Below are 288358 nucleotides of genomic sequence, written 5' to 3' on the forward strand. Positions count from 1 at the left end.
GTCTCTTTTTCTGGCCATTTTGAGAGTATAATCAAACCCACAAATGCTGATGCTCCAGATACTCAACTAGCTCAAAGGAAGTCCAATTTTATAGCTTTTCTAATCAGCACAACAGTTTTCAGCTGTGCTAACATAATTGCACAAGGGTTTTGTAATCATCAATTAGCCTTTTAACATGATTAGCTAACACAATGTACCATTAGAACACAGGAGTGATGGTTGCTGGAAATGCTCCTCTGTACACTTATGTAGATATTCCATTAAAAATCAGCCGTTTCCAACTAGAATAGTAATTTACCACATTAACAATGTCTAGACTGTATTTCTGATTAATTAAATGTTCTCTTCATTGAAAAAAAACAGTGCTTTTCTTTAAAAAATGACATTTCTATGTGACCCCGGTCTTTTGAATGGTAGTATAAATAGATGCACCGAAATTTTGAAAATTGTGTTATTGGCATTTTAATCAACGAAAAGTTTGCGGATAATGGCGCTGAAAAAGACACATGATTTTTTCGCGATTTTACTGTGCTTATGGTGTGTTTTGCATTGGTCATATGACTTAAAAACACCATCACAAATGCTTCACAGGTGCGTTATTGATGCGGTCTTGCTTCGTTTTCAATTCATTTCAACAGGGAGGGGCGTTTTTTTTTTTAACTCGCCAAAAATGCAGCAAACAAGATTTTTAACACCACAAAGGAAGTGCAACGGACCAGGGTAAAGACATACATAGATTTTAAAGGAATACAGTTTTTTAAATTCATATTCATGATATATATATATATATATTTTTTTTTTAACAAGGTTGCTCTTTATTGAGAAAAAGAAGGGAACATACAGAATACAACAAAAAGGTGTAGCCAGTGTACATCATAACATACAGGAGATACTCAGGTGTACATATTCATGATATTAATTAAAAAGTCAGATATAATACAATTATATCATAAAATATTTAAATATTTTAAAAACTGTCATTTTCAGTTTCAGCCAAGTACATCCTGCATTTTTAGTTTCGGTAGCAAAATTTCTATTTTGGTGCACCTCTAAATGTAATCATTCCTTGTTTTACAAATAAGGGTGACAAGTCCTCTTTATGAAGAGATCTGGGGTAAAAAAGACCTAAAATCTCTTCTTTACCATTACATGATTTCACTCCGGTCCTCCAAGACCATAGAGGCGTTCAAAGATGATCCAGTCTAGATAATTCTTTTATCGCCTCTGTGACCAGCCAGTGGCACCATCCGATCGTTTCTCAGGTGAGCCGGTGGTAATGGTAAGCCCGAAAGACACCGGCGAGTGGCTGGAGGGGGAATGTCCCCTCCTGCCACATCTAAAAGCATTTCTGCTCGCGAGCCGTTTCCAAGAGAAAGTCAAAATACCGGGAATATGGCTGATATCTTCAGCCATAATCCCAGTAAACCACTTGCAAACCGCAACGTACATATACAGATTGTGGTCGGCAAGTGGTTAATTTGCAGGGATTTCCTAAATCTCCTCAATGGGATACAGATGGCAACAATAAACTGACAGGGGTTTGTGATCCTCCCCTTACTCTTATCTAAAATGGAAAAAAAAAAATAAGGGAAAACTTTTTTTTTTGAAAGGTTTATTTTTGGTCATCTGTGTCCCATTGCAGGGATTTCCCTTCACTTCCTGACCCATAGCCAAACAGGAAGTGAAGTGAAATCCCAAAAAATCAAAGTGGTTCTAAAGGCAGGTTTTTTATTTATTTTATACTAATGCATTCTATGTATTAGGATAAAAAACCTTCTGTGTGCAGTAACCCACCTACGCTTATACTTTTAGCTTTGCCAAAAAAAAAAAAACCTGGATGCTGATTGGATTCTATGCAAAACTGCGGCAGATTTTGCACTGTCCACTTTTAGTTAATCAACCTCATTGGATATCCTTTTACTCAACCTCAGCTTTTATAGTTTACCCCCAAATTGGGTAATACATTACCTTTATGTGCCATTAACCCCTTGCCAACAACTCCACATAAACCTACTGTGGGGCGGCAGCTCCTGTGTACAGAATCACGTACAGGCACGTCATTCTGCACTTCCGCGTCTTGTACACAGCAGGAGCCAAACAGTGGGTCCATGGAACCAGATCCCACATGGAAGAAAAATATATTTAAAATATATTTTAAAAAAAACATTTTTTATTTTTCCCAAATATATTGGAAATATATTTGAAATGCTACAATTTTGGCCATATTCAATATATTTCTACATTTTTTTACCCTAAATATATTGGAAATATATTTTTCTTCCATATGGGGTTGTCCGCCGGCACCCAGCAATCGTTCCATAGGCAGATCGCTGTTCTGTGGCAAGGGAAGACAGAGATGCTCTTTGTCTTCCCACAGTACAGGCCCATCCCACACAGTTAGAAAGCACTCCTTAGGGACAAATGTAACCCTTTGATCGCCCCTGTTAACCTCTTCCCTGCCAGTGTCATTAGTACAGTGACAGTACATATTTTTTAGCACTGATCACTGTATTGGCGTCACTGGTCCCCAAAAAAACTGTCACTTATTGTCCCCGATATAAGTCGCTGATTGCTGCCATGACTAGTAAAAAATAAATAAAAATCCCATAAAAATATCCCATAGTTTGTAGATGGGATAACTTTTGTGCACACCAATCAATATACGCTTATGCACACCAATCAATATACGCTTATTGGGATATTTTTTTTTACCAAAAACATGTAGCAGAATACATATTGGCCTCAACTGATGAAAAAATGTGATTTTTTAATTTTTTTTTATTGGATGTTTTTTTTTTAGCAGAAAGTAAAGAATATTGTTTTCTTTTTCAAAATAGCCATGCGTTCTTTGTTTATAGCACAAAAAATAAAAACCGCAGAGGTGGTCAAATACAATCAAAAGAAAGCTACTTGTGGGGGGGGGGGGGGGGGGGGAGGACATAAATTTTGTGTACAGTGTTGCACGACCGTGCAATTGTCAGTAAGGCCCTGTTCACACTTGAGCGTTTTTCAGCCCATAAAACGCTCATATGTGAAAATCCAAAAACGCCCAACAATCAAAATCCCATTCATTTCAATGGCCCTTGTTCACATCTGAGCGTAAAATGCCTGTAGCTCAAAAAAGTACGAGATTCTTTTTGGGCTGATCAATAGCTATTCTGGTCCCATAGGAATGCATTAAAACGCCGTTATCAGCGTTTCACAGGCGTTTTTCAAACACACAAGGTGATCCCCACCCCTTTTAACACACCCATGTTTTTACATAAATCAAAACGCCTGCAAAAAACGCCAGAGAAACGCTCAAAAAACGCCTGAAAACGATATGCTCAGGTGTGAATGCAGCCTTAGGCCCCTTTCACACAAGCGGACCATTCAGATCCACCTGTCCGTTTTTCAGGCGGATCTGAACGGATGCCCATGCATCTCTATGGCGCATCGGATGTCAGTGGAGACATGTCCGATCTGTCAAATCTGGACGGATGGAAACCCCATTTTCCATCCGTCCAACGGATGAGCTCGGACAGGCGGGGACCTGACAGCTCCTTCTCTGCACACAGCGAGGAGACAAAGCTGCCATCCACCTGCTCAGCGGGGGAATTGGCAGACCTATCCCTTGCTAAGAAAAACGGAGTCCGCCAACGGACTCCCGCGTGAAAGGGGCCTTAACGTAACGCAGTGCCGTATAGCAAAAATAGCCTGGTCATAAAGGGGTGGGGGGGCCAGAGTAAACCTTCCAGAGCTCAGGGGAGGGCTGGTAAGGGAGGCAATAGCTCAGATGCCAGGTAAAAGTGCCGCAATCAGGGCTGAAATAATGTAGAGGGCCAGACACTGTATACAGCTGCAGGTCACCGCTACACAATATTATATTTGCAGAGCTGCAGCGGAGCGGTATGAGTATGCCGTGTGCGCTCCTACACCCAATACTAACACAGTCACCTCCCTGTCAGGCAGTGATCTCTGCCCCACAGGAGCTTCCTAGAAGTCATGCATTTTTTGTTAAACCTCCTTTGTTGCTATTAAACTTAAAGAGGTTGTAAACTCATGAAACTTTTTTTTTTTTGCTGAAACCTGTAAGAGAAACACATAATGAGCTAGTATGCATAGCATACTAGCTCATTATGAAATACTTACCTAAGAACGAACCCCCGCCATGCTGCCCGCTTACCTGTATGACGGGCGACATGTCCAGTCGCCCGTCTTCCGGGATCGCGGCATCCGGCCATCTGATTGGCCGGAGTCGCGGTGACATCACTCCTGCGCGCCGACAGTCACGGCAGAGGGCTCTGAAGAAACGGCACCAGCAGCCGTTCCTTCAGAGCGCATGTGCCAGTGACGTCACTGGCTGCATGTAAGGTAAATATCTCCTAAACGGTGCATGTTTAGGAGATATTTACAGTACCTATAGGTAAGCCTTATCATCAAGTTGCAGAGGAGGGTTTACTTCCTCTTTAAATTATGTTAGCACATTGCATCAAGTTTGTCTTGCTTCAGAACATCAATATCCATTATAAAACCAGGTGGGCAGTGCCATCTCAAGAGCATTAAAGGGCTCTGGGCAATGCAGTGCACTGGGTCTCTGCCTACACAATCCCCCACGAGAATAAAAATACAAATTATCGATAAGGCAATGTTTATTGGTACAGCAGTGCAAGGCTAATGACAGCTTTCAAGTTCGGTGGCTGGGTCCGGTGAACACACACAGGTGGGAGTTAAGCCACATACCGATTGTCAGCCGTAAATATTCGGCCGACGACCGATCGGCCAATTGTAGGCTTGTTAGTATGATGCTTCCGACAGCGCATTTTCGGCCGAACAGAATCTGTCATGCAGGCATTAAGCATTAAAATTTTTGTTGGCCAACACCAGAACGGCCGATTGTTCGCCAGTCAGTACAGATTTCGGCCGACAGACAGCAGATTAGCAAGACTGGGCATGCTCAGAAAAGAAAAAAAGACAAGGAAAGTTAACCATCACTTCTGCAGTCGGCTGTTGTTGGCCGACAAAATTCGTGTGCAGTCTTTTGCAGTTTTCAACAGACACGACATCCCTGGACAAAAGACGGCCGATCGTTCGGCCGACGATCAGTACGTGTATACGGGGCTTTAGATTCGACTGTCCTATGCCTGCCTGTTCCCGTGGAGGCGGACAGGCATTCCTGCAGTTCTGGGCACCTCCACAGCCCAAGTGGCCTTACAGCAGTGCAGGGCCGACAGACGCTTGCAACCTGCTAAGTTTGGTAGCAAGGTGCACAAGTGAATTGGGACTAATGCTTGGCTGGGGCACTGGGCAGGTGGGGCCCCCAGGCAAGGCCGCCATCAGGGGGGTACAGCCCATACAGATGTAGGGGGCCTGGGCGTCCCAAGGGGCCCAGTCCGAAGAGATGCCCTTGGCTTCAAGTTGGCACCTCCTCTTTTGTTCCTTTTCTTCCCTACACTGACAACTAGTCCCAGCTCCCGCTGGACTGGCTCCTGACTCCCATCCTGCTGCTGGCCACCGCTGTCAAAATTATCGGTTGCTAGGACCGCCTGACGTCCTAGCAGCCAATCATATGCATTCACAGGTTTCGCAGAGGAGGAGGATGTAACCTGGTGGTCAGGCCAGGCCTAAAGCTGTGTAAGGGGCCCCAAAATTTCTGATGGCTGCCCTGCCCCCAGGCAACTACCCAGTGAGCTCATTCAGTCAGACAGCCCTGCAAGTGGGCATGGATGGTGAGCGGATTCGATGGTTCAATGGGCCACTTGACTGGACTTGCCCCTCGTGCCTAGGGCTGCCAGCCCTCCCCTGCCACTGCTGCCGTGGTTAAATTAAGACAGTAATATTGATCAAAGACGGTAATATTGATCACTGAAAATGTTTGCTTGATAAACTGTTCGAGCAAATAGAAAGATATAAAAATAGGAACAACGACCATTGTATTCACCAAGGTCACAGCTTTCAGAAAACAGAACCTTCACACTTAGGATTGTTGATAGTTAGCAAAAAAATAAAAAAAAACTACCGGTGACAGTGCAAGGAAGGGTTCGTTTGTCTATACATTAGGAAATGATGCGCGGCGTGTGAACGTGTACTGCGCGGGGCTCCTCTGTGAGTGAAACGGAAAAGGATTGGACAATCAGGATGAGCTCCGGCTGCAGACTATAAGAAAGGAGTCCGGCATAATCCGTTCCTAACACAGAGCCCGGCCTATCCAGGCTTCCCCGAGCAGCACGCCGGTCTCCGCGCCGATATAAAGCTCCCGGCTCACACAAAGCTGCTGCTGCTCCTTCGCACAGCCAAGCCTCCTGCTGCCGTGGGCGTGGCCTAATGTCTGGTCGCGGCGCCCTCCCCTATGGGTGTACTCGTCGACCTCTCGCGCGAAAGGGGGCGGAGATCCCGGTCGGCTCAGTGGGCGTGTCTCCGGCCGCGCCGGAAGCGCTGTCCTCCTCTCGGTCCGTGTATTGCTGCGGCCTTGTGTGTACGGTGAAGCCCGGAGCTGGAGTAGTCGTGCGCGCGCGGAGTCCGGTGTTTGGGGGGAGGGCGAAGGGATGGGGGGGAGCCTGGGCCCCGTGTGACCCCCACCTCCGGGGAGCTGTTGTGGGATAGGACAAGATGGAGGACACTTAAGGCCAGAGTGCGGGTGAGTGAGAGGCACACGGAATGTTTACGTGTGGGGGGTTGGGATGTGTTTTACGGATGGAGGCTGTGCTGTGTCCCCGGAGCCGGGGATTCCCTCACACACAGCAGCCTTCATTGTTACTGGACGTCCTCCTGTACACACAGTGTGTGAGGAGATCACGGGTCATGTGTGGGTGAGGGGGCTCATAGTCCCTTGTTGTCTTCTGGGAAGGAGCCTGCAATTCTAGCAGCTTTGTTATCACTCAGGGCCCATTCACACTGTATTATTATTATTATTATACAGGATTTATAGAGCGACAACAGTTTGCACAGCGCTTTACCACATAAGGGCAGACCGAACAATACAATAGCGGAGAATCTGAGGGCCCCGCTCGTTAGGCGGTGTTTTAAAAACACATATTGTGTTTTTAATGCTTTGCGTCACGATTTACCGCAATGCACGATGTTGCGCTTTCATCCCTGGTCACCGGGAGAAAAAAATTGATGTTGACTCAAAAAAAACAAAAAAGCACCTAGGCCGATTCACATTGGTGCCGCTGTGTTTTGGTCGCAGCGTGGGTGCATGTGCATTTTTTTTTTTTTTTGCATGCGCTTTGTCGCAATTTCATCTACTTGGGTCATGTATATTCTGATCGCGCACAAAAAAAAGGCATGCAAAACATTTGACGTGCTTTCCAAATCCGCACAGCAGAATAGAATCATGGCTAAAATTGCGTGTAAAAAGCACATAAACCAGCGCTGCGGCTAAAATGCAGTCCACCGGTGCGAATCCAGCTGCAATACTGCATTCACACCTTTGCGTTTTGAATAGATTTGCCACGATTCTGCCAGAGATTTCAATGCGCCAATGTGTGAATGACAAATCACGGGGCGTACGTTTTGAGATGGCACCTAAAATCGTGGTGCAGTTATGTCGTGATTATCGCGCAGCAATCCACATCACCCAAAAAAAGTTCAGGAGCAAATTTTGGGCGACATGCTTCACACAGTGTGGGTTGCCGCGATTGCAGTACGATTTATCGCTGCAGCAAATTTGCCCACGAATCAAAACACGGAGGTGAGAATGCCGTCTAAGTGCCGGTTCACATTAGTGTGATGACAGAGATCGCATGTAATTCGGAGCGCATTGCTCCTAAAATTATATGCGATCTCTGTGCGGTGCAAATTTCAGCCATACAGTTTGTATGGTTGAATTCGCACCGCAATCTCACTAAAAGATGCACAGGACCCTTTTTTTGGTCCGCACCAGAATCGGATTGCATGGTGGTTCACGTAGTGCGATCCGATTCTGTGCGAACTTGCAGATCGCACTGCGATATGCGATCTTATCTGGGGGGTGTCGTTAACTTTTAATTGACACCCCCTGCGTATCGCATATGGCAGTGTGAATTGGCAGGGGTGAGGATGCGATGTGGGAACACGCTGTATATTCGTATCCTTCCCGCATCACACAAATGTGAACCGACACTAAATGTCCAGTGTGTTTCAATTGACTATAATAGAAGGTGCATTTTTTGAGCAGGGCACTAAGGCCTTGTTCACACCTGTGCACTTTGCGTTTGATCAGTTTCTGCAGTGAGTTTTGCATTTTTGATGCTGCTTTTTTTTTTTTCTCAGCGCCCATTCACATTAGCGCGACTTGTCAGGCTGACAAGTCGCGGTCCATTGAGTAGTACAGGACCCGTTCTAATAGGAGCGACACAAGTCGATCCGACTTAGAAAAAGGGTCCTGTACTACTTTGGGGCGACCTCGGAGCGACTTGCATAGACTTCCATTATGTGAAGTCGCGGTGCACGCGACTTCACAGGTCGCCCCCCAAAGTCGTGTCGCCTCAATGTGAATGGGCTCTTAAAGGGGAGATGTTTTTGTTAGGCCGATTAAAAAATGCAAAACGCACTACATGCGTATCAATAAAGTCTATTAACCCAAAAACCTACTATGTTGCGTTTAAAGAGGTTGTAAACTCAAATTTTTTGTTTTTTTTTCTTTTTCATCCTGAAAGAGAAAAGCATAATTGGCTAGTATGCATCGCATACTAGCTCATTATGCAATACTTACCTTAGAACGAGCCTCCGCCGTGCCGACCCCTCACCTCTATGACGGGTGACATGTTCAGTCGCCCGTCTTCCGGGATCGCGGCATCCGGCCATCTGATTGGCCGGAGCCGCGATGACGTCACTCCCGCGCAATCCCGCGGGAGCCGACGTTCACGGCACGGGACTCTGAAGGAACAGCACCAGCGGCCGTTCCTTCAGAGCGCATGCGCCAGTGACGTCACTGGCTGCATGTAAGGTAAATATCTCCTAAACAGTACATGTTTAGGAGATATTTACAGTACCTATAGGTAAGCCTTATCATAGGCTTACCTATAGGTAAAAGTGTCTGAGGAGGGTTTACTTCCTCTTTAATAAAGTCCCTGACCCTTTCCAAAAAATGCAGCGGCTGAAAAAAATGCATACATATGAACATGTCCCATTGGAAACCATGTTAAATGGATTGTAGTGCGTTAATGCAAAACAAAATGCATAGGCGAGAACCAGGCCTAAAGATGCAGCAAGGAGGACTTTTAAAAAATTCAGTGCACAAATGTAAACAGCTTCATACTAGTGCTGCTGCGATTTCATCTAATTTTTAAGGTCATTTTGTACTTGTAGTGCGTTTTTTTTTTTTTTTTTTTTTTTTATGCTTCATGTTTCCTTTGTTGTAGGAGACTGGATTTTATACACAAAACTCTGACAAAAACACACGTAAAATGTGTTTTCATCCCTGTCACCTGGGAAGAAATTGACATGTGACTCCAAACACATTTAAATGACGCCTGATTCGTTTTTGGCATGTTAACATTGACTGTAATGGAAAGTGTGTTTTTGTTGTCGTTTTCCAAACCGCGCACTAAAGATGCAGCCGGCAGGATTTTTCAAAAACGCAGCGCACATGTGTAACAGTTAGACTTAGGCTAAATTTTTCAGTGTTTCTGATGTACTTTTCCCACGTTTTTGTTGGTGAACAAGACTTGATTTTATACACAACTCTACCAAAAGTGCATGTACATCCATTTTGTATGTGTTTATGGCCCGGTTGACTCCTGTGTGTTGTACGATTGTATCCAGGTTTTACACGCGGCTGTAGGTGTTCTCCTATTGACTTTTATTTGACTGTCAGGACTTTGATGCACTTTCATGAAAATGCTGAAGTCAATAGGAGCGTATCTAAAAATGTGGTACAAATTGCCCTTTACCCAAACTGTAACACACCGGTGTAAACCCTGCCTTACATGTTTGGTGTGTTTCCATTAAAGTCTTTGGGCCAAATTTGCTTTGCAGCTGCAGCATGTGCTTTTTCTAAAAGCTTGCTGCATTGATGTGAACGGGCGCCATGGAAAATAATGTGATTTCCTTTGTCATGTGATTCTAGGCATCTGAAAGGGCACTAGTGCCTACCAGACACTAGGCGGATCTGATCGGATGCCCCATTCAGCCCTATGGAGCAGCGGATGTCAGCGGTGACATGTCCACAGGCAGTCCGCTCTCATCCGATTCCCCATAGAGAGCAGCGGAGGCTGTGACACCTCCCTCTCCACACTGCAAGCGGAGACGGAGCTGTCATCCGCTGGCTCAGCGGGGATCGCGGATCGATCCCCGCTGAGCAGCACGGATCCGCCTACGGAGGCATACCGTGTGAAAGACCCCTTATAGGGGACTCATTTTCAGGCACTTTTCCATGCTGGTAAGGTACATTTTTAGTGTGGCAAGGTGGCTTGCTATGTGATATGCCTCGCTGGATCCTATAGTTATGTGTACTCTGTTTATAGATCACATGAATGTTTACAAGCTCAAGGATAATCCTCCTTATTAAGCCTAAGTTCACACCAGTACTGCCGCGTGACGCATCTTTTAGTGTATTTTTGTGTCACGCTTTTGTTTGGGCCAATCACTAGTTCTATCTGCTTTGCTGTCATTGTTGCCAAGAGGAAATTACTGGCTGTTTAGCACAAAACTGCTCCAAAAACACATGTACATGCTTTTCCGTGCGCTCCCATTGGAATGAATGGGGCCAAAAGAAGTATAAAAAAACATACAGCAGATGTGAATGGGCATCATAGGGAATAAAATGATTTCTATTGTTCCGCATGACCAATCGCACTACTGTGAGTGGGTCATAAAGCTATGGGAGTGTAAAACTGGGTAAACACTAGTACACTTTCGTTTGACATTTTTCATTGTAAGAATGTTGGCTTGTTTTTCAAATCCTTACTGGAGTCAAATCAACATTATTTTCATCTGCAGTGATGAGAAAATTTGAAGGAGAACGATGGAAAACTTTTCTCGAATGTACAAATTTCAGATTGTGTATATGGTTTTTGTTTTGTTAAATTCTTTCATTCCAAAGTTGAATGTTAAAAGTGAACTACTTTCGAACGCTGTTTCTCAAATCTGATCGGACTCCTCTGGAAAGTATTGTTACCCTGGTGTGTGAGCTTGGTGAATTGAGCCAACTATACTTTACATTGAACTTTGTTTGGTCTTCAGTTGCTCTGAATTGTTGTGCCAAGCTGTTAGATGCATTTTTTTTTACATGTTGATAAAGGGAATAGTCTGTTCAGAAATCTTTTATTTCCTTGTACGGTTGTTTGCAGCTGCTGAAGAGTTAGGCCGGCCATACGCGGTTCAAATTAATGGGCAAGCTGAATGTACCCAAGTTAATCGATCAGTCAGCTTGGTACAGCCAGCCTGCCTGATTTCTCTTTTAGTTATCCCTAGCGGCTGCTATAGTCACTATCTTCTCCCTGCGGCAAAGGATTTCCCTGCCCCCGCCCAGAGCAGACAGTTGCTTGGAAGGAGGGATTCCCCCGTCAGCACTGTCTGTATTAATGGGGGAATTGTGTGGTTTTTCTCTCCTGAAACCCGTGGTTGCTGGAAAGAAATTGACAGCGTATGTCCTGCCTTAAGGTCACATTCGCTTATGACCATTTTGCACTAATTTACGAAAGGTGCAAAAAGCACTTTTTTTGATGCTTTTCATTGTAAATGGGATCCCTAAGACAGTAAGCAGGCGCACGGTTTTTCCATGCAGAAAAATGCTTGGCAAATGCATCACAACACACTGTGCTGCTTTGGCCATGCATTGCGTAGTTTATTGCAATGAAAAGGCTGCACTATGTGTTCAGCATAAAACCACACAATTTTCCATGCATGTGAATGGAGTGTAAAGCATGCTTAAATCCTTAGACCTTACCATACAACAGTGGTAGGTTTTTCATTTTTGGAACATTTTTTTTTTTTTTTTTTTTTTTACTAATTGTTTTTGGGGTAAAACCAATGTTAGTTTTAAACTGTAGTGACAGGAGAATTCAAAGGAGCAGGATGGAAAACTGAACAAAAATTCTAACTCTGAATGTTATCTTCATTGGTAAGAGTGGTGATGCGCATGTTCTAGGCACAAAAGGAACCTGTCTGGGAATGCACTAAAGTAGCAGGTCTGGATTACATTTTAAGGGCTTTCAAACTTAATTAGTTCACTTAATATTGGCAAGAAAAAAAATATTCTGATTAATGATTTAAGGCCCTGTTCACACCTGAGGTTTTCAGCTCATCTCTGAAGTTCCAAAACGCCCAACAAGCTAAATCCCATTCTTTTCAATTGCCCGTGTTCACACATGAGCGTTTTGTCAGCTGAAGCTCAATAAAATACATGAGCTTCTGTTTTGGTAGATTACAGGTGTTTTTGGTCAGATGTAAATGCCTGCCTGAAGAAACGTCCGAAAAAATGCCTGAAAACTTTATGCTCAGGTGTGAATACAGCCTTAGGGTATTTCCATATAAACGTTTGAATGAAATTCTACTCGTGCATGGCCAGCTTTAATCTCAGTATACATGTGGCAGTATATAAGATCCACATCTGGTCAGTTAACTAGGGATCAAATCTATTTCACAGCGCTATTTTCATCCTTATGTGTATGCAAATTTATAAATATCAGAAAAACATAATCATGGGAATTGTGATTGAGATCAATTGTTTGCTATTTATTACACAGAAGCACTACAGGCGGTCCCCAGGTTACAAACATGATAGGGACTGTAGGTTTGTTCTTAAGTCGAATTTGTTTGTAAGTCGGAACAGGTACATTTTTTAAGTGTAGCCCAAGCCAAAATAATAATTTTTAAGTTTTTTGGATAGCATAGGAAAGGGTAACACCCCTGTAACCTTTGTTTTGCTGTCTGTACCCCTGTTCAGAAGATTTCACCTCACTTTGTCCCTATGACAACTGGATTTGGAAATTTTTTGGTTATTGTGGAAATGATTGGTGATTCAGTGGAGACACCTTTTTTCCCATGATGACTTAGAGGAGTGAACTTCACTTCCTAGGGGTGAATTTCCTCTCACTTCCCGTTGTCTCCCTCCGTTTGTAAGTAGGAGTCGTTTGTAACCCGGGGACCGCCTGTATATGTATAACTTTCAAGTAATTTCACAAGTTTTCAGTCCTTTTAAATGTGGGTATTCATTAAAGCAATACCTGTTTAATTCTGCCATGAAGGTCCTTTTTGGGGCACTTTCTGTTATAGGGTGACAATGCTCTGACTTCAGTTTTTGCTGTTTTTGTTGTCACGCAAGTGGACGTTTACCACACATTATGTAGGCATGGTTTCCATCAGGATTGCATTGCAGCCATCACTATAGTTAGGGATGCACCGAAATGAAAATTTTGGGCCGAAACCGAAACCGAAAATGCAGGATGCCCTTGGCCGAAAACCGAAACCGAAAATGACTTTTTCCCCCAAAAAAATTTGAAATGGATAGAACAGGGACATAAACCAAAAACAGGCAGCGACGTACACCTACACCTGTCGCTGCCACCCTGTCACAGTATATGTACTGTGATGGGTTGGCAAGAGGTTAATTTAATTACCAATGGTATTTGTATTATGAGGCATGAGGGGTTAATGTATTGTCACTGCTGGTCACTCATCTATTAGTGACTGACCAGTGGCAGGTAATTAACCCCTTTGTGCTGCATTAGTGCAACCAGTGTTAATTAACACTGACACTGGTTGCACTAATGCAGCACAAAAGGGGTTAATTAACTGCCCCTGGTCAGTCACTAATAGATGAGTGACCAGCAGTGACAATACATTAACCCCTCATGCCTCATAATACTAATAGCATTGGTAAGCTGCCTCAGCTCCCCTCCCCCCTCCCCCACTGCCTCAGCGTCCTCCTCCTCGGGTGTCCTCTCCTGCATTCAAAAGTCCCGCCTCTGGCCGGCGGCACCGCCTCTCAATGATGTCCCTACTACTCTGTGCATTATGAATGGACATACTAGGCGGGGGGCGGGGCGAGCGGCCGCTATAGAGAGAACTATTGTGATCCTTCACTGTCAGCTCCTCACGTCTATGTATGAATGAGAACTGAACTGAGCTGACACCGGGCGGGGGGGCGGGCGGAGCGGCCGCTATTAGCTGTGACTATGTGAGAGCTTCTCTTCCTTGTCAGCGGAGATACGTGCCTGTCAGGGAAGTGAAACTCTCACATAGTCACAGCTAATAGCGGCCGCTCCGCCCGCCCCCCCGCCCGGTGTCAGCTCAGTTCAGTTCTCATTCATACATAGACGTGAGGAGCTGACAGTGAAGGATCACAATAGTTCTCTCTATAGCGGCCGCTCGCCCCGCCCCCCGCCTAGTATGTCCATTCATAATGCACAGAGTAGTAGGGACATTATTAAGAGGCGGACGGCCGGCCAGAGGCGGGACTTTTGAAACCTGCCCTGCGCTGCGCTGCGCCCTCCTCCTTCCCCACGGCGGCCATTTTTATTTTCGGCACTGTTAACCCATTATCGGCCGAAATGAGAGAGGCTCATTTTCGGCCGATAATTTCGGTGGCCGAAATTTCGGTGCATCCCTAACTATAGTGTATGCATATAGGCAGAAGGTGAATGCAAAGAGGCTGCGAGAGATCAAAGGGCACTGAGGTACAAAAAAATGTAAGTGTGCATTTTTTTTTTATTATTTAACCACTTAAGCCCCGGAAGATTTTACCCCTTTCCTGACCAGGGGGTATTTTGCGATTCGGCACTGCGTGACTTTAACGGAGAATTGCGCGGTCGTGCGACGCTGTACCTAAACGAATTTGGCGTCCTTTTTTTCTCACAAACAGAGCTTTCTTTTGGCGGTATTTGATCACCTGTGCGATTTTTTGATCACGCGCTATAAACAAAAAAAGAGCGTCCATTTTGCAAAAATAGCAATATTTTTCCCTTTTTTTTATATGAAATTCCCCCCCAAAAAAATGTAAAAATCAAAATTTTTTAAAATTTTCGGCCAATTTGTTTTATGCTACCTATGTTTGGTAAAAAAAATCGCAAAAAGCGTATTTTGATTGGTTTGCGCAAAAGTTATTGCGTTTACTAACTAATGGAAAGATTTTTGTCATTTTTGTTGTTTTTTTTTTTAACGCGTAATGGCGGCGATCTGCGATTTTTTTTTTTTGCGGTACTGCGACATTGCGGCGGACAGATCGGACCCTTGACTGACATTTTTGACACTTTTGGGGTTACCAGTGACATTTCTACAGTAATCAGTGCTATATCTATGCACTGTTACTGTAAAAATACACTGGTAGTGAAGGGGTTAACTTTATTTGAGAGGGAGGGGCTGTGTGTGTCCCTAGGGGCGTGATTCTAACTGTGATTGGCTGGGGCTTCAGCTGTATGCAGAGTGATCAACGGATCTACATAGTAGATCCAGATGATCAGCTCTCATACAGCGAGGAGAATGACAGGCAGCTTGTTTACACAAGCTGCCTGACTTTCCCCCTCTCCCCCGCCGATCGCAGAGTGGCCGGCGGACATCGGGTCCGCCGGTCACACGCGCGGGGGGGTCCGTGACCACTCGGGAGCGGGAGCGCGCCTCCGGGGGCGCGCGCTCGCTCCCTAGACCCTCACAAGCCAGTGACGTAGCCCTACGTCACTTTGCCTGTGAGGGGCTGACCGCCGACGTAGATAGTCGTGCGGCGGTCGGCAAGTGGTTAAAAAACATTTGCACTTATTTAGGAAACTAGGTGTCATTCATTTGGCGTTTATGTTTACTTTAACCAATTCTGGACTGGAAGGTTTTTCCCCTTAATGACCAGGCCTTTTTTGCGATTCGGCACTGTTATTTTAACTGACAATTGCACGGTCTTGCGACGCTGTACCCAAATAAAATTGATGTCCTCCCCCCCCCCCCCCCCACAAATAGATCTTTTTTGGTGGTATTTGATCACATCTGCAATTTTTTTTTTTGCGCTATAAACAGAGCCACAGTTCTGGAAAAAAAATTTGTCACTTTCTGCTATATAACATTCCCAATAATTTTTTTTTTTTTTTTTTATCATTTTAGGCGAATATGTATTCTGCTACATATTGTTGGTTAAAAAAATCCCAATAAGTGTATATTGATTGAAATATTTTTCATTTCTAAATTTTTTTTTTTTTTTTTTTACTAGTAATGGCGACAATTTTTAGCGGGACTGCGGCGTTGCAGCGGACAGATCGGACACCTAACTGACATCTTTGACGCTTTTGGGGGGACAGGGACCAGTGACACTACAGTAATCGATGCTAAAATATGCACGGTTACTCTACTAATGATACTGGCAGGGAAGGGGGTTAACACCAGGGGTGATCAAAGGGTTAAATGTGTCCCTAGGGGGTGCTTTCTAACTTGGTGGGGATTTACTTATGGAACGAACACAGGGAACTGTGTTCCTAAATGGGAGGAACAAAGAGGCCCCGTGTTCATTGTTGACAGAACAGCGGTCTGCTGTGTTTACAACTGCAGACCGGCATTCTGTCTCCACGGGGGAGCGATCGTGGCCACCGGACCCGCAGATCAGCTTCCCCCGTGGTGAATGGGCGTGCGTGTGCCCCCACTCGCGGTCCTGCGAAGCAACGTAGTGTTTCGTGTTACACAGCCAATCTGTCGCAGTATATCTACTGCTGGCGGTCGGCAAGTGGTTAAGATTACAGGTGCTGATCCTGAGACGTTTTATTGTTCTAAGTAGTCCAGAAGTGGTGTAATAGTTGTTAGTGTGGATAAGTTAATCCCAGCCTAAGGTTGTTTGGCTGATACAACAGATATGTTCGTGTGTGTAACAATAGCAGTTGAGATTTTTCTGAATGTTAAAATGCATTGCATCCTGGGATGACCCTTACCATCATACAGGATGATTGGCTGTTTTTGTTGGGAGGTTTTGAATGATTTTTCTTGGCAGTAGCATATTGCTGAAGCAATCTTTTAGCTGCAGTTAGCACTAATATTGTAGATAACTCAGAGGCTGTCTGGAAAACTAAATGAGCGAGCCCACTAGGTCAGCAAGTTAAGACCATGGTGTGTAAATCATGTTTTACAGTCAGCTGAATGGCAGGGAAGAAAATCGCTGCATTCCCCCATCATAGTTACATAATTGTTGAGGTTGAATAAAGACAATAGTCCATCCAGTTCAACCTGTGTAGGTGTGTGTGGCCGTAATCATCTCTCATACCCCTGAATGTTCTGATCCTTGAGATGTAAGTCTAAGAGTCTTTTGAAAGTAGCCATACTTCCGCAGAAACCACCTTTTGTGGTAGAGAATTCCACAATCGTGTAGCCCTAACAGTAAAGAACCCCCTGCGTTGCCTGAGGTTAAAACGCTTCTCCTCTAATCACATTGTATGCCCTCGAGTCCTCATGCAATCCCTTCGACTGAACAGCTTTTTTTCTGTTCTGAGATCCCCATTGAGATATTTATAAATTGCCATCATGTCCCCTCTCAGACGTCTCTTCTCCAGGGAGAATAAATCAAGCGTTAGCAGACGCTCTTCATAATTAAGGTCCTCCAATCCCCTAATCAGTTTAGTTGCCCTTCTCTGGGCTCTCTCCAGCTCCAACACATCCCTCCTGAGGACTGGTGACCAGAACTGGACAGAATACTCCAGATGTGGTTGGACCGGAGTTTTATAAAGTGGTAGGATTATAGTTTTATCTCTGGAATACATTCCTTTCTTTATGCATGCCAATATTCTGCTGGCTTTGGCAGCTGCCGTTTGACATTGCATTCTATTGCCTAGTCTATCATCAACCAAGACTCCCAGATCCTTCTCCATTTTTGATTCCCCCAAAGGTTCCCCCCCTAAAGTGTATTGTGCTTTTTATGTTTTTAGTCCCCAAGTGCAAAACCTTACACTTACCACATTAAACCTCATTTGCCATGTCGTTGCCCACTCTGTAATTTTGTTCAGCTCATTTTGGAGGATATCTGCTTCATGCTGTGCAGTTATTGCCCTGCCCAATTTTGTGTCATCTGTAAAAACTGATATAGAACTACTGATCCCGTCCTCAATGCCGTTTATGAATAAATTGAACAAGGTTGGTCCCAGGACTGAGCCTTGGGGGACCCTACTTACCACCCCAGATCAGTCTGAGTATGCGCTGTTTATTACCACCATTTGGACACGCCCCTTTAGCCAGTTCCGTATCCAAGAGCAAACCTTGCGGTCGATGCCTGCAGACCTTATTTTATAAATTAAGCGCTTGTGGGGAACTGTATAAAATGCCTTAGCGAAATCCAGGTACACCACATCCACTGGTCTCCCCCCATCTAGCTCACAGCTCACCTCCTCGTAGAATGTTAAGAGATTGGTTTGACAACAACGCCCATTTGTAAACCCGTGCTGATTACTGCTGATGATTTTGTCTTTAGCAAACTCTACGATATAGTCCCTTATCATTCCCTCCAGAAGTTTACCTACTATTGATGTCAGACTGACAGGCCTATAATTTCCCAGGATATGCCTCTGGCCTTTTTTGAAAATCGATATCACGTTAGCTTTCCTCCAATCCCCCGGTACATTTCCTGTCAAAGCGGTAAGTGTTGATGGTGGAATTCTTCTTGTGGCCTGTGGAGCCCCAGTGTTCTCCAAGCAGGGGGAGCCATTCCTGCCAGGGGAACACAGAGATTACTGCTTGTGTTTATAATAGCCACCAGCAATAATCGCATGTGAAATACAACAGGCTGGTTGTACCCAAGTTGATTGATTGATCGCTCAACTTGGGTACATTAGCCTTTCCCATACGTGGTTCAAGTCTCTGCTGGTCCCTGTTGAACTGGCTGAGATCCAAACCATTTATGGTCGGCTTAAGGCACTGTATGGTAGTATCCTAATTACATTTGAACCGTGACCTAAACATGATAAACAGAAGATTTGGTTGGTTGCAAAGAGAAAACAGCTGCTAGATATCTTCTAATAGGTTTTGTATGTCTATGCCTGGGTAACTAGTCTGTTATGGAGTAACAGTAAGGTACAGCAGGAGTGTTTGCCAGAAAGAGATAAATCATCTGATCTGTAAGCCCTGTGATAAGGGTAGTGTTACATGTCACCAGTAGAAGCCCTGCCTTTGATATGCGGGTGACTGAGTTGGTTTTTGTAATAGTTGGCTGCCTCTTAAGATGAACTCTGTAACATGTCACATAGTGTGGCTAACTGCTGCCTGGTGGATGTGAGATGAATCTTGGGTGTTACAACGCTCTTATCTTTCATAACTGCAGGGTAAGCAGGACAGTGCTATTGGCAGAAGATATTTATGCCTCTCTTAGTTTTGTCATCAGCATTAGCTTATATAAGGTTACTTTAATTTTTTTTTTTGTGCCTTTTATTTACCTCTTATTTGTGGTCTTAAATATTCTATTAATTTTTATGGATTTGCAGATCATTCAGGCCATTTACCGTTGCCTTCCACAAAGGCTTATTCATTTCTTGCAAGCACACAACGGCCAGTTTATATAGAAATTGGGTAACCCGCCACTCGTTTTCCAGATGTGAGAGAAAAGCAGACTGCATGGATAAAACACTTAGCCCTCGTTCACATTGAATGCTGCTTTGAAAATGTTTGACTTGATCTGAAATTACACTCTTTAAAAGCCACATGTCAGTGTGACTTGCTGGACATCTTCACGCACAGAGGTCTATGCAAGTTGCACCCGAAATCAGCAAAACTAAGGCAGGAACTACTTTTTCAAATCGATGCGGCACCCCATAAGTGATATCAGACCTATTTGGACAGTGCCATTGCCAGGAATAGGGTGCAAAAATAGCTGTGTGTTTTTAGCCCTTGTTCACACCAAAGCGACTTGTCATGCGATTTGACAGGTCAAATCGCATGACAAGTCTCTTTGGTGTGAACAAGGGCGAAAGCACACAGCTATCGTACATTGTAAGAATTGTAGTCATAACCCCATGTGGCAAGAGAACTGTGCTAACCATGTAAAAGCAGATCTTTCAGTAAGAATAAAAGGTCCACTTAATACATTGGGGTCCCCCTCAACATAAATAGCAGGTTTCAATAAACAACAATAAACCAGTAGAAAAAAAAGTTATTAAATTATACACTGCTCAAAAAAATTGAAGGCACACTTCAATTCACAGTATAGCATCAAGTCAAGTAAACTCCTGGGATATTGATCTGGTAGCCGAGGGGGGTTAGTAATCAGTTTCAGCTCCTTTGGTGTTGAAATTAACAGGTGCACTAAATGGGCAACAATGAGACAACCTCCAAAACAGGAATGGTTTTACAGGTGGAGGCCCCTGACGTTTTTTTTTTCCTACTCCACTTTTCAGACTAGTTTTGCATTTGGCTAGGGTCAGTTTTACTACTGGTAGCATGAGGCGATACCTGGACCCTATAGAGTTTGCACAGGCAGTCCAACATCTCCAGGATGGCACATCAATACGTGCCATTGCCAGAAAGTTTGCTGTGTTTTTCCGAGCACAGTCTCAAGAGCATGGAGGAGATTCTAGGAGAGCTGGACAGGGCGGTAGAAGGTCCTTTACCCATCAGCAGGACCAATATCTGCTCCTTTGTGCAAGGAGGAACAGGATGAGCAATGCCAGCCAGAGCCCAACAAAATGACCTCCAGCAGGCAACTGGTGTAAATGTCTCTGACCAAACAGAAACAGGCTTCATGAGGGTGGCCCGAGGGCACAGTGCCCTCTCGTGGGCCCTGTGCTCACTGCCTGACACCGTGGACCTTGATTAGCATTTGCCATTGAACACCAGAATTGGCAGGTCCGCCACTGGCACCCTGTGCTTTTCAGACGAGAGCATGTTCACCCAGAGCACATGTGACCGACATAAAAGGGTGTGGAGAAGCCGTGGAGAATGTTATGCTACCTGTAACATCGTTCAGCATGACTGTTTGGGTGGTGGCTCAGTGATGGTCTGGTGAGGCATATCCATGGAGGGATGCACAGACCTCTACAGGCTGGACAATGGCACCCTGACTTGCTATTAGGTATCGGGATGAAATCCTTGGACCCATTTTTGGACCCAATGCTGATGCAGTGGGTCATGGGTTTCTCCTGGTGCAATGACCAGCTTTATGTGGTGAGAGTATGCAGCCAGTTCTTGGAGGATGAAGGAATTTAAACCATTGATTGCTCCCCCCCCCCCCCCCCTGCCGCTCGCCCTACCTAAATCTAAAGAACACCTCTGGGCCTTTTTTTTATTTTTTTCTGTCCATCTGACACCACCAGTTTGCACCTTAAGGCCCGTACACACGATAAGAAAATCTGAAGGGAAAATTCGCCCGACGACCGATCTGCCGATTTTCGGATTGTTAGTATGGTGCTTTCGACAGCCGACTCCGACTTTTCAGCTGACAAAATCCTGATGTGCAGGCTATAAAATTTTTGTTGTCCGTAATACAACGTCCGATTTTCGTCTCATTAGTACAGATTTCGACGAAAAAAAATCTTAAGAGCAAGACTAGGCATGCTCAGAGACTAAAGAACAAATACAAAGCAATCCAACACATGACATCACTTCTGAAGTAGAATTCTGTCGTACGGGAAAATTCGTATGAAAATAACCTCTTCACTTTCCACATCAGACTAGCATGCCACAAAAAACGGACGACAGATCGTTCGATAATCTTACCGTGTATACGGGGCTTTAGTCTGTTCAGGAGCTCAATAATGCCCTGGTCCCGATCTAGGAGGAAATACCCCAGGACATCATCCGTCATCTCATTAGGAGCATGCCCCGACGTTGTTAGGAATTCATACAAGCACGTGGAGGCCATACAAACACCTGAGCACCATTTTTGAGTTGCTGCAATGAAATTTCAGCCAAACGGACTAGCCTGCTGCAGTATTTTTTCACTTTTTGATTTTAACCACTGAAGCCCCGGAAGATTTTACCCCCTTCCTGACCAGGGCCTATTTTGCGATTCTGCACTGCGTGACTTTAATGGACAGTTGCGCGGTCGTGCGACGCTGTACCCAAATAAAATTGACGTCCTTTTTTCCCCACAAACAGAGCTTTCTTTTGGTGGTATTTGATCACCTGTGCGTTTTTTTTTTTTTTTTTTTTATCATGCGCTATAAACAAAAAAAGAGCGACAATTTTGCAAAAATAATATTTTTCACATTTTGTTATATGAAACTCCCCCCCCCCCCCCCAAAAAAAATGTAAAAATCTAAATTTTTTAACATTTTAGGGCAATTTGTTTTAACGAGTAATGGCTGCTATCTGCGACTTTTTTTTTTTGCGGTACTGCGACATTGGGGCGGAACAGATCGGACCCTTGACTGACATTTTTGACATTATGGGGGTACCAGTGACATTACTACAGTAATCAGTTCTATACATATGCACTGTTACTGTAAAAATGACACTGGGAGGGAAGGGGTTAACTTTATTGGAGAGGGAGGGGTTAAGTGTGTCCCTAGGGGTGTGTTTCTTACTGTGATTGGATGTGGCTTTGTGTGTAACAGCACAGATCAACGGTCCTACATAGCAGGACCGAGTGATCAGTGCTTTTACACAGGGGAGAGTGACAGGCGGCTTTGTTTACATTAGCCCCCTGCCTTTCACCCTCTCCACCCGGCGATCGCGAGTGACCGGCGGACATCGGGTCCGCCGGTCACACACGCCGGCTTCTTCGGGTACGAGCGGGGGCGGGAGCGCGCCTCCCGGCGGTGCACGCTCGCCCCCTATTCCCTCCCAGGCTAGTGACGTACCGGTACGTCACTTTGCCTGGGAGGGGCTGACCGCCGCCGTATATAGTTGGCGAGTGGTTAAGGGTGTCATTGAATTCAGCCCTCTGTAGGCTGATAATCTTCATTTTCATCAAATGATGTGGCATTCTTTACTTCCTAACGCATTACCCAGTCCGTATCCGTATAGATATCCAGCATGATATTCTTACCCATTTAGATCTGAGACTCAGTGTTCCTTTAATTCTTTTGAGCAGTGTACATATCGTCAACTCTCCCTCTTGGTGCCCAGGTGAAAGTAGAATCCTCATTCTTCTGTCAAGATTCTGGAGAATGCGAAGTATCCCACTTTTTTTTTTTTTCTGCTCCTGGAAGCTAAATCGTGTTATCCTAGAGAGCTAAAACTGTGGCTGGCGGTCCAAGAATTACGCTGGATACACACTATCCAACTTTTGTGGTTAGATTTCCTTCAGATTTACCTTTTCTATGTAGTGCAAGGGTCTGCCAGATTGCATACAAATTGAAAGTGTTTAGACTTACCAAAACCATATAATAGGAGGTCAAACCTAAAGGAAAAAGTCTTCAGAAAATCATATAGTGTGTATGGCCCATTAGGCTGGCGTTATATTGCTCAAATTTTGGCCGAATCCTGTTTAATCAACCAAACTTCAAGCAGTGGGTGGCCCTGTCTACACTACCCGGCTCAACAGACTTTTCTTTTGATCCCTTAAAGCAGTGCTTTTTGTGGTGCATTTTGCATTTTTGCACACGTGTTTTTATGTTTGTTTGTTTTTTGTTTTGTTTTGGGCAATTGGTTATTGGGCAGAAACAAAAAGAAATGCAAATCGTTGCAAAAAAATGCTCTACGTGCTTTTCTGTAGCTTTTCCTATTGAACCAAAAATGCACCATTTTTCATATAAAAAGTCCCTGACCCTTCCCAAAAACGCAGCAGCTGAAAAAAAGCATAGATGTGAGCATGTCCCAAAGGATACCATGTTAAATGGACTGAAGTGTGTTTCTGCAAAAAGCACAGGTTAGCCTTAGGGCTCTTTCACACGGGCAGTCCGATCAGATCCGCCTGTCAGTTTTTTAGGTGGATCTGATTGGATGCCCCTTTCAGCCCTATGGGGCAGCGGATGTCAGCGGTGACATGTCCGCTGCCATCCGCATCCAATCCTGTCCGTGAAATCCGGACGGATGGAAACCCTATTTTCCATCCGTCCTGGGGATCGGATAGGATCAGATGAGAGCGGACAGGCAGTCCGCTCTCATCCGATTCCCCATAGAGAGCAGCGGGGGCTGTGACACCTCCCTCTCCGCACTGCAAGCGGAGACGGAGCTGTCATCCGCCGGCTCAGCGGGGATCGCGGATCAATCCCCGCTGAGCAGCACGGATCCGCCTACGGAGGCGGACTGTGTGAAAGAGCCCTTAAGCCCCGTTCATATGGGGTGTATCAATGTGTACGCCCGGGTAAAGCCATTTACACACAAACACAAATGTCCCGTTGATGTCAGTTGGGGCGCAGTGGCTGCACAGACAGATTCTGCTCTCCATTTGACATCTATGTGTGATGATGCGTATCTCCAAACTCCGCCAGTGTGGGTGTGCACAGTCCTGTCATCATTGTGCGGGTAAATACTAGCCCTCCGCGGACGTACAGTTTTATGGCACTTTTCCACTGCAAGTACCGACTAGTACCGGCTCGGCTCTACTCGGCCCTGCTTGGCCCGGTTTGCTTTTCCACTGCGGTACCGCATGGTATAGTGTCGGAACGGTTCGGTACGGTACGGTATAGGTTTGCTTTTCCACTAAAGTAGTACTAAAGTTAAGTGGATGGGATAACAACGGGGTGGGTGTGATTCTCTGACCAATCAGTGGCTAGTAGTGACTGCATGCAAAGGATTGTGGGATATGGTACCAGTTTGGTACCTGTTGGAACCACAATCGAGTAGGTACTGTTTTTTCAGAGCCGTACCGTACCGTTCGGTTCCATGCAGTGGAAAAGCAAACCTATACCGTACCGTACCGAACCGTTCCGACCCTATACCATGCGGTACCGCAGTGGAAAAGCACAAAAGCGTGCCGAACTGGTACGGTTCTATGCAGTGGAAAAGCGCCATTAGTACACCTTGTGTAAACAAGGCCTTAGACACCCCTACTTTTTAGCTAATGCAATACAATTTTTTCATCTTTATTTTTTAGTCTCATGTAATAGCTGTTGTAATATGATGAAGTTTCATCGTGTGACAACGAACAACTGCAAGTTAAGTTTGTTTTTCTTTAATCGAGATACTGGTGTTTTTAATTTGCCTAGCTGATAACCAAAGTGAAAAAAAAAAAGGCCTAAAATGCAAATTACATGATTGTTTGTTTATTTTATTAACCCCATTCTGTTTGACTTGGACGTATGTGCTTTTCCCAGTTTTCATTACTCAATGTCTTAACATTTACAGCATTTTAAAATATGTAGCTATCACACATTGATCACATTCCTATTTTGCTGAGGTCTCCAAGGGTTCATGTAAATATAGACGCTACACTGAAAAATGATCTATGTACACATTCTTACTACATGTAAGATGCTTCTCTGAGCCCTCTTCATATGCGTGTGTAACATGCAGTCCAGTGTGTGTGTGTGTGTGTGTGTGTGTGTGTCTCCCCTCCCAGTTTCAGGGTCACCAGGTGTGTTACATTTGAAGTTCATATGTATAATCAAATGTTCAGTGTGACTATAAAATCTGTCAGTGTAAACTTTTCCTCTAGCATGCATTCACATGAATGCTCAGCCCTGTTCAGCATGAAGAGCAGTTTATTTTGAATTTTTCTGTACTGGCATTAACCACTTTACCACCGGAGGATTTTGCTGTCTTGCGTCTGGGCCACTTTTTGCGATTCGGCGCTGTGCAAATTTAACTGACAATTGCGCGGTCGTGCGACGCCGTACCCAAACAAAATGTACGTCCTTTTTTTCCCACAAACAGAGCTTTCTTTTGGTGGTATTTGATCACCTGTGCGATTTTTACTTTTTGCGCTATAAACAAAAAAAGAGCGTTTATTTTGAAAAAATAACAATATTTTTAACATTTTTTTTATATGAAATCCCCCCCCACCAAAATGTAAAAATCTAAATTTTTTAAAATTTTTGGCCAATTTGTTTTCTGCTACCTATGTTTGGTAAAAAAAAAAAATCACAATAAGCGTATTTTGATTGGTTTGCGCAAAAGTTATTGCGTTTACTAACTAAGGGAAAGATTTCTGTCATTTTTGGTGTTTTTTTTTTTTCTTTTTTTTTTTTTTTTTTTTTTTGCGGGACTGCGACATTGCGGCGGACAGATCGGACCCTTGACTGACATTTTTGACACTTTTGGGGGTACTAGTGACTGCAGTAATCAGTGCTATATATATATATGCACTGTTACTGTAAAAATGCCACTGGCAGGGAAGGGGTTAATTTTATTGGAGAGGGAGGGGTTAATGTATGCCTGGTGCTTACTAACGTGTGTGGGGGGGAGGTGACTGAGTGAGTCAGGGACAGATCGCATGTTCAGCTATGCTGAACCCTGCAGTCTGTCACTCCCTGTCACAGGCGGGCGGATCTCCAAACTAGATTCCCCGACGATCGGGGAAGAGCAGCGGCGATCGCCGCCGCTCCTCCCTTGGCCCGACTCCCGCTGTGACTGAAAACAGTGGGAGGAGTCCAGCGACGTAGTACTACGTCGCTGGACGATAACGAACCACTTTGCCACAGTACGGTCAACGTGACCGGTCGGCAAGTGGTTAAGCTATGTGCAGGCAGCTCATATAAATGATGGCACACACGTCAGCTGTACGGACAGCCAGTGGCTGCGAGCTCTGAATACTGTGTTCTGGCGGGGGGATCAGTCCCCCTGTCAGAACACAGTAACTCAGGGGAGAGGTCTATCCACTAACACATATTTAGTACAGAGACCTCCTTATGAGCTCCTTAGTTTTTTTTATTATTTTTTTTTTTATGGTGTTTCCAGGCATTAGTAAATGCCACACTACCAGAATATTTATAGTGATGGTCACATACCTAAGCTCTGGATACTGTATGGTGAACATGTCCAATATGGCAATAATTATTGTTAAGCCGGCCATAGATGGTTCAAATCTCATCCGGTTAAGAAGGGGCGGCTTGAGATTCGATCCATGTATGGGCAAGGCTGGTTGTACCCACGTTTGGGCCATCCATTGATCAACTTTACTAGAAGCAGCATGTCACGTTTCTAGCATGACATTGCCAGCCACTGTAGACTCTAGCAATAATCACTGTGTTCTGGCAGGGTTGGCTCCCCCTGCTAGGAAAGCACAATAGCTCACTGGGAGAGATTCCCCCATTCATTCATACTTGACTCAGAAACTGAGTGATTTTTTCTTTCTTTGATTTGCACCATCTATGGCCTTCCTTATCCCTTCTCATCCTCCTAAGGTTTACAATGTGTTTTTGTTGAACATGGATGTAAGAATGACCATGGACAAGACACTTTTGGGAATATCTATTACTTTTTGAATATTAAAAACATTTTCAGTGAATGTAAACATTGCAGACTTCCAGGTTCATTACTGATAAATTTGGAAGTTGGAGTCCATGCTTTTCCAAAACGATTGAAGCTGGAAATCCATTCTCTGCACCCAATCTTTTCCAAGTCATTTTAGAAGTGCAAATAATTGTTTAACACACAGTGCTGCAAACCAACAAAAAGATTGAGCAATTACCCTAAAACCATGAGAGTCACACGTTCTGGTCACAATATGTTCTTCATATTCTTTTACCTAAATAAAAAATAATTCCTTGAAAGTTCGTTAAATATTCATTGAAAGTGCATCTTTAGAGAAAGAAAGGAGTCTGTCTACAGCTAATATGTGTGTTGAATGTAAACGGCCATCTCATTCCATGTTTTTTTTTTTTTTTTATTCACTTACATAGATTTTATTTCTCTAGACTAAAACTGTATATTCCTTTCCTTGCATGTGGCAAATGTCCCTTATGTTGCACTGATCAAGGACCATAACATCCCTCGTTATAGCCACTCACTAGCTTTAGGATTAGTCGTGGGAACCCCCTCCATCCCCCACTCCGATTGTCTAGGCTCTCCTCTCTTTCATCCTTAGCATCTGCAGTAGTAGATTGGGTTACAACAATAATACTGCTATCAAAGAGGCTGCAGCTGCCCCAGCCCCCTCACTCCACCCGGTTTCCCTTCTTGTATTGCTTCCTTTCTTCATGCTCCCCTATTCTCCCTCTTCCCTTTTCTTCCATTCACATCCCTCTCCCTGTTTTCCTAGTAACTAATTCTCAGTATCTCACCTCCCCCTTCATTTTCCCCCATGCTCCTCTCTGCTCCAGTACACTGCTCTCCATACCTCAGCACACTGTAACCTATATTTATATAAGAAAGATGGTAATGTTCTTGGAGTGGGTGATTCAAGGACATCGGCGAGGTGCAGCACATCTTGACACATGCCAGGAGTCTTTGTGTGCATCATGCTTGGGCATAAGGAAAAGGAATTGTCTTTTGTTCTATATCTGGTGTTTTATTGTGCCCACTGTTAATTTCAGATTTCCGTATTTTACCTCTTGGATGTGCAAATACTATATATTTTTGCTGCCGATCTGTAAAGTAATCTAAAAATTGTTTACTTTTGAAAGTAAATCTTGGTTCACTCATTGCTTGTGCTGTTACTATTTTTTAGCAATAAAGCCATTGCTCTGAGTGTAAACATGGCAGAACATGGTTTTCTTGCGCTGTGTTCCTTTTTAGGATTTATTTCCCCAGCACTGCATGATATGGTTTTAAATTATACAACTAAGGCCCCATTTACACTAGTGCGACTTGTCCTGCGATTTTGGACCGCAAAATCGCATGACAAGTCGTTTTCCATTATTTTCAATGAGCCCTATTCATATCAGTGTGTTTTGAAGTCGCACCGACTTCAAAGTAGTTCCTGCACTACTTTGCCACGATTTTAATGCGTTTTTGAGGCATATAGCCTTGCCATTGCTTTCAAAATCGCTGCAAAATCGCGGTAAAATTGCATAAGTGTGAAAGGGGCCTTAGAAGTGAGTGAAGTGGGCATCCATTGACAGCATCAAAATGATAAATTAGGCTGCCAATAAACAGGTTGCTCTGAAAATAATATGGATACATGATTTGAATTAGAGTGGTTGTTACCCAAGAAAAAAAAAAAAAAGATCCTGTATACTTATAGCAGGTTCAACAGTGCTTGTGCTGTCTAACCTTCCCCTCTGGAAACTGCACAAAACCTGGCTGATTCTGCCATTTTCTGTCCTCCCCTTCCCTCTGTAAACTGACTACGGTTTATCATGGCTGCTGAGCCCTGACACCATGGTCAGTTTATGTGCCTCCTTCATCTGCTGTCTTCTCCTCTCTGCTCTCCCCCTTCCCCCCCCCCCCCTTCCTGCCTGGGAATCTGTGTCTCTGTCTCCAAGAAGAGACTAAGCCTCTAAATACCCTTTTTTTTTTTTTTCTCCTGCATCTTTAAACCGGTCACATGACTCCCAGCCGTCCTGCTACGATCCAGGGATACAGTGTGAGGGGCTGAGCGGCTAGCTGGGCGGTCACGTGGCTCCCGGCTGACGTTGGAGAGAGAGCTCAGCTCCTTCTGCTGTAGCCCTGGATGAAGTATTAGAGCAGCTGGGAGTCACGTGACCGACCTGAAAATACTTTACAAAAAAAGGTATTTAGAGGCATCGAACAAACTACAGTGCAGGAAGGCTGCTTAAAATAGGGGGGCTGGAAGCAAAGCATAATTTATGGTTATAAACCCTTTAATTGCAGGCCCAGTGGCTTTCCTTATCAATTTGGGTGATCTACGGCTATAACATACGTGTGATAAAAGAATTTTGAAAAAAAAAAAAAGAATTTTGAAAAACATACGTGTGATTATGTTTTTGTTGCTTATTCTATGGGCTTAAGTAAGCTAAAGTCGAACTTCACCCAAAAGGGGCCCATTTGGGGCCCATCCAATCACTCTGTGACAACACGGTCACAGTGGGGGCACATGTTTAAGCAGTGCTGCATTTATGCAGGGGAACAAAATAAGATACGCCTTCCATATACAGTGCATTCATAAAGTATTCAGACTTCACTTTTTCAATTGTGTATTGCAGCCTGATACTACACTTGTTTAAAGAGGAAGTAAACTCTCCTCTGCAACTTTTACCTATAGGTAAGTCTATGATAAGGCTTACCTATAGGTACTGTAAATGTCTCCTAAACATGTACAGTTTAGGAGATATTTACCTTAAATGCAGCCAGTGACGACATCACTGGCGCATGCGCTCTGAAAGAACGGCCGCTGGTGCTGTTCCTTCAGAGCCCCGTGCCGTGACCGTCGGCTCCCGTGGCTCCGGCCAATCAGATGGCCGGATGCCACCATCCTGGAAGACGGGCGACTGAACATGTCACCTGTCATACAGGTAAGTGGGCGGCATGGCAGGGGCTCATTCTAAGGTAAGTATTTTATAATGAGCTAGTATGCGATGCATACTAGCTCATTATGTGTTTCTCTTTCAGGTTGAAAAAAAAAAACATTTTTTTTTAATGGGTTTACAACCTCTTTAAAGTGGAGTTCCACCCAAAAGGGATCTAAAATCTGTAGATGCTGACTTTTTTTTTTTTTCCTGAAGGAGCCTGAAGATCCACTTTAAATTTATTTATTTTTGTTATTAACCACTTGCCGACCGCTGCAAGTACATATACTGCGGCGGTCAGCCCCTCACAGGCAAAGTGACGTATGGGTACGTCGCTAGCCTGTGAGGCACTGGGCAGCGAGCGCGCGCCATCGGAGGCGCGCCCCCGCTCGGTCACGGATCCCCCCCGCTTGTGTGCCCGGCGATCGTCCGTTAGAGCTGGAGAAAGGCAGGCGGCTGATGTAAACAAGCCGCCTGTCATTCTCCCCTGTGTAAAAACAGTGATCAATACGGTTCTACTACGGTATGTAGGACCGTTGATCACTGTTCCTACACCTCAAGCCACAGCCAATCACAGTTAGAATCACGCCCCTAGGGACACACACAGCCCCTCCCTCTCAAAGTTAACCCCTTCACTGCCAGTGTAGTTTTACAGTAACCGTGCATATGTATAGCACTGATTACTGTAGTAATGTCACTGGTAACCCCAAAAGTGTAAAAAATGTCAGTCAAGGGTCCGATCTGTCCGCCGCAATGTCGCAGTCCAGCAAAAAAAATCGCAGATCGCCGCCATTACGCTTTAAAAAAAAAAAAAAAAAACAAATGACAAATCTTTCCCTTAGTTAGTAAACGCAATAACTTTTGTGCAAACCAATCAAAATACACTTTTTGCAACTTTTTTTTTTTTTTTTTTTACCAAAAATATGTAGCAGAAAACAAATTGGCCTAAAATGTTAAAAAAATTAGATTTTTACATTTTTTTTTTTTTGGGAATTTCATATAAAAAAAATTTGAAAAATATTGTTATTTCTGCAAAATTGACGCTCTTTTTTTGTTTATAGCACATGATCAAAAAATCGCACAGGTGATCAAATACCACCAAAAGAAAGCTCTGTTTGTGGGAAAAAAAGGACGTCAAATTCGCTTAGGTACAGCGTCGCACGACCGCGCAATTGTCCGTTAAAGTCACGCAGTGCCGAATCGCAAAATAGGCCCTGGTCAGGAAGGGGGTAAAATCTTCCGGGGCTTAAGTAGTTAATCTACACTCAGTACCTCATAATGACATAGTGAAAACTGAACTGAATTTTACCAATGTCTGTGAATTTATTTAAAAGAAAAAAAAACAAAACTGAAATCCCATGTACTTGAGTATTAATTCCCTTTACTCAGTACTTTTGGTGAAGCACCTTTTGGCATCAATTACCACCTCAAGTCTTTTGGGTATGATGCCACAAGTTTTACATACCTGTATTGGGGGATTTTTTGCAAATCCTCTAAAGCTGTCAGGTTGGATGTTAACTGCCATTTTCAGGTATTTTCAAAGATGTGTAATGGTGTTCAAGCCACTCTAGTACATTGAGTTTTCCCTAAGCCCCACCTGTGTTGTCCTGGCTGTGTGCTTGTCATGTTGGAAGGTGAATCTTCCGCCCAGTCTGAGGTCCTGAGTGCTGTGGAACAGGTTTTTATTTAGGATATCTCTGTACTTTGCTCCATTCAGCTTTCCCCCTACCCTGACCAGTGTCCCAGTTCTTGCTGCTGAAAAACACACCCACAACATGATGCTACCACCATGCCTCACTGTTGGGATGGTATTGGGCAGGTGAGGAGCAGTGTCTGGTTTCCTTTAGACATAATGTTTAGAATTGAGGCCTAACCATTCAATTTTTGTTTCATCACACCAGAGCATTTTGTTCCCCACAGTCTGAGAGTCCTTTAGGTGCTTATTGCAAACTCCAAGCATGCTTTTGCGCTTTGCACTGAAGAGAAGCTTCCATCTAGCCACTCTGCTATAAATCACAGATTGGTAGAGGGCTGCAGTTGTAATGTCCTTCTGGAACTTAGTCCCGTCTCCACATAGATCTCTGGAGTTCAGTCACCCGATGATCTGATTCTTGGTCACCTCTTACTAAGTAGGCCTTTCTCCCTCCGATTGCTCAGCTTGGCCAGGTGACCAGCGCTTGGGGGAATCCTGGTTGTGCTAAACTTCTTCCATTGGAGAATTATGGAGGCCACTGCTCTTTGGAACCTTCAGTGTAGCAGAATTTTTTTGACATCATGGCTTTTGCTCTGTTACACAGTATGCACTGTCAAATACATGGACAACGCCACAGAAAACAATCGTGTCAAGTGAAAATAATGGTCTTGTATTGATATTAGAAGCACAAAGTGTATAGCTGCCACTTTCAAATTACAGAAAAAGTGAATACCTGTCATGGTTACCTGATCCGAGGTGCTGAGAGGGCTCCCCTTGCGGTTCAGTACGGCACACCCCTGGAGATGGTACAGGGGGTGTGGTGTCCCAAGTGGCACGGGTTACCAGCTGCAGGCAGGTAGGTAGAACCAGGAGCAATCGGAGAGTGAACTGGAACAGGCTGGAACCACAGCAGGGTAGGAGTCTGGAGCAGGCCGGCTACCTTGTGCCAAGGAATAGTCTCTGGTAGCGGAGACAGGAACTGGTCGAGGTCTGGGACTGGAGCAGGCAGCGGGAACCGTGGTACAAGGTCGAGGTCATGCACAGGACACAACCAGAATAGCCGAGGTCTTGAAGCAAGCCGGGGTCATACACGGTAGGTAACAGAAGCACGGTCAGTGGAAGAAGCCAAAGGTCAAAGCAGGAGATCAAACGGAATCAGGAACAAGCCAAGGTCACAACAGGAAGTCCAAACAGGAAACGGGAAGCACAGGAAGCTGAGAGATAATCCAGCAATGAGTCTGATCCTATGGTCACCTTTTTATAGGCCAGTAGAGGGCAGTGTCAATTGAGGCAGGAGCGACCATTGCTATTACTGGCAATGTTGCCAGTTCTACGGCCATTTCCCTGATGGGCCAGCAGAGGGCTGTGTCGATTGAGCCAAGAGCGTCCATTACTATTACTGGCAATGTTGCCATTTCTCCTACGGCCATTTCCCTGACATACCCACCTAAACCAAATATAGGTGAACAGCGGTGCTAAAATATGCAAAATATGTACTTGTGAATGGACCTATATAAAACCATAAATCGCTGAGAAAGTAACAATGTTAACTAAAGTGCTTCAGCTATATAAATAAAGTAAAACACATGCACTAGTGTTCAGCATTGAAATCACACAAGTGAAGAAAAAATATCGAAATCAAATAAAGTCTATGGGTAGAAAGAGAGACCGAAAGGAATGAGACCGAAAAGAGTGTGCTGTGATGCACAAAAAGAGTCCTTCGCGAATGCAGAGATCTTCACACCACACTGTTAGTGCTCCATTCACCTCTCCCCATAAGTTGTAAACTCACCAAAACTTTCCCTCAGTCTCTTGCAAATGAGCAGTGTAACCACACACAGGGTTAATAAATTCCAGCAATGTGGTCCCAGCCTCTGTAGTAGTAGATGGCTCAAATATGGGGGAAAAAAAAGGAAACGCCAATACACTGAAGTATGTCTCCAAAACCCATACAAAATTTATTAAAAGCCTCAATCATTTCGCTTGCATTTAAACACATTGAAATCAAGCCTGGGATATAAACTTCCAAGAAACGACTAGTGATTGCTCATCCATCAGCACGTAACGTCTTACAATGTGGACTTCGCCGGAATGCCACTTCTCGTATTCTGGGCACGTCAATGCCTGTTGCCATACAGCCATATGTATTGACTCATTTCGTCATCACGACTTCGTCAAGGGAACTGCCTTGAGATTATTCACAAGTTCCTCCTGTAAAGTTCTGGGCTGATCCATTACTTTTCTAATGATCATCCTTACCCCAAGAGGTGAAATCTTGCATGGAGCTCCAGACTAGGGGCGATTGATGGTTATTTTGTATTTCTTCTATTTGCGCATATTCACGCCAGCAGTTTTCTTCTCGCTAAGCTTCTTGCTGATGGTCTTGTAGCCCATTCGAGCCATCTGCAGGTCTACAGTCTTGTTCCTGATGTCTTGACAGCTCTTTGGTCTTGCCCATGATGGTGAGGTGTGATCTGAAGATAGAGATTCTGTGGTCAGGTGTCTTTTATACACATAACAAGTTGTCGTTAGGAGCACCGTATTACATTGACCCGACTAATCTGTGTACCACAAGAGCACCAACTGTAGCCAGTCTGTGGCAACTGGAATTGTTTGGTTGGTAGGGGATCAAATACTTATTTTACTCCCTGAACTGAAACTCAATTTATAATGTTTGCATCATGTGTTTTTAATGGATTTTTGGTTGATATAAACTTACAAAATCTGTAGGGGATTAAATGATTATTTTCGGCACTGTAAATTATTTTTTTGTACAATCTTACACCTTTGCCCATTATTGCTGTACACTCAAGTTCTTTATATTTGTATCTACGTACACTTTTCTATAATACTTTCGTACCAGAAAATCAAGTAGCCCAAAAGAAATGTAACCGATTCCTCCATCCACTCTACCAGCACAGATGGAACAATCTCCCACAGTGGGCAATTGTATTCGAGTAGCTGGATCGACTAGCTATCAAGATACCTGAACAGTGCCTGCATCTGATTTTATGCAGGGGCTGTTCACCCAAGCTTCTATAACAACAAAAGTAGAAAAATGTTAGGACTCTTTCACACGAGCGTTCAGCTTTTTTTGCCCGATCAGGGCCTTTTTTTTTTTTTTTGCAACGGACACGGATGACACTTGTGTCATCCGGTCCGTATGTCCGTTTTTCATCCCATCCGTTTGCTGATGAAAAACGGACATAAGGTAATGGGGTGCAGTGTGATGTAAGGAAGGATGAGGGACTCTTGACTATTGGTGGGGGGATTCTTAACATCTAAAGTGGGGGGGGGGGGTTATCTGGCCATCTAGTCTTTAAAGATACAACTGACCCTTTACAGGGCAACCATAATGCTGATGCAGCCCAAAACGAAATTGGGTTTGATGCCTGTGGTCTAGGGGATAGAAAAGTACTTTTTATTTACCTGATCCTCCGCTCTCTTGGCAGACAACGTTCCATTTAGTGCACGGCTATGGGCACTGCATCGCTCCTGATAGGAATGCACCTTCATTTTTAACACTGAGTATGAGTCCCAATCCTTTTTTCCTATTTTTTTGTATTTTATGGAGTTGGGTCAGGGTGGGGGGAGTAGAGGGCTAAGTGAGGGCAGGGTAGTTGAGGGTGGGAGAGTTGGAATATACAAGGCTCTGATTGCTGGTGTTGGGGGCAGAGGGTATGAGAACGGGAGGGGATCATTGGGAGACGTGGGGGCAGAGGTGACAGCTGGGGGAGGGAAAGAGGAGGCAACATGCAGAAGTGACTGCAGGCATGGTACAGGACACAGTCAGACTGCAGCCATGGTACAAGTGGTGTGGGGAAGTTGCAGTCAGTGTACAAAGCTCTAGCCTGTCCTTCTCCCTCCCTCTAGAATATACCTGTCTTATCCCTGCCCCCTCCCCCGTCAATGTGCAGCCATTTCTGGAGCTCTGCTCACTTACGTTAGCAGTGTCCTGTTCGGATTGCACTCAGGTACCCTCAAACTCTTGGCCATCCAGCTCAGCAGCAGTGTCCAGATAAAAAGTCTCTTCAGACTCCAGGTCCTTTCCGTTGTCAATGGGAAGTAGGTGGAGGTGGAGCAGCTCACGAGGAGGAAGTTACATCTTCCTCCTCTAAATGCTGGGGCCTCCATGCACATGATTGGTTGCTGGGATGTTAGGCAGGCCCAGCAACCAATCATTTTTGGAGACAGGACTTGGATGAGCTGGGAGTTCTGCCACTGGTGCATTGTTTTCCCGGGGCGACACCCGGGTGCAGTACACACCCCCCTAGTGATGCCTCTGGGATGAGGAGGCAAGGATGGCACCTGCCAGAGGAGACACCTTGCCGGAGAAGGCATTCTGCTTCTAAGACCAGGACATTCACAGCATTGTGGTTTACAAATAAATTCATCTGCGTAAATCTCTTCATATAATTTGCCTGGGCTGTGAATCTTAAATCAGCAGGATTCGCCTCTAACCAAAGGCAGCAGCAAGCATGAATTTTATCCCTAGTGTCAGTGTGACCATTCAGTAAACATTTGGGAGATAGCTGAACTTATGCCCCGTACACACGTGCAGATTATCTGCAGACTTTTGTCTACAGATTTACCTTTTCTATGTAGTGCATGGGCCTGCCGGATTGAATACAAATTGAAAGTGTTTAGGTCTGACCTCATATTATATGGTTTTGGTAAGTCTGCAGACAAAAGTCTTCAGATAATCTGCACGTGTGTATGGGGCATTAGGCAAATAACAATACAATATACAGATTTCTTTCCTTCAGAAAATTGTTCAGTTTCCCCTATCATCGCAGTCCGTATAGATGGATGGGGGGGGGGTTTCAAGCTGTCAGTATACAATGATCACTACTGGCAGCTATTGGCCAAAAAAATCCTGAGAGGTTGGTTGTGCTGAAGTCATCTAACTGGGATGAGATCCGAGAGATGCCTCTATCTAAATGATAAATATCTCCACACATTTAACAAACCCACAATCCAAGAATATACCGCATATTCTCCTATTTGTCAGATTTTTTCATCTTTTTTTTTTTTTTTTTTTACCCCTTGGAAGAGATTTTACCTTACTTCCTTGTCAGGGCTGCTGATAGAAATCACTGGGCCCCGTACAGCCCCCCTCTTTCAAGAATATCCAATGATATTTTTACCAAAGTGCAATAATGCGGTGGTGCTATGCTTTGCAGCCATGGCAGAAATTATACCCCCATTGAACAAGACCCATTCAAGTGAATAGCCGCACAAAGGCAACATCTGCACCCCACAGTGAGTGATCAGTACCGATCGCTCACTGTGTTCATTCAGGGTGGTGTGTTCGTTCAGTATGGTGAACCCCCCCCCTTCCCCCACCATCTGGAAGTAACCCACCTGTGTGCCCTCAGCAGCAGTCGGCGGGAGAGGGGGGGCAACATCAGCACTGCAGGGGAAGAGGGCACACGTGGGTCTAAGACAGCAGGGGAAAGGAGGCACAGATACTGGAATCAATCCCCCTGCAGTGCAGCCAGAGGAAGAAAAGACAAGTAGAAGCTGGCAGCACTGCACTAAAGTCACAAGTGTCAGCAATAAGGCAGTACTGTTGGTCCTCCTGCTCGACAGGTGCCCGGGCCCCCCTTTTGAACTGATGAGGCTTGGGCCCAGTACAAGAGGGCTGGCTGCACTGCCCTGCGTCCTGTACCTGTGTCACCTATGCAAGAAATAGGAAAACCTCCACCCTCCAAACTAAAAATGTTTGTCCCCTTTTATATGAGGGATTTACAATAACTGTGTTCTTATAGTAGTGAGGATATATCTCCCCATTAAGTATCCATATTGGAAAAGAAAAATGAATGGAGGCTTTAACTCTTCAATACCCTTCAATACTCTTTCCAAAATAAATTGCTTCTGGCTGGAGTTGTGCTTTAGCACACATTGACAATATTTCTCAGTTCATTGTTTTCGGAAACAATACGTTTGTGGGTGTACATTCTGTCATCCACCATGGCCAGTGTTGTCCTTGTTGGCTTGCGTTACGCTGCTATCCACTTCAGGCCTTGTGTCCCTCTCCCCATTAGTGGGTCCTGGCACTTGTACCATTCGCCTTGGTTTGATGTAGTTCCCTTTCCATCGCTGTGCTATATTTTATTGTAGTCCCCATAGGGGAAATAAAATGTTAGAATGGTGGTGATTTTTTTTTTTTTTCTTGGTTTGTTGGATGTGTTTAATGAGAGCAGCAATGTTGTTAATTTCAGACAGTGGGGGGTTGATTTAATGAAGGTGCATAAGACTAAGCACTTTGCAAGTGTAGTTACACTCCTTTGAATTAGCAAACGTAATGTGGTAAAGTTCTACTTTGTAAAGCATACAAAATCAAATCAAATCTACTTTATTGTCAATTCTTCCACATGTACAATACATACATACAGGGAATTGAAATTACATTACTCTTAGACCCCCGGTGCATACAGATAACACGAACAATATAACCTAAAAATCTAAAAACACCAAAAAATAAAAAAAAAAAAAGATTAACCACTTTACCACCGGAGGATTTTGCTGTCTTCCGTCCAGGCCACTTTTTGCGATTCGGCGCTGTGCGACTTTAACTGACAATTGCGCGGTTGTGCGACGCCGTACCCAAACGAAATTTACATCCTTTTTTTCCCACAAACAGAGCTTTCTTTTGGTGGTATTTGATCACCTGTGCGATTTTTACTTTTTGCGCTATAAACAAAAAAAGAGCGTTTATTTTGAAAAAATAACAATCTTTTTCACATTTTTTTATATGAAATTCCCCCCCAAAAAAATGTAAAAATCAAATTTTTTTTAAAATTTTTGGCCAATTTGTTTTCTGCTACCTATGTTTAGTAAAAAAAAATCGCAATAAGCATATTTTGATTGGTTTGCGCAAAAGTTATTGCGTTTACTAACTAAGGGAAAGATTTCTGTCATTTTTGGTGTTTTTTTTTTTTTAACGCGTAATGGCGGTGATCTGCGATTTTTTTTTTTTTTTTGCGGGACTGCGACATTGCGGCGGACAGATCGGACCCTTGACTGACATTTTTGACACTTTTGGGGGCACCAGTGACATTTCTACAGTAATCAGTGCTATATATATATATATGCACTGTTACTGTAAAAATGACACTGGCAGGGAAGGGGTTAATTTTATTGGAGAGGGAGGGGTTAATGTATGCCTGGTGCTTACTGACGTGTGGAGGGGGAGGTGACTGTGTGACACAAGGACAGATTGGATGTCCAGCTATGCTGAACACTCCGATCTGTCAGTCCCTGTCACTATGGAGATCCGCCCGCTGTGTTTACACACAGCGGGCGGATCTCCAGACTCGATCCCCGACGATCGGGGCAGAGCAGCGGCAATCGCCGCTGCTCCTCCGCTGGCCCGACTCCCGCTGTGAATGAACACAGCGGGAGCGAGCCTCCGGCAGCGCGCGAGCGCCGCCCATAAGGGGCGGAGTCCAGCGACGTAGGTCTACGTCGCTGGACGGGATCGCGGCACTTTGCCGCAGTAGCCTCCATGTGAGCGGAGGTAAAGTGGTTAAATAAAAACAGCGCAGGGCACATGGCAGATAAAGTGCAGACCCAATCGGGTGCAGTGAAAAATTGTCTGATGAAAATCAGCAAAGCTTTTCAACAGAAAAAAGCGCAACTCCATGAAAAGTGCATAGTCTATTTGGCTTTGGTAAATCAACCCCTGTATGTTGATGCAATGAGCATGCTGGTTTCAGAACAGTTTTAGTTTGAATAAGGCTGTAAAATCGGTCCAGGCCTTCTGCCTTCATCTTGGGTCTTCTCTCTCGTGTTCGCCAGCATAGCAGTGACACAACTTCTTGTCATCTGCAAAGATAGGGGAAGGCAGATGTATGTTTGGGTTATGGCTGTGGACCTCTCAGTGGAAGAAGTGGCTGATTCTCTCTCCTTACATTGGCTGCAGGGACAAAGTTGGAATGTATTGAACAATATTTTTCAAGTAGCTTGAGAGCAATCAACTGAGTCCCATGGGTTGCTGTTGTGTACATCCTTCTGGGCTGGTTTGGAGGCGTATTCAAATTGTCTAATACAATGTTCATCAGCTCTGGGTTGTTCATATGGTTGTCCAGTTAAAGTGGTAGTAAAGCTAAACCTGAAAAAAACATAAATAAAGAGTCCCCTCTGCAGGTTTAGGCCATAATGAGCTAGTATCCACTGCATACTAGCACAATGTTAGCCTTACCCTAAGGCTCCATTCACACTTGTACGACTCCAAAGTTTACACCAACTTTGGATGAATGCAACTTTGTATATACGATTTTTGCTTTAACCAGTGATAATGGACAACTGTTGAACACAAGCTGCATTGTATAACATTCAGGTACCACTTTCGTGCAATTTCTGAGGGTTAACATTTCTAATCTATGACCATCAAGTTGCATGAAAGTCAGACCAAAGTAGTGCATGAACTACTTTTGAAATTAATGCAACTTTAAGTCACGCATATATATGAATAAATATCATTGGAAAACATGGGGAACGACTTGTCATGCAACTGTGATGTCCAAATTGCATGTGAAGTTGCACAAGTGTTAATGGAGCCTTAGAACAGATCCCTGTCACCGCTGAGAGGGGGTTCCATCTTCACACAGTCGTCTTCTGGGTTTGCGATCTCCAGCCGCCTGATTGGCTGGAGCTGCAATGGCATCAGTCGCATGCAGCGCACAGAGCTCTGAAGGAACAGCACGGGTATGCCGTTCCTTCAGAGTGCATGCACCATTGACGTCACCGGCTTTTGGTGCACATTTAGGAGATATTAATTTTACCTACAGGTAAGCTTTATTATAAGCCTACCTGTAGCTAAAAATGGCACTAAGGGTTTACTACCACTTTAATGTAAAATAAACAATATACTCTCAATGTTATTACAGGTACATATATAGTGCCATCAATTTATGCAGCGCTTTACACACATGTTGCTCTCAAGGAACTTCAAATTTTAGGTCCCCAACTCACATTAATACACCTACTAAGGCCAATTTAGACAGGAGCTAGTTAACCTACCAGCATGTTTTTGGAGTGTGGGAGGACACCAGGCTACCCGGAGGAAACCAACACAGGCACAGAGAACATGTGCAAACTCCATGCAGGTAGCTAAGCACTTAGCCACCGCGTTTCCCACAATATAACTAAAAACCTGCTATGTATGTTTGTTCCAAGTCGGTGACTCACCAAGGAGTGAAATAATGAATGCCATGTAGCATTGCCTTTCAAAAAACCGTTGGCAATAGTAGCTCTCATATTTCTGTCCCAACAGGTTCTATATAAAGAATACCTTTTGATGCCAAAAGTTTTTTTTTAAGTACTTTTCACTTCTTGGTTCCTAAAATTACTCACACGTGAGATTTGGCTAATAACATATGCATTGGAGCCACTAAATAACATGATCGTCTACTGGAGGAAGTTAGTTTTATTTTTTTTAGACAGTGATCAAATTAATCCTCTGCCGTGTTCTTTAGTACACCCTTTGACGTGAGCTGACACATCCAAAAATCGACAACTTTTTTTTTTTTTGTCAATTTGTGGCCCTCATTTGTAAACTAGCATCATTTAACCACTTACCCACCAGGCCTATTTCGGACACTTTTTGTTTACAAGTAAAATCAGTTTTTTTTCCTAGAAAACTACTTAGAACCCCCAAACATTATATATATATATATATATATATATATTTTTTAGCAAAGACTCTGGAGAATAAAATGACGGTCATTGCAATATTTTTTGTCACGCAGTATTTGCGCAGCAGTCTTTAAAACGCCATTTTTTTGGAAAAATTTTAAAAAATCACATTTCACTGCATTTAAAAAATACTAAACAGTAAAGTTAGCCCATTTTTTTGTATATTGTGAAAGATGATGTCACGCCGAGTAAATGGATACCCAACATGTTACGGTTTAAAATTGGCGACAAACTACGGTCAATAGAGATCTCAATAGGCGACGCTTTAAATTTATTTAACGGTTACCAGTTTAGAGTTGGAGTGTAGCTCTTTTTTTTAAATTATTGCTCACGCTCTGGCGAACGCGGCGATACCTCACGTGTGGTTTGAACAGCGATTTAATTTGCGGCTCGACTTCCGTATACGTTTTTTTTTTCGTTTTTTTTGTGCGCGAGCTTACGGTGCCGGGGGCGGCTAATTTTTTTTTTTTCCCATTTTTTTTTAATTTTTTTTTTTTTAACTTTTACAGTTTTTTAAAAAAAAAAATCTGATCACTTTTATTGCTGTCACAAGCAATGTAAACATCCCTTGTGACAGCAATATGCAGTGACAGGTACACTTTATGGAGGGATCGAGGGTCTAAAAGACCCTAGACCCCTCCACTACACTTCCCTGTATGCAAAACGCTGAAAACGGCGTTTTTGCATACAGCCGTTTTTCAAATTTGCCACCTTTTGCAGCACACTAACTCTGAAGTGACGTCATGGACGCCGCCTCCGGGTTACGTCATCGGAGACCCGATCGAAGCCGTTTCCGGCATTGATCGGGACTCCATCCAGTCGGCGGACGCGCCGGCTGGGTGCTCGGGGCTCCCGGTGGGACGGGAGCCCCGGTAAAAGCCACGGAAGGCGGCGGGAGGGGGGGACGTCCCTTCCCGTCCCCCCCGGGTAACGATCGAGCGGCTCCCGAGCCGCATCGGTCGGTACCGACGGAAAGCCAACCGTCGGCTCTAAACCACGGTACCGGGATGATGCCTCTAGCTAGAGGCATCATCCCCGTATACCCACGCAAAATTTACGGACGTCATATGACGTCCACCCAGGGAGAAGTGGTTAAAGCAGTGGCTAACCCATGTATATTAACATGAGTTAAAAAGCAAAGGTGTGAATAGGCACCCAAAAAATAGATGGCTGGTGGTTTTTGGAAAGCACTTTCTTTGCTGGGTAAAAGGGTGTACATCGTCTTGACCTAACAATTTTTGTTTTGTGTGACAATAATGCGAAAGAGCAAGGTGCTCGTATTTCAGCAATATTACCTTTTACATTCCTTTTTTTTGGGGGGGGCAGTAATGACGCGGTTTCTTTAGGCTCCGTTCACATGTAGGCATTTTGGGGCGTTTTTGGGGAGTTTTTCTGCTCTAGGATCAGCTCTCAAAACGCCCAAAAAGACAAATCCTATTCATTTCAATGGCCCCTGTTCACATCTGAGTGTTTTGACGCTGTGAGCAAAACGCGCAACGCTCAAAGTGCATGAGCTTCTTTTTGGGCAGATTACAGGCGTTTTCCATTGGTCTCTATTCAATCTAAAAACGCCTGCACAAAAAACGCCTGAAAAAACGCCTGTAATAGCAACGCCAAGATGTGAACGTGGCCTAAAAGAAACTGTCGCCCACCTAAAAATTTGCAAGCAAAAGCACACACAAATCAAGTATTTAAAATCTTAAATGCTTGTGTAGTGTTCTCCTTTTACGTAAATATTTTTTTTGTGCACTAAGGCTACATTCACACCTGAGCGTAGCGTTTTTCGCGCGTTTTTTACCGCGATTTTTGCGGCGTATTTTACCGCGATTTTTGTGCAGGCGTTTTTAGATTGAATAGAGATCAATGGAAAACGCCTGTAATCTGCCCAAAAAGAAGCTCATGTACTTTTTTGAGCGTTGGGCGTTTTGTATACAGCGTCAAAACGCTCAGATGTGAACAGGGGCCATTGAAATGAATAGGATTTGTCTTGTTGGGCGTTTTGAGAGCTGATCCTAGAGCAGAAAAACGCCCCAAAAACGCCCCAAAACGCCTAGATGTGAACGGAGCCTTACAAAGGAACCTATTTTTTGTTTAATAATATTTATTGTGAGACAGAATAAACTATGCAAGCCTCTTTTAAACAACAGTCATTGGTGTCACAATATACACCTATACTGTACATTGACATGATGCAAGTTAAAAGGCTGATATTGGGGATAATCTGCAAAGAAATGAATATAAAAAGCCAGTTAAACATAGTTCTATGAATAGAGACAATAGGTATGTAATAGTGTGTAAAATAGAAAAGGAATAAGAAAAAGAGGAGTACTTAAGAACTCCTGTAAGATTAGTTGTGTGTTTAGTAAGCGAAGCTTATGTATCTCATAGGTCCATCAGACACCCGTCAAAGTCTGTGGGCAGGAAATAAGAGACCCATAGGTCCCACATTTTCTAAAACCTGGTCATTGTGTGTGTCAGTACTTTTTGTTATCAGTTTCTTATTAGTGAAAGTCTAGTATCTTGTTTTTCACAGCTTTTATAGAGAAGGAATCCAACAACCACGCTTCTGCTATAGTCTGCTTAGTTGCCATGAGAATATGTGTCATTAACCTCAATTGGTTTTTCATAAGACCATCCGGCTTTAAGTAAAGCTTCACCAGGTGGTGCTGAAATAGTAATGTCAAAGGCTCCATGTACACGGGACGTTGTTAAAAGTCCCTTTGAATGCTGGAATTTTTAGGACGTTTGAAACGTCCGTTCGGTCGCGTTTGTACCCGCGTTTAGCGGGCGTTTAGCAGTGTTTACGGGCGTTTGCGTTTAGAAGCGTTCCTAGAGGTCAAAAAAATTATACCCCTTTAAAATGGAAAAAACGCGAACGCTAAATGCGGGTCATCGCGTTCAGACGCGCTCGGACGCGTTCGGATGCGTTTGTGCGTTTGAAACGCCGGGAAACACACATTCGAACGCAAATAATTGCGTTCTAAAAACAGTCCCTGAACGCAACTGCCTGCAAATGACTGTAAACGACCTGGTGTACATGGACAGATAAGATAAAATGTAGATGGGTTCAGAGGCTTCTGAAAAAAACGCCCAACTGCTCCTAAACGGCCATTTCCAGCGTCCCGTGTACATGGAGCCAAACAGTGTGGAAAGCATATCCTAGACTTGACTCCATAAAGTTTGGACACGTGGGCAGGTCCACCATATGCAATTATAGGACCCTGGCTCTGGACAACCTTGAAAACAAGATCCTGTGTGACCTGGAATGCAGTTAAAGTTGGAATCGGGTACCAACAGACAATCCTAGGGCTATTCTATTAATGCAGAATCGTGAAAGTAAATACTCCTGGTTCAACAAAAAATTTTGATCAATAATAATAAAGTTTCTCCCTCTAATTCATGCATAAAAAAAATGTCTGACTGTTTCCATGAACACTCTGTGCCCCCCTCTTTGCTCCCATATACGCTAGAGGAATGTCTTGCACAAGAGTCAACCAAGCATCCTGTCACGTGCTTGATTGAGGCCGAGCTGACGGGAGGGCTTTCCCCCTACACCTCCTGTCTTGTTTCTCCTGAAGGTGGTGATAGGATATGCCAGGGAAAGGAGTGGCATGGGTGTCTGGTTGGGTTGGAGCAGGCTCGTGGACTGGCAGATGCTGATACAGGCCAACTGGTGCAGGACGGCAGGCAGACTCTTAGACTGGCAGGTACAGGTACACAGCAACAGGTGCAGGACAGCAAGCAACAACCAAGCTGGTGAGCAGGCGGATGCCGGGTCTCGTGTGGTCAGGCAGGCAGAAGTCAGTATTTGCCAAGCAGTAGAGATACAGAATCGGATCCATAGTAGAGTCAGGGCTAAGTCAGGGTCAGTATTAAGGCGAGCAGAGAAGGCACCGGAATGGTAGACAAAAGGTAGAGTCAGGTCACAAGCCTGATAAGCCATAGGGTATCAAGAACAAGCAGAGTTAAACAGGCCGGATACAGGAACAAGCACAGGACGACCGATCGGCAATCTTCCAGTCTATAGATCCAGTTTGAATAGGCAAGGGGGCGCCAAGTATTCACACATGCTCACGCTAAGGCACATCTAGTTGTCACTCAAGAAATCTAATGCGCATGCGTGTGAGTAAGGGAACTTCTTGTTGTCACTCAAAGAATTCTTATTAGCAAGTGTACATCTTCGTGCATGTCTTTGTGCACTACTGTGCATACGATTTCCCTGTCACATAACTTTATCTCCACTCGTAGATCTCTCCCAGCCTGAGCAGCTCTTCTGGGTTTTTTATGCAGTTGTAATTCATGCCTATGTAAATGCATTGTTTTTAAACTTAAGTACAGTACTACATGATGGTAGCTTTCCCTTTTTCTGTTCTTTATGCCTGCCTAAGCACTGTGGTACTGATCGACAGCTGGTATATGGAATATAGCAGAGAGATGCGGGAGTAGAGATAAAGGAATCCTTAGTTGACTCTTATGCCAACACTGAGAGCCACATACCTCTGGTGAGTGTGGGCGCACCGAGTGGTAATGGTGTTCACAGGAACAGTCAGATGTATTCACTGTGGCCCTATATTGGTAGGCTCTTTAGGCACTGAGCTCTTTTTTGCATGAACTGGAGACAGATACTTTATTAATATTGACCACAATTTATTGTTGAACCATAAGAATTTTTCACTATTATGTATAAATAGGATAATGCTGTGATTGTTTGTTGTTATGCAGGTTCAAATATGGCAACTTGTGAGTAGCAGCTATCTAGGGGAGTAATATTTTCATTTTTCATATAGCGTGGGTAATTTTGGTTTGTAACCAGTGATATAGTACCTTTTTATAATTTTAGGTCTCTAGGACTAAAACATTTTGGGTGCACAATTTTTTGTAGTTTTCCAAATTTGGGTGCACTGTTCTGGTTTTAATAGTTGATACAAAGATCTATTTCCAACTTGTGCATATAGGTGTGTTGGGGCGATGAGGAGCCTGCAAGAAGTGAAATGTACAGAAAAGAGTTCAGACATGGGGAGTGATGGTCATTACAACAAAGGTTCTCAACGGATGTTGGGGGGGTTATTCAGTTTGGAGTGTGGATCGTAGACCTAACAAAGTGCTTTACTTGTGGGTAAAGGAATATTTCTGCTTTGGGCAATTTATAGTCTGCCTGAAAGGCTTGAAATGTTTGAATTTCAGTTGTCGTCATCAAGTTGTACATGGTCTGTTTTTCTTTAGTGTTTGAAAGTTATTTGGCTCTTCCAGACCTGGTGGTAAGGCGGGGTTCCTAGGAAAAGACACTAATGGGAGATTAAAGTCGTCTGGAGTATTTGAGGGTGTCTCATATTTTCAGCTACTGTAGTGAGATTAGATTCCATATGAAATCTCTTTTTTGTGGTAGGAGCCATAAAAAGTTTTTTTTATTTTTTTTATTATGAGTAAGAGATCACCATTTCCACACAAGCCCATATAAAAATTTCAGTGATGGCATGGTACTTGTTAACAAAAGGTATTTGGGCAGCTGGATAATATTTCTGCTAATGGGGAACTTCCAGTCTACCTTGAGGTTGACATGAAAGTGTGTTTCTTGGACATCTAGGTCTCTCATGAATCCAGATAAAACTTGTTTGTCGTTGCAGGCCCCATAGAAAACATGACAAAATTGCTATTGGTAGAACCTGGAGCAGGTAAACCAATTTTGGGAAGTATGTCGTTTTAAAGTGGTTGTAAAAGCAGGTTTGTTTTTTTTCCTTAGCATTCTTTGCATTAACCACTTTCTGCCCAAGGACGTCCATGGACATCCTTGAGTTGAAGTGGTTATACCGGGATGATTGCTGCAGCTACAGGGTATCATCCCGGTATCAACATTTTCTGCCAGCGATTCCCTCTTAAGCAGAAGTGATTTGAGTGGCTACGGGCTGGGGGGCACCACTATCATCATGGGGAATGCAATTAGTGGCGGCAGCGGGGAGGATCATGACCCGAGGAAGGAGCAGGTAGAGACACTGCGGGAAAAGTGAGCGTCCAGCAAAGTGCAGTCCAGGCTGGGTGGCCCCCTCATCCGCTCTGCTGCTGCGGCCCTCCCCTGGGGTATTGCTTGAGCAGGCTCAGCTAAACCTAGGGGATTCCTGGTGACCCGTTATCCGTGCTGCTACTGTTGCCACCCTCCCCCAGGGTATTGCTAGATCAGGTGAGGGAGGCCGCGGCCCGACTCAGGGACATGGGGGACACGTAGTCGTTGCTTTCCTGGCACAGAGTGCCCTGCTTCAGTAGCCTGGCAGAGGTCAGCCACAGAAGGTGTCTGATGGAAAGGAGAGCAGGCGCTTGGAGCGGAGGCGCTGTCCATGGCATCTGGAGCCAGGGGGAGAGCTCATTGCCACTACCATCATCCCTCCTCTGCTGCAGAGAGGAGAGAAGTACAAGTACCTGAGCTCTGATATCTAGGGAGGATTGGGAGATCAATGTGGCTGCTAATGTGAAGCAAGGGGGGGAAGGGGTTATATCCCAAGAATGATCTGATGAGGGGGGAGGTTAGGAGTGCCACTTTTTGATTCATACCATCTGGGGTGTAAGGAGATGACTACAGGTGCTGGCACCTTTTCTGTCTGATGTTCTGTGCCAAGGGGGGCAGCTCCACCTGTGCCTTCCCCTGGCCATGCCTGTGCACCCGAGATCTCCTCTCCACTCCTTCTGAGCTTTACACACAGCACATGAAACCTGGGGCACCAATTATATACACAATGTATACCCAAAAATAAAAGGCTGTGGGGCTGCAGGCGGCCAATCAGAGGCTCAAGCTTGCAAGGAGCTTGAGGTACTAACTATCTGTTAGTGCAGCGATCTCCCCGCTGAGTTATTGTGTTCTGACAGGGGGACTGCCTGAAAATAAAGCTTTATTTGTTCAAGAACTGGCTCCTAACCTTTTCAGCTGGCTCCTAGATTTAAAGCAAATTTGTCAAACCCTGATGTAAATGGCCAGGAAAGCAGCTGATCAAAGCCTGGTCTGTGTCTGATCCGCTGCATTGGAGGCCAGAGGAGAGTTTTGGGATTGAATAGAACCAAGATCCCTTGTGATAGCAATAAAGTTAATGCGAAAACAAATAAAATAAAGAAATGGTGTACATTTTTTTTTTTTTTAAAGTGCCCCTTTCCCCCCCTTGTGCTTACGCACAAATGTGAATGCATACGCAAGTCCTGCATGCATATTTAAACTGTGATTGTACCACACTTGAGGTATTGTTGCAAACATCAGAGTGGGAGAAATAATTCTAACACCAGACCTCCTGTGTAACATTAAGGCCCCTTTCACACTAGTGCGACTTGTCCCGCGATTTTGCACCGCAAAATCGCACGACAAGTCGTTTTCCATTATTTTCAATGACCCCCATTCATATCAGTGCGTTTTGAAGTCGCACCGACTTCAAGGTAGTTCCTGCACTACTTTGCCACGATTTCAATGCATTTTGAGGCATATAGCCTTGCCCATGCTTTCAAAATCGCGGCAAAAATCGTGCCGCGAAATCGCGGCAAAATTGCGTTGCAATAGTGTGAAAGGGGCCTAAACTGGTAACCTGTAAAGGTGTTTAAAGTGTTGCCTAAGGAGAATTTCAGATACCATAGTTTGGTGCCATTCCACGGGTGTACGCAAATTTATAGCGTGACATGTCGGGCATCTATTTACCCGGTGTAACAACATCTTTTAAACTTTACTAAAAAAAAAATGAGGGTGTGTGTGTGTGTGTGTGCGTGCAATAAAATTCATTAGTGTGTTTTTTTTCCAAAAAGCGTTTGTAAAATTGCTGTGCAAATACAGTGGGGGGAGATTTACTAAAACTTGAGACTGCAAAATCTGGTGCAGCTCTGCATAAAAACCAGTCAGCTTTAAGGTTGTAGCACACGTTCACATTGGTCTGATTTGACATGTGATTAGAAATGCAATGGCACTATCCGAATTGGTGCGACGCCGACTTTGCACTGCACTGATTCCCAAAAGTAGTTTCTGTACTACTTTTGGTGATTTGGGGGTGGGGATTTCCATAGACATATGTGCAGGAATCTGCACAGATTTCTGTGAAATCTCCCCTGAAGTCGGACTGAAATGCCAACTTGAAATTGTGCAAGTTCAGCTGATTTCGCACAATTTGAATGGGCGTGTGAACCTGGGTATATTGTCAAAGCCTAATTGAGCAAGCAGAAGTTAGAAGCCGACTGGCTAACATGCACAGCTGCACCAGATTCCGAGTGCTCTAGTTTTTTGTATGTTCTAAGTAATTTTCTAGCAAAAAAATGTTGAGATTTACACCCCTCCCCTGACGGCTGTTCCGAATGGCTGTAAAGTTACTGCTCACAATTACTGCCAGCCCCTCTGCTATGACAAAATGTACTACAGTGTCTGTTATTTTTTTTTTTTTTTTTTTTTTTTTTTTTAAATTCTTCTGCTAAATACCCTAATCCACCTTGCCAATGTGTAGTCACATGGCAGGTGTTGGAGGGGGATCTCAGCCCCTTCCTCTGTAGTCCATAGATCCGAGAAAGAGAGCGGTGGGCGGTCATGTGACCGCAGATCGGTTAGGTGGAATAAGGTATTTAGCAGGAGATTTTCTATACTGTGTAGTATCTTTTGTCATAGCAGAGGGGCTGGCACTAATTGTGAGCATTGCCTTTACACCCACTTGAATTGAGCAACATGGAGCCTGTGTCCCCACCTGACACCCTCAGGGATGCAGCAGGGCCCTCCGGCTCCCAACTGTCCGTAGATGCAATTTCGGTGGTCCTGGAATCGTTTGTGTCCTGGATGGAGGTGGCCTTTACGGGGCGGGGTGCTAAAAAATGCCCTCTGGCGTTGTATCTGTGCGTGAGACCCTAAAAATGGAGGACGCAGCTGCGACTGAGGCGCAAGTTACAGTTGGTACTTCCAAGCCATTCAGAGCGGCAAAGGTTTTTCCCTTCCCTGCGTATTTTGACAACATGCTCAAAAAGAATGGGACCGCCCTAAGGCCCCGTTCACACTGGGGCGATCCGACTTCCAGGGGCGACCTCCGAGGTCGCGGTGCGAGCAGCACGCCGCGACTTCGGAGCGGCCGGCACGGACTTCATAACATTGAAGTCTATGACGGTCGCTCCGGGTCGCCCCAAAGAAGCTCCGGACCCTTTTTCTAAGTCGGAGCGACTTGTGTCGCTCCTTTTAGAACGGGTCCGCAGCTTCCTTATGGAAGGCGACCTACGGCGACCTGTGAGGCGACCAGGTCGCCTCACAGGTCGCCCCAGTGTGAACGGGGACAAAGCGTTCCTATGGGGTGCCTAAGTGGGTTGCTAGACGCTACCCCTTTGAGAAGTCCATTATAAACAAGTGGACTGTGCCACCTAGAGTAGACCCTCCAGTCCCAAGACTGAATAAAGCTACCATGATCCCAGTGGAGTATTCCTCATCCTTTAAGGATCCGGCGGATAGAAAGGCGGAGTCTTTGACCCGCAATATGTACTCCCTGGCGGGGTCTGCTCTCATACCGGTGTTTACGGTTGCCCTGGTCTCGCAAACATTGGCTGAAAGGGCTAAGTTACTACGCCGTGACCTGGAGGGGAAACATCTTCCTCCTGCCTTTGAGGAGCTGTTGGGCCAGCTGGTGCAGGGGCTGCAATTTGTTTGCGATGCCGCGCTGGATACTGTTCCCATATTAGGCCAACTGTCGGTTTCGGCGGTGGTCCTCCGGTGTATACTTTGGCTAAAGTGCTGGTCTGCGGATCAGTCCTTAAAGAAGGTCTTGACTGATCTACCTTTTCAAGGAGATCGCCTGTTTGGGGCTACCCTGGATGACATTATCAAACATCTCACAGGAGGTAAGAGTACCTCTCTCCCACAGGCTAACAAGGGTAAGGATCCACGCCGCAGACGGGGTCCATCCTTTTCAGCTCACAGTTTTTTTTTTTTTGTTTTTTTTCCGTCCCTCAGGGTCAGTCGATAAGGCAAAGGCCTTCAAGATTACTTGGGTGGATCTAAGCGTCCCTGGTCTGGCAAACACAAATCTAGTTTCTCCAGACCTGAGGACAAGGCCCCCTTTGGCCTGAAGGTGTGCCCTCACCCGTATCTGGGGTGGGGGGACGTCTTTGCCGGTTTCCTGACATGTGGCTCTCCCGGATACAAGAAGAATGGGTTCAAGTGGTCATACGGTCCGCTTACAAGATCAAGTTTCGATCCGTCCCGCCGGTGAGGTTTTTCCCATCCAAAGTGCGACTGTCCCTGGATCCCTTGCAGGCTCTCTTTGGGGCAGTTCAGGACCTGTTAAAACAGGGAGTAATTGTTCCGGTTCCGTGTGCGGTACATTTTCAGGGCTTTTATTCAAACCTTTTTACGGTCCCCAGGAAGGAGGGCAAGGTGCGTCCAATTCCGGACCTAAAGACACTGAATTGCTTCGTGCACGTTCAAAAGTTCAAGATGGAATTAGTTTGTGCACGGTGGTGGCTTCCCTCCTGTTTTGCTGTGGGAGAGGATCACTATCAGTTTGTGATGTTACACTTTGGTCTCCCTTCTGCTCCACGGGCCTTCACAAAGGTGTTGGCTCCAGTCCTGGCACTGTTGCGACAGCGGGGGATATGGGTTCTTGGTTACCTGGACGATCTGCTTCTATGTGCGGAGTCTCCCTTGGTGCTGGTGACAAATTTGGAGATCACCATGTGGACCCTGGAGGAGTTTATGTGGATTCTGAACCTTCAGAAGTCGTCCCTGGTCCCTTCAATGAGCCGGGACTATCTGGGCCTGATGTTGGACTCGTCCTCCGCTAGGGTTTTACTTCCTCCGGAAAAACTCCAGACTGCGGTTCAGCTGTTGCTGTCCAACAAATGGTCATCCGTTTGGACCTGTATGAGAGTTCTGGGACCGATAGTGTTGTCCTTCGAGGCGGTCCCCTTCGCTCAATTCCACACGAGGATCCTCCAGAAGGAAATCCTTCTCAAATGGAACAAAAATCAAAATTCCCTGGACAATCAGATTCAGCTGAGCCAGGTGACCAGGGGGTCCCTGATTTGGTGGCTTTGGTCCCGGATGCTCAAGCAAGGGAAATCCTTCCTCCCTGTATATTGGGACAATTGTCAGCACAGGTGCCAGTCTGTCCGGAATGGGGAGGGGTTCTCAGCAGGTTTTCTTTTCAAGGAGTCTGGTCTCTGGAAGAATCCAGGTTACCGATCAATGTTCTGGAGCTGAGAGCGATCAGGCTTTGCCTAGTCCACTTGGCCGAGCACCTGCAGGGTTGTCCAGTGTGCATTCAATCAGATAATGCTACAGCCTTGGCTTATGTCAATCACCAAGGGGGCACCAAAAGTGCCCTTGCGGCCTTGGAGGTGGCAGGCTTCCTTCGACGGGCGGAGTGCTTTGTTCCAGCTCTCTCTGCTGTTCACATTCCAGGAGTGGAAAATTGGCAGGCGGATTACCTCAGTCGACAAGCTTTGGATGCGGGGGAATGGTCCCTCCATCTGGAGGTGTTCCGGCAGTTGTGCCTTCGTTGGGGCACTCCAGATGAAGATCTGTTGGCGTCTCATATCAACAGGAAAGTGCAGAGGTTTGTGGCCCGCTCCTGGGACCCTCTGACGCGTTGGTGGTCCCGTGGGGTCAGTATCAGCTGATGTATACCTTTCCCCCTCTCAAGTTGCTGTCAAGACTTATTCGCAGGATCGAGGCGGAAGGGATTTTGGTCATTGTTGTGGCTCCGGACTGGCCTCGCCGAGCTTGGTGCGCCAACCTGGTCAGGCTAGTCACGGACACTCCTTGGAGACTTCCTCTCAGGGAGGATCTACTGTCCGGGGGGCCAATCTTCCATACTGCTTTACAGTCACTGGCTTTGACTGCTTGGCTGTTGAAAGGCAGGTGCTGAAGGACAGGGAGTTATCTGCTTCAGTGATTCCCCACTTTGCTTAAAGCGAGGAAAGCGACTTCTAGCAAGATCTATCATCGTACGCGGAAAGCGTATATTGCATGGTGTGAGTCTCTTGGGGCTCCCCCTCACTCTTACTCGGTGGCTCGGATCTTGGCCTTCCTTCAATGGGGAGTTGATCAAAGCTTTGCTTTGAGTACTATCAAGGGTCAGGTCTTGGCCTTGGCAATTTTCTTCCAAAGGCCATTAGCTACCCATTCCCTGGTGCGTAACTTGGTACCTCTGGTGCAACCTTCGTTGCCACCTTGGGGCCATTATATGGTTCTGTCAGTTCTCCAGAAACCTCCTTTTGAAAATATTCGAGAGATTTCCCTGCTTACCTTATCCCAGAAGGTGGCCTTCCTGGTGGCTATTAATTCTGTGCGCAGGGTGTCCTAACTGGTGGCATTGTCTTGTCGTTCTCCCTATCTGGTGGTTCACAGGGATAAAGTGGTACTTCGTCCGGATCCGTCCTTCCTTTCGAAGGTGGTTTCCAGTTTTCACTTAAATGATGACATCGTGTTATCCTCCTTGTGTCCTTAGCCTTAACATCCTAAGGAAATTTCACTACATGAAATGTGAATGTGGTTTGGGCACTCAGGGTGTACTTGGCGAGTACGATGTCTTTTTGGAAGTCCGATTCGCTCTTTGTACTCACGGATGGACCAAAGAAAGGGCTGCCTGCGTCTGCTGCGACTATTTCCAGAAGGATCAGATAGGTTCCTCCTTTCCCTCTTAAGGTGCATTCTGCTCGGGCGCGCTTAGTGCTTCCTGGGCTTTTCGCTATCAGGCATCTGTGCTTCAGGTTTGGAAGGTGGCTATCTGATCGTCTGTTCACACCTTCACAAAATTTTATGAGGTGAATGCGCTGGCATCTGCAAATGCTTCTTTTTGCCGCAAAGTTTTACAGGCTGCTGTTTAAGGGGGTTCTTAGTCTCCCTTGAGGGGGGGTTTTAATTTTTTTTTTTTTTCAGGGGGGTCTCATCTTGTTGTTCTGATGAGTCATATGTTGGCTGGTTGGCTGTGGTTTAGTCTTGTGGACCTATTTTTCTGCTATTCCCACCCCTCATTTTATGGCACTGCTTTGGGACGTCCCTACTGATATGAAGATCAGAGACTGTGTCCGTCAATGAATGATAGAGAAAATTGGATTTTTGTCTTACCGTAAAATCTTTTTCTCTGAAGTTCATTGACGGACGCAGTACCCACCCCTATATTTTGAGTTGGGTTGGTATTATTTTCTCTGACACTGCTTTGATACAAAACTGACATCCTATAGCAGGAAGAGGGAGGGTATACCCCCTGGGACTGCCCATAGGAGTAGCCAGAACTTTTTTTTCTGCCTAGTGTCCTACTCCTGTAGGGGGCAGCATAACCCTACTGATATGAAGATCAGAGACTGCGTCTGTCAATGAACTTCAGAGAAAAGGATTTTTCGGTAAGACAAAAATCCAATTTTTTTATTTACCGTAAAATCCATATCTGTGATGTTCATTGAGGAACACAGCACCCACCCTTCTGTGTAGTTGGCTTTCTTCTGACACAGCTATAGGCACTCAGTTTTGCTACAAGCAGTGTCAGAAGAAAGCCAACTCCAGAGGGGCGGGTGCTGTGTCCATCAATGACCATCAGATAAATGGTTTTTACGGTAAGTCCAAAAATCACATTTTTTTTTTTTTTAACTTGCTAGCAAAATAGACCACTCTGTGAAAAGTCCATTCCATAGCATAGTTCTCCCCCTTGCATCTCATACCCTTTTCTCTTCTGGGTGTGTCTGATTACTTTTTTTTTGCTGGCCCAGCATCCCTGCCCCTCCAATCCGTACATAAAATTAATGTAGTTACAGAGAGAGAAGCTAAATTTTATATACTGCAGAGTGGAACTTAAAGAGAAGCTCCAGGCTCCTGTGTAAACATTTAAAGTCAGCAGCTGCAGAACACTGTAACTGCTGACCTTGTAATAAACAGCCACTCACCTGTCCCACGATCAATCGATGGGCTCACCCCAGCCGTTCTGAAATCTTCTGTGTTTAGCACCGCCGTTTTAGTGTTACTAAACCCAGGATCCTGCATTCACTATATCTGGTCTCCCACAGTACACAGAACATGGAAATGAAATCATTTTAGGAACTATAAACTGCTAAATACCTTTCGCTTTCGTTCAGTGAATGACACGTGGTATTCTTTAACATTGGGTTATACTGCCCCCTACAGGAGTAGGACACTAGGCAAAAATAAAATTCTGACTTCACCCATGGGCAATCCCAGGGGGTATACTCCCTATAGCCAATTAGGTTTTTTTTATTTATTTTTTGCCTAGTCAGGAGTAAGGACCTAGTTCCTTGCTGGGATCTTAGGTCCTGGCAATTTTTACCTTTTTTTTTTTTTTTATTTATTTTTTTTAAATGTAAATTTTTTTCCTATCTTTGTTTTTTGGTCCTGTGAGAATCTGCAGTCAATTACCGGACTGGGCGACGGACTGGATATATTTTGCAAAATCCAGAAGCCCCCCCCCCAATCTGACCAGCGAGCACGCGAGTTAATTGTCTTGCAAAGGTGCATACGACCTGGCCTCTGCCTGCGTCGCAGCGTTCCTCCTGGCCGACAGCCCCCCATTCTGATGGAGAGGTGGTCGGTCCAGAGCGATGCCCACCCTGTTTCCATGGTATATTAAGTAGCTGTCCCCCCCCTTCACCTGGAGGTTTTGGGGTGGATGTGGGCACCTCCCTGGGACAGTGAGACCCCCCCCCCCCCGTTCCCCTCTCTCCCTCCAGCCCCTCTAAATTTCGTTGGTCACTGTGGGTCTGCTGGTTCCAGCCCTCTCCGCCGTTCACTTTCCCGGGGTGGAACATTGGCAGGCATATTTCCTTAGCTGGCAGGTGTTAGACCAGGGGGAATGGTCTCTTCATCCGGAAGCGTTTCTTCAGTTGTGGATCTGTTGGCATCTCGGCTCAACAGAAAGGTAAATAGGTTTACGGCTCGGTCACGGGATCCTTTGGCAGACAACACAGATGCACTGGTGGCCCCGTGGGGTCGGGTATAATCTGATTTACGCCTTTCCTCCTCTCAAGCTTCTGTGAAGACTTCTACAGGATTGAGGCAGAAGGGATTCCGGTCATTTTAGTGGCCCTGGACTGGCCTCGCCGGGCCTGTTAAGCACACCTAGTGCGGCTGGTTGCCAATGTTTCCTTGGAGGATTCCCCTCAGGGAAGATCTGCTGTCCCAAGGGCCAATCTTCCAGCCTGCTTTACAGTTGCTGGTCAGTGCTGATCACATGCATTCTACCAAGAAAAAAAACAATTCTCTAGCAATACACACCAAATTGAGCATGTACAGCCTGACTCCAAAGGCTCTGTCTTATCCGGACCTGTTCTGGAGTCGGTGGAAGAAGGGGAGGATCTGTGCATACAAGATCATTAGGGCTGAAACAACTAATCGACTAAATCGATAATAATAGTTGCTCCGTCGATTAGTTGTGCTGCATTCTTGACATTCCCCGACTGTCAGCAAGCTCTGTCTGCTCTGTGAAGCTGCAGTGTGCACTCACTGTCTCTCTCACAGCACGGCTTCCGTGACCTCCCCCCTCCCCCCTCCTCCCTCCTCCCTCCTTTCCTCTCTGCCTTCTTGCTGAGTCAGTGAGGGAGTGAGTCATATCGAGCTGAGGGAGAAGCAGCAAAACGTGAGTGTGCCGAGGTTAGTACTAGTTACAGTGTCCATTCCATGCAATGCAGCCCGCCAAAAACAGAATAAAAGCTTATCCAGATAAACGAGTTAATATTTCTTATGAAGTGCAATATTTTAATAGAAAAATAAGTGATTAAAAACGTCCATATAACACATATAGGTGGTCTTTCTTTGCTCCCTATTTCATATCTATGGCTGACATGGACGTTTTTATTCACTTATTTTTCTATTCTAATATTGCACCTTATAAGGAATATTAACTCTTATCTAGATAAGCATTTATTATATTATTTACAGTATATAGCAGCTTAATTTAAAAAAAAAAAAGTTTTGGTATAAGTGCCGGTTCACACTTGTGCGGTTTGCGAGATTGCATGTAATTCGGAGCGATCTCATGTGCGGATGCACGTTCAGCCACACATGAGGCTTTTTTTGAGCCGCCTCAGAATCAGATCGCACAGCGGTAAGTGGTTCACACTTGTGCGATCCGATTCTGTGCAAACTTGCAGATCGCACTGCAATATGCGATCGCAACTGGGGGTGTCGTTAACTTTTTTAATTTGCACCCCCTGCGTATCGCATATGGCAGTGTGAACTGCCAGATGTGCGGATGCGATGGCCTTAATGCCGCTTCACATTTGTGCGATGCGGGAACGCTGCGAATATGCAGCTTGTTCCCGCATCGCATCCGCACATCTGGCAGTTCACACTGCCATATGCGATACACGGGGTGCAAATTAAAAGTTAACGACACCCCCAGTTGCAATTGCATATTGCAGTGCGATCTGCAAGTTTGCACAGAATCAGATCGCACAAGTGTGAACCACTGTGCGATCCGATTCTGAGGCGGCTCAAAAAAAGCCTCATGTGCGAGTTTGCTGTGGTTGCGCTGCGAATTCAGCCATACAAAGTATATGGCTGAACTCGCATCTGCACATGAGATCGCATGTAATTTAGGAGCAGTGCGCTCCGAATTACATGCAATTTCGCAAACCGCACAAGTGTGAACCGGCACTAACACTCTGTCTGTTCATTATTATTTTAAATAAATGAAAAAAAAAAGGCATATTGAGTTTTTTTATGATTTTATCCGATTAATCGAAAAAATAATCGGCAACTAATCGATTATTAAAATAATCGTTAGTTGCAGCCCTAAAGATCATACAGCCTTTTTACACAGTGCAAAGGATTAAAACTTTAGGTACCACAGTGAGTAGAACAATAATGCTTTACGGCAAATACCGACTCATTTTACTGTTGTGGGTTTAGTAACACTTTAAGTGTGGGTGCCCGGCTGTGACAGCTTGCGGCTTCACAGCTGCGTGCTTACTGCGCATATGTGAGTTGTGCTGGGCATTGTGAATGGTCCCGTAGTCTTCTGGGACCTGTTGTGTCCCAGAAGACTGCAGGGAGGGGGTGGGGGGTAGAAGAACTTCTGATTGCCTAGGTCAGGGGTACTCAAATGTAAATTTGAAAGGTCCACTTGCCAATTTTCCATTCAGTCCGAGGTCCGGGAAAAGTGACCTTCAAATTCCAAATACAGAACGCCAACAACAAAAAAAGACATTCCCCAAAACTTTTGAACTATACACAAAAAAAATGACCTAACAAATACACAACAATATGTGAAATATGACACTGATCCATAGATGGGAGAGACTGCAAACAGAGTTTTGTGTCTTTTAGCTATTCTTCCCGTCAGCCTGATTTATAATTTCAGCCACTGTGCCTGCAATGATGGAAAACAAATAATATATATGTGCACGTAAAATAAATCTATAATTCTAACTATACAGAACTACAGAAATGTTTTTAAAAAGGTTAATGTATTTCACCTGCATATCCACTGAAAATACACAGCAAAAAATAGTTTGTACTACTGTAAACCATAAAAATAAAGTCTCACTGCATTTTGATAGAATTCTTTAAAAATGCAGTGAGACTTCATTTTTATGGTTTACAGTAGTACAAACTATTTTTTGCTGTGTATTTTCAGTGGATATGCAGGTGAAATACATTAATCTTTTTAAAAACATTTCTGTAGTTCTGTATAGTTAGAATTATAGATTTATTTTATGTGCAAGAATTCAGCATTCCTGCACTTACTTGAGGGGGTGTGAGAGGGAGAGAGAGAGATAGAGGGAGGGGGAAGAGAGACAGGGTGAGGTGAGAGAGAGGAGACAGAAAGAGGGGGCAAGACTGAGAGAGAGGGGGTATGTCTGCTACTCACAATTATGGCCCCAGACTGCTCTCCCCTGGGCTCAGGCAGCCGGGATCTAGAGCTGCTGTGTGTTCTATATTTCAGCCGGGATCAGAGCTGCAGAGGAGGGGCGGGGCTTGCTATGCACGGCTCTCCTGCAGGGGCGTTCCCTGTTCTCTGGGCAAACACTGAGCTCTCCGCTCTGAATGCTGTTCACTGTCCATCCCTCTCATCAGGAAAAGAAGTCTGTGTGCGTGGGGTGGATGGGGGGACCGATCGTATGTCATTGATACTGGGATAGACAGGAAACTGGACTGCTGAGGGGATTAGCATGTACAGAGACCGCTCTGCAACAAGTTAAAGTGCAGACAGAACCTACCACGGGGCCTGAATGGTCAATCCTCCCCTGATCCTCCGCTGTGAATGCTGGGCAGTGGGCATGTGACGTCACTGGTTTCTAGATGCCAAGCGGCCGGTGATCTAGCAACCAGTGATCTTGAAAACAAACAGGCAGCTGCTTCAGCACAGACCACTTTGGCGGTCCAGATTTAAGCACGTCCGGGTCCGGACACAGCCCGGAGTCCGCCTATTGAGGACCCCGGGCCTAGGTAATAGGAGCAGAAATGGGAGTGGGTACCTCTCAAAATCGGGTGCCAGTGCAATTTCTGAAAGAGGAGGATGAGAAGCACCACTTTAAAGAGGTGCTTTGGTCATATTTTGTGGCTTCCCTGCCACTGCCCAGTCAGATGCAGATGTTCGAGTAGTCTGACCACTTTATTCCTGTGACAATGCACTCCTGCAGTGGGCTTGGATGCATTGTCTTTGGATTTGCTATCCTCAGAGGCAGCAATAAGGCACAATAATGTCACCCTTGCCTCAAAGTCAGGACCAAGTTGAATTTTTTTTTTTTTTTTTGTGTACAGCTAATTTTGTTTAGGTGGCGGGGGCTGGCATTTTTAATCAGTTTTCAAAAGCTTGATGCATTTATATTGTGTATAGACAAAAATCTCTGTAAATAAGGCATCTCTGCGTAGAAAGCATTAATTCCCCTCCAACTGCCTGACACTCCACTTAATCTTCCAGGAAGTTCCAGGACTGTCTCGCATTTGGTCCCCTTCTGCACTGCAGTGTTTTTTTCTCCAGCCCCTATGTCACTTCAGGACACAGTAGTGAAGTAGAGGCAGAATGAAGAAACCACACACTTGAGTGGGGGCTAAACATCTGACACACCAGGTATTGTGTCTAATGCTTAACATGTATAAGCCACTGTATCTCAGGAAGATGGCAGAGATCAGCACAGCTTAAGGGGTATGTAAAAACCCTTTTCTTTGAAGGAATGTATTTGCCAGTTTTAAAATGAGATAGTTGGGTTCATAGCTTAAGAAAATAACATTGTTCTTTTACTGGTTTAGTCCTTGTATTTTCCCCCCCTGAAAGTGTACTAAATTAAACCTGTATCTTCTTTCTGTCCACAGTGACGATGCTGCATCTTCGACCACATGCTGTACATGTATAGTCTGGACATCCTCTCATTTTGTTCCTGAAATTAGTAAAAGTGTTGCACCAGGTCCAGGCTGGAGAGGAGGGAGGCCTGCATCACCACCTGGAACGCTAAGGCCTCAGGAGGGTGTGTACACTTAAGATGTCCTTGAGCAGTGGCGCACCAGGAGGGAAAGGTCTGGACACAAATCCCGTGGAGACCTATGATAGTGGTGATGAATGGGACATCGGTGTGGGCAATCTAATTATTGACTTGGATGCTGATTTAGAAAAAGACCAGCAGAAGCTTGAAATGTCAGGATCTAAAGAGGTGGGCATGCCAGCCCCCAATGCAGTGGCCACTCTACCTGATAACATTAAGTTTGTGACACCTGTGCCCAGTGGTCAAAGCAAGGAATCAAAGTCGAAGTCAAAGAGGAGTAAAAGTAGCAAAGATGGAGGAAGGAGCAGTCAGACTTCTTCTGGACTTTTCCCAGCAGGGGATGCAAGTAAAAAAGAAGTGTCAGGACGTTCAGCAGAAGTTGGGGGCAGCTCAGGAATTCCCTCTTCCGCAGCAACCCCTTCAAAAGTGGGAGAAAAATCTGGCAAGGCTGCCCGGAGCTCATCTAGCTCTAAAAAGGAAAGTGGCAAGGCCAAAAAGGACAAGAACGAGGTACCAGGGGCAAGTGGTGAGAAAGAGCCCCTTGGAGTTTTGCAGACAGCCCCTGGAGTGGGGGGTCGGGGTACTACTGTTCAAGAAGCTATGGGGACTGCAGTAGAGCAGCTGGGTGGGGGCATTGCCTCAGACAGTGGAAGTGCATTGAGTGTTATAAAAACAGAGAACGAGGATTCTGAAATAGAAAATCGTGGATTGAAAAAAGTAAAGTCAGAAATGGTAAGCATGCATGATTTATATATTGTTTTTTCTTAAATCAATCATGCTATATAAACTACTGCTCTTTAGTCAATTTACATCAGAGTTCAGAAATGAACAAGTGTTGGAGAAATACCGATAGACATGTTATGTGGAAAAATGGTGCCAATATTGGCCACTAAAAAAAAAACGATTTTGCTGTGTTTACGGTGTGTTTTTCAGAGGGCATGTGACTCAAAAACTGCATCAAAAACGCAGCATGAGTGTGTTTTTGCTGCATTTTCAACGGGAAGGTGCGTTTTTGTTACTGACCAAATATGCACCAAAAATGCGGCAAACTGGATTTTTAACTCTGCAACGGAAGCGCAACAGGCCAGTGTGAAGACATACATAGTATTTTAAAAGGATGCATTTTTATTGAGCTTTTTCTTGTGGTTTTTTTTGTTAACCACAAAAGCACTTCCAAACCTATTAATTATAAAGTCGTATACAATACAATTTATATATATATATATATATATATATATATATATATATATATATATATATATATATATATATATATATATATATATATATATATATATATATATAATTAATTTTTTTTTTTTAACTGTCCATTTGAGTTTTCCGCCAAGTGTATCTTGACGTTTCGGTCCAGAATTTTTATTTCCGTGTACTACTACTAATTCCCTGACCATCTCTAGTCACGATCCTGGATAAAGCATAGCACTGATCTGTGTAGGGGCAGGGGGTCAGTGATTCAGAGGTTTGAAGCAGTTGGCTCATCATAACAGTCAGCCATCTTGCACTTTCAGGAGGAGAGGTTACCCATAACAGTCCACTTGTGTGTCTCAGCACAGGTTGCTTTAAGAGACAAGTGTGGGATATAAAAAACGCACTCCCCTATGTAGCTGTCCCGCACCAACTCTAAGACCAAGACATCACATGATCGCTAATTGCTCAGTTCTCAGTCTTCACTGAGCAGAGAGTGGTGGCTGTCAGTCACCGGCTCTCTGCCCTGCCCCTCCAGCGTTCACTGGAATGCCAGGCTGGGGAATGGGCAGAAGTAGCTGGCTCATGCTCTCAGTAGCACGGTAAGTGTCTGAGCCAGCTGTTGGTCAGGCATCTAGGTGGTTAATGTCAGGATCCCCACAGAACATAGACCAGCACTGTTATGTCAGACAAATCATGGTCCAAGAAGTCCAGAAATAAGTGCACTCCTGTGACCCACATGAGACATATGGCCAAAAAAAGCTTTGGACATACTGCTGCTTATATTAAATAAGCTTAAATTGTATCTCTTGTTTTTGCCAGAAAGATTGATCCCCTATGCCTTATGAACATTAGTGTGGCCTTTAACCCTGCTGTTTTATTTTAAACTTGCTAAAAAGACATTATAGAGACTCCAATTGCAGCCACTCTTGCCAAGCAATCAAATATAATCCTTTACTAAGCTGCAGGTAGAAAGCTTAAATGTTCTTGTACAACACTTTGCAGTGCTTAAAATAGTTGTTACCTCCGACGTGAAATATGAAAAATACATATCCCTCTATAGCACTGTCATTTCAGTCTGCTGCTGCTATCTTATGCTATAAGCATGGATCACTTCAAACAAGTTTTCCTGACACCAAGATAAAGGTGACAAGGGATGGACCTCCCAGCAGATTGATAACCTTGGCCCTCTTACTATGAGCTGTGTTAAGGAGGGGTGTATCCCTTCTCTCCAATCTGCTCTCAGAGCTCCCCTTACTAAGTGTAACTTCATTTCTCCGCCCCCTTTCTTCCGACAGCCCAGAAATATGTATAAATTGAGCATTTTAAATGGCTGTAGAGAAGAGAAGACTGGAGATAAACAGGTACAACTTATGTTAGAGGATTTGTTTAATCTCTGTGTATAACCTGAGGTCAGTCAATTAATTGGGTATATTTAAGGGTTTACAACCACTTTAACCACTTGCCACAAAATCACATACCTGCACATCATTTTGGTTTAAATGGTTGTTCCGGTAAGATGCTTGCAGCTGCAGGCATCACCCTGATACCGTTTTTTAGAGCCAAAGACTGTTAAAAGCAGCCGGAGGAGACATCTTCCTGCCGTTCGTCCCACCTCTCGGTGGTTATTACAAGTTGCGGGAGGGGACATCTTCCCGCCTTCTGCTGTTCGTCCAGGCTCTCCCGTCCCACCGGGAGACTCGAGCAACCAGCCGGCTGTATGGAGACTCAAACAAAACCGGATTTGGCTTTGATCTGGTCTCGGATGTGGTAACTTGGAAGCAACCTAACATCATCACTTCTGGTTTACTGGAGTCCAAAAGGTGCCAGTTTTAAAAAAATGTAAGTATTCAAAAATGCTGATCTTGGCGTTTTGAATGCCTTCAAGTGCAGAGGAGGTGTTTGGGGTCTTATAGACCCCAGATCTCTCCATAAAGAGTACCTGTCACTGCTTAATACTGTCAAAAGGGATGTTTACATTCCTTGTGACCGAAATAAAAGTGATCAAAAAAAAAATTAAAGGGACAGTGTAGTGTAAAAATAATAAAAACTTAAAGCTCCCCATCCCTCTGTGCTTGTGTGCCGAAACAGACGCATACGTAAGTCACATCCGCAAATGAAAACTATGTCCAAACCACATGTGAGGTATTGCTGCAATCTTTAGTGAGACCTCCTCTGTAACTCTATACATGTAACCTGTAAAAAAAATGTAAATCGCTGCCTATGGAAATTTGTAGGTACCTTATGGGGCTTTTCCACTGCATGGAACCGTACCGGTTCGGCACCCTTTTGTGCTTTTCCACTGCTGGTACCGCATGATATAGGGTCGGAATGGTTCGGTACGGTACGGTATAGGTTTGCTTTTCCACTGCATGGAACCGAACGGTACGGTACGGTACGGCTCTGAAAAAACAGTACCTACTCGATTGTGGTTCCAACAGGTACCAAACTGGTACCATATCCCACAATCCTTTGCATGCAGTCACTACTAGCCACTGATTGGTCAGAGAATCCCACCCACCCCGTTGTTATCCCACCCACTTAACTTTAGTACTGCTTTAGTGGAAAAGCAAACCTATACCGTACCGTACCGAACCGTTCCGACCCTATACCATGCGGTAACAGCAGTGGAAAAGCAAACCAGGCCAAGCAGGGCCGAGTAGAGCCGAGCCGGTACTTGCAGTGGAAAAGTGCCAATAGTTTGTTGCCATTTCACGAGCGTGGGCAAATTTAAAGCATGACATGTTGGGTATCTAGTTACTCGGCGTAACATCATCTTTCACATTGTACCCAAAAATTGGTTAACTTTTGCTATTTTGTGTTTTTGTTTTTAAATTAAAGTGTATTTTTTTCAAAAACAAATTGCGTGTGCGAGACCACTGTTCAAATAGTGTGACATAAAATATTGAAATGACTGCCATTTTATTCTTTAGGGTCTCTGCTAAAAAAACAAATAATGTTTGGGGGTTCTAAATTTATTAGCAAAAAATTCTGATTTTATCATGTAAGCAAAAAATTTGAGAAAAAGGCCTGGTCCCCATGGGCTGAACGAGAGAATTTGATCAATTATCAGTAAAACCGCAAGAATGGAGGAGTCTCACCTGCTGGCTATTTTATTGGGATAGCGGTGTCTGATTACCTGATCATTGACTGCATCGGATTGGATGCAGTCACTGTTTGGTCAAATATTTTACACTCGTCTCATTCTATTTTTTATTGGAAATTTGTGAAGCCTGGTGGTGCCTGCAGAATCTGCCAGAATTCAAGCCATGTGTGGTCAGCTTTGACTGAAGGTGCCACAATACCAGAGTGTACCACCAGATGGTGCTGTAGGTGAATTTTAGAATGTTAACTATAAGGGAACAATGCCTACTAAAACTACTATGTTTTACATGGCCCAAGAGGCACAGTTATCCTAGTTCATCCTGCTTGTGAGACCCACTGTATTTTGAAGGGGAAAAAATAAGTATATTTAAAAAAACTGGACTGTCCTTTAAGATACAAAGATTATTATTTTTTCTTTTATCAACATATTTACAGAAATGTATCCTTTCTCTTACGTCCTCCGACAGTCGCCGCCCACTCATAGTCTTCACCAATGAGGTATTGACTTCCTCTCCTTAAGAGTAGCTAGGCAAAAGACTTGTTAAAACAAAAGCATTTCCATAGACACACCCATGGGGGCTGTCCCACTGGTCCAATACCCCTCCTGCAATAGCCATCTCAACTCAGTTGGTCTTCTGCCTAGTTCAGGAGTAGTCAGGCTTCCCTGTGCTGGGGCTACAGTCTCAGCCTTCTTCTATTTTATGATTTTATTTTCTAAAAATTTCATTTTTTCTTTGCTTTGCTAGCTGTTTATTTTGTCAGCTTTTAGTTAGTCGGATCTTCAGATGAAGATGGAGTTTGCGGAGCTGGGAATCGGACTGGTCGTCCTGCTTATCCAGGCCAGAGGATCAGATGGAATCCCAGCCCGCCATCGAGCGTTTCGCAGGCTATGTGTTCGCCCTTGCCTCACAAACGACCCATCCCTGTCCCCAGGGATGCAGCCTTGTGAGGTGGCTACCTCACCGGACACATGCACGGTTCGTCCGTGCACTCCTGGTGTCCTGCGTTTTTGGCTGGCGGCACTCCCCTGCCATCTGAGGGTGGGCGGTTTTCCTTTTATTATGAGGCACCCCACGCCATCGAGTACAGGTAAGTACACTCTGTGTGGGGCCTCTGTCTGGGGTCGGAAGTCCTGTGTGTCTGTGGTGTCCCCTGTGTCTGTGCGTTTTTGGGCTCCCTGATCCTGGTCCCTGCGGGGGGTTTTTCTCTCATAGCCTGCGCTGTGTGGGGTTTGGGGGATCCCTCTCCTGTGTCACTAAGGTGCTTGGAGGTACAGACTAGTGTGGCGACCGCTGCGGGGTTAAAAAATGCTGATCCACCATTTTAGGTGTGGGTAGCATGTCTGGCTTCACTGTGGGCGCTTGTATAGCATTGTGTGTAGTGTCTTTTGGCGCCTTACGACGCCATCTTGTGTATGGCAACGATCGTTCCGAGCACATGTCGGCGGCCATTTTGCCGAAGCCTCCCATTGCTTTGCATAGGCATCCATGTTTCCTTAGCCTGCAGCCTCTGTTCAGTCTCTGCAGTGACATCACTTCTTTCTCTTACTCTGGAGGCTCTGTCCATTTTAGAATTTTCTTTTCTTTTCCTCCATTGTGCAATTTTCCTGGCTCAGTTTGTCCCTGCGTGGGGGGGGGTCTGTGTTCCACAGCCATTGTAGTGGTGTGCTGTGGGGGTCCGCGGCGCTCTTAAAGGGCCAGTACCAAAAAAAATTTCCTCCAGCTTTGGTGGGGGATTCCAGTTCTTCTGAATCCTCTACTCTGACTAATTTGGCTGTTGTTGTGGAGACTTTGGTGTCCAAAATGGATGTGCTGATGTCTGAACGTGCTGCTAGAAAAAGGCCTAGGATGTTCTTTTTCTTCTGATTCTGAATGTGACATGGTTGCTGTAGGTAGCGTGCCCCTTTCTCGCTCTTCTCAGGACCCGCAAGAGTCTGAGGGGGAGGCGGAGGTTACAGGGGTGGAGGTTTCCCCCTCTGGGACGCCGCTGATTTCTGCCATTAAAGAAACACTACATTTAGAGGATGAGCCCAATCCTCCGGGCATTGTCATCTTTTGGTACACACAGGACCCACAACACGGCACAGGTTTTTCCTTGCCCCACTGAGTTTCATCACACTGTGAATGAACAATGGCGCAATTTAAAACACACCTTCACGGTGCCTAAGAGGTTTCAACTTCTCTATCCTTTTGCGTCCACCACGGTTGCACGCTGGTGTGTGGCTCCTCAAGTGGATCACACTGTAGCCAGGTTGAACAAGGCTACACTGGTTCCTACCAAAGATTCTCCGGTATTTGGGGATCCTACGGATAGGCGGCTGGAGTCGCTTGCCCGCCACACCTATGTGGTGGCGGGTTCCATGCTCAGGCCTATTTTCGCCTCTGTCATGGCGGCTCAGGCTGTGGCGGATTGGACCAAGGTGCTCAGACGCACACTCGTGGCTTATTCTACCCCTCCCGCTACCGTGGAGATGGTGGACCAGATTTATCAAGGGGTCGTTTATTTGTGCGATGCGGCCTTAAATGAGGCCCCTTTTAGCTGCGCGCCTGTCCAGTAACTGTCGGCTGATATGGTTGCAGAGCTGGTCGGCTGACCAGAAATCTAGGAAGGCGGTGGTTGACATTCCCTATGCGGGGTCTCGCCTTTTTGGGGAATCCCTGGATGAATTGGTTTGGGGAGTCGCTGGGGGCAAGAGTACACTGCTGCCCCAGATTCCTAAGGGCAAGCTTTTCCGTGGTAAGCGGGGTCCCCCCTTTAAACCTAATCAGGGTTCCTTTCATGCCTTCAAGTCACAGTATAAGGGGAAACCCTTCAGGAGCCAGAGTGACCAGAGACTGCCCTGGGCCGGCAAACAAAAATCCAGCCAAGCTGGTGCGGCAGCTCAGTCCGCCTCTGCCTGACGGGGCGTCCTCACCCATTTCAGGGGTGGGGGCGGTGTTTCCTCCAACCTTGGCTGCTCCGAGTTCGGGACAGGTGGGTTCAGGAAATCGTTCGATCAGGATACAAGATCGAATTTCTTTCACGGCCGGCCGACAGATTCTTTCCCTCAAATCTTCATTTGACCCCAGGGCAGTTACAAGACCTTCATCAAGCGGTGCAGGATCTCCTCGCTCAGGGGGTGATTGTTCCGATGCCTCATCGGGACGGGTTTGGGGGAGTTTTACTCAAATCTGTTCACTGTGCCCAGAAAGGAGGGCAAAGTGCGACCGATTCTGGACATGAAAGCTCTGAACCGCTTCGTGCGCGTTCGAAAATTCCACATGGAATCGCTCCGCTCGGTGGTGGCCTCTCTGAGCCCGGGAGAATTGCTGGCCTTTATCGACCTGAAGGATGCGTATCTACACATTCCCATATTCGAGGGTCATCAGAGGTACCTCCGATTTGCTATCGCGGAGGAACACTATCAGTTCGTGGCGTTACCTTTCGGTCTCGCTTCGGCCCCAAGGGTCTTTACCAAAGTGATGGCGTCTGTTCTGGGACTGCTGCGGGCGCAGGGCATTGCGGTCTTGGGTTATCTGGACGATCTCTTGTTAAGATCGAGTGCCAGTCAGAGCCTGCTGCGCGATCTGTCCACTGAGGTCCAGACGCTCCAGGAGTTTGGTTGGACAATCAACGTTCAGAAGTCAACCTTGTCTCTTTCGGTTCGTCTCCCGTATTTGGGAATGGTTCTGGACTCTGTTCAAGCAACGGTGTTCTTGCCGGAGGACAAGCTCCGGACCCTACAGTCCGAGGTCGGGTCCCTCAGGGACAACGAATCCTCGTCACTCAGGACCTGTATGCGGTACCTGGGGTTGATGGTATCGGCCTTTGAGGCGATACCATTTGCACAGTTTCACACGCTGTCTCTCCAAGCGGAGATCCTGGCCAGATGGGACGGACTACCTCAGTCCTTGGACGTGAGAGTGTCTCTGAGCCGCCAAACTAGAATGGATCTCTTGTGGTGGCTTCAGTCCCTGGCTGTGTCGGAAGGGAAATCCTTCCGGCCGTTACTATGGACGGTGATTACCACAGATGCCAGCCTGTCGGGCTGGGGTGGCGTCCTGGGCAACCTATCTGCCCAGGGCACTTGGTCAGAGGAGGAATCATCCCTGCCGATAAACATCTTGGAATTGCGAGCGATCAGGCTGTGCCTGCTCCATTGGTCGGATCGTCTTCAGGGCCGTCCTGTACGGGTGCAGACAGACAATGCCACTGCAGTGGCGTACATCAACCACCAAGGGGGCACCAGAAGTGCCTGGGCGGCCCAGGAAGTGACCAGTATTCTGTCTTGGGCTGAGACTCAAGTCCCGGCGATATCGGCAGTTCACATTCCGGGTGTGGAGAATTGGCAGGCCGATTATCTGGGCCACCAGACCCTGGACCAGGGGGAATGGTCCCTACACCTGGAGGTGTTTCAAATGCTGTGTGCGAAGTGGGGATCCCCAGATGTGGATCTGTTTGCGTCTCGGCTAAACAACAAGGTGGAAAGGTTCGTGGCAAGAACGCGCGATCCTCTGGCAGATGCCTCGGATGCGCTGGTGGTGCCCTGGCATCAGTATCATCTGATCTATGCCTTTCCTCCGATTCAGTTGTTGTTCGAGGTTCCTTCGCAGGTTAGCCTCGGAACCAACAATGGTGATTCTGATGGGGCCAGACTGGCCACGCCGGTCCTGGTACGCGGACATCATTCACCTGGCCGTCGAGCCTCCATGGCGGCTGCCAATGCGGGCAGATCTGCTGTCTCAGGGTCCGATCTTCCATCCTGCTTTACAGTCACTGGCTTTAACTGCATGGCTGTTGAAAGCCAGGTCCTGAGAGACAGGGGCCTCTCCTCAGAGGTCATTCCCACTTTAATCAAGGCTAGAAAAGCCTCGTCTGGTAAAATTTATTACCGAACTTGGAAAACTTATTTTGCCTGGTGTGAGTCCAGGGGTTTCTCTCCTCGTTCATACTCGGTGGCGAGAGTGTTGGCTTTCCTCCAATCTGGTGTGGACCAGCGCCTTGCATTGGCTGCGATTAAGGGCCAGGTTTCTGCACTGGCTGTTCTTTTTCAGCGCCCTGTGGCGTCTAATTCCTTGATTCGCACCTTCATTCAAGGTGTGCGTCACTTGGCCCTCCTAGAAGGGAGCCTTTACCTCCATGGGACTTGGGAACTTGGTTCTGTCCGTGTTACAATGTTCCCCGTTTGAAAACATCAGGGAAATCTCGTTACCTCTGCTATCTAAAAAGGTTGCCTTTCTGGTGGCGATCACTTCTGCTCACAGAGTGTCGGAGTTGGCGGCGTTGTCTTGCCGCTCTCCTTATCTAGTGGTTTATAGGGATAAGGTGGTCTTGCGACCAAACCCGTCCTTTCTTCCAAAGGTGGTTTCGGATTTTCACCTCAATGAGGGCATTGTCTTACTTTCGCTCTGTGCGAATCCTAAGCATCCTAAGGAGATTGCCTTGCACTCTTTGGATGTTGTCAGAGCAATTAGGGTTTACCTGTCGTCGACTGAATCCTTTCGGAAATCGGATTCTCTCTCTGTCCTTCCTGAGGGACCTCGGAAGGGTATGGCTGCGTCTGCGGCGACCATTGCAAAATGGATCAGACAGACAATTGTACAGGCCTATTCGTTGAGGGACAGGGTACCACCCTTCCCTGTCAAGGCGCACTCTACCAGGTTGGTGAGTGCGTCCTGGGCTTTCCGGCATCAGGCCCAGGTGTGCAAGGCTGCAACTTGGTCGTCAGTGCACACCTTTTCCAAATTCTACAAAATTGATGTTCTGACATCAGCTGATGCCTCCTTTGGCCGCAAAGTTCTCTGTGTGGCAGTTCAGTAGGGGACCCAGGTTTTATTGCGGGTCCCTGGCTGTTGGGGTTGTTAACCCCTTGGTTTTTTGCTTTCCTGGGTTGTTGCTCCTGTTGAGCATTTTTTGTTACCCAGAGGGTTACCTTTCTGTTCATGTAAGGTTCCTTTCTCTGATATGGGTACTGCGTTGCCTTTTCTGATGGTTGCGTTTCCCACCCCTCATGTCTACACTGCTTTGGAACATCCCCATTGGTGAAGACTGTATGAGTGGGCGGCGACTGTCGGAGGATGTAAGAGAACACGGAATTTTTGTGAAATCGTACCGTAAAATTCCTTTCTCTGAGTCCTCCGACAGTCGACGCCCCTCTTTTGGGGTTTTTTCTTGTACACCTACTGCTAGTCTACCAAACTGAGTTGGGAGGGATTACTACAGGGGGGTATTGACCAGTGGGACAGCCCCCATGGGTGTGTTTATGGAAATGCTTTTGTTTTAACAAGTCTTTTGCCTAGCTACTCCTAAGGAGAGGAAGTCAATACCCCATTGGTGAAGACTGTATGAGTGGGCGGCGACTGTCGGAGGACTCAGAGAAAGGAATTTTACGGTAAGATTTTTACAAAAATTCAGTTTTTCTTGCATCTTAAAGCGGAGTTCCACCCAAAAGTGGAACTTTCGCTCATTTTCTTCCTCCCCCTCATTTGTGCCACATTTGCCACATTTCAGGGGGGAGGGTGGAATGGTACCTGTTTTTGACAGGTACACTTCCCCACTTCTGGTAAACAGCGCTGCGGTGCCGTCCCTTGGAAATTCGGCCCCCTTCCTGCTTTTCCCGCCGCCGAGCAAATTAGGATGCTTTGCGCATGTGCGGTAGGGAACCAGCTGTTCCCTAGAACAAATGCCAGTTTTCCTTATAACAAATGGTGGCAGCACTCGGCAGCCGATCCGAAAATCGGCTGGGGTGCTGGCATTGCGGGCTCCCTGGACAGGTAAGTGTCTATATATTAAAAGTCCGCAGCTACAGTATTTGTACCTTCTGACTTTTTACATTTTTTTTTCCCCCAGCTGGAACGCCACTTAAAGCATTCTAAGAGAACTGACTTAAAACACACAGACAGAGTGTATCAGGGTTTTGTTTAAATGTGCACTAGTTTACAGATTTTCTTTGAATTTTTGTTTGGACGCTGGCAAATAAAGGTGACCAGATTGTTTATATCACCTCCCACACGAAGCATGCCTAGGATTTTTGCTATTGTCCCAGGAAGATGAATGTCGTGTTTTTTTTTTTTTTTTTTCCTTCTGCTAAAAGGTTTACCGGTTATTACCAGGCACATTTTCTTTTTGTGGTTTTTTTTTTTCTTCTTCTTCATTCAAGACTTTATACACGCTGCTTGAACTGTTCCTTCTAGCTGTCTGGAGCATAGGCTTTGGATGCTGTACTTGGACCTCGCTGTACTGTTTTTAAGGCTGTTTGACACTTGAGGGGGGTAAAACCCTGCGGTTGAGCTGCATTTTTACTGTCCCTCAACTGCTCCCCCATTTGCTGCAGAGGCAGTGGTAGAGGGATAGTATCCCCTGTTGCTCTTGGCTGGTGGTACCACCATTGAAGTGAATAGGGCCGTGTTGCACAGTGCTGTTGCGGAGGAGTTGTCCAGTAAAACAGGCATTGAGGAGACAGTAGAACACCTCCTTCTCGCTTGTCTATTGCTCTCTGAAAAGAAATCTGAACATGGATCGCTTTTAAACATCAAAGCAGGTGTAAACAAGCCCTTAGTTCACCCCAGAGCGCTTTTTACGTCCAGAGTTGTGACAACGCTTCTGATGTGTGATCTTGTCTCTGAAGACTCGTTAATGTGTAGGATGAGCGCTAGAAGCTGCTTCTTTTATTGAAACCATTGGACTCCATTATATTTTCTTGTTCGCTTTCCATGGAAAGGGTTCATACACTGATGAGTTCTGCTTCACTAACTATTGTGTATTGCACACACCCTCTGCACTTTCTCCTGCCATTCAGTGTAACACCTTGACCTCATTGCTCCTTATCACAAGAAACACGCAGTTTCACCTTGATTCCTTCTTGCGGCTGCCTACAGTGACCTTGTCCTCTCCAGCCGTTTGAACCTCTTCTGCTTCCAGCAGTTGGTTTGTGAGTGTACCTTGTGTTAGAGGTAAGTTATTCTTGTTTGATTTCCAGCCTGTCAGATCCCACAAAAAGAGGTTCAGGTTTGCTGTTGCCTCTGGCTCTTGATCCACTAATAGTTGCAGGATGGCCTGCATTGATCCCGCTCAAGGGTAGTCTGACCCAATCAGGCTCTTCAGACTGAATAAATCCTCTGTACCAAGGACTGTTTAACATCCTGCTTCACGGTTGCTGGCTTTAATGGCATGGTGTTGAAACCCAGGTCTTGAGGGACAGGGGCCTTTCCTACTTGGTTCCCCACAATGGTGAAAGCCAGTAAGCCAGTTTCTAAGGTCTACCATTGCACATGGAAGACCTACTTCACTTGGCACGAGGAAAGACATTTTTAGGACCCATAGTCCTGAGTACTACAAAGGGTCAGATTTCAGAACTTGCAATCTTGTTCCGATAACTCCTGGCCTCCCAATCCCGAATACCTTTGTACAAAGTTTCTCTTTAGTGTCCCCCTGTGCACCCATCTTTTTCTCCATGCTATTTACATTTTGTTTATCTGAGCACTTTAAAGACTACGCTTTGAACCTATCAGAGATAATACAATTTCCATTTTCATTTGCATTTTTTTTTCTTTGTTGCCATTATGTCTGTGATGCATGTCTGAACTTGTGGCTTTTTCTGGTGTTAAGAAAATACCTTTTCTAACTGTGTGGGTTTTCTCCCACACTCCAAAGACCTGCTGGTAGGTTAGTTAGCTCCTGTCTAAATTGGCCTTACTATGTATAAATGTGAGTTGGGGACCTTAGATGATAAGCTCCCTGAGGGCAGGGGCTGATGTGAGTGTATTGCTGCGTAAATTGGCGGCTCTATAGAAATACCTGTAATAAAATAAACCCAGGTGGCATTGAGGTCCAGAGTTTCTTTTTCTAAGGTGATTTTGATTTTTTACTTCAATCTGGGCATTTTGCTTCTATCCCTCCATCTGGTCCCACTAAATCAGAAGGGGATTTCCCCTCATTGTCTGGTTGTAATTTTTAGCTGTGCTTGTCTACCTCGCAGCCATTGCTTCCATTATAAAGATTGACCGTCTTTGTCATCCGTTATAGTCTTTGTAAAGGGGAACCAGCTTCTCCTACCATCTTTTTTCGGTGACTCGGAAAATCCTTATTCAAGCTTGTAGTCTAAACAAGCACTTGTTTGCATTTTTTTTTTCTCCTTGGACTATTTTTTTTGGATGTCTCTTGTCTCTGAATCCTGTGTCCCTCAGTGAATAAGAAGAAAATTACATTTCTGTACTCGCCATAAAATCTTTATTTGAAGTTCGTTGAGGAACACAGTGCCCATCCCTTGGAGGCATACCATGATTAAGAGGGGTTGGCTCAGGCAAATCCCCCCCCCCACACCCCCCAAAGTCACCAGTAGGTGGCAGTATAACCCAAATGTCTGATTCCTGTGTCCCTCATTGAACTACCAGCCCACCCCCCCTCCCTCTTTGAGTTTGTCACATATTAACGATTTGTTAAAAACTAATAATTTTAAAATTCGCTAAAGGTAATAGAGATCATAGACTGTTATTACATAGGTCAACTGTATAATGAGAACCTTGTGAACCACTTTAAACGTATGATTTAAATACAAGGTTCTTTTACCTTCATGCATTCTGTGCATGAACGTAAAAAATCATCTATGTGCAGCAGCCCCCTAATACCTGAGCCCCATCGCGATTCAGCGATGTGGACGAGAGCCTCGGCTCTCCGGGGACTTTCCCTCCTCATTTGCTGCAAAACCAGTAGCCATTGGCTCCTGCTACTGTTAATCACAGCCAGTGAGGAGAGAGAGGGGGCGGGGCCAAGGCAAGGCTCTCTCTGTGTGTGAATGGATACGCAAAGCAGCAGCTCAGGGGTAAGCCTGCTTGGATGACCCCATAGCAAGCTGCTTGCTATGGGGGCACATGACCGGAGGAAGGGGCCAGGACCTGCAAAGGACTTGAGTAAAAGAGGATCTAGGCTGCTCTGTGCAAAACATTTGCACAGAGCAGGTAATTATAACCTGTTTCTTATTAAAAAATATGAAAATCTTTCCGTGCTATCCCTGTGTATAAACCACCTACTTAACTCCTATAGGAAGCAGCTTGCACCGCTATGCTTCCAACCACCTGTACAAAATGCATTAAATATAGTCACAAAAAAGTAAAAAAAGTGCAGCACTCTCTTTTAATAAAGTGCATTCAAATTATAGTGCATGAATAAATAGCTGAAAACTGTGTAAAAATAATCTATATAGAATACATTTATTCCATCTTTTATTTTAAATACAGTGGATATAAAAAGTCTACACACCCCTGTTAAAATGTCATGTTTCTGTGATGTAAAAAAATGAGACAAAGATCAATCATATCATAACTTTTTCCAACTGTTTTAATGTGTTATATAAACTGTACAACTCACTGAAATATTTTACGTGGAGTGAAGTAAAAATAAAAAAAAAAACAAAGTTTATGGTTGCATAATTGTGCACATCCATAAACTAATACTTTGTTAAAGCAACTTTTGGTTTTATTACAGCACTCAATATTTTTGGGTAGGAGTCTATCAGCATGGCACGTCTTGACTTGGCAATATTTGTCCACTCTTCTTTGCAAAAACACTCCAAATCTGTCAGATTGCAAGGGCATCTCCTGTGCACAGCCCTCTTCAGATAACCCCACAGATTTTCTATCTGATTCAGGTCTGGGCTCTGGCTGAGCCATACCTTTGTTGATTTGGATGTATGCTTTGGGTAGTTGTCATGCTGAAAGATGAAGTGCCTCTTCATGTTTGTTTTTCTAGCCGAAGCCTGAAGGTTTTGTGCTAATATTGACTGGTATTTAGAACTGTTCATAATTCCCTCTACTTTGACTAAGGCCCCTGTTCCAGCTGGAGAATAACCACTCCAAAGCATGATGCTGCCACCACCATGCTTCACTGTGGGTATGGTGTTTTTTTGGTGATGCACAGCATTGTTTTTGCGCCAAACATATCCGTTGACATTATGGCCAAAAAGTTCAACCTTGGTTTCATCAGACCAGAACACATTTTCCCACATGCATTGGGGTGACTTCTGATGTGTTTTTGCAATATTTGGCTGGGCTTGGATGTTTATCTTGGTGAGAAAATCTTCCGTCTTGCCACTCTAGCCCATAGCCCAGACATATGAAGAATACGGGAGATTGTTGTCACATGTACCACACAGCCAGTACTTGCCAGATATTCCTGCAGCTCCTTTAAAATTGCCGTAGGCCTCTTGGCAACCTCCCTGACCAGTTTTATTTTTGTGTTTTCATCAATTTTGGAGGGACGTCCACTTCTTGGTAATGTCACTGTTGTGCCATATTTTCTCCACTTGATGAGGACTATCTTCACTGTGTTCCATAGTATATCTAATGCCTTGGAAATTCTTTTGTACCCTTCTCCTGACTGATGATACCTTTTTACAGTGAGATCCCTGTGATGCTTTGGAAGCTCTCTGTGGACCAGGGCTTTTGCTGTAGGATGCAACTAAGAAAATGTCAGGAAAGACCTATTAGAACAGCTGAACTCTATTTGAATATCTGTTATATCTGAACATAACTGCACTTATGTATGCAGTTTCAGTCCTATACACCAGGAACTCTTCAGTAATTGCCTCTGATCACCACAGTGCCCTTCACCCCACCTATGGGTGTCTTCTCACTTGCTTGAATGGACCTCACTAATTTAAAGGAGGTCTATATTTGTTTTGCAGTGTTAGATCCCACTGGCTGTACACTCAAACCCATGGCTCTCAACGCAACGTGATGTCAATAATATAGGAGGAAAGAACCATAGTGTAAATCGCTAATGAAACATATTTGTTTCCATATAAAAATCCACTCCCATTTCAGATGTAAAAAAACGAGCATTTCACAATGCAATCTTGTGTATACACGGCGCCCAATGGGCTTTCTCAAAGGTTCAGGCCTGATTAGCATTCTTATATATTGACTCAGCTGACCACAATGTAGTTCAACATTTGGAATAACCGAGTACCTGGCATGTGTTGGGAAACCTTAGAACACCCACATTTGGCATTCAAATATGTCATTGGTTTGAAATTGAGAAATGCACACGATATTTACTCTATTTTCAAACCTTTAGCTGTGGCAGATATTACTTTCCTACAATTCTTTTTTCTTTTTTTAAGGTTCTTTCATAAACCATTGTCTGTTTTTAGACTCCAGCTCATCTCCACCATAGGATCTGAGTGAAACTCTTTAATTTCTTTTATAGCACAGCTTAGTACAGTGACCTAGATAGAAAGAAACATTAGCTCTCCTAGAAGGAGGAGGGAAAGAAATATGTCAGATGGATCATTTAATTGAGTTTCTGAATCTATACATCCTTTTGGTTTTTTTATGGAACTATAATCGGGTATAGTAAAGTTTGACATTAAAGACTTTTTGCTATGGAAAAATTGGGGTAATCCATCATATGTTCACTTTAAAACTCTACACCAGGCCAGCTTGTAAATGTTAAGTTAAAATCCCCCCCTCCCAGCTTACCCTTTCAGTACAGACTCTCTCCTCCTTCAAAGCACAAACCCTTCAGTACAGACACCCCCATATCCTCCACCCCCAAGTACAGAATTCTCAGTATAACCCCCACCCCAGTACAGACTCCTTCCTTTCTCAGCACAAACCCTTCAAGTGTTATTAAAACGTAAACATTGTTTACCTTAAATGAATTCCTTGCATTAAGGTAAAAAATGTTTAGGTGTCAGCATACTCCTTTTTAACTTACCTGATCCCTCATTTGATCCAACGCTGTACACACCTGCAGCTCTTCTCTTCCCTCACTTCCATCTGGGGTGCTTTTCCGGAGGTACCGGGAGCCATCGCTGTCAATCAAAGCCAGTGCTGGGGTGAGGGGGTCCCGCTGTCTGTGTCAGTGGACACAGCAGAGGGGCTCAGGTGTGAGCATGCATGAGTGCCACCATGGAAAGCGGCTTCCTATTGGGGCACTGGACAGAGGGGAAGGCGGGGGACCCGTAAAGAGGAGGTTCGCAACCGCTCTGTACAATTCAGTTGCACAGAGCAGGTAAATATAGTCATTCATTTTTTTATTTATCTTTACAATCCTTTTCAGTACAGACTCCCCTCTAACACATACCTTTCTGTACGGCAGACCTGCCCCTCAGTACAGACACCACCCACCCCTAAGTACAGTATTCTCAGTAAAGCCCCCACCCCAGTACAGATTTTCTCCTCTCAGCACAAAACCGTCAGTACAGACTCATACCAGTCGGTACAGCAGACTTCCCTCAGTGCAGATACCCCCTTTATCCCCCACCTCCCAAGTACAAGAATTTTCAGTATGACTCCCCTCCAACACATACCCCTCAGTACAGACATCCCCCATATCACCCCACCCCCAAGTACAGACTCCTCAGAATCCCCAGTACCCCCCGGCCTGCAGCGACAAGCAACAAACATGAAATAGAAATGTTAGGTGGTTGTAGCATCCCAAGCGCATCCACACTGAATGCGAATGCGGAATGCACCCGTACACCCCCCCCCCCCTTAGTACGCCTCTGATAGTATACTTTCTCGCTAGGTAGTGCAATGATCGTAATCCTAAACCCCTCCAAAGGGTTAAAGAGACAGATCTGTTGGGGAAATGTCCTTTTCCCACAATGGCTAAGCTGTATCTGAAGAAGGTGGCATCAAAGAATACTACAGAACTTCACACGAGCGCCTGCCATTCCCACTTTGTAGCTGCTGACAGAACTCTGGCCACTTGCCACTTCCATCTTCCTTCTCTCCCGCCTCTTTCTAGCACCCCAGGGAGGTGAAGCATGGCGTAAAAGCGGAGAGAGTAAAAGGGTAATTTCCAGAGGCCCAGGAATACAGAACTTGTCAGCAGCTAAAGAGAGTGGGAGGGAGGGGGACAGATGCCAGCAAGACAGACAGATGAGAGTTGGCAGCTACAGCCAGATGTCAGCCACGGTCACGTAGCCGGACTAATAAAAGTGTGAGACAGTTTGCATCGCTGCTAAATATCCCTCAGGGAGCAGAGAAGTGTTTCCAGATAGAGCTGCCACGGTCAGGCGATCACTGTAGCTCAGAGCTGCTGCCTTTTTACACATTTAGAAGCTGGGTTTGTGTGACTGCTGTTTTATCTCAAAGGCTTGTTGTGAACCTCTAATTTTTGTGTTGATTGAACCCCCCCCCCCCCTTTCCTAAAGCAAGCAGCTTGAGAATGGTGGTGTGTGTGCGTGCATGCTTCTTATTGAACAGTCCAATGTTACTAATTTAAAGCTTGCCAGATTAATGAACAAAAATGGAACGTTTGCACATTCTGTTTTTGAAGATGGTGAGTGACTGAGTGAGCGCTCTTCTTTTTTTTTTTTGTTTGTGTGTCTGGTAAAGCTACTTGTGTGAGAAATATCAGCATTATTCATTCACAGCTGGAACATTTCTTTTAGATACTTTTTAGCCTTGTGTGTGTGTTTTATTTTTTTACCCTATTGTGTAGGCTCTGTTCACAACTGAATAATGTGAAGCTTCACCAGAAATGCTTCAACGTGTGAAACTAGGATTTCCATTTTGGTTATTTGTGTTCATTAACACCTGAGCCTAGAGTCACTTTAAGCTTGTCACTTGAAAAAGTGCTCGAGCTTCTTTTGGGGCTTGTTATGGCCCGAATAGATTTCAACAGGTGTGCCTGCTTTTCATTGGCAAATTAAGTGTAAATCGTGCCAATATTGCAATGTAATTGCAGGTCACTGCAATGTGTGCAGGTCTGGGGCGGTGGGGGGAGGGGGGGGGGGTGGCTATAACTGGGTTATTACAGGGTTTCTTTTATAGGTAACGGAGACTGTTGAACTTTCAGATTTTGTAGCTGTTCTACTTTGTGTACATTATTGCAGATTTCTTTGTCAGTAATTTACTGGAATGTGAGTAGTAGTATGTCTGTGTATTGCAACATTTGTGACTGTGAAGGCTGCTTAATGCCTTCTACTGGGCATCACTAAAACGCGAACTATGGGCCAAATGCGGACCACGTCACAATCCCATTTGGACCGCCGCAGTAATGCCATTTAGCAGCATTTTCTTCTCCTGCCATCGCTCTGTAATCCTCACAGACCCAGCAGGGGCACAGTTCTGGATGAAGGGTGGAGCTGCCCGAGGTTAACAAGCAGGTGATTGGCTGCTAGGACGAAGAGGGGTCCTAACAACCAATCAGCGTTTTGCAACACCTGCCCTCCATCCAGACATGCTGTACCTCCCTCTGAACTTCGGTCTGTGTAAGGCAAGAAAGTGAGGGAGGGGGTGAAGTTACAGGGAGTGAGAACACTAGTATGAAAAGGGAGAATGTGTCTGCTGACTACAGTGATTGGGGGGGGGGGGGGCTGAGGACATTGATGTGGAGTTGCTGAGGACTTTAATGTGATGGGCTGAGGACCTCAAAGTGAGGGAGCTAAGGACGGTAATATGTGGGGGGAGCTGTGGACATTAAAGTGGGGGCTGAGGACTGTAATGTGTGGGGGGACTGATGATTCTAATGTGGCGCGAGCTGAGGACATTAAATTGGGGGACTGAGGACTGTAATAGGGGGGGGGGGGGTTGGTATGAGGACATTGAATTGGGGGAGGTTGAGGACTGCGATGATATGGGGGGGGGCGGCTGAGAAATGTAATGTAGGGGATAATGAGGGCAGTAATATGAAGGGGGCTGAGGACTGTAATGTGGGGGGCGGACTGATAATTGTAATTCAGAGGGAGCAAAGGACAGTAAGGTGACCTGAGGACTGCAGTGTGTTTTTGTGTGTGTGTGTATGGGGGGGCTGAGATAGGTAATGCGGGGGGGCAGTGAGGACTGTAATGCGGGGGATGATGTAAATAAGGGCAGAGGACAGTATTGTTGGGGGGGGGGGGGTTGATGTCAAGGAAGTGTGAGATGTGTCATTACTGTGAATGTAGTGAAGGGTGGGGGTGGATGTAACGGGGGACCTGAGGACACTAATCAAAAGGGAGGGGACTGTGGGGAATAAAGATGCTGATGTAAGAATGGGTTCAGAATTTGTGTGCATTAGGTGCACACGTCGTGAGTAGGTCAGCCCATTTTATTGGGCTGCATTACCCGCAAGAAACGCAGAGAAAGAAGTCCTTGACCTTAACCCCCCCCGTCCCCAAAATCGTACCGCACCCAGTCGCAGGGTGCTGCAGCGTTTTGGTTTGGCACATGTGAAAAGGCGCCACAGGTACCAACCATTCGGACCTCTGCGGGAAGGGGAAGAAAATTTTACTGACCAGACCTCGGTGAATTGTAATTCAATATACGAGCCTTCTACCATGGGTGCTCAACCTTTTGGCCCTCCAACTGTCACAGAGCAAGAAGTCCTATGTAGCCTTGCTAGGCTGACAGTTAGAAGCATGACTTACAAAGGCAGAGGCATGATGGGACTTGTAGTTCTGCAGCAGCTGGAGGGCCATGGGTTAAGCACCCATGCCTTATATTGCATGCATGTGAATATTCTAGTCTAAAATTAAGACTAGCTCCTTTTTCTGTTTGGGTTTTGGAGCTGGTGATGAAAATAACTTAGTGTTGTATATATCTGGAGACTAACTGCCATATCCCATATTAGTAAAAGCTTAACAAGAGAAAGGGCCCCACCAGGACTTTTACGGCAGTTGTCGCCCAGGTAATGAGTATAAGGAGGTAAAATCAAAAAGTTTTATTCACACATAGAGAAATACTGATTTTTTATCACCACATACAAAATTTAACAACAACAAAGTAACCATACAGATATAGACAGGCGTATAATTGGCGCATAATCTGGAACTTACGGTTGGTCTCACATGGTGGGAGGCCAAACCAAAGAGTTTACAGAAGATTCCCGAATTTTTTTTGGAATGTAACAAAATTCCTTCTTCAGGGAAAGATCAGAGCAAAATCTCATTTTCTAGAAGTACAATGATAGTTTCTCAAAAAAGTGAGTAGCGCCGATCTAAGTGTAGATTGTGAAGGTAAATTGTACACTTTATCAAGATGCACTTACAAGGAGATGGAGAATCAGGAGCATGTAAAAGGGAACATCCTGCAGGTCCATATGGAAAATACAGCATGGCGTCCTCCGAAAGGCACATTGCCGTCAGCGCCCATGGATTCCAGTGCTTCGGGTCTGTGAGGGGTGAGAGGAGCCAGGCGTTGCCAGGAAGACAGAAAGTCAGTGCAGGGCAGGTAGACGTCAGAGCGCCCGTTCGGAGCAGGACTGTGTTGATGGGGAAATCGAGCGATTTTCTTTCCTGCAACCTGTGTTTGCAGGAAAGAAAATTGCTCCGTTTGTGGCCGGCTTAACTCGATTTAAAAAGAGCAGCAAAATAATGAAGTATTTAAAAAAACTTAATTGCATGGTTTTTCCTTTAAAATCAAATGATTTTTCATTAATTTGCCTTTTTACAGGCTCAAAAATGTGATAGCGAATTCCCTAGCCCAGCCCCTTACCTCCTTGCACGTCATAGCCCTCTTCTGGGTGTGTCTAATTAGTGTCTAAAATACAAAAACAAATGATTATGGCGCTCTATAGTGGACCATGAAAAGCAATGATTGAGTATCCACCCGCAGCTGAGAACAACACCTGGGTGCCTTGGCGGTCCTAATTCTCAGAAAAAAACACAAAAGAACCTCTCTGTGGAGCGCTGGGGATGTGAGTTTGTCCAGCCCAATCATATTCCAGCCCAATGTCCAGCCCAATCATATTCCAGCCCAATGTCCAGCCCAATCATAGTGCATGTGCTCACACTTGCTGGCTGTTAAGTGTAATTCCACAAAATGGAAACAGTCACCATGGATGATAAAAAAAATAAAAGATTCTATTTGACTTACAATAAATCTTTTTATTTTTATCTTCCATGGTGACTGTTTCCATTTTGTGGAACTAGGATTAACAGCCTACTTATAACAGCCAGCAAGCGTAAGCACGTGTACTATGATTGGGCTGAACATACTCGCACCCCCCAGCGCTCCACAGAGAGATTCTTTTGTTCCAATTAGTGTCTACTACCCCAGCATCTCCGCCCCTCTCCTTTTCTGTAGCTGCTGGGGGAGTGGCAAAAGTAAATTTGAGTGCCACTTGAGCAACAGTTTCAAGTCTTTTGGATGTCTACACAAGGGAGACTCTTACAGGTCAATAACATGCATAGAATTTAAAAGTAGTATGGTCAAAGCTTTTTTGACCATACTGTACTTGCGGATAATAGGAGTACTCATACTTCTGCTCTCCTTTGAGGCAGAAACAGCCTGCCGTGGGCTGATGTCGCAGAGCCACTTCAGGCTCTGGAAGGATCACAACTATATTGTCAGGATCTACCCAGATGCCTGATTGGCAGCTGGCTCAGCCTCTCAGCGTGCCACTTTCCGCTCCAGTGAGTCCTGGAGGAGCAGTGACTGACAGTCGCTGCTCTCTGGTCAGAGCTGACCAAGTTCCGAGCAATCAGCGTACATGTGATCGCTCAGTCCATGTTCTTGGAGCTGGCAGAGGACGGCTGCATGTATGGCTGAAGCATCAGCCTGACCAAGTATGTATGTTTTTTTCAGGTCCCATACTTCTTCTTCTAAATCTTATTGGAAAATTTTGTTGGAATGAATGGCTTAGAAGCATGTCCTCTTTAAAGTGCATGTATATGCTTACCATGCATATTTTTTATTTGCTCTTTTTCGGTCTTTTTATTATACAATTGTATGTGTTTTTTTGGTATATCTGCTCCACCAGGGGCGAAAAAAATAAATAAAATGGCGGTTTTGTTCAGTGAACTGATAACTGCTAGTGAGCTGGTAACTTCTGTGATAACTGCCGAGGAAAGAGATCAGTTAAGCCCCGTACACACGTGCAGATTGTCGGCCGAACGATTGGCCGTCTTTTGTCCCCGGGCTGTCGTGTCCGCTGAAAAGTGCAAAAGACTGCACACGAATTTTGTCCGCCAACAACAGCCGACTGCAGAAGTGATGTCATGTGATGGTTAACTTTCCCTGTGTTTTTTCTTTTCTGAGCATGCCCAGTCTTGCTAATCTGCTGTCTGTCGGCCGAAATCTGTACTGACTGGCGAACAATCGGCCGTTCTGGTGTCGGCATACAAAATTTTAATGCTTGCACGACAGATTCTGTTCGGCCGAAAGTGCGCTGTCGGAAGCATCATACTAACAAGCCGAAAATCGGCCGATCGGTCGTCGGCCGAATCTTTTCGGCCGACAATCTGCACGTGTGTACGGGCCTTTAGTGTTGTTCCCTCCTATTTCTGTTGACTATAAAACAGTTACACAAAATGTTGGTTTATAGTCCTAACACACTCCTGTACTAGGGTGACAACACTGCTTCTCCTAGATACAGTATAGTGGTCACCCTAGGCCAGGAAGTATGTTTCTGGCAGGAACAGCAGGTGAAAAGATAAACGGGTGAAAAAGAAAGCAATTTCAGCCAGTACATCTTAAAGATAAGCTGAAATACATTCAGTTTTTCTTATTTGCTTTTATATATACTGTATGAAGCATTTTTTTGGTTGCACTTCTAACGTGTGATGACCCCTCCCTCCCCCCTTCCTTTAAAAGTATCTTCAGAAGAAGTATGTAAATGGCCATTGCTGCTGAACACTGTCTCTTTACTGAAGAAGCCTACTCTAACCTCTTCTGGGAGCCAACATTTGGGAACTGTTGTTCTACTGTGTCACCCTCTGTGCTCACTGGTTCCTCCTGCCAACCTCTATGTTGCTACAAGATACATTAATCACATGGAGATCGACAGGAGGAACCAGTGAGCCTTGCAGGGGACTCAGAAGATCAGCGTTCTTAGAAGTGTTGATTTCTCAGCAGATTTTGAGGGATGATAACTGAGTATATTCTCTGTTCTTTTGCGGGTATACATTTTTGAGTGAATTTATTTTTATGACCGGGTTGCTTTTCATAAGGCTGTTGGTGCATGTTTATCTAAATTGTCTTGTCCTGTTGAAAAATGGTGCAAAGGACAGTGAAAATGGTTGTTGGCTTCAAAATGGGTCGTATATCAGGCTTTATAACCTTCTTTCCTGGAAAGCGTAACTAGGCTTAAAGGGGAAAATTCTAAAAAATAACAACGAAGGTAGTTTGGAGGCTTCATGCACCCCTGGCTTTTTATAAACTCTTTTTCTGGCAGGAGGAAGGCAGCTTTAAAAACACACCTGAGCCATGTTTTTGCAAGCGCGTTTAGACATGTCAAGTGCTCGGGTGTTTTTTTTATTGGCCCTAACAATAAATTATTCCGGCCATTAAAAAAAAAAACGCTCAAGCGCTAAAAGCCCTAAGGCGCATCTGGCATTTTTTCTGCCAAAACACTCCTCACTTGTGTGTGTGCTGCTACGTGCCCTTTGCACTAAACTCCTCGAGGCCTGTAGTGTGCAGAGACATAGGCTAACATGGAGAGGCAGGACAAAAAAATCAAACGTTGAATAATGACTCTCAGTATTGCTTTGCACGGGTCTGTGCTGCTGGTCTTATTTATATATAACTAAATAATGTTTGTTTTTACCATTTAAATTTAGGCTCCAGGCAGACCCAAGACCAAAAATTACCTACCGGTAAATCTCTTTTGATATTAAAGTGAAACATTATACCCTTAGTAATTTGATAAAAAATTATTATTTTTTTTTTTAGCAAGAAACAAACATTCTACATTGTGTAAAATTAAAGGTGTGCGGATAAACTTCCGTAAAGTTGCTACCAAGGTGTTGTGCTTAAATGATTGTGAAAAATAATTGGTGCGCTAAACTTAATAAAATTATACTATTCACAATAGTGCACATGTAATACTGTAAAAACATATGTGAAGAAAAAGATTAAGAGTCCATCCATGTGTAGTAACGTGCAAAAAATGAACTAATAAACTTTTGTGACTTGAATGATGATGTGAATCTTGTTAACTCAATTCAATAATTGTGATATCCACGTGAGACGATCCCCACCACCGACAGGTTAATCTTCTTACCAGATAAAACTTATATATAGCGTGAGTATTAAACCTATAAAAAAAATGTAAACTCGATTCCCATGCACTAAAAATCGCTGATCGTCGCCATTACTAGTAAAAATTTACTAGTAAAAAAAAAAAAGACCTAAATCTTCCCCCTGGTTTGTAGATGCAATAACTTTTGTGCAAACCAATCAATGTACACTTATTGGGTTTTTTATTTCTACCTATTTTTCCAGAATTGTCGCTTTTTTTGTTTATAGCACAAAAAATACAAATCGCAGATCAACCTCTCCTGGACTGCTCACCGTGTATTTACGTTGCTAATTTGATGTTAAATACCGGAGTTATGACAGCAGATAGCTGGCATAACTCGTATTTTCTTACACGGCCGGCAGTCCTCTTTCACCTAACAGTGGTTCCAGCGGCGAATTCGCCCCTGGATCACTTTTATGGGTGGTGGGAAACCTTCCCGGTCATTTTCTCCATGTAGCGGAGCCATCGGTAACAGGGAAAATGATCCGATACGCTTGCCTGATGGGCAGGAAGTCGAGTTGGGGCAAGATGGCCCCCACTTTTTGTTTAAAAAAAAAAAAAATTACTTTTTATTTTTTTGCTCTAAAGTGTAGGTGTGAGATCGGAGATTTCTTTGACTTCAGATCTCACACTAAAGAGGAACTGTCCTGCTTATTTCTAATAAGGGATGTTTGCATTCCTTGTAATAGAAATAAAAGTGTTCAAAAAATTTTTTTTAAAGAGACAGTGTAAAAAATACATTAATAAAAAAAAAAAAAAACCTTAAAGTGCCCCGTCTCTCCGAGCACGCGCGCAGAAGCGAACGCATACGCAAGTTGCGCCCACATATGAAAACTGTGCTCAAACCACACGTGAGGTATCACTGCGATCATTAGAGCGAGAGCAATAATTCTAGTACTAGACCACCTCCTGTAACACTAAACTGGTAACCTGTGGAGATTTTTAAGCACCAAAGTTTGTCGCCATTCCACGAACGTGCGTAATTTTGAAGCATGACATGTTGAGTATCTATTTATTCAACGTAACAACATTCTCTTTCACATTATAGAAAGAAAGAAATTGACCTAACTTTACTTTTTACTAATTTTTTTTTTAATTCAAAAAAGTATATATATATATTTTTTTTAATTGCTTTGTAAGACTGCTGCGCAAATAGTGTGACATAAAGTATTGCGTCGATCTCCATTTTATTCTCTAGGGTCTCTGCTAAAAGAAATATATAATGTTTTAGAGGTTCTAAGTAATTTTCTAGCAAAAAAATACTGATTTTAACTTGTAAACAACAAGTGTCAGAAATAGTCGTTAACAACACTCTGTAAATGTCTGGGGACTGAGGAGACTGGTTGCTGGAGTTTTGGGAGAGTAATGTCCCATTGTTGACTAATATAGGATTCCAACTGCCCAACAGTCCTGGGTCGTCTTTTCAAGATGCGCCAAATATTTTCAGTTGATGAAAGTCTGGACTGCAGGCAGGCTTTGAAGCACCAAACTCTTCCACTACAAAGCCATGCTGTTGTCATAGATGCCGTATGCAGTTTAGCATTGTCCTCCTGAAAAATATGTAGGGCCTTCCCTGAAAAAGACGTTGGCTTTAAAACCTGCATATCTTTCAGTGTGGTTGTGCCTTTCCAGATGTGCAAGCTTCCCATTCAATAAACACTAATGCAGCCCCATACCATCAGAGATGAAGGGTTTTGAACTGAGCACTGATAAGCCGGAAGGTCCCTCTTCTCTTTAGTCTAGAAGTCTAGAGCACAGGGCACCCATGGTTGCTTGCAGAGAGGCCAATGGACCGCCCAGCCTGGTGCCATTACAGAGCACAGTCTGAGTTGAAGTAATCCCATTAATTCCAACTTCTTCTGTAGGTTGTTCATTGAAGGCAATGATCCTGGAGAGCATGTTAGGGCTCAGGCCCATGTATGGCAAAGTCATGAACCTGAAAGACCAGTCGGCACAATTGAAGGTGAGGAATAAGGGTATTTTATTTAGTTGGGTATATTGTGTAGTATGGATAGAATGTAGAGATTTTATCTCTGGCTTCTCTCCTTTAACAAAGCCAACTTGGTCCAGGAGGATTACATAGAAAATGTTTTTGTTTTCAATGTTGATCAGCGAGATTGGCATGAGAAGGGAGTCTTTTTGGCCTTTGGAATAACTGATACATGCTAGGGGGGCAAAAGATACCCCGGGTGGTTGGATTGTTGAAGGGTAAACGGGTATGAAGAATGCAACCCACTCCTAACTAATCCTAATGTGTTAAATATAATTAACCATACAAAGCCTTAAAGTGCCAAGAACCATGGCTGAATTAGGAACAGTCCAGGGTAAAGTATCTGGGAAGGGGGAACAAGTCAGGAGTACCAGCGGGGGTCCCCAGAAGAGCAGGATCAGGGCTACTCTGTGTAAAACCATTGCACAGAGCAGATAAGTATATGTACAGTATCCCACAAAAGTGAGTACACCCCTCACATTTTTGTAAATATTTTATTATATCTTTTCATGTGACAACACTGAAGAAATGAAACTTTACTACACTGTAAAGTAGTGAGTGTACAGCTTGTATAACAGTGTATATTTGCTGTCCCCTCAAAATAACTCAACACACAGCCATTAATGTCTAAATCGCTGGCAAAAAAAGTGAGTACACCCCTAAGTGGAAATGTCCAAATTGGGCCCAAAGTGTCAATATTTTGTGTTGCCACCATTATTTTCCAGCACTGCCTTAATCCTCTTGGGCATGGAGTTCACTAGAGCTTCACAGGTTGCCACTGGAGTCCTCTTCCACTCCTCCATGACGACATCACCGAGCTGGTGGATGTTGGAGACCTTGCGCTCCTCCGCCTTTCGTTTGAGGATGCCCCATAGATGCTCAATAGGGTTTAGGTGTGGAGACATGCTTGGCCAATCCATCACCTTTACCCTCAGCTTCTTTAGCAAGGCAGTGGTTGTCTTGGAGGTGTGTTTGGGGTCGTTATGTTGGAATACTGCCCCGCGTCCCAGTCTCTGAAGGGAGGGGATCATGCTCTGCTTCAGTATGTCACAGTACATGTTGGCATTCATGGTTCCCTCAATAAACTGTAGTTCCCCAGTCCCAGTGCCAGCAGCACTCATGCAGCCCCAGACCATGACACTCCCACCACCATGTTTGACTGTAGGCAAGACACACTTGTCTTTGTACTCCTCACCTGGTTGCTACCACACACGCTTGACACCATCTGAACCAAATAAGTTTATCTTGGTCTCATCAGACCACAGGACATGGTTCCAGTAATCCATGGCCTTAGTCTACTTGTCTTCAGATAACTTTTTACAGGCTTTCTTGTGCATCATCATTAGAAGAGGCTTCCTTCTGGGCATGTGGTCTGAGCACTGAAAGCCTGGCACCCCCCCCCCCCCTTTCAACCTCTGCAGCAATGCTGGCAGCACTGATACGTCTATTTCCCAAAGAAAACCTCTGGATATGATGCTGAGCACATGCACTTAACTTCTTTGGTCGACCACGGTGAGGCCTATTCTCAGTGGAACCTGTCCTGGTAAACCGCTGTATGGTCTTGGCCACCGTGCTGCAGCTCAGTTTCGGTGTCTTGCCAATCTTCTTATAGCCTAGGCCATCTTTATGTAGAGCAACAATTTTTTTTTTTTTCCAGATCCTCAGAGAGTTCTTTGCCATGAGGTGCCATGTTGAAATTCCAGTGACCAGTATGGGAGAGTGAGAACGATAACACCAAATTAATACACCTGCTCCCCATGTTCCCTGCTCCCCATTCACACCTGAGACCTTGTAACACTAACGAGTCACATTACACCGGGAAGGGAAAATGGCTAATTGGGCCCAATTTGTACATTTTTTATTAGGGGTGTACTCACTTTTGTTGCCAGTGGTTTAGACATTAATGGCTGTGTGTTGAGTTATTCTGAGGGGACAGCAAATTTACACTGTTATAGAAGCTACTCACTACTTTACATTGTAGCAAAGTGTCATTTCTATAGTGTTGTCACATGAAAAGGTATTCTTTAAATATTTTCAAAAATATGAGGGGTATACTCACTTTTGTGAGATACTGTATGTTTACAAAAAAGTTCAAATCCCTTTAATTAGGCTGAGCATGCCCCGATCATTCCAGTCCCAAGAATCTGCTGAGTCTTGCCATTGAAATCCAGCTGCCACATGTAACTGGCCATCTGAAAGAGTCCTTAGCAGGTTGTTACATCAAAGACATGTTTTCCTGGTCCTCCATTTTGAGCATGAACGAGTTGCGGAAGAAACTGTGCTTGTTGATTTTCTGCTGTATTGTTTTAGTATGTGATGCCCGAGTGTTCAACATTTTCGGTTCCATGTATTAGTCCTACTAAACCCAGGACCCTGCATTCGCTATATCTGGTCTCCCACAGTTCACAGAACATGGAAATGCATTTATTTCGTAAATATAAACTGCTAAATACCGTTTCTCAGCAGTATATAGCAGTTGTGTGACTTTTCTAGCAGTGTCTGGTTAAAGCTTGAAGGAGAAGTTTTCATTCTACTCAGAGTCCTATGAGGCTGCAGGACCTCTTACCTCTGTCTGGACAGTGCTGACTGGCCCTGTGCCGATCACATGCAGCCTCCCAAGAAAAAAAAAAAACTCTCTAGCATCACACACCAAACTGAGCATGTGCAGAGGGACTCCACAGGTTCTGTGTTATCAGGATTGGGGACAGTGGAATAAGGGGGGCGGGGGGGAATCAGAGAAAGCTGACTCAAATAGCCTCTTTACACATTGTGTGCATATACAGACTGATTTAACGCTTGTGGGCTTAGTAACCACTTAAGTGTTTTTAGGTTAATTCTCAATAAGGACATTTTAATATTTTATTGTAAGACATTTTTCACGCCCCCTCATTCAATCCAGCGCTGTACACATCTGCAGCTCTTCTCTCCCCACACTTTCGGGTCTCGCTGACTTTGCTTGGGCATCCGGAGCCATTGACTCCCAGTGCTGTCAATCAAAGCCAGTGACAAAAGGCGGGGCAGAGTCACACACAAAGTAAGCGGAGACAGAGCTGCTATCCGCCTGCTCAGCGGGGATCGGCGGATTGATCCCTGCTGAGCAAAATGGAGTGCGCCGGCGGGAAGCCCGTGTGAACGGACCCGAAGCCTTTTTCTGACACTTGCTTACAAGGTAAAATCAGTATTATAGTTATCTTGTAGCCTTAGGCCCCTTTCACACAGGGGAGTCCATCGGCAGACTCTGTTTTTCTCAGCGGATCGATCCTGCTGAGCAGGCGGATGGCAGCTCTGTCTCCGCGCTGTGTGCGGAGAAAGAGCAGTCAGGTCCCCGCTGTTCTCGGCTGTACATAGAGTCATTGTGTATTTCAGTCTGTCATTGATTCGCAAAGGCTGCTGGAAGTGGGCTATACGTACCACACAAGACTCCTAAATGTGCCTGATTTTTACACTGTGCATGAGTTCTTTGTAAGGTTTTAGGGGTCTGGTTTGGATCTACCTTTACTTGAAACAACTCAGCAGAGAATAAGAATTCTTTCTACACCAGTTACGTTACGTACATTACCCGGTTTTCATGCTGTCTGGGTAAATGCATCCATGTGCATGAGACCCTAATCATAATGTGTTAATGTTATTTCAAAAGTTATTTTAATTTTTTTCATATGTGCAGCTTACCTGGTGATTTTGTTATGAATGTCCTTGTTCAGACACTTCTACTGTATATTGATGTCCTGTGCCTGTCTCCCAGTTGCTCTCCTGCATTGTGTAACACTATAAGGGCTCTTTCACACGGCCGCTCCGTGTGTCCGCAAATCATCCTATTTTTTGTGGATGATTTGCGGACATAATGTAAGTCAATGGCACTGCGGATGTCAGCGGAATACCATCCGCTGACATCCGATTTTCCTCCTTTCAGTTCTGTTCCGTTTTTTCGAATGGAACAGAACCCTATTTTTTCATCCGTTCAAAAAACGGAAAGGAAGGAAAATCGGATGTCAGCGGTGTCATCCGCTGACATCCGCAATGCCGTAGACTTACATTATGTCCGCATATCATCCGCAAACGGATGGGATGATATGCGGGCATACGGAGCGGATGACACAAATGTCATCCGCTCCGTGAAAAAAAAAAAAAAAGTCCCGCAGTGGAGAAGAAATCCAGAGCGGCCGTGTGAAAGAAGCCTTACACTGGAAAGGGTGAAAACATTTGTAAAAGGAAAAAAACTACAATGTTTGAAACGATAGGCTTTAGCAAACTTATGTTATCTAGTAAGACCCAACCTCTATTTTAGAGACACACACGCATGCTCAAGCAGTGCCATAATTGTCATAGTACTCACAAACACATTGAGGATCATTGAACAATTTATTGAGTGACAAATCACTGGCAAGTATAATGTAATTTCAGAAAGTGAAAAGTGCATCGACAGTTTATGGCTGTTGTAAAAACTCTCACAGGCATTTCAAACACTGGTGATTTTATACACAAGTTTAATGACATTGCTTTTTATTACGGTGGGGGATGATCAGTTGGACAGGTTACAATTCTAGGAGCCATCTGTTCCCTGTCATTTTTAGATGTAAATGCAGAAAAGCCCTGAATATCATAATTACTGTATATGCCCGTTAAGCTACAGACTGCATCAAATGCACCTAAAAGTTTGCCTTTCAAGGTTTGTTTTTTTCTGATAATCCCATCGCATCCTACAAGGTAAATGAAGGTTATAAACGACTGTTCTCAGTACTAGGATCTTGTGTAGGCAGAAAGGTGGATGTGTGCCAGGGAGTTATTTGGGGTTGCAACTGTCTTTGAAAACCGGATTAAGCAACTTTCAAGATCTGTTATATGGTGAGGAGGATTGTTAGCGGGGAAGACTCTTCAGAATAACAGATGTTAATGCACAAAATCAATTCATGATCACAGCAGGTAAGGTGTAGCGGTTGGGAATTTAGTTGATATTAATCTAGAAGAAGACTCTGAGCCTTATTCAGATATGCCACAACTTAATAGAACTTTTGGGGCATATGGTTTATGGTCATTGCATATATAATGCTCACGAGTAGAGGCTGTGTATACATCACCAGCTATATAAACAAATTCTATCATGCTGGGGACATTTAATAACACCTATCTGTATAATACAGAGCAAACAATGTTTTCGGGGCCAGTCTACCTGGAATCAGAGCCTTATACTGTTGACATTACAGTAATGACTATACAGCTTAATGTACAAGGAGTCCATTTTGTTAGCAAAAAAAATCACATCTGTTTATATTACCAAACATTGTACCTTGACCTAACAAGGTATTCGCAGTACAAGTAGGCTTATGTAACTATGTACCAGTGGAATGTCATAACCTGTAGCAGACATTTTGAAGTATTCCTTAATTATTCTGTTTGCTGTAGTCTAGTGAAAATACATTTTTGCTTTGATATCATTTGTTAAAGTGTTACTAAACCCTCAACAGTAAAAGCAGTTTGTATATGATGCAGTAAAGCATGCTTGTTATACTCACTGTGGAACCTAAGGGGTTAATCCTCTGCATTGGGTAAAGGGGCTGGTTGATCCTGTCTTCTCTGATTCCCCCCCCCCCCTCTTCTACAGTCCCCAATCTATGCCAATTGAACAGAGCTTTTGAGGCACTCTGCACATGCTCAATTTGGTGTCTCTTGCTAGATAGTTTTTTAATTTTTTCTTGCTAGAGTGTGATAGCACAGGGCCAATCAGCACTTTACAGACAGGGGGTCAGGGGACCTGCAGCCTCATAGGACAGTCAGTGGAGAAAGGAAACTCCTCCTACAAGCTTTAATCAGACACTGATAGAGGTCATAAGACTGCTATATACTGCTGATAAAAGGTATTTGGCAGTTTATATTTACTAAAATAATTGCGTTTCTGTATACTGTGGGAGACCAGATATAGCGAATGCAGGGTCCTGGGTTTAGTAACACTTTAATGCATACCATACCTGTACAAGTGCTAAAGCCATAATGGCAACAGTACCCAAAAAAAAAAAAAATATATATATATATATAGTGACTTTTTCAAGAAATAGTGATCTGACTTATTTGCTTGTGATTGTTAAAATGTTACTTAACCAGGGGGACTGCATTCACTATATCTCTGGTCTCCCACAGTACACAGAACATGGGAATGCAATTAGTTTAGCAAATGTAAACTGCTAAATAACTTTATCTTTCATTCATTGACGGACGCAGCATCATATCTTCATTTGACGGATGGGTTATGCTACGCTTCCTAAGAGTAGGACACAAGGTAGAAAAGGGTTAACAGAGCTTTAACTACGCCAAGGGCTTTTTTATTCTCAGAAAATAGGTGCAGGAACTTGATGACCCCCCAAAACCAACCTCCCCACACACACCTACACCTTCCAAACTGCATCAAATAGTGGGAGTGATCAAATTTCACTTACAGTGGAAGGGTCCTAAAGGGGCATTTAATACTAGGAGTGCATTACATACAGAGTACAGAGTTGGGAGGGGGGGGGGAGGAGGTGTTTACACGTTGAGTGCAGAGTTCAAGGGTGCGCTACATGCAAAGTTCGGGGTTGCCGCTATGAACATGGTGCAGAGTTTAGGGGTGTGCTGCATAGAGGGTGCAGAATTCTGCCTTCTTCCACAGCTGCTTACCTCTGCATTCCCCATCCATATCTCACTTTCACCCCTTTTAGCCTCTGCACTCAACCCCATTCTATTACCCCGTCTTCTCCCTCCCTCCATTTAAAGCTCCACCAACTTATGTGTGTTGCTGTATTAAACTGAAGGACCCAGCAGGCTCTAGTACCTCCCTGCACACTGTAGGTGGCTCTGCCTCTCTCACTTGCAGGAAGATCATCCAGTGGGGGTGTTGGTATCTGCATTGCACCCCGGGCACCTGCATCTACCTTGCCCCCATCCTGCACTCAGTGGGAGCCGCTCAGGAGATCAGATCTGTGGGAGCCATTGGGAGACAAACTGTTACTTGTAAACAAAGAAGCCGGACTTCTTATTTTACAAGTGATAGTGGTGAGCAGGTAGCAGAGGGCCTGAGTCAGGTGAGTTCCACCAAGTTCCAGCTGGAAAAAAAAATAATGCGGCCATTCTGGTGCCTATTTGAGGGGGTGGATTGTCCTGGGTGGGTCCATAGCTAGGGAGCTTTAGATGCCTGTTGTTCTGGGACCCTTTTGGGGGGGTCCTGGAGACCTCATGGCACGCCGTGGGGGGGGGGGGGGGTGCACCATTTTGCTGTGGTTCATGATCTCTGTGTTCCCATTAGTTTCCATGGGCAGAAATTTTCTATACTTCCCCCATTGAGAATGTATGAGTGGACATTTTCTTGAGGTCTGTGGGATGGAAAGGCATGGGGCATGGCTTATGATAGTTTAGTTTTTACATTGATCAGGCTGGATGCTTCTCTGTGGTCTGGTAATGTTCCTGGGTTTCCCTGTGGGTTTTTCCCTCTTCTGCTCTGCTATCATTAGATAATAATCAGGGGTTGTGAATCCGCAGTAATAGCGGTGGGACCATGTTTTTTGCGGTCTTAAAGGGACATTACACACAAAATCTATTTTTATATTTAGGCACATGGTAGGGCTAAAATGCTGGTTGGCTGGCCTCAACCTTGTGACAAAATGCGTCTGGTATGACCACTCGCAACGTCACCATGCCCCCGAGCTGGCTCTAGTACACGAACGCTGCAGCTTATGTTTTTTTTCTGATTTCTGGAGATATTTCATGCCCGATTATCTTCGCTTTGATGTGAGTTATTTTAATAAATGCAATATATTTTAAACGGTATTATGCTATGTGCTGTTGTTACTCCTTTTTATCCATGTGGCTCCCATGTGCCCTCTGTGTGAGCATACCTGAATAGCCGTGTTTGACGATCTATACCTGGTGGTCTACAACCTCTCATAAGCGCATTTTTGCTTCTCCATTTATTTGGGTGGCTGTCGTGAGAGGATTGTTACTTTTATATGCATGCTGGGACTTGTGGTTATCCAAACACAAGTTTTTTTTTTTTGGACTTTTTCATGGACTTTTAGGCACTTTCTCACATATTTTTAATCTAGCATTATGTTTTCATTGATTTAGAATTCATTTTATACACAGTATTTTTTAAGCGCTACACGTTTACTCTACATATTCTAAGAAGGCTGTAACTGATCTTCCTTTTACAGGGGAGAGGCTGTTTGGATCTTCTGGACGAGTTCTGGGTGGGCTCCCAGAGAGTTGCACGGTGTGCTTCTCACGCCCACAGGCGCCACAATTTTCTAACGTTCAGGCACTCGGCGGCCATTTTTCACTGAGACTGGTGGTGGATCGGGCTACTGCACACGCACTGCGACCATTTTCTTGTAGCCTCATTGTGTAATAGGCGGCTGGTTGCCTCCTGTGGCAGCACAGACATTCTTCTGCTCAGAGCGGCGTGCTGCAAGAGATTGGTACCTCTTCTCCTCGCTCCTTGTGCTGCGGAGACACGGTGTGTTGGTGTGGAGTCCTAGGGCGGTATCTTCCTACCTGGTCTGACTGTTTTCAGTGTTCTGGGACCTGTAGTCCCACAGACATCAGCATTGCTGGGTTTTTATTTTTACAGCTACTATTAAAACTTTCCTGTGTTCCCATTGTGGCACCAGGGTGTCATGGAGCCAGCCAAACATGTCTCGCCAGCAGACCCACTCTCGGAGAGGGGATTCTCAGGGTCCCACTCTGCTATGGCGGCCATGACATGACGGTGGTCCTACAATCTTTAGTGTAAGAAGTGGACATGACAGTGACAAAAGAGACCTGCCAAAAAGCACCCGCCGTCCTCTCCTGTTTCCTCTGCCTCCTCAGAATCTAGTGCTGATATGGCACCCATGGACGTAAATCGCCCCATGGGGACCGCGTCAACGCACTTCTAGTGCTCTGACAGTGAGGATGATTCCGCTTTCTCCACCTTGGCAGATGAAAAAGCGCTGGTAGAGGCACTGATTGTGTCAATGTGGGAAACTTTAGGAATGGAGGGCGGTGCGGATGCTGCGTCGGCCACGCCGGTGCAGTTTGGCACCTGCAGGCAATCTAGAGTGACTATAGTGTTTCCTTTCCCTGCCTATTTCAACGAGATTGACGCTAGTCAGTGGGGTTCCCTGAAACGCATGGCTGAGATACCTAAGCGTTTCGCTAGGAGATATCCCTTTGAAGATGCCCTGTAAAAGAAACTGACGGTACCACTGGTGGACTCCCAGGCTTCTAGATTGAATAAAGTCACATTACTCCCTTTGAGCGACGCTCCGTTCTTTAAGGACCCTGCAGATAGGAACTCCATTTTGTGCCACTAAATTGGGGGTGCACCATCTTTTTACAGTGGCCGGCTCAATTCTGAGACCAGTGTTTGCCATTACCTTGGTCTCCCAGACCTTGACGGAGTGGGCAAAGCTGTTATGCCAAAATTTGAAGGAGGGTCAGCATCCCTCAGGAAATGGCGGAGCTGGTGGATCAAATAATTCAGGGATTTCAATATATTCGGCCTTGACTCCGTCCAACAAGTTGGACTTTCTGGGGCTGACTCTTAAATCGGCATCAGCCCGCGTGTTTCTCCCGGAAACAAAATATGGAAATAGGGGATCGACCGATTATCGGCAAAGCCGATATCTTGAGGGCCGATCTGCACTCTCCCCCCCGATCTATCGGAATCGGCCCCTAAGGTTACCAATATTGCCGATATTTTTGGAAAGTTCTGTATCGGAGTGATGCCTGCAGCTAGAGGCATCACCTCGGTACTGCCGTCCATAGCCGATGGTCGGCTGTCTGTGTAAACAAAGCGGGCGGATCTCCTAAGTGACAGGCAGGGTCAGATTGCAGGATTCAGCATAGCTGAATCTGCGATCTGTCCCTGTGTCACACAGTCCCCTCCCTCCACACACGTCAGTAAGCACCAGGCATACATTAACCCCTTGATCACCAATAAAAATTAACCCCTTCCCTGCCAGTGTCATTTTTACAGTAACAGTGCATATTTATAGCACTGATTACTGTAGTAATGTCACTGGTACCGCCAAAAGTGTCAAAAATGTCAGTCAAGGGTCCGATCTGTCCGCCGCAATGTCGCAGTCCCGCAAAAAAAAAAATCGCAGATCGTCGCCATATCGCCGCCATTACTAGTTAAAAAAAAAACAATAAAAATGACATAAATGTCCCATAGTTAGATACCAATCAAAATACGCTTATTGCGTTTTTTTTTTTTTTTACCAAAAATATGTAGCAGAAAACAAATTGGCAAAAAAAAGTTAAAAAAATTTTGATTTACATTTTTTGGGGGGAATTTCATATAAAAAAATATGAAAAATATTGTTATTTTTCAAAATTGTTGCGCTTTTTTTGTTTATAGCGCAAAAAATAAAAATCGCACAGGTGATCAAATACCACCAAAAGAAAGCTCTATTTGTGGGGAAAAAAGGACATAAATTTATTTTGGGTACAGCATCGCACGACCGCGCAATTGTCCGTTAAAGTAACACAGTGACGAATCACAAAATATGGCCTGGTCAGGAAGGGGGTAAAATCTTCCGGTCTTAAAGCGGTTAAAAATACGCTCATTGAGAATTTTTTTGTTAAAGACATGTAGCTAAATACATGTTGGCCTAAATATATGACAAAAATTGAATATATTGGATATTTTTTAACTGTCAAAATAGAAAAATATTGTTGTTTTTTCAGAATTGTTGCATTTTTTTATTAATATCGAAAAAAATGAAAAGCGCAGAGGTGATCAAATGCCACCAAAAGAAAGCTCTGTTTGTGGGAAAAAAAGAACGTAAATTTTGTTTGGGTACGGCATTGCATGACCGCGCAATTGTCAGTTAAAGTCGCACAGTGCCGAATCGCAAAAAGTGGCCTGGACGTAAGACAGCAAAATCCTCCGGTGGTAAAGTGGTTAAAGCCCCAGATCCCTCTACAATAGAACCTGTGTAAAAAAATAAATAAATTTAAAAAAATTAAATACATTTTTTAAATGTCTGAAAATATCGGCGGATACCGATATGCGTTGACCAAAATATCGGTATCGGCAATAATAAAAAAAAAAAACTATATCGGTCAATCACTAGTTGAAATTGCAGCGGGCAATTTGCCTCCTGTTATTTTATCGTCAGTCGTCTAGGACCTGCGGGCAGGTGCTGGATCTAATGGTTTCCACCTTGGAAGCCGCCCCCTTCGCTCTGTTCCCCAGCACTTCCGTGAAGGAAAATCCTTCCTCCCCCCTGTTCTGGACAGTGGTGAATACAGACACCAGTCAGTCCGGATGGGGGGGCCTGGGCATGGATTCAGCCACAGGGGTTTTGGTTCTCAGAGTCGTCCAGTCTGCCGATCAACATCCTGGAAATTCGTGCCATCAGACTTTGCCTGTTCCGCTGGACAGATCGTCTGCGGGGGTGTCTGGTGAGGATTCAATCGGACAACGCCATGGCTGTGGCATAAATCAATCACCAAGGGAGCACTAGAAGTGCCCTAGCAGCAAAGAATTGGCCAGTGTTCTTCAGGGGGCGGAACGTCCTTGTTTCGGCACTATTGGCAGTGCACATTCCAGGGCTGGAAAATTCACCCAGAAGTTTTCCATTAACTGTGTCTTCGGTGGGTGACACTAGATGGCGACCTGTTGGCCTCTCGTCTCAACTGGAAGGTTCCAGGATTCGTTGCAAGGTCTTGGGATCTTCTGGCGGATGCAGCAGTCGCTCTGGTGGCGACTTGGGGTTAGTATTGTCTGATTTCTGCATTTCCTCCAATACAACTTCTGCTGAGACTTCTGCACAGAATCGAGGCAGAAGGGGGGATTCCAGTGATTCTAGTGGCACCAGACAGAGCAAATGTTTTTTTTCCTTGTTCCTTTCCTTTTTTTTTTTTTTCCCCCATATCTGAGGGGAAAGAGGTAAGGCCTGTAACCATGTCACACTTACATTACATTTTCGGTGGTGTCTTCACTCTTGCTTTAATCTGTCATGTGAAACATATTTGTAGAATAGGGATTGCATATATTGAACGTCAATCCAATTGTAATGCTGTTTGCCAGAAACAATGCCACTTTTTGATGTTGTATTGTACCTATGTTACTTCACATGTATGGGACATTAATTGTGATTGTGATCGTGACAATGAAAGATGATAGAGCTTGGATCCATTAAGACCAGATGACCATCCTCCATTATAGGAAATGCTCCTATAGATTTGCCCACAATTGCTGTAGCAGGTGGGTGCCAGGGTTGACCCTTTAACTGGCTTCTAATGTTTAGGCCACTAGTCTATATCTATTTGCTAAATGCTCTGTATTGTAATTGTCTAGGATGTATTCATTCTTTTTTTATTATACGTGCTTCTTTCTGTACACAGGGAGATTTAGCAATAGTAAAATGCCTGTGTATGTGAAAACTGTTGGCTGCTCCCTCTATTTATGATTCCTTACTTCCAGGCCTCTCTTGGCCTTCCTAGCCCCCGTACTTCACTAGGCTGCGGGAACACATCCAGGATTGGAGCTGATCCTCTCTGGAATGCGACTCTAATGCTTTTTTAATCCGTAGATTTATTGTTGTTGGCTGGTAGAGCCCTGAGCTGGCAGAATGCCACCGTAACCCCTTCCTGAGACAGTAACAAGGAGGAGACGTGTTCAGCACAAACAAAAAAAACTCAGATTTGCAGAATTAGAAACACTGCAAAAAATAAATGCACTGTTCAGCCAAATATAACCACAAATCCCTAACTTAAAAGATGCGTGCAGTTTGCTGTCAAGACATTAACCCTACCCTGTAGGTTCAGGTTACTGTGATGTAATGTACGTCATGGCGTGGCTTTCCTTCCTGTTAGGTCTTACTGGAATCAATTATCCTTCTCTCGTCTGTCGTATTTGTTCCTTATTTGAGACTCCTTCCTCAGTACTGCATTTAGAAGTCCTACATTGGTAGGTTGCACTTTATCATTCCAATGATAGTTCAGTCAGCTTGTTTGCTGTCACCAGTTTTTGTTGACAAGCGCCATTTTCTTTTCTCCAGTTAGTTTGTAAATGTGCCCGAAACTTTTTAGACGACATTGCATAAGCTGTTTATTTAAAGGGAATATATGATTGTATTGGATTTCCTTTCTTTGTCATGATTCGGTCTTTTTTTTTTTTTTTTTTTTTTAAGGAATGCAGTATGCAATCTTGTATATGAATGTTTGTATTTTGGTATGCTGCCAGCAGATGGAGCTATAGACTTCTTTTCAGTTGCCAATTTCTTCTTACCTCCCTATGGAGATGAGTCTATTTACAGAGCATAAAATGCAGTTTACATCCACACTTTTTTTTTTTTTTTTTTAACAGAAAAGTTTTAGAAAATCAGTGCAACAATACAGAAGTGCAGCCAACAAGGTACATTATCCAAACAAAAAGGAGATACTTGTAGCATAAAATAATAATCCGTGCACAAATACAGACATGGTAGACAATACAGTCAACCCATAGCAGTAACCCGAAGTGATAGACACACACAATACAGGAGACACAACATTGTGTAAATCCCAAATCCAGATATAGTCAGGGGCCCCGTGGGAGAAGGAGGCGCGGGGTCAGGGGACTAAGGGAGGGGACACCACCACCGTGCCCCACCTCCCCAGCCCCCCAGGGGAATTAGAACCAAAGCAACACCCAGGGGCATGAAGGGACAGATCAACACCCCCGCCACCAAGCCCCATCCCACCAGAACTAAAGGTGGACAGACCGCGTCCCCAGCCACTTGTCCCAGATCTTTCCAAATTTCTGTGGGCACTGACGGCCCATGTAGGTCAGTTTATAAAGTGGAAGGGCCGAGTTCACCAACGCCCACCAATGGGCGACCGTCGGAGGAGCCGATCCCCTCCGATGTTGCAGTAGGGTTTTCCTGGCATAGAACAACAACTAAAACAACAACAGTTTCATATATTTAGCCTGAGTTACCAAACCACCCAGCCCCAGAAGAAGTATCCTAGGGTCAAGGGGGACCTGGACCTCCACCACCGCACTCATCACTTCCACCACCTCCCTCCAGTACTCCCGAATCTTGGGACAGTCCCACACCACATGAAAGAAAGTTCCTGAGGAGTGTAATACGCCCTGTGCAGAAATTTAAGCTGGATAAACCTATCCCTAGCCGAGATCATCGTGGGCAAGTACTGCCTAATCCCCGTTTCCCAGTCCTCCTCAATAAGTGTAGGAACATCCTGACGCCAGCAATCAAACAGGGAGGAATCTCCATCTGATTGGCCGCACGTAAGGCGAAGATAGACCGATGACAAGATCTTGTCTGCATTACGCGTGGTCAAGAAGCGCTCCACCTGATTCGGAGCAACATTGACCGCCCCCGGGAATTGCGCCTGCACCGCGTGTCAACTGCAGGTACCGGAACATTACATCCACACTTAAATGGTTCAGAACCATGACTCCGCTCCTTCTCCCTCTCCCCTCAGGTGGGTTTGTATATAGGGTTCGGGAGGGACAGTGTCTTGGAAGTCTGTCATGTGCGCCTTGGTATGAAAAGTTTAGCATAAACTATTAAATGTTCTCTTAAGGCTACATTCACACTGGCTTAAAAAGTGCTGCTTCTACTGGAGTTTTGCCTGTAAAAGCAGCTCAATGTTAGCCTATGTGTCTGTGCACATTAGGATGAGTACAGGCGTATTTTGAGCTCAATGTTTAGAGACAGGAAAAAAACCCTTCTGGTTTGCATTTCTGATTTGGAGCTTTCAGGCAGAAAAAAAAATTAAAAACTCTCCTAAACTTTGTACAAAAAAACGCTCTATATGTGCTTTTTTTCTGCCAAGGGAACTGGAGTTTATTTAAGCGCAGTGCGTATGGAGCCTTCGTGAATATTTTTTTCTCATTTTGGATAGGAGAGAAATAAACCACTGTGTATGTATGTATGTATGTATGTATGTATGTATGTGTGTGTGTGTGTGTGTGTGTGTGTGTATATATGTGCGTGTGTGTGTATGTGTATATGTGTGTGTGTGTATATATATATATATATATATATATATATATATATATATATATATATATATATATATATATATGTGTGTGTATGTATGTATGTGTATATATATATATATATATATATATATATATATATATATATATATATGTATGTATGTGTATGCATGTATGTATATCTCAATAGGAAGTGAGAGGATATATTCAAATGAAAAGGAAATACCCTCTAAAGCAGGGGTTTTCAAACTATTGCCCTCCAGTTGTCCAGGAACTACAATTCCCATCATGCCTGGTCATGTCTGTGAATGTCAGAGTTTTACAATGCCTCAATGCTCATGGGATGTGTAGTTCTGCAACAGCTGGAGGGCCGTAGTTTGAGGATCCCTGCTTTAAAGTTATCACGTAACTTATTCTGTTGAGGTGGCAACCCTCACCTTCTATTACCGCAGACACTGGTGATCAGGTCAGTTAGAGAGTGTCGGGGCCAGTTCACGCCATATAGGTGCAGCAGTGTGTTTATGTTTGTGTATTAACGCGTAGACTATTAATTTTAATGGGCTGCCAACTCGCGGGAACATGCAAAAATTATAGCAGGGATGATTTTTTAGAATCACACAGCAAAAAACATATTTTACTGTGGTACCATGCATTTTTGGCAGCTTTTGTCATATGTTCAGGGGTGTCAATAAGAATTAACGGCATCTGCGTGTGTTTGCAAAGGGCAGCAAAATTCCATGCAGTGCGGAAATGCGGGTTTCACAAAAGTGGTGTGGACCAGCCCATTAATCTCTGGGGCACAGACAGCAAAAAAAAACCTGAGGTGGGGGACAGCTGTTCTAACCCATCATCACTTATCCAACCTAAAAAAAAAGAAAAATGACCTTTAGTTATAATTGAAAGTGGATCTTCAGCCGCCAAAACTTTATCCCTCCAGTCCTTCACCCTATTGGCAATTTTTTTTTTAGGATGTTCATTCCCCCCCACCCTTTTGCATGTCATTTGGGCAAATGCCATGCACTGTGTTCCCTTTGCCTCCTGGGATATGCATGTAACGTACCCTAGAAGACATAGCTTTTCATTGAGAAAAGGAGTAGGGGGTGGGACTACCGGCGCGCCATCTGTAGGCGTGCTACTTGAACCCCGTAGCAGCCGCTAGCTTATCGATGACGTCTCAGGAAAACATGGCTGCTCGGGACCATGCCCTGCCAGAAGAGAAGAGGATCTCCACCAGACAACGTTCAATCAGCTGAGTGGGTTAGTATCTGAAATGTGCTGAATTCACCACAAAGTAAGCAGTGATTTTTAGAAAATATGAGGAAGGGGTTGTTAAAAATCCGCTTTAACTAGAGCTCACACATAACCCGTGAAAGTGATGAAAATATTACTCTTTGCCTTTTGTGAGATTGCACTTTCTGACAGCTCAGTTCTGTGCCTGCATGTTGGTAACTACCAGCGTCTTAGTTATTTTGCGGGTACTCTACCTTAAGTATTTATTATTGTACAGGAGATATATATATATATATATATATATATATATATATATATATATATATATATCCAACAGTTTGCACAGCACTTTAAACAGTACAGACAGTACAGTTATAACACAATTCAATACAGGAAGAATCTGCAGGCCCTGCTCATTTCACTCTAAAAGGAGAGGGTCAAGTGATACAAATGATAATGACTGTGGGGATAAGTTGATGGAGAAAATAAGTATAGCTTTTAGAACAAAACTGATTAACGTTCATCATTGGCTGGCTCTTTTGCTACTTGTGAGGAATAACATGTTTCTCCCATCTTGTTAAAACAAGTTTGATACCTGTCCTCCACTGTGTTTGCTTTTCATTGCACAAACACTGGAATGCTCATATTGTGAGTCTGTTCCTGCACGTGACTTCCTTGACTGTTACTTTGCAAAGTTTGCACTTTATTTTGGATCTACTCTAGCAGATACATTGCAACATTTGCAGATGTGTATATCTGTGGATAATGATGGTGATGATGAAATCTGATAGTAATTTTATGTGTGCCAGACCTAAGGCCCTGTTCACACTGGAGCGGTTTTCAGCTCGTAAAACGCTAATTTCTGAAGTCTCAAAACGCCCAACATGCAAAATCGTATTGATATCAATGGCCCCTGTTGAGCGTTTTGTCGCCTGGAGTTCAAAAAAGTACAGGAGTTTCTTAGATGTCAATGCCTGCCTCCAAACACCTGCAAAAAACACCCAAAAAAATGCCTTAAAACGATACACGAAGGTATGAATGGAGCCTTAGCCCCCGTTCACATTAGTAGGTCGCTCCGACTTCGGGGGCGACCTGTGAAGTCGCGTGCACCACGACTTCGGCGCGACTTGCACGGACTTCATCTAATGAATGTCTATGCAAGTCGCTTCCTGGTCGCCCCAAAGTAGTACAGGACCCTTTTTCTAAGTCAGAGCGACTTGTGTCGCTCCTATTAGAACCGGTCCTGTACTACTCAATGGACCCGACGGTGCGCGACTTGCCAGGCTGACCAAGTCGCCTGGCAAGTCGTAATAATGTAAACCGGCTGGAAGGCTCCATTCACACCTGAGCGTAGCGTTTTTGAGCATTTTTTTTTGCAGGATTTTGATGCATTTTTATGCACAACTTGCACGTTTTTGAGTTTAGGCATTTTTTTATTAGCCAATAGAGAAAACTATCATCTGTTGCATCATTAGTTTCTAGGCATTTTAGCTTTTTTAGCTTTTCCATCAGCTTTTATTTCTTTTTTTTTTTTTATTTTATTTTTTTTTTTCGTTAGGATAAGGGGTTAGAATTAAGGTTATGATTTATATATTATTTTTTAATTTTTTTTTTTTTTTTTAGGGTGTTACTACTACTACTACTACTACTACTAGAATACATTAAATGTAAAAACAATACACAAATAAATAAATATCTTATTAAATACATTCAATAAATGAGTATGAAGCAATAATAATTAACCCCCAACTTAAACCTCTAACCCTAACATAAAAAAAATACAATATTGTTTGTGTTATTAGTTTTATTATTAATAATAATGTATTCATTTTTTAAGGTTAGGGGTTAATAATTTATGTATTACATATTATTCATTTATTTTCTTTAGGATTTTTGTGATTTCTGTTTTTTTTTTTTTTTATATACATTTATTTATTCATATATTACTATTTTAATTTCACATTTTTTCATTTGAGCAGAAAATCATGCACAAAAAACGCGCGACTGATGCGTTTCCATTTATTTCTATGGGGATAAAAACTCGATAAAATGCTCAAATCTGCCTGATTCGAGCTACAAAAAAAAACTCCAGAACTTTTTTGAGCTTCAGGCGTTTGGCTGCAGACGACTTAGAGTAGAGATGTGAACCATCTCCATAGAGAATAACATATTTTTTTCTCCTTGAGCTTCAAGCTACAAAACGCTGAGGTGTGAACAGGGCCTAAAGGATTCAAGGAAATCCAGAAGATTATTTTTGATAAATCTAAACTCCAGACTGCATGTCATTTTGCATTACCATACCTGGCAGACCACTGGGGAAGCTGTAAGTCCCTGTAGTAGTCAGCGCTTCTACTGTAATAGCAATGATCTTCTGGGAACTGCTCTGGTTCTCTGCAAGTGGATGTCTCACTGCACATTGATTACAGGGAGTTCGCTCGCTCTGCACTGCCACCTTTAAAGTAATTTGAAAATCTGTTGTTTTTATACAAAATTAAAAAAAAAAAAAAAGGTATACTTACCTGACCTGTGCAGTGATTTGGCACAGAGCAGCCCCAATCCTCTTCTTCTCGGGCCCTCCACTAGTGCTCCTGACCCCTTCCTCCTGTCCAGAGCCAGAACGGCGATCTGCCTATGTACACAATGCAAATTGCTGTTCTGTCAGTAATGGCGCTTTTCCACTGCATGGAACCTAATGGTTCGGCTCGCTTTTGTGCTTTTCCACCGCATGGTACCGCATGGTATGGTGTAGGAACGGTTCGGTATGGTACGGTACGGCGGCGCTTTTCCACTGCATGGAACCGAACGGTACGGCTCTCAAAAACAGTACCACCTAGGTTGTGGTTCCAAGAGGTACCATACCCTGGTACCATATCCCACAATCCTTTGCATGCAGTCACTACTAGCCACTGATTGGTCAGAGAATCCCACCCACCCAGTTGTTATCCCACCCACTTAACTTTAGTACTACTTTAGTGGAAAAGCAAACCTATACCATACCGTACCGAACCGTTCCAACACCGTACCATGCGGTACCAGCAGTGGAAAAGCAAACCGGGCCAAGCAGGGCCGAGTAGAGCTGAGCCGGTACTTGCAGTGGAAAAGTGCCATAAGTAAGGCTTTGATCCTGCAAAGCAGGAACATGGATCAATGCCTTCTCATAGTTCAAGCATTTCCCTCACAGTGAAAAAGCACAGGCTAGGCACACAGTTAACCCTTTGATCGCCCCTGATGGTAACCCCTTCCCAGCCAGTGTCATTAGTACAGTGACAGTGCATATTTTTAGCACTGATCATTGTATTGATGTCACTGGTCCCCAAAAAGTGTTAGTGTCCGATTTTGTCCACACCATTATCTTAGTCCCGTTATAAGTCGCTGATCGCTGCCCATTACTAGTAATAAAAAATAAAAATTGAAATTCCATAAATATATCCCATAGTTTGTAGACGCTATGACTTTTGCGCAAACAGATTTTCCCTTATTTGGATTTTTTTACCAAAAATGTTTATTTTATTGGCGAAATTTTATAGTTGAAAGTAAAAAATATTATATATACAGCGTCGCACGACCACACAATTGTCAGTTAAAGTAGCGCAGTGCCTTATCGTGAAAAATGGCCTGCTCGTGAAGGGGATAAATCTTCCAGAGGTCAAGTACTTAATAGAACGCCTTAAGACCCCGTTCAAACAGGGGCGACGCGACTTGCTGGGGCGACCTGTGAAGTTGCGGTGCACAGCGTCAATGCAAGTCACCTCCAGGTCGCCCCAAAGTAGTACAGGACCCCTTTTCTAAGTCGGAGCGACTTGTGTCGCTCCTATTAGAACGGGTCCTGTACTATTCAATGGCGAGCGACCCACCGCGACTTATCAGGCGACCAAGTCGCACTAGTGTGAATGGGGTCTTAACGCCTTGTGGTTTTTTTTTCATTGAATGCCTTGTAAATTCATTGTAAAAAAAAAAAAAAAAAATACAAGTCATTCTTTAAAAGGTGACATTGCCAAGCATGCAACCTCACCCCATCCCCGGGGCAGCTGCTTGCATAGAATCTGAGCAGGACTAAGATAATTTCCAAGAAAAATTTGCTGTAGTACATCTGACTATTATAGTGAGGTTTTATTTTTTAAATGTCAGAAAATTTGGTTTTGTTTAAAATATTATAGGAGTTCATCATAGAAAGAATGTTCGACCAGCTAGACCTCTTTGTGCATCTTGTTTGAGGTAATTGTAGCCGTATTAGTGCACTTGCGACAGAGACAATTGAGTACTGTCCGTGATACTTTTTTTATTTGCACTGACATACAATATTTCAGGACAAGCTTTCGGGGTATGTCCCCTTCATCAAGATCCAAGCAGTACTGCAGGCCTGCTTGGATCTTGATGAAGGGGGACATACCCCGAAAGCTTGTCCTGAAATATTGTATGTCAGTGCAAATAAAAAAAGTATCACGGACAGTACTCAATTGTCTCTGTGCATCTTGTGAAAGTAAGCCAGTGACATGATGAGGTAGCCAGACAGTGGTTCATGTCTGAAAATCAGCCTCGTGTGACCTTGCCAAATGGTAATCTGAGCAAAGGGTCATAGCGTCTTAGGCTTGATCACAGCCTAGAGCTGTGGTTGTCTCTTCCCTCATGTGAAGTAAATGGTCTCTGGGGAGCAGTAATCACTGCCCAATTTGCTGCGTAAACCTGTCATTTACTGCTTAAAGCCTCATGTATGTTAGAGCTTTACTGTTTACTATTTGCTCTATTGGCCAATATAAAATCCCATTCTTACGCTAGATTAGCACTAGCCAGTACTGATTTTATAAAACATGCCAGCATTTTGTAAATGCCATCTTATTTATTTTGTGGTTTTTTTTTCTGACCAGCTTCATTTTGAAATGTGTTAATCACCCTAAGTATAATGTATGTAAGAAATGTTGATGCTACCTTTTGAACTTTTGCATGCATCTGTAGTGTTGTGATGAGACATGCCTGTAATCACCATACGCACTACAGTGCACTTGAAATTTAATCTTGCGCACGCTCACAAGCGGTATTGCTAGTTTCAGGTTATCCCAGGAAATAATGTCTCATTGCTTGTGAAACTCTGAAACTTAATAAATATATATATATATATATATATATATATTAGGGCTGCACGATATTGGAAAAAAAGTACATTGCGATATTTTTTTCCCCAACGATATATATTGCGATATTGAGAGGGCCATCAATCCAGGTTAAATACAGGGTTAATGTTACTGTAGGGATTCAGTGCAGCAGCCTTCTTCTGATTGTACCATAAAGGGCCAGCCAGGGTTAATTTTACTGTAGTAGGATTTGGGAAGTAGTGCAGCAGCAGCCTTCTTCTAAATGTAATTGCAGTTTCACCTTACAGGGCAGGCCAGGGTTAATGGTAATGTAGGGAACTGGGTAGACACTCCAGAGAATTGCAGGTTAATAAGATGACAGTGTGACAGTGCTGTGGAACTTAGGCAGAGAAATCGGGACTTACAGTGGTGGTAGAAGGTAGAAGAATACAGCTGACATCCGTCCCACATGTTATGTGTGCCCCTGCAGCTCTCCTGACCGAGCGGTGAGCGCGGCACAGCGAACCAATCACGTCGTGAGTAGCGGCACAGCGAACCAATCAGGTGTGCAGGCACGCGTGATTGGTTCCCTAAACCGCTGCTCACCGCTCATTCAGGAGAGCTGCAGGACGGACATAACATGCGGGACGGTCGGGCTGTATTCTTCTACCTTCCTGCTAAATTCCTTCACTGTGAATCCTGCCCAATATCGGCTGATCCGGCGATGTGAACATCGCCCAAGCTCGCAGCACGATATTCGATGTTACATCGAATATCGTTCAGCCCTAATATATATATATGCTCTTGGAGGAGATGTTAAATGTCAATCGAGCTGGTCGTAATTCTATGTACTGGCTTCTACTGTATATATTTATACTGTGTGTGTGTATATATGTATGTATATATATATATATATATATATATATATATATACAGAGATGTATAGTAACTAAGTAGAACTACTTCACTACTGTACTTAAGTACCGAAAGGCGGTATCTGTACTTTCCTAGAGTAGAATTTTTTTTCTCCTACTTCCACTTTTACTTCACTACATTTTTTCAATTATTTCAATACTTCTACTCCGATATTTTTTTTGTGCTGCATAGTTACTCGTTACTATTATAAAAATTACCACTGCCAGAACAGTAGATGGCAGGTTTCATGAAGCTCAAAACTTGTGTATTATCAGCGCATACGAAAATAAATGCTACTGTATGTATAAATAAAAGCTGCATTTGAAATAATAAAAAACAATATGATGTTCAAACTTTTGACTTCTTTCTTTAATAACTACATAACACAGTACTTGTACTTTTACTTTCAGTACTTGAGTAGCAATTTTTTTCAAAACTACTGGTACTTTTACTTTCAGTACTTGAGTATCAAAATTTTAAAAAAAAACTACTTGCAATACTTAAGTAAAAAAAATGTTGAATACTTTAGTACTTCTACTCAAGTCACTTTTTGATCGAGCACTTCCGCTTCTACTCAAGTCACTTTTTGATCGAGCACTTGTACTTTTACTCAAGTATGGGTTTCGAGTACTTTATACAACTCTGTATATATATATATATATATATATATATATATATATATATATATATATGCATTGTGAAAAAATTGCAGTTACCTAAAGCAGTGAATTGATTTGTTCTTTTGAGGAGTTCAGTAGATGGTAACTGGTTGCTGCATTTCTGTGTTTTTGAAGAAAAAATACCTCTGCCCTTGTCTGGTGTAGTATCCTTTTTTTTTTTTTTTTTCATTCTGATTATTTCATTCATGGGATAAAATGGTAGCTTACCTGTTGCATGCCATAAGTTAAAGATTGTAGAAGATTTTTTTTTTTTTTTTGTGGGAAGGGTTAGGCCATTTTTTTAGCTTTTTATTACTGGCTCTTTCCATGCTGGGGAGATTCACGCTCTATTTGTTCTAGTGTCCATTGTCACCAAAAATCTAAAGGTTTTGAGTTGCCACCAAACTAGAAATAGAGTGGAAATATTATAATGGGGGATACTTCAGTTTAAAAACTGTTCAAGAAGGTAATTTACTTTATGCCTGGGAAGTCTACCTTACCTTATTCTGGTGAGATTGCATGCTATGTATCGCATACCCACATCTAAGGCTTGCCATACATTATACACATTTCTTACTATTTTCTGTACAATTTTGTTTAGATTTACCTTAAACTATGTAGTACAAAGGCCTACCTCATAGGATACAATTGAAATTGTTTAGTTTTGACCTCATATTATATGGATTTTGGGTAAATCTAACAGAAAATTGTACAAGAAAATTGAACATGTATGACCAGCCTAACTGTACGAGATGTAATCACACAAAAGCCGATTTTGCACATGTAATTTGGGTATGCCCTTTCATAGCTTGTTACTGGAAACAGGTGGCAGGTCTTCTGTGTTCAGACTTTGGCCCCTTTCACACGCTCCGTCCGTCGGACAGAGTCCGTTTTTCTCAGCGGGGGAATCGATCCGCCGATCCCCCGCTGAGCAGGAGGATGACAGCTGTTCTCCGCGCTGTGTGCGGAGACGCAGCTGTCGGTTCCCCATGCATCTCTATGGGGGAATCGGATGGGAACGAACAGTCGGTCCGTTCCCATCCGATCCGCTAGACAGATGGAAAATAGGGTTTCCATCTGTCCAGATTTGACGGGTTGGATCGGGTGTCAGTGGACATGTCTCCGCTGACATCCGATTCCCCATAGGGATGCATGGGGGGATCGTTCAGATCCGCCTGTCAGTCTTTTTTTGGCAGATCTGAACGGTCCGTCTGTGTGAAAGGGGCCTTATTACCTGTTCCATGTAGTCCTAGAATATGCCTCTTGGGTATTCTGAATGAGGAACAGTGGCAGAGGTTTTATAGTCTTACTGAAATAAACGCTTTTTCTGGCTAGGAAAACCATTGCACTCAAATGGATTAAACCCAATCCTCCATATTTATTTTATTTATTTATTTCAGGTACTTATATAGCCCTGTCAATTTACGCAGCGCTTTACATATACATTGCACATTCACATCATTCCCTGCCCTCAAGGAGCTTACAATCTAAGGTCCCTAACTCACATACATACACAGTAGGGCCGATTTTTTTTTTTTTTGTTATACAGGATCCAATTAACCTACCAGCATGTCTTTGGAGTGTGGGAGGAAACCGGAGTGCCTGGAGGAAACCCATGCAGGCACAGGGAGAACATGAAAACTCCAGGCAGGTAGTGTCGTGGTTGGGATTCGAACCAGCGACCCTCTTGCTGCTAGGTGAAAGTGCTAACCACTACACCACTGTGCCGCTCCATATGTTTGTACATGGATAAATATGGTCAATCAAACATTGCCATATGAAAAACTTGTATATAACCACAGAGGGTGCCCTACAAAATATAAGATTTGGGATGTGTGGTATGCATCTACCCTTACCATTTCCACTAATTAAGAAGCCCATCCATTTGGATGTACAGTATAATAACTGTTAGAATTCAGACTTCTCTAGGTTGATATTGAATACCTGGGGAAATAATGGTGACTCATTGTATGCTTTATATCTTTTAGTTTGTGATCCAAGCAAGTTGTATATACATTTTCAAATAACTTGATAAATGTCAGTTTAACTGTATTTTATTGCTATGGTATTCATGTTGAGCATTTTGATGAAATTGTTACTGTAACGCACATTAGTTAATAAAAAGTGTTAAAAAAAGAAGGTAATTTCCTTATATTGGAGAGATTTCCTCTCACCTCTAAGTCTAAGGGCTCTTTCACACGGCCGCTCCGATTTCTTCTTCCGCTGCGGCACTTTTTTATTTTTTTTTTTACGGACACGGATGACACTTGTGTCATCCGCTCCGTATGTCCGCATATCATCCCATCCGTTTGCAGATGATATACGGACATAATGTATGTCTATGGGGATTGCGGATGACACCAATGACATCCGATTTTGCATCCGTTCCGTTTTTTTTAACGGAAGAAAAATAGGGTTCTGTTCCAAAAAATGGAACAGAACTGAAAGGACACAAATCGGATGTCAGCGAATGGTCATCCGCTGACATCCGCTATCCCATTGACATGCATTATGTCCGTATATCACCCGCAAATGGATGGGGTGATATACGGAACGCCCGTGTGAAAGAGCCCTAAGTGAGTAAAAGATCTTTCCAGTGGGACGCAACTGTGGTTTAAAGGAGTTGTAAAGTCAGGAAGGTTTTTTTATTTTAATGCATTCTATGCATTAAGACATGGCTTGACAATATTTCTTTGAATCTAGGAGCCAAAGTTTTTTTTTTTTTTTTTTTTTTTTTTTTTTTTTTTTTTTTTTTTTTACTAACTGGGCTTTTGTTTTGACGATGGAGATGGGAGATCTTGAATTTGCACATGGAGAGGGGACTGGACCTGAGCATACTGCTGGGTGGGGCTGTTTTTACACTGGGTTGTTTAAGGGGATGCATGTCCCTTTGGGGCTCTCGTGGTGTGGGAATTTGACACTTGAAGTTGTTGGGGCTGAGGTTTTTGATGTGTGTGTTGTGGTGTGTGGCCTGGGCTCTGCTAACCTCCCTGCTTGTCTATAGCGCGTGCACGGCGGGATGAAGGAGGGGTGGGCCACGGTGTGCACGGATTGGCTAGTGGAGAGGGGAGTGTGGGGGAGCCTTTCTGCACGGTGGTGGCGGGTCTGCTGGTTGAGGGGGCGGAGGGTGCACGAGGGTCCCAGTGTGTGGAGGGAAACTTTGGCTCTGCTGCAGTGCTGTGACCAGCACATTTGTGAAAATGCCAAACTAGCCCCCCCCCCCCCCCCAATCTTAAGCATTTTTTTTACTTCATAAACTCTACCTAAAATCCAGACCATTTGGCTTTATGTTTGAGAGTCATTATAGGTTTAGCTGCACCCTCAAAAAGTCCTACATGCTGCAGTTTTAGCATCTTGCTTAGTCTGCCCAGGACTTCCCTGGGTACAAAACAGAGCTCTAGGTTGTTGTATATGACAAAGTCTTTTGCGGTAAAAGTGTCAACCTATAAACGCTATGTTTACTGTTTCATGTAAAAATACTCAGCTAGTAACTTATTTCATTTAACTTACATCCAATACAATCAACTCCCACGACGTGCTGCTTTCTCTCTCTGGCCCGGAATATAAACTTATAGAGGGGCGGGCCGGAACGGACTTTCACTTGTCAGGCGGAGATAGCTCTGCCTGACAAGTAGTACAGCTTTCAGGCTGCTTGCACCCAGTGCAGGATTGCACAGAGGGTGCAGTCAGCACCCGGGTCCTGCGCCACTATAGCTCCCTGGCCCAGGAATGGCATTATCTTAGAGGGGCGGTCCAGTACTGGAGTTAAACTCTCCAGGGGAGATATCTCGGCCTGACAAGCAGTACGCCTTTCAGGCTTCTTGTACTGGCTGCAGGATCTGCTTGCTCGGGCATAAAGTGTTAGGCATCAGGGCAGATGGCAGACTTTAGCAGCATACATGACAGCAAAAAGAGTAGCGGTAGTGAGAAGCCAGACGCTAGGACCCGGTTTCTGATCACCATGGCGACCTGGCGCCTGCGGTTTGTCGAGCCCTGCATTAAGATAAAAAGCCTTCTTTGTGTGGGGCTCCTCCAGCACCCCTAATACCTGTGCCCCCTCCCTGTCCAGCGATGTCCTCGAGTCCCTTGGCTTTCCTTGGACTCTCCCTCCTGATTTGCTGAGATAGTCGTGGCACCATTTACTCCCGTGGTTGTCAATCAAAGTCAGTGAGCCAATCAGGAGAGAGGGGCGGGGCCAACCGGCAGCTCTGTGTCTGAATGGACACACGGAGCTGTAGCTAGGCTCGGGTGCCCCCATAGCAAGCTGCTTGATAGGAGGGAGGGGCCAGGAGCAGCAACAAGGAACCCGAGAAGAGGAGGATCTGTGCAAAACCGGGCTGCCCTGTGCAAAACCAACTTCACAGAGAAAGTATAACATGTTTGTTATTATTACTTTTTTTTTTTTTTTAAAAGGTGACTTTACACTCACTTTAAGCAGAAAAGACAGATTTTGTGGGTTAAGTTCACCTTTTGGAACATGGTAGATGTTCCACCCATATTTAGGGTGAAATATGTAACATGTTTCAGCTCCTATCGCCTGTTCCCCTGATAACCCCACCCACACCAGTCTGTGGAGTTACTCTTTAACTTCCTCCCATCCGCGCTACAGCCTATATACGGCTGCAGCGCGGACTCGAATTTTCGGGAGGCCGTTTTTAAACGGCCTCCCAGATGCAGGCTCCCCGCGCGCTCCCGCGAGCGCGCATCGGGGAGAATCTGTGTCGGCCGTGTCCCTTGGACACAGCCGATCAAAGATCGTGGTAAATGGCCAATCACAGCGGCCATTCACCACGTGATCGGACCATCCAATAAGAGATGATCTCATATGTAAACATATGAGATCATCTCTCATCGCCGGCGCTCCTTCCTCACACGGAGCCTGCAGTGTGAGGAAGGAGGGGGAGCAGTCAGCCGCTGGGGACACAGACACATGTAATCAGGGCACTGATCACCAGTGCCCTGATTACTGCAAGGTAAAAAAACATACACAAATTGCCCCCAACAGTGCCCACAGTGCCCGCCATCAGTGCCCCCCATCAATGCCCACAATCAGTGCCCATAGTGCTGCCAGTCAGTGCCCATCAGTGCCTGCTCATCTAGGCACTGATGAGCACTGACTGGCAGCACTATGGGCACTGAGTGTGGGCACTAATGGTGCTGCCCATCAGTGCTCATCAGTGCCACCCGTCAGTGTCCATCAGTGCCATCCGCCAGTGCCCATCAGTGCTGCCTCTCAGTGCCCATCAGTGCCGCCCGTCAGTGCCGCCTCTCAGTGCCCAGCAGTGCCACCTCAGTGCCACCTCTCAGTGCCCAGCAGTGCCACCTCTCAGTGCCCAGCAGTGCCGCCTATCAGTGCTCATCAGTGCGGCATATTAGTACCTCCTCATCAGTGCCCATAAGTGCCACCTCATCAGTGCCCATCAGTGCAGCCTGTCAGTGCCGCCTCATCAGCGCACATCAGTGAAGGAGAAAAATTTATTTTCAAAATTTACTCGCAGAAAATAAGAAAAACTTTTTTTTTTTTTTTTAAATTTTCTGTCTTTATTCTTTTTTTTTGTAAAAAATAAAAAACCCAGAGATGATTATACCACCAAAAGAAAGCTCTATTTGTGTGAAAAAATGATAAAAATTTTATATGGGTACAGTGTTGCATGACCGCGCAATTGTCAGTCAAAGTGTGACAGCACTGAAAGCTGAAAATTGGCCTGGATGGGAAGGGTGTTTAAGTGCACAGAAGGCAAGTGGTTAAAAAACAAAACAAATCTAAATTCCCAGCTCACTTGCCAGCCTGCAGCCAACCTATTTGACCTTGTCTAACCGCTCACGATAAAACCAAAGGGTTTTGGTTGCACACATTTGCAAATTCAGGTGTAAGCTGCAGCTGCCATGTCACGGCACCTCAGTGTACTGCAGTCCTAACTCTATCATTTTGACTCTCCAGTTGGAAAGGCGCAGGAGTGCGCTAGACACCCAGCAATAACACAATGGCAAGGAAGGTATCCAGTGTGTCTCCTCACCAGAAATCAACCTCCCCAACCTATACCTGGCCGTTGCAGCAAGGTGCAGATGGAAGGGTGAGGCATGTCAAAAAAACAGAGCAAAATTCCCAGCTCACTTACCTGCCAGCCTGAAGCAAACTGAATTGACCCTAACAGTTCATGTTAAAACCAAGGGGTTTAATTTGCAAATACATGCATAAGCTGTAGCGGCCACTTCACGGCACCCTAGTGTACTGCAGTCCTAACTCTAATTTTGAGAGTTGCACTGTGTAGACATTTATTTTTAAGCTTTATTGAAATGTCAAATGACCACAATGTTGCGGAGGGTAGAAACGGACAGCACACAGTCTTCTGGTGACCTCTGGTCTGTTGCGTTTTTCCGCAATGCGCTGCTCATCGTTATAGGTATTTGCACTGCAATGCAGGCTTAGCCTGGCATCGTAAAGACTTAGGTCGGTAGTCAAGGGCACATCTTGCTTTCGGGTTCATTCAGCTTTGTTTTTACATCTGTAGGAATTGCTTCTGAAATAATACAGCACAATTTATTGACTTATGCAATTGGATTCTGGTTTGACTGTCTTTTGACCTCCTAAGCTGATTCAAGCTTCTTCTGTGTTCCCATTGACTTTGAGAGAAGCTGTTAAGATATAAAATCAAAAGCTTGTCAACACAGGCCCTAAAATTTTATAGTATTTTTTTTCTTTTCTTTTTGTGCTATTTTAAGCACACACCAGGCTCAAGTCCAGGTAAAAAAGCTAAAGAAGGTGCCTGTTGACTGATCTGCTGTTAGCCGCCACTCCTGGCATTCATAACAAGCAGCTGTGTCAACCCAGAGGTTGCAGTATGGATCTCGGTTTTATTGGCACATTTCTCACAGACTCCCCGCTGTCCGTATTGGCAGCCTTTTCCTTTTACACATGCTCCTTTTTCTCCTGGGTACTGTGACTGTAATGTGTGTCTTATAGGTAAAGACAGTATTTGTTTATCTTGTTTCTAACCAGCTTAACCAGCTTTTGTGACCATATCCATCAGTCTGAAGCACCAATGAGACTACCAGTTGCAAGTGCCAGTTTCCAGTTAGTAGATGTGCCCCTTATGTGATGTTTTCTTCAGTACCCTCTTGTGTCTAAAGCTGGTTTAAGGTCCAAATGCACAATATGATGTATATACACTCTTTCTTTGTGCATGTTTAATGGTTTGCCCTTCACAGAACAAAGTAACTTATGCACTTTTTTGAGCTTCGCACATTTTTAGGTGCACGTTTTACCACATTTGTGTTTGTCATGCGAAAACACACGCATCTAGCTATTGCGTTTTTGATGCAATTAACCGTGAATGACACGGTAAGTGTGACCGTTTTTGCTTGTTTCATAAATGCTATAGTGTGACTGCAGGCTTAGGGTGCCCCTGTAGTGTGACTGCAGGCTTAGGGTGCCCCTGTAGTGTGACTGCAGGCTTAGGGTGCCCCTGTAGTGTGACTGCAGGCTTAGGGTGCCCCTGTAGTGTGACTGCAGGCTTAGGGTGCCCCTGTAGTGTGACTGCAGGCTTAGGGTGCCCCTGTAGTGTGACTGCAGGCTTAGGGTGCCCCTGTAGTGTGACTGCAGGCTTAGGGTGCCCCTGTAGTGTGAATGCAGTCTTAGGGTGCCCCTGTAGTGTGAATGCAGGCTTAGGGTGCCCCTGTAGTGTGAATGCAGGCTTAGGGTGCCCCTGTAGTGTGAATGCAGTCTTAGGGTGCCCCTGTAGTGTGAATGCAGTCTTAGGGTGCCCCTGTAGTGTGAATGCAGGCTTAGGGTGCCCCTGTAGTGTGAATGCAGGCTTAGGGTGCTCCTGTAGTGTGAATGCAGTCTTAGGGTGCCCCTGTAGTGTGAATGCAGTCTTAGGGTGCCCCTGTAGTGTGAATGCAATCTTAGGGTGCCCCTGTAGTGTGAATGCAGGCTTAGGGTGCCCCTGTAGTGTGAATGCAGTCTTGGGATGCCCCTGTAGTGTGAATGCAGTCTTAGGGTGCCTATACAAAGGCTGATTGCACAAGATGTGGCCATGTGTGTGACAAATATAAATATTCAGTTATATCTGGCTTGGCAATAACAGTCTGAGAAGTGTACTTGATTTTTAACCATTCTGCCACTAACATGTTATTATTTGATGGGATAGCCTCATGTCCAGTTGGTGATGTGGTAATAGCACAAGGCAGAGCTCTCATCCATCTACCTGACTGAGAATTGCATAAGAAGGTCGTCCTGTGTTTTGTAGAACCTATGTACCGTAGCATACTTATATAATCACTTTAAAGTGATACTAAAGGCACATTTTGTATTTATTTCTAATAAAGATGCTATGCTTACCTGCTCTGTGCAATGGTTTTGCACAGAGCAGCACAGATCCTCCTCTTTTTGAGTCCTCTGCTGGAGCTAAGGGCTCCTCGCAGAGTGCCCACATAGCAACCCGCTTACTATGTGCGCACTTTTGAGTGCTCTCTCCCGAGCCTCACTTTGTGTATCCATAAGGCACATAGACTGGGACTCAGCCACGCCCCCCACTCCCTTCTCACCGCTTGTATTTGACAGCAGTGGGAGCCAATGACTCCTCCTGCTGTGTCTGAGTCAATGTGGAGGGAGCGAACTGGGAGAGCAGCTGCTCTCGTGCACATCGCTGGATTGAGATGGGGCGTAGGTAAGTATTTGGAGGGGGGGGGGGGGTGGTCTGGTGGGAAGTTGCACACAGAAGGTATAAAAAAAAAGCCTTCGAACCACTTTGAAGGTCTATGCACACCATGTCCATTGAACTGCTAGAAAGACACACATAGATTTTGCTCATTTAGCCCACAGGAGAGGAATCAGTGGATTCCCCAATCTGCATTAAAACAGCATGGATAACGCAATAATACCCTGCTGGAAAAAAATTCAGACAGCTGCAGCACCAATAGCCTCCTGAAATGGTATGCAAACCCTAAACAGTGAACTTCTCTTTTGCCCCCCTTTTGGTTTATTAATTATATCATAAGTATTTCATTATATCTATTCGATAAAAAAAAAAATACCTGTTGATTTTGCCAGAAATGCTGTAATTGACTTCCTTGAATACTCTATCTGTGCTGTACCCTTTTTTAGTTACATTGTTTCAAGTGCTCTCTGTGTACTACAGAATCTGCCCTTCTTTTTTTTGGAGATGAGGGGAATGCGAGGTATTTTATAGTGCCAACACATTTCCAATCCTAGGGTGACCCTCTATAAAGTACATTGAGTAAGGGCCGGTACACACCAGAAAGCGCTGCCCTTGTCATCTGCATGTGGGTGCCAATGCATTGTTAATGGCATGCCATATACAGATCTCCATGCCTTTTGCTAGCACCAAATCACATGATACTGCAGTACCATGCGGATTGGTGCAATGCGTTTTGAAAAAGCAGCACTTGCACCACTTTTTCTGCAGTCCAGTGCGTTTTGCAGCTCCATCGACTGAATGAGCTGTCAAAATGCACCACGTGGAAATGGTACAGGAACATGCATATTCCCGTGTAGCATGGCCCCTAAGTGTTTTACGGTATGACAGGAAGTGTTACTGGATCAGCAGGTAAAAATAAACAAAGAAAAACAATAAAGCCACCAGTAATGGGTGAATGGTTTGGCCTGAATTTGCAGGGTGTTCATCTCCATGAACACCCTACAATGCACTGAGCGCTTGACAAGGCGGGTCCCCAGATCCCGCCCCCCCCCCCAGGTAAATGAGTATAGGGAACATGGCACCCCTACCGATTCACCAAATAAGTGTTAAAAATGAATAAACACGAGACAAGTTTTTGACAAATCCTTTATTAAAAAATAAACAAAGTGTCCCTCGATGTAAATCGTCTTATCACGCCGCCCCAAAAAAATATAAAATTGCTTCCGCCCACTGGAAGGCCTCCCCTCGAATGCCTGATCTGCGCGTTAACATTTCTTATATCGGTAAGGGTTTTGGCCAGCGGGGGATGTGGACAGGTGGCCCCGCCTCTTACCTATATAACAAATGCCAAAGCGCAGGCATTTGGCAGGAAGCCGGAGTGTTTTCTCTATCGCTCATTGACAGACGTAGTCTTCTTCATTCTCAAGAGCTGGGTTATGTTGTCTCCGCAGGAGTAGGACTAGGCAGAAAGACAAAACGTTCTGGCTCCACCTTAGGGGCAGTCCCTGAGGGTATATCCTCCCTCTCTCTGCTACAGGGAATCAGTTTTTTTCTGTCTAGTCAGGAGTAAGGACCTAAGTTCCTTGCTGGGATCTTTTGGTCCTGGCAAGACTTTTTTCTTTAAGAAAAAGACATTTTGTAGGTAGTTTTCTCCAGTGTTTTTTCCTGTGAGATCTTCAAGCAAAGATGCCAGACTGGGCAACACTTGTGGTCACCCCAGCCGGCCTACGAGCGCGCGCAGACCATGGCATTGCGCTTGGTCGGCCGCGACACATTCAAGTAAGTATGCGGGGCCGGGCGACGGGCTGGATGTTGAGATCCAGTGGTCACCCCGGTTTCTGCCTACGAGCGCGTGCAGACCAGAGCTCCGCGCTGGGTCGGCCGCGACGGAGTCCCAGTGGAGGGACTGACCTTGCGAGTTAAAAGTCTCGCTTGGACGCCAAGAACCAGAGAGTCGAGGCGTCCGGAGTGGTCCACAAACCCCCACCCCGGTGGAGAGGGTATTGTGAAGAGAGGGTGCCTGTCGGTTCGGTATGGTGAGTAAACGTTCCCTTTTTTTCCTCGTTATGAGGCAGTATGTATTATGGGCCCCTCCATATATGGTCAGTATATATCTGATACTTACAAGTCCCCCTTGTAATACAGCATGTGTTTGTGGGAAGTGGACTTGGTTTAAGAGCTAACACTCTACCCAGCAGACTGTAACATTACAGCTGACATAGGAGGTATAATCCTACCTTATGTGTAGTATATCTTCTGTAGATCCATATATCGCCTCTTAGCAGAGATGCAGGTGGATGTGCTGGGAAAACGATTTCGGCGGTCCGCCGCCATTTTGCCGTAGACCAAATGCATGTATGTCCTCAGGTCACGCCGGCCGCCATGTTTTTGGAGTCTTATGTCTCTTCTATGGGGGCGGCCATGTTTTGTGAGCCCAGCTACCTCGTGGAGAGCTGGGAACGCCGGAAGGCGTACACAGGGGGCGGAGCCACGTCCTTCTACCCGGGAAAAAGCAAACAGCTCCTTCCAGTCTGTGTAAGACAGACGCTGACTGCAGTTGGTTGGAAACTGCACTGCATCGGTTGGTGAGCCTTGGGGGTCCCTCTCTCTCTCTCTGTGGGATCGAGAAGCAGGTACTCTGAGGGGCGCTATTGCGCTAGGGGGAGACACACAAAAAAAAAAAAAAAAAAAAAAAGAAAAAGTTTTTTTGTTTTGCTGGCAAAGGTGTCCTGAATTAACATGGATCCTGCCACTCATGTATCTCCTCCGGATCCCCTCGAGGGGTCTGCGGGATCCTCCAGCACCCCATTGACAATTGAATCATTGTCAGCTATTATGGAAACTTTTGTGTCCCGGGTGGAAGTGGCTTGTCAGGGACAGGGCGCAAGAAAGCGACCCCCGCCTAACCCCATATTATCTGAAACCTCGGATTCAGACTCTGAGCCCATTTCTGCAGTTGCAGGTACTTCATCTGGGATTGGTGTCTCGGGTACTGTCTCTTCAGACAGTGAGGAGGATGTTTCGGCATCCGCCATAGCCCGAGAGGAAGCGTTGGTAAACGCACTCATTGTATCTGTTCAAGAAACCTTAAGGTTACAGGGTACTCCATCGGAAATAGCTGAAACTGAAATCCCTTTTGGGACTAAACGCATCAAAGTGGCGAAGGTTTTTCCATTGCCCAAATGTTTTGGCAGTCCAATCGAAGAGAATCCATCCTTCCTACCAAAAGTGGTTTCAGAATTTCATCTGAATGAAGAAATTGTATTACCTTCCCTGTGTCCTAAGCCCAGTCATCCTCGGGAGTTTGCTTTACACTCCTTGGATGTGGTCCGGGCGATCAGGGTATACTTGAAAACGACAGACTCGTTTCGCAAGACGGATTCACTTTTTGTGATCCCAGATGGACCCAAAAAGGGGTTGCCTGCATCTGCCGCGACCATTTCCAGATGGATCAGACAGACGGTAGTACAGGCTTATTCTATTAAGGGTCGGGAGCCCCCGTTCCCTGTTAAGGCGCACTCCACTCGGGCACTTAGTGCGTCATGGGCCTTTCGCCATCAGGCGTCAGTGGTCCAGGTGTGCAAGGCGGCTACCTGGTCGTCGGTGCATACCTTTACTAAACATTATAAAGTTGATGTAATGGCATTGTCTGATGCCTCGTTTGGCCGCAAGGTTTTGCAGGCCGCAATTTGAGGAGACCAGTGGTCTACCTCGAGGGTTTTTCCGTTGGAAAATTTTTTCTTTAGTCTCATTCTTTGTTTATAATGAGCCTTTAAAACTTCTAGTTTGGCACCGGTTGGGCCTTCTAGATTGGATTTGATTTGTCAATCCCACCCCTCATTTGTGGCACTGCTTCTGGATGTCCCAGCTCTTGAGAATCAAGAAGACTACGTCTGTCAATGAGCGATAGAGAAAAATGGATTTTTGTAAGATCTTACCGTAAAATCCTTTTCTCTTAAGCTCATTGACAGACGTAGTACCCGCCCCTCTATCATTGAGTTGGGTTGGGTTAAATTCTCTGTACTGCTTTAAAACAGAACTGATTCCCTGTAGCAGAGAGAGGGAGGATATACCCTCAGGGACTGCCCCTAAGGTGGAGCCAGAACGTTTTGTCTTTCTGCCTAGTCCTACTCCTGCGGAGACAACATAACCCAGCTCTTGAGAATCAAGAAGACTACGTCTGTCAATGAGCTTAAGAGAAAAGGATTTTACGGTAAGATCTTACAAAAATCCATTTTTTTTAATATTTTTTTTTTCTTTTTAATTTTTTGGGTCGGCGGGCAACGTGATGGACGATAGATTTGCATCAAGGGACACTTTTTTTAAAATTATTAATAAAAGTTACCCACTGTACACAGAACACGAAAATGCAATTGTTTTTGTAAATATAAACTGCGAATTACCTTTTTTCAATAACCATATATAGCAGTCTTGTTACTTCTGTGAGGGCCTGGTTAAAGCTTGTAGGAGGAGCTTTCTCCCCTGATTGTCCTATGAGAGGCCGCAGGACCCCCTGCAATCTATCTGGACAGTGCTGATTGGCCTTGTGCTGATCACATACATTATCCCAAGGGAAAAAATAAACTCTAGCAATACATACAAAACTGAGCATGTGCAGAGTGACTCTAAAGACTGTCTTATCAGGAGATGGATTGGGGACAGTGGAAGAAGGGGGGGATCAGAGAAGACAGGATCAAACGGCCTTTATATACAATGCGGAGGATTTAGGTTCCACAGTGAGTATAACCAGCATGCTTTACTGCATATACAGTCTGATTTTCTGTTGCTGCTTCTGTTTGATCTGCAACTGGCCATGGTGCTGCACATTTGATCAGTTATGACACCAGCCATCTGATGGTTTGGTTGAGGAAACAAGCAAATGTGACAGTTGTCAATGCCAGCATTCTAGGAATGTAACGGTTTTAAATCGATGGGTTTAGTTCCGCTTAATGATTTACTGCTGTTTGGGGCCTTCAGCAGAATGGCTGCCTCCAGCAAGAAGAAACCGGAGCATTGCTAGAGACAACTTACAGTGCACACACATAATTATTAATGTGGAGCGTATGTTCCTTGCTAAAGAACAATATTTTTTACCACGCTGTTATGGATAAAGTTCTGCTTTGTTAGGCGCTTTATCATTGTACATTGCTGTCATTCTTTAATTTCAGATGTTGGAAGCTTGCCTACAGGAGGCAAGATCAGCATTTATGCAGGCTGTCTGTGAGAAGGGTAGAAAGCTGTTTTGCATATTGTGGTGTGAATCGTATTACTTGAGCAGGTACAAATATGTTGGTAGTTAAAGGCAGAAGGTTTTTTTTTTTTTATTCTAATGCATTCTATGCATTAAGAAAAAAAAAGGAAACCTTGTGTACAGCAGCCCCCCTAATACTTAACTGAGCCTATCTTTATCCAGCAATGTTACAGGAGTGTCTCAGCTGCCCTGGACTCCCCACCTCATTTGCTGAGACAGCAGTGCGGCACGATTTGGTCCTGCTGCTGTCAATCAAAGTCAGTCAGCCAGTCAGGAGAGAAAGGGGGTGGGGCCGGGTCTCGTCTCCGTGTCCGAATGAACACAGGGAGCTGTAAATCGGCTCGGATGCCCCCATAGCAAGCTGCTTGCAGTGGGGGCACTCAACAGGAGGGAGGGGCCAGGAGCACCAAAGAGGGACTGGAGAAGAGGAGGAGGTGGGCCACTCTGCAAAATCACTGCACAAAGCAGGTAAGTTATTTTTTGTAAAAATAAAAACAAGACTTTACAATCACTTTAAGACCCCGTTCACACTGGGGCGACGCTACTTGCCGGAGCGACCTCGGAGCGGCCGGCATGGACTTCATTTCATTGAAGTCAATGCAGGTCGCTCCAGGTCACCCCAAAGAAGCTCCGGACCCTTTTTCTAAGTCTGAGCGACTTGTGTCGCTGCTATTAGAACGGGTCCACAGCTACTCTATGGCAGGCGACCTGTCAGGCGACCAGGTCGCCTGACAGGTCGCCCCAGTGTGAACGGAGTTCAAGTGTTAACACACAGTCATTCTAGACATTCCCTTGAATTCAGTGTTGGCACTTGCTGCCCAAAACAAGGCATATTTGTAGTCTTTGTATCCCAAGGGCAAGGCATGAGGCTGCATTTGGTTGTCCTGCGCTTATATGGTGAACAGAGATTAGACCTTTTATTATATGTTTGTGGTTATAGTTGCTACACTACCTTGGTGAGTGTATCACTTTAAGAACTGCAATGTTTTGCACAGTGCTGTTTTTTGCCTTGCTCTGTAGTATTGACAGTGACACATCAGTAATCTAACCAATCCCCAAACTAGAGAGTGCCTATAGCAGTGACCTATTTTAAATTAGCAGTTCCTTCCTTAACCAGAGTATACAGATTGTTTTATATGTTTTATTTTCTTTTTTCTGCAAGCAGCATTTGCTTTTTTTTTTTTTTTTTTTTTTTTGGCTTGTTTTGAAAAAAACCATGGCATTCATAGGAAAAGGTTTAAAGAACAGCTTATGATTGGCAGAAATCCTCCCAGAAGAGAGCTTCAAGGCCAGTTTGCTAATTTCCAATGTGATAGCAGGCAGAATGGTTGCTATGCTGATTGCTGTGAAATAAGCAGCGTTTATGCTGTCTGCAGAATGTTTTGTTCCTGTTCTATGCTTCACTGTGAGTGATTTTACTCTTCCCTCTGCCTCAATCCTGCGTTCGTATTTTCCTTCCTCCTTTGTTTCCCCTGTGTAACAGGAGAGTCAGTGCTCAATCCTCATTGTCATCTCAGCGGTATTGCTCCCAAGCCCTCTCTAATTGTAGGTGTTGGTAAGGGGCCACTGGCCACCCCTTCCCCTGTCTCTAGGCACACACCGTCTCCTCCCAGCCTGCAGGTAATGGTAAAATAAAGACTTAATTGGATACCTCCCCATCTTGTCCTTGTGCCAGTGCTAGAGAGAGCCGGCTGGAGTGTGAGGTTGGTAGTACTGGGGTGTGAGGATGAGCAGAGGGGGATTGTGTGGGGGGAGGGGAGAAAGTGTCAGGTGAGTACATGTCTGTGTGTGCTTCTGATGCTGCCTCTCCTGTGCACGTGCTGCTGTGTGACTGTCCCTGTAAATGTGGCTGTGTACACATTTATGTTTATGTAAGTTGTATGGGTGCGTGCGTATTTAATTGATCGAATTTAACGCCTGAATCCTCAGTCTGCTTTTTTTTTTTTGTGCTGTACCAGCTTCCGATTTATAAAAAGGAGTCTAATTGTGCCATCGTCTCCTTCACACCCCCACCTCCCACTATTCGCTCTTCTCTGTCGCCACCTCCATTACCACCTCTCTTGGTTCATTAAACGCCTTGCTGCTTGAGACCACTGACGTGCATTAAAGCAGGTTAACCTCTTCCTGGCCACAGGGCTTCCATGACAACATATACAGCCTATATTCATATGACATTAAGTATTCACAGCAAAGCTCTCAAAAGACACTACCAAGCTTAAGAGCTGTTACTGAGGTGAGTGCAGTGCATCCCATGTGAAGCTGAGACTGCTGTGCTGTAAAGGGCTTTGCATTTAGCCATGTCTATGAGAAAACCCATTGTAAGCACTCAGTATATAGTGTAGTACTCCTGCAAATTGATGTGTGAGCCTTATGAAGCTAGATAGGGGGCACCAAGGCCAGAGATAAGCATGACTGCAAGCTGGAGCCTTGCCAGGCAGGGAGTGTTTCTGCTAATTGAAAGTCAACACTTTTACTCCAGAAGAAACCTGCTTGCAGCCATATTTCATTTTGTTAAACAAAGCATGTAACTATTCTGGTATTTTCCACAAGCAAATTATATATTCAGATTTGATAAAGACAGCTGTGCAGTGGCTTATGCTTGGGAATCTGTTTGTACTTTAACTGTGGATTTAAGTTTCTTCTTCTTCGATAAATAGGTGCTTGGTTTTTTTAGGGACTGGTGTTGTAATATCGTCTTTCCTCTAAAGGTTTGGCTTGGTATACCTTAGTATTTGTGGGGAGGCAGTAAAGAACCCCAGAGCACTTATGGGTTTGGAAAAGGGCAAGGCTGTGTGTATGATTTCAGACTGGGCCTTGCTTGGCTCCTGTGCTACCCTAACATGTTTTTTGCTGCCTTTAGTTTACGACCTGCTGTGGCGGTCACTTGCTGTCCTTCCTGCTTGCTCTCCAATACAAAGTTTAAATCTAAACTCCACCACCTAGTTATTAGTTGAAAGAGCAGCTCTTGTAATTATTCTGTGTGCCGTGCAAATTAACATCACAACTGCTTGCTAATTAGCAGAGCAGCTGTAATTAAAGTCCCTTTGTGCTCAAGCTGATTTGTCCTGTATATCTGCTCCACCACTTTTCTTTTTTTTATTTTTTACCATTCATGTGAACTAGTAATGAACTTATTCAGCCAGGAGGGATTCCTCGTATTTTTTAACCACATGCAAAACAAGGCCTTTTTGCTCATCCCTCACCCCAACACACACACGGACTCAACTCCCAAGGCCTTCAGATCTTTAAATGGTGCTTCTACCGTTCTGCTGAAAAATAGTTTCTGCCACCCTGTAAGTCCCACACAGTTTGCTAAATAATTACAACATGAGGATCATTTTCACCGTTTGCCCTACTTTTACTGATATTTGGTTAAGAAATGGTTAATACAGGTAACTTAAGAGAAAAAAATCCCGGTGGGTTCCTATTAAACTCCATGTATTAAAGTATCTGAAAGTTAGAATACTAGTCACCACAGAAGCCTGTAAGATCATTTCCTTTCCTCTCTAATCAAATTGGTTGATTGGTGCAGCACAGGTCTTTAGATAGTTTGACATTCGCTCTTTTCTATTCTGCAGCTCGTAGTTCGCAAGGGCAATTTTATACAGCAGGGATCTCCAAACTACGGCCCTTCAGCTGTTGTGGAACTACACATCCCGTGAGGGCATTGTAAACTGACATTCACAGACATGACTAGGCATGATGAGAATTGTAGTTCCTGAACAGGACCATAGTTTGAAGACCCTTGGTATACAGTCTGAGAAGCTCATGTGACAAATGCCAAATAGTGTTAATTTTGGCAGCAAATTTCAATTTAGTTTTAGTCTTAGGACTAAAATGGCATTTTAGTTTTAGTCCCATTTTAGTCTTCTGCAAGTGTTTTAGTTTTAGTCGTATTTAGTCGACTAAAAATCCAGTACATTTTAGTCATCTATAATCGAATGGGTGTAGTTCAATTGTAATTTGTAATGCATTATTTAAGCATTTCTCCACAATTTCCAAACTCATTATATACTACTGCTGGTCCTGGAGTGAAAAATGTAATATGTTATTATTTATGGTATTAAGCTTTGAGCAAGCAAATTTCGATTTAGTTTTAGTTATAGTCTTTTGACTAAAATGCCATTTTAGTTTTAGTCGTATTTTAGTCTTAAGGCTAAAATGCCATTTTAGTTTTAGTCATATTTTAGTCATCTGAATTGTTTTAGTTTTAGTCGTATTTTAGTCGACTAAAATTGTGTTAATTTAGTCGACTAAAACGTTTTAGTCGACGAAATTAACACTGATGCCAAAAAGTGTAAGGTGTAAAAAGATCTTTGAAGTTTGCAGAGAGTTCAGTTGATGTTGTTTGGGCATTCTCTATAAATGTAGTACATAGACTCCCTTTGGATATTTGCAATGCACATTCTCCTGAGAAAGGCCTTGCGGACTTGAAAAAAGCTGGCAAGATTGTCAATTGGCCTGGGAAAGCCCAGAGGTCTCCCAGGTAAAGCTCAAGCCTTGTAAACAGGTAAAGCAAAGCACAGAAATTATAATTCGACAGATTTATGTAGTAAGATGGACATCAGATTTAGCAAAAGTTGTATAAATGTGCAGCCATTCTTTCATTTTATTTTCTTTTACTGTACTTTTTTTTATCACTGATTCATACCATTTTGTATTTTTTCTCTTAGATGGAGTCTCCTGTATGTGCGTCTACAGGGCTTCCTCTGCATCTGCTAGTCCCAATGGTGAACAATGACATCTCCTCTCCATGTGAGCAGATTATGGTACGCACAAGATCTGTTGGTGTTAACACCAGTGATGTTGCTCTAGCCACTGAGCCAGAATGTCTTGGACCATGTGAACCAGGCACCAGCGTGAACTTGGAAGGCATTGTATGGCAGGAGACAGAAGATGGTAAGTGTTCTGCTTGGAGAAAATTTTTAAGAAACCTACACCGATCAACTATATAACAATGTGACCACTGACAGATAAAGTGAATAACATTGAATATCTAAATAAAGTGGCATATGAAAATGGATGGGATATACACTGATTTAAAAAGTATTCCTTTAATTTTTTGAGCCGAGTATAGCATCAAGTCTGGGATATTGATCTGGTCGGTTAAGGAGCAGAGGGGGTTGTTAATCATTTTCAGCTGCTTTAGTGTTAATGAAATTAACAGGTGCACTAGATGGGCAACAGTGAGGCCACCTCTAAAACGGAAATGGTTTTACAAGTGGAGGCCACTGACATTTTTTTCCCCTACTCATCTTTTCTGACTGTTTTTCACTAGTTTTGCAATTGGCTAGGGTCAGTGTCACTACTGGCATCATGGGGCGAAACCTAGACCCTATAGAGGTTGCACAGGTAGTCCAACTCCTCCAGCATAGCACATCAATATGTGCCATTGCCAGAAGGTTTGCTGTGTCTCCCAGCACAGTCTCAAGAGCATGAAGGAGATTCCAGGAAAGGGCAGTTACTCTAGGAGAGCTGGAAATGGCTGTAGAAGGTCCTAACCCGTCATGCTGCTCCTTTGTGCAAGGAAGAACAGGATGAACATTGCCAGAGCCTTACAAAAATTACCTCCAGGAGGCCACTGATGTGACTGTCTCTGACCAAACAATCCGAAACAGATTTCATGAGGGTGGCCTGAGGGCCCAATGTGCTCTAGTGGGCCCTGTGCTTACTTGTCCAGCAATGTGGAGCTCGATTGCCATTTGCCATTTAACACCAGTATTGGCAGGTCCGCCCCTGGTGCCCTGTACTTTTCACAGATGAGAGCAGGTTCACCCTGCGCACATGTGACAGACGTGAAAGGGTTTGCAGAAGCCGTGGAGAATGTTATGCTGCCTCTAACATCATTCAGCATGACCGGTTTGGTGGTGGGTCAGTGATGGTCTGGGGAGGCATATCCATGGAAGGATGCACAGACCTCTACAGGCTAAACAACGGCAACCTGAATGCCATTCGGTATCGGGATGAAATCCTTGGACCTATTGTCAGACCCAATGCTGGTGCAGTGGGTCCTGGGTTTCTGCTGGTGCATGCAGTTCCTGCACTACTTTTGGCGACTTTGGGGGCGATTTCAATAGACATCGGTGCATGATACTGGCAAAGATGTCTCTCAAATCTCCCCGAAGTTGGACTGAAATGCCGGTTTGGAATTGTGACAGTTCAGCTAAATTCAGTGTGAACTAATACCAAGTTGCAATCACGTTCATTGCACATCAATCATGGGTTTAAATCAGGTGATGAGAAGGCAATATATCATCTCCTCCCCACCTATCATACACACTCAGATCACTTTTTAGAGGATCAGCAGTGGCTGCTGCACTTGTGAATGACCCTTAGTTGCATTTGGCAGCAGGACCCTTAGGGCTTGTTCACAGGTAAAACTGGGGGGAGGTGGTAAAACCCTGTGGTTGAGTTGTGGTTTTACTGCCCCCAATCCCTACCCCCTTTAGCTACTGAGGCAGCAGCCATAGGTGTACACATGCCGCAGCAGGAATTGAACCCCTGTTTTCATTTGGGGGGTGCTATTGCCTGTCAATCGCAGCCCATTCAAGTAAATGGGACCACTCTGGAAGCACCCTGCAACTGCATGCTTCTGCATGTAGTGAGAAAGCAACAGAACACCGCCTGCTTTAATTCCTGGTTTGCTGTACTGCACAAGGTTGCAGGGCACTTGCAGAGTGCCCTCATTCACTTGAATGGCTCATGCTTGGCAGGTGCTACACCCACCAACAATGACAGGGCATATATCTCTTGCTGCGACTTGTATACCAGTGTTAATTTTGGCAACAAATTTCAATTTAGTTTTAGTCTTAGTTTTAGGACCAAAATGGCATTTTAGTTTTAGTCCCATTTTAGTCTTCTGCAAGTGTTTTAGTTTTAGTCGACTAAAACTCCAGTACATTTTAGTCAACTAAAACATCTTACATTTTAGTCGACTAAAACTCATTTTAGTCATCTATAATCGAATGGGTGTAGTTCAATTGTAATTTGTAATGCATTATTTAAGCATTTCTCTACAATTTCCAAACTTATTATATACTACTGCTGGTCCTGGAGTGACAAAATCGAATATGTTATTATTTATGGTATTAAGCTTTGAGCATGCACTAGCACAGCACTACACCAGTGTTAATTTTGGCAGCAAATTTCAATTTAATTTTAGTTATAGTCTTATGACTAAAATGCCATTTTAGTTTTAGTCGTATTTTAGTCGACTAAAATTGTGTTCATTTAGTAGACGAAAACGTTTTAGTCGACGAAATTAACACTGTTGTATACCCCTGGCTACTGCAGGTAAAGGGGTTGTGGTTGAGGCATGGGTGGTAAAAACATGTCTTCACTATGGGCTTTTACCCCCCCCAAAAAACTGCAAATGTAAATAAACCCTTACTGTTCTGAGTCCCCTATGAAGCTGACGTGCTGCAGGTTAACTTTCACCCTAGACGCAGAACAGTGCATCTGCAACTTTCCTGGGTTAGCTGCACTTTACCATAGACTCTAATTATATCCTACAGGTGTGGTGCACTTTCTGAAAGCACACCAAAACTCCTGTATTCAGAAAATGCACCAAACCCGCAGGATATAATCAAAGTCTGGCTAAGCACTGCAAAACCACAGGAAAGCTGCAGGTACACTGCACTGCACGATGTGGGTAAACCGCAGCACATCAGTGTAAAAGCAGCCCTATACTATTACACCCAGTGTATTGCTTCACACTGAACTGAAGATCTCTTCTTTCCTGCTGCTGGTATCACTCTGGAGAGCACTTTCTGGGATAAGGGGTGGAGTGCAGTTGGTATCGCTGTATGGGACAGGAGGCATGCTGGAAAACTATCATAGTGGCCAATCGCACTGAAATTATCCCTCCTATTCAGATATCTTTGCAGAACAAGACCGCAGGTGGGATCAGCGGCAGCGAGCTGACCTGGTTGATATAGCTGTGCAGCTGGAAGTCTTGAGTTAGTCTCTTTTCCAGGCTCTGACAGATCACATGACCCGAAGCTTAAAGTCGCAAGGGAAATAAGTAGTGGAACACTACATCCGAGCTAGATCATGCAATGTGCATGTGAAGCCGGCTACTACTGCTGATCCTACAGTGTTACAGTTGTTTACAGTGGGCCCTGCTCTGCAAAAAGATGTGAATAAAGGAGGGGTAGAGTATCCTGGGATCCATGTAAGCTCAGAAGTGTTTACCATTGTCAAGATAGCTTGATAATTTAGCTATACATTATACCATTTTCTGATTTAATTTACTTTGCATACAAATTGAAGGTAAATCCAATCAGGCAGGCTCTTGCACGACATAATTAAAAGGTTTTAGGCTTTACCTCCTAATATACGGTTTTGGTAAATCTAAAGGAAAATTGTATAATGTATGGCTAGACTTGGACAGAGGGCATGCTGTGCTTTTGTAGGATTTGGAATAACGTTGGGAATGGGTAGATGAAGCTACCTGGAAGAAAAGACTAGGGATTTTTTCCTGCCTTCTTTCACAGAAGTATGCTGTAGCTTGTTAATTTTGGCTTCAGGTTTATGTTAATTTAGGGAATTATTACCACTTGTAACATTTAAAAGTAATGATTGAGGGTGAGTTAGTGAAATTAAAGCTATGTGGTACAGTTTAGTTCCGCTTTAGGCATTCCTATGGATTAATTATAATAGCAGATGTTTGGTGCAGACATGTACCAGAGGAATCAGGTTCACTGTAGTCTCTGGGCTTCAGATATGATGTAATATGGGATTCCTTGGGGTTTGTATCAGTGCCATGATGTCGGAGAGACAGTACTACAGACTGCTTGAAAGCAGGTTTATTCATACCTGCTTACGCTGCAAAGAGCTCCTGCAGCTGTGCAGCCATCTGCTAACTGAAATGATTCCAGAAAGCTGCAGGTGCAGAGATGAATTGCTTTTTCTGAAAGTTACTGGGCTGCCTGCGTATTACTGAATAGATTTTAGTTTGCATATTATCATTTTTCTTCCCCAACTTGTGTAATTTACCCAGTTATTTTTTTTTTTTTTTGCCTGAAGGCTGGTTATCCCTGATATATAGATATATACACACACACACACACACACAATATCTCACAAAAGTGAGTACACCCCTAACATTTTTGTAAATATTTTAGTATATCTTTTCATGTGACAACACTGAAGATATGACACTTTGCTACAGTAAAGTAGGGAGTGTACAGCTTATATAACGGTGTAAATTTTCTGTACCCTCAAAATAGCTCAACACACAGCCATTAATGTTTAAAGCCAGATTGTCCAAATTGGGCCCAACTAGCCATTTTCCCTCCCTGGTGTCATGCGACTTAGTAGTGTTACAAGGTCTCAGGTGTGAATGGGGAGCAGGTGTGTTCAATTTTGTGTTATCGCTCTCACGCTCTTACTGGTTACTGGAAGTTCAACATGACACATCATGGCAAAGATCTCTCTGAGGATCTGGAAAAAAAAATGTGGCTCTACATAAAGATGGCCTAGGCTGTATTGCCAAGACCTTGAAACTGAGCTGCAGCACGGTCGCCAAGACCATACAGCGGTTTAACAGGGCAAGTTCCACTCAGGACTGGCCTCACAATAGTGGACCAAAGTATGTTAGTGCACGTGCTCCGCATCATATCCAGAGGTTGTCTTTGGGAAATAGACGAATAAGTGCTGCCAGCATTGCTGCAGAGGTTGAAGGGATGGGGGGTCAGCCTGTCAGTGCTCAGACCATACGCTGCACACTGCATCATATTGGTCTGCATAGCTGTCATCCCAGAAGGAAGCCTCTTCCAAAGATGATGCACAAGAAAGCCCACAGTTTTCTGAAGACAAGAAGACTAAGGACATGAATTACTGGAAACCATGTCCTGTGGTCTGATGAGATAAACTTATTTGGTTCAGATGGTGTCAAGCATGTATGGCGGCAACCATGTGAGGAGTACAAAGACAAGTGTGTCTTGCCTACAGTCAAGCATGGTGGTGGGAGTGTCAAGGTCTGGGGCTGCATGAGTGATGCTGACACTGGGGAGCTACAGTTCATTGAATGAACCATGAATGTCAACATGTACTGTGACATTCTGAAGGAGAGCATGATCCCCTCCCTTCAGAGACTGGGCTGCAGGGCAGTATTCCAACTTGATAACGACCCCAAACACACCTCCAAAACGACCACTGCCTTGCTAAAGAAGCTGAGGGTAAAGGTGATGGAGTGGCCAGGCATGTCTTCAGACCTAAACCCTATTGAGCATCTGTGGGGCACTCTCAAACGGAAGGTGGAGGAGAGCAAGGTCTCCAACATCGACCAGCTCCGTGATGTCATCATAGAGGAGTGGAAGAGGCCTCCAGTGGCAACCTGTGAAGCTCTGGTAAACTCCATGCCCACAAGGGTTAAGGCAGTGCTGAAAAAAAAAAAGGTGGCTACACAAAATATTGACACTTCGGGCCCAATTTAGACATTTTCACTTAGGGGTGTACTCACTTTTGTTGCCAATTAATGGCTGTGTGTTGAGTTATTTTGAGGGGACAGCAAATGTATACTTGTTTTTTAGGCTGTACACTCCCTACTTTACGTTGTAGCAAAGTGTTATTTCTTTAGTGTTGTCACTTGAAAAGATATAACAAAATATTTACAAAAATGTAAGAAGGGGGGGGGGGGGGTATTCACTTTTGTGAGATACTGTATGGAGGGAAATGTGCTTTTTTATTATTTGTAATAAATAGTAAGACTTTCCATCTGATCTCCAATCTGCTGGCATGCTAAATTTGTTTTGAAACTGATCTGTTTAACAAAGTTTGCTTGCCCCTATACAGTAAAATGTTTATCCAATTGATTTAAAGACTATTGTACTTAGTTTAGGAGAAATGTTATACTCGAGCTGATTTAAAGGAGATGTACAGCCAAAGCTCGTTTGGCTGTACATTTCCTATGGATCACAGGAGTGCAGTTCGTTGCGCATTCCTGTGACCCGTTTTCAGCAGGGAGCAGGCTGAAGTCCACTCTGACATCACAGAAGTTGTTCCAGGCACCGCGTCATCACGACCACGGAGTTGGGATCCGCCAGGTGCATGGACGGACACTCACCCAGTCAGCCTCTCAGCAAGCCTCCGAGAGCCTGAGCCGGCTGCTCCCCACCACTCCACAACCCAGCGCTCCAATGAGCGCGGAGGGGGCAGAGCAGAGAGCGGCTGACTGACAGTATGCAGCTCTCTGCTTGTGGAGCTATCAGAACGGAGTGATCGGCGGTGTTCGATCACTCATTTCTCAGTGCAGAGGTGTCGGGAGACAGATGCGGCATTGGACCGATGCTGCATCCAACTAGGTTAGTATAATTGGGGGAAAAAATCTACTTTAATTTTCCACTGTTAAATGCTGATAGGTTTTCAGCCAAATTCCTTTGCTTTCCTTACCACTAAATATCTGTCTTTTTATACATTATAGGTATGCTGGTAGTGAATGTGACTTGGAGAAACAAGACCTATGTTGGCACACTACTGGATTGCACACGACATGATTGGGCACCACCTAGGTGAGTTTGAATCATGGTATGTAGCTAATTCTCAAAAATGAAATGATTTTTGCGTTTTAAAACGGAGTGCCTCACTCTCCCTTTATTTCCCTTCCCCCTCCAGATTCTGCGACTCTCCCACCAGTGACTTGGAGATGCGGAATGGACGGGGGAGGGGTAAACGCATGCGTCCAAGTAGCAACGCTCCAATTGCAGAAGGCACATCAGCTACTGATGGTAAAGGTGCAAGCAGTAGTAGCAGTAGTAGCAGCAAGACTCGTGCTGGAGCAAACAACAAAGGGAGACGAGGAAGCCAGAATTCAGGAGATCATCGTCCGCCACCTTGTAATACATCAGAGGATGTAAAAGCTAGTCCTTCATCTGCTAGCAAGCGAAAAAGCAAGCCCCCATCTGACATTGAACTGACTTCAAGCTCAGAGGATTCCAAAGGAAGCAAACGTGCTCGCACAAATTCCATGGGATCTTCATCTGCCCCATTGGCTGGATCTTTGCCTTTAACAGTACCATTAAGCACTATCAAGGTAGAGCCAGCTGCACTGGATAGAAATTGTTCTTCACCAATATTAATAGATTGCCCACACCCTAACTGTAACAAGAAATACAAGCACATTAATGGCCTGAAATACCATCAGGCTCATGCACACACAGATGATGACAGTAAACCAGAGGCAGATGGAGATAGTGAATGTGGTGAGGAGCCTCATATTCACCTTGATATGGGTGGCTGCAATGGTACCTTTCCTTCTCAGAAAGGTTCTCTCTCCCCTGCCAGATCTGCTACACCCAAGACTCGTTTGACTGAACCGCAAAGTCCTACACTTTCTTCCAAGCTTGGAAGTAAAGGATTATGCAAAAAGAAACTGGGTACCGAAGGCGACACTGACCCTGGAGCACTTTCTAATGATGGATCAGATGAAGGCCCCATGGCAGCAGATGATACAAGCAATGATGGTTTTGAGTCACAGGAAAAACGAATGGGTGAAAAAGATGCAGCCAAGAAAGGTAATGGGAATAACAAACAAGATAAATTGACTTCCTCAAAAAGTGTTAAGCCTACCCGTCCCATTGCTCCTGCTTTGGTTCCACAACAAATGTATACCATTCAGACAACCAACTTTACTGCTTCAAGTCCTGGATCATCATCTGGCCTCCCTTCTACAGTAGTACAAACCATGCCAACTAGCCCACAACTTAAGCCCATACAGCCCAAACCAACAGTTATGGGAGAGCCGTCTAGTATAAATCCAGCATTAACTCCATCAAGAGATAAAAAGAAAAAGGATAAAAAGAAGAAAGAGCAAAGGGATGAAGAAAGTCCTGGAACTTCCATGAAAGTTGGGCGTCCTGAAGATGGGAAAAGTCCTTATGGGGAAGCAGTCCCTGATTCTTCAACCAAAGGTGATGGCCTTCCTAATGGCTCTGATGCTCACCAGAGCCGCCTGGCCAGCATAAAGGCTGAGGCTGACAAAATCTATAGCTTCACAGACAATGCACCCAGTCCTTCTATAGGTGGAGGGGGAAGTACTTCAAATCGAATGGAAAACCCTAGTCCTAATCAGCCTATGACACCACTACACGTTGTGACCCAAAATGGGGCAGAAGGGACTTCAGCTAAAACAAACAGTCCAGCTTACTCTGATATTTCTGATGCAGGAGAAGATGGAGAAGGTAAAATGGAGGGGACGAAGGTCAAGGATCCAGAGCAGATGGTGAAGGAAAGTGCCAAAAAGTCCCTTTTTCCACCTCAGCCCCAGAACAAAGAATCCCCATACTACCAGACATTTGAAACCTATTATTCTCCAAACTATGCACATTCCAGTCCGGGTCCTGGTGCCATGAATCCTACTGGTCAAACTACACCAGAAAGTCAGCCACTTAAGGTCAAGAAAGAGGAAGACTTGGAAGTCACTGAAGTGAAAATGAAAGTTGAGCAGCAGGAGGATAAAAAGCCAGAACTTAGCACTAGCCAGCAACCTTCAGTCATCCAACAGCGTCCTAACATGTACATGCAGTCACTCTACTATAATCAGTATGCCTATGTGCCTCCCTATGGGTATACTGATCAAGGATATCATGCCCATCTACTTAGTACTAATCCAGCATATAGACAACAGTATGAGGAGCATCAGAAACAAAGACAGAACCTGGAACAGCAGCAGCAACGTAGCCTTGAAAAAAAAACAGAGATGGCCATGAGGGACAGAGAGGCCACTTTAAAGGAAGAATGGAAGCACAAGTCTTCAGTACCTCCTACACTCACAAAAGCTCCAAGTCTGACAGATTTAGGGAAGTCCTCTTCCAGTAAGCCTAAGGAGCTAGGACCAGTGCCTGACTCTGGCAAATCTGTGATTATTCCAAAGCCTGAGGAATCTACGAAAATGTCAGTGCAGCAGCCAGAGGGATTAAAGACAAAAATACTGGAAGGAGGAGGACACACCATAAAGGAAACTGCAGAACCTTCCAAACCTGTAAACGAATGTAATAGACAGACTGGTATAGACCCTGTTATTTGGTATAGACAGGTAAGGAATTGATCATCATTTTTATTTGAAAAAAGTTTATTGGTAATGTTTGGCTACTTTTAAAAAGGTTTTCTAAAATCATGTTTTTAAACATGTACTATAAGCCCCCGTTCACATGCAGGCGACGCTACCTCGCACCGCGACCTCCGAGGTCGCGGTGCGAGCAGCGTGCCGCGACCTCGGAGCGGCCACCACGGACTTCATAGCATTGAAGTCTATGGCGGTCGCCTCCTGGTCGCCCCAAAGAAGCTCCGGACCCTTTTTCTAAGTCGGAGCGACTTGTGTCGCTCCTATTTGAACGGGTCCGCAGCTTCCCTATGGGAGGCGACCTGTGAGGCGACCAGGTCGCCTTAGTGTGAACGGGGGCTAATCAAATACCTTGTTTTTACAGCTTCTGTTGACACAAGTGTTTGTTTTTTATTTATTTATGAAATTATTACTACAAACTGTAATAGAAGGAAAAGTTATTTTGGCTAAAGCCACATCCGCAAGATAATTTACCAAAAAAAATGTGGGACCAGATAAGCCAGAACCTGCTTATCTATCGGACTAAAACCACTTGACCAGGCCATTTTTTGCGATACAGCACTGCTTTTTTAACTGACAATTGAGTGGTTGTGCAAAACTGTAACCAAAAAAAATTGATTTCCCTTTTTCCCACAAATAGAGCTTTCTTTTGGTGGTAATTAATCACTGTTGCGGTTTTTATTTTTTGCGCTATAAACAAAAAAAGAAAAACAATTTTAGAAAAAAAATATATATATATATTTAGTTTTTGTTCATAGACAGACACAGCTCCTGATCTTCATAACTATTGGGTTTTACTACCCTACAGGAGTAGGACTCTAGGCAGAAAAAGAATCTGGCTACGCCTATGGGCAGTCCCAGGGGGTATACTTCTCTCTGCTATAGTTACTCCGTTTTGTTACTGCTTGTAACAGAAGAATTACAACTCCACAGAGGGGTGGGTGCTGTGTCCGTCCATGAACATCAGAGAAATGGATTTTACGGTAAGTCAAAGTCCCATTTTCTCTTTTAGTTTTTTGACAGACACATTTCCTGATCTTGATAACCATTGGGACGTCCCAAAGCAGTGTTAAACATGAGGGGTGGGTTTTCTGCCTAGTCAGGAGTAAGGACCTAGTTCCTTGCTGGGATCTCTGGTCCTGACAAACCTCCGCGCTAAGTCGGCTGCGACATGCCCCACCGGACGGGGGCTGGCCTGCGAGTTAAATGCCTTGTGAGGTCTCGGCGAGAGTCGCAGCATTCCTCCTGGCCGACAGCCTCCCCATTTCGATGGCAAGGGGTTCTGTCTGGAGCGGTGCCCGTCTGGTTTCTGGTATGGTGAGTAGCTTTTCCCCCTCTCCCCCTGGAGGATTTTGGGGCGGACTTGGGCACCTCCTTGGCATGGTTGGACCCCCCAGGCCTGTCAGGCAACCCCCTTTTATCCGTCCCCCATCCTACCTCCCCTTATGCTGGAACTGTGTGGGTGGTCTGGTCCACCTCCTGTGATGGGGGGGCAGAGCGTTATGCTCAGTGGACAGTGGAGCCCTGTGGGTGGCGGATTTCGGCGGTGGAAGCCCCTCCTTATCCCTTTCATGCTGACTCCTGGATCTTTTCATTTCCTGATCGCTGCACGTGGAGTGCAAATTATCCTGATGGCTGCAGGTGACTGTGTCTGCTGGGGGTCTTGTGGGGTTCTCTCCCCCTCTGCTAAGGATCGTTTGGTGCTTTGTGCCTGGCGACCGGGTGGTCCCTTAGCAGTGTCTTACACTTTTTGGGGGGTCCCCCTGGTGACTCAGGGAGTCTTTGGAACACATCTCCCACCTGATTTCTTCTCTGAGGCTGCGGGCCCTCTGGGTCCCAACCATCCATGAGTGCACTGACCGCGGACCTGGAGTCCTTTTTGTGTCCTGGGTCGAGCTGGCTTTCGGGTGAAGGGCTAGCAAAAAGCGCCCCCTGCCTTCCCCCTGCCTCATTAGATCTTGAATCCGATTCAGCCACCGCGGATGTGGTACACCCACCCTGCTGGGTCTACGACCGTGCACCCGAAATCCTCGGAAGATGATTCCTCCACATATGCAACCGCGTACGAAAAGGTGCTGGTGGAAGCACTGATTGTATCTGTGCATGAAACCTTGAAGATGGAGGAAGCAGCTGCGACGGAGGCGCAGGTTCCCTTTTGGCACTCACAAGCCATCCAGAGGGGCAACGGGGCTTCCTTTCCCCGTCTATTTTGACAGAATTGTCGCTAAAGAATGGGGACGACCAAAGCGTTCCCTTGGGGTCCCTAAGCGATTTACAAGGGGTTACCCCCATGAGGAGTCCCTTATTAAGTGGACTGTTCCACCGGTGGTGGACCCTCTGGTTTCCAGCTTGAACAAAGCAACCATGATTCTGGTTGACGAGCCCCTGGCCTTTAATAATCCGGCTGAAAGGAAGGCGGAGGCTGTGGCCTGCAATATGTACACTCTGGCTGGTTCGGCACTGAGGCCGGTATTCACCATTGCCCTCTTGTCACAAACTCTGACCGAGTGGGCTTAGCTCTTACGCCGTGACCTGGAGGGAGAACGGCTCCCCCCTGCTGAGCTGACGACACAGCTGGTCCAGGGCTGCAGTTTATCTTTAATGCCTCACGGGTCTGGCGCTGCTGATGACCAAATATATATTTCTCTCTATATATGGTAACTAGATATGTGTATGTTAAATGATATATTTATCTAATAGTATGTATGCTCCACATCTCACTGGTGCTACAAATATATATGAAACCAAATGTATACAGTACATAAAATATATATATATATATATTGTGCTCTGAAGAGATGTCGTGCTCCCCTGATGGTACCACACTCACCAGAGCTCAGTCCCCTTATGGGGGTCCCAGGCCTGTCAGGAAGGGGCCTCCAACTGGATCAGCTGACACCTTAATTCCCCTTCTTAGTGCTTGTTTTCATGTAAAGATAAAGAGCAACAGCCCATAGTGTACCAGTTTTAAATGGCTTTATTAGATACAAAGAAACGCACTTACGCCAATGTAAAATCAGTGCGGCGTGGGTATTACAAGCAGGAAGTCCAGGTCTCGTGTGTTGCATGGCCCGTAACCTTCTTTGCGTCACTTCCGGTTATTTCTGGTTATGGACCGTGGAACGCACGAGACCCGGACTTTATCTTTACTTGAAAATGAGCACTAAATGGGGAATTAAGGTGTTATAGGATTGTGAACCCTGAGTCGGCTGATCTGATTTGAGCCCCCTTCCTGACAGACCTGGGACCCCCTTGAGGGGGACTGAGCTCTGGTGAGTGTGGAACCATCGGGGGAGCACGACATGTGGAAATCATTATCACGGATCACTTTGAGAGCCGGTTCACATTAGCGCGACTTGTCAGCCTGACAAGTCGCGCTCCCTCGTGGTCCATTGACCGCTACAGGATCCGTTCTAATAGGAGCGACACAAGTCGCTCCGACTTAGAAAAAGGGTCCTGTACTATTTCGGGGCGACCTCGAAGCGACTTGCATAGACTTCCATTATGTGAAGTCCCTGCAAGTCGCTCCGAAGTCGTGGTGCAATGTTATGCACAAGTCACCCCGAAGTAGTAAGGAGTCGTGTTGCGCTAATGTGAACTGGCTCTGAAGAACACCTGTCACTTTATTAGCTGAAAAATGTTATATGGACTAGAATTGTTTACATTATTTTTGTGATTTTATGTAGCACTTTGTGAAGTATTACTATCGCCACAGATAACTCTGGAGCACTTTGAAGAGCACATTGTCATTTTGAGTAGGATATCCGTTTTTGAAATATCATCGTATATTGGCACAAGTATTTTAACACTACAGTTTATAATTTTATTACACCACTATTTATATTCACTTATTAGTCACTTTTCAATTTCTCATATAATATATATATATTTTTTTTATGTATTGTATACAATTGGTTTCATATATATTTGTAGCACCATGGAGATGTGGAGCATACATGCTATTAGATAAATGTATCATTTGACATACACTTATCTAGTGACCAAATATATATTTCTCTCTACATATGGTAATCAGCAGCGCCAGACCCATTAGTTATTCCCATATTTTTATACTTTCCTTTTTAGGGTAAGTAATCGGCTGGGCAGCAGCACCATTTTCATTTCTAATCACTTACAATTTGCACACTTTGCGTGGGATTATATTCATTCTCGTATCTTTAATGCCTCTTTAGATGCTGCTCCCCCAGTGGCTCGGATCTCTGTTTTGGCAATGGTCCTTCAGTGTGTCTTTTGGCTTAAATGCTGGTCTGCGGACCGGACTTCTAAAAAGTCCTTGATTGATCTCCCCTTTCAAGCAGATCGCTTGTTTGGGCTACCCTGAATGACCTCATTAAGGGTCTCACAGGGGAAAGAGTAAAGAGTACTTTTCTTCCGCAGGCTACTAAGGGCAAGTTACCTCGTCGTAGACGTGAGCCCTCGTTCTCAGCACATACATTTTTTTGTCCCTCAGGGTCGACTGACAAGGGCTCAAAGTCTTTCAGGGGCCACCTCTGGTGGATCCAAAAGAACCTGGTCTGGCAAGCCAAGAGTGGGCTTATCCAGACCCGGGGACAAGGCTCCTTCAGCATAAAGGTGCGCCCTCTCCCGTAGTCGGTTAGTCTGATAGTTAGGCGGGTTTTGGCTTATCTGGTCCTGCATCTTTTTGGTACAAACTGTAATAGTACTTTTTTGCATTTCAACCCAACCCACTTCAATAAAGGTATACTCTAGTAGCCCAAACTATTTTGCATAGGATGGGGAAGGTTTATAATCTTTGTCCAGTTAAAGCAGAGCTATACCTGCCTTCAGTCCAGCAGTGCCTCCCCTCTGGCTGCTGACATACTTGGGCAGTCAGCTTCCAGGTCTCAGTTGACGATCAATTTCATTGGCCAGGCCAGAATGACGTCACTCCTGTGCATGTGCGGTAGTTCAGTTAGTTTGGCAATGCTGAATTTCTACAATGACCTGTGCATGTTTAGCTCATTGTGCAGGGGTAGACTGGGAGGTAGATAACTTTGATGCAGAAGAGACAAAGTTTGTCTCTTTTGCATTAAAAATTATGCCTCTTAACCCATTTTTAATATGTTCCGTAAAGTTCCACGTTAAATGGCCCATCTGTCACCTCTAGGAAAATAAATGGCGATAAGAACCTGACAGGGTGGCTAACCCTTCTTCACTCAGTGTGTGTCCAGCCAGAATATTTTTTTTATTAAGAAAATAGTAGGTCCAATTTAGAACCTTTATCTGGATTTTATTGCTGCCTAGTTTTCCCCTGGGAATATTCACTCTTCTTTTATCCTGGTGTCTAGGGATGAGCTCAGGTGTGTTCAGATCCTAGTCTGAACCCACCTAGGCTATCTTGCCAAGAGCATGTCACTGCACACTGCATCTTGCATGTGTGTGGCGCAGGGCAGGAAATACCTTGGTTGATGGTAAGCAATGACAGCATCTAGGTGGGATATCTTAGATGGATTCAGACTAGGATTCAAACACAACTGAGCTCATCCCTGCTGGTGAAAGGAAAATCATACTATGAGACTACAGGTCTAAGGTGATTTCTCTTACTTTGGGACAGTTTCCTCTACTTTCTGTCCAGACAACAGGAAACAAAAGGAAATCGCTCCTAAGAGTACACAAACTGGGGGAAATAAAACATCCACTAAAAAAAAAAAAATTCCCAATTGTATAGTAGAGGACATATGCTCCTCCAAGTTCTGACCATGGGTTACATAGTCCGGTTGAAAAAAGACACAAGTCCATCTGGCTCAACCAATAAAAAACATAAAACAGTAAAGAAAACCCATCCCTTATACACAAACCTATACCCGCAGTTCATCCAGAGGAAGGCAAAAAAACCCATAGCAAAGCATAATGCAATTTGCTGCAGCAGGGGAAAAAAATTCCTTCTTGATCCCCCGAGAGGCAACGGATTTTCCCTGGATCATCTTTACCTATAAATGTTAGTACCCATTCATATTATGTACACCAAGGAAAGAATCCAGGCCTTTTTCAAAGCAATCTATTGAGGTGGCCAGAACCACCTCTGGAGGGAAGTCTATTCCACATTTTCACAGCTCTTAAACACTTAAGCCCCGGAAGATTTTACCCCCTTCCTGACCAGGGGGTATTTTGCGATTCGGCACTGCGTGACTTTAACGGACAATTGCGCGGTCGTGCGATGCTGTACCTAAACTAATTTGACGTCCTTTTTTTCCCACAAACAGAGCTTTCTTTTGGTGGTATTTGATCACCTGTGCGATTTTTTTTTTTTTTTTTTTTTTTTTTTTTTGATCATGCGCTATAAACAAAAAAAGAGCGTCAATTTTGCAAAAATAGCAATATTTTCACATTTTTTTATATGAAATTCCCCCCCAAAAAAATGTAAAAATCAAAATTTTTTAACATTTTTGGCCAATTTGTTTTATGCTACCTATGTTTGGTAAAAGAAATCGCAAAAAGCGTATTTTGATTGGTTTGCGTAAAAGTTATCGCGTTTACTAACAAAGGGAAAGATTTTTGTCATTTTTGTTGTTTTTTTTTTTAACGCGTAATGGCGGCGATCTGCGATTTTTTTTTTTTTTGCCGGTACTGCGACATTGCGGCGGACAGATCGGACCCTTGACTGACATTTTTGACACTTTTGGGGTTACCAGTGACATTACTGCAGTAATCAGTGCTATACATATGCACTGTTACTGCAAAATGACACTGGTAGTGAGGGGGTTAGCTTTATTTGAGAGGGAGGGGCTGTGTGTCCCCCTAGGGGCGTGATTCTAACTGTGATTGGCTGAGCTGTAGAAACCGTGATCAACGGTCCTACATAGTAGAACCGTGTGATCACAGTTTCTACACAGGGGAGAATGACAGGCGGCTTGTTTACACTAGCCGCCTGACTTTCTCCCTCTGCAGCGGCGTTTGCAGAGTGACCGGCGGACATCGGGTCCGCCGGTTACAGGCGTGGGGGCTCGCTCCCTAGACCCTCACAGGCTAGCGACGTAGATCTACGTCAATTTGCCTGTGAGGGGCTGACTGCCGACGTAAATCTTTGTTAGGCAGTCGGCAAGTGGTTAAGGTGACGAAACCTTTCCGTATTTTGGAGACTAAATCTGTTTTCTTCTACACCCAAAGAGTGCCTACTAGTCATCTGTGCTGACCCCCCCCCCCCCCCTTAATCTCCTCTTCTAAAGAGAGAATAAATTCAGCTCCTCTAATCTTTCCTCATAGCTGAGCCTCCTCTATGCCTCTTAACAGTTTGGTTGCCCTTCTCTGCACTTTCTCCAGTTCCTCGATATCCTTTTTGAGAACTGGTGCCCAAAACTGAGCTGCATATTTCAGATGAGGTCTTACTAATGATTTTTACGGTGTCTTGTGTTTTTGGAGTTTCTCCAAAGAGGTGTAGATCAGTGTTTGGTCTTGGGTACCATCAAAGGCCAGATTTCGGCCCTGGCAATTTTTTTTTCTTTCAACGTTCGTTGGCCACAAATTTCTTGGTTCACACCTTTGTTCAGGGGGTCACCCTACCTGGTGGTTCACAGAGACAAAGTGGTGCTTCGTGGTGGTGCCAGTTTTTCCTTTCTAAGGCCGTCTCTGGTTTCCATTTAAATTAAGACATTGTGTTGCCTTCTATGTGTCCTAAGCCTAAGCATCCTAAAGATATTGTCTTACATTCTTTGGATGTGGTTCTGGCAATCAGGGTGTACCTGGCGGTGACAGTCTTTCCGAAAATCAGATTCTTTATTTATCCTTACGAATGGACCCCGTAAGGGGTTGGCTGCATCTGCTGCAACCATTTCCAGATGAATCAGGCAGACGGTGGTGCAGGTCTATTCCAATAAGGGTCAGGATCCTTCATTTCCTGTTAAGGTGCATTCTACGAGGGCGCTTAGTGTCTCCTGGGCCTTCCGTCATCAGGCATCGGTAGCACAGGTTTGCAAGGCAGCCACCTGGTTGTCCATGCATACTTTCTAAAAATTGTTGGCATCTGCGGATGCTTCTTTTGGCTGCAAGATTTTGCAGGCCGCTGTTGGAGAGGTTAGTCCTCTTTGAGGGTGTATTGCAGGTGAGCTCCAGTTGTTCCTGGTGGAGCTCCTGGTTGGCTATGTTTAGGCTTTGGGAAGTGTTTTCTTGCTGTGTTATTCCCACCCCTCATATTGACACTGCTTTGGGACGTCCCATCGGTCAAGAAGATCTGGAGCTGTGTCCATCAATGAACGAAAGAGAAAACTGGATTTTTGTCTTACCGTAAAATCCTTTTCTCTGATGTTCATTGGTGGACTCAGCACCCGTCCCTCTAATTGAGTTGGAGTTTATGTTGTTCTGACACTGCTTGTTGCAAAACTGAAGTCCTATAGCAGGAAGTGGGAGTATACCTCCTGGGACTGCCCTATAGCTGTAGTCCACTCTTTTTCCACCTAGTGTCCTCCTGTAGGGGGCAGCATAAACCCATCGGTCAAGAAGATCTGGAGCTGTGTCTGTCAATGAACATTGGGGAAAAGGAGTTTACAGGAAGACAAAAATCCAGTTTCTCTTATGTCCTCTGACAGTCCTGGCCCGATGGTGTTAGCCTTCACTAATGGGTAATGGCGCACTCTGCAGGAGCAGGCTAGGCAGATAATTGATTATCAGGTTAATACAAAAAACTTTTCTATACCTCGGCACGCCACTAGGGGGCCATCCCTCAGCCATTATCCTAGACCCAATCTGATATTACCTCAGTTTTATGCTGACTAGCGTCAGGAGTAGAGCTAGGTCTTCCCTGCTGAGACCTAGTGTCTGGGTTTTTTTTCTGAATTTATGTGTTAGATTTTTATTTTCTCTCACTATCACTAGTTAGTCAGGAAATCCTTTCCTGGAGGACTACAAGTGACTGCAGAGCTGGGCCTCGGACTGGGTATCATAGATCCTTATGGAGTCCCAGCCTGCCAGCGAGCGTCGCAGGTTACTGGTACGCCCAGGCCTCGCAACGACCGTGCCCTTCCATATGGGGACGAGCCTGCCGAGCTGCGTCTTCGCTGAGGATGCCTCAACCCAGATCGCCCGTGTGTTGCCAGCGTTCCTCCATGGCTGACGGCACCCCCACTTAGGGTGGGAGGTCTCCCGTATCTGAGCAGTGCCCGCTTCCTAGATGGTGAGTACTGATACCCCCTTGTCCCGGGGGACGTTTGGGGGGTTGTGGGCCCATGCTCGGGGGATAGCAGGGCTGGTGGTCTCTGTAGGGTCCCCCTTCTGGCTGGGTTGGTGGTTTTCTCCCTCCCCCTGCTCCCTTTGGGGGCGCTGTATGGGGTAGTGTAGGGGTCTCCCTGGGGTCCCTGCTGTTAGCCAGAATGTGTTTGTACGCTTATTTTGCCGCCTGTTGGAGCGGCCGCCATGTTTTATGGTGTGCAGATTCTAAGCTCTGTGTGAGGACAGCAGCCATGTTGGAATTCTGCACGGGCTCCTGGTCGGGCGCCATCTTGGATGTGGGCAACATGCCTAGTAAGGGCAAGCGGCCATTTTCCCTGTGAATTTTGTCATTGAATTTCAATAGGCACCTTTTCTCTGGGCTCGAGGGCTGGCCTCTAGCGCTGTGAGGTCACTTCCACCTTCTTCTCACTCCTGTGCAGGACGCATGGTGGGCAAGTACTGACAGGCTGGGGGTTTTTGCTTATTTCTCGCCCATTTTTCGACCAAATCGAATTTTACTTGTGGCTAGTGTGTTTCCTCAAGGGGCTCTTTCAGTTAGTGCAGATTGCGGGTGGGGGTCAGCTGGAACCGCCGATTTTAAAGGGCCAGCGTCCCTTTTTAATTTAAAGGCAAAAATGGACTCCCAGGACAATAAATTCCCCACAGACCTGGTGGGGGCTTCAGGTACACCTGAATCCTCCTCCATGGCCTCCATATCTGCTGCTCTTGCGACTTTGGCGTCCCAGGTGAATCTGCTGATGTCGGAACGCTCCTCCAAAAAAGGCCTATGCTCTCCCAGTCCTCTGACTCTGAGCCAGAATTGGTTGCCACGGACGATGGCCCCCCTGAGGGGTGCCGGTCCCCTGCTTCTGAGCGGGATGAGGAGGAGGAATCTTCCCCCTCAGTAGCACAGGAACGCTCGAAGATGGATGCCCTCGTTAGCGCCATTAAAGAAGCTCTCATTCTTGACGATGAGCCATCTCAGTCAAGTAAACTGTCTGCCTTCGGGTTCAGCAGACCCCAGAAGTCTGGTCAGGCTTTTACCTGTCCTGAGGAATTTCACGAGATTGTGAATGACCAGTGGCGGCGCATTAAGCACATGTTGGTGATGCCTAAGCGTTTTTCCGTCCGCTATCCTTTCGCGGAGGCGGTAGAAAAACGTTGGACAGTGTCCCCAAAAGTGGATCACACTGTGTCTAGGCTGAATAAGTCCACCTTGAAGCCAGTAGAGGATTCCCCGGTTTTCAGGGATCCGGCGGATAGGCGTGTGGAGGCACTCTCCCATCACATTTATTTGGTGGCAGGTTCCTCCGAAGATTGGCGTCGGAATGGATGTGAGTCATTCTAGTGGCCCCGGACTGGCCTCGACGATCCCGGTACGCAGACATCGTTCAGATGGTCGTTGAACCTCCCTGGCAGCTTCCGCTGCGAGACGATATTTTGTCTCAAGGACTGATCTTCCATCCTGCTTTACAGTCTCTGGCTTTAACAGCATGGCTGTTGAAAGCCAGGTCTTGAGGGATAGAGGTCTTTTAAAGCCCGTGGTGTGTGAAACACTCTCGAACTAACACCCGGTGCATAAAACAGTGCACACACGCAAACATGAGACACACAAAAAGTGCACTAGGCGTACACATGGCCCTCCTCCGAGAAAGGAAGGACCCTGACCCTGATCCCCCGGCGCAAGACTCCTGACAGGGATTGAGGTACTCTCTATGGCCTGCCCAGCCGAGACCAGGCAGACCCCGTTCTCCAGGGGGACTGCCGAAACAGTCCACCCCAAGTACTAGGTGGGTTTCCCCCGAAGGGAGACCCCATGAGAGAGGGCAAACTAAGCCAGAATGCCATATCCACCCCCTCCCAAGACGTTCAGGGGCAGGCCTGAGGACCTACGCCGTACTAATCGTGCAATGACAACCAAAAGGACAAACGTGGACACACAACAAAGAAAAAAGAGTGGGGAAGTGGAGAAGTGCAGGTAGTGTCAAGGTGCAAAACCTTGACAGCCTTGAGGGATAGAGGTCTTCCACAGGCGGTCATCCCTACCTTGTTAAAGTCTCGTAAAGCCATTTCAAGGAAGACTTATCACCGCACCAGGAAAGCGTATATCGCTTGGTGCGAGGAGAATGGTCTTCACCCTCGTTCCTTCTCGGTGGCGAAGGTCTTGGCCTTCCTGCAGAAGAGCGTGGATCAGCGTCTAGCGCTAACTACAGTCAAGGGTCAGTTGTCGGCCCTGGCCATCTTTTTTCAGCGACCTTTGGCTTCACATTCCTTGGTCCGCACCTTCATTCAGGGAGTGTGGCATTTGGCTCCCCTGAGGAGAGCTCATTTGCCTCCATGGGATCTAAATTTGGTTTTGTGCTACAACAACCTCCTTTTGAGAACATCAGAGAGATTCCTCTGTCTGTGTCATCCCAGAAAGTTGCCTTTCTGGTGGCCATCACGTCGGCTCGCAGAGTGTCTGAATTGGTGGCTTTGTCCTGCCGTTCTCCTTATCTGGTGCTGCATAGAGATAAGGTGGTTCTGCGACCGAATCAGTAGTTTCTTCCCAAGGTGGTTTCTTCGTTCCACCTCAATGGGGATATTGTGTTGCCTTAGTTGGGTGCACATCCCAGGCATCCTAAGGAGTTTGCCTTGCATTCCCTGGATGTGGTCCGGGCGGTCAAGGTCTATCTGTCCGCCATGGAGTCGATTAGACAGTCTGATTCTTTTTGTTCTTCCTGAGGGACCTCAGAAGGGATCTGCCGCCTCCACGGCGACTATTTCTAAGTAGATCAGACAAACGATTGTTCAGACCTATTCCATTAAGGGTCGGATTCCTCCTTTTCAGGAAACGGCCCATTCTACTCGAGCTGTTAGTGCCTCTTGGGCTTTTCGCCATCAGGCTTCTGTGGCTCAGGTGTGCAAGGCGGCGACCTGGTCGTCCGTGCACACTTTCCCAAAGTCTTACAAACTTGACGTTTTGGCATCTTCGGATGCTTCCTTTGGCCGCAAAGTTTTGAGTGCGGCAGTTAGTAAGGGGACATTGTTTTACTGTCCCTCCTTTTTGGGATGTTTTTTTCTGGGTTTGTTACAATTTTTTTCCTGTGGGCTCAGGTTGTTAATGGCCCAGTTATTTGCGTTAACTTCTCAATTGATTGCGTTGCTTTCCCACCCCTCATACCTGCACTGCTTTGGGACGTCCCATTAGTGAAGGCTAACACCATCGGGCGGCGACTGTCAGAGGACGTAAGAGAAAATAGAATTTTTGGAAGAACGTACCGTAAAATTCTTTTCTCTGAGTCCTCTGACAGTCGCCGCCCCCACCCCTCTGGTTTTTGGATCTGGGGGTTGTTGCCTTTCGGTACTGCTTGCTACAAACTGAGGTAATATCAGATTGGAATATAAGAACAATGTAGCGCTAATCATCAGTAAAAAGTTCTCAGAAAGATTAAAAAGTCCATGTAAAGTCCCAATATGATCAGATGAAAAATGTAGCGAATCCGTGATACCACCACCAGACACCCAGTTCACACTGACCCTTACCACATAACGATGATCCCCATGACAGAGATCCCAAATGCCAAAAATAGACTCAGTAGGACTCGATATGTATCCTGGATAATATGCGTCCTTCTCTGGAAGTCTCAGGTCAGTAGTCACAGGTATGTAGGGAATGAAGCACAAGGCAGTATCATAGCGCAGACCATTTATTAACCAGATCAAAATAATAGATTAAAAACACTTACAAGGATCCAATCATAACGAGCATGTAAAGCAGTCCAAATTGTTTCCAAGCATGTTCCGCCACGGCATTCCACCAAAATGATGGCCGCCACGTCTCCTCACTGTGGGCGAGCGTCTCCTCACTTGGGCGGTCACAGTGGACACGCTCGCCCACAGTGAGGAGACGTGGCGGCCATCATTTTGGTGGAATGCCGTGGCGGAACATGCTTGGAAACAATTTGGACTGCTTTACATGCTCGTTATGATTGGATCCTTGTAAGTGTTTTTAATCTATTATTTTGATCTGGTTAATAAATGGTCTGCGCTATGATACTGCCTTGTGCTTCATTCCCTACATACCTGTGACTACTGACCTGAGACTTCCAGAGAAGGACGCATATTATCCAGGATACATATCGAGTCCTACTGAGTCTATTTTTGGCATTTGGGATCTCTGTCATGGGGATCATCGTTATGTGGTAAGGGTCAGTGTGAACTGGGTGTCTGGTGGTGGTATCACGGATTCGCTACATTTTTCATCTGATCATATTGGGACTTTACATGGACTTTTTAATCTTTCTGAGAACTTTTTACTGATGATTAGCGCTACATTGTTCTTATATTGCTTTTAGATCTGTTTTTTATTCCAGATTCTGTGTAGCAGCTTTTCTATTTGGATTTTATTACCAACTTCTGAAGTTTGTATGTTTGAAGCTTTGAATTTCAGTTAGCGCAGCAATTTTCTTTATTAATATCAGATTGGGTCTAGGATAATGGCTGAGGGATGGCCCCCTAGTGGTGTGCCGGGTATGCAAAAGTTTCTTTTGTATTAACCTGATAATCATCTGCCTAGCCTGCTCCTGTAGAGTGCGCCATTACCCATTAGTGAAGGCTAATGTCATCGGGCGACGACTGTCAATAATCAAGCTTTGATTATAAGCTTGAACACTACCCATGGTTCTTCATAGAGAAGCTTTTTCACCACCTGGCTGCATCAACACGAATGTGGCAATGGGATTGCTGCTTCCAGGGATCGCTGCATGAAGGACACGGGACCATCCTTTACTTTTTTCTCCGCCTTTGAACTTTGTGCTTGGCACTCATGCTCAGTACAGCAGTAAAATGATGTGTAGTTGGCTGCAGAGTGTTTTCTACAGGTCAAATCCTGATAGTTCCAGTTCTATAGAGGCGAGAGTATGCCCTTCTAAAGTAGGCAAAAAGGGGAATTTCCATCTAGTTTTTCATTTTCTGAGAAGGTGCTAGTATCCTGGTATGCTCAAACTGGGCTTTTACTTGTTCCCTGTGGGACCCCCTCTACCTCATGCTTCCAGGTTGAGGGTAGCCCCTATACACTATGCCCCTGCCTTGAGCACATAGGGGTGGGTGGCAGTAGCATGTTAGGTAGGGAGCAGTGTGTCACAAGGCTGCTGCAACACATTTAAAGCATTTGAAGTGGCCATGGCCTAGCATGCACCATTGTAAATGGTTTGTTGTGTGCCACTTTCTGTTTAGTAAGGAGACACATTTGGGCATGCAGTGGCCCATTCTGTGTGCATAGTCCTCATTATGTAGAAGTACACAGCCCAACTTCTGGTTCTGGGTGCCATCTTTTAGCACATTTCTCTACTACAGACGGGCACATTGCAGCACAATCTGCTGCTACTGTGCTCAAGTTTATGGATCAGGTCTCTGCTTCAACCTTCACTGGGTTATTCAGCAGCCTTAGTCATGGGCAACATTCTTTGCACTGATCAAGGTTGTGAGTATCTCACAGGAGATCCTCTTACCCTTATGGCAGACATTATTATTAGGGATTTTTCTGGTTGAGACCGTGGAATAAAAATGAATGATGTATATACATGAACACACAGACTAGATTGTGAAAAGTAGTCTGTAAGTTCAATATTGAGTTGGCCCACCCTTTGCAGCTATAACAGCTTCAACTCTTCTGAGAAGGCTGTCCACAAGGATTAGGAATGTGTCAATGGAATATTTGACCATTCTTTCAGAAGCGCGGTTTGTGAGGTCAGGCACTGGTGCTGGACGAGAAGGCTTGGCTTGCAGTCTCTGCTCAAATTCATCCCAAAGGTGTTCTGTCGGGCTAAGGTCAGGACTCTGTGCATGCCACTCAAGTTCCTCCACACCAAACTCACTCATCCGTGTCTTTATGGACCTTACTTTGTGCACTAGTCCGCAGTCATGTTGGAACAGAAAAGGGCCATCCCCAAACTGTTCCCGCAAAGTTGGGAGCATGAAATTGTCCAAAATGTCTTTGTATGCTGACGCCTTAAGAGTTCCCTTCATTGGAACTAAGGGGCTAGACCCAACCCCTGAAAAAGAACCCCACACCATAATCCCCCCTCTACCAAATGATTTGGACCAGTGCACAGAGCAAGGTCAAAGACCTAAATGAGCGAGTATGGGGTGGAGGAACTTGACTGGTCTGCACGGAGTCTTGACCTCCACCCGATAGAAAACCTTTGGCATGAATTAGAGCGGAGACTGTGAGCCAAGCCTTCTCTCCAACATCAATGCCATCAATGTCAAAAATGCGCTTCTGGAAGAAAGGTCAAACATTCCCATAGACACACTCCTAAACCTTTTGGATTGCCTTCCCAGAAGAATTGAAGCTGCTATAGCTGCAAAGGGTGCGCTAACTCAATATTGAACCCTATGGACGAAGACTGGGATGCCATTGAAGTTCATGTGCATGTAAAGGCAGGCGTCCCAATACTTTTGACAATATAGTGTATGTGGGATGCAAAGTCTGTGTTTTAAAACATCCATTCTCTGAAGCTTATTATACGTTACATTCTATTTTATAAATAAGTAAGGGGGTCATGTGAAATTTACCGTTTCCCCGAAAGTAAGACATCCCCGAAAATAAGACCTACTTAGTTTTGCCTCTCGCTGAAATATAAGGCATCCCCCCGATAATAAGGCCTCCCCCGAATATAAGGTCTCCCCGATAATAAGGCCCCCCAAAGCTACCATAATTCTGGACTCTGGACCGTAGCGGCGCGGCGCAGCCGGAACAGACAGGAAGTGCGAGGTCTCTTTTAATCAGAGAGCCCGCGCAGCCGCCAGGACAAGCTGCCGCCTGCTGCTCGCTCTGCCCTAACGGAGTCTGGCTGACTCACAATTAGACAGTGAGTGACTGAGGTAGGGGGGGAAATGTCTGACAAAGAGGTAGGGTGGATGTCTTGTGAAGGTTCCACTGGCACAGGGGTGGGGGGAGTGGGATTACCTAAAATGACACAGGAGGATCAGAGGGGGCAATCAAAATGACACAGGTGGATCAGAAGGGGGAATCAAAATGACACCGGAGGATGTAATTTGCTGGTTTGTGATGAAAACTCCTACTGTACCATATACAGGTAATACATTTCCTTTTTTTTTTTGTTCAACAATAAATGTGTACCGTATTCTTCTTCATGGAAAAATAAGACATCCCCTGAAATTAAGACCTAGCGCATCTTTGGGAGCAAAAATTAATATAAGACACTGTCTTATTTTTGGGGGAAACAGGGTAGTAATGTTACAATTCATACGTCAGCAGCTATCTCTAAAAGATGTAAAACTAAAATCTTGAGAAGTGAAAGAGTGACAGAGAAAGCATTCTAGCACAAAGTTTAGTCTGTGTACAGAGTGGACATTGCAAAAAAATGTATTCAAAATGAATTCTTTTGTGTTTAAATGAACAATACCGTGAAATTATTTGTCAGGGAAGAGAAATTAGGATGAGGGGGAAGACACACTGCGCAGGGTCAGGGTGAGGTTATTCAGGGTTTCCCTCAAAACTGCAAACCTAGGTCTTTGGACCCCATGTCTTCTTTGGTACTCCCCTCCTTTTTATCTAAAGTTGCATTTTCAGACTTTTGGCAGACCTAGTGGGGCAGGTCTCTGCTCTCGGAGACTGCAAAATGCACAGGGCATAAGCACTGGCAGTTAGCCATTCCTGCTAATGAGTAATTGTTTGACTTTCTAATGAGGAAGTGGGAGGACCTCCAGGGAGGATGGCCAGTTTCTTTCTCTGAAAGAACCCATTAGGTTTTGTGGAGTCGATGCTCTTCTATTTAAACCTAGAGCCATCACCACCTGTTAGACCTAAAGGTACCAGTATGGGGTCCCTTCCCAAATTGGATGAAACCTAGTATGTGCTTTCTGTTTCACCCACTAGTACATAACGATCTATTTGAGGACTTGCTGTGGCCAGGCAAAGTCTACAATGCCTCCCAAGAGCTTTGCGCAGCAGTAACCAGTAGAGGAGGTCTATCACAAAAGGTGGAAAGTGCCTGTGGTGTATCCAGCTATTTCCTGACTTAAAGCGGAGTTCCCCCCAAAAGTTCCCTGACCGGCAGTGGCGGCGGCAGCACCTGACAGCCGATGGAAACATCGGCTGTGGTGCCGACATCGCTGGACTCCAGGACAGGTAAGTGTCCTAATATTAAAAGTCAGCAGCTACAATATGTGTATCTGCTGACTTTTAATTTTTTAGGGGGGGGGAGGGGGGGTGGGTGGAACTCTGCTTTAACAAGTTCCTTACAGTTCCCATTGAGGATGCCCCAGTCTTCAAAGACCCAGAGGTTAAAAGCTTTGAGGCACTCATTAAAGCCTCTTTGCTGTCTCCAAGCTTGGCCATGCAACCATTTGCCATTTCTATAGTTGTCTACCAGGCTCTGGCAAGCTGGGCCAAGTACATGGGGTGCAATCTCCAGATCGATCTTGACACATCTCTCTGTACTGCAGAAATTAGAGCTCCTCCCAGTAGCCCTACTGCAAAAACAAATTGGCAGACTTTGCCCTGAAATTCTCACTTGCTTATCCTGTCACTACAGATATGCAGGATTATCTGGCTGCAGAACTAGTCTGTGGGGGAAGTTTATATAAAAAACGCTTATGTTTTTTTTTTTTTTTTTTTTTTTGCAGTGAACAACTGTTTGGTTAGTCATGAAACCCCTTTATTACAAAAGTCACAATCAGAAAAAGCACTTTGTTAGTAAGAAAGAAAGTTAAGGCATCCACAGCTAAGTCTGCTACTTCTATGTTTTTAGGGAATTCTTTTAATCTTTCTCAGTCCTTTGCTTCAAAAGACAAATCATCCACTCAGTTTTGTCTTAAAGTAGAAGTTCAGCATAAAACTAAAATCTCTAAATCAACTTGCAGCCACAATCAAAGACTAACCTATCTAGCCCTGTAGAGCGAAAACCGCTATTCTTACAGTTTCTGAAGCCGCGCTGCTCTGGTCGAGTCCCACGCTGAGCTGTCAGTGGCGGCTTCTCTGTGTAGGCGGGTACAGAAGAGGCAGCCAACAAAAGAAGCCCGATGGTAACTCCTTTGGTGACGTCACTTCCCAGACGGCCTTTGTCCGCTGTCTCCTGCACAGAACTTCCACCATTGGAGACCTGACAGGAGCGGCTTCAGGAAAGGTGTGTGTATAGTGGTTTTTTTTTTTGCTTTACAGGGCTAGATAGGTTAGTCTTAGATTGTGGCTGTGAGTAGAGTTTTAGGCTGAACTTTCCCTTTAAGTCCTGGACATCCAAACCAGCCAAGTCTGGTGCCAAATTCTACTTGCAATGAAGGTTAGCCCCCACTGTCCTAATGTTACAAGCATGTTCAGTCACATTTAATTGCTGTCCCAGGGGTGCAGGCAGGAGTGTGTGCTCCCTACCCCTTTCTACTTTATGCTTTACAACATTCCTGCCTCCCTGACAAGATTGTGAGACCTTCAAATTTTCCTACAACAGATTCACTTGGTAGTCATTTACCAGTATCCACCCAGTGGAGACGTTCGCCTCATATTGGATCTGGCCTAAGTTGTTCCTGGAATTTGCAGTGGACCAGCAGCATTTCCAGTTTGTGGCTCTTCCTTTTGGCCTGGCAACAATCCTTCAGGTCTTCACCAAGTTGTTTACCCCAATCCTCATGCTAGTGCGTTCTCAGGGAATTCACTTTATTGGATATGTGTGAGACCTTCTATTGATGGTTGCTCATGTGGCTATCGCATCAGCAAGATGGGTTTTAGACAGGTGGCCTTGTCCTATAAGAACCTTTCCTTCAAAAAACAATGCAGTTTTGAGTATCTCATGGAAAATACCAGGTCGCTCATTGCCTACCTCGTTCTGAAGGGAATTTCAGGCCTCTTGGCTGCCTATCTGTACTTTACTTTTTATTTACCACCTCATCAATGCGATCTGATTTTTGCAGTGGGCTATCAGCATTATCAATTTGGCACCGTTGTCACTCCTTTGGCCTGTCTGCACTCCCCCTGTGGTTTCACCAAAGTACTTAACACAGTTTTGGCTCTGCTCCATTTTCAAGGGATTCACATTGTGGCGTACGTAGACAATTTCCTGTTAAAATACTAGTCTTTCCTGTCAGCCAACATCTGATGGAGAGTACAGACTCTTTTGCGTCCTCAACCTGAAGAAGTTTTCATCGCTTGACCTATTTCACAGATTGGAATACCTGGGTCTGTCATTGGTTTTGGTTCAGAACCTTTTTATCTCATGAAAAACTTCTGTCCCTTTTTGTTCTCATACCATGTCCCTCTAGGCCTGGGGAAATCCCTTGATTTGAGCCTTTTTTTTTTTTTTTTTTTTTTTAGGGTATTGGATCTCATGTGTACCAACTTTGAGGCTGTTCCATATACCCAGTTTTGCTCCAGTTCGTTGCAACTCAACATTCTGGCTGCATGGGGCAAATGGTCTGAGCCTTTGAACTGTCCCATTCATCTGACCCCCAAGGCCAAACCCTCCTTACTGTGTTGGATTTCTAGTCTAGTGCTTGAGCTAGAGAAGCTGCTGCTAAAGGTTCTCATGATAGGTGCCAGCCTGTTTGGCAGAGGACTTGGTTGGAGAAGAAACCTCACCTTTCCAGTCAACATTCTTTAATTCAGTGATATGGTTGACCTTTTCTGAGGAACTCCTTTATTTCAAGTACACCAGACGAGAATACAGTCAGACTGACAGTGGGGCACCAGAAGTCATGCTGCTCAAAAGTAAGCAGACTTGATCCTTTTTTTAGGTAGAACTCCACATTCTGGCCCTCTCCACTATTCATATCCCAGGTGTGGAAGATTGGAATGTGGACTTTCTCAGCCCTTACAGTTGTGGGAATGGACTCTGGAGGTATTTCAAGCCTTTTTCTGCAAGTGGACCTTCCAGTGTCCAGATTCAACAAAAAATTTGTTGCGTTTTTTTGGCCTTTGAATTGGACACTCTGGTGATGTAAAGGGATCACTTAAATTTGATGTACACTTTTCTCCAGATTCTCAGTCACTTACTCTGCAGGATGAAGTAGGGCATTCTGGTGATCCTCATCACACCAAATTTCCCAGGAGGATTTGGCATAGTCCAGCTCTGTGTGCCCTTCCGGATCATCAGGCCCCCCTGTTCCAAAACCAGTGTTCCATTTCGCTTCTTGGTTATTGGCTTCAAAGGCAGGGCTGTTGAAGTCCAAGTCCTTAGGGATGGGGCCCTATTGGATTAAGTCATCCCTACTCTCCCAAAAGCTAGGAAGTTGACTTATTGTAAAATCTACTATCGCATCTGCAAGGCCGTCTAATTTGCTTGATGTGAGTAAAGGATTGATCATCCTAGAAAGTATTATGTAGAATGTATTCTGTTCTTCTCCAGTCATGTTTGGACCTACATTTGGCCTTGAGTACAATTTAAAGCACCAAGCTCAACCTTGGCAAGTCATTTTCAGAGATCTTTGATCTTTCACTCTTTAGTCAACACATTTGTTCAGTGAGTAGCTCACATTTCTCCCCTGTTTATCTTCTTGGGATAACAATCTGGTTCCCTCAGCTCTTAAGCTACCTTTTAAACCTAAAAGCAGAAAAAAAGAAGGGCACAAACCCCTAGTGCATTGCCTAAGACACCTTGGAAATTTATTAAAATAGCCAAAAGCATACTCCCAACCTAAAAGAATAAAATGCATGTTAAATACAACTCCAGTGACGAGGGTCAAAATCTCTGTGTTTGGAAAGCTGGGGCGTTTCGGGAGACACGCTCCCTTCCTCAGAGCTCTCATTAAAAAGTAAATTTATTTCAATATAAATTCATTCAAAAAGTGAAACTCCTATAGACTCATTACACACAGAGTAATGTATTTCAAACATTTCTTTCTTTTAATTTTGATGATTATGGCTTACAGTTAGTGAAAACCCAAAATTCAGTAACTCAGAAAATTCGAACATTACATAAGACCAAATAAAACCCCCACCGTTCAATTTACCGGTAAGGCTCCATGTACACGGGACATTGTTTAAAGTCCCTTTGAATGCTGGAATTTTTAGGACGTTTGAAACGTCCGTTCGGTCGCGTTTGTACCCGCGTTTAGCGGGTGTTTAGCGGGCGTTTGCGTTTAGAACCGTTCCTAGAGGTCAAAAAAATGATTCCCCTTTAAAATGGAAAAATGCGAACGCTAAACGCGGGTCATCGCGTTCGGACGCGTTTGTGCGTTTGAAACGCCGGGAAACACACGTTCGAACGCAAATAATTGCGTTCTAAAAAAAGTCCCTGAACGCAACTGCCTGCAAATGACTGTAAACGACCTGGTGTACATGGACAGATAAGATAAAATGTAGATGGGTTCAGGGGCTTCTGAAAAAAACGACCAACTGCTCCTAAACGGCCATTTCCAGCGTCCCGTGTACATGGACCCTAACAGTGTTTCTACGAACCTTCCAGGACGGCAACACATGAGACGTGAGCGGCTCCACCCTACAGGAAACGCATTCAGTTTACAGCTGTTAAAAGGCCCCTTCCCCTTGTCCCTCAGTTGTAAAAAGTAGTTCTCCAACCGATTCACAAGGGATATAGGTTCACTTAGGCACTTACCACCTATTGTATACTTTCTTTCCTCACCCTTTTAACTGGGCCGGAAGTAGGTCTGCCATCCTGAAAGGTTCGTAGAAACACTGTTACCGGTAAGTCTAACGGTCGGTTTTCTCCTCTCACCTTCCAGGATGGCATCACATGAAGATAATAAAGTAACCACAGGCCTGCCTTAGGGTAGGACCACTGCCTGCAAGATCTTCCTGCCAAATGCCAGGCTTGCAGCGCTTTTTACCTCAACTCCATTTTAAGTGATGCAGATATCTTTGATCAAGAGGCTGATCAGCACAATTGCCCCTCCGAAGTCTCTGCCTTCTCTGCTTCGGGTGCAGAACCTATCTGGAGTGGAACTTAAAGATGAAATCAGAAAACCTGTGAAATCATAAGGTTAGCAGGAATGACTGACTAAATCATCTAGCAATCTTGGTCTATCATGTCTGTACCACTTCTTAAGACCACTCAAAGGACTAATCCAAGACTTGTTCTGTGAAACAAAGACACTACTTTGATCAACAAAGCGGATCTGGCTTAAAGGATGGGTAAAGGAAAGCTCACTTAAGGGAAATAGATTAAGGGAGGTTATTACCTGGGCTTAGAAGCTGAACAGGTATGTACCCAAAGTACACCAGACCTATGACTTCCCTCACATCTGAATGTTGACATGTCAGTTGTGAAAAATTATCTATATAACAGAAAACTCCTTATACACCTGCCTGCAAATACAATAAAAATAAGCGGAAAGAAGCTTGTTAAAAGAATGCTTTTAACCATATCGTAGAGATCAGGTGTCCTACCTGATGCCTAGAACCATAATCCACTCCCTATAGACCTGTCTGCAAATGTTATAAAATTAAGCGGAAAGGAGCTAAGTAAAAGAATGTTTGTTTTTAACCATACCGTAGAGATCAGGTGTCCAATCTGGTGCCTGGAACCATAATCCACTTCAATACCATTGGGTGCCTTTTGGTACTGATGAGGGATACATTAAGGAGATCCTTAATGTTGCGCATTTCTTAATAGTAACCTGGTAAAGCCATATAACGTAAATGTTACTAACCACACTTTAAAATTGTGCACTTTGATTAGTAACAGTTTAGTCATAACCGTAATGACACTAGGACCCTTTGTGCATTTCTGACTTCGCAGCCTAGGTACAGCCATGTAACCAACAGAAATGTTACTAACAACTTCAATGTAGTGCATTTCTAATGTACATAAAAATAAGGTATAATATACAGACACCCCCAACTTTCAATGTGGTATGTTTCAAGTAAGCAAAGAGTCATATAGCCAAAATAAACTGAAAAAACACAAAATAAATTTCAATATTGCGTATTTCTGATGCTCAACAAGACGGTCAACCCCGAAAAGACAGAAAACTTAGTGCTGTGTATTTCTGATGAGCAGCAAAACAACCAGAAAAGATACAAATAAACTTCCACATTGTGTATTTCTGAGATGCAACCAGACCAGGCATAAAGCTTGAGCCATGGTGAAGTCAACTAGAAAATAGCCAGCAGAGGGAAAGATTTATCCTAGGCATAGCTTGGACTCTAGATACCAAACCTTCATCCACCAGAGGAGAACCAGGGTAGTTCCAAATAATGGAAGTCTAACATGGGTGCATACACCACAGTAGTAGCTTTTACCTTACCATTGCATAAGTATGAGTCTGTGTAGTTAGCCCACACACTGGTAGGAGTCTCCCAGCATCTAAGGATTTAACAAGCAAAGACCTGGAGATCAATTAAGTCAGCCTCAGGTAGAGGTGGACACAATTTTTTGCTTGGAGGCAATCAGACACCTGAAGGGCTTAACAAGCAAACATTAAATACAGGTTAGTATATATATAGCTCTTGTATAGAGGTTTTTCACCCAGAAAACATCTATCAGGGTTGCAGAAAACATATTATGATTCTAGTTCATCAAGGGGTGGTCAGTAGCCCAAACCAAACCACCAGGGGTCCCAGTTAATTTAACTCTTACACCGCAACCGATCTAACCGCAGTGTAAGGAGGAAACGATAGGTTGGAGCTTGTTAAGATGTTACAGATAGCATGTTAAACATAGCAAGCAACTCCATAAGGAAAAGTTCCCCAAGGGTACCCCTTACTGTGTTTCTCTACCATATGTGAAGAAAATTTAGGAGGCAGGCTTTGAAGAGCAAAAAAGACTCTAAATGAACCATCTTGGAGATGCGTGCCAGAATCCTAGCAACTGGCCTAATATATTCAGGTTATCTGGTGTGCATTGCTGACCAGGGAAAAATCTGTGGTATTACTCATGGAATCTCCGGGTTCCTGCAGACCACTGTTCAATGGCAGAAATACCCTGTAAGAGACTCTGTGTCTAACAGGTGTCACTCCTTCACTAGATTTCCCCTTATTGATGTGCAATAGGGTTTATAGTGAGAGAATGGCAACTTAATGTTGCAATAACCACAGTATCTCCTGAGTTAAAAGGAAGCTGTGGACATTGGTCTAGCTGAAGCTTCTGGATTACTTGTTCCCAGGCCTAAGGGAAAGGATAGTAGTACCCTCATAAGGGTGGGAGTACTATGACAAAACCCAAGAAACCACTTGGTTGCTATAAGACAGCCCTCAAATTTTCCACTCGCCTGCTCTCATTTTGCGAGTGGAAAATTATGTAGGGCAAGCTCCGGGAGCGAGAGGAGATGAAAGCCGGCCACCTGACGGACTGAGTAATGTCAGAGCGGAGGATCATCCAACTGTAACAGCCTTAATTGTAATTGGCTACCTCAAATCTTTCTGCATCTTCTTGTAATCCCAGACCGACTCAGTGATGTTGAGATTAGGGCTCTTGTTCTTCTTTATGCTAAAGATAGTTCTTAATGATATTGGCTGTACTTTTGGGGTCTTTGTTCTGCTGCAGTTTACATTTGGGGCCAGTCACATCATGTTTCCCTGATGGTATGACATGATGGATAAGTATCTGCCTGTATTCCTCAGCATTGAGGACACCATTGATCCTGACCAAATCTCCAACTCCGTTTGCAGAAACGCAGCTCCAAACTTGTGTAGCAGGATTCCCAGCCGTTTTGCTGGATATGGGTTCCCCTGGGTCACCGGGTGCAACAAAAGTCCCTTTGTACATGTTTCTCCAAGTGTGAGCACTGAGACTATGACCAGTCCAGTATCTTTGGGTTTTTTGTATTTAGTGAGAACTAGGAAGGGAGAAGGGAATGAGTGGGATACTCCTTTGGCTCAACTATGCACAATTTGCTAGGAACAACTGAAAACCACACCGGCACCCTCTTTCTCTCACTTATCTTCAGGGCTTAGACACTGGCACCCCCTTTCTCTAAGCCTTCTCCACAGGTTAGCTGGCTCCCGGATCCCTCTGACCTTCTGGAGTGATCCCCTCTCCTAGGCAGACCCCTGGGCGGTTTTGAGTACTCACGACACTGTTTTTCCCTGAAACTTCTGCCCAGCAGCTCCACTAGGTCCATAGCACTCTGGATCCCTCTCTGCATCTCAGCTCAATCTTCGCCTTCTAGGCCGACTGCCCAGGACACCTTCACTATTGCTAACAGGAGGAGAGACGGCCGTCACCCTCCTCCTGGGACTCTGCCCTGTCACATGCTCCCTTCAGACTTATAACTCATCCCAGGGTGCTTTGCGGCACACTCCACCCGCTGAGATAGCCATAAGCACTGGTGTGCTATTGGCTAGGTTTCCTCGACTGTCCAGTAAGAGCCCTCATTGGAAACAGTGGGGAGACTCCCCAGGCTCAACAGGTCACACCTGGAAACATGTGACAGCCTAACTAAATGATCAGGCCCCCCTGATATGCAGACAGGGCCACCCATATGCTCTTTCCTAGCACATACCTAGGAGGGTGCTACACTTGCAAGGAACCTTCACCATGCTCCCTGCAGACACTCATTATTGTACCGCTCTCCAGCCCTTCCCGAACAAAATGCCCTTTGCTATAGCCAGATATTTCACATTTTGACACATCTGTCCTGCTGCCGTTTCTTTGTATTCGTGCATAGTTGAGTCGCTTAGCCTTGTTTTTCACATCACAATTTTTCCATGGAGACTACTTCTGGCCAGACTTGTCCTGACAGTAAATGGGTGTACCTGGGTCCCACTGGTTTCTGCCAGGTCTGTGCTGATGGCTCTGCTGAACATCTTGTCAAAGGCAAGTCAGCATGATATGTTTTTTATTTGCTGCAGTAAGTTTTCTTGGCCAACCATTACATCTGTGGTCCTCAGTGTTGCCCATTTCTTTGTGCTTCTTCAAAAGAGCTTGACCTGCACATCTTGAAACCCCAATTTGATTTTAAATCTTTGTCTGGGAGAGACATTGCTGATGCAGTATTTGTGTCTTGTAGCTGTGCCTAGTCTTGCCATGCTGTAAAACCTATGACTTAAAATGTCTTCCACAACCGAGTAGCAGAGGTTGGCTGTTCCTCAACCAGTTTTAAAGGAGTTGTAAAGGCAGAAGTTTTTTTTATTTATTTACTTTAATACATTCTATGCATTCAGATAAAAAAAAAAAAAAAAAAACTGTGTGCAGCAGCCCCCTAAGCACCCCTAATACTTACTTACCAGAGCCCGTCTTTATTCAACGATGTTTCAGGAGTGTCTCAGCTTCCCGGGATTCCCCCCCCCCCCCCCCGCCTTATTGGTGAAGACAGCAGTGCGGCGCGATTGGCTCCTGCTACTGTCAATCAAAGTCAGTCAGCCAATAAGGTGAGAGAGGGGGCGGGGCTGGGTCAAGGCTCTGTTTCTAAATGGAGCTTGCTGTGGGCGCACTCAACAGGAGGGAAGGGCCAGGAGCACAGAAGAGGGACCTGGGAAGAGGAGCATCTGGGCTACTCTTTGCAAAACCAACTGCACAGAGCAGGTAATTATAACATGTTTGTTGTTTGTTTTTTTTTATTTTTTTAAACAAGACTTTACATTCACTTTAAGTCCCGGTTCACACTACCGCGACTTGTCAGGCGACTGGTCAGCCTGACAAGTCGCGGTCCATTCTGTGCTACGGGAACCATTCTAATAGCGACTCAAGTCGCTCCGACTTAGAAAATAGTTCCTGTACTACTTCGGGGCGACATCGAAGCGACTTGCATTGACTTCCATTGTGTGAAGTCCGTGCAAGTCGCGCCAAAGTCGCGGTGCACGCGACTTCACAGGTCGCCTCTGAAGTCGGATCGCCATAGTGTGAACCGACACTAAGCCTTCCTACACAACGGTTTCAGTTCAGTTAATGACTGTGTTTCAACCAACATAAGACATTTATGATCATTAGTACTTGGTATAATTGGTTAACCGTACACCTAACTCTAATGCTATAAAATACCTGACTTTGCGCAAGTGTAAGAATTGATGCTGGGTAAAAAGGGTAGTCATACCAAATATTGATTTGATTTAGATTTCTTTATTCTACATTACGGGGCACAGAGCAGCCATAATAATTTCAATGTGGGCTATATGCCACCTATAGGTGAATGGACACTTGCAACCAAAAAGACAGGAAGGTCCCCCTCTATATAACCCCTTCCATACAGGAAGTACCTTGGGTTTTTGCCAGTGTCTTAGAGGTAATAAGGGGGGTGAAGGGAATGGCGCTGTCTGGTAATAAATTAGGTAATGGCCTATGTATGTGTGGCAATAAATATATTAAAAGATTATATATTGGTGTATAAGAGAGAGGAATATATAAGGATGGATAAAAAGGATATGTATATAAAAATATGCACTGTATAAATATAAAAAATATTACAATGGAGAATCAAGGTGCTATGCGCATAAGATGTGCAATCAATGTAAACATGAACTCAAAATTTATACAAATGTGGTACACATAAATATGTAGACGTCCAACCCAGGATTGTCGGAGGAGGCTAGGACCCAGTACTGGAACAGCATTTGTACCCGCTCTGTACCCCTGTGTGGAGTGGGTACTTCTGGTGAGTGTGCTATATACCAGAGGGGTCACCGAGCACCTCACTGCCCACTACGGGGTTATTCATTGCACCTTAGTAATACCAGTTTGGCACCTGCTGAAACCAACTCTGGATTTTTCGAGTCACAATAGTGCACGATTGGACTTATCACTTTACTTTTCTTTTTTATATCACCAATAACTATTGATTTCATGTCACTTACCTGCATTTATATGTATATATATATTAATAGGATTTCACGCATTTGGCACTTTATATCCACGGTATTTATTCTTTTGCATATGAACTCATTACATGCACTTGTTTGTTTATCCTATTGTATATTTTTTACTTTGTACCCTTTGTTGCACTTATGGTTCTTGGCACTTTATTCCTTATCACCTTTTATGTCATTGAAAGATACATATTTATGTGTACCACATTTGTATAAATTTTGAGTTCATGTTTACATTGATTGCACATCTTATGCACATAGCACCTTGATTCTCCATTTTAATATTTTTTATATTTATACAGTGCATATTTTTATATACATATCCTTTTTAGCCATCCTTATATATTCCTCTCTCTTATACACCAATATATCATCTTTTAATATATTTATTGCCACACATACATAAGCCATTACCTAATTTATTACCAGACGGCGCCATTCCCTTCACCCCCCTTTTTACCTTGTATAGCCTTCTGGCTATAACCAAGGGAGGCTGCAGTCTAGTATACCAATTATATCCTTATAAACCATAAGCGTGGAGTCCATCACTTCTAGTCTTAGAGGTAATGGTCACGGTTCGAGAAGCTTTCCATATTTTTGAAGAAGAAAAAAGATTGTTACAATCCCGGTTAAGATGTCTGGATCCTAGGCGATTGGCAATCAGATCCATCTGAAAGCGGAAGACTAAAAGGATGGTACCTGAGACTCAGTTAAGGGAACAAGGTATTTACAAGTGTGCCGCCATCAGGATTGGAAGATCCTAGGGGTGCATCCTCTGTGTAAACCAATTTGAGCCATTACGGTTGTCAGGCATAGTAACCACAGCTAGTGCTTCTGTCTCAACTAAGGATGATTTGGCATCGGCTTTAGCCAGCCTTGAGAGAAAAATTGCTCGCATTATTGCTTCAGTGTCACAAGGAGGGAGAAAATGTGATGGATCCCCTTCACCTGAAACCCCCCCCCCCCCCGTAGATGGCATCACGTAGCGTCTCTCCCCGGGTCCTGCATAATCCGGACGGAAATAGAGTGCGATGAGAAACTCCCAGCTGGAAACAAGGGTTGAGACGCACGATGGAAAGCAATGTCGCTCCTCTGACGTCACAAACCAGCGATGTGTTTCAGAGCATGTGCACTGGATCCAGGGCGCATGCTTAGAAACGTGTTGCGGATTTGTGACTTCAGAAGAGCGACATTGCTTTCTATCATGCGTCTCAACCCTTGTTTCCAGCTGGAGGTTTCTCATCGCACTCCGTTTCCGGCCAGACTCGGAAGGACCCGGGAAGTGACGCTACATGCCATCTACACGGGCAGCAGTGCCCCTACTCCTAAGGACGTCTTATTGGGCACAACATCCCATATGTATCTCCTCATGAACCTTATTGTGAGTCTGCATTTACTTTAATAAATCTTTATGTATACAGTCCACACTCAGAGGCGCTATTTTGTTTGCTTGTCTCTTACATGTTTGGGGAAGCCGCTTCTCCCCCCTCCCCCTGAAGGGCAGCCCTGTTTTGTGGACGTCCTCCCTCACAAGGAACTGTATGGACTTTCTGCATATATATTGCAGTTTTATGAACTGACTTCCATGTATTAGCGCCTAACTGATTTTATATTTATTGTTGCCATTGCCAGAGGCCTACCAAGCCTAGCTCTAAATCTACCTTGTGAAGGTCGGTGGGGGGGGGGAGGCTGCTACAGTTCTCAGAGGCCTGGGTGGAAATGATTCAGGACAACTGGGTTATTTCCGCAGCCTCCCAGGGGTACAAACTAGAATTTCAGGTGTTTTCTCATCCTCTGTAAGGTCAATGATACCTGCAGATCCTCTAGAAAGAATGCTTCCTCTAGTTAGGCCACCGTTTTGTCCTTGGGATATAAATTTGGTCCTTCTTTCTGGCTCTGGACCATCTGAGGTCTCAAGCAAGGGTTACAGAAGTTCCAAGCGACGAGAAATTAAGGGGTTTTCTCGGTCGCTCATTGACAGACGTAGTCCTCCTTGATTAATATCAACTCGGGTTATACTGCCCTCTACAGGAGTAGGACTAGACAGGAAAGAAAACGTTCTGGCCACACCCTAGGGGCAGTCCCAGAGGGTATATCCTCTCACTTCCTGCTACAGCAAATCAGTTTTTTTCTGTCTAGTTAGGAGTAAGGACCTAGATTCCTTGCTAGGATCTTCGGTCCTGGCAGGATTTTTTTTTTTTAGAAATACTTTTTTAGACAGCTTTTTTTCTCCAGTGTTCCTGTGAGATCTTCAAGCAAGTACGCTGAAACTGGGCGACGGGCTGGATGTTGAGATCCAGTGGTCACCCCAGTTCTGCCTACGAGCGCGTGCAGGCCATAGCTCCGCGCTGGGTCGGCCGCGACATAGTCCCACTGGATGGGGACTGACCCTTAGAAGTTAAACGTCTCGCCTGGACGCCAATGACCAACAGAGTCACGGCGTCCGTATTGGTCGACAGCCCCCCCACCCTGGTGGAGAGGGGTTCTGTCAGGAGTTGGCGCCCGCCTGGTTCCGGTATGGTGAGTAGAATGTTCCCCCTCTCCCCCTGTCGGGTTTGTTGGTGGACGCGGGCCCCTCTCTGGGATGGTCGGACACTCGGTTTTCTGGGTCTCCCCTCTATCCTATAACACAGGGGTGGAACAGGTAGAACTAGAACAGGTAAGTCAAGTGCACTGGGGCTTGGCACGCTGTTCACTCTGCATTGTTTTCAGTCACTCCGCATTGAAAGGGGGGCACGCTCTGGGCACTCCACATTGAAAGGGGGGCACGCTCTGGGCACTGTGCATTGAAAGGGGACACTCTGCATTGAAAGGGGGGCACGCTCTGGGCACTCCGCATTGAAAGGGGGGCACGCTCTGGGCACTGCGCATTGAAAGGGGGCACGCTCTGGGCACTCCGCATTGAAAGGGGGCACTCCGCATTGAAAGGGGGGCACGCTCTGGGCACTCCGCATTGAAAGGGGGGCACGCTCTGGGCACTCTGCATTGAAAGGGGGGCACGCTCTGGGCACTCAGCATTGAAAGGGGGGCACGCTCTGGGCACTCAGCATTGAAAGGGGGGCACGCTCTGGGCACTCCGCATTGAAAGGGGGCACTCCGCATTGAAAGGGGGCACGCTGTGGTCACTCCGCATTGAAAGGGGGCACGCTGTGGTCACTCCGCATTGAAAGGGGGGCACGCTGTGGTCACTCCGCATTGAAAGGGGGCACGCTGTGGTCACTCCGCATTGAAAGGGGGCACGCTCTGGGCACTCCGCATTGAAAGGGGGCACGCTCTGGGCACTCCGCATTGAAAGGGGGCACGCTCTGGGCACTCCACATTGAAAGGGGGCACGCTGTGGTCACTCTGCATTGAAGGGGGGCACGCTGTGGTCACTCCGCATTGAAAGGGGGGCACGCTGTAGTCAGTCTGCATTCAAAGGGGGGCACGCTGTGGTCAGTCTGCATTGAAAGGGGGGCACGCTCTGGGCACTCCGCATTGAAAGGGGGGCACGCTCTGGGCACTCTGCATTGAAAGGGAGGCACGCTCTGGGCACTCCGCATTGAAAGGGAGGCACGCTCTGGGCACTCCGCATTGAAAGGGGGGCACGCTCTGGGCACTCCGCATTGAAAGGGGGGCACGCTCTGGGCACTCCGCATTGAAAGGGGGCACGCTCTGGGCACTCCGCATTGAAAGGGGGCACGCTCTGGGCACTCCGCATTGAAAGGGGGCACGCTGTGGGCACTCCGCATTGAAAGGGGGGCACGCTGTGGTCACTCCGCATTGAAAGGGGGCACGCTCTGAGCACTCCGCATTGAAAGGGGGCACGCTGTGGTCACTCTGCATTGAAGGGGGGCACGCTGTGGTCACTCCGCATTGAAAGGGGGGCACGCTGTGGTTACTCCGCATTGAAAGGGGGGCACGCTGTGGTCACGCCGCATTGAAAGGGGGGCACGCTGCAGTCAGTCTGCATTGAAAGGGGGGCACGCTGCGGTCAGTCTGCATTGAAAGGGGGGCACGCTGTGGTCACTCCGCATTGAAAGGGGGGCACGCTGTGGTCACTCCGCAATTGAAAGGGGGGCACGCTGTGGTCAGTCTGCATTGAAAGAGGGGCACGCTGTGGTCACTCCGGATTGAAAGGGGGGCACGCTGTGGTCACTCCGCATTGAAAGGGGGGCACGCTGTGGTCACTCCGCATTGAAAGGGGGGCACGCTGTGGTCACTCCGCATTGAAAGGGGGGCACACTGTGGTCACTCCGCATTGAAAGGGGGGCACGCTGTGGTCACTCCGCATTGAAGGGGGGGCACGCTGTGGTCAGTCTGCATTGAAAGGGGGCATGCTGTGGTCACTCTGCATTGAAAGGGGGCACGCTGTGGTCAGTCTGCATTGAAAGGGGGGCACGCTGTGGTCACTCCGCATTGAAAGGGGGCACGCTGTGGTCACTCCGCATTGAAAGGGGGGCACGCTGTGGTCAGTCTGCATTGAAAGGGGGGCATGCTGTGGTCAGTCTGCATTCAAAGGGGGGCACGCTGTGGTCAGTCTGCATTGAGAGGGGGGCACGCTCTGGGCACTCCGCATTGAAAGGGGGGCACGCTCTGGGCACTCTGCATTGAAAGGGAGGCACGCTCTGGGCACTCCGCATTGAAAGGGGGGCACGCTCTGGGCACTCCGCATTGAAAGGGGGGCACGCTCTGGGCACTCCGCATTGAAAGGGGGCACGCTCTGGGCACTCCGCATTGAAAGGGGGCACGCTGTGGGCACTCCGCATTGAAAGGGGGGCACGCTGTGGTCACTCCGCATTGAAAGGGGGCACGCTCTGAGCACTCCGCATTGAAAGGGGGCACGCTGTGGTCACTCTGCATTGAAGGGGGGCACGCTGTGGTCACTCTGCATTGAAGGGGGGCACGCTGTGGTTACTCCGCATTGAAAGGGGGGCACGCTGTGGTCACGCCGCATTGAAAGGGGGGCACGCTGCGGTCAGTCTGCATTGAAAGGGGGGCACGCTGCGGTCAGTCTGCATTGAAAGGGGGGCACGCTGTGGTCACTCCGCATTGAAAGGGGGGCACGCTGTGGTCACTCCGCAATTGAAAGGGGGGCACGCTGTGGTCACTCCGGATTGAAAGGGGGGCACGCTGTGGTCACTCCGCATTGAAAGGGGGGCACGCTGTGGTCACTCCGCATTGAAAGGGGGGCACACTGTGGTCACTCCGCATTGAAAGGGGGGCACGCTGTGGTCACTCCGCATTGAAGGGGGGGGCACGCTGTGGTCAGTCTGCATTGAAAGGGGGCATGCTGTGGTCACTCTGCATTGAAAGGGGGCACGCTGTGGTCAGTCTGCATTGAAAGGGGGGCACGCTGTGGTCACTCCGCATTGAAAGGGGGCACGCTGTGGTCACTCCGCATTGAAAGGGGGGCACGCTGTGGTCAGTCTGCATTGAAAGGGGGGCATGCTGTGGTCAGTCTGCATTGAAAGGGGGGCATGCTGTGGTCAGTCTGCATTGAAAGGGGGCACGCTGTGGTCAGTCTGCATTGAAAGGGGGCACGCTGTGGTCAGTCTGCATTGAAAGGGGGGCATGCTGTGGTCAGTCTGCATTGAAAGGGGGCACGCTGTGGTCAGTCTGCATTGAAAGGGAGGCACGCTCTGGGCACTCCGCATTGAAAGGGAGGCACGCTCTGGGCACTCCGCATTGAAAGGGGGGCACGCTCTGGGCACTCCGCATTGAAAGGGGGGCACGCTCTGGGCACTCCGCATTGAAAGGGGGGCACGCTCTGGGCACTCCGCATTGAAAGGGGGCACGCTCTGGGCACTCCGCATTGAAAGGGGGCACGCTGTGGGCACTCCGCATTGAAAGGGGGCACGCTGTGGGCACTCCGCATTGAAAGGGGGCACGCTGTGGTCACTCCGCATTGAAAGGGGGGCACGCTGTGGTCACTCCGCATTGAAAGGGGGCACGCTGTGGTCACTCCGCATTGAAAGGGGGCACGCTCTGGGCACTCCGCATTGAAAGGGGGCACACTGTGGTCACTCTGCATTGAAGGGGGGCACGCTGTGGTCACTCCGCATTGAAAGGGGGGCACGCTGTGGTCACTCCGCATTGAAAGGGGGGCACGCTGCGGTCAGTCTGCATTGAAAGGGGGGCACGCTGCAGTCAGTCTGCATTGAAAGGGGGGCACGCTGTGGTCACTCCGCATTGAAAGGGGGGCACGCTGTGGTCACTCCGCAATTGAAAGGGGGGCACGCTGTGGTCAGTCTGCATTGAAAGGGGGGCACGCTGTGGTCAGTCTGCATTGAAAGGGGGGCACGCTGTGGTCAGTCTGCATTGAAAGGGGGGCACGCTGTGGTCAGTCTGCATTGAAAGGGGGGCACGCTGTGGTCAGTCTGCATTGAAAGGGGGCATGCTGTGGTCACTGCATTGAAAGGGGGGCACGCTGTGGTCAGTCTGCATTGAAAGGGGGGCACGCTGTGGTCACTCCGCATTGAAAGGGGGCACGCTGTGGTCACTCCGCATTGAAAGGGGGGCACGCTGTGGTCAGTCTGCATTGAAAGGGGGCACGCTGTGGTCAGTCTGCATTGAAAGGGGGGCATGCTGTTGTCAGTCTGCATTGAAAGGGGGCACGCTGTGGTCAGTCTGCATTGAAAGGGGGCACGCTGTGGTCAGTCTGCATTGAAAGGGGGGCATGCTGTGGTCAGTCTGCATTGAAAGGGGGCATGCTGTGGTCAGTCTGCATTGAAAGGGGGCACACTATACCTTGATTACTGAAGGCCCCTTTCACACTTTTGTGACCTCAAAGTCACGCAATATTTTACAGCGTTTTTTGCCGCAAAGCAATGCCTATTACATTTATGCATACATTTTGTACGGCCCCCGAATGATGTTACAAAAATCCAAATGGCCCTTGGTAGAAAAAAGGTTCCCCACCCCTGCTATAACAGGTCACAGATCCCCCAATTTGAGTGTGATTTTTGTGAATAGAAACCAGGAGGCTTGGTTTGGGAGCTGACTATCTAAAGTCACTATATGACTGTAAGGGTGACTGAAGTCAGTGGCAGACTACTAAAAGGCATTACTATTGAGGTATAGAGGTATCCTACCTGTCTAGTGTGTACACAGGTAGATGCCTATGCCTGAGTTACTGCAGCCACAGATCGCCATCCCCTCCAGAAAGCCGGTCACTTCCACAGGCCACACAGCCTCCCGCAGGCCGAGGCACTTCCGCAGGCCGCACAGGCCGAATGCACACATCCCGCAGGCCGCTGCTAGCTTGCAAGCCGCCGCTATCCTACACAGGCCGCCGCCATTTTCCTGCAGATCGCACGAGGCCGCCGTATTGGCGTAGCCTCGTGTCTCCAGCATGGGGGCGGCCATGTTTGAGGTGACCAAACACCTCGTGGAGTAATTGGGAGGCGCCGGAAAGTGTGTAAAGGGGTGGAGCCGCCTCCTTGGCCCAGGGAAAGCAAGCCAAAGACTTCCTCTCTGTAACAGACAGTGCTGGAAGCAGGTTGATAAGAAACTTCTGTGCATCAGGTGAGCCTTGGGGTCTCTCTCTCTCTCTCTCTCTTTCTGAGGGGTCCAAGCAGGTAGACTGAGGGGCGCTACTGCGCTGGGGGACTAAGTTTAAAAAAAAAAAAAAAAAAAAAATGTTTTTTTCTTGCAATTTTTTTGTGTTTTGCTGGCAATTGTCTTGTTACATGAACCCTGCCACACATGTATCCCCACCTGATCCCCTCAGGGTGGCCGCAGGACCCTCCAGTACCCCACTTGTGATGATGCATTATTAGCGTTTTGGAGTCTTTGGTATCCCGGGTGGAGGTAGCCTCTCAGGGACGGGGGTCAAGAAGAGCGACCCCCGCCTACCCCTATGTCATCTGATACCTCAGATACCGTTTCTGAGCTGGTCATTGCAGTCCCTTTTCTGGGGTTGTTGTCTCAGGTACGGTCTCCTCAGACAGTAAGGAGGACGCTTCTGCCTCCGCCATATCACAAGAAGCGTTGGTGGAAGCACTAGTTGTGTCTGTCCGGGAAACCTTAAATCTTGAGGTTACACCGGCAGAAGGAGCTGAGACTCATATTACTTTTTTGGTACTAGCAAGCCTACCAAAAATGGTGAAGGGTTTCCCTTGCCCAAATAGGGTCGTCCGTAAATGAGCCCTGCTATTTCCAAACGCATTGCTAGGCGCTATCATTTTGAGGAATCCCTCATTTCAAAGATGGACGGTACCACCAACAGTGGACTCACCGATTTCCAGACTAAATAAAACCACTGTTATCCCGTTGGATTGACAGAATGGGCCCCACCCATCTCTGGGGTGGGGGGACGTCTTCACCGGTTTCCGGATCCAGGGCTTTCCAGAACCCCGGATAAAGGGGTTCGCAAGGTCATATGGTCGGGATACAAGATCGAGTTTCGATCACTTCCACCGGTGCGATTCTTCCCTTCCAATATTCGACATCCCCGGGTCGCTTAAAAAGCTTTGCGGGGGACAGCTTGATACAACAAGCAGTGGTAGTTCCCATTCCTTGGAGGAGTTCTAGCCGAACTTGTTCACAATGCCCAGGAAAAAGGGCTAGGTGCGTCCAATTCTGATCTTGGAAGAGATGGAGTCCATCCATACAGTGGTGGCCTCCCTGCATCAGGGGGATTTCCTGGCGTACATAGACATTTAGGATGCCTATCCTCCTATCCCCATCTTCGCAGGACATCAGCGTTTTCGTTTCTTTTCCCAAAGATCATCCCTGGTTCCCACCAGGAGACTGAACTATCTGGGCCTAATTTTGGATACATCCTTGGCAAGAGTGTTTCTCCATGCGGAGAAACTCCAGAAGATTCAGTCAATGATTCGGATGTTGCTGTCCGTCAAATGGCTGGGATTGATGGTCGCCTCCTTAGAGGCAGTACCGTTTGCCCAGTCTCATACCCGAATTCTCCAAAGAGGAGATTCTTCCCATATGGAATCGGAATCCCGATTCCCTGGACAATCGGATCCGATTGAGTGAGCGGACCAGGGAGGCTCTGCTCTGGTGGCTTCGGTCTCCGATGCTCAGCCAGGGGAAGTAATTTCTTCTGATAAATTCCAGGTTACCGATAAATGTGTTGGAACTGAGAGCGTTCAGACTTTCTCTGATTTACTGGACCGAGCAGCTCCAGGGCAGCCCGGTTCGGATCCAATCGGACTATGCCACGGTCATGACTTATGTCGATCACCAAGGGGCACTAAGAGTGCCCTGGTGGCCATAGAAGTGGCCAACATTCTTATTGGGGGAACAGTTGTTCCAGTTCTCTCCGCGATATTTATCACGGAGTTGGACAGGCAGATTATTTCAGCCGTCAGATTCTGGATCAAGAGGAATAGTCTCTTCATCCAGAGGTATTTCACCAGCTGTCCCTTCATTGGGGCACCCCGGATATGGATCTGTTGGTAGGTTGGCTCAACAGGGCTCGCACCCGCGATCCTCTTGCGGACGCAGCAGACGCGCTGAACGGCCTGTAAAGGCAGTATCAGCTACTATATGTTTTCCCCCCTCTCAAATTGCTGCTGAGATTTCTCCGCAGGATAGAGGTGGAGGGAACTCCAGTTATCCTGGAAATTCCGAGCTGGCCTCGTCAAGCCAGGTACGCCGACTTGGACAGGCTAGTCGCGGACGCTCCTTGGAGACTTCCTCTCAGGGAGGATCTGCGGTCCCAAGGACCGATCTTCCATCGTGCTTTACAGTCGCTGGTTTTAATGGCCTGGCTATTGAGACCCAGGTACTGAAGGACAGAGGGTTGTCAGCTTCAGTTATTCCTACTCTAATTAGGCAATCAGGGTATACCTGAAGGCTACGGAATCGTTCCGTAAGACGGATTCACTTTTTGTGATCACGGATGGCCCCAGAAAGGGGTTGCCTGCATCTGCCGCGACTATCTCCAAATGGATCAGACAGACGGTGGTACTGTCTTATTCGATTAGGGGTCGGAATCCTCCGTTCCCTGTTAAGGCGCACTCCACTCGAGCGCTCAGTACTTCCTGGGCCTACCGCCATCAGGCGTCAGTGGTCCAGGTCTCTGCAAGGAGGAGAATTTCTAGCATCAATTGACAATAAAGGATGCATACCTTCTCGTGCCAGTTTTTTCTGGCCCTTCAAAGGTTTTTGCGCTTTGCGGCAGAAGACAGTCATTTTCAGTTCGTAGCCTTGCCATTCAGGCTAGCCACAGCTCCGCGAGTGTTCACAAAATCCCTAGCTCAAGTATTGGCTATTCTAAAGTTACAAGGGATAGTAGTGGTAGGATACCTGGGCGATCTATTACTTGTAGACTGGTCGTTTTATACTTCTACTCTGAACCAGAATGTGTTCAGTTCTTAGAACGTCTTGTGTGGATTCTGAATTTGGCAAAGTCAGCGTTGCAGCCAGTTTAGAGTCTAGAGCAGGGATCCTCAAACTACGGCCCTCCAGCTGTTGTGGAACTACACATCCCATGAGGCATTGTAAAACTCTGACATTCACAGACATGACTAGGCTTGGTGGTAATTGTAGTTCCCGAACAACTGGAGGGCCATAGTTTGAAGACCCCTGGTCTAGAGTATCTGGGTTTCCTTGTGGACACAGTACAGGCAAAGGTGTTATACACACACACACATATATATGTGTGTGTGTATATATATATATATATACACATATACACATACATACATATATACATACATACATACACACACAGTATATAGTAATACAGGACTCGACAAACCCCGGGCGCCAGGTCGCATTGGCGACTAGAATTAGCCACCTGGCGCCCGGGGTGCACTGCAAGAGGTGTCCTGTCCCATTTGCGCCCCCCCCCCCCCCAACCACTCACCGAGTGCACGGACTTCCGCGCCGTCCGAAAATTGAGGCCGCGGCTTTTCGGCCTTCTTCAGTGAGAGAACGGGGAACTGGTGCCCTCTTGTGGTGGCCGGGAGTTTGACGAGCAGTAACTAATGGCTGTTTCCCCTGCCTGTCCTCAATGCCTGTCCATCTCCTTCCCAAGAGGAGATGAGGGAAGTTTTTGCAGGCTTCATCTCCCTGTCCACTTACCTTTGCTTAAAAGGTAAGTGGACAGGGAGTGTGGTTATTATTATTAATTATTATTAATTTTTTTTAATTATTAAAAATTTTTTTTCTTTTTTCAATTATAAAAAAAATAATAATATAATTTTTTTTCCTCATCGCCATGCCACAGCCGAAGGCCCCTTTCACACGGGCTGTCTGATCATGTCCGCCTGTCAGTTTTTCAGGCAGACCTGATCGGACCCTTCAGTCGCCTCTATGGAGCAGTAATCTGCCGTCATCTGATCCTGTCTGCCAAAAACAGACGGATGGTGGTTCTATTTTCTATCCATCCCGTGGATCGGATCAGATGGAAACAGACAGTCTGTTTCTGTTTATGTGTAAATTTAGTATGTTATTTTTTTGGAAATAAAGCTTGGTTGTTTGTTTAAAAAAAAAAAAACTGGCTCCTAACTTTTTTAGCTGGCTCCTAGATTTCAGGAAAACTTGTCAAGCCCTGCAGTAATAGATATAAGGGTACTTGCAGGGATTTTCTTGTAGGCACTGTGTCTGTCTGTGGCTGGCCCGGGAAGCATGCGGCTGCAGTACAGAGCAAAGCCTCTGCTTCATGTGTATGGCTCCTCCATTCACAGGCGGAGTGCATCTGATATCACTCCGCCTGTGTGCCGGACCTATACAGGAAGTAGCGGCTCCGTGCAAGTAAGGGACAGCTGAGCCGGGACTCAGCAGACCCCGAGGTAGGTTCTGCTGCAACAAAACCGGATCGGCCCATGGACCTGTTCATTTTACCGATCCAGCTATTTAGGCAGTATCGATGCAGATATCCGATCCTAATATCGGATTGGTGCATTCCTACTTTGTATGAGGTTGCTAGGGAAGATGGTGTCCTCATTCAAAGCAGTTCCTTATGCCCAATTCTATGCCAGACCTTTACAGAACAACATTCTGTCAGCCTGGAGCAAAAAGATCCAGGCCCTAGATTGTCGCATGTCTCTAATACCTAGGGTGCGTCAGAGTCTAGATTGGTTGGTTGCCAGGGATTTGGAGAGTGGGAAATTTTTTCTTCCAGTAGTCTGGTAGGTGATGACTACAGATGCCAGTCTCTCCAGCTGGGGAGCATTTCTGGTGGAAGCCACTGTCCAAGGGAAATGGTCCTGTTTACAAAGGAGCTTCCCCATCAATATCCTGAAAATCCAAGTGGTTGGTCGGTCATTAAGATGCTGGACTCCCAGATTTCGGGGTTGCCCCATCAGGGTACAGTCCGACAATGCCACGGCTGTTGCCTATATCAACCATCAGGGGGGCACCAAGAGTCAGTCAGTCCAGAAGGAGGTGGATCACATCTTATCGTGGGCGGAGAAGTTTGTTCAATGTCTGTCTGGGGTTTTCATTCCAGAAATAGAGAACTTGTAGGCAGAATTTGAGTCGCCAGCAGCAGTTTCCAGGGGAATGTTCCTTACATCCTGAGATCTTTGCCTTAATTTGTCAACGATGGGGGGTCCTGGATGTAGATCTGTTGGCATCTAGGTTCAACAATAAGTTGGACAAATTTGTGTCCAGGACCAGAGATCCACTTGCAGTCGGAGATGATGCCTTGGTGACTCCCTGGGAGCAGTTCTCCCTGATATATGCCTTTCCCCCCAGTTCAGCTGCTGCCACAGCTTCTGCGCAGGGTTTAGCAAAAAGGGAAACCAGTAATCCTGGTGGCTCTGGCTTGGCCCAGGAGGATTTGGTATGCACAAACTCTAAGGTTGGCGGTGGGAAGGCCATGGTTTCTCCTACTGCTCAGCCTGGATCTGCTCTCTCAGGGTCCGATATTCCACCCTGCTTTACCATCTCTAAATTTGACGGTTTGGCTCTTGAAGCCTGGATTTTGTGGGAGCGGGGTATATCTGGTCCTGCAGTTTCTACAGTGATAAATGCTAGAAAACCAGTCTCTAGAAGCATTTATTACAGACTGGAAGTCTTGCATTTCTTGGTGTGAGGCCAGGAGGTGGCATCCCCATAAATATTTCAGGCGAATTCTAGCCTTCTTGCAAGTAGGGGTAGATATGAAGCTAGCTTTAGGCACTATTAAAGGTCAAATTTCAGCCTTGTCAGTATTTTTTCAAAGGTTAATTGCTTCACATTCCTTGGTCTGAGCTTTTATACATGGGGTGCTACGTATGCTTCCTCTAGTTGGCCACCATTGGGAATATAAATTTGGTCATGGCGGTTCTACAGAAACAGCCTTTTAAGCCCATTCGGCATATTCCTCTGGTTGTTTTGACTTAGTCTAAGTCTTTTTGGTTGTAGTAACTTCAGCTAGAAGAGTATCTGAGTTAGCAGCTCTTTCTTGTAAGGAGCCATTTTAGATTTTTCATCAAGATAGGGTGGTTCTACGTCCACACCCAGGGTTTTTGCCCAAGGTGGTGTCCGCTTTTCTTTTGAATCAGGACATTATACTGCCTGCCTTCTTTCCAAATCAAACCGCAAAGGAAAAGTTGTTACATTCTCTCAATGTAGTACGCGCATTTAAGGTCTATTTGAAGATGTCAGCTCAGATTCGGAAGACCGACCTTTTGTTTGTGCTGCTGGAAGGACCCAGGAAAGGGCAGGCAACATCTAGGTCTACAATTTCTCAGTGGATTCTCCAGGTCATTATCCAGGCGTATGGTTTAAAGGGGAAGGTTCCACCTTTTCTGGTAAAGGCAGATTCTACCAGAAGAGTAAGTGCTTCTTGGGCAGTTCGCCATCAAGCTTCTATGGCTCAGATTTGCAGGGCTGCTACTTGGTCTTCAGTACATAGGTTCACTAGATTTTAACAGATGAATGTTAAGACTCGGGAGGATTCTGCATTTGGCCTCAGTGGGCTGCAGGCAGCTATGTAGATCTTTTCGGTCTGATGGCGTTTTTTTTATATTTAGTGGCCCCCCTCCCCTCAAGGGCATTGCTTTGGGACGTCCCAGATGGTAATTATGACTGTATGTGTGGGGAGGGTGCGCTGATAGGGGTTAAAGCTGCTACCGATATCCAGTGCCTGATGAATATAAATAATAAATGAAAATGGTGAAGGTGCGCTAAAACAATTGAATTAATCCAACCTAAGCAACTCAAAGTTACAATCAAACATAAATGTTGGATAATGGGTGCATGATATTATAAAAGAATATGTTTCAAAAGTCCATAATAAATAAATCATAAGTGTCCATATGTGATGAATCCAAACTGATGATTCACGAAATACAATGCTTCTTAACCACTTGCCTACAGTGCACTTTCACCCCCTTCCTGCCCAGACCGATTTTCAGCTTTCAGCGCTCTCACACTTTGACTGAGAATTACTCAGTCATGCAACACTGTACCCATACAAAAATTGTGTCCTTTTTTTCACACAAATAGAGCTTTCTTTTGATGGTATTTGATCAATACTGGGTTTTTTATTTTTTGTGCTATAAATAAAAAAAGACTGAAAATATCGTGAAAAAACGCATTTTTCTTTGTTTCTGTCATAAAATTTTGCAAATTAGTCATTTTTCTTCACAAATTTTGGCCAAAATTTATACTGCTACTTATCTTTGGTAAAAAAAACCCAAATAAGTGTATATTATTTGGTCTTTGTGAAAGTTATAGAGTCCACAAGTTATGGTGCTATTCATTGAAAATTGATCACACTTGATCACACCTGATGTACTGAAGGCCTATCATTTCTTGAGACACTAAAAGGTCAGGAAAGTACAAATACCCCCCAAATGACCCCTTTTTGGAAAGTAGACATTCCAAGGTATTTAATAAGGGGCATGATGAGTTTTTTGAAGTTGTAATTTTTTCCCACAATGCTTTGCAATATGAAGATTTATTGTTTTTTATTTTTTTTTTTTTACAAATTGCCGTATTAACAGGTTATTTCTCTCACACAGCACATGTATACTTTCAACTACACCCCAAAACACATTCTACTACTCCGCCTGAGTATGGCGATACCACATGTGTGAGACTTTTTCACAGCCTGGCCACATACAGAGGCCTAACATCCGAGTAGCAGCGTCCGGCATTCTGGGAGCACAAATTACACATATCATTTCCTGACAACCTATCGCACTTTTGAAGGCCCTGGAGCACCAGGACAATGGAAACCCCCATAAAATGACCCCATTTTGGAAAGCAAACAGCCCAACGTATAATTTTTGAGGCATAATGAGTCTTTTGAATATGTCATTTTTTTCCACAAGTTTTTGGAAAATGTGGAAAGAAAATGAAAACACATTTTTTTTACACAAAGCTGTCCATTTATGCAATATTTCTAACACATCGCATGTACATAGCAAAACTTGCACCCCAAAATACATTCTGCTACTCCTCCTGAGTATGGCGATACCACATGTGTAACACTTTTTCACAGCCTGGCCACATACATAGGCCTCACATCCAAGTAGCGCTTTACACAAAGTTGTCCATTTATCCACTTTAAGACTGGGCCTATTTTTGACACTTGGTGTTTACAAGCTAAAATCATTTTTTTTGCTAGAAAACTACTTTGAACCCCCAAACATTATATATTTTTTTTTAGCAGAGACCCTAGAGAATAAAATGGAGATCGTTGCAATATTTTTTATCACACCATATTTGCGCAGCAGTCTTCCAAATGCGATTTTTTTTGAAAAAAATTCACTTTTTTGAACTAAAAAATAAGAAAACAGTAAATTTAGCCCAATTTTTTTCCATAATGTGAAAGATAATGTTATGCCGAGTAATTAGATACCCAACATGTCATGCTTCAAAATTGCGCATGCTCACAGAATGGCGCCAAACATTGGTACTTAAAAATCCCCATAGGCAACATTTGAAAAATTTCTGCAGGTTACTAGCTTAGAGTTACAGAGGAGGTCTAGGGCTCAAATTATTGCACTCGCTCTAACGATCGCGGCGATACCTCACATGTATGGTTTGAACACCGTTTACATATGTGGGCGGGACTTGCGTATGCGTTTGCTTCTGCGCGTGAGCTAACGGGGACAGGGCGCTTTAATTTTTTTTTTTTTTTTTTTTTTCCTATTTATTTTATTTATTATTTTTTTATTTTTACACAGTTAAAAAAAAAAAAATGTTTTGATCATTTTTATTCCTATTACAAGGAATGTAAACATCCCTTGTAATAGAAATAGGCATGACAGGTCCTCTTTATTGTGAGATCTGGGGTCAAAAAGACCTCACACCTCACAACTACACTAAAAAAGAAAAAAAAAAAAAAAATTGTTGAAAGAGGAAAAAAAAAAAGCAAAAAAAAAAAAAAGCAAAAAAAAAAAAAGCGGCCCTTTAAACCGGTTGCTAGGCAACGTCTTTTGACGTAGCTCCGGTCCTCCAAGACCATAGAGTTGAGTGAGGGCCATCTTGCCCTCACTCGACTTCCTGTCTCTGAGGATCCGGGACCGGATAGTTTTCCCCGCTGCCGGCGGGTCCGGTAAGCTGGGAAAACGTCTGGGACGCGGCAGGAGGGGGCACCTCTTCCCCTGCACCGTAAGGGTAATTCCGCGGCGAATCCGCCACTGGGACCACCCTTATCTGAAAGCCGACCGCCCGCCGTTTCAAAAAATACCGGGGTTATGGGGGCTATCTGCTGCCATAACCCCAGTATTTAGCTTTTAATGGCCGACGCATATAGTCGTTAGGCGGTCAGTAAGTGATTGCATGTATATGGCAAACCGGTGACGATGACTGACGGGGTGACAGGTGACGATGACTGATGGGGTGACAGGTGACGATGACTGATGGGGTGACAGGTGATGATGATTGATGAGGTGACAGGTGATGATGATTGATGAGGTGACAGGTGACGATGATTGATGGGGTGACAGGTGATGATGATTGATGAGGTGACAGGTGACGATGACTGATGGGTGACAGGTGACGATGATTGATGAGGTGACAGGTGACGATGATTGATGAGGTGACAGGTGATGATGATTGATGAGGTGACAGGTGACGATGATTGATGGGGTGACAGGTGACGATGATTGATGAGGTGACAGGTGATGATGATTGATGGGGTGACAGATGACGATGATTGATGGGGTGACAGATGACAGTCACTGACGGGGTGACATGTGACGATGATTGATGGGGTGACAAGTGACGATGACTGATGGGGTGACAGGTGACGATGACTGATGGGGTGACAGGTGACGGTGATTGATGGGGTGACAGGTGACGGTGATTGATGGGGTGACAGGTGACGGGCGATGGTCACTGATGGGTGACAGGTGACGGGCGATGGTGCACGGGGTTACTGATGGCAGTCTCTGGTGACCGGTGAACTTTAGGCTATGTTCACATGTGAGCGTAGCAATCACGGGCAGAATCACTGCGATTCTGCCCGTGATCCAGAAATCATTGCAAATTGCGGGGCGCCTGTGCATTGCCCGTGATTTGCAATAGCACCCCAAACGCTGTGCGATGTTGCTGCGATTTCCGCCTGCCGAATCGCGGTAACATCACGCAAACAACGCATGACGCTCCAAAGAAACTCTTGTACCTTTTTTGGGCGTCATGCGATGTTTGCGCGATGTTACCGCGATTCGGCAGGCGGAAATGGCGGCAACATCGCACAGCGTTTGGGGTGCTATTGCAAATCACGGGCAACGCACAGGCGTCCCGCGATTTGCAATGATTTCCGGATTGCGGGCAGAATCGCAGTGATTCTGCCTGCGATCGCTGCGCTCAAATGTGAACGTTATGGGTGTCAATTTCTGGGCACTGATGAGGTGACTGTTGGGTGACAGGTGATATTGGGGGGGGGGGGGCTGAGGACTGTGTGGGGACCTTTATTAGTGTGATTTTTACTTTGTGACATGTGTACAGAGCAGTAACTCACTATTTCTAGCTCTGCTCCCCTCATACTGGAAACTGTATGAGGAGAGAAGAGCTAGTAACAGTCAGTTACTGCTCTTTGTTTACATTTTGTGATCGGCTGTGAATGGATTCACAGCCGATCACATAGTAAACAGTCACTGTCAGTGACTGTTTACTACTGCCGGTGACAGCTGTGTTCCTACGGAACACAGTGCCACCGACACGACCGCGCTGCGCGCTCCCGATCGCGCATGCGCGGTCATCTGGTGGGCGCCTTCATTGTGATCGGCTGTGTCATTGGAACACAGCCGATCACGTGGGAAACAGCCACGCCCATTGGCTGTTTCCCCCCTGCCGGTGACGGGGGGTGTCCCGGGGACACCCCGACACCGAAAGTGCAGGGCGGCGTGCACGCGATCGCGCGCCTGCCCTGCTTAAAGTGCCGCCGTCATATGACGGCGGCCCAGGATAATGGTCGCTCCGCTCCGCCGTCATATGACGGCGGGCGGGCGGCAAGCGGTTAAACTTCAGTGTGAAAAACCCACCACCAAGTGAAATTCCTCCTTACCAGACGGAAATAAGGTGCACGCAAAAAACAAATTAACTGATAACCACCAAATTTAAAGTGCTTCCAATCTCCAAGTGAGAACACCCAAATTAGTCCCTTACCGGACAGCAGGTAATAAGCGCTTGTAGTTCCAATAGTATCCACTACCTCCTCCTCTGTATCCAGCTTATAGCAGGGTAATTCTTAGACCACAAAGCCGATGATCCCCAAGCATAGGATGTAAAAGATAAAGCTGCCGATAGTGTGATATTTTCCAGACAATTTATTGAAAAAACAGTATTGCACTTACAAGAGATGAGTAGTAAATCAGCATAAGATGGTATTTCATGCAGGGAATTTCTTAAGCAAACTCGCGTCCGGCTGCAGCGCGGACCACGAGCAACATACGTGACAGGTACGCCTCCTTTGACGCGTTTCTTCCTATTAGACATCGACCGAGATAGGTCATCCTATGCTTGGGGATCATCGGCTTTGTGGTCTTAGAATTATCCTGCTATAGGCTGGATACAGAGGAGGAGGTAGTGGATACTATTGGAATTACAAGCGCTTATTACCTGCTGTCCGGTAAGGGACTAATTTGGGTGTTCTCACCTGAGAAAAACTTTTTTTTTTCTTCTTTACATCCTGAAAGAGAAAGACATAATGAGCTAGTATGCATCACATACTAGCTCATTATCAAATACTTACCTTAGAACGAGCCCTCGCCGCGCCGCTCTCTTACCTCTATGACGGGCTACATGTACAGTCGCCCGTCTTCCGGGATCGCGGCATCCGGCCATCTGATTGGCCGGAGCCGCGGTGACGTCACTCCCGCGCACGCGCGCGGGAGCCGGCGGTCACGGCACAGGGCTCTGAAGGAACGGCACGATCGGCCGTTCCTTCAGAGCGCATGCGCCAGTGACGTCACTGGCTGCATCAAATGTAAATATCTCCTAAACGGTACATGTTTAGGAGATATTTACAGTACCTATAGGTAAGCCTTAATATAGGCTTACCTATAGGTACAAGTGTCAGAGGAGGGTTTACTTCCTCTTTAAATTTGGTGGTTATCAGTTGACTTGTATTTTGCGTGCACCTTATTTCCGTCTGGTATGGAGGAATTTCACTTGGTGGTGGGTTTTTCACACTGAAGTTTAAGAAGCATTGTATTTCGTGAATCATCAGTTTGGATTCATCACATATGGACACTTATGATTTATTTATTATGGACTTTTGAAACATATTCTTTTATAATATCATGCACCCATTATCCAACATTTATGTTTGATTGTAACTTTGAGTTGCTTAGGTTGGATTCATTCAATTGTTTTAGCGCACCTTCACCATTTTCAGTAATTATGACTGCTCTGTGTCCTGTGATGTATGATAAAAAAATAGGAGTTTCTTCTACAGCTTACCTGTAAAATCCTTTTCTTGGGTGTACATCATGGGACACAGAGGTACCTCCCCTCTTGTCTGCAATATTTATTGCTTGCTACAAAACTGAGGTACTTCCTGTATGGGAGGGGTTAATTAGAGGGGGACTTCTGTTTTTTTGGTTTCCATTGTCTATCTACCTATGAGGTGGCATATAACATAGTAATTCTTATGGCTGCTCTGTGACCCATGATGTACTCCAAGAAAAGGATTTTACAGGTAAGCTGTAGGAAAAAGGGGTTGAAATTACAGGCTTCAAATTCCCTACTGAACCAACATGAAAACTACCGCTCAAGGAAGAGTCAAGCATTACAACTCAAGCAAACAAAAAAATCTTTATATATATATAATATATGCAATACTGTGCAAAGGTTTTAGGCAGGTGTGAAGAAATGCAGTTAAGTAAGAATGCTTTTAAAAAAAAAAAAAAAATTGTTTAATAGTTTTTTAATCGATTTACAAAATGCAAAGTGAGTGAACAGAAGAAAAAAAATTGTATTTTGTACGTATACTCATCTTTGTTTTATCAGCAACTTAAAGATTTTTTTTTTCTTTTGTAACAATCTGTTTAGCAACAGGAGGCAGAATCACGTATGTGGTCCTATGTCTATCCCAAGTACACGGATGCTTTAAAAGCGGACGATGAAAGATGGAAAGAAGAGAGGGAGAGGAAGGTCAAGGAAGAGCGGAGTCGCAGCAAGGAAGCTCCCTCTAAAGAGGACAGCAAAGAAGGTGTTAATGTGGAAGTGAAGGGACCACAAGCAACTGAGGACCCTCGTGTGCTGCCTAAGGACCCTCGTACCAGTACTCATGTTCCTGTGTCATCACCACTTACTCAACACCAGTCCTATATCCCATATATGCATGGCTACACCTATAGTCAAGCTTATGACCCCAACCATCCAAGCTATCGTGGAATGCCAGCAGTCATGATGCAAAACTACCCAGGTATTGCTTCTGGATGTTGATTTACTCACAGAAGAATATCTATTTTTAAGAGTATTTTTTATAACTTTGCACACTTCAGAGTATTTAAAGTGTATGTCTAAAACTTTTTTCTCTTTCTTCCGTCGACAGACGCAGCCTCATCTCCATGAGGGGAGTGGGATTATGCTGCTCCCGTCAGGAGTAGTCTAGGCAGTAAAATTTGAATACACACGCCCAGGGGGCTGTCCTTTTAGGCATAAACCCCCACTGCAAAAACCAGCACATCAGTTTGTTTCTGCCTAGAGAAGGAGTAGGACCTAGGTTTCCTGCTTGGACTCCGGTCTCAGTTTTTTTTTTTTTTTTTTTTATTCTTTTCATAATATTTTCTTTTATTTATCTTTACTCACTTGCTAGCTAGTGTTCAGGGAAGAATTTTCCTGGCGATCTACAAGCAACAATGCCGATTGGGGCTTTGCACTGGATAATCTAGATCCTTATGGTCCCCCCAGTTTGGCCTACGAGCGTGAGTGGTGGCCAGGGTCTCAGCAGTTAGCATTGTTTTAAGACGCATGGTTTGGTTGAAGAACTGGTCGGCTGACCAAGCTTCTAAAAAGGCCTTAGCTGATCTCCCCTTTCTGGGAGACAGGTTATTTGGCGACTCATTAGATGAGTTGTTCAATGGACTGACTGGCGGGAAGAGTACTCTTCTTCCTCAATCTTCCAAAGGTATTACACTCCGTCCTAAGCAGGGTCCTTCCTTTTCAGCTCACAAACGTTTTATTTCGTGCCTCTGGGGCACAAGAAAAAGGTAAGCATTTCAGAACTTCTGGAGGTGCTAAAAAGCCCTGGGGCCAAGACCAAGGTAAGTCAGCATGAAGGGGCGCCCTCACACGGCTCAGGGGTGGTGGGACATCTGCGTTTCTTTCAGGGATCTTCGTTCAGGGCGATTGGGTTTGCAAACTGATTTGTTCCGGGTACAAGATCGAATTCTGGTTCCTGGCCAGGGGACAGGTTCTTTCAGTCAAATCTTCACCTGTCTCTGTAGCGTTTGAAGGATTTGCGGGAGGCTGTGCGAGATCTCCTGGCTCAAGGGGTGATTGTGCCGGTTCCTCTGCAGGAACGCTCTCGAGGTTTCTATTCAAACCTGTTCACTGTGCTCAGAAAGGAGGGCAAAGTGCGTCCAATCCTTGACCTCAAGGCTCTTAACCGCTATGTGCGGGTGCAGAAGTTTTGAATAGAGTCCATTTGGTCGGTGGTGACATCTTTGAATTTATGGCTTCCATCGATCTCAAAGAGGTGTATCTCCACTTCCCCATATTTGAGGGACACCAGCGATTCCTCCACTTTGCGGTAGCAGAGGAGCACTTTCAAATTGTGGCGTTACCCTTTGGTCTCGCCTCGGCTCACAGAGTTTTCACCAAGGTCCTAGCCATTGCGCTGGCCTTGTTACATCGAGTTATCTCCATTGTGGGGTATCTAGACGATCTCCTGTTGAGAGCAGTTTCCCCTTTCAGGTCTGCTGGACAGCGTCTCCATCACCATTCGGACCCTTCAGGAATTCGGGTGGACGATCAGTGTCGCCAAATCTGCCCTGACTCCATCTGTGCGGGTCACCTATCTGGGCTGATCCTTGACTCTGCTCTGATGAGGGTCTTCCTTCCCTTGGACAAGCTTCCGGAGTTGCAAGGGGCGGTCAGGTTGCTGATGGAGGCTGATCAGTCCTCCTTGCGGGCTTGCATGAGGGCCCTAGGTCTGATGGTCTTGACCTTCGAATCGGTCCCGTTTGCTCAGTCTCACACGACACAGCTACAGAAAGAGATTGTCAAAATGGAACAGAGATCCTCGGTCATTGGACCAGAAGATTTGGTTGAGCCATCTCACGAAGTCGGCTCTCTTGGTGGCTCCAGTCACCTGTCCTATGCCAGGGCAAGTCCTTCCTGCCGGTGTTTTGGACGGTGGTCACCACGGACGCCAGCCTGTCAGGCTGGGGTGGAGTGCTGGGGAAGCTCTGTGCCCAGGGAACTTGGACAGCAAAGTCTTCCTTTGTGGATCAATATCCTGGAGCTGAGGGCGATCAAGCTCTGCCTGCTTCACTGGACGAGTCGGCTACCCGGCTCTCCGGTTCGGGTCCAGTCGGACCATGCCACTGCCGTGGCTTACATCAATCATCAAGGGGGCACCAGGAGGGCCCTGGAGGCCAAGGAGGTGGCCGAGATTCTGGTATGGGCGGAAAACAATGTTCCGGCTCTTTCTGTGGTCCACATCCCGGGTGTGGAGAATTAGCAAGCAGATTACCTGAGTCGTCAGGTGTTGGATCAGGGGGAGTGGTGCCTGCATTCGGAGGTGTTTCATCTCCTGTGTGGATCTGTTCACGTCATAGTTACATAGTTAGTGAGGTTGAAAAAAGACACCAGTCCATCCAGTTCAACCTATGGTGTGTGTGTGTGTTTGCTTTTAACCGTACATTCTATACCCCTGTATGTTGTGGTCTCTAAGGTGCCCATCTAACAGTTTTTTGAAACTATCAATGCTCCCTGCTGCACGTCTCGCCTCAACAGGAAAGTTCAGAGGTTTGTGGCCAGGTCTCGGGATCCTCTAGCCGACGCCACAATCGCTCTGATGGCTCCTTGTTGTCGGGTTGCTTGTTTTATGCCTTTCCTCCACTCATTCTCCTGCCGAGGTTTCTTTGCCGGGTTGCGATAGAAGGCATTGCGGTCATTCTGGTGGCTCCAGACTGGCCTCAGCGGTTTTGGTACGCAGAACTGGTAAAAATGGTTGTGGATCCTTCATGGCGTCTTCCTCTGCGGGAAGATCTTCTATCTCAAGGACCGATCTTCCATCCTGCTTTATGGTCGCTGGCTTTAACGGCTTGCCTGTTGAAAGCAAGGTGTTGAGCAATAAAGGTCTCTCTTATTCGGTGATTCCTACCCTTTTGAAGGCCAGGAAATGGACCTCTAGGAAGATCTATTATGGTGGAAATTGTACATTTCATGGTGTGTATCGCTGCAGAAGCAACCCTCGCTCTTTTTCGATAGCTAGGGTTTTGGCCTTTTTGCAAAAAGGGGTTGAGCAGCGCTTGGCCTTGGGGACTTTCATATTTACTTCCAAGGTCAGTTGGCTACACATAGTTTGATTCACACCTTCATTCAGGGGGTGTGTCACCTGGCCCCTCCAAGGAGATCCCCCGTTACCGTTAATCTGGTTTTGTCTGTTCTTCAAAAGCCTCCTTTTGAGAATATTAGGGAGATTTCTCTGCTTTCTTTGTCGCAGAAGGTTGCCTTCCTAGTGGCTATCACTTCTGCCCACAGAGTCTCTGAGTTGGCGGCGTTGTCCTGTCGTTCGCCTTATTTGGTGGTCCACCGGGATAAAGTGGTCCTCCAACCTAATCTGTTTTTTCTTCCTAAGGTGGTGTTGGATTTTCACCTGAATGAAGACATTGTGTTGCCTTCCTTATGTCCTAAGCCTTAACATCACAAAGAAGTTGCCTTGCACTCTCTGGCTGTGATTCGGACGATAAGAGTTTATCGGACAGTTACTGAGTCCTTCAGGAAGTCGGACTCTCTCTTTGTCCTTCCGGACGGTCCTTGCAAAGGTATGGCTGTGTCCGCTGTGACCATTTCGAGATGGATCAGGGAGACGGTGGTTCAGGCTTATTCAATCAAGGGTTAGGTTTCTCCCTTCCCTGTGAAGGCGCATTCTCCTAGAACGCTGAGTGCCTCATGTGCTTTTCGCCATCAGGCCTCTGTTGTACAAGTTTGTAAGGCAGCGACTTGCATCTGTGCACACCTTTACCAAATTTTACAAGGTGGATTTGTTGGCATCTTCGGATGCCTCTTTTGGCCACAAGGTTTTGCAGGCTGCTGTCTCATAAGAGAATGTTTTGTTTGAACTTCTCTTTGGGGTCTTTTTTCTGGGGAGCTCCTGTTTGGTTGAGCTCCATGTTGCCCGGCTGGCTAAGTTTAGCCTTTTGTAGTTGACGTTACTATCTGGTTGCGTTTTTCCCACCCCTCATACCTACACTGCTTTGCGACATCCCACTCCGCTCATGGAGATGAGGCTGCGTCTGTCGACAGACGATAGAGAAAATACGATTTTTGTAAGATCTTACTGTAAAATCTTTTTCTCTGATGTCCGTCGACAGACGCAGCAACCGCTCCTCTGTTTGGGGTTGGTTCTTTTTGTCTTCACTGCTTTTAAACTAAACTGATGTGCTGGATTGTGCAGTGGGTGTTTATTCCTAGAGGGAAGGGCCCCAGGCCTGTGTATTCAAATTTTACTGCCTAGACTACTCCTGATGGGAGGAGCATAAACCCAGTTAACTCATGGAGACGAGGCTGCGTCTGTTGACAGACATCAGAAAAAGATTTTACGGTAAGATCTTACAAAAATCTTTTTTTTTTTTTTCTTTGGGTAAAGTAGTGTTAAAACAGACTTTGAAGCTCTGTTGAGCTTCTGCTATCTATTTTCTGCATTAGGGCCCTTTCACACAGGCGGACCATTCAGATCCGCATGTCAGTTTTTTTGGCGGATCTGAATGGTTACCCCATGCATCTCTGTGGGGCATCGGATGTCAGCGGAGACATGTCTGCTGACATCCGATCCGTCAAATCTGGACGGATGGAAACCCTATTTTCCATCCGTCCATCGGCTCGGATGAGAACGGACAGGTGGTCCGTTCCCATCTGATTCCCCCATAGAGATGCATGGGGACCTGACAGCTGTGTCTCCGCACACAGCGCAGAGACACAGCTGTCATCCTCCTGCTCAGCGGGGGATTGGCGGATCGATCCCCCGCTGAGAAAAACTGAGTTCTTCTGACGGACTCCGTGTGTGATAGGGCCCTTAAACTGATTCTCCTCACCACCTGACATGGGTTCTTACCTTTTCTTCAGAACTAAATGTTCTTCCAGCAGACACAGCCGATGGCCTGTGTACTAGCCCGCTGCCAGTACCATGTGATCAATGTGACCAATCACAGCAGATCATATGACAATTGTCAACAAATATTGGTTTTGTTTCATGCAATTCATTGTGTTGCTAGCTGTGATGGGTCATAGTGATCACATGGTACAGACAAGGCCAATCACAGGCCATCTGCATCACGTGATTAGCTTTGGGCAGTCAGGCAAATCAATTTAATTCCGTAAAAAAGGGTAAGCAATCGTAATTTAAAAAAATAAATCCTGATCACTTCCCCAGGGTAGTACAGTGTTATGGTAACACAGTATTGCTCTGGTCACTGTGTGTTTTAAAAAATAGTAATTAGAAAATATAATAAAAAATAGAAAAAAATTCAAATAAAATAAAACATTTTTCTTTTTTTTTTTTTTAACGTACTGTCATCGCCACACCAGTTAAAGTTGTACTGCACTGGACAGTATGTAAAAAAGTACATAAAAACATAACTTTAACCACTTAAGCCCTGGAAGATTTTACCCCCTTCCTGACAGGGCCTATTTTGCGATTCGGCACTGCGTGATTTTAACGGACAATTGCTCTGTCGTGAGACGCTGTACCCAAATTAAATTGACGTCCTTTTTTTCCCACAAGCAGAGCTTTCTTTTGGTGGTATTTGATCACCTGTGCCATTTTTTGATCATGCGCTATAAACAAAAAAAGAGCGACAATTTTGCAAAAATAATATTTTTCACATTTTTTTATATGAAATTCCCCCCCAAAAAAATGTAAAAATCAAAATTTTTTAACATTTTAGGCCAATTTGTTTTCTGCTACATATGTTTGGTAAAAAAAAAAACGCAAAAAGTGTATTTTGATTGGTTTGCGCAAAAGTTATTGCGTTTACTAACAAAGGGAAAGTTTTTGTCATTTTTATTGTGTTTATTTTTAACAAGGTTATCCTCCACCCCCCTCCGGTGAGGCCAGGGGCCGCCATTTCTACATGCCCAGGTGTCTGTGTCTCCTGGGCACCTAGCAGGCGCACTGTCCCCTCTCCGCCCTTGGGGTTGTTTTTTACTGGTGGGTTATCCCTTGGGCTCGCCTACCAGGTGGCTGGGCATCCGCGGGTCTGTGCTCCATGCGGCCGGACTGGCCAGTAATTTAGGCCGCAGCTTTGCAGCCTACTGGGCGGACTCTTTGTGGAGCCGCACAAGTAAGGGCGGCTGAAGCTGCCGATCTCCGTTTAGGCATCTGCCCTCCCCTCTGCTTCCTTGGTCGGTCCCCTAGGATCTGCGCATTCCCGGGCAGGCATCCGAAAATTTAGCTTTGCCGTGCAGCCAAGCCAGGCGCCTCATTCTGGAGGAGCTGCGCTGTGGGGGTGGCCTGGGTCACCGGCGGCTGTAGCTGCCATTATGATGTGTGGCGCCCTTCTGGGGCTCTTTTTGCTGCCTCCTTGGAGGGGCATCTGCGGACGCCCCCTTTTCCTGCGGGGCCTCAGTCGGCAGCACCCTCTGTGTTTTTTTTGTGTTTCTCGGTAGTGCCCTCCCCTGCCCCTTTTGTCTTCAGATCCTGAATCTAGCTCTGTCGCCGCAGACATGGCCTACCCTTGGGGTCGTAGCCACGTTCCCTGACCTATCAGTGCAGATGCTTCCTCCACAGCTGTAGCTGTGCTTGAGAGGTGCTGGTTGACGCAGATTACATCTGTGCGGGAGACTTTTCAGATGAAGGGTGCAGCTAAGGCGGCTGCATAGGTGGCAGTCTTTTTTTTTTTTTTTTTTTGGCATTCACAAGCCGTTTCGCACAGCGTTCTTATCCCTCCTATTTTGACAAATTCTATATTGAATGTGAGCGTCCAAAAAGTCCCCTTGTGGTTCCTAAAACCTTTGCCGTGAAGTTCCCCTTTGAGGAGTCGCTACTCAAGAATTGGACCGTTCCACCAATAGTGGACCCCCCTGTCTCCAGGTTGAACAAGGCAACCATGATTCCCATAGAGGATACGGCTGATAGGAAGGCGGAGGCTGTGGCCCGCAATATATTTACTATTGCTGGCTCGGCGCTTAGGCCAGTCCTGGCCATTGCTCTGGTGTTCCCAAAAACTGAGTGGGCTAAGCTTTTGCGCCGTGACCTAGAGGGTGAGCAGGTTCCCCTGCCTTTGCTGAGTTGGGGGACCAGTTGGTCCAGGGGCTGCGATTTGTCTGCGACGACTCTTTTTGGATGTGGCTCCCCTGATTTCTAAGCTATCTTTTTTTCAGCAGTGTTGCTTAGGTGTGTATTGTGGCTTAAGTGTTGGTTTGCAGATCATACTTCTAGAAAAGCTCTGACTGCCCTATCCCTTCAAAGCGATCGCCTAGTCGAGGCTACCCTGGATGACATCATTAAGAGTCTCACATGGGGGAAGACTGCTCTATCCCTTCAAGGTGATCGCCTAGTTGGGGCTGCCCTGGATGACATTAAAAGTTTCACAGCCTGGGAAGGTGAAAGAGCCTCGTCGCAGATGTGGCCCGTCTTTATTGGCTCACAAGAAGTTTTTTTCCGTCCTTGTCAGGGTCCACTGGCAAGGGTTCGAAATCTTTAAAGTCCTTTTCGGGAGATTCCAATCGGCCCTAGTCTGGCAAGTGGGGAGCAATTTTCTCTGGACCCACAGACAAGGCTACTTCAGCATGAAGGCGCGCCCTCACCTGTGCCTGGGGTGGAGGGGTGTCTTTGCTGGTTTCTGGAGATGTGGACCTTCTTGTGTCCAGTTACTAGATAGAGTTTCGCTCTTGCCCTCTGAAAGGGTTTTTCCCTTCAAATGTGCATCTGTCCCTGGAACGATTGCAAGCTCTCTTGGGGGGGGCGGTGCAAGACCTGTTGTTTCAGGGTGTTCGTCCCAGTTCGGTACGGTTTCAAGGTTTTTTATTCAAGCCTATTCATGATCCCAGAGAAGGATGGCTACCAGAAGTCGGCTCTGCTTACATTACATCCAGAAAATTGGATTATCTGGGTCTGACTCTGGATTCAGCTCTAGCTCTATCCAGTGTTCATTCCTCTGGAAAAACTCCAGAAGTTGCATGCTGTCACACCTTTTTAACACAGGACTCTATTTGTATATTTATTCACTTCGGAAGATTTTTTCACTATTTGAATATATTAAGAATTCAATTTTTATTCATTTCACCTAGATACACTCCTATTTATGAATTTTGTCTTTAACCACTTTAGCCCCGGAGGATTTTGCTGCTCAATGACCAAGCCCTATTTTGCGATTCGGCACTGCGTGACTATAACGGACTTGCGACGCTGTACCCAAACTAAATTTACGTCCTTTTTTCCCCACACACAGAGCTTTCTTTTGGTGGTATTTATCACCTGTGCGATTTTTTTATTTTTTGCGCTATAAACAAAAAAAGAGCGTAAATTTTGAAAAAATAACAATATTTTTCACATTTGTTTTATATGAAATTCTCCAAAAAAATGTAAAAATCAAACTTTCTTAACATTTTAGGCCAATTTGTTTTCTGCTACATATTTTTGGTAAAAAAATTCGCAATAAGCGTATTTTGATTGGTTTGCGCAAAAGTTATTGCGTTTACCAACTACGGGGAAAGATTTATGTCATTTTTATTGTGTTTTTTTTTTTTACTAGTAATGGCGGCGATCTACGATTTTTTTTTTTTTTTTTTGCGGGACTGCGACATTGTGGCAGACAGATTGGACCCCTAACCGACATTTTACACACTTTTGGGGGTACTAGTGACATTACTACAGTAATCAGTGCTAAAAAAAAATGCACGGTTACTGTAAAAATGACACTGGCAGGGAAGGGGTTAACTGTACTGGTGATCAAGGAGTTAAATGTGTCCCTAGGGGCGTGATTCTAACTGTTGGGGGCGTGGCTTGTGAAGTAATCAGACATGCAATCCTATATAGCAGGATCACATAGTCTCTGTGATCACTTGAGGGAGACTGACAGACGGCTGTGTTTACATCAGCCGTCTGTCCTCCTTTCTCTGCTGCGGGAGATCGCGAGTGGCCGGCGGCCATCGGAGCCGCCAGTCACGTGCTGGCTCCCCAGGGAACAAGCGGGGGCGGTAGTGCGCCACTGGCGGCGCGCACTTGTCCCCTACAGTCTCCTGAGCGAGCAACATAGGGCTACGTCGTTTTGCCCAGTAGCGGCAGAGTGCCGCAGTATATGTACGGTGGGCGGGGTTAAAGTGGTTAATGTATATGTATTTTGTATTTATTTAAGTGGGGTTGCACTTTTTTTGGGATTAGCTTTATAAATTTGGTATGCGGTGAAACATACATAGTGATAGCAGCCGCCTCACCAATTGCACCTTATATTCACACTATATTTAACACTATATTTATATTGTGTTGATCACTTTTGTTTATTGCGGTTAGTTATTCACAATTTGTGCTGATTTTTACCATTTTTATTTAGTATATTGTACTGACCCCTACAAGAGTAGGACACTAGGCAGAAAAAAGTCTGGCTAAGCCTATGGGCAGTCCCAGGGGATATGCTCCCTCTCTCTGCTACTTTTCTCCTGGTTTTTTTCCTGGGAGAGGGACTGGACAATCTAGGTCCGGTGGTCACCCCAGTCTGGCCAGCAAGCACGCGCAGACCTCAGCTCAGCGCTAGGTCGGCCGCAACATAGCCCCACCTGAGGGGGCTGGCCTGCGAGTTAAACGCCTTGCGAGGTCGCATATGACCAGGACTCGGCCCGAGTCGCAGTGTTTCTCCTGGTCGACAGGACCCCCCCAATTTAGATGGCTATGGGTTCTGTCTGGAGCGGTGCCTGCCTGGTTCCTGATGTGGTGGGTAGTTATCTCTCTTTTCACTCTGGAGGGTTTTGGGGTGGACACGGACCCCTTCCATGGACCAGTCGGACCCCCGGGTTCCCCTCCTTTCCGTCAGGTACCCCCTTTCATCTGTCCCCCCATCCTACCCCTCACCCCCTTCCACTTTTGCTGGGGCTGTGTTGGTGGTCTGTTCCACCTCCTGGGGTGGGGGCAGGGCGCTATGCGATGGATGGGGGGTGCGCCACCGGCGACTGGACAATCAGCTGTGTGGGGGGAAGGCCCTGCCAGGGCCCCCTGTCCTGCCTGAGCCTGTCCTTGAGGCCTAGGGATCCCTCGAGGTGCAGCGCGATTTTGTTGTAGCCTTATGCTTCAATGCACGGCTGCCATGTTTGTGTAGTCCGGCGGCCATTTTGCCGTGGTCTGCCATAGAAAACAGCGGTGGCCATGTCTGTGGAGCCTTCTGGGCGTGGCGTCTTCGGTGGTGGGAGCCCCTCCTCATCCCTTGGTGCTGGCTCCTGGATACTTTTAGTTTCCTGATCGCCGCACGTGCAGTGCAGATTATCCTGGTGGCTGCAGTGTCTGGTTTCTGCGGGTTGGTCAGTCTGGTGGGGTCCTCTCTCTCTACTGAGGATCGATTGGTGCTCTGTGACTGGCAACTGGGTGGTGCTGCCAAAGCGGTGGGGGTTGTCCCTCAGCAGTGGTTTACACTTTTTTTTGTGGGGTGCCCCTGTTGTCTTCGGAGCACATCTCCCCACTTGATCCCCTCTCTGGGGCTGCAGGGCCTTCCGGGTCCCATCCATCCATTGATGCACTCACTGTCGGCGGTCCTTTGTGTCCCGGGTGGAGGTGGCTTTTGGTTTACGGGCAGGCATAAAGTGCTCCTTGCCTCATCTGTCTCATCAGACCCTGAATCTGGTTGGGCTGCTGCGGACGTGGGTCACCCTGCTGGGTCTACGACCAGGCGCTCTGAATCCTTGGATTAGTGAGGAGGATTCCTCCACTTTTGCAACCACGCAAGAAAAGGCGTTGGTGGACATGATTGTATCTGTGCTTGGGACTTAAAGATGGAGGACACAGCTGCGACAGAGGCACAGGTTCTCTTTGGCACTCACAATCTATCCAGAGCAACAAAGGGGTTTCCTTTCCCTGCCTATTTTGACAGAATTGTCACTATAAAGAGTGGGGATGACCAAAGCATCCCCTTAGGGTCCCTAAGCGAGTTTCTAGGCGAAAACTCTGTGAGGAGTCCCTTCTTAAGAAGTAGACTGTTCCACCAGTGGTGGACCCTCCGGTTTCCAAATAAACAAGGCAACCATGCATCCGGTTGAAGAGTCCCCGACCTTTAAGGACCCAGCTGACAGGCAGGCGGAGGATGTGGCCTGCAAAATGTACACCCAGGCTGGTTTGGCACCACAGATTCCAGCCTGTCCGGCTGGGGATGCATTCTCGGCAAAAATTCTGTTTAGGGAATCTGGACACGGGAAGAGTACGGGCTACCAATCAAGGTCTTGGAACTCCGAGTGAACAGACTGTGCTTAGAACATTGAATGGATCGTCTTCAGGGATGTCCAGTGCGCATTCAATTTACAATGCCACGGCCGTCTCTTAGGTTAATCACCAGGGGGGCACAAGATGTGTCCTGGCGGCTCTGGAGGTAGCTGGCATTCTAAGGTGGGCAGAACAGTTCATTCCAGGGGTGGAAAACTGGCAGTCGGATTACCTCAGTCGGCAGGCGTTGGATCAAGGGGAGTGGTCCCTTCATCCGGAAGTGTTTCATCAGTTGCGTCTCCGATGGGGCATCCTTGAGGGAGATCTGTTGGCGTCTTGGCTCAACAGAAAGGTGCAGAGGTTTGTGGCTCGGTCACTGGATCCTCTGGCAGACACCACAGATGCGCTGGTGGCCCCGTGGGGGTCAGTATCGTCTGATTTACGCCTTCCCTCCGCTCAAGCTTCTGCCAAGACTTCTAAGCAGGATCGAGGTAGAAGGGATTCAGGTCATCTTAGTGGCCCCGGACTTGCCTCGCCATGCTCGGTACGCCAATCTGTTGCGGCTGGTCGCCATCATTCCTTGAAAGCTTTCTCTCGGGGAGGATCGGCTGTCACAGGGACCAATCTTCCGTCGTCTTTACAGTCGCTAGCTTTGAACGCAAGGTGCTGATGGACAGAGGTTTTGTCTGAGTCTGGTATTCCAACGCTGTTAAAAGCTAGGAAATTTACTTCTAGGAAGATCTATCATCGTATTTGGAAGACGTTCATTGCGTGGTGTGAGTCTCTTGGGTTTATCCTCGCTCTTTTTCCGTGGCTCGGATCTTGACCTTCCTTCAATGGGGGGTTCAGCAGAAACTGGCCTTGAGTACTATCAATGGTCAGGTGTTGGCTTTAGTGGTCTTCTTTCAATGGCCCTTGGCCACATACTCCCTGGTAAGTACATTCCTTCAGGGAGTTAGGCACTTGACCCCTCCAGTACGGTCTCTGTTGTCACCTTGGGACCTCAATTTGGTGCTCTGTCTTCCAGAAGCCTCCTTTTGAGAATTTTTGGGAGATTCCCTTGCTTACGCTGTCCCAGAAGGTGGCCTTTTTGATGGCCATCACCTCTACATGCAGGGTGTCTTAATTGGCGGCGTTAATCCTGTCCTTCACCTTACTTGATGGTTCACAGAGATAAGGTGGGTCTTTGCCTCTGTCCATCGTTCCTTCCTCAGGTTGTCTCTGATTTTTTTTTGAATGAAGACATTCTGTTGCCTTCTCTGTGTCCCAGGCCAAAACATCCAAAGGAAATTGGTTTGCATGCCTTGGATGTGGTCCTGGCAATTAGGGTGTACCTGGCAGCAATGTAGTCTTTTTTAGGAAGTCAGACTCCCTATTTGTTCTCATGGATGCTCATGGCTGGGCCTCAGAAAGGGTTGTCCGCTTCCCCTGCAACCATTTCCAGATGGATCAGACAGACGGTGGTTCAGGTCTATTCCATCAAGGTTCAGGTTCCTCCTTTCCCTGACAAGTTGCATTCTACTCGGGCACTCGTGCCTCCTGGGCCTTCTCATCAGGCGTCAGTGACACAGGCTTGCAGAGTGGCCACCTGGTCGTGGGTGCACACTTTCACAAAGCCCTATAAAGTAGATGTGTTGACATCTGCTGATGCTTCCTTTGGCCGCAAGGTTTTTAAAAGCTGCTGTTTAGAGGACCTGGTCCTCTTTGAGGTTGTATTGTTTTTTTCAGGTGAGCTCCAGTTATTTTGGTTGAGATCCTGTTTACCTGGTTGGCTATAGTTAGCCAACTAGGTAGTTGTCTGTTTCTTTTTTGCTGTTCCCACCCCTCATGTTTAACACTGCTTTGGGATGTCCCAGTGGCTGTGTCTGTCTGACAATGAATTAAAGAAAAAATGGGACTTTTGACATACCGTAAAATCCATTTCTCTGATGTTCATTGAAGGACACAGCACCCACCTCTCTGTGGAATTGTAATTTTTCTGACACTGCTTGTAACAAAACTGAGTACCTATAGCAGGGAGAGGGAGTATACCCCCTGGGACTGCCTATAGGCATAGCCAGACTTTTTTTTTCTGCCTGTGTCCTACTCCTGTAGGGGGCAATATAACCCTATGGTTCTGAATCATGGCGAGCTGTGTCAGTCAATGAACTCAGAGAAATGGATTTTACGGTAAGTAAAATAATCCCATTTTTATCCATTACATTTGAAAAATGTAAATTAGGTGAATCAGACTGTATATATTTGGAAACATTGGTTAGGTGTTAATATTTTATCATGTTTTTTATTTTTTTTATTTTATCTTAAATCTTTTGCTGTGCGGCCCTAAAAGGATTTAAGAATTTTGATGCAAAACATGTTGATAAATTAGCATTTTCTTTTTTTAAATATTCCCCTTTTTTTTTTTTTTTAGGCTCTTATCTCTCCTCCAGTTATCCTTTCTCCCCATATGGCAACAAAGTTTCTGGTAGCGACGAATCTGAGAAATCCCGAGCCAGTCCAAGTGTCAGCTGTAAACCCACCTCTGAATCTAAAGCACTTGATATTTTACAACAACACGCTAGCCATTACAAAAGCAAATCTCCCACGGTAAGTGCAGTTTTGATTTTTGTGTGTTCCAACCATTGAGGGCTTTACATGACATGAGTTTCTAATTAAAGAGGACCAGTCACTTTTAGCGCTTCACTTAAGTGTTTAATGTGTTGGTGTCATAACTATAAAAAAGAGATGTGATTTGTGTGGGAAGTGGCAGTGTTAGGCTAAAGCTGTGCAGAAGTTGGAATTGCATGCAAGTTTAATAATTTGCCTACATATCATGTGTGCTCATTACAGACCTACAATACCATGCAGCATTTTTCTACCAGCTTTGGAAAATGTTTATCCTTTGTTTAGGGTATTCTGTCTGCTTTAGCCATTGGCACGCATAGTTTTGAAGCATAAACCAAAATTCGTCATTTGTATTTTAGTTTTGGTAATAAGTGCATCTTAATAATGTACCTTTTTGAAGTCATATTTACAGTGCCTTGAAGTATTCACTCCTTGGTATTTTTTGTGTTTTGTCGCCTTACAACCTGGAATTAACATGAATTGTTTGAGGATTTGCATCATTTAATTCACAGAACATGCCCACGACTTTGAAGATGTTTTTTTTTTTTGTTTTTTGTTTTTTTATTGTGAAGCAAAGAAAAAATAGTAAAAAATAACAGAAAAAGTCAATGTGCATAACCTAAAGTGTAGAGCCACCTTTTGCAGCAATCATAGCTCCAAGTCACTTTGGATAGGTCTAGTCTCTATGAGCTTGCCACATCTTACCACTGGGATTTTTGCCCATTCCTCCTTGCAAAACTGCTCCAGCTCCTTCAAGCTGGATGGTTTGCGCTTTTGAACAGCAATCTTTAAGTCTGACCACATATTTTCTATTTGATTGAGTTCTGGGCTTTGACTAGGCCATTCCAGTACATTTACGTTTCCCCTTAAACCACTCAAGTGTTGCTTTAGCAGTGTGTTTGGGGCCATTGTCCTGCTGAAAGGTGAACCTCCGCCTAGCCTCAAATCACGCACAGAGTGGTACAGGTTTTGCTCAAGAATATCCCTGTATTTAGCGCCATCCGTCTTTCCCTCAACTCTGACCAGTTTCCCAGTCCCGGCTGAACAACATCCCCACAGCATGATGCTGCCACCACCATGTTTCACTGTGGGGATGGTGTTCTTTGGGTGATGTGATGTGTTGGGATTGCGCCAGACATAGCGTTTTCTTTGATGGCTGAAAAGTTCAATTATAGCCTCATCAGACCAGAGTACCTTCCTCCATACATTTTGGGAGTCTCCCACATGCCTTTTCGCAAACTCAAAACGTGCAATTTTGTTTTTTGCTGAAAGTAATGGCTTTCTTCTGGCCACTCTGCCATAAAGCCCAACTCTATGGGGCGCGTACGGCTTATTGTTGTCCTATGTACAGATACTCCAGTCTCTGCTGTTGAACTCTGCAGCTCCTCCAAGGTTACCTTGGGTCTCTGTGCTGCCTCTCTGATTAATGCCCTCCTTGCCTGTCTCTTGGAAGGTTTGCTGTTGTGCCATGTTCTTTCCATTTGGTTATGATAGATTTGATGGTGCTCCTGGGGATCATCAAAGATTTGGATATTTTTTTTATAACCTAACCCTGACTTGTACTTCTCAACAACGTTGTCCCTTACTTGTTTGGAGAGTTCCTTGGTCTTCATGGCAGTGTTTGGTTAGTGGTGCCTCTTGCTTAGGTGTTGCAGCCTCTGGGCCTTTCAAAAAAGGTGTGTATATGTACTAACTGATCATGTGACACTTAGATTGCACACAGGTGGACATAATTTCACTAATTATGTGACTTCTGAAGGTAATTGGCTGCACCAAAGCTTTTTATGGGCTTCATAAGAAAGGGGGTGAATACATACGCACATGACAACTTTCTGTTTTCTATTTCTAAAAAATAGTTTTATGTATATATTTCTCTTGCGTCCTCTGACAGACGCAGCTCTTCAATGTTTCTTCACGAATGGGTAAGGCGCTAACTACAGGAGTAGACTAGGCAGTGAAAGCTTTTCACTAGACACGCCTATAGGGGCTGTCCCTCATGACATTACCCCAGACACACCGTGCTCACGAATCAGTTTCTTGCTGCCTAGTTTCAGAAGTAGGACCTAGGTTCCCTGCTGGGACTCCGGTCTCAGTTTTTATTTCTTTTGAAAATCTTTATCTTTCCTTACTCACTATCGCTAGCTAGTGTCAGGGGGATCCTCCTGGTGAACTACAAGCGACAGCCGGGCTGCGGTTTCGCACTGGATATTCTAGATCCTTACGGTCTCCCAGCCTGGCCAACGAGCGTGTGCAGGTTGTGGTCCGCCCAGGCCTCGCCACGACAGTGCCCCGATCGGATGGGGACGAGCCTGCGAGCAGATGCTTTGCCGTGAAGCATCACCCTGGAATGCCCTGAGTTGCAGCGTCCCCTTTTCTGGCTGGCAGCACCCCCACTCAGGGTGGGAGGCAAGCTTTCTCGGAGCGGAGCCCCAAGGCCCATGGTATGGTCAGTGATGCAACACCCCCTGTGTCCCTGGGACAGATATCTGAGGGGGTGATGTGGGCCCACTCCTGGGGATAACAAGGCTGTGTCCTCTGAAAGATCCCCATGGCCTGTCAGGACAAGTCCTGCCCTCCCTGCTACCGCTGGGGGCGCTATAGCGATGTCTAACCCCGGGGGGGGCAAAGCTATTACTGTGTCCTGGGAGGTCCCCTGAAGTGTATTCCCGCAGTGGCCTCATTCCCTGGGCCCTGATCGCTTGGCGCCGTTTTCGGACTCCATTTTAAGTGTGGGCCTCAGGCTGCATCTGTGAAAGGGCACAGCCATTTTCTTGCCTTCCTGCATGTTTGGTGCAGTTTTCGGGCGCCATCTTAGGTGTGGGCAGGCCGCGCTTTATGGGCGGCGGCCATTTTCCCTGTGCTTCTTATATATATATATATATATATATATATATATATATATATATATATATATATATATATATACGGTCTATTGGCACCATTTTCCTGTAGTCAGTGTGGGCGGGGCCTCTAGTGTCTGGTCACTTCCTCCCAGAAATTTCAATTGCTGAAGACAGGCTGAAGAGCGGTTGCTGGCACAGTAAGGGGTTTTTAATCCTTGGGCTTTCCTCAGACACACTTAGCTCCTGTTCAGGACCTTTACTAGCTTAAAGGGGGACTCCAGCTGTAGCGCGGGGCGGACCGCGATCGCAAATTTAAAGGGCCAGTGTACTCAATTTTTTGCTTTGGTGAAAATTACCCCTCTGAATTTATTTGTGCATGCAGCCCATCCGGATCACCTTCTCTGGTGTCCCTGTCTGCAGCTATAGAAACTCTGGCGTCCAAAGTGGATCTTGTAATGAAAAACGTTGCTATCCAAAAGCGGCCTTTCAGTCCTCTGATTCAGAGCCTGATTTGGTTGCCACGGACACTGTCACCCCTCCCGCATCCCCCCCCCCTCAGCTGTGGCGCGGGAACGCGCTTTGGTGGAAGCACTGATTAGTTCAGTAAGGGAGAATTTGACTATAGATGATGAGCCCACACAGTCAGGAAGGCGGGTTGTCTTCGGCTCCTGCAAAGCCCAGATGTCGGGTCAGGTTTTTCCTTGTCCCGAGGATTTTCACAATGTCATGAATGAGCAATGGCGGCGCATTAAGCACATGCTGGTGGTGCCCATGCTCTTTCAGCGCCATTACCCCTTTGCAGACTCCCAATCGCTGGACAGTGTCACCTAAGGTGGATCACACTGTTACCGTTTGAATAAATCCACTGTAGTACCCGTGGAAGACTCCCCGGTGTTTAAGGACCCTGTGGACAGGCCCATGGAATCACCTCCCAGCCACCTGTACTTGGTGGCAGGTTCGCTTCTCAAACCTGTATTTGCCTCCATCCTGGTTTCTCAGGCGGTTTCAGCATGGATCAAGGTGCTTAGGAGCAACTTGCAAGCTGAGTCAGTTCATCCAACTCTGATTGAGCTCACGGATCAGATGTCCCAGGCCATGGTGTACCTGTGCGATGCGGCCCTGGACGAGGCTCTTTTGTTGCCAGGGTGTCTGCGGTGGGGATCGCAATACGCCACATGGTGTGGCTGAAGAACTGGTCGGCGGACCAGGCTTCTAAGAAGGCCGTGACTGATCTCCCCTTTTTGGGTGAACGTCTCTTTGGTGACTCCTTGGATGAGTTAATCAAGGGTCTAACGGGGGGGGGGGGGGGGTTAAGAGTACTCTTCTCCCCCAATCCTCCAAAGGTACTACGCTTCGCAGTAAGCGGGGGCCTTCCTTCACGGCTCACAGGCGGTTTTCTCGTGCCTCAGGGACGCAAGGAAAAGAAAAACCATTCAGAGCCTCCGGAGGGAACAAGAAGGCTTGGTTGGGTGAGCCCGAGACTAGCCAGTCAGGTTCAGCGGACGACGACTCCTCTGCATAAAGGGACTCCCTCACCGGATTCAGGGGTGGGGGGACGTCTGCGTTGCTTTCAGATACCCTGGGTGTCTCTGGTTCAGGACATATGGGTTCACAAACCAATTCATTCAGGGTACGAGACCGACTTTCGGTCTCACCCAGCAGACAGGTTCTTTTTACCATGTCTTCGTTTATTTAAGGATCGATTGTAGGATCCCAGGGGGACAGTGCAGGGTCCCCTTGCACATAGAGTGGTTGTGCCGGTTCCTCGGCAGGAAAGGTTTCGGATTTTTTATTTAAACCTGTTCACAGTGCCTGGAAACCCTGGGTCTCAACCAGGGTTTTGACCTTAGTGTTAGCTTTATTCCCGCACACAGGGTTTGCGTTCCTCAAGTATCTGGACGCTCTCCTGTTGAGAGCGGGTTGTCGTCTGACCCTGTGGGAGCGACCTGTCGATCATGGTTCAGACCCTTCGGGCGTCTGGGTGGACCATCGCTTTCCAGAAGTCTGCGCTCACTCGGTTTGCTCGATTTTCACACATGACCTCTGCAGCTGCGATTCTTGTTGAGTGGCTCAGAGATCCACAGTCTTTGGACAGGATGATATGCCTGAACCGTCTCACGAGGTCAGGGCTCTCGTGGTGGCTTCTGTCACCCGCTCTGGGCCAGGGCAGGTCTTTTCTGCCTTTGTTGTGGATAGTGGTCGCCACGGATGCCAGCCTGGCGGGCTGGGGTGGAGTGCTGGACACTCTTGGGGGCACCATATATGCCCCGGCGGCCAAAGAAGTGGCTGAGATTCTTGGGCCAAAACTCACGTACCGGCTCTCTCTGCTGTTCACTTCCAGGAGTGGAGAACTGGCAGGCGGATTACCTGAGTCGTCATGTTCTGGATCAGGTGGGAATGGTCCCTGCATCCGGGGTTGTTCGCCTCCTGCGTGCCCGTTGGGGTACTCCGGAGGTGGATCTGTTTGCGACCCTTCTAAATTTAATGGTAGGGCGGTTTGTGACCAGGGCTCGAGATCCTCTGCCCGCCACCACGGACGAGTTGGTGGTGCCTTGGGGCCGGTGTCAGCTGATTTGTGCCTTCCCACATGTACATCTGTTGTCCAGGCTCCTCCACAGGTTGCCAGTGGAGGTAGTACGAGTGTTTCTGGTGGCCCCAGACCGACCTCGCCAGTCTTGGTACGCCGACCTAGTTGAGATGGTCGTCGAGCTTCCTGGTGGCGGCCTCTGAGAGGTGATCTGCTGTCTCAAGGGCTGATCTTCCATCCTGCTTACGGTCGCTGGCCTTAACGGCATGGCTGTTGAAGGATAGGTGTTGAGAGTCAGGGATCTCTCGGATTTTATGGTTCCTACCTTGTTGAGGCCAGGTAGGCGACTTCCAGGATGCTTTATCATCCTACTTGGCAGATGTATATTGCCTGATGTGAGTCGCAAGGGTTGCTTCCTCGCTCTTTTTAGGTGGCGAGGGTCTTGGCCTTCTTGCAGGAAGGTGTGGAGCGATGTTTGGCTTTGGATACGATTAATGGTCAGGTGTCGGCCTTAGCCATTTCCTTCCAACGTCCCTTGGCGACTAAGTCCTTGATTTGTACCCTTATTCTAGGGGTGCGTCATCTGGCTCCGCTGAGGAGATCCCTTTTACCTCTGTGGGATCTGTATTTGATTCTGTCCGTTCTTCAACGGCCTCCCTTTACAAGTGTCAGAGGAATCTCTCTGCCTTTGTTGCCTTTGGTGGCTATATCCTCTGCTTGCAGGGTGTCTGGGTTGGCGGCTGTGCCTTGCCGTTCGCCATAACTGGTCCTTCATAGGGTTAATGGTTGTTCTACGACCTAACCAATCTTTTCTCCCTAAGGTGTTGTTGGTTTTCCACCTTAATGAAGTTTATTGTGTTGCCTTCATTGCCTTAAGGGAGGAAGTGTGTTGATGTTTATACCAACCCTTTGAGGTTGACCCTGTATGGTCTCAAAGATAAGGTGAGCGGAGGTGATGACAGGTGGTGGGATTGCGTGAGCACCCGTGTGGACACAAGAATCGCATGAATTTGTTCTAGGATTACTTACCACTGGGGACATCTATCTGCTTATATGGACACCTGATATTTTTGGGACTTTCTGTGTTAAATTACCATTAGGATTGCGCTGCACTATTTTTATTATGTTTCAGGAGGTGTTTTTGTGAGATTGCCCTTGAGTGCTTAGCTGCTAGTCCTGTATATGGTAAAATTAAGTCCAGCGCTGAATATTTTTCCAATTTTATATTTAATGTAACAAAATACGTAAAAAGTCAATGGGGGTGAATACTTTTGCAAGGCACTGTATAATGTCCCGTGTGTTCTCCATTTTGATTGATTGATTAATGTGTTGATAAGTACAGTTTCATTAAAGTTGTTGCAACCCTAAAAAAAAGGATCCTGTTCCTTTAAAGCATTAATAACAGTACTTGTGCTGTGTCATTTGGCCCCTTGTATCATATGAAATACTTGGCTCATCCTGCCTGGTTCTGCCCTCCCCTCTGTAAACTGACCACGGTTTATCATGGCTGCTGATTTCTGACACATTGGTCAGTTTATGTGCCTCTATCATCCTCTTTCCTCCTCTCCCTCCCCTCCCTGTCGGTCAGCTCCAATCCTCTGAGTCTTCTTGCTTCAATCTCCTCTGTTATATTAAATGATTTGCCCCAGTGTGTGTGTGTGGTTTTTTTTTTTTTGTTGTTTTTTTTAAATAAGGCGCAGTATCCCTTATTTTATATTGGCGCTCACGTGACCGCCTGCCCCTCTCCTCTCCTCCTGGCTGACATAAGCGGGGGATCCTCCGCACCTCCCGCTGTAGCCGTCAGATCGAGATAGGAGAAAGGCAGGCAGTCACTTGAGCGCCGAGCAGCGCTATAAAATTAGGTATACAGCGGCTTTTTTTAAAAACCCTATACACTGGGGCACAGAATTTTAATATAACTGAGGAGATTGTAGCTAGAAAACTCAGTGGCTTAACAACCACTTTAATAGTTAACATGAAAGAATTGCTACCTAATAATGCCATGTTATTATCTTCTTTTCTGTACATAAAGATCACAGATAAATCACCCCAGGACCGTGATCGAGGGGGCTGCAGTGTATCGGGTGCTTCTACAGCAGGTGGCTGCAGTAGTATGGGGGCACCAGACCGAGGTGTAAGTGACAGGAGCTCAGAAAGGCCCCGAACTTCCCCATCCCAAAGGTTAATGTCCACACACCATCACCACCATCATCTTGGCTACTCCCTTTTGCCTGGCCAGTATCAATTGCCCTATGGCACAGGTAATGTACTCTTCACATTTTAATTTAGTTTCTTTAGGGTCAAGAAGTCCATTTGTTTCTATCCCCACTGCTAATATATTGTAAAAAGGTTGACTCCATTATAGACTGTCCGTTAACATTACCAGTCTTTGTTTATTATCTATCTTAACAAAACGTTCTCATTGACCATAGCAAATGAAACAATTGTTTTAATTTTTTGATGCATTGTATAAGGTAAATGTTTCTTGCAATGGAACAGAAATTTTTTTTTTTCTCTTGCGTCCTCTGACAGTCTCCGCCCACTCATACAGTCTTTACTACTGGGTATTGGTCTTATCCACAGGAGTAAGCTAGGCAGAAGATTTTGTTAGAAACATTGACAAAAACTTTGCATAGACACACCTACAGGGGGCTGTCCCTCTGGTCCAATACCTGCAGCATTCCCAATTCAGTTTGTCTTTTGCCTAATTAGGAGTAGGCAGGCTTCCCTTGGCTGGGGCTGCAGTCTCAGCCTTTTCTTCTTCTTGATTTTTATTTCTGTAAAAGTGATTTTTCTTTACACTTATAGCTTTTTATTTGTTCCTGCGCTTAGTTAGTCAGACTTCGGAAGACTACAGCCTTTGAGGAGCTGGGAATCGCACTGGTTGTCCTAGAGCCTTACGGAATCCCAGCCTGCCATCGAGCGTTAGCAGGCTATGCGTACGCCCAGGCCTCGCAAACGACCTGTCCCTGTCCTCAGGGACAAAGCTTGCAAAGTGGCTACTTCGCTGGGATGTCTCAACTGCAGTACGCCGCGTGTTGCTAGCGTCCTGTTCGGCTGACGGCACCCCCACCCGGAGTGGGAGGCTTCCTGTCACAGAGCGGTACCCACGTTTTCGCTGTACCGGTGAGTACCATGCTACCCCTCTATCTATGGCATTATCTGTCGGGGGTGTATGTGGGACCTCTGTTATTGGGATGTCAGTCTATGTGGAGTCTGTGATATACCCCTCATGTCTGTCAGTATGGTTCCCATGTGTCCCTTCACGGTCCCTGCGGGGGCGCTATTGCGGTTCTGCCGCGGTGTGGGGGGGGTTGCGGGGGTCCCTGAGTCCCTTGTGATGCTTGTGCAATGTTTTTGGGGTACAGACATGTTTGTGGGGGGCACATCGGTGTAAAACCGCGGGGCCGCCATTTCAGGTGTGGGCAGGCTGTTTTGACCTCATGTGAGGGCAGCAGCCATTTTCTGTAATGTCTTGGCACCCTTTCGGGCACCATCTTTAATGTGGGCAATGTGTTTCCTCGTGCTCGGCGGCCATTTTCTCAGAGCCTCCCCTATAGACTTACATTGGCAACCATTTTCTTGTGGCTCAGACCTATGTTCGGCCTCTAGTGGCGTGACATAATTTCCTCTTTCCAAGCACACAGATCGAGCTGACAGCATGGGTACAGTATAGACACACTTCTGGGGGCTTTTTCTGCTATTTTTTCTGGGTTATATCTCAGCTGGCAGTTATTATCTTTTAGTGCTTAGTAGCACAGGTTAGTCCCTCATTGCGGTGTATTGCGGTGGAAACCGCCGCTATCGCTGATTTGAGGGGCCAGCGCCATTTAATCTCTAAGTGTTTCTGAGGGAGTCCCAGGATAGCAAATTCCCCCCAGCTCTGGTGGAGGGTTCAGGTACTCCTGAATCCTCTGCAATAGTCTCACTTACTGCTGCACTTACGACTTTAGCGTCCAAGGTGGATCTGTTGATGTCTGAGCGGGCTTCTAAGAAAAGGCCCGGGCTTTCTCAATCTTGATTCGGAGCTAGATATGCTTGCCACGGACAGTGTACCTCCTGAGGGGTCTCAGTCCTCTGTCGGATGGGGGGGGGGAAGGTGGAGGATTCCCCCTTCAGGTCGGCCAGAGAACGTGCTGCAATGTCTGCGCTCATTAGCTCTGTTAAAGACACACTACATTTAGAAGATGAGCCCCACCTCCCGGGTAAGTGGTCTTCCTTTGAGACCCACAAAACCCAGAAGTCGGTTCAGGTGTTTCCCTGTCCCGCTGAGTTTCAGGAAACAGTGAACGAACAATGGCGCAATTTAAAGCGCATTTTTGTGGTGCCTAAGCGGTTTCAGTACCATTATCCCTTTGTGTCTCTGGTGGATTTGTGCTGGATTGTGGCCCCTAAGGTGGACCACTGTTATACCTGAAGGGTTTCACATGTACTGTTACTTTAAGGCTGGCTCCACCCAGGAGTGATGACAAAGGTCAAGGGGCAGAGTGGCCATCTTAGAGACATGTAAGAGATGCATTGATATACAGAGCTGTCTTGTAATGCATGTTGGAGTGTACAGTGAGTCCTGAATAAACATCCGTTGTTCCAGATCAGAGTCCTGTGTCTCTCACAACACGGAGAATATAACGACCACACTGTATCCAGGATAAAGAAAGCCACTCTGATGCCCACGGAGGATTCTCCGGTGTTTAACCACTTCAATACAGGGCACTTTCCCCCCCTTCCTGCCCAAGCCAATTTTCAGCTTTTAGCGCTGTTGCATCTTGAATGACAATTGCGTGGTCATGCAACACTGTACCTAAACCAAATTTATGTCATTTTCCCCCCACAAATAGAGCTTTATTTTGGTGGTATTTGATCACCGCAAGGTTTTTTCTTTTTTGCTAAACAAATAAAAGACTTGAAAAAGTTTGAAAAAAAAAAAAGTTTTTTGTAAATAAGTTTTTTTCCTGCACTGATGAGCACTGATGGGGCGACACTGATGGGGCGACACTGATGGGGTGACACTGATGGGTAGCACTGATGGGTAGCACTGATGGGTAGCACTGATAGGCGGCACTGCTGGGCACTGATAGGCGGCACTGCTGGGCACTGATAGGCGGCACTGCTGGGCACTGACGGGCGGCACTAATGGGAACTGATAGGCGGCACTGGTGGGCAATAATGGGCACTGGTGGGCAGCGCTGATAGGGATGATGGGCACTGGTGGGCAGCACTAATGGGGAGGGCAATGGGGGGCTCCCTGAGCCCTGATTGCCATCCCTGGTGGCCATGGTGGGCATCCCTGGGGTCATGGGTGGGCATCCCTGTTGGTTCTAGTGGCCCCCCCGAGGGTCTGCACTGGTAATCAATGATCTGATTACCAGTGGCGGCCCCCCCTCCCGTTGGAGGAGCCGCCGATCGGCGCTCCTTTACTCATGCCTGTAAGGCACGTACTGAGGAAAGCCGATCAACGGCTCTTCCTGTTTACTATGTGACCAGCCGTGATTGGACACGGCTGGTCACATGGTAAACAGCCTACGTCAGTAGGCTCTTTACCGAGATCGGAGATGCAGGGAGTCAGTGTGACACCTCGCATCACCGATCGCCATTCTGCGCGCAGAGCGCATTAGCCTGCCGCCGTCATATGGCGTCCGGTCAGGATAATGCAACCACATTTCCACCGTCATTCTGCTATAGGGGGGGCGGGATGTGGTCCTCACCCGTTTCAGCCTGCTGGTTTTAATGGCTTAGCTTTTGAAAGCCAGGTACTGAGGAATAGAGGTTTGTCTGGATCAGTGATCCCCACTATGGTGAAGGCGGGGAAGTCGTCTTCCAAGAAGATATGCTATCGTACGCGGAACACGTACATTTCTTGGTGTGAGTCGATTGGCGCTCATCCTTGATCCTTTTCTGTGGCTCGGATCTTAACCTTTCTTCAACAGGGCGTTGATCAGAAGTTGGCCTTGAGTGCCCTCAAGGTCCAGGTGTCTGCCCTGGCAATCTTCTTTCAGTGACCCCTAGCCACGCATTTTTTAGTTTGTACCTTCAAGTGGCTCCACCTGTGCGGTCTCTTTTGCCCCCCATGGAATTTAAACTTAGTACTTTCCGTTCTTCAGAAACCTCCATTTGAGAATATTCGGGAGATTCCCTTGTGTACGTTAACCCAGAAGGTGACATTCTTGGTGGCTGTTACCTCGGGCCGCAGGGTATCAGAATTGGCGGCATTATCCTGTCGCAGTCGCAATTTGGTGGTCCATAGGGATAAAGTGTTTCTTCGTCCCTGTCCATCATTCCTGCCCAAAGTTGTCTCTGACTTTCATTTGAATGAGGACATTGTGTTGCCTTTTTCATGTCCCAAGCCGGCTCCTCCCAAGGAATTTGCTTTGCATACCTTGAATGTGGTTTATGCGATTTGGGTGTAGCTGGCAGCTACTGAGTCCTTTTGGAGGTCAGACACGCTTTTTGTGGTTACGTACGGACCAAGAAAAGGGCTGGCCATTTCTTTGGCTACCATCCCTGGATGGATCAAACAGGCAGTGACTCATTCCTATTCCAATAAAGGTCAGGTTCCACCTTTCTCTGTCACGGCGCTTTCTACTCGGGCGCTGGGTACTTCTTAGGCCTTCCCTCATTAGGCATCAGTATAGCAAGTTTGCAAGGCGACTACTTGGTCGTTGGTGCATAACTTCACGAAATTCTATAAGGTAGATACTTTGGCTGCAAAGTTTTTCAGGCTGCTGTTTAAGGGTGTTTTTCTTTAAACCTTTGTTTCTCTATCGTCCATCGACAGAAGCAGCCTCATCTCCATGAGCTGACTGGGTTATGCTGCCACCTGCAGGAGTAGTCTAGGCAGTATGTTACTACAAAACTTTTAAGATATACATGCCCACGGGGCTGTCCCTCCAGACATAACCCCCCCCCCCCCCCACTGCCACAGCCCAGCACATCAGTTTTTTTCTGCCTAGAGAAGGAGTAGGACCTAGGTTTCCTTCTTGGACTCCGGGCTCAGTTTTTTTTATCCTTTTCAGAATATTTATTTTTGTTTCTCTTTACTCGCTAGCTAGTGTTCAGGAAAGATTTTTCCTGGTGATCTACAAGCAACGATGCCGACTGGGGCTTCGCACTGGATAATCTAGATCTTTATGGTCCCCCCAGTCTGGCCTACGAGCGCGAGCAGGTTATAGTCCCGACCTAGGCCTAGCCATGACAGTGCCCCCTTTTCCGGATGGGGACGAGTCTGCGAGTAGATGCCTCGCCGGGACGCAACGACCTAGAACGCCCTGAGTCGCAGTATACCCCTCGGCTGGCAGCACCCCCACTTCGGGTGGGAGGCAGTCTGCCCGGAGCGGAGCCCATCCGGTCCATGGAATGGTGAGTAAATGTGCCCCCCTTGCACCTGCTGGTCTTGGGGGGGGGGGGGGGATGTGGGCCCTTTCCTGGGGATAATGGGGTTTTTGCCTCCAAGAGATCCCCCCCTGGCCTGCCCGGTGCCCGGTCAGTGTCCTATCCCTCCCCCCTTTCCCTGCGATGGCTGTGTGTCTGGAGCACCTGGGGGGGTGACATGGTACCTTGGGCTTGCTGGTCCCTGTTGTGGTTCCTGAGGCCTTCATGTGTCAGTTCCTGGCCGCTTGGCTTACGTGGGTGCCACCATCTAAAGTGTGGGCAATGTGAATTTTTCCCCATAGACTTCTATGGGGCAGCTATTTTCCCTGAGGCTTCCTATTGATGTGTATGGGCGTCCATCTTTCTGTAGCTCCTGTGCTATGCTGAGCAGCGTGACCTTCCCCAGGCGACATCACTTCCTGTGCTTTTGTTTCTTGCTGCAAGCCGAGGTCACTGCCTGCCTTCTTTCCATGCTGCTGGAAGAATCAGGAGGACAGTTTGTCTGAGGTGGTACAGTACTTGGGGGTCCCTGCGGGTATATTCCTGCACATTCTGCTGTCAGTTTATTTTAAGGGGGTTCTCTGCAGACCGCTGCAATTGGTGGTGGGTGCCGCGATCTGCACTCTTAAAGCGACAGTATTTGCTACTTGCAATATGGAGTCCCAAACAGTGCAATCACCCTCAGACCCACTCTGTGCAACTCCCGCACCATCCGGATCACAGTCGCTGCCTGCGATTTTAGCAGCCCTGAAAAGCCTGGCGACTAAAGTTGATTTAGTCATGAAAAAGGTTGATAGCCGAAAATGGCTGCTGCCTTCTCCATCTATGGAGGTGTATTCTGAATCAGAGACTGATGTGCTCACCCCGGATGCTCCCCTACCTCAGGAGTCGCTGTCCTCGCAGTCAGATGGTGAAGAGGACGTGTCCTCTTAAGCTGCAGCTCGGTAACGCGCTTTAGAGGAAGCCCTGATTATTTCAGTATGAAACACTTTAAAATTGGCTGATGAGCCCAGGCCGACAGACGCAGGTAGCTGACAGGGTTTTCCCTTGTCCTGACACTTTTCACTATATTGTGAATGACCAATGGCGGCACGTTAAGCACGTGTTAGTGGTGTCAAAATGCTTTAAACGCTGGCACCCCTTTGCTGAAAAGGTTTCCAACCGTTGGATGGTGCCACCTAAAGTGGCCCATCCTCTTTCCAGTTTAAACAAATCTACCCTTGTACCTGTGGAGTATTCACCGGTCTTTACGGATCCAGAGGACAGGCGGGTGGAATCCCTTTCCCGCTATCTTCACGTGCTGGCGGGTTCCATTTTGAAACCGGTTTTTGTGTCTGTGTTAGTCTCACAGACGGTGATGGAATGGATTAGGGGTTTGCGGGAGTCTTTGGACCCCAAGTCTGTTCCTCTGGAACAGCTGGACCCAGGTGATCCAGGCTCTGGTGTTTCCTGTGTGATGCGTCTATGGATGTGGCTCCCTGGTGGCCTGAGTTTCGGCCGTGGGCATTGTTTTAAGGCGCATGGTTTGACTGAAGAGCTGGTTGGCTGACCAAGCTTCTAAGAAAGTCCTAGCTGATCTCCCCTTTCTGGGTGAGCGTTTGTTTGGCGACTCATTGGATGAGTTGATCAAGGGCCTGACTGGTGGGAAGAGTACTCTTCTTCCTCAATCTTGCAAGGGTAAGACTCCCCGTACTAAGCGGGGACCCTCTTTTTCTGCTCATAAACTTTTTCTTTCGTGGCTCCGGGGCGCAAGAAAAAGGTAAGCTATTCAGAGCTTCCTGGAGGAGCTAAAAAGTATTGGGGCAAGCCCAAGGCCGGTCAGTCCGGTGCTGCTGACAAGTCCTCTTCAGCATGAAGGGGTGCCCTCACCCGTCTCAGGGGTGGGGGGACGTCTGCGCTTCTTTCAGGAACCCTGGACTTCCTTCATTCAGGACGATTGGGTTCGCTAACTGATTTGCTCCAGGTTCAAGATCGAATTCTGGTCCCAGCCAAGGGACAAGTTCTCTTTCAGTCAAATCTTCACCTGTCTCCAGAGCAGGATCTGCGGGAGGCTGTGTGAAATCTCCTGGCTCAAGGGGTGATTGTGCCAGTTCCTCCGCAGGAACGTTCTTAAGGTTTCTTTTCAAACCTGTTCATGGTGCCCAGAAAAGAGGGCAAGGTGCGTCCAATCCTGGACCTTTAAAGCTCTGAACTGCTTTGTGCGGGTGCAGAAGTTTTGAATGGAGTCCATTCGGTCACGGGTGGCATCATTGAATCAGGGGGATTTTCTGGCCTCAAAAATGCATATCTCCACGTCCCCATATTCAAGGGACATTGTTTTCTCCGCTTTGGGGTGGCAGAGGAGCACTTTCAATTTGTGGCTTGGCTCCCAGGGTTTTTACCAAGGTCCTAGCCCCTGTGCTGGCCTTGTTACGTCAACGAGGTATCTACATAGTGGGATATCTGGATGATCTTCTGTTGCGAGCAGTCTCCCATTCGGATCTGCTGGACAACGTCTCTATCACCATTCAGACCCTTCAAGACTTTGGGTGGACGATCAATTTAGAAAAATCTCCCCTGACACCATCCGTACGGGTCACTTATCTGGGGCTGATCCTTCACTGCTCTGGCGAGGGTCTTCCTTCCCTTGGACAAGCTTCAGAAGTTTCAAAGGGCGGTCCATTTCTGATGGAGGCTGATTAGTCCTCCTTGCGGGCCTGCATGAGCGCCCTGGGTCTATTGGTCTCGACCTTCGAATCGGTCCCGTTTGCTCAGTCTCACTCGAGACAGTTGCAGAAAGAGATTCTGACAAAATGGAACAGAGATCCTCGGTCATTGGACCCGAAGATTCGGTTGAGCCATCTTGCGACGTCGGTTCTCTTGGTGGCTCCAGTCACCTGTCCTGTGCCAGGTCAAGTCCTTCCTGCCAGTGTTTTGGACAGTGGTCACCATGTACGCCGGCCTGTCAGGCTGGGGTTAAGTGCTGGGGAAGCTCTGTGCCCAGGGGACTTGGACGACTGAAGAGTCTTCCTTGCAGATCAATATTTTGCAATAGCAAATCAAGCAATAGCAATCAAGATAGATAGATAGCAATCAAGCTCTGCCTGCTTCACTGGACGAGTCGGCTACATGGCTCTCCAGTTTAGGTTCAGTCGGACAATGCCACTGCCGTGGCTTACATCAATCCTCGGGGGCACCAAGAGTGCCCTGGCGGCCAAGGAGGTGGCCAGGATTCTGGTGTGGGCAGAACACAATGTTCTGGCTCTTTCCGCAGTCCACATCCCGGGTGTGTAGGATTGGCAGGCACCTGAGTCGTCAGGTGTTGGATCAAGGGGAGTGGTCCCTTTATCCGGAGTTTTTTTGTCTCCTGTGTGCCCAGTGGGGGACTCCGGAGGTGGATCTGTTTGCGTCTCACCTCAACAGGAAGGTTCAGCGTTTTGTGGCCAGGTTTCGGGATCCTCTGGCCGACGCCACGGACACTCTGGTGGCTCCCTGGAGTCAGTATCGCCTGTTCTATGCCTTCCCTCGGCTCATTCTCCTGCCGAGGTTTCTTCGCCGGGTGGCGATGGAAGGTGTTCCGGTCATTCCGGTGGCACCAGACTGGCCCCGGCGGTCCTGGTACGCAGAACTGGTAAAAATGGTCGTGGGTCTTCCATTGCGTCTTCCTCTGCGGGAAGATCTTATATCTCAAGGACCGATCTTCCATCCTGTTATACGGTCGCTGGCTTTAACGACTTGGCTGTTGAAAGCAAATTATTGAGGGATAGAGGTCTCTCTGATTTGGTGATTTCTACCCTTTTGAAGGCCAGGAAGTCGACATCTAGGAAGATCTATCATCATACGTGGAAATCGTACATTTCATGGTGTGAATTGCTGCAGCTGCACCTCGCTTGTTCTCTATAGCTAGGGTTTTGGCCTTCTTACAAAAAAGGGGTTGAGCAGTGCTTGGCGTTGGGCACTATCAAGGGCCAGGTGTCGGCCTTGGCTATTTACATCCAACGTCCCTTGGCTACTAATAGTTTCAATGGGGGTGTATGTGATCCCTGCGCTGTCTGAGGTAATAAGAGATCCCCTGCTGCAGCACCACTGAGACTGATACTAAAACAGTTAAAGGATATAGATATGGGGGTAGTGGTGCGCTTCAAGGGTTGACTCCTATAGATCTCTCTTAAATTGGTGGGTGTATTGTACAAATCTCTTGATTTAAAAGTGCTTAATGTACTGGATATCTGTGTACATATAAATAAAGATGAAAGTGCGGGTGCGTATTGCTAATCACAGAAATGTATATATCGATCAATAAAATATTGCAATTCTTCCTATTTGCACTTGTATTAATAAATATATAAAGATATATAAAAAAATATTATTTTACAAACACAGTATCAATCTTCAATCCAATTATAAAAGGTGAATAAAACATAAGTGCTCAAATAAAGTGCTGCATGCTTGTTATAATTAGTGGGTGTTGAAAAATCAATCTGTGAGCAACTCTGTTGCAATCCCTAAAATAAGTATTGACTAGTCCGCAAAATAAATCTCAAAAAAACTTGTGAATAATCCTCTTCTTTGTGACCGTGCTTCAAGGGTTAAATCAAGTGACTATGTTCTCCTTCACCTGTGTATCACCTCTATGTGCTCTAGCCTCTCCCCTTATAGGCAAGAAAGTATTGCCTTTGGTATCTATTCAGACTTTTCAATGAACTCTGCTTGCCTCACTCCGGATCCTTGAACCCTCTATATTATCTGACACCTCTGACTCAGATTCAGAGATGGTCACTGCAGGTCCCTCTGCAAGGGCTGTTACCTCAGGTAAAGCTCCCTCAGACAGTGAGGAGGACGTTCCTTCTCCCGCTATAATTCAGGAAGAAGCATTGGTGGACGCACTAGTTGTGGCAGTGCGGGAAACCTTAAGACTTGAGGTTTTACCGGCAGAGGCAACTGAAACAGAGATTCCCTTTGGTACTAACAAGCCCATCAAAACGGTGAAGGTTTTTCCTGTACCCAAGTGTTTTGGTAATAAAATTAAAGGAGAATGGGAGCATTCTAAGCGTACCTTTACGATTTCCAAGCGTATTGCTAGACGCTATCCATTTGAGGAATCCTTCATTAAGAAATGGACGGTACCACCAGTGGTGGATCCACCTATTTCCAGGCTGAATAAAGCCACGGTTATCCCAGTGGAGGACACTTCGTCCTTTAAGGATCCGGTGGATCGGAAGATGGAAGCAAAGTCCCGCACTATCTTCTCTCTGATAGGGTCAGCATTTAGACCAGTAATTGTTATTGGTCTAGTTTCCCAGACACTTACGGAATGGGCGAGATTGGTACTCCAAGACCTTAGGGGAAAAGATATTCCCCAGGAAACATCTGATTTGATGGAACAGATTATACAAGGGCTACAGTTTATCTGTGACGCAGCCTTGGACACTGCTCCCCTATTAGGGCATGCATCTATGTCAGCGGTAATCCTCAGACGTGTGCTGTGGTTAAAATGCTGGTCAGCTGACCTAGGTTCCAAAAAGACCTTGACGAATCTCCCCTTTCAGGGGAATCGTCTATTTGGGGCCACCCTAGATGAAATTATTAAGGATGCCACTGGGGGCAAGAGCACTTTCTTGCCACAGGCTGCTAAAGCTAAGGGACCTCGCAACAAGCGAGGACCTTTCTTTACCTCCCATAAAGGGTTCGTACGCCCGGCTGGAACAAGCGGGAAAGGCAAGACTCCTCCAGGAGGGTTCAAGAAAGGCTGGTCGGACAAACAGAGGACTGACTCAGCCAAACCCGAAGCAAAGGATTACACAGCCTGAAGGTGCGCCCCCACCCGGGTTGAGGGTGGGGGGACGTTTTCACCGGTATTCAGGACATTAGATCGAGCATCGACTACTACTACCGGTGCGATTCTTCCCTTCCAACATTTAAGTACTACAGGGAGCGGTTACCACCATGGGAGCTTAATCTGGTTTTGTCTGAATTTTGAGTATATTAGGGAGATTTCTCTGCTTTCTGTGTCCTCTGACTTAATCCGTCTTTTCTTCCTAAGGTGGTGTCGGATTTTCACCTGAATGGAGATTGTGTTGCCTTCCTTATGTCCTAAGCCTAAACATCCCAAAGAAGTTGCCTTGCACTCTCTGGATGTGGTTTGGGCGATAAGGGTTTATCTGATGGTTACTGAGTCCTTAAGGAAGTTGGACTCTCTTTGTTCTTCCAAACGGTCCTCGCAAAGTTTTGGCTGCGTCCGCTGCTACCATTTCTAGATGGATCAGGCAGACGGTTGTTCAGGCTTATTCGATCAAGGGTCAGGTTCCTCCTTTCCCTGTGAGGGCGCTTTCTACTAGAACGCCGAGTGCCTCTTGGGCTTTTTGCCATCAGGCCTCTGTGGCACAAGTTTGTAAGGCAGCAACTTAGTCGTCTGTGCACACCTTTACAAAATTTTACAAGGTGGATTTGTTGGCATCTTCGGATGCCTCTTTTGGCCGCAAGGTTTTGCAGGCTGCTGTTTCATAAGAGAATGTTTTTTGTTATTCTTAGGGATCTTTTACCTGGGTGAGCTCCTGTTTGGTTGAGCTCCATGTTGCCCGATTGGCTATGTTTAGCCTCTTGGAGTTGACGTTACTGTCCGGTTGCATTTTTCCCACCCCTCATGCCTATACTGCTTTGGGACGTCCCACTCAGCTCATGCAGATGAGGCTGCGTCTGTCGATGGACAATAGAGAAAATAATATTTTTGTAAGATCTTGCCTTAAAATTGCCTGCCTCTCTGTATGGGGATTGTTTCTTTGTCTTCACTGTTTGCTCTGTATGGGGATGGTTTCTTTGGTAGCAAGCAGTGAAGACAAACTGATGTGCTCGGCTGTGTTAAAAGTTTTGTACTAACTTACTGCCTAGACTACTCCTGCAGGTGGCAGCATAACCCACTCAGCTCATGGTGATGAGGCTGGTTCTTTCAATAGAGAAAAAGATTTTACAGTAAGATCTTACAAAAATCTTATTTTTTCAGACGATGCTCCTGTGATGCGAGTTAAGGCTCATGTGTCCTGGTTAAGGGCTCTTATGTTTAGCCTTGGGTTATTTTCCCCACCCCTAATTATCTTTTTTGGCACTGCTTTTAGACATTCCAGTAGTTATGATTTTTGGAGAGCTGTGTCCATAGATGAATGAAAGAGAAAATGTGATTTTTGGACTTATCGTAAAAATCCATTTCTCTGAGTGCATCGACGGACACAGCAACCACCCCTCTATGGAGTTCTTAAACTTCTATACTGCTTGCTACTAAACTGATTACCTAGAGCAGAGAGGGGGTTATATACCAAGCTTAGGATGGCCCATGGTCGTAGCCAGGTGTTTTGTTCTGCCTGGTCTTGCCTGGAGGAGGCAATATAACCCAATGGGTATTATTTATGGAGCGCTGTGTCCGTCGAACTTGGAGAAATGGATTTTACAGTAAGCATAAAAATCCCCTTTTAACGCTGTTATGGGTGCTCACAATGGTCAGCTTTCATCTATTTATGTAACATCTTTATCACAAAAATTAAAGTGTTGGCTGTAACTGCTTATAAAGTATTAGCTGGAAATCACCTTCAGTTTGTTAGTGTAATTTAATCTGCTGGTACATCCTAAAACCCTCTTCCCTTTAGATTAGCAATACTGCTGTCCAAAGGTGTCCATGTACAAATTCATCCTAAATGGGCCACTCTGATACAGGAGGTTTGTTACTGGCCAGGTCACCAGGTGAAAACAGAGGGGAAAAAGGGCCTAAGAATTAGAAAACCAAAAGCAGCCACACCAAATCTAAAAATTGGTAGATTGGATAAGCTGCAATATATTACATTTTTGTTTTGGGTCTCATATTACTTTACATTCCAAGGTTTAGTTCTTCTAAGCTAGAGGTATCCTACTCCATTTCATTGCGGGCCACATCAGCATTACGGTTTCCCTCAAAGGGCTGGATGTATCTGTAAGACTATATATCTACTATTTATCATACATAATAATTGCCTCTGCATTCAGTTATTACTAATTTTAGTAATAATTTAAGTAAAATGTGAGAGAACAGAGTTCAGGCTTATGCCGTGTACAGGGTGCTGAGTGACAAGCTACAGGCTTGTGAATTAGCAATCACCATACTGACTACATACCTTGCAACATTTCTAATCCCTGCATTAGCTGGACTTCTGACAGGCTGAACAGGTATTTGTGATACTTTGAGGGGGACAAAGAGGAATCTGTGAAAGTGCTGAAGCACATATATACTTTTTTATAATTGGGCCAGATATCTACTTTAAAGCGGAGTTCCGGGCACAAAAACGATTTTTTTTTTTTTGTGCCCCTCCGCTAGGTAGACCTGACCTGAAAAGGAATCGGATAGTTATTTTTATTTTTTTTGTTTACTCACCTTTTTATTGAAGATCGTAAATACTCACCTCTGACTGCTTCCTCCCTCGGAGCCGCGGCTCACCCCGTCACTTCCTGCGCTGCGATGATTCCTGGGAGCTAAACGTCATCGCTCCCAGGAATCAATGCGCCGCACCGGCCCCGCTCGTCACTTCCGGGCGACGCCGCATTCCCCTGCTAAACAGCTTCTGAGCATGCCCAGAAGCTGTTTAGGAATGCCGCGCCGGAAGTGACGAGAGGGGCCGGTGCGGCGCATTCTGGGAGAAGAAGACGCAGAAGAGGACCGCGCCGGCTTCAGCTGCCCACAAGAGAGATGGAAACGCTGTGGAAGAAATTTTCTAAGTAAGTATTTCTTCTAAAAGGTAAGTGCGAACCGGGACAGATCAGAGGCTAGCCATTGTGGAATGTGCTAGCCCTGACTGTCCCGGGGGTATGTTCATCAAAAAATGACATCTGTGCCCGGAACTCCGCTTTAAGGAGGAGTTTTGTTTAGTCACACAATTCCACGATCTAAAGCTATAGTAGTCTAAAACATTTAAATTAAACTCCAGCCAAATGTGTTTACTATTTTTGAAGTGGGGAAAAAAGAATCTCTGCTTTTTTTTTTATCCTGGCCAGTTAACCTTGGGAGGCTTTTGTTCCAGAGGCAAGGTTAACCTGGACTGGAAGTGGGGGGAAATTTCCCAAGCAATAAAATCTTAATGGTTTTTATTTTTCCTCATTCTATTTAAAAGGGGGGGGGGGGGCAAATGTTTTGATTTCTTGCATTCCAGATTTAAAAGAAAAATATATCATCATTTTTAAGTACCTTTTTCTGATTGCAGGTTTATCATCTACACCCATTGTAGCAAGTCAGCAGGGTTCCGCTCCATCACTTTACCCACCTCCGCGGAGGTGAAAATTGTAAGTTTCTAGTTATTCTGCCAATGTTCATCATTTAAATTTTTACTATGTGTTTGTTTAGCTGCACCTTTGCTTGCATGTATTCCTGTATTATCCCAAAGCTTGTGTGCTCCAAACAGTTTACCTAAACAACAAAATATCTACATTTGTGTACAGGCTATTGTCATACAACAGTGTTGGCGAACCTTGGCACCTGAGATGTTTTGGAACTACATTTCCCATGATGCTCAACTACACTGCAGTGTGCATGAGCATCATGGGAAATGTAGTTCCAAAACATCTGGGGTGCCAGGGTTTGCCATCATTGTCCTACAACATCAAATAATGGTTCTTAGATTTCTTTTAAACCAGGCAGTTTTCCTAGCTGTCTAGCAAATTGCACACAATTTTTCTATCTTGTTTTGAGTAGAAAGTCAGTACGCAGCATCACTCACACCTATGGAGATGCGTGGAGATGCGTGTATGGAGTAATATATACACTGCTCAAAAATTAAGGAACACTTTGAAAACACATCAGATCTCAATGGGGAAAAATATCATGCTGGATATATATAATCAGTAATGTGTTGGGAACCAAATGATGACACCTCATTTGATGAAAATTAAAATGATCAACCTACAAGGGGCTGAATTCGAAGACAATCTGAAAATCAAAGTGAAAAACTCATGCAGCAGGCTAGTCCATTTTGCTGAAATTTAATTGCAGCAACTTAAAATGGTACTCATTAGTTTGTATGGCCCCCACGTTCTTGCATGCATGCCTGAAAACATCAGGTCATGCTCCTATTTAGACAACGGATGGTGTCCTGAGATATTTTCTCCCAGACCTCTGGACCAAGGTATCACTGAGCTCCTGAACAGACTGAGGTGCAACCTGGCGGCATCGGATGGACCTAAACATAAAGTCCCAGAGGTGTTCTATTGCATTTAGGTCAGGCAAGTGAGTGGACCTTTCAATGGTGTGAATTCCTTCATCCTTCAGGAACTGGCTGCATACTCTCAACATGAGGCCAGTCATTGTCCTGCACCAGGAGGAACCCAGGCCCCTCTGTACCAGCGTAGGATCTGACAATGGGTCCAAGGATTTCATCCTGATACCAAATGGCAGCCAGTGTGCCATTGTCTAGGCAGCATAACATTCTCCACGGCTTCTCCAGACCCTTTCACATCTGTCACATGTGCCCAAGGTGAACCTGCTCTCATCTGTGAAAAGCACAGGACGCCCGTTGCGGACGTGCCAATTCTGGTGTTCAATGGCAAATGCCAATCGATCTTCACTGTGTCGGGCAGTGAGCACAGGGCCCACTAGAGGATGTCAGGCCCTCAGGCCACCCTCATGAAGTCTGTTTCTGATTGTTTGGTCAGAGACATTCACACCAGTGGTCTGCTGGAGGTCATTTGTAGGGCTCTAGCAGTGCTCATCCTCTTCCTCCTTGCACAAAGGAGCAGATACCAGTCCTGCTGATGGGTTAAGGACCTTCTACGACCCTGTCCAGCTCTCTTAGAGTAACTGCCTGTCTCCTGGAATCTCCTCCATGCTCTTGAGACTGTGCTGGAGACACAGTAAACCTTCTGGCAATGGCACGTGTTAATGTGCCATCCTGGAGGAGTTGGACTGCCTGTAAAACCTCTATAGGGTCCAGGTATTGCCTCATGCTTCCAGTAGTGACATTGACCCTAGCCAAATGCAATACTAGTGAAAAACAGTCAGAAAAGATGAATAGGGAAAAAAAGTAATTTGCCACCACCTGTAAATCCATTCCTGTTTTTGAGGTTGTCTCATTGTTGCCCATCTAGTGCACCTTTTTAAAATTTAACACCATAGCAGTTGAAACAGGTTAACAACCCCCTCTACTTCTTAACTGTCCATATCAATATCCCAGGTGTTTAATTGACTTGATGCGTTACTCCGATTAAAAAAGTGTTCCTTTAATTTTCTTGAGGAGTGTGTGTGTGTTAAAAAATTGTGTACTGTATTACATAGTGCTTACAAATGATATTGCCTCTTTAACTTGAACATCTCAACCCTGAAATTTTATGTAATAAATTACTTTTTAACTGGCAATGCCAGTAATGTGTATAGCATCGTAATATAACAAATATGCAGTTTTTATCAGTCTTTCCACCTCTGCTCACAGAAAATAAAAACTTTCTGTAAGGAAAAGTCAAAGGTAAATTTTGCTAGCTACATAAAGAAAAAATGTCACATCTATCTAAATAATGCTATGTACTATTGAAAACCGGTTGTGAAATAAACCAAAGTGTATGTATCTAGGAGATAGAAAATGTACTGGTTAGCATTTTCAACCAGATTCTGCATTGTACTCACCCAGTAAAGTAAAAAGTAAAGGCTGAAAAGGATAATCTGGGTGCCATTGTCAATAAGAACATTCTATCCTTCAGACAGTGTGATAATCAAGGCCCTTTTTTATTCCAGAATATTTAATAAAATGAAGCATGCAGGAAACTGCAAAATTTGGCTGTGGAGAAATTTGTCTTTTATACTTGTGCAGACTTGCACTCCCTATCTATCAGTTCTGCAAAATCTAGACAACCATTGATTAAACAACCATTGATTAAAATCCCTACTCCAGACAAGCAATCAAATACATAGCTAAAATTCACATTTACCTGCACACATATATATGTATATTTGTCCATCCAGTTTCAAGGTTTTACACTGCCTCGACAGACAGCATGGCCAGGTTAATTACATGTTCTCTATTGTTCGTTTGACGGACACAGCTCCTGATCGTCTTAACCATTGGGTTATACTGCCCCCTACAGGAGTAGGACACTAGGCAGAAAAAAAGCTTGACTACACCTATGGGCACTCCCAGGGGGGTATACTCCCACTCTAAGCTATAGGCACTCGTTTTTTTCCTGCCTAGTCAGGAGTAAGGACCTAGTTCCTTGCTGGGTTCTTCGGTCCTGGCAATTTTTTTTCCTTTTTAATGGATTTTTTTTATTTTTCCTGTGAGAATTTACAATCAACTGGACTGGGCGACGGGCTGGATATTTTTAAAAATCCAGTGGTCACCCCAGTCTGCGCACGCAGGCCTCAGCTCCGCGCTAGGTCGGCCGCAACGGGGGGGGGGGGGAGGGGGGCTGGGCTGCGAGTTAAATGTCTTGCGAGGTCGCATACGACCTGGCCTCGGTCTGAGTCGCAGCGTTCCTCCTGGCTGACAGCCCCCCATTTCGATGGAGGAGGTTGTCTGGAGCGGTGCCTACCCTGTTCCTCGTATGGTAAGTAGCTGTCTCCCCTCTCCCCCTAGAGGGTTTTGGGGTGGACGTGGGACCCTTCCTGGAACAGTCGATCCCCCGGGTTCTCCTCCTCCTTATGTAGCGTCTCCCCTCTCTCAGTCCCTGCAGAAACTTTGCCTCTCATCTGCCTACCCCCCCCCCCCCCCCCGCTCCTTCCACATGGAGTGGCCATACCACCCTTTTAGGTCGGTCTGGGGTGCTGAGCTGGGGGTGGTGGGAGGGGGCGTGCCGCCAGCGACCAATCGGCTTTTGGAAGGGGGCTGTACCTGGTGGGGGGCTCCTTATCCCCTGGTGTGGACTCCTGGATCTTTCTCTTTCTGATCGCCGCATGTGTGTGCAGATAGCATGGTGCTTGCGGTGCCTGATCCGTGGGTGGTGAGTCCGGTGAGGTCTTCTCCCTTTCTGCTATAGGATCGGTTAGTGCTCTGTGCCTGGTGGCCTGTGGTGCTGCCTGCGTGGTGGGGGTGTCCCTAGCAGTGTTTTTACACTTTTTTTTTTGTGGGCCACCATTTTTAACTCATGGAGTCCCTGGAGCACATTTCCCCACCTGGTCCCATCTCAGAGGCTGCCGGACCCTCCGGGTCCCAACAATCCCTTACTGCACTGACAGCGGTCATGAAGTCTTTGGTGTCCAAGGTGGATTTGGTCCTGAGGAAACGGGCTAGCAAAAAGCGCCCCCCCCCCCCGTCTTCAACTGCCTCATCTGTCCCATCAGATCCTGAATCTGATTCGGCGGACGTGAATCACCTGCTGGGTCCGTGTCCACACAACCTGATTTCTCCAATAGTGAGGATGATTCCTCTCCTCCTGTAGCCGCATATGAAAGGCGCTGGTGGATGCACTGATTTGTATCTGTGCTTGAGACTTTAAAAATGAATGATGTGTCTGATGCCGCATCTGAGGCGTCTGTTCCTTTTGGCACCCACAAGCCCTCCAGAGCGGCAAGGGTGTTCTCCTTTCCCGCTTACTTTGACAAAATTGTCGCTAAACAGTGGGGTTGACCCACAACACCCCCTTGTGGTCCCTAAACGTTTTGCTATGCAGTGCTCTTCTAAGGACTCCCTGCTCAAAAAAGTAGACAGTCCCACCAGTGGTGGACTCTCCGGTTTCTAGGTTAAACAAAGCAACCGTGATTCCAGTTGAGGAGTCCCTGGCTTTTAAGGACCCAGCTGACAGAAAAGTGGAGGCTGTGGCCCCGCCGTATGTACACTGTGGCTGGTTCGGCAATTAGACCAGTATTTACTATTGCCCTGGTTTCGCAAACTCTGACCGAGTTGGGGCCAAGCTTTTATCCTGGGATCTGAAGGGAGAGCAGCTTCCCCCTGCCTTTTCTGAGCTGGCGGACCAGTTGGTCCAGGGGCTGCAGTTTGTCTGTGATGCCTCTGAGGATGTGGCTCCTCTGATTGCGAGGCTGTCTGTCTCAACAGTGGTCCTTAATCGTGTTATTTGGCTTAAATGCTGGTCTGCGGACCAGACTTCTAAGAAGGCCTTATCTAATCTCCCCTTCCTAGGGGATCGCCTGTTTGGAGCTTCCCTGGATGACATCATTAAGGGTCTCACAGGGGGGAAGAGTACCTTTCTTTTTCAGGCTAGTAAGGGCAAGGAGCCCCGCCGTAGATGTGGTCCATCCTTTTCAAGTCATAATTTTTTTTTTTTAATTTACCCTCATTGTCTCATGACAACGGGTTCAAAACCCTTCAGGGCCTCCTCCGGAGGATCCAAACTAACCTGTTCTTGCAAGCCGAGAGCGGGCTTCTCCGGACCTGCAGGCAAGACACCCTCAGTATGAAAGAGCTCCCCCCACTCGTATGTGGGGTGGGGGGACGTCTTTGCTGGTTTCTGAATCCGTGGACCTCCCTGGTACAGGACAAGTGGGTCCACAAAGTCATACGGTCCAGCTACAAGATCGAGTTTCGTTCTTACCCTCCAGAAAGGTGTTTTTTTTTTTTTTTCCCCTTCCAACCTGCGCCTGTCCCCAGATCGCTTACGAGGTCTCTTTGGGGCAGGACAAGAGTTGCTGAGCCAAGGTATCATTGTCCGGGTTGTGACTTCGTAACGTTTTCAGGGGTTTTATTCAGTCCCAAGGAAGGAGGGCAAGGTGCGTCCAGTTCTGGACCTCAAGCCACTAAACTGCTTTGTGTGGGTGCAGAGGTTCCGAATGGAGTCCATTCGCACGATAGTTGCATCAGGGGGATCTTCTTGCTTCTATCGACATCAAGGACGCTTACCTTCACATTCCAGTATGTGTTGGTCACTAGCACTTCCTTCGCTTTGCCATGGGAGAGGAACATTATCAGTTTGAGGCTTTTGTCTTCACAAAAGTGTTGGCCCCAGGGCTGGCATTGCTGTGTTAGCGGGGTATAGCAGTACTGGGGTACCTGGACGATCTTCTCCTGCGAGCAGAGTCTCCGACTGCTCTGGTGGACATTTTGGAAATTGCTTTACGAACTCTGAGGCAGTTTGGTTGGATCCTGAACCTTCAGAAGTCTGCTCTGGTTCCGTCCCAAAATCTGGGCTCTGCCTTAGCCAGAGTGTTCCTTCCTCTGGAATAACTCCAGAAACTGCAGAAAGCAATTCAACTTCTGTTGTCCAGCAGTCCTTTCAGACTTGCATGCGGGTGCTGGGCCCGATGGTGTCTGCCTTCGAGGCGGTTCTGTGTGCACAGTTCCACACAAGATCTCTGCAAAGAGAAATTCTGGTAAAATGGGACAAGAATATAGACAATCTGATTCCGGCTGAGCCAGGGTACGAGAGGGTCCCTGATCTGGTGGCTTCCTTTTATGGCTGTTCGCCAGGGCAAGTGCTTTATCCCCCTGTACTGGACATTGGTCACCACAGATGCCAGCCTGCTCAAGGTGTCTGGACACTGGAAGAGTCCAGACTGCCGATCAATGTACTGGATCTCTGAGCGATTAGACTTTGTCTGGAGCAATGGACAGATCATCCTCAGAGGTGCCCGGTGCAATCGGACAATGCTATGGCTGTGGCCTATGTCAATCACCAAGGGGGGCACAAGAAGTGTCCTGGCGGCTCGGGAAGTAGTCAGAATTCTAAGGTGGGCAGAGCCTGGCCTTAAGTACTATCAAGGGCCAGGTCTTAGCCTTGGCAGTCTTCTTATAACGACCATTGGCCACACTTTCCTTGGTGCATACTTTTATCCAGGGAGTTCGACACTTGGCTCCTCCAGTGCGGTCTCTATTGCCGCCATGGGACTTCAATTTGGTGCATCAGGCCTCCAGAAACCTCCATTTGAAAATCTTAGGGAGGTTACCCTTCTTGTGTTATCCCAGAAGGTGGCCTTTTTGGTAGCAATAACTTCTGCGTGCAGGGTGTCTAAGCTGGTGGCGTTGTCTTGTAATTCACCTTACTTCAGGCCTCGACAATCCCCGGGCGCCAGGTCGCATTTGCGACTAGAATTAGCAACCTGGCGCCTGGGGTGCCCAGCAGGAGGTGTCCTGTCCCTTTTGCGCCCCCACCTTCTTTCCCGAGTGCACGGACTTCCACGCCGTCCATAAATTGAGGCCCCGGCTTTTCGGCCGCCTTCTGTGAGATGAGAGGCTAGGGGAACTGGCGCCCTCTTGTGGTGGCCGGGAGTAATGCATGTTCTCAATGCCTTCCCTCTCATCTGCTCTTTGGAAGGAGATGGGAAGTTTTTGCAGGCTTCATCTCTCTGTCCAGTTACCTTTGCTTAAAGGTAAGTGGACAGGGAGTGTGGTTATTATTATTAATTTATTTTTTAAATTTAATAAAAATAAAAAAAATTTTCTTTTTTTTTTTTTTTTTTTTTTTTTAATTATTAAAAAAAAAAAAAACATTTCATTTTTTTTTCAATTCTTATTATTAAAAAAAAAAAATATATATATATATATATATAATCTTTTTTTTTTTTTTTTTTCTCATCGCCGTGCCACAGCCGAAGGCCCCTTTCACACGGGCTGTCTGATCGGGTCCGCCTGTCAGTTTTTCAGGCAGACCTGATCGGACCCTTCATTCTCCTCTATGGAGCGGTAATCTGCCGCCATCTGATCCTGTCCTCCAAAAACAGATGGATGGTGGTTCTATTTTCTATCCATCCCGTGGATCGGATCAGATAGCATCGGATGGAAAGAGACAGACAGTCTGTTTCCATCCAATTGCGCTATAGAGGAGAGTGGGGTTCTAGTCGTATTTGTGTAAATTTAGTATCCATTTTATTAAATAAAGCTTGGTTGTTAGTTTAAAAAAAAAAAAAACTGGCTCCTAACTTTTTTAGCTGGCTCCTAGATTTCAGGCAAATTTGTCAAGCCCTGCCTTACTTGTTGGTTCACAGAGATAATGTTTCTCTGATTTTCATTTGTATGAAAATGTGTTGCCTTCCTTGTGTTCCAGGCAAAAACATCCTAAGGAACTTGCCTTGCATTCCTTGGATGTGGTTCGGGCAATTAGCGTGTGCCTTGCAGCTACGGAGTCTTTTAGGAAGTCAGACTCACTTTGTGCTCACTGACAGACCTCAGAAGGGGTTGTCCACTTCTGCTGCGACCATTTCCACATGGATCAGACAGACGATGTTTTGAAGCCTATTCAATTAAGGGTCAGGATTCTCGTTTCCCTGTTAGGGCGCACTCTACTAGGGTGCTTATTGCCTCCTGGGCCTTCCGTCATCAGCTATCAGTGATGCAGGTTTGCAAGGCGGCTACCAGGTCGCCTGTGCACACCTTTACAAAATGTTATAAAGTGGATGTGTTGGCATCTGCAGATGCTTCCTTTGGCCGCAAGGTTTTGCAGGTTGCTGTTTAGAGGACCTGGTCCTCTTTGAGGTTGTGTTGTTTTTTTTTCAGATGAGCTCCAGTTCTTGGTTGAGCTCCATGTTACCTGATTTGCTATGGTTTAGCCTTGGGGAATTTTTTTCTGCTGTTCCCACCCCTCGTGTTTAACGCTTCTTAGGGACGTCCCAATTGTTAAGAAGATCAGGAGCTGTGTCTGTCAAATGAGCGATAGAGAAAATGGGATTTTTGTCTTACCGTAAAATCCATTTCTTTGATGTTCATTGACGGACACAGCACCCACCCCTCTGTGGAGTTGGATTTCTTCTGACACTGCTTGTAACAAAACTGGGTGCCTATAGCTGAGTGGCAGTATGCCCCCTGGGACTGCCCATAGGCATAGTCGAGCTTTTTTTTCTGCCTAGTGCCCTACTCCTGTAGGGGGCAGTATACCCAAATGGTTAAGATGATCAGGAGCTGTGTCCATCAATGAACATCAGAGAAATGTATTTTACGGTAGGTCAAAAATCCCACTTTTAACATGTGCAAAAAAAAAAATACCCTGGTTGAAAAGTGGCAAGACAAAAATCCCATTTTTTTTCTGTTGAGCAATATATACCGCAGGTCACCTCTACAACCCTAGCCTGTAATTGGACGTTGGAGATCCTGCAGAATACTGATTTGTCATCGCTGTTAGCATTTACTCTATCAACAAATGTGCATATAGCATATCACAGCTGTCCTTAGGTCTGCCCTACCTACCCTCTTTAGAGTGCTGCTATGAAAGGGACAAGAGATTGATAACAATTAAAATTCAAGTGCTTACATTAGCTGCATTTGAAAAAATTGTGATGTTTTATGGAATACATGACTTTTCAACTTTAAACATATTTTGCTTCAGGGGGCCCACTCTGACTATTCCTTCTTTTTTTTTCTCTCCAGAAAAAAATCTTTGTCAAGGTCCCTGTCTACACAAGTCATGTGACTGGATCACAGGACACATCTGGATGAGTTGGCGCAGTTGAATGGTGTTTCCACCAAGGGCTTCTCAGTTCCTCTTCAGATCCAGGACACACAAGTCTAATTGTTGCCCCTCCAAAAGCTCAGCTCTCCTCCTCCTATTCGTCGAAGACCTGGTTTTGCAAAACATGACTGTATTTATTCTTGCATTTCTCCAGTGAACTGGGCCGTGAGGAGAAGACTTAACCTTTTTCATAGTGCATCTGAGTGCACAGTTTCAAACGCCTCAGTCAAATTGTGAAACATTCAAGGTCGGGAAAATGCATCCCGTGCCTACAGACTTTGGTTAAATGTTATTTTCAAGTTATTATGACAAGTTTGTTCCTGTCCTGTTGACACTCCATCAACCATGGCTCATCAGTTTATGGATTTGATTTTTTTTTTTTTTTTTTTGACCACATGCTCAGGCATCTGATTTTTACAGGTTATGCAGGTCAAGGGAGGGTTTTGCATACATGGCATCTATATAATTTGGGGGTATTCAGTTTTGCTTAAAAAATTCTGGCAATGGTTATTATGGAGCTGTTTATTTTCAATATCATTCAGTTCCTTATTTGTCTTTTCTGATATCCGAATTTTGTTCAGTTACTTGGCAGTTACTAGAACTTGGTGTTTTGTGCAACAGTGGCCAACCACAAGAAGATACAGAGGGTACCCTTTTGTGCACCTACAGGCTAAAAGTTAATGTCACTTTGCAGTTCTGGTGCACTACTCAACTTGTCCTCTCCAATGCCTTTTCTTATTAATCGAACAACACAAATATTAACCACAAAGCTCTTAACCTCCTATTTTGGTAATCCCCCTAAAAAAATCAGACCAATAAAATAGTTTTAATTATATTTATGCGGAGGCATGAAGACATTGATGAACCAATGCAGGACTCCCAGTTATGCCCCTTGGCTGTGTATAACGTGCGTGTGTATATACCTGGTAAGTTTCTTTTGTAAGACACTAATCTTAAAAATGGGGAGATATATTTCACATGTGAATTTTAGATCTGTTTAACCACTAAATATGACAGGATTCTTGTCTTGGATCAGCAAGAAAGCCCCACTGGGTGGCCTTCCTTTAATATCTCAAAATATTTTTTATGATAGAGCATGCAAAGTACATTTGTGTACCAGTTTATCTGCAGGAGATACGTGTTCTCATACGAGAGAATGATAAAACCTGTAAGGATTATGTCCCTCTGTTAAAAAGATGCACTTTGTTGAATTATGGGTTGTGTTTACAGGCACACTTATTTTAGATGGCAACAATTAAAGCATTTCTGACTCCAGGAAAGCTATCACCACATATGAGAAATCCCTTTGTGGCCACAGGGAGTAACATTTATTTAAATATCTATAAGGAGAATCCCAGATGAGTCATGACATGACATTCATTAAGTGTCTTATAAATGTAAAGTCAAACTCTTTCCCCTGTAGATACAGTTTTGGGAAATTATATTTAGGTGAAAAAAAGTAGGTTTTTCAGTCGAGCGCATTGTACTTTGAGAATGCAGAAGATGACATACAGTTTGTCATTATGGGGTCATCCAGACTGCTGCTATTTTCCAACAGCTCGTTGGTACTGTAACCATCTATGTCTAGTACTCTGTCTTCTGCCAGCAAAACTGTCTCAGTGACCTCTCTGTTCTTGGTTCAGTTCAACTTCATTTATCTGGGACTGTCCAGTTGTTATTTTTTTATTGCAATGTTTAAGGGGATTATTCTCAGAGAGTCATGTCAATCTTCCACCACCCTAAAAAAGATGCACAGTGATATCAGAAATTTTTTTAGGTATCAACTCTCTGGTAGTGACACCTCTTCATACCAAGAGGTGACTTGAAGGAATTTCAATAAAAATACAAAAAAAATGTATTTAACCCTTTCTGGAAGTTTTCCAATAAAGTTCTTTTGTATTGCTTGGTTGTAAACAGAACTTATTGTATATGAAATAAACTTTACCCCTTACACCTTTAATGTGGGTGATTAGGGGACGTAATCCCTCTCACCTAGGCAACCCTCATACGTTTCTGTATAAAGTTGTAAAGTTATATTTCTGTTATGTAGCTATTTTTTTTTCTTTTTTGCATACAGATTTTAAGTCTTTGTGGCAAAGTTGATTTTTTTTTTCTTTCAGTTTTAATGAAAAAAAAAAAATACACAAGTTTGTATTACGCTTTTGTTTATCAAAGTGGTGGTCTCCTGTATGTGTGCAATTTTTTTTTTTTTTAAGTCTACATATGTGTAAAGCTGAGCTGTGTAATGGTGAATGCTTAAATACATGTACATTACAGAAAAAATACTGTATGGCTTACCCCACACCCCTTAGCTAGAATAGCAAACATCAGACCTCAGGTGCAACGTGCTTTGCTACAAGTCTCAGCTATTTGCTAAACTGGTAAGTGTTTACATAACAATTTATTCCCCATGCCTGTGTTCAGTGCAAGCAGTTTTGCTTACCTCACTAAAGGTATTGTCTAGATCACTTAATTTTTTTGCATGCATGTTATTTTATTGATGTTGCCTGTAGAAGACACATTTAACCCCTGCCTCTCCAATAAAGTTAACCCCTTCCCTGCCAGTGTCATTTTTTACAGTAACAGTGCATATGTATAGCACTGATTACTGTAGTAATGTCACTGGTACCCCCAAAAGTGTCAAAAATGTCAGTCAAGGGTCCGATCTGTCCGCCGCAATGTCGTAGTCCCGCAAAAAAAAATCGCAGATCGCCGCCATTACTCATAAAAAAAAAAACACCAAAAATGACAGAAATCTTTCCCTTAGTAAACGCAATAACTTTTGTGCAAACCAATCAAAATACGCTTATTGCGATTGCTTTTTTTACCAAACATAATATGAAGCAAAAAACAAATTGGCCAAAAAATGAAAAAAAATTTAGATTTTTACTTTTTTTTGGGGTGGGGGGGGGATTTTCTTATAAAAAAAATTGAAAAATATTGTTATTTTTTCAAAATTGTCGCTCTTTTTTTGTTTATAGCGCAAAAAGTAAAAATCGCACAGGTGATCAAATACCACCAAAAGAAAGCTCTGTGGGAAAAAAGGGACGTCAATTTCATTTGGGTATAGCATCGTACGACTGCGCAATTGTGCGTTAAATTCACGCAGTGCCGAATCGCAAAATAGGGCCTGGTCAGGAAGGGGGTAAAATCTTCCGGGGCTTAAGTGGTTAAAGTATCGCTACCTTCTGGTTGGTTTTAACAGTGACCTATCTATGGAAGAAATGAGTAGTTCTAGGTAGCCAGAAAGACTTAAAGCGGAGTTCCGGGCACAAAAACGATATTTTTTTTTTGTGCCCGTCCGCTAGTTCAGCCTAACCTGAAAAGGAATTGGATAGTTAGATTTTTTTTTTTTTAAAACTCACCTTGTAATTGACGATCGTAAATACTCACCTATGACAGCTTCCTCCTCCAGCGCCGAGGCTCTCCCCGTCACTTCCTGCCTCGCAATGATTCCTGGGAGCTAAACGTCATAGCTCCCAGGAATCAATGCGCCGCACCGGCCCCGCTCGTCATTTCCGGGCGACGCCGCATTCCCCTGCTAAACAGCTTCTGGGCATGCCCAGAAGCTGTTTAGGAATGCGGCGCCGCACCGGAAGTGACGAGAGGGGCCGGTGCGGCGCATTCTGGGACACGAAGACGCGGAAGAAGACAGAGAAGAGGACCGCGCCGGCTTCAGCTGCCCACAACCGAGATGGAAACGCTGTGGAAGAAAACTTCTAAGTAAGTATTTCTTCTAAAAGCTAAGTGCGAACCGGGACAGATCAGAGGCTAGCCATTGTGGAATGTGCTAGCCCTGACTGTCCCGGGGGTATGTTAAAAAAAAAAACGTTTCTCTGCCCGGAACTCCGCTTTAAAATATGGCATATGAAATTAAGGATTTTAGATGACCATACTTTGTTATATGCTGCTACCTTTAGGTGATTTGACACTCGGCAAAAGCGTTGTTGGATCTGTCCCCTGGTACCCCCATATAACCCCTCCCAATTTGAGCCCCAGTTTTTTGCTAGTGTACTCTTGTTTCACCAAATGTACTCCTTCAACTGACACTATTATCAAGATCTGACTACTTATTGCCTTCATGGCTCGCCAGCAGTTTCATGTGACCTTCAAGCATACCTTGGGAAATGTACCCAGACCCCACAGTTAGAGGACTACTCTTTAATGTATGCTTCAAGCACTGGATCCTGCATTTGAGTTTCACCTTGGCATGTGGTTCAACAAGTGTAGTTGGCTACAGCATGTGCTATACAGGTCCAGGGCCCTGATCCATTCCTGTGGCACCTAGACCCTGAAGGTCCCTCTGGTTATGCCTGCTGTCATGGGTGAAGGTTGGACCCTAGATAGGACTGCCAGTATGGAGAAGCTAAGAAAGGGTTCCCTGTACCCCTTTTATATATTGGTTCTTAGCTTACATGTCTTTTTGAGTCCGTAGTATACACTATATCCTACAAGACTTACTGCAGTGCTGTGCTCACAAGTGTCTCTAAGGGCACATGTGCATTGGGATTTGCACTCATAACAGGTTATAGTATTATAGCATTTACCTATTCAGAATTGGCGAATGGAAGTTTCTTTCCATATACTGATGTAGTGCTTAAAAAAAACGTACCTGCGCACTTTTGGCTGCCATTTTCTGCAGACAATTCTAGCTGGTCGTTTGCCACACTACCTGTTGCCTTACCAAATCAGACAAGTTTAGCCTCATCAAGCAACTGGCCAAACTCAGAGGTTTTTTCCCCTGCCTGACTATTTTGAAGCTTTGTATGCTTTAGACTTAAGTAAAATCACAAACTATGTCCATTTCTCTTTCGTTCATTGATGGACACAGCTCCTTAGGATTCTTGACCATTGGCCTAAACTGCCCCCTACATGAGTAGGACACTAGGCAGAAAAAAGGACTTGACTACACCTATGAGCAGTCCCAGGTGGTATACTCCCCTTCTCTGCTATAGGTCCTCAGTTTTTTTTTTTTTCTGCCTAGTCAGTAGTAAGGACCTAGTTCCTTGCTGGGATCTCTGGTCCTGGCAATTTTTTCAGTTTTTTAAATGGCCTTTTTTCTCCCGGGTTTTTTTCCTGCAAGATCTTCAATTAACTGCCAGACTGGGTGACAGGCTGGATAATCTATATCCAGTGGTTGCCCCAATCTGGCCAACGAGCGTGCGCAGATGACAGCTCTGCGCTGGGTCGGGCGCGACATAGCCCCACTATGGGGAGGCTTGCCTGCGAGTTAAACGCCTCGCGAGGTCGCATATGGCCGGGTCCCTGCCTGCGTCGCAGCGTTCCTCCTGGCTGACAGCCCCCCATTTCGATGGCGAGGAGGTTCTGTCTTGAGCGGTGCCCGTCTGGTTCCCTGTACAGTGGTCTGTGATGTGTCTGGGGCTGGGGTAAGGTGTTGTAGTTGGTGCTGGGGACGGGGGGGTTACGCTGCCAGCGACTGAGCTATCGGCTGGAGGGGGCTGTACCTGTGTGGGGGCCCTGTCCCCCCCCCTTCCCTCGAGATTCATTCCTGCGCCCCAGGGGTCCCTCTTGGGTCCCGTGGAGCTGCGCACAGCGGCCATTTTAGGAAGCTTGTTCTCGTCTCTGGCTGGCAGCCATGTTTCGTTGGTCTGGCATACTACTGCGTGGCACAACGCTTCATTCCGGCCCTCTCCGCCATACACATTCCAGGAGTGAAAAACTGCCAGGCGATTTATCTCAGTCGGCAGGTGTTGGATCAAGGGGAGTGGTCCCTTCACCCGGATGCGTTTCATCAGATATGTCTCTGGTGGGGCACCCCGAGGTGGAGCTGTTGGCGTTCCCAGCTCAACAGTAAAGTTCTGAGGTTTGTGGCACGGTCCCGAGATCCTCTGGCGGATGCCACAGATGCTCTCGTGGCCCGTGGGGCCAGTACCGTTTTGATCTACGCTTTCCCTCCTCTCAAGCTTCTGCCGAGGCTCTTGGGCAGAATCTAGGCAGAAGGGATTCAGGTCATTCTACTGGTCCCTGACTGGCGACACCAGTCTTGGAATGTCATCCTGGTGCGGCTGGTCACAGACGTCCCTTGGAAACTTCCTCTCAGGGAGGATTCACTGTCCTAAGAGCCAATCTTTCATCCTGCTTTACAGTAACTGGCTTTGATGGCTTGGCTATTGAACACCAGGTCTTCTTTCAATGACCCCTGGCGATGCACTCCCTGGTGTGTACCTTTTTATTCAAGGGGTTCAACATCTGACTCCACTTGTGCGTTCTCTACTGCCCTGGGATCTGAACTTAGTGCTTTCGGTTCTCCAGAAGCCTCCCTTTCAAAATGTTCGGGAGATTCCCCTGCTTACGCTCTCCCAGAAGGTGGCCTTTTTGGTGGCTTTCACTCTGCTCGCAGGGTGTCTGAACTGGCGGCGTTATCTTGGCGAGCCCCTTACTTGGTGGTCCACAAAGATAGGTTTGTTGCACGTGTCCGTCGTTCCTTCCTAAAGTTGTCTGATTTCCATTTGAATGAAGACATTGTGTTGTCTTCCCTGTGTCCCAGGCCAAAACATCCTACGGAATTTGCGTTGCATGCACTGGATGTGGTTCGAGCTATTTGGGTGTATCTGGCAGCTATGGAGTCTTTTCTGAGATTATACTCACTGTTTGTGCTCACGGATGTGCCAAGAAAAGGGCTGTCCGCGTCTTCTGTGACCATCTCAAGATGGATCAGACAGACAGTGACTAAGACCTATTCATTTAGGGGTCAGGTTCTTCCTTTCCCTGTCATGGCGAACTCTACTCGGGAGCTTTGTGCTTCTTGGGCCCTCCGTCATCAGGCGTCAGTGGCGCAGGTTTGCAAGGTGACCACTTCCTTTGGCCACAAGGTTTTGCAGGCTGTTTAGAGGGTATGTTCCCTCTTTGGGGGTGTATTGTTCAGGTGGGCTGCAGTTGTTTTTTTGTTGAGCTCCTACCTGGTTGGCTATTGTTTAGCCTTGGATTTTTTTTTTGTCTCACCCCTCATGTTTGACACTGTTTTGGGACGTCCTAATGGTCAAGAATCCTAAGCAGCTGTGTCCATCAATGAACGAAAGAGAACATGGGATATTTGACTTACCGTAAAATTCATTTCTCTGCGTTCATTGACGGACACAGCACCGATCCTTCTATGGAGTTGTAATGCTTCTGACTCTTGTAACAATACTGAGAACCTATAGCAGAGAGGGGGAGTATACCACCTGGGACTGGCCATAGGCTTAGTCAAGTTAATTTTTCTGCCTAGTGTCCTACTCCTGTAGGGGGCAGTATAACCCAATGGTCACGAATCCTAAGGAGCTGTGTCTGTCAATGAATGCAGAGAAAAAGATTTTATGGTATGTGTAAAATCCCATTTTCCACTGTGGACCCAGCAATTCTTGAGCTGAAAAATTACTCTATGATCCCTATTGAAGGTAGCCCCTCCTTTTAAGGATTCAGTGTATAGGTGTATAAAGACCCTTCTAAAAACCTACATTATGCGAGCAGGCCCTGACCTAGTCATGATTTCTCAAACTGGGCCCAAAATTCATGATGCAATTTCTCCTGAGGTGGACAACCCAAACCTTTTTACGCAAAGTTACAACTTTTATTTTCAGCCCAAATATTCTGTGTGAATGAAATGGAAATCCTGATCCATCAGCTCTCCAGAATGTCTTTGCCCCCATTCACATTGGGTTGATTTGACATGTCAAATCGCATGCCAAATCGTAGCCTATTGCCCGGCAACCGCACTGTCTAAATTGGCACGACGCCGCACCAATTCCCAAAGGTAGTTCCTGCACAACTTTTGGCGACTTCGGGGAGATTTCAATAGACAGCTATGTGTGAACCCTCACAGATTTCTGTCAAATCCACTCACACTGAAATGCGAGCTGGGGTTTTCTGCCTGGTGTGAGACAGGAAGGTTTTGTTTCACACCTTGAACAAAAGGCTGTAAACTGTATGTAGCTGAGGCTACATTTATTTATTTCAGGCGCTTTTATAGTGCCGTCAATTTACACAGTGCTTTACATATACATTGTACATTAACTTCAGTTCCTACACCTCACATTCGTACACATACTAGGGCCAATTTAGACAGGAGCCCATTAACCTACCAGCATGTCTTTAAGAGGAAACCAGAGTACCTGGCGAAAACCCATGCAGGTACAGGGAGAGCATTTAAACTCCAGGCAGGTAGTGTCATGGTTCGGGTTTAGAACCAGCAACCCTTTTGCTGCTAGGCGAACAATCTAACCACTACACCACTGTGCCGCTACATACAGTTTATACAGCGTGCCTAGCAGGCACACCTGTTAGTGTAGGAAATAGTTTGGGCCAGGTATTTAAAAATGATAGAAAAGCTAGAGCAGTTTTACAATAGGACAGGGGTAGTTTTACAAAATAATCAGGAGTGGGTGACTGGGGACAAAGAGAAGGCAAATTTATTAAATACTTTCTTCAGCTCTGTATATACAAAGGAGCATGGGGGAACTTATGACCAAAACGATGATAGTATTGACACAGCCCCAAATGATCCACAATGGCTCAAAAGTGATATGGTCCAGAAATGTTTTGACAGCATAAAGGTGGCACCTGGACCAGATGGCATCCGCCCACGCATCCTAAAAGAATTGAGTGCTGTCATTTCAAAGCCTTTGTTTCTAATTTTTAGGGACTCGTTAAGGACTGGAATAGTACCACTGGATTGGTGTAGTGCAAATGTGGTGCCTATATTTAAAAAGGGATCAAAGTCTTTGCCAAGTAACTATAGACCTGTTACTTTAACTTCTGTAGTCAGGAAGATTCTGGAGAGTTTAATAAAATACCACATAGATGAGTTATTGCTGGAAAAGAAAAATTTTATAAGCAACAGACAGCATGGATTAATGAAAGAGAGAAGTTGTCAAACAAACCTGATTTCTTTTTATGAGGGGTGGCTGTGGACGTAGTATACTTGGATTTTGCAAAAGCGTTTGACACAGTTCCCCACACAAGGCTAATATGTAAGGTAAAGTCTACTGGTTTGGTAAGATCAGTTTGTAATTGGATAGAAAATTGGCTAAAAGATAGAATTTAGAGAGTAGTGGTTAATGATTCTTACTCTGAAAGGTCTAATGTTATTAGTGGTGTACCCCAAAGTTCAGTGTTGGGACCCTTACTTTTTAATATCTTTATAAATGATATAGGGTCTGGGATTAAAAGTACCATTTCAGTCTTTGTAGATAACACCAAGCTTTGCAGTGAAATAACTTCTTTACAGGATGTCTCCAACTTATATGCTGACCTTAAGGCACTGTTTCATTGGGCAACTATGTGGCAAATTAGATTTAATGTTGATAAATGTAAAGTTATGCACCTGGGGGGGAGAATATACATGCCTCATACATACTAGGTGGAGTAGAACTGGGGGAATCCATAGCAGAGAAGGATCTGGGTATTCTGGTAGTTCGTAAGGTTAATAATAGCATGCAATGCCAAGCTATGGTTTCCAAAGCAAGCAAAACCCTTTCTTGTATTAAAAGAGGCATGGACTCCAGAGAGAGAGAGATATCATTTTGCCCCTGTACAAATTATTAGTAAGACCTCATCTGGAATATGCAGTTCAGTTTTGGGCACCAGTTCTTAAAAAGGATATCGGGGAACTGGAGAAAGTGCAGAGAAGGGCAACCAAACTGATAAGAGGCATGGGGGAGCTCAGCTATGAGAAAAGATTAGAGGAACTGAATTTATTCTCTGTTGAGAACAGGAGATTAGGGGGGATATGATCAACATGTATAAATACATAAGGGGTTCATATAGTGAACTTGGTGTGGAGTTGTTCACTTTAAGGTCAACTTAGAGGACAAGGGGGCACTCTTTACGTCTAGAGGAAAACAGATTTTGTCTCCAAATACGGAAAGGTTTCTTTACCGTAAGAGCTGCGAAATTGTGGAATAGACTCCCTCCAGAGGTGGTTCTGGCTAGCTCACTAGATTGCTTTAAAAAAAGGCCTGGATTCTTTCCTGGGTGTACTTAACCACTTGCCGACTGCCGCACGACTTTTTACTGCAGCAGTCAGCCTCTCCTGGGCAAAGTGATGTAGTACTAAGTCACTCGCCCACGAGCCTGTAGGGGGCGAGCGCGCGCCGCTCGTTCCCTGCCTAGCCAGCGCGTGTGACCGGCTGCTCCGATGTCCGCCGGCCTCTCGCGATCTCCCACAGGAGAGGGAGAAAGACAGATGGCTGATGTATATCGCCGCCATTACTAGTTAAAAAAAAAATTACGTAACTCTTTCCAGTAGTTAGTAAACTCAATAACTTTTGCGCAAACCAATCAAAATACACGTATTGCGATTTTTTTTTTTTTTTTTTACCAAAATATGTAGCAGAAAAAAAATTGCCCTAAAATGTTAAAAATTTTTGATTTTTTTAAATTTTTTTTTTAGAATTTCATATAAAAAAATTTGAAAAATAATGTTATTTCTCTTGTCGCTCATTGACAGACGTAGTCCTCCTTGATTAATATCAACTCGGGTTATACTGTCCTCTACAGGAGTAGGACTAGACAGGAAAGAAAACGTTCTGGCCACACCCTAGGGGCAGTCCCAGAGGGTATATCCTCTCACTTCCTGCTACAGCAAATCAGTTTTTTTCTGTCTAGTTAGGAGTAAGGACCTAGATTCCTTGCTAGGATCTTCGGTCCTGGCAGGATTTTTTTAGAAATACTTTTTTTGACAGCTTTTTTTCTCCAGTGTTCCTGTGAGATCTTCAAGCAAGTACGCTGAAACTGGGCGACGGGCTGGATGTTGAGATCCAGTGGTCATCCCAGTTCAGCCGCGGCCGCGACATAGTCCCACTGGACGGGGACTGACCCTGCGAGTTAAACGTCTCGCCTGGACGCCAATGACCAACAGAGTCAGGGCGTCCGTATTGGTCGACAGCCCCCCCACCCTGGTGGAGAGGGGTTCTGTCAGGAGTTGGCGCCCGCCTGGTTCCGGTATGGTGAGTAGAATGTTCCCCCTCTCCCCTGTCGGGTTTGTTGGTGGACGCGGGCCCCTCTCTGGGATGGTCGGATACTCGGTTTTCTGGGTCTCCCCTCTATCCTATAACAGGTCACAGATCCCCCAATTTGAGTGTGATTTTTGTGAATAGAAACCAGGAGGCTTGGTTTGGGAGCTGACTATCTAAAGTCACTATATGACTGTAAGGGTGACTGAAGTCAGTGGCAGACTACTAAAAGGCATTACTATTGAGGTATAGAGGGTATCCTACCTGTCTAGTGTGTACACAGGCCGATGCCTATGCCTGAGTTACTGCAGCCACAGATTGCCATCCCTCCAGAAAGCCGGTCACTTCCACAGGCCGCACAGCCTCCCGCAGGCCGAGGACACCTCCCGCAGGCCGAGGCACTTCCGCAGGCCGCACAGGCCGAATGCACACATCCCGCAGGCCGCTGCTAACTTGCAAGCTGCCGCTATCCTACACAGGCCGCCGCCATTTTCCTGCAGATCGCACGAGGCTGCCATATTGGCGTAGCCTCGTGTCTCCAGCATGGGGGCGGCCATGTTTGAGGTGACCAAACACCTCGTGGAGTAATTGGGAGGCGCCGAAAGGGGTGGAGCCGCCTCCTTGGCCCAGGGAAAGCAAGCCAAAGACTTCCTGTCTGTAACAGACAGTGCTGGAAGCAGGTTGATAAGAAACTTCTGTGCATCAGGTGAGCCTTGGGGTCTCTCTCTCTTTCTGAGGGGTCCAAGCAGGTAGACTGAGGGGCGCTACTGCGCTGGGGGACTAAGTTAAAAAAAAAAAATGTTTTTTTCTTGCAATTATTTTTTTTGTGTTTGCTGGCAAGTGTCTTGTTACATGAACTCTGCCACACATGTATCCCCACCTGATCCCCTCAGGGTGGCCGCAGGACCCTCCAGTACCCCACTTGTGATGATGCATTATCAGCAGTTTTGGAGTCTTTGGTATCCCGGGTGGAGGTAGCCTGTCAGGGACGGAGGTCAAGAAGAGAGACCCCCGCCTACCCCTATGTCATCGGATTCTGAGCTGGTCATTGCAGTCCCTTTTCTGGAGTTGTTGTCTCAGGTACGGTCTCCTCAGACAGTAAGGAGGACGCTTCTGCCTCCGCCATAGCACAAGAAGCGTTGGTGGAAGCACTAGTTGTGTCTGTCCGGGAAACCTTAAATCTTGAGGTTTCACCGGCAGAGGTAGCTGAGACTCATATTCCTTTTTTGGTACTAGCAAGCCTACCAAAATGGTGAAGGGTTTCCCTTGCCCAAATAGGGTCGTCCGTAAATGAGCCCTGCTATTTCCAAACGCATGGCTAGGCGCTATCATTTTGAGGAATCCCTCATTACAAAGATGGACGGTACCACCAATAGTGGACTCACCGATTTCCAGACTAAATAAAGCCACTGTTATCCCATTGGATTGACAGAATGGGCCCCACCCATCTCTAGGGTGGGGGGACGTCTTCACCGGTTTCCGGATCCAGGGCTTTCCAGAATCCCGGATAAAGGGGTTCGCAAGGTCATATGGTCGGGATACAAGATCGAGTTTCGATCACTTCCACCGGTGCGATTCTTCCCTTCCAATAGTCGACATCCCCGGGTCGCTTAAAAGCTTTGCGGGGGACAGCTTGATACAACAAGCAGTGGTAGTTCCCATTCCTTGGAGGAGTTCTAGTCGAACTTGTTCACAATGCCCAGGAAAAAGGGCTAGGTGCGTCCAATTCTGATCTTGGAAGAGATGGAGTCCATCCATACAGTGGTGGCCTCCCTGCATCAGGGGGATTTCCTGGCGTCCATAGACATTTAGGATGCCTATCCTTATATCCCCATCTTCGCAGGACATCAGCGTTTTCGTTGCTTTTCCTAAAGATCATCCCTGGTTCCCACCAGGAGACTGAACTATCTGGACCTAATTTTGGATACATCCTTGGCAAGAGTGTTTCTCCATGCGGAGAAACTCCAGAAGATTCAGTCAATGATTCGGATGTTGCTGTCCGTCAACTGGCTGGGATTGATGGTCGCCTCCTTAAAGGCAGTACGGTTTGCCCAGTCTCATACCCGAATTCTCCAAAGAGGAGATTCTTCTCATATGGAATCGGAATCCCGATTCCCTGGACAATCGGATCCGATTGAGTGAGCGGACCAGGGAGGCTCTGGTCTGGTGGCTTCGGTCTTCGATGCTCAGCCAGGGGAAGTCATTTCTTCTGATAAATTCCAGGTTACCGATAAATGTGTTGGAACTGAGAGCGATCAGACTTTGTCTGATTTACTGGACCGAGCAGCTCCAGGGCAGCCCGGTTCGGATCCAATCGGACTATGCCACGGTCATGACTTAGGTCGATCCCCAAGGGGCACCAAGAGTGCCCTGGCGGCCATAGAAGTGGCCAACATTCTTATTGGGGGAACAGTTGTTCCAGTTCTCTCCGCTATATTTATCACGGGGGTGGACAAGCAGATTATTTCAGCCGTCAGATTCTGGATCAAGAGGAATAGTCTCTTCATCCAGAGGTATTTCACCAGCTGTCCCTTCATTGGGGCACCCCGGATATGGATCTGTTGGTAGGTTGGCTCAACAGGGCTCACACCCGCGATCCTCTAGCGGACGCAGCAGACGCGCTGAACGGCCTGTAAAGGCAGTATCAGCTACTATATGTCTTCCCGCCTCTCAAATTGCTGCTGAGATTTCTCCGCAGGATAGAGGTGGAGGGAACTCCAGTTATTCTGGAAATTCCGAGCTGGCCTCGTCAAGCCGGGTACGCCGACTTGGACAGGCTAGTCGCGGGCGCTCCTTGGAGACTTCCTCTCAGGGAGGATCTGCGGTCTCAAGGACCGATCTTCCATCGTGCTTTACAGTTGTTGGTTTTAATGGCCTGGCTATTGAGACCCAGGTACTGAAGGACAGAGGGTTTTCAGCTTCAGTTATTCCTACTCTATTAAAGCAAGGAAAGCGACTTCCAGCAAAGTCTATTATCGCACATGGAAGACTTATATCGCATGGTGTGAATCTTTGGAATTTCCCCCACGTACCTATTCGGTGACCCGAATCTTGGCTTTTCTGCAAAAGGGGGTTGAGCAGAAACTATCCTTGAGCACTATCAAGGGTCAGGTTTCAGCATTAGCAATCTTTCAGAAGCCTTGGGCTACTCATTCCTTGGTGTCCAGGGGGTGCGGCACTTGGCTCCGCCAGTGCGCGCGCCCTTACCGCCCTGGGATCTTAATTTTGGTGTTTGCCGGTTCTTCAGAAACCTCCCTTTGAAAATATCAGGGAGATTCCCTTGCTTTCATTATCCCAGAAGGTGGCCTTCTTGGTGGCTATCACTTCTGCACGCAGGGTGTCAGAACTGGCTGCATTATCATGCCATTCTCCATATCTAGTGGTTCATAGGGATAAGGTAGTTCTTCATCCGAAGCCATCCTTTCTTCCGAAGGTGGTTTCAGATTTTCATCTGAATGAAGATATTGTGCTACCTTCCTTGTGTCCTAAGCCCAATCATCCTCGGGAATATGCGTTGCATTCCTTGGATGTGGTTCGGGCAATCAGGGTATACCTGAAGACTACGGAATCGTTCCGTAAGACGGATTCACTTTTTGTGATCACGGATGGCCCCAGAAAGGGGTTGCCTGCATCTGCCGCGACTATCTCCAAATGGATTAGACAGACGGTGGTACAGGCTTATTCTATTAAGGGTCGGAATCCTCCGTTCCCTGTTAAGGCGCACTCCACTCGAGCGCTCAGTACTTCCTGGGCCTACCGCCATCAGGCATCAGTGGTCCAGGTGTGCAAGGCGGCTACCTGGTCGTCGGTTCATACCTTTACAAAATTTTATAAAGTTGATGTGATGGCATCGGCGGATGCCTCATTTGGCCGCAAGGTTTTGCAGGCCGCAATTTGAGGAGAACGGTGGTCTACCTCGAGGGTTTTTTTCCGTTGGAATTTCAGTTGAGTCTCATCGTGTGATTGATGAGCCTTTAACCACCCCCCATCCGCGCTACAGCCTATATACGGCTGCAGCGCGGACTTGAATTTTCGGGAGGCTGTTTTTAAACGGCCTCCCAGTGACACGCCCCCAGCGCGCTCCCGCGAGCGTGCAGCGGGGAAAATCTGTGTCGGCCGTGTCCCTTGGACACGGCCGATCACAGATCGTGGTGAATGGCGAATCACAGCGGCCATTCACCACGTGATCGGGCCGTCCAATGAGCGATGATCTCATATGTAAACATATGAGATCATCTCTCATCGCCGGCGCTCCTTCCTCACACGGAGCCTGCAGTGTGAGGAAGGAGGGGGAGCCTCACAGCGCCGGGGACACAGGAGAATGTAATCAGGGCACTGATCACCAGTGCCCTGATTACTAAAGGTAAAAATACACACACAGTGCCCCCCCATCAGTGCCCCCCATCAATGCCCACAATCAGTGCCCATAGTGCTGCTCATCTAGGCACTGATGAGCACTGACTGGCAGCACTATGGGCACTGAGTGTGGGCACTGATGGTGCTGCCCATCAGTGCCGCTCATCAGTGCCACCCGTCAGTGTCCAGTGCCATCCGCCAGTGCCCAGCAGTGCCACCTCTCAGTGCTCATCAGTGCCGTCTATCAGTGCTGCCTCTCAGTGCCGCCTATCAGTGCTCATCAGTGCGGCATATTAGTACCTCCTCATCAGTGCCCATAAGTGCCACCTCATCAGTGCAGCCTATCAGTGCCGCCTCATCAGCGCACATCAGTGAAGGAGAAAAATTTATTTTCAAAATTTACTCGCAGAAAATAAGAAAAACTTTTTTTTTTTTTCAAAATTTTCTGTCTTTATTCTTTTTTTTTGTAAAAAATAAAAAACCCAGAGATGATTAAATACCACCAAAAGAAAGCTCTATTTGTGTGAAAAAAATGATAAAAATTTCATATGGGTACAGTGTAGCATGACCGCGCAATTGTCAGTCAAAGTGTGAGAGCGCTGAAAGCTGAAAATTGGCCTGGATGGGAAGGGTGTTTAAGTGCACAGAAGGCAAGTGGTTAAAACTTCTAGTTGGCACCGGTTGGGCCTTCTAGATTGGATTTTGATTTCCATTTTCCCACCCCTTATTTGTGGCACTGCTTTGGGACGTCCCGAGTTGATATTAATCAAGGAGGACTACGTCTGTCAATGAGCGACAGAGAAAAATGGATTTTTGTAAAATCTTACCGTAAAATCCTTTTCTCTTAAGCTCATTGACAGACGTAGTACCCGCCCCTCTGTTTTTGAGTTGGGTTGGGTTGGGTTAAATTCTCTAAACACTGCTTTGTGACATAACTGATTTGCTGTAGCAGGAAGTGAAAGGATATACCCTCTGGGACTGCCCCTAGGGTGTGGCCAGAACGTTTTCTTTCCTGTCTAGTCCTACTCCTGTAGAGGGCAGTATAACCCGAGTTGATATTAATCAAGGAGGACTACGTCTGTCAATGAGCTTAAGAGAAAAGGATTTTACGGTAAGATTTTACAAAAATCCATTTTCTTTTTCAAAAGTGTCGCTCTTTTTTTGTTTATAGCGGAAAAAAAATCGCACAGGTGATCAAATACCACCAAAAGAATGCTCTGTGGGAAAAAAAGGACGTCAATTTCATTTGGGTACAGCGTCGCACGACCGCGCAATTGTCCGTTAAAGTCACGCAGTGCCAAATCGCAAAATAGGGCCTGGTCTTTGAGCAGCAAAATCCTCCTGGGGTTAAGTGGTTAATATAAGTGGGTACTAAAATTTTTTTAGGTTAAGTTGATTCAGGGAATATCCGATTGCCTCTCGGGGGATCAGGAAGGAATTTTTTTTTCCCCCTGCTGTAGCAAATTGAATCATGCTTTGCTGGGGTTTTTTTTGCCTTCCTCTGAATCAACTGCGGGTATAGGATTGTGTATATGGGATTGTATGGTTGGGTCAATGCGGTTTGTTTTTTTGGTTGAACTAGATGGACTTGTGTCTTTTTTTCAACCTGACTAACTATGTAACTATATGTAGTTATTTTCTCTCAGGCTACCAATTCCTAATTCCCTCTACACAAGGAGGTTAGTTACACAACCTGGGACGCTGACCACCCCTTATCCTGAGCCACAACACACCTTATGGCCTATGCCATCCCTTCCATGACTACAGTTTGCCAGAATGCCTTTTCAGAATAGGGTGTTTAGTCTGACCACCCCTTCCTAGGTCTTGACAATGGTTGTGCGTGTGTGGGGGGGGGCAGAATTAAATCATACTGGAAATTGTCACAAACCACCTGTTACCAGGGTTTCTTTAGTGGCTCCCCTTCCTCTTCATTTATGGTCCATAGCCGCTTCGGCACTTGCCTATCACGCTGAGCCATTCTTATTCTATTTTTATATATATAATCTTGAAGTAGCCTTACTTATTACATTTCAATTAGAACCTTGTAGGTCCTGATCAACCTTATCTACCCTCTTCCTATCTCCTGACACTTTTCACTCCTTGTCCTACCTTCTACTACAGAGCACTTCCTTGTCACCCTCTGAGACTCCTGCAGGACCTTATGGCTATACCCAGCTTTTTTTTTATTATTATATAGAGTTCCCTTTTGGGGGGGACTTTAAGAAGAATCAGTCCTCCTCCTCCTATTCCCATCATTGGTAGTATCCGTCCTTTGCATGCCTCTTTCATTTGGGGACAGGATAGCCTAAAAACTGGTGTTCTTACCTCCATGATGTTTTTTGCTATTCCAGCCAGCACAATATTTTTCCCACTGGACAGCGGCTGCCCTTCGAGTTATCATACGACCGGGTCTCCGCCTGAGTCGCAGCGTTCCTCCTGGCCAACAGCCCCCATTTCGATGGAGAGGGGTTCTGTCTGGGGCGGTGCCCGCCTGGTTCCTGGTATGGTGAGTAGCTGTCCCCCTCTACTCCTGGAGGGTTTTGGGGTGGACGTGGACCCCTCCTTGAGACGGTGGGACTCCCGTCTTCCCCTCCTTCCCGCAGGCACCCCCCCTGCCAAGTCCCTTATCCTGCCCCCCCCCTTTTGCCAAGTCCCTTATCCTGCCCCCCTTCACACTGGGGCTGTTTGGGTGGTCTGGCCAATTTCCTGGGATGTGGGCAGGGCACTAACTGGTGATGGGGGGTGTGCCGCCGGCGACCAGACGATCCACTGTGCGGGGGGGGAGGGAGTTTTACCTGGTGGGGGCTCCTGCCAGGGCCCCCTGTCCGGCCTGTATCTGTCTTTGAGGCCTGGCCCCCCTCCTGGGTCCCTGTAAGCCACGTGTTTGTTATAGCCTGTGTGTTTCTATACGCGGTGGACATTTTGTTGTGGTTTGCCATTGGAAATAGCAGCGGCCATGACATTGGAGCCTTGTGGGCGGCGATTTCGGCTGTAGGAGCCCTTTCTCATCCCCATCCCTTCCAGGGGGAGCTGGTGCCGACTACACACGTGTAGTGCAGATTCCCGTGGTGGCTGCAGGTTCTGTGGGTGGTGAGTCTGGTAGGGTCCTCTCCCTCTCTGCTGAGGATCGCTTGGTGCTTTTTGCCTAGCGACCAAGGTGGTGCTGCCAGCACGTTGAGGGTTGTCCCCTTGCAGTGTTTTACACTTTTTTGTGGGGTCCTCCTAGTGACCCATGGAGTCTTTGGACCACGTTTCCCCACCTGTTCCCCTCTGCGAGGCTGCAGGGCCCTCCGGGTCCCAACCATCTAGCCATGCACTGACAGCAGTCCTGGAGTCCCTTATGTCCCAGGTGGAGGTGGCTTTTGGGTGACGGGCTAGCAAAAAGCGCCCCCCGCCTTCTCCTGCCTCATCCGTCTCATCAGATTCTGAATTGGATTCAGCCGCCGCGGATGTGGGTCACCCTGCTTGGTTTGCAACCATGTGCCTGGAATCCTCTGATAGGATGATTCCTCTACATCTGTGACTGAGCACAAAAAGGCATTGGTGGATGCACCGATTGTATCTGTTGCAGCTTCAGCTGTGTCCTCCATCTTCAGGGTCTCACACACAGAGGTGCCCTTTGACACTCACAAGCCATCCAAAGCAGCAAAGGTGCTTCCTTTCCCCACCTTTTTTGACCCAATTTTTGCTAAAGAGTGGGGATGACCAAAGCGTCCCGTGGGGTCCCTAAGTGCTTTACTTGGTGTTACCCCCTATGAGGAGTCTCTTCTTAAGAAGTGGACTGTGCCACCGGTGGTGGACCCTCTGGTTTCCAGATTTAACAAGGCAGCCATGATTCCAGTTGAAGAGTTCCCAGCCTTTAAGGATCCGGCTGGCTGGAAAGTGGAGGCTGTGGCCCGCACTATGTACACTTTGGCTGGTTCAGCACTGTGGCCGGAATTCACCATTACCCTAGTTTTGCAAACTCTGACCGAGTGGGCTAAGCTTTTACGCCGTGACCTGGAGGGAGAGAGCTCCCTGCCTTTGCTGAGCTGGCGGACCAGCTGGTCTTGGGGGCTGCAGTTTATCTGTGATTCCTCTTTAGATGTTGCTCCCCCAGTGGCTCGGCTCTCTGTTTCGGCAATGGTCCTTTGGCGTGTCTTTTGGCTTAAATGCTGGTCTGCGGACCAGACTTCTAAAAAGGCCTTGACTGATCTCCACTTTCAAGGGGATTGCTTGCTTGGGGCTACCCTGGATGACATTAAAGATTTCACGGGGGAAAGAGTGGCGTTACCCTTTGGTCTCGCCTCTGCTCCTCGGGTCTTCACAAAAGTGTTAGCCCTGGTGTTAGCATTGTTACACCAACAGGGGATCACGGTACTGGGCTACTTGGATGAAAACCTCCTGCGAGCGGAGTCTCCTACTGCTCTTGTGGAAAACCTGGAAATCACCATACAAACTCTGATGGGGTGCTGCTGGATTCTGAATTTTCAGCAGTTTGCTCTGGTTCCGTCCACAAAGCTGTGGAAAAAATTGGAAAGGAAAGAGTTGCATTTATGGCTCAAACTCTGGCAATTGGTTAGTAAAAAACTACTTTATTGGAGAAAAACAAGATAAAATCATACACAACACAGATAAACTTGCAAAAGGAGGTAAAGTGACATGAATAAAAACACATGCATGTATGTGAGAGGTCCGCCTTGGTGGCAACAAAGTACCTCACTCAGGCTCCACCCACCTACCAGAATGCCCCAAATGATGGAAGGTAGATATTACCCGTTATACCGCTAAATTGCAGCCCTGTGCTTAGTATAGTTCATAGGTTTATATCACATATAAAACCAGCCTTGGATCTCCATATATAGTGATATTGTTAGGTGCCTAATCAAGTACAGGGCAGAATAGAAGTAATGGGGCCAAAGGGAAGGCAATGGGAGGTTCAATGAAATTGTTATCCATCCATGTAGTTGATACAATTGGCTATGTTCTTTTGCCGTATCATCAACTCGCTACATCAAATATCATGGTGCATTCCGAATTAAGTATTCAGGAAAAAATATAAAAAATATAGCAGCAAATAATATCAAGGGGTATGTTCCTTTTTCATGTGGTAAATTAATTCATAGCATATTGTAGTAACATTTGATTTTCATTTTTATGTCTATGCACTCAGACGTTAGACTCGGTGTTCTTTCAAGTAATAAAGACAGTTCATTAGGAGGAATTATTCCAACAAAATTGATCAGTGTGGACCCTCCACAGATGGATTGTTCATGGGAGATTCACCAGAGTAAAGGTGCATCAATTAGCAGATAGTTCATAGGACAGACTAACAACATGAAAGCAGCAGCACATGAAGCACATATAATTAGCTGATTGCTATTCAAACTCTGTGTTGCCTTACTGCTCTCCTGGTTTTAGAAATTGTCTGTAGTGAGGTATTATTCCACTCGCATATAGAGAATATGTGGACCCTCATTTAAGATTTTTGCCACGGAGAGGAGGCTGCACATATGTTTGGTAGTTTTATCAAAAGCAATCTAAGGTAGCAGACAAATTTTTGCAAGCAGTTGACAGGACTGGTTATGTCGATATATGTATATCCTAAACTCACGTGTCTGGATAGGATAGGATGTATATGTGCCGAGTCCCTCCAGATGTCTCTGTCTATTGATGCACGGTTGTCCGATAGTCCTTGATATAATTGCGCTTGGTTTTAAAGTAGATGTCTTAGCCAGGTGAACGGAAGATGGCCGATCAACTTCCCATGGTTTGGAGAAAGCATGCGATATTTGTTTGCTGCATGGTTAAACAAGTTTGTCTCCCGCGCTCGTGAATAGTAACGGCGTGCCTTCCGGGTAAGGTGGGTGGAGCTGTCGTTGTGAGATCTATGGTGCGTCTGACGTCAACGCGTTTCGCGTGACGCAGCACGCTTCTTCAGGACGTAGAGAACGTGATGCACGTCAGTCCTTTTATACCCGATCCAAGGTGTCCGTCATATTTTCAAACTCAAAGGATCAGGTTATGTGCAATCACGTAAGGTTGACCTCTAGTGGACGGAATAGGAACTAGAACATTTCAAGTTCTATATAATGCTCCGTGTTGTATTAACGGCATTTTAAATGATTAGAAGTATGAAGATTTACCCCAGAGTAATGAGGCAGATCAAAACAATATGACATTTATGGATTGTTTTAATTCCTCTATAGAGAATTTTCGTATCTCCCTAAAGAATACATTTTCTTTAAAAAAGAGAAGAGAAAAGAAGAGGCATATAAACCTCATTCAAACATATAACATCTTTCCTTTCCAAAAAAGGGGGAGAGAAAACTATAGATTCTCCAGAGAGGAATCCAAGAAGAGGTAAAGCTGGCCTATCTGGGTCTGATGTTGGACTCTGCCTTAGCCAGCGTGTTCCTTCCTCTGGACAAACTCCAGAAATTGCAGGCTCCAATTCATCTCCTGCTGTCAAGCAGATGGTTATCCCTCCGGACTTGCATGTGGGTGCTGGGCCTGATGGTGTATACCTTCAAGGTGGTTCTGTTTGCACAGTTCAATACGAGGTCCCTGCAAAGGGAGATTCTGGCCAAATGGGACAAGACACTGCAGTCTCTGGACAATCTGATCCGGCTGAGCCAGGAAACGAAGGAGTCCCGGATATGGTGGCTTCGCCCTCCAGCACTTCGGCTGGGCAAATCCTTCCTCCCCTTGTCTTGGACAGTAGTCACCATGGATGCCAGCCTTTCCAACTGGGGAGGCGTCCTTGGCAAAAATTCTGCTATGGGGATCTGGACACTGGAAGAGTCCATACTACCGATCAGTGTCTTGGAACTCCAAGCGATCAGACTGTGCCTGGACCATTGGACGGATCATCTTCAGGGACTTCCAGTGTGCATTCAATCAGACAATGCCACGGGCGAGGCTTATGTCCATCACCAAGGGGGCACAAAGTGTCCTGGCGGCTCTGGAGGTAGCCGGCATTCTAAGGTGGGCAGAACGGTTCATTCCAGCCCTCTCCGCCGTACACATTCCCGGGGTGGAAAACTGGCAGGCGGATTACATCAGTCAGCAGGCGTTAGTCCAAGGGTAGTGGTCCCTTCATCCGGAGGGATTTCATCAGTTGTCCCTCCGGTGGGGCAGGTGGATCTGTTGGCATCTCGGCTCAACAGAAAGGTGCAGAGGTTTGTGACAGGATCCTCTGGCGGACGCTGCAGATGCACTAGTGGCCCTGTGGGGTCAGTATCGTCTGATTTACGCCTTCCCTCCGCTCAAGCTTCTGCGCAGTATTGAGGCAGAGGAGATTCTGGTCAGCTTAGTGGTTCCGGACTGGCCTCACTGGGCTTGGTACGCCGATCTGGTGAGGCTGGTCGCTGGTGTTCCTTGGCAGCTTCCTCTTAGGGAGATCTGATGTCCCAAGGACCAATCTTCCATCCTGCTTTGCAGTCGCTGGCTTTGAAATCTACTTCTAGGAAGATCTACCATTGTATGTGGAAAATGTACATTGCGCGGTGTGAGTCTCTCTTGAGGTTCATTCTCGCTCCTTCTCGGTGGCTCAGATCTTGACCTTCCTTCAACGGGGGGGGGGGGGGGGGGGTTGAACAGAAATTGGCCTTTAGTACCATCAAGGGCCTTGTGTCGGCTTTGGCAGTCTTCTTCCAACGCCCCTTGGCCACACACTCCCTGGTGCGTACCTTTCTTCAGGGTATCTGACATTTGGTTCCTCCAGTGCGGTCTCCGTTGGTGCCTTGGGACCTCAATTTGGAGCTTTCGGTCCTCCAGAAGCTTCCCTTTGAGAACCTTCGGTAGATTCCCTTGCTTACGCTGTCTCAGAATGTGGCTTTTTTGTGGTGGCTATCACCTCTGCGTGCAGGGTGTCGGAACTGGCGACATTATCCACAGAGAAAAGGTGGTTCTTTGCTCCTGTCCGTCGTTTCTCCCAAAGGTTGTCTCTGATTTTCATTTGAATGAAGACATTGTGTTGCCTTCCCTGTGTCTCAGGCCTGAACATCTGAAGGAAATTGCCTTGCATGCCTTTGATGTGGTCCAGGCATCTAGGATGTACCTGGCAGCTACAGAATATTTTAGGAAGTCAGACTTACTATTTGTGCTCATGGGTGGGCCTCGGAAAGGGTTGTCTGCTTCCTCTGCGACCATTTCCAGATGGATCAGACAGATGATTGTTTAGGTCTATTCCTTCTGGCGTCAGGTTTCTCCTTTCCCTTTCAAGGTGCACTCTACTCGGCACTTAGTGCCTCCTGGGCCTTCCGTCATCAGGCGTCAGTGTCGCAGGTTGGCAAGGCGGCCACCTGGTCGACGGTGCACACTTTCACAAAGTTCTATAAAGGGGATGTGTTGGTATCTGCCGATGCTGCTTTTGGCCACAATGTTTTGCAGGCTGCTGTTTAGAGGACCTGATTCCCTTTGAGGGTGTATTGTTTTTTTTCAGGTGGGCTCAAGTTGTTTTGGTTGAGCTCCTGGTGCCTGGTTGGCTACTGTTTATCCTTGGGAATTTTTTTTTCTGTTCCCACCCCTGATGTTTAACACTGCTTTGGGATGTCCCAAAGGTCATGAAGATCAGGAGCTGTGTCTGTCAATGAAGGAAAGAGAAAATTGGATTTTTGACTTACTGTAAACTCCATTTCTTTGATGTTTGACGGACACAGCATCCACCCCTCTGTGGAGTTGTAATTCTTCTGACACTGCTTGTAACAAAACTGAGTAACTATAGCAGAGAGAGGGAGTATACCCCCTGGGACTGCCCATAGGCATAGCCCAATTTGTTTTTCTGCCTAGCGTCCTACCCCTGTAAGGGGGCAGTATAACTCAAAGGTCATGAAGATCAGGAGCTGTGTCTGGCAATGAACATCAGAGAAATTGAGGGGGGCAAGGACCCTCGTCGTATACGTAGGCTTTCCTTCTCTGCTCTTAAGAAGTTTTTTTTGTTCCTCAGGGTCAACTGACAAGGACTCGAAGCCTTTCAGGACCTCCTCTGTAGGATCCAAACAAACCTGGTCTGGCAAGCCAAGATTGGGCTTCTTCAGACCCATGGACAAGGCTCCTTCTGCATGAAGGTGCGCTCTCGCCCATATCAGGGGTGGGGGGGGGGGGTAGGAGGTATTTGCTGGTTTCCGGGCCTGTGGACTTCCTGGGTGCAAGACAAGTGAGTCCATGAAGTCATTCGGTCTGGCTACAGGATCAAGTTTCCGGCAAGTTTTTTTCCCTCCAACTTGCGTCTGTCCCCAGACCGCTTACAGGGCTTGTATGGGGTGGTACAAGACCTGTTTCTTCAAGAGGTGATTGTTCCGATTTCTGAAACGTTTTCAGGGTTTTTACTCAAACCTGTTCCCAGGAAAGGAAGGCAAAGTGTGTCCAATCATGTACCTTAAGTCAATAAACTGCTTTGTGCGGGTTCTGAAAGGAGTCCATTCGCATTGTGGTGGCATCCCTGCATCAGGGAGATTTCCTCATCTCTATCGATATCAAGGATGCCTACCTTCACACTCCAGTATGTGCCAGTCACCAGGGTTTTCTCCATTTTGTTGTGGATGAGAGGAGCATTATCAGTTTGTGGCGTTACCCTTTTGGTCTCGCATCTTCTCCTCGGGTGTTCACCGTGCTAGCTTTGCTACCCCAATGGGGGATTGCGGTAATGGGCTACTTGGACAATCTCCTTCTGCGAGTCGAGTCTCCCTCTGCTTTGGTGGAGAACCTGGAGATCACGATACGAACCCTGCGGGAGTTCGGCTGGATTATGAATTTTCAGAAGTCTGCTCTGCCTCCGTCCATAAAACTTGATTATCTGGGCCTGACTCTGGACTTGGCCTTAGCCAGAGTTCTCCTTCCTCTGAACAAACTCCAGAAACTGCAGGCTGTAATTTGTCTCCTGCTATCCTGCAGATGGTAATCCCTCCGGACTTGCATGCGGGTGATGTGCCTGATGGTGTCTACCTTTTGAGGCGGTTCCGTTTGCATAGTTCCATACAAAGTCCCTGCAAAGGGAAATTCGGACCAAATGGGACAAGACTTTGCAGTCTCTAGACAATCAGATCCGGCTGAGTCGGGGCTCAAAGGAGTCCCTGATATGGTGGCTTTGTTCTCCAGCGCTTCCCTCCACTCAAGCTTCTGCCCTGACTTCTACGCAGGATTGAAGCTGAAGGGATTCTGGTCATCTTAGTTGCTCGGGACTGGCGTTGCCAGGCTTTGTACGCCAATCTGGTGCAGATGGTCACCAACGTTCCTTGGCAGCTTCCTCTCAGGGAGGATCTGCTGTCCCAAGGACCGATCTTCCATCCTGCTTTACAGTTGCTGGCTTTGACTGCTTGGCTGTTAAACGCCAGGTGCTGAAGGATAGGGGTTTATCTGAGTCTGTGATTCCTACAAAAAAAGCTAGTAAATCTACCTCTAAGAAGATCTACCATCATACGTGGAAGATGTACATTGCATTGGGGTTCTAACTCACTCCTTCTCGGATGCTTGGATCTTGACCTTTCTTCAATGGGGGGTTAAACTGAAATTGGCCTTGAGTACCATCAAGGGTCAGGTGTCGGCTTTTGCGGGCTTCTTCCAACGACCCTTTGCCACACACTCCCTGGTTGCGTACCTTTCTTCAGGGTGTCCAACATTTGGTTCCTCCAGTGCGGGCTCCGTTGCCCCCTTGGGATCTTAATTTGGTGCTTTCAGCTCTACAGAAGCCTCCCTTTTGAAAATATTTGGCAGATTCCTTTGCTTACGCTGTCCCAGAAGGAGGCCTTTTTAGTGGCTATCACCTCTGCACACAGGGTGTCAGAACTGGCGGCATTATTTTGTCGTTCACCTTATGTGGTGATTTACAGGGATAAGGAGGTTCTTTGCCTCCGTGTCCGTCGTTCTTTCCAAAGGTTGTCTCTTGATTTTCATTTGAATGCAATTAATGTGTTGCCTTCCCTGTGTCCCAGGCCTATACATCCGAAGGAAATTGCCTTGCATGCCTTGGATGTGGTCTGGGCAATTGGGGTGTACCTGGCAGCTACGGAGTCTTTCAGGAAGTTAGACTCTTTGTGCTCACGGATGGACCTCGAAAAGGGTTGTCCGCTTCCTCTGCGACCATTTCCAGCTGGCTCAGATAGACGGTGGGTCGGGGCTATTTAATCAGGGGTCAGGTTCCTTCTTTCCCTTTCAAGCCGCATTCTACTAGGGCACTTAGCACCTCTTGGGCTTTCCATCATCAGGCGTCAGTGATGCAGGTTTGCAAGACGGCCACCTGGTCATCAGTGCACACTTTCATAAAGTGGATGTGTTGGCATCTGCAGAGGCTTCTTTTAGCCGCAAGGTTTTGCAGGCTTCTGTTTAGCTCTTTGAGGGTTTTTTTTTCAGGTGGGCTCCTTGGGAATTTTTTTTTTGTTCCCACTCCTCATGTTTAACACTGCTTTGGGACGTCCCAATGGTTATGACTACTGTGTCAGGAGCTGTGTCCATCAATGAACGAAACAGAAAATGGGATTTTCGACTTTACGTAAAATTCATTTCTCTGATGTTAATTGACAGACACCGCTCCCACCCCTCTAGGGAGTTATACAGTCAGGTCCATATACACCACCACCACAATGGATTTGAAATGAAACAAACAAGATTTACTTTAACTTCAGACTTTCAGTTTTAATTTGAAGGTATTTACATCCACATCACGTGAAAGGTGTAGGAATTACAACAGTTTGTGTATGTGCCCTTCGCTTTTTAAGGGACCAACAGTAATGGGACAATTGGCAACTCAGCTGTTCCATGGACAGGTGTGTGTTATTCCCTCATTATCCCATTTACAAGGAGCAGATATAAGGTCCAGAGTTCATTTCAAGTGTGCTATTTGCATTTGGAATCTGTTGCTGTCAACTCTCAATATGAGATCCAAAGAGCGGTCACTATCAGTGAAGCAAGCCATTGCTAGGCTGAAAAAAACAAAACAAACCCATCAGAGAGATAGCAAAAACATTAGGTGTGGCCAAATCAACTGTTTGGAACATCCTTAAAAAGAAAGAACGCACTTGTGAGCTCAGCAACACCAAAAGACCTGGAAGACCACGGAAAACAACTGTGGTGGATGACCAAAGAATTCTTTCCCTGGTGAATTCTTTCCCTTCACAACAGTTGGTCAGATCAAGAATCCAGGAGGTAGGTGTATGTGTGTCAAAGTCAACAATCAAGAGAAGACTTCACCAGAGTGAATACAGAGGGTTCACCACAATATGTAAACCATTGGTGAGCCTCAAAAACAGGAAGGCCAGATTAGAGTTTGCCAAACAACATCTAAAAAAGCCTTCACAGTTCTGGAACAACATCCTATGGACAGATGAGACCAAGATCAACTTGTACCAGAGTGATGGGAAGAGAAGAGTTGCTCATGATCCAAAGCATTCCTCCTCATCAGTGAAGTATGGTGGTGGTAGTGTCATGGCGTGGGCATGTATGGCTGCCAATGGAACTGGTTCTCTTGTATTTATTGATGATGTGACTGCTGACAAAAGCAGCAGGATGAATTCTGAAGTGTTTTGGGCAATATTATCTGCTCATATTCAGCCAAATGATTCAGAACTCATTGGACGGCGCTTCACAGTGCAAATGGACAATGACCCGAAGCATACTGCGAAAGCAACCAAAGAGTTTTTTAAGAGAAAGAAGTAGAATGTTATGCAATGGCCAAGTCAATCACCTGACCTGAATCCGATTGAGCATGCATTTCACTTCGTGAAGACAAAACTGAAGGGAAAATGCCCCAAGAACAAGCAGGAACTGAAGACAGTTGCAGTAGAGGCCTGGCAGAGCATCACCAGGGATGAAACCCAGCGTCTGGTGATGTCTATACGTTCCAGACTTCAGGCTGTAATTGACTGCAAAGGATTTGCAACCAAGTATTAAAAAGTGAAAGTTTGATTTATGATTGTTAATCTGTCCCATTACTTTTGGTCCCTTAAAAAGTGGGAGGCACATATACAAACTGTTGTAATTCCTACACCGTTCACCTGATTTGGATGTAAATACCCTCAAATTAAAGCTGAAAGTCTGCAGTTAAAGCACATCTTGTTTGTTTCATTTCAAATCCATTGTGGTGGTGTTTAGAGCCAAAAAGATTTGAATTGTGTTGATGTCCCAATATTTATGGACCTGACTAATTCTCCTGACACTGCTTGTAACAAAACTGAGTGGCTATAGTAGGGAGAGGGAGTATACCCCCTGGGGCTGCCCATGGCTGTAGCCAGAATTCTTTTCTGCCTAGTGTCCTACTGCTGTAGGGGGCAGTTATAACCCAATGGTTATGACTATCAGGAACTTTGGCCATCAATGAACTTTAAAGAATAGTATTATACAGTAAGTCAGAAATTCGATTTTCGGTTACCTGCAAAGTAAATGCATAATGTGCTAGTATGCTATGCATACTAGCACATTGTGTCACTTCCCTGCCAACGAAGCCCATTTTGTCCTTGCTGGAGGCCGCATTCATCTTCACCCATCTTCCTTCTGGGTCTGTGGACTCCGGGTGTGCTACTGGGCGGAGCCATGTGACATCACTTCCCCGGCGCACGTGCGGGAGCCGCTGGTCAGGGCACAGGGCTCTAAATAAACGTCACGGGCGGCCGATTCTTCAGAGCGCATGCACTGATGACGTCATCAGCTGCATGCAATGTAAATATCTCCTAAACGGTGCAAGTTTAGGAGATATTTACAGTACCTATAGGTAACCCTTGTTATAGGCTTACCTATTGGTATAAACAGTACTTGGAGGTTTACAACCTCTTTAAAATTTGGGTTCTGGGGCCTATACAACACCTAGAGTGCACTCCTCCTCCTCTGAGCCGAGCCAAAACCTTAATGGCTGTTAAGTCTCCCTTATTCTTGCAGCAAGGTGTTTCTACTGCTATCAGTTTGTTTTAGGCCTTTTGTTTTAGTCTTTTTCATGTATACGTGTTGCTACTGTTTAACTGTGTAGTTGCCCACCCTTTAGTTATTGCTTGGGGGCATCCCATGTTCTATGAAACCATTCCTGGTCCTTCTGCTTTATTCTCTTATATTTTTATTGCTTGCTAATGCTAACAAGACTGAAGCCTCACTAAGTGGGTGGGATTCAATAGGGACACTAGGGGCTGGAGTTTTTCCAGTGTCCGATCACCTGAAGATAGCAGCATATAAGTTTTTTTTTAATCTTTATTTAACTCATGGTCAATCAATTGATTCCCATGTCACGTACGCCCAAGTATGGAATTAACATGTACATCAACATTCCTTTTTTTCTTTTTTTATGGGTAGCATAGGCAGTGGATAAAGCACCTTTTGTCTTTTGTTTTTTTTTGGGGGGGGGGGGGTGGTGTGGGTTTCCCCCCTTCCTGCCTTTGTCCTATCTGGTTTTCCTTTGCTTCTTGTCCAGGAGACACACCAGGAAGTGAGGAATATTCATTTTTAGGCAATTGTGCCTGAAACATAAATCGCCATTGGAAGCATTCTTGCTATTCGGGTGACCACTGTAAAATGTTTGGTTTCCTATCACTTTCTATCCTGGCGCCAATGCTCATGAAACGGGTAACTCTCTCCATGGGGACGCAGACAACAAAAAGAAAAGTGCTTGGTTTTACTCCTCCCTTTCTCCATCCAAAAAAAACCCCACCTCAACCACAGAATAACGTCTCAATACAAAACAAGCCACAGCTGAAAATAGATGCAAAAATACCAGGCCAGCAAAAGCATTACATATTTAAAATGCTACACATTATAACATTTTCCATCCCTCTGGTCTGTACACAATGTCGCTTTAACATTCCCAAGTTTGTAAGTGCTTTCATATTCTCATAAAATGTATTTCAAACTGGTTACCTGAAGCCATTCTGCCAGAATGTTTTCTAAATTTTGTTTAAAGCTCCCCTCTGTTGAAAAGTCAAATACTTTAGTTTCAGACTGATTGCTGATATCGAATCCCTCACAGTTGATGGATGTGGAGAAATCAGCTTTTGTGTGTTACATTTTCTAAGCTTACTCTTAGCCAAAAAGCCAGAGAAGTGACGTGTGATCAGTTTTCTAACAAGAAACAATGTTCTAAGCCCCAATTTGAGATTAAAGCGGAGTTCCGGGCACGAAAACTTTTTTTCAGTGAACATACCCCCGGGACAGTGCCGGTTCGCACTTACCTACAAGAAGAAATACTCACTTTTAAAATTTCTTCTCCAGCGTTGCCATCTCTGTTGTGGGCAGCTGAATCCAGCGCGATCCTCTTCCGCGTCTTCTTCTCCCAGAATGCGCCTGCACCGGCCCCTCTTGTCACTTCCGGTGCGGCGCCGCATTCCTCCACAGCTTCTGGGCACGCCCAGAAGCTGTTTAGCAGGGAATGCGGCGTCGCCCCGGAAGTGAATAGCGGGGCCGGTGCCGTCGCATTGATTCCTGGGAGCGATGACGTTCAGCTCCCAGGAATCATCGCAAGACAGGAAGTGACGGCGGAGCCGCGGCACAGAGGGAGGAAGTACAGAATAGGTGAGTATTTTCAATCTACAATTACAAGGTGAGTGAAAAAAAAAAATACCTAACTATCCAATTCCTTTTCAGGTGAAGGAGACCAAGCGGATGGGCACAAAAAAAAAAGGTTGATTTTGTGCCGGGAACTCCGCTTTAACCTGATATTCTGGAACTACTAGATGCTCCAAAATACATTACATACAAAAGTTCTTTCTCTTCCATTCATTGATGGACACAGCTCCTGATTCTTCTTAACCATTGGGTTATACTGCCCCCTACAGGAGTAGGACACTAGGCAGGAAAAAGCTTGACTATGCCTATAGGCAGTCTCGGGGGTCTACATCCACTCTCAGCTATAGGCACTTTTTTTTCTCTGCCTAGTCAGAAGTAAGGACCTAGTTCCTTGCTGGGATCTTTGGTCCTGGTGATTTCTTTCTTTTTAAATAGGATTTTCTCCTATCTTTGTTGTTTTGTTCCTGTAGGAATCTACAATCAATTGCGGGACTGGGTAATCTAGGTCCAGAGGGTCCCCCTAGTCTGGCCAGCGAGCGCGTGCAGACCACAGCTCCGTGCTAGGTCAGCCGCGACAAAGCCCCACTAAATGGGGGCTTGCCTGCAAGTTAAAAATCTCACGAGGACACATAAGACCTGGCCTCGGCCTGAGTCACAGTGTTTCTCCTGGCCAACTGCACCTACATTACGATGGAGCGATGCCCACCCTGTACCTCAGGGTGCAGCCGTACTGGGTGAGAGGATGGCCAAAAAGTTAGAGGGGCTTTTAAACTAGGGAATGGGGGGGAGGGTACAGATGTAGAATTAGCCAGTGGAAAGCAAGTTTCAGAGGGCAGAAATGGGGGCATTAGCGGTAGGGTGTTCGGAGCTCCTATACCCAGGGTGGGTATGGGGAAAAATCAAGAGAGCAGCCTAAAAACATCAAATGAGGATAAATGTAACCGATCAAAATTAAGAGGTTTGTATACCAATGCCAGAAGCCTGGCCAACAAGATGGGAGAACTGGAGCTGCTGATGTTTGAGGAGGACTTAGATTTTGTGGGGATAACTGAGACTTGGTTTGACAGCTCTCATGATTGGATGGCGACCATTCAGGGGTATTCCCTTTATCGCAGAGATAGAGAGGGTAAAAAAGGGGGAGGGGTATGTCTGTATATTAAGAACAGCATACAGGTAAATATGAGGGATGATATTAATAATGGAGCTATGGATGAGGCAGAATCCCTATGGGTAGAGCTTCAAAGGGATGGCACGGCGGGGAAGGTAATATTGGGCGTATGCTATAGGCCCCCCTAACCAGAGGGAGGAGGGTGAGGCGGCCCTCCTTTTACAGATAGGATTGGCAGCAAGGATGGGAAATGTCATTATAATGGGGGACTTTAATTATCCAGATATAGACTGGGCAGAAGGAACCGCGCACTCAGCCAAGGCTAGGCAGTTCCTAAATGTTTTGCAGGACAATTTTATGGGTCAGATGGTGAATGCACCGACAAGAAACAATGCGGTACTTGACCTACTGATTACCAACGATACAGACCTGATCACGGATATAGAAATACGGGACAACTTAGGAAACAGTGACCATAGGTCAATAAGTTTCAGTATTAATTACAGTAATAGGAAGCAGAGGGGTAATATAAGGACACTGAATTTCAAAAGAGCCAATTTCCCTAAACTGCGCTTGCTGCTAGAAAATATCAATTGGGATAGAACCCTGGAAACAAAGAACACGGAAGAAAAATGGGAGTGCTTCAAGAGCATACTAAACAGGGGGATTGGCCAGTGCATTCCAAAGGGAAATAAATTTAAAAGAGCAAAAATAAACCCTGGATGGCTAAACTCCAACATAAAAATGTATATTAGTGCTAAAGAAAAGGCCTTCAAAAAATACAAGACTGAGGGGTCATTGGCAGCATTTAAGCATTACAAAGAGTGTAATAAGAAATGTAAAGATGAAATCAGGGCGGCTAAAATAGAACACGAGAGACATATAGCGGAGGAGAGTAAAAAGAACCCCAAGAAGTTCTTTAAGTATATAAACAGTAAGAAAGCGAGGCCAGAACACATTGGCCCCATAAAAGATGATAAAGGAAATATGGCCACTGAGGACAGAGAAAAGGCGGAAGTGTTAAATCATTTCTTCTCTTCAGTCTACACAAAAGAATCGGGGGGCTACACGAACCCAGCTTGTAAGGCCGAACTAAATAATACACCTCAGGAAGTGCCGCCATGGTTAACAGAAGATAGACTTAGAGCTAAACTAGAGAAACTTAACATAAATAAATCCCCCGGACCGGATGGCTTGCACCCGAGGGTTCTTAATGAGCTCAGCCAGGTGATTGCCAGACCATTATTCTTGATCTTTAAGGATAGTTTACAGACGGGTATGGTGCCAGCTGATTGGAAAAAAGCCAACGTGGTACCAATATTTAAGAAGGGGCCGAGATATATCCCGGGTAACTATAGGCCGGCCAGCCTAACATCTGTAGTCTGCAAAATTTTGGAGGGGATGTTAAGGGACCACATACAAGACTTTAGTAATAAAAACGGTATTATAAGTAGTAATCAGCATGGATTCATGAAAAATCGTTCTTGCCAAACCAATCTATTAACCTTCTACGATGAAGTGAGCAGCCACCTAGATAAAGGTAAGCCTGTGGATGTGGTGTATCTGGACTTTGCAAAGGCCTTTGACACCGTTCCCCACAAACGATTACTGTACAAACTAAGGAAGGTAGGTATGGACCATAAGGTAAGTACCTGGATAGAGAACTGGCTCCAGGGGAGAGTACAGAGGGTGGTGATTAATGGGGAGTACTCGGATTGGGCGGGTGTGGAAAGTGGGGTCCCCCAGGGTTCTGTCCTGGGACCAATCCTGTTTAATTTGTTCATAAATGATCTAGAGGAGGGGATATCGAGTACAATCTCAGTATTTGCAGATGATACTAAACTAGGCATGCCAATATCTTCTATGCAGGATGTGGAAACCTTGCAAGCAGACCTGAACAAAATAACGGGGTGGGCAACTACATGGCAGATGAGGTTTAATGTTGATAAATGTAAAGTAATGCACTTGGGGGCCAGAAACCAGAAAGCAAGCTACTCACTAGGGGGGGAACCTCTGGGTGAGTCTAGGATGGAAAAGGACTTGGGGGTACTGGTAGACAACAAGCTTGGCAGTGGCATGCAATGCCAAGCCGCCGCAAGCAAAGCCAACAGAATACTGGGATGTATAAAAAAGGGGATTCACTCCAGAAATAGAGATTATTCTCCCACTCTACAAGACTCTGGTCCTGCCACATCTGGAGTATGCTGTCCAGTTCTGGGCACCGGTCCTCAGAAAGGATGTGCTGGAATTGGAGAAAGTCCAGAGAAGGGCAACAAAAATTCTGGACCTCAAGGCACTAAACTGCTTGCCTAAGTACAAAATTTCTGCGTGCAGTCCATTCACACAGTAGTGGTGGCCCTATGTCAGGGGAATTTTTTCTAGCTTCTATCAACATCAGGGACGCCTACCTGCACATTCTAATATGTGCCGGTCACCAATGCTTCCTCCGTTTTGCTGTGGGCGAGGAGCGTTATTGGTTTGTGACATGGACCTTTGGTCTCACCTCTGCTCCTCGAGTCTTCACAAAAGTGTTGGCCCTGGTGCTGGCATTGTTTGAGTCAGCGGGGGTTCGCGGTACTGGGGTACCTGGACGATCTCTGCAAGCGTAGTCTCTGACTGCTCTGATGGACAACTGGAGATTGCTTTGCGAACTCTGAGGGACATCGGTTGGATTTTCAACCTTCAGGAGTCTGCTGTGGTTCTGTTCACCAAAACTGGATTATCTGGGTCTGACTCTGGACTCGGCCTCAGCCAGCGTGTTTCTTCCTCTGGAAAAACTCCAGACATTGCAGGAGACTTTTCAACTTCTGTTTTTCAGCAGATGGACATCTCTCCGGGCTTGCATGCGAGTGCTGGGCCTGATGGTGTCTACCCTTGAGGCGGTCTGTTTGCACAGTTCCACACAAGAGCTCTGCTAAAGAGATTTTGGTGAAATGGGACAAGGATCCAATGTCTCTAGAGGTGGCTTAATTCTCTGGCAATTGGCCAGGGAAAATCCTTTCTTCCCCTGTACTGGACGGTTGTCACCACAGATGCCAGCCTATTCGGGTGTGGAGGCATCCTCAGCACAGATGTGCACAGGGGATCGGGACTCTGAGAGTCCAGACTGCTGATTAAGGTTCTGGAAATCCAAGCGATCAGCTTTTGTCTGGCTCATTGGACAATTCGTCTTCAGGGGTGTCCAATACGAATTTATTTGGACAATGCCATGGCCGTGGTTTATATCAATCACCAAGGGGCCACAAGTAGTGTCCTTGTGCCTTGGTAATTCTAAGGTGGGCTTACCGATTTAGTTCCAGCCTTCTCAAACTTCTGCCACAACTCCTGTGCAGGATCAAAGCAGAAGGGATTCTGACCAAACTGACCTTGCCGGTCTTGGTACGCCGATCTGGTACTCCTGGTCGCCGATGCTCCTTGGGGACTTCCTCTCAGGGAGGTTCTGCTGTCCCAAGGACCGATCTTCCATCCTGCTTTACAGTTGCTGGCTTTGACGGCTTGGCTGTTGAAGGGTGATTCCTACGCTGTTGAAACTAGTAAATCTACTTTTAGGAAGATCTATCCTCATACGTGGAAGACGTACATTGCGTGGTGTGAGTCTCCTGGAGTTCATCCTCGCTTCTTCTCGGTGGATCGGATCTTAACCTTCCTTCAATGGGGGGTTGAACAGAAATTGACCTTGAGTACCATCAAGGGCCAGGTATCGGCTTTGACATTTTTTTTTTTTTCCAATGACCTTTGGCCTCATTCCCTGGTGCGTACCTTTCATTAGGGTGTCTGACATTTGGTTCCTTCAGTGTGGACTCCGTTGCCGCCCTGGGATCTTAATATGGTGCTTTCAGCTCTACAGAAGCTTCCCTTTGAAAATATTTACGAGGTTTCCCTGCTTGCGCTGCCCCAGAAGGTGTCCTTTTTTGTTGGCTATCACACTGGCGGCTTTATCCCATTGTTCACCTTATATGGTGATTCGCAAGGATAAGGAGGTGCTTCGCCCCTTTCCATCATTCCTTCCTAAGGTGGTCTCTGACTGTCATTTGAATGAAGACATGTTGCCTTCCCTGTGTCCCAGGCAAAACATCCAAAGGAATGTGCCTTGCAGGCCTTGGATGTGGTCTGGGCAATTAGAGTGTACCTGGCAGCTACTTTTAGGAAGTCAAACTCTATTTGTACTCACGGACGCATCTCACAAAAGGTTGTCTGCTTCTTCTGCGACCTTTTCCAAATGGATCAGACAGACTGTGGTTCGGGCCTATTGCATTAGGAGTCGGGTTCCTCCTTTCCCTGCCAAGGAGCACTCTACTAGGGCGCTTAGTGTCTCCTGGGCTTCCGTCATCAAGCGTCAGTGATGCAGGTTTGCAAGGCGGCCACCTGGTTGTCGGTGCACTTTTACAAAATTTTTATTAGGTGGATGTGTCAGCATCTGCAGATACCTCTTTTGGCCTCAAGGTTTTGCTGGCTGCTGCTTAGAGGACCTGGTCCGCTTTGAGGGTGTGTTTTTTTTTTTTCCTCAGGTGAGCTCCAGTTGTTTATGGTTGAGCTCCATGTTACCTGGTTGGCTATGGTTAGCCTTGGGAATTTTTTTCAGCTTTTTACCCACCTGTCATGTTTAACACTGCTTTGGGACGTCCCAATGGTTAAGAAGAATCAGGAGCTGTGTCCGTCAATGAACGAAAGAGAAAATGGGATTTTTGACCATTTACCTGATTTTCATTGATGGACACAGCCCCCACCCCTCTGTGGAGTTGGCTTTCTTCTGACACTGCTTGTAACAAAAAACTGAGTGCCTATAGCTGAGCGTGGAAGTATACCTCCTGGGACTGCCCATAGGCGTAGTCAAGCTTTTTCCTGCGTAGTGGCCTACTCCTGTAGGGGGTAGTATAACCAATGGGTAAGAAGAATCAGGAGCTGTGTCCGTCCATGAACATCAGAGATATGGATTTTACGGTAAGTCAAAAACCCAATTTTTAAAAGAAGCATTATTATGTTGAAAGATACTGTATATTTCCACACCCATCTTACCAATAATATCTTAGAGTATGTCAGTGTGCATAAAGTAATTTGGCTATTCTATATATCAATGAGCTAATCTTTAGTAGATGAAAGAACAGCAGCTAAAGTAACTAATTGCATTTAATGAATTGACATGTGTTAAAGAAAACTTTACAACTGAAATGTCTAGTAACAATATATATGATTTTAATGCAGGAGTAAACGGTTTAAAAAAAAAAAAAAAAAAAAGTTTCCGCTCGCAAGGAAACTTTATAATGTGCAAGTATGCATTGCATACTATGAAACTATTATGAAAGACTTACCTTAAAACGAAGCCCTGCAGAGGCGCACTGGCACGGCTGCAGAGGCTTCCATCTTCACTAGGTCTGGGTTCTGAGACTCAGGTTGACCAAGCTATGCGCGTCGGAGTCTTGGCTGTGGCACACAGCTCTGAAGGAACACCTGGTATGCCGTTTCTTTAGAGTGCATGCACCAGGTGATTTCACCAGCTGCTGCTTGCAAGAATATCGCCTAAACTGTGCACGCTTAGGAGATATTCATTTTACCTACAGGTAAGATTTATTATAATTTTTAAATTGCCGGTGCCAGGAATCTGATTTGTATACTCCTGAAAAAATGAAAAATTAGTAAAGAAGGGGGAAGCAGCGGCTGTGGTCCAGGCCTGCTAGAGCCAAAAAAGTGGAAAAATGAGGGGGAGAAGGTGAGTATACCTTATCCCACAGACACAGCGCTTGCTATATGTTTAATTGAACATGTGCAATAATAGGTAACAAACCTATTGGTGTTAATTGAATAAATAACCTCTAAATAATCATGGATATGTGAATAGTGAAAAGGGTTGTTGTGTTAATAAATATAAATCGATAAAAAAATACAATGATATATACACCTGTGAGAAAGTGCCAGCAAAAACAATAACGTGCAAAAGTGCAATAGTAAACAATTCAGCAATATGAATTAATAATAAAAAAAAAAAAATATATATATATATATACACACACCTATATGAAATACCACCAGCAAGGATAAATAAAATGCAATAAGTAAAGGTGAGATGCCATAAATTCCAGCAATACTGATTTATAACAAAAAAAGTCCAAAGTCTTAATATAGTCCCGCTGGGTTGATATAAAGAAATGGAAGGGGCAGTAGTTTTATTCCCAAAGGAGATTTGAAACATTATTTCATACAGGGAGTAAAGACCAGGTTCACCACATGTGCATGGGAGCTGTAGATCAAACTTACCAGACGAAGTGGATCCTCTCTTGCCTTACGGGAGGGGAGTCATTTAGGCTGGATTCAATCTCCTTCACCTCTTTCCTCTCGTGTCACGGATGGCTCCCCCGGACCCTCCAGCCGCATTTTTCTACATCCCCTGTATCTTTTGCCCATCCCCCCCCCTCCTCCTCTTGGGTAAGGGGGTGGATAATGAGGGTAGGGGTAGGACCATGGTCTGCCCTGATTTCCACTTCCCCTTCCTTGAAAAGGTCTGTTCCAACCCCTTTGCCCCCTGTAAGGTTGCGGATATCTCGGGGGTTCTCCATAGTTTCTCCTCTGATAATCCTTCCTATTTGAATATGAGTGTGTATCCATATGATAGTACCCTTCCTGTATCTCCTCAAAAGGTTGATAGAAGTTATAGGTAGGGACATTATATTGGTTATACTGATTGGATTTGGGTTTGTTCCCTTGAATATTGGGTATGATAGACATATGTGAGGGTTTTATGACAGGGAGTTTATGGACATTATGAGGGTTTTTTTTTTTTGGGGTGCCAATTCAGGTATAACCCCAATGTGGCCATGACCCCTAACAATGTCTCCATTGATTCCACCCAGAATCTCTCTCCGATGAGGCTGCCCTGGAATTAATGGCGTTTTCATCCTTAGGTTCCTGCCACTTGTACACAATGTTTCTTTTAGAATCACCTATGTCCCGCTGGTATTTATTTATCTAACTTATCCAAAAACTCCTTTAACACTTTATATCTTTCTTTCTACTCTCCTGTTTCGGCAAAGGGTTGGAGTTGTCCTTTAATGTTGTGGATGGTAGCATTAATTTTATCCAATTTCTTTTTCCTCTGATGTAAGGGAGCTCTGTGTGTGGGGGGGACTCTGATGTAAGGGGTCTCTGTGGGGGGGGGGCTCTGTGTGGCGGGGTCTCTGATGTAAGGGTAGCTGTGTGGGGGGTCTCTGATGTAAGGGGGGGGGGCTCTGATTTAAGGGGGCATCTGTGAGGGTCTCTGATGTACGGGGGGCTAAGTTATTAGTGATCATAAAAAAGAAAAGTCAAAGTGCAAAAAAGGTGCAAGAAAATGCAGGGCGCCACAGGATTAGCTTGCACAGGGCGCCTGAACACCTAAGGCCGGCCCTGCACCCAGGGGTCCTTAAGGAACTCACCCAGGTGATAGCCTGACCATTGTTCCTAATTTTTAAGGACAGTCTACTGACGGGAATGGTACCAGCTGATTGGAGAAAAGCAAACGTGGTACCAATATTTAAAAAAGGGCCGAGATAAATCCCTGCAAACTACAGGCCGGTTAGCCTAACATCAATAGTCTGCAAGCTATTGGAGGGGATGTTAAGGGACTATATACAAGCCTTTAGTAATGAAAACTGGATTAGTAGTAATCAGCAAGGATTTATGAAAATTCGTTCTTGCCAGACCAATCTATTAACTATCTATGAAGAAGTGAGTTGCCATCTAGATAAAGGAAGGCCTGTGGATGTGGTGTATCTGGACTTTGCAAAGGCATTTGACACAGTTGCCCACAAACGCTTACTGTACAAACTAAGGTACGTAGGTATGGACCATAGGGTGAGTACCTGGATTGAAAACTGGCTCCAGGGGAAGGTGCAGAGGGTGGTGATAAATGGAGAGTACTCAGATTGGTCGGGTGTGGAAAGTGGGGTCCCCCAAGGATCTTTCCTGGGACCAATCTGTTTAATTCATTCATAAATGACCTAGAGGATGGTATAACCAGCACAATCTCTGTATTTGCGGATGATACTAAGCTAAGCAGGCCAATATCTTCTATACAGGATGTGGTAACCTTACAAGCAGACCTGACCAAAATAATGGGGTGGGCAACTACATGGTAGATGAGGTTTAATGTTGAAAAAAGTAAGGTAATGCATTTGGTAACAGAAATGCCACAGAAATGCGAACGCAAGTTACTCTCTATGGGGGGAACCTCTGGGGGAATCTAGGATGGAAAAGGATCTGGGGGTCCTAATAGACAACAAGCTTAGCAATGGCATGCAATGCCAGGAGGCTGCAATCAAAGCAAAAAGAATACTGGTATGTATAAAAAAAGTGGATCCACTCCAGAGATAAAACTAATATTCTCCCACTCTACAAGACTCTGGTCCAGTGGCATATCGAGTGTGCCGTCCAATTCTGGGCACCGGTCCTCAGGAAGGTTGTGCTGGAACTGGAGAGAGTCCAGAGAAGGGCAACAAAGATAATTAGGGGAATGGAGGACATCAGCTATGAGGAAAGGCTACAAGCATTGAACTTATTCTCTCTAGAGAAGAGACGCTTTAGAGGGGATATGATATCAATGAACAAATACTAAACTGGTGACCCTAGCATAGGGAACAAACTTTTCAGCGAAAGGGAATTTAAAAAGACGTGGCCATTCACTAAAGTTAGAAGAGAAGAGGTTTAACCTTAAACTGCGTAAAGGGTTCTTTACTGTCAGAGCAGTTAGAATGTGGAATTCTCATCAACAAGCAGTGGTATCAGCAGGGAGCATCGATAGTTTCAAAAAACTATTAGATTGGCACCTTAACAACCACAACATACAGGGCAATACGATGTACTGTTAACTGCAAACATACACACACATCATATATTGAACTGAATGGATTTGTGTCTTTTTTTTAACCTCACTAACTATGTAATATCAGCACAGCCTAGAAATATGTGTGAATCAATTTATTCTCCTCTGTAACAGCACTGACCAGGTAAGTGTGCTGTAGACAAATGTAATAAATGTGGTTAACCACAAGATGTCGGTCTTGTATTGCAGGTTTGATAATTATTCTACTGGATAAAGTCACCAACGCCTGAAGCTTTCAAATGAGGATTGGTCACTTAACAAGCCTAAAGTAATGATTAAATAAATGTATTTAGCGTATTGTGATGCAAAACGCAGATTAAAAACATACATCTGTGTATCAATAGAAGACTTTTCCATTCCCTTTAGCACACCCCTGTCTGGCTACATTTTCTTTTCTTTTCAAAATGGAAAGTTATACTCCGCTACTGGCCCTACAGGGTCCATTTGTTGTTCTCAGTCTGCATCTACAAGAAAATTGTTATCTTTATTTCTTACTTTAAGATAGTGAAGCTATGTAAACCATTGCTTTATGCCATTAAAGCCTGAAATAGTTGTATGACATTTGCAATGAATTGATCTATAATGTTATGGTATATTTGTGCTGCTAACCAGCAGTTCTTCTTGAATAAGGACACAAATAAACAATTTGCACTGCTCTGCCAACTTTCCGAAATAAGTTCACCTATGTTTTATTATGTGTTATCACAAAACATGACCACAAGCCTACCACCGTGCTTTGTGATGCCATTTATTTAGAATAGCACTCCGACATACCGCATGGCACCTGCATCCCAACACCACAACAAAGTACGGTACACAATTTACAACAGGCATTGAACAAATCTGAATGAGCCCGCAACTAAGTGTTTTGTCCCAATGATGCTGTGTTCCAGGCTGCGTCTCAAGATGACAGCATTATCCCTATGTTAGTTACTAAGTATGCACCATAATTAAAAATAGGGTAATAAAGAGGAGTTCCACCCCCCATTAAAAAATTAAAAGTCAGCAGCTACAAATACTATAGCTGTTGACTTTTAAATATTAGAACTTACCTGTCCAGGGTTCCCGCGATGTCGGCACCTAAAGCCAATTTTCGTATCGGCTCTCAGGTGCTGCCACCGCCATTCAGGGTAAGGGAACCTGGCAGTGAAGGCTTTCAGCTTAACAGCTGGTTCCCTAATGCGCATGCGCGAAGCGCGCTGTGCTATGTAATTGGCCCGGCGGCGGAGAAAAAAGGAGGGGGATGAACTTCTAAGGGACAGGGCCGCGCCGCTGTCTCCCAGAAGTTGGTAAGGGTACCTGTCAAAAAAAAGGTACCAGTTCCCCCCTCCCCCCGAAAAGTGCCAAATGTGGCACCGGAGGGAGGGAGGAAGCATATAAGCAGAAGTTCCACTTTTGGGTGGAACTCCGCTTCAACTGAGGATATGACGGTCCTGAGTACCCACATAATTAGGAATGGGAGTGATCTAGGTAACACGCAGAAGGTGAGCATATAAATAGGCTTTGGGTGGGGTTGATAGTGTCCCAGTGAGTGATACAAAAAGTAGGAAATCATTTTAGGCAGGTGTGAAAAAGTGCTCTAAATTAAGAATGCTTTTAGAAATATAAGTGTTAATAGTTTATTTTTATCAATTAACAAAATTAGTAAAAAATAGATAAATAAAAAGTAAATGAACAGAAGAGAAATCCAAATCAAACCAATATTGGGTGTGACCACCCTTTGCCTTCAAAACAGCATCAATTCTTCTAGGTAAACTTGCACAGAGTTTTTGAAGGAACTTGGCAGGTAGGTTGTTCCAAATATCTTGGAGAACTAACCACAGATCTTCTGTGGATGTACTGTAGTAGGGTTGCCAATGCCATCTGTACGGGATTTACCCAGACAGTCCAGGTTTTAAATCATGTGTCTGGGCTTCAGCCCGCCTGAAATCCGGACACAGTATTCAGACCCGCCGGTAGCTCACTGTGCCTGTGCCTAAGTTGTGCCGCCATGGCCATGTCCCGAGATCAGGTCTGCAGTGACAGATACAGTGTCTCTGCTCCTGCTGCATAAGGAATGCACCGCCAGGCCAAGTTTTCTTCCTCCCCGTCTACCAACTGCACTCTCAGCGCTTCCATCCACTCAGTGTGCTGGCTGGAGGATGAGCCTCCATGTTCCTGGGTGCTCTGGCTGGCTGCAGAAGGGACACAGAGGTGGAATGTATGCTCCATGTTACCTGCTGCTCTGTTGAAAACTGTGTGCGGAGATCGCCCTAGGTGATTGTGGCATGTCAGGAATTCATAAAGGGTGTTAAGGTGGCTGGGAAGTTCGGGGGTGGGGGAGAGCAGAATGAGTTTGTGAGGACGGCATCTATAGAAGAGAGTAAAGCTAGTACTAATGCTGTGTGCTTAAAGGGGTTGTAAAGTCAGAAGGTTTTTTATCTTAATTTATTCTATACATTAAGATAAAAAGCCTTCTGTGTGCAGCCCCCCCTACTTACTTACTAATACTTACCTGAGCCCCTCTCTATCCACCAATGTCCACAAGTGCCTCAGCTGTCTCAGTTAGCCAATCATGAGAGAGAGGGGGCAGGGCTGAGCGGCAGCTCCATGTTTGAATTGACACAGGGAGCTGTGACTCGGTTGTCCCCATAGCTAGCTGCTTGCTGTGGGGGCATTCGACAGGAGAGAGGGGCCAGGAGCTCCCGCCAGGGACCCCAAACAAGGGGAGGATCCGGGCTGCTCTGTGCAAAACTACTGCACAGAGCAGGTAAGTGTAACATGTTTGTTATTTTAATAGAAAAAAAATGAGACTTTACATTCACTTTAAGCTACTTTATGCATGCCACTGTACAATGGCCTCTGCAGTGATGGAGCAATGGATTTGGTCTCTTTGGGCTCATTTACACCAGTGGTTGGGGGGGGGGGGGGGGTCAGTAAAACCCTGCGTTTGAGTCACAATTTTACTGCACCCACCCTCAACTTTTACCTCTTTGCCTGTAGAGGCAGAAGCCAGGGGTGTACACTTGCTGTGGCCTCGATGCTTTGCTTTGCAGTCATAGTAGAAATTATAGTTCCTGACGCTTCCAGCTCGCAAAATTTGAGCCATTCGACTGAATGCTGCTCTGCAACCACAGGGAACAAGGGGATAAAGTAGGCAGTGAGGAAGTGATACAATACCTCCTCACAACCTCTCAAATGCGCTCAGAAGAGAGATCCAAATGCAGATTGGTCTTTAGACACCAACACCAGCATGAACGAGCCCTATGAGATAGATGGCAGTGCTTACCACCCTCTGAGGGCTCCTTCACACTAGCAGTGCTCTCTGAAGAGCAATCTGTGTTTGGATCTCTCTTCAGAGCATATTTGACTGGCTGTGAGGGGACATTGTATCGCCTCCTCACCGCCTGCTTTAACATTACACTAGCAGAGTGGCTCCATCCACTTGAAAGCAAAACAAACTATTGCTGCCACAACATACCCCTGCCTCTGCAGCTAAAGAGGGAGAAGTTAGGGGGTGGTAAAAGTGCGGCTCAACTGTAGGGTTTTACTGCTCCCCAAATGCCATCACATCCTCCACACTCATCTCCTGTACATACTAACTGCCATCATACCCTCCACACTCCTCTCTTACACATGACTGCTGTCATCCCTCCACACTCCTCTCCTGTACATACCCATACTGCCCCAGTCTAAGGTGACCAGATTTTTATGCTACAGGACTGCATAATACACAGGACCCCATAATGCACAGAGCTCTGGGCACAGGACTACATAATACACAGAGCTCTGAGCATAGGACTGCATAATACACAGAGCTCTGGGCACAGAACTGCATAATACACAGAGTGCTGGGTACAGGACTGCATAATACTCAGAGCGCTGGGCACAGGACCCCATAATGCACAGAGCTCTGGGCACAGGACTACATAATACACAGAGCTCTGAGCATAGGACTGCATAATACACAGAGCTCTGGGCACAGAACTGCATAATACACAGAGTGCTGGGTACAGGACTGCATAATACACAGAGCCCTGGGCACAGGACTGCATAATACACACAGCCCTGGGCACAGGACTACATAAAACACAGGGTGCTGGCCTGGGCACAGGACTGCATAATACACAGAGCGCTGGGCACAGGACTACACAATACATCTAAACCATTAGGCTGTTTCTCAGCCAGCATGGGATGACCTGTCTACGTTAATCTGGCCCTGAATTCGGGGACAGGCTTGGTCTGGGGACAGTATCCTTAGTCTAGGGACAGTCTCTGGAAACCAGGGACGTCTGGTCATCCTACCCCTGTCATATCATCCACACTCCTCTCCAGTGCACACTGCCCACAGTCATCGCCTCCACACTCCTCTCTTGTACATATTGCCTCCTGTCATCCCCTTCACACTCCTCTCCTGTGCATACTGTTCCCTGTCATCCTCTCCTGTACATACCTGTACTGCCCCCTGTCACCATCCACGTTCCTCTCCTGTACATACTGCCCACTGTCATCCCCTCCACACTCCTCTCCTGTACATATCTGTACTGCCCCCTGTCATCCCCTCCACATAGCTGCCAACTGTCCCATTTTTTCTGGGACAGTCCCGGCAAATACGACCCTGTCCCAGGTAATTTACTCTAGTCCTGGCAAATCAGTGTTGCCAACTGCCCGTTCATGCCTGCCGTTAAGGGCATCTGGTGCCCGTAAAAAAATGGGAAGTAATTGATAGCTGTGCTGCAAAGTGTCCCTGGAATTTTTTTTCAAATGTTGGCAACTATGCCTCCACACTCCTCTCCTGTGCATACTGCTCACTGTCATCCCCTCCACACTTCTCTCCTGTACATACTGCTCACTGTCATACCATCCACACTCCTCTCCTGTACATATTTCTCCCTGTCATCCCTTCCACACTCCTCTCCTGTACCTTCTACCCCCTATCATACCATCCACACTCCTCTCCTGTACATACTGCCCACTGTCATCCCCTTCACACTCCTCTCCTGTACATACTTTCCACTGTCATCCCCTCCACACTCCTCTCCTGTAAATACTGTCTCCTGTCATCCCCTCCACACTCCTCTCCTGTACATACTGCTCACTGTCAAACCACCCACACTCCTCTCCTGTACATACTGCTCACTGTCAAACCATCCACACTCCTCTCCTGTACATACTGCTCACTGTCAAACCATCCACACTCCTCTCCTGTACATTCTGCCCCCTGTCATCCCCTCCACACTCCTCTCCTGTGCATACTGCTCACTGTCATCCCCTCCACACTCCTCTCCTGTACATACTGTTCCCTGTCATCCCTTCCACACTCCTCTCCTGTACATATTTCCCCTTGTCATCCCCTCCACACTCCTCTCCTGTACATACTGCCTACTGTCATCCCCTCCACACTCCTCTCCTGTACATACTGCCTACTGTCATCCCCTCCACACTCCTCTCCTGTAAATACTGTCTCCTGTCATCCCCTCCACACTCCTCTCCTGTACATACTGCTCACTGTCATATCATCCACACTCCTCTTCTGTACATACTGTTCCTTGTCATCCCCTCCACACTCCTCTCCTGTACATACTGTTCCCTGTCATCCCCTCCACACTCCTCTCCTGTACATACTGCACACTGTCATCCCCTCCACACTCCTCTCCTGTACATACTGTCCACTGTCATCCCCTCCACACTCCTCTCCTGTACATACTGTTCCCTGTCAACCGCCTCCACACTTCTCTCCTGTACATACTGCACACTGTCATCCCCTCCACACTCCTCTCCTTTGCATACTGCCCACTGTCATCCCATCCATACTCCTCTCTTGTACATACTGCCCACTGTCATCCCCTCCACACTCATCTCCTGTACATACTGTTCCGTCATCCCCTCCACACTCCTCTCCTGTGCATACTGCCCACTGTCATCCCCTCCACACTCCTCTCCTGCACATACTGCTCACTGTCATCCCCTCCACACTCCTCTCCTGTACATACTGCTCACTGTCATCCCCTCCACACTCCTCTCCTGTATATACTGTCCCCTGTCATCCCCTCCACACTCCTCTCCTGTACATACTGTTCGCTGTCATCCCCTCCACACTCCTCTCCTGTACATACTGCTCGCTGTCATCCCTCCACACTCCTCTCCTGTACATAATGCCCACTGTCATCCCCTCCACACTCCTCTCCTGTACATATTGTCTCCTGTCATCCACTCCACACTCCTCTCCTGTACATACTGCCCCCTGTCATCCCCTCCACACTCCTCTCCTGTGCATACTGCTCACTGTCATCCCCTCCACACTCCTCTCCTGTACATACTGCTCACTGTCATCCCCTCCACACTCCTCTCCTGTGCATACTGCTCACTGTCATCCCCTCCACACTCCTCTCCCGTACATACTGTTCCCTGTCATCCCTTCCACACTCCTCTCCTGTACATATTTCCCCCTGTCATCCCCTCCACACTCCTCTCCTGTACATACTTCCTATTGTCATCCCCTCCACACTCCTCTCCTGTACATACTGCCTACTGTCATCCCCTCCACACTCCTCTCCTGTAAATACTGTCTCCTGTCATCCCCTCCACACTCCTCTCCTGTACATACTGCTCACTGTCAACCCCTCCACACTCCTCTCTTGTACATACTGTCCCCTGTCATCCGCTCCACACTACTCTCCTGTACATACTGCCCCCTGTCATCCCCTCCACACTCCTCTCCTGTACATACTGTCCCCTGTCATCCCCTCCACACTCCTCTCCTGTACATACTGCCCCCTGTCATCCCCTCCACACTCATCTCCAGTACATACTGCCCATTGTCATCTCCTCCACACTCATCTCTTGTACATACTGTCCCCTGTCATCATCTCCACACTCCTCTCCTATGCATACTACCCACTGTCATCCCCTCCACACTCCTCTCCTGTACATACTGCCCACTGTCATCCCCTCCACACTACTCTCCTGTACATACTGCCCCCTGTCATCCCCTCCACACTCCTCTCCTGTACATACTGTCCCCTGTCATCCCCTCCACACTCCTCTCCTGTACATACTGTCCCCTGTCATCCCCTCCACACTCCTCTCCTGTACATACTGCCCACTGTCATCCCCTCCACACTCCTCTCCTGTACATACTGCCCCCTGTCATCCCCTCCACACTCCTCTCCTGTACATACTGCTCACTGTCATCCCCTCCACACTCCTCTCCTATACATACTGTCCCCTGTCATCCCCTCCACACTCTTCTCCTGTACATACTGTTCGCTGTCATCTCCTCCACACTCCTCTCCTGTACATACTGTTAGCTGTCATCCCCTCCATACTCCTCTCCTGTACATACTGTTCCCTGTCATCCCCTCCACACTCTTCTCCTGTACATACTGTTAGCTGTCATCCCCTTCATACTCCTCTCCTGTACATACTGTTCCCTGTCATCCCCTCCACACCCCTCTCCTGTACATAATGTTCCTTGTCATCCCCTCCACACTCCTCTCTTGTACATACTGTCCCCTGTCATCCCCTCCACACTCCTCTCCTGTACATACTGTTCCCTGTCATCCCCACCACACTCCTCTCCTGTACATACTGTCCCCTGTCATCCCCTCCACACTCCTCTCCTGTGCATACTGCCCACTGTCATCCCCTCCACACTCCTCTCCTGTACATACTGCCCACTGTCAACCCCTCCACACTCCTCTCTTGTACATACTGTCCCCTGTCATCCCCTCCACACTACTCTCCTGTACATACTGCCCCCTGTCATCCCCTCCACACTCCTCTCCTGTACATACTGTCCCCTGTCATCCCCTCCACACTCCTCTCCTGTACATACTGCCCACTGTCATCCCCTCCACACTCATCTCCAGTACATACTGCCCACTGTCATCCCCTCCACACTCATCTCCAGTACATACTGCCCACTGTCATCTCCTCCACACTCATCTCTTGTACATACTGTCCCCTGTCATCCCCTCCACACTACTCTCCAGTACATACAACCCCCTGTCATCCCCTCCACACTCCTCTCCTGTACATACTGTCCCCTGTCATCCCCTCCACACTCCTCTCCTGTACATACTGCCCACTGTCATCCCCTCCACACTCATCTCCAGTACATACTGCCCACTGTCATCTCCTCCACACTCATCTCTTGTACATACTGTCCCCTGTCATCCCCTCCACACTCCTCTCCTATGCATACTACCCACTGTCATCCCCTCCACACTCCTCTCCTGTACATACTGCCCACTGTCATCCCCTCCACACTACTCTCCTGTACATACTGCCCCCTGTCATCCCCTCCACACTCCTCTCCTGTACATACTGTCCCCTGTCATCCCCTCCACACTCCTCTCCTGTAAATACTGCCCCCTGTCATCCCCTCCACACTCCTCTCCTGTACATACTGCTCACTGTCATCCCCTCCACACTCCTCTCCTATACATACTGTCCCCTGTCATCCCCTCCACACTCTTCTCCTGTACATACTGTTCGCTGTCATCCCCTCCACACTCCTCTCCTGTACATACTGTTCCTTTTCATCCCCTTCACACTCCTCTCCTGTACATACTGTTCCCTGTCATCCCCTCCACACTCCTCTCCTGTACATACTGCTCACTGTCATCCCCTCCCCACTCCTCTCCTGTACATACTGTCCCCTGTCATCCCCTCCACACTCCTCTCCTGTACATACTGCTCACTGTCATCCCCTCCCCACTCCTCTCCTGTACATACTGTTCCCTGTCATTCCCTCCACACCCCTCTCCAGTACATAATGTTCCTTGTCATCCCCTCCACACTCCTCTCTTGTACATACTGTCCCCTGTCATCCCCTTCACACTCCTCTCCTGTACATACTGTCCCCTGTCATCCCCTCCACACTCCTCTCCCATATGTAGCACCACCCCCGCAGGAGCTGCTGATTATATTATTGGGTCTACACCCTGCCTAACAACCCAATCAAATTGGCTCGATCCCTCCTCAGGCACAACTGACCCAGAATAGGACTGGACTATCAAATAGATACACAGGTTGGAATACAATACTTCACTATGCAACAATACCTTGTTACCTTCTTGAATAGTAGTCCTTCTGGGTGACACAATGGAACAACGCACAAGATTGTAATTAACCAAACTTAGTTTACTATATATCAAATTGAATAGGGGAGATACAATACAATACAATACAAGTCCATAAGAGGTTATTTAAAACAGCTTTAAAAAGGTAAAAGAATACCCCCACACTCCTCCTGCATTAAGGCTAGACACAGTACCAGGTAGGTGGGCCTATCTGAGTCCCTCCCCCAGAGTTCTCTTCTTTCTTGTTGATCTTCGCTAGCAAGGTTATTGAATAGAGCTCATTTGTAATCCAGATTAGGAATAAAGATCAAGAGAGAGAAAACAACGAGCTGTTAGTTGTCACCGCAGGGTGTCTGCGTAACTGAGCAATAACTTCTGCGAGAGAGATAAGCCTCTGGCGACTCCTTTACAGACCTTATTGTTTGTCTATGAGTCTCCTGAGAGAGTATGGTGATAAACCCCGGGGTTTTATCACCTCCTGCTGCGCTACCGCTATCTGTAGATAAAACTGTCTCTTCAGCAAATAAAGTCAGTTATTGGGCATGTGCCCTCTCACCAACAGAAGTTTCTCCTTCGCGCGCTTCCACTGCGGTCTCAGTCCTTTGGCTATATGCCAGCCGCGCGGGGTCCTTCTGGCGGATGACTTCCGGTCTCGGCAAACAGCAGTATGACCTCCAGGAATGTGCCTCGTGCTTGAGATGGGACGGTTCCACGTCGTCCCTCCAGGCTAAAAGGCTCTGGCCCAATATCCAGTGTCAGTCCTTCACTCTCGCTCGCTGGTTCCTCAGAGTCCAGCGCAGAAAGGCCCCCCCTTCGCGCGCTTCTCTCTTCCTTTAAATAACCTCCCCCATAGTGCCGTGCGGTGCAGCCGTGCACCCTGGATCTTGCAAAGCAGCCTGGGAGATGTAGTTTCTTCATCTTGTGAAAAGGAAGTCACAGCCCGGGAAATTCCATGCAGCTACCACTAGAGGGAGCCTAGTTCCTGGATCTTGCAAAGCAGCCTGGGAGATGTAGTTTCTTCATCTTGTGGAAATGAAGTCACAGCCCAGGAAATTCCATGCAGCTACCACTAGAGGGAGCCTAGTTCCTTCCCACATATCAAACAGTGTCTTTAGGCATGTTTAACCCCGCTACACACTCCCCCCACTTGAGAAACTTTGGTCCCCAAAGAGGTCAACAGTATGTACCCTAGTGCATAGGTTGGCATTATACAACAAAAACATTAACATTTTGCTGAAATAAGTCAATCTGAATATATCCAATTTTGTATTCTAATAGCAGTGCAACAGTAAAACGATAAAGTGCAATTAATAAGCAAATAAGTGATTTCTACAGTGTTAATATAGTGCTGATTTCTAGTGCTTTTATATAGTGCTCCTTTAAAAAGCACTTGTGCCTTTGCAATTTCTTAAACACTTACATCTTAAAGTTTGTGTTGAAAAAAAAAAAACATCAAAAGGTGAGAAAGAAAAAAAAAACATATAGTGAGGTCAGAGCAACAAAATGTGCGCAAACATTAACTCACAAAGTAAACCAAATTGTGAACATCAAAAACTGTGCTTATTATAATAGCCAAACCCAATATCCTTATGTACAAACTTAAATGCAAACGTTTTCTACTTCAATACTTTGTTCTCATGATCTCTCACAGACCCCCCAAAACTTGGGTGGCTTGTACAGTTGTGCCTGGGGGTGAGCTAGGGTTGTCCCCCACCAAATCTACAGTGGAGGAACTAGGCTGGTCAGGAGACCTTTTGGAGATAAAAACAGCTTCTTCCGAACATTCACCCAATTGATCATAGGTCAGTCTCTTAGGTGGGTGAATGACTCTCCTTTCCCTCTGTTCCCGTGGAGGCATGCTCTCAGAGGTACTAGGATCAGGCACTTCTGAGGATTCTTCCATGTCCCCCTCCTCATGTTCCAACACAGAGGCACCTGATGGTTCAAGAGAGGTCAGTTCTTCTTCAGAGAAGGGTGCAACCTCCTCCTCAGGATCTTCATCCTCAGCTGCTTCTTCTGGAAGCATATGAAAGGGTATGAATTCAGGGGCTTCTGCCCGAAGGGCTCCTCTATCAGCCAAGTCAGACGAAGACAGGGAGGCAGGTGTGGGTTCTGGCAACTGAGATGACCACAACCAGTCGGGTACCTCCTCTTCATCTTCCAAATCTTCAGATGGAGAACTTCCCTCTCCCTCATCTGGGAGCATCGTCTGAGATCTGGTAACTGGTCTGGACCGGCAAGAAGTCGAAGGGGCCGCTGACAAGTCTTCCACAGGGGGCATACGAACCGCTTCAGAGAGAGGCAGCAAATGGTTCCGATGCCAAGCCTTCAATGGACCCACACTTCCCTCAGGCCGAATTTGGTACACAGGAAGGTTTGGCAGTTGCTTACAGATAACATAAGGTTGGGACTTCCAGCGGTCTGCCAACTTGTGTTTTCCCGGGACACCCAAGTTTCTCAACAAAACCCTGTCCCCTGGTTGCAGGTCATGGATCCGAACTTTTAGGTCGAAATTTTTTTTATTCCGCAATCCACGTTGATCAGATGTGGCCTGAGCCTTGTCATAGGCCGCTTTCAGACTCTTCCGCAGTCGGTCCACATATCCTCTATGCGATGCTGAAGAGGTATGATCAGGCGAAATGCCAAAGGCCAAATCCACTGGCAACCGAGCCTCCCTTCCAAACATCAGCCGATAAGGGGAATATCCAGTAGCATCACTGACAGTGCTGTTGTAGGCATGCACAATGGCAGCTACGTGCCTGCCCCAATGCTGTTTCTTCTCTGAGCTCAAAGTCCCCAACATATCCAAAAGAGTCCTGTTAAATCGTTCAGGCTGGGCATCCCCCTGTGGATGGTAGGGAGTGGTTCTAGTCTTTTGAATGCCTAACATATCTAACAGTCTCTTGATCAGTCTGCTTTCAAAGTCCCTTCCCTGATCAGAATGGAGGCGCTGTGGTAACCCATAATGTACAAAGAACTTCTCTACAAGAACTTTGGCTACCGTTGAGGCCTTCTGATCCCTTGTTGGGAATGCTTGAGCATATCTGGTAAAATGGTCTGTTACCACAAGGACATTCCCCTGGCCACTCAGATCAGGCTCTAAGCAAAGGAAATCAATGCACACCAGCTCCATGGGTCCCTGACTTTGTAGATGGCCCATTGGGGCTGCTTGACGTGGCAGAGTCTTCCTCTGTATACACCGGACACAAGAATGACAGTATCCTTCAACTTCGGCCCTCATACAAGGCCAGTAGAACCTGTCCCTGACAAGCTGAAAGGTTCTTTCGGGCCCCAGATGGCCATGATTATCATGAAGAGCGGCCAGAACTCCCTCTCTGTATTTAGCTGGTAAGAACAGTTGCCACTTCTCCTCCAGATCTTCAGATGGACCTCTCCGGTAGGCCACTCCTTCTCTGATCTGTAACCGGGTCCACTCTCTATGCAACAGACGGGCCCCCTGAGGGGAGTCAGTTAGAAGCAACTCAGGGCTCTGGATCTCCAAGGCTTCCAAGAGAAGTTTTCCCAAAGGGTCTTCCAACTGCTCCTTCCGCAAGTCCCTTTTGGACAGCCGGGGCAAACCCTCCCCTTCAACTTGGGTCACCTGGCAGTAGCATTTGGGTACTCCGATAGCCGAAACCCCAATCTCTTCTGCTCTTGACCCTCCTCGGGATCGAAATTCAGTTCCCTGATATAGGGCACGCACCCCTTCTGGAGCCAAATGAGTCCATTCTTCCGCAGGTTCCTGTGGAACATGCAACCTTCTGGATAGGGCATCTGCATCCCTATTTCCGATTCCTGGCCGATACTTCAGGCTAAAATTGAAGCTAGAGAGGGCAGCCAACCATCGATGTCCTGTTGCATCCAGCTTGGCCGTAGTCAACAGATAGGTGAGGGGATTATTATCTGTCTTGACAATGAATTCAGCTCCGTACAGGTAGTCTTTCAATTTGTCAACCACTGCCCACTTCAAGGCCAAGAATTCAAGTTTGTGAGTAGGATAATTCCTTTCAGCAGGCAGTAGGCTTCTGCTCACATAGGCAACAGGTCGCAGATGACCCTCATGCTCCTGATAAAGTACCCCCCCCCAGCCCATCTCGGCTGGCATCAACATGCAGTTCATATGGTTTTGTGGGGTCCGCATAGGCCAACACAGGGGCAGTGGTTAGGGTTTCCTTCAGCTGGACAAAGGCCCCTTCGCATTCCGGGGTCCACTGATCCTGGATGGATTCCTTAGCCTTCCGGGGGCCTATGGTGGACTTCGCCGGCTTTACCAACTCAGGGACATCATCTTCTTCATTCTTCAGGAGCTCATTTAGGGGTCGGGCAATCTGGGCGAACCCCTCCACAAACCTCCTGTAATAGGAGCAAAAGCCCAAGAATGACCGGAGTTCGGTCACATTTGTGGGTCTCGGCCAGGAAGCAACAGCATCCAGCTTGTCCGGGTCAGTGGCCACCCCTTCTTCAGACACGATATGGCCCAGGTAATGGACCGAGGACTGATAGAATTGGCACTTCTCAGGAGAAAGTTTCAGACCTTCTTCATGTAGCCTCTTCAAGACCTTTTCCAACCTCTCCTCATGTTCTTCTAAAGTTCTGCCAAACACGATAACATCATCCAAGTATACCAGTACCTCTATCAAATTCATATCTCCAACGGTCCTCTCCATCAGCCTTTGGAAGGTAGCAGGGGCCCCGGACAACCCCTGAGGCATGCGATTGAACTCAAAGAACCCCACAGGGGTGATGAAGGCTGTTTTCTCCCGATCTTCGGGGTGCATGGGGATCTGATAATACCCACTCTTTAAGTCCATCACACTGAACCACTTCGCCCCTGACAGACTCTGTAGGGCATCTTCGATTCGAGGAGTGGTATACTGGTCTGGGATGGTTCTTCTGTTCAGCGTTCGGTAGTCGATACAAAGCCTCAAAGATCCATTTTTCTTCCGGACTACCACTATCGGGGAAGCATACGGGCTCCTGGATTCTCGGATAATCCCGATCTTTTTGAGCTCTGCCAGCTGTTGACGTAGATCTTCTAAGTCACCTAAGGGGACTCGCCGGACTCTCTCCCTGAAAGGCTTGTCCTCACTCAGGCGGATCTTATGAGTGGCGCTCCTGGCACATCCCACGTCAAACTCGTCCTTAGAGAATATTTCCCTCCATCGAGCAAGTTGTACCTTGGCCCTCTTCACCCATTCCGGCGGGAGGGCAGCGTTTCCAGAGCAAAGCTCCTCTATAACCGCTTCACCCTGTTCCTTTTCTTTGAAATCAATGGGGGCAACTGGGGTAGCCGGGTTGACTTGGCCCAGGAGGACTCTGGCCGGTACCTTCACTGGTGTAATAGAGGTGTTTCTGACACTCACTAAAACCCTTCCACGGTTTTCCTGTAACACCTTCAAAGGGATCACCTCAGGGATCACTTCTATCCCTCTCTGTCTCTCCTTTTGACCTGATTCAAAGATAATGAAGGGACCCGGCTGTTGCCATGTGAGTTTAACAGAAGCCTTAAAACAGGCCACCTCTCCTGGCTGTAAGACCTTTTCTGCTCTATCCAGCTTCCAGAGTCGTCCAACTCCTTCTGCGGGGGTCTCTTGCTCCAACACTAATCGTTGGTAGGCCTGCCGTAGCATGGGATGGATCCTTGGCGCCTGAGCATCTTGTCCCTGGACCAGTTGTATCAGAAGGCGCCTTACCAGGTCAGTGTTTGTTCCTACGATGAGAGAGCTTTTGTTGGCCCCTGGTGGACGAGGACAGACCACCGCTAAGGTGTCGAAGGTTTCCGCTTCACCAGCCACTGATGGATCAAAGGTCAACTTGATTGGCAGATACCCGTCATAGGGAAAACTTTGGGTCCCAATACCCCATATCTCCAGATCTTCCAACTTCTGCAAAGGTAGATGGGTAAGATATTTATCATAGAAGTCTCTATACAAAAGAGTCACCTGAGCCCCTGTGTCAAGGAGGGCTCTTGTGTAAATTCCTTCCACCTGAACCGAGACCACTGGGGAGGGCCCGACCAAGTTAGTTGGGAATTCTCTTGATGTAACCTTGTTATCTGATTCAGTTCTCTGTACCCTGGCCCTCTTCTCCTTTTTCTTCCTTGATCTAGGCCCCCGCCGAATCCGGTGTGCATTGACTTTCCTTCCCTCAGTAACCCGGAGTCTAGAACTGGGGGTGTTATATTTGGGTCTGACCCCCTGACTCAGTTTCCCTGATCCTG

General features: G+C 46.0%; 1 protein-coding gene across 2 annotated transcripts; it reads left to right on the forward strand.

Moving 5' to 3' along the window:
- The first annotated feature begins 6368 nt into the window (after positions 1-6368).
- Positions 6369-223317, forward strand: ZNF609 (zinc finger protein 609). Of its 2 annotated transcripts, none has more exons than XM_082254933.1 (9): positions 6369-6616; positions 60725-61623; positions 129540-129765; positions 136292-136379; positions 136483-138901; positions 187176-187551; positions 201110-201285; positions 208706-208934; positions 223239-223317. In XM_082254933.1, exons 2-9 carry the CDS (start codon positions 60892-60894, stop codon positions 223310-223312), a joined length of 4320 nt encoding a protein of 1439 aa, XP_082111059.1. In that variant the 5' UTR covers positions 6369-6616; positions 60725-60891; the 3' UTR covers positions 223313-223317. The 2 variants fall into 2 exon arrangements, with proteins under 2 accessions (XP_082111059.1, XP_082111060.1); XM_082254934.1 differs by having other exon boundaries at positions 136558-138901.
- Positions 223318-288358: the final 65041 nt, after the last annotated feature.

Source organism: Pelophylax lessonae (genome assembly GCF_965119305.1).
Source record: "Pelophylax lessonae genome assembly, chromosome: 4".
Taxonomy (NCBI): Eukaryota; Metazoa; Chordata; class Amphibia; order Anura; family Ranidae; genus Pelophylax; species Pelophylax lessonae.

Coding starts and splice junctions, on each gene's coding strand:
- ZNF609 (XM_082254933.1), top strand. CDS start 60,892: ATGTCCTTGAGCAGTGGCGCACCAGGAGGGAAAGGTCTGGACACAAAT. Junction 136,380..136,482: donor CATGATTGGGCACCACCTAG/GTGAGTTTGAAT, acceptor TTCCCCCTCCAG/ATTCTGCGACTCTCCCACCA. Junction 208,935..223,238: donor TCAATTGCCCTATGGCACAG/GTAATGTACTCT, acceptor TTCTGATTGCAG/GTTTATCATCTACACCCATT.